This window comes from Pholcus phalangioides, unplaced genomic scaffold (genome assembly GCF_987345545.1).
Source record: "Pholcus phalangioides strain wild (caught in Gottingen) unplaced genomic scaffold, Ppha-v1.0 ptg000042l_1, whole genome shotgun sequence".
NCBI classification, from domain to species: Eukaryota; Metazoa; Arthropoda; class Arachnida; order Araneae; family Pholcidae; genus Pholcus; species Pholcus phalangioides.
This window is the reverse complement of record NW_028301628.1, coordinates 5,656,345-5,900,137: the sequence shown is the minus strand read 5'-3', so window position 1 is coordinate 5,900,137 and position 243,793 is coordinate 5,656,345. Positions and strand designations below refer to the sequence as shown.

The following is a 243,793-nucleotide window of genomic DNA, read 5'->3' as shown; positions in this document are numbered from 1 at the left end:
CCCCGATATGTTTCCAAGGAGACCGCGGACCTCTAGTTAAGAACCACTGTTCTAAGCAGTCTAGTGAGGTTTATCAAATTAAGAATGAGAAATTTCATTTGAGAAAAGCCATCCATGCTGACTCTTTCTGATAAATAGGTTCTAATGTATGTGAAACTGTTATTCTATTCATTAATGCTTGGTATAATGGTAGCCCTCATTACCCACTAACTTTTGAGAAGAATATCTTGACAGTGGCAAAAGATGTTGGCATTGATTCAAGTTTATCACTTCCCATCAAACTAATATCAGTAATACCGGAACTTTAACTCTCTCCTTGTAAATAATTCAAGTTACGAGAGAAGTATATTAGCTGAACATAAATCAACTTGCTGGCTAATGTTCAACTAATAAATATGAATATAAGAAAGAGTCATTCAATATATAAAAGCATTTGGGTATGGAGGGTGTTTTTCTTACCAGTGAAATTGAGAAAGAAAAAAAAAACATACAGTTTTTGCACAGGGAGAGAGAATTACTTTCACAAAATTATTTCTAGGGCCACTCATGAAAATTTTTAATATAGCATTGTATTTGAAAATTCAAGCAGAGATGAGTATCTTCAGATAAGTTTTCAGTGAGGTCAAATTAACCACAAAAACACAGAAGCATTCCTAAAATGCTAGTTCAGTAAAACCTGTCAACTTGAACACCCTCATTCATTGGACAATTGTGAATGGTAATCTCATAAGTCACCATCATAATAAGGAATGTTAACAAGTGAAATGTTCCTGTCCCATAATCCATAAAACTCAAGGAATATATCTTGGTGTAAACTATGCATAAAAATTTTAAATGGAAGGCAAATGCCCTCTGACAATCCGCAATAGACTGAATTACATAAATATAAAAAAATTCGGTCTAAGAAATGTAGTTTCCATAGATTTCCTGCTAGCAATTTATTATGCCTGGGTACTTTCCCTGCTTCAGTATGCTATCTGTGCCGGGGAGGAGCCTATGAATCAAAACTTAAATTCGATTAATATCTCTCTAAATAAAATATTATGTACAATATTCCATTTAACTAGAACTCATTATCAAAATGGTTTCTGATTTAATCTCAACAAATTACATACGATAAAAATATTAATGTTCATACGGAGAAATAACTCATGATTTGAAATCAAATCTGTATCAAACCTGGAAAGCAAACAGGGAAATTCACATTCACAAACTCAAAAAAAACCCCCATTTTCCTAAAGCAGTTTCTTTATCTTGCAAGAAACTACAATAACTTAAACCATAATTTAAAACATGAAAAAGATTTAAACTCTTTTACGAAATCCTTATTAGCTATATAAATAACCAATAACATAAAATTTCTTTACTTTAAATGAAAAATAATTAGATTTGGAAACCATTTTAAAATTATAATAAAATTAGAATTGGCTCGTGATTAGACTGATTGGAAAACCATATTTTTAAGGCTATGCCATTCACTCTGCTCTATATGTGGGTTTGCCACCAACATAGATGTTCTGTGTAGTTTGCCGTGAATGGATTGCACTGATCCCTTAGGCACAACAAAAGTGGACCAAATATGTTGTATGTGTATGTTCATATACGCGTTGTGTTGTAATTACTTTGTGTATTTATGTATTACATGTGTGTGTGTGTGTGTTGATAAATTCCTGTTTTGGTTTCAAAATTCTTCAACACAGAATGCCTACAGTATGGTTCCTCTATATCTTGGACACCTCTCTAACTTGAACAAATTTTAATAGAATTTGGTTGAAAACTTTGACAGAATGTACAGCATATTTTAGTTACCTAATTCACACATGGAAGGAATGCAAGATTTTCATGATGTGAGTAATTTTGAGAAATAAATTAATTTTGCTGATCGATATCCGGGAAGTGCTGTCAGACAAGCTTTCTGGAATCCTGTCTTGGACAGGAAAACTTTTAGAAATAATTTATATATTCATAAATGGAATAAATTTTAAATTGTAAGCCCTGATATAAGTAGCAATTTAGTTCATGAAACACCCATAATAAAAAAAGAAAAGAAAAAAAAAGGAATATATATGAAAAGGAAAAGAAAAGAAACACAAACACACAAATTTCAATAATTGAATCTTCTTTATACAAAAATTTGTACAATAAAATTACAAAAATAAATTACATTTTTACAAGATATTTTTGTACATGACTCGAAATATGGCAAATAAATTGTCGAAACTGCATATTACTATTATCATCATTGTTTTGGCACATCTAAAAGAGCTCCTTTGTATAATGGATTATTTGACCAAAGCCATCTTCATCCTGTTATTACTGGAAAAAAGAAAACCATGACCATTATTGGAAAATTTGGACAAAAAAAAGAGAGAATTACATATATACATATACAGGGTGCATAGGTAATAGGGTGTAAGGCATTTTTTACTGGCGAACCATTGGGCCTAGAGGCATACTTCCAATTAAAAAAGGTATCCAAATAACTTGCAGTACTCAGATATGTCAATCATGTTGCAAAAAGTTGCATAGTTATTAAAACAAAAAAATTAACTTTTTATACCACCCCCATGTGCCCCATAATGATGTTTTTTTCCCAACTTTCCTCAATTTTTCGAATTCAAATATTTCACTGAATATTGCATTTTAGAAAAGAGACTTTTTTTAGTTGATATCAGGAGAGACAGGGCAATAACTTTCTAATTTGGGTTTTTTGGATACCCGGCGATGGTATAAAAAATTATTATTATTTTATTTTAATTACTGCACAACCCCTTGAAACATGATTGAAATACCTGAGTATTACACGCTATTTGGGTACTTTTTTGGAAGTATGCCTCTAGGTCCAATGGAGTACCAGTAATACACCATATGCCCTGTTACCTATGCAATCTGTATATATATTTCATTACAATTGTGTTAATATTAGGCTAAGGTAAACAAATAAGTGATTCTCCCTATATGTTAGTGATAATTTTTACCTTTATCTGGAGGAGTATGTAGTTTGTCCAGGAGGAAGAAAAATCAAACTTCAGTCCAATTTCCTGAGTGAGAAGCTCAGAAGACTTTACCATTTCACCGAAGAAAGAGTCTTGTGAAACCAATATACACTTAGAGGAACATTGAAGAATATCAAAGATGACAATATATATATATCGATGAACGAGGAAAGATGGTCATCTCACGAAGTCTAATAATTGAATCACATATTTATATATATTCATGGTAGGTAAAAAAAAAACTAGTGGGAAAAAATCCTGCAGAGCAGAAATGACTTAGTTGCGGCAATTTCTCAGCAATGATTAACTGGGCTAAGTAGTGACATGGAAGGATTATCTGTAAACATATAAAAATATATATAATGAATATTTTTTGCAACATTATAAAGTTTCTTGTACAAACTTCTGTTAAGAACATAATAATAAATTCATCAACTTTTTATAACAATTCTCCTATATTATATAGAAAAAAAAAGGAACTCAATTTTTGCCACTTTATCAAGAACTTGAAGATAACTGTCTAATGTGTAGCAGAAATTTGATTAGCAAAGGGGGAATGATATTACACAATGGACATGATAAATACACAAATACAATCATACCTCGTTAGAGGTGTGTCACTCTCAAAAGGGGAAAAAAATATGACCCTGTAAAAGCAAAGTGACCATAATTTATATTATTCACCATAATTTTTGCTTCCATCCCAAAAAATCATGGAATTTTGCAAAAGCCCACACAAGATATAGCTTTTTGCAAGGAAAAAAAAATTCAAGATCATCAAAATGTATTGAAAGGAATAAAAATTATATTCTCCGTCCTGTGAGACAACATAAAAGAACAATTTCTATAATTTTTTGTAAGTTCATAAAAAAATCTATTCTTGATTGTATAAATCACACTTCTGTTCTTGATATATCGATAATTGCCAAACTCCTTTAGCGAAATAAACTTATATAATTATGACACGAGGGCAGAGAAAGAATTTTGAAACCTGTGGATTTAAGAACGAAAAATTATGCCTACATATACAAGGTGGAAACTTAAAGTCTGTTCTACTACAAATGATCTGTAACCCATTGGCTATACAGAAATGTACTTTCAATTAGACAATGTATTTAAAAAAAAACATGCCCATCTCAGAGATGTGCCATTTACTTTGGCAAAGATGGCATATGTACCACGCAGAATTTAATATTTTATATAGTCTCCTCCCCCATCATTTAATTTTCAATTAGAAAGTTGTTATCCTGTCCCTCCAGAGCCCCAAAAAAGAAAATTCCATGTTTTTAAATGCAACATTTGCTGAGATATTCAAATTAAATACTACTGGCCGTTATGAGCTGTCCAACTGTCCAAAATAAGCTTTTCTGTTGGATTACGAGGGTTCCCCCTCATTTTCAACGATTTTTGAATCAAAATACCTCAACAAGTATTGCATTTAAAAACATGGAATTTCCTTTTGTTGGGCTCAGGAGAGACAGGATAAAACTTTCTGATTGAAAGTTGGGGTGGGGGATACAAAAACAAATTTTGTGCGGGACTTGAAACCATCCTTAAAAAAATGAATGGCACATCTGAGATGGGTATGTCTGTAGAACTTTTCTAATTGAAATAATGTTTCTATAGCAAATGGTTTACAAGGTGAAACTGACTTATTTTTCCACCCTGTATATAGCAATCATCAGTTAGAAATATAAGATATATCTGTACCTAATTTGGATGGATGATTAGGAGGAAGTAGGTGTATCCCAGCATTGTGTGCTGCCCTGGCCACCGCATTAACAAAATCTGAATCTGTATACACTGATCCCTCAGAAGAACTAGCAACACTCGAACGGACACTAGATGCATTGCTGTGATCTGTGGCACTTGTCCATGAAGATGGTGGAGCTGTAGTAAATTTAAAAGAAAAATTTATTAACTATTTAAATTTATTCATTATTTTAAATATTTTATTTAAAACCCATGAACGTCATTTTGTGTTCATATGCAAACATTACCGTGTGCAAAAAAGAAAATATATTTACCATGGGTTTGAGCATAATCTATGTCTTCAGCAGCGCTTGAATCTGCGGAATTATCACCACACCATTTTGGTACTATCACACCATACCTCCCATTGTTTTGAGGTTGACTTGGAGGTGAAAACTGATAATATGGTGAATCTAAGATGAAAAAACAAAATGGTTTCATTTGTATCAGTTTTTGAAATTATGTATTATTCTATAAATATTTGGCTATTTGTGTGTTGAATTCCTCTATACAGTCCATACCGCTTAATATGAACACATTGGAACTCTGGGTTTCTGATAACAATAAAATGATAGCTATATATGAAAAAAGCCCTGTTCGTAAGTACAGTGACCATACATCCTGTTGTTTGGTTGAACAACAGGGCTGGAACTAGAGGAAAACAGAGGGGGCAACTGGCCCGGGTGGCAATTTTAGGTGGGACACATATATGGATCACAGCGAACTATGGACTGATTATGACGTTAAATACTGAAATGTTTGTTAATGGCAGAACACGCTTCTAGCTTCCAACATACTATTGCAGCCTGATAATGATAACTTACAGGAAAAAAAAATTAAGTTTGGTTAAACTTTAGCTGCAGAATGCACAAAAAAAAAAAAACCTTTTGACAAAAAAAATTTGATAGCATTATACAAAGTCCTGATAAATATAAATAAATTTTCCCCATTTGTACTGGTTCCTTGCACCTTGCAAAAGTGATAATGATCACATTATTCATGATTCTAATAAGCAACATCAACTGTATTTTACATGCATAAAACTGCTATTTTTCATTCAACACAATTTAAAAACTCAAAATAATTTTGCTGCTTACTGGGATTGAACCCAGGACATTTGTCTTGGGCCATCTGTAAAGACCGATGACCAGGATGAGGATCACTCGCTAGTGATGCTAGAGATGACTGAACAGCTCTGTCCATGAGTGGGTTAGAGCCAAAGGTTTGAGGCAGCGACCTCTGAGTATTTACATTTGGGTACTTCATTCCTGCAAGACCAGGAGGAGTTGGAGCCCTCTTGGCATCACTGGGTTGGGGTGGCCGAGATAACGAACTCCATGGAGAACAGCTGGTCGCCTGTCTGTTTGAATTGGGAATGAGGAGATTTCTATTGACTGCACATGGTGAATAGGAAACATTTAATGAATTCTCTTGTGGCAACTGCAAAAAAGAGAAAAAAATTAACTTTCAATGTACTTCTAACAAATTTTAATATAATTTCATCTGAATTTGGGTTGCATTTCATGTAAATAATTAAAAAGTAAAATTCTTTAAAAAATACCAGAAAATTATAAATTCTGTAGAACTGTGTGAATTGATAGCTGAAATTAATGTTATGGATGAATGAATATAGGCATGGAGATTACTTATTACATAATTTTGAAACAGTTAGAGAAATCAATTACAACTGCTGTATACCTGTGGTCGAATATTCCTGAGTGGATAATTGTTCCTGACTGTAGAAGGCGTACCAGTTGGAGATGCCCCAGCACTTGGTGGATGATCTGGAGGAGGTGGTATCAAGTCTGCCCAATTCACTATATTGCCTTTCACGCCACCTTTAAGCCTCTTTCTCCTTACTGGCAATCCATATTCATCTGCACCAATAAGATGGAAAAATTATGTATATGTACAGATGTCATTTAAAAGGAAGCAATAAAGAGAAATAAAATCAGAGAAAATCTTAATTAATTGGAAGAATTTTTTTAAGAAAATAAAAAAAAATTCAACACAATTTCAATTCCTTTATTCTATGCATACAACATAGTTACAATAACCAATGGAGTATATATAACAAGTAAGAAGGGAAAAATAAAGTTCTCTCTCAATCATGCTTTTTATTTATTTTTTATATATTAAATGAATTTAGTACATGCTATAATGATTAAGATAAGAGATAAGATAAAGGACAGTCAACATTCAATTACACACATTTTTAGCACACTATAGTACTCTGGTCCCAAATACTCTGTCATTTTCCTTGAGCGTCTTTAACACTTACGAATTTGTAAATGTTTAAATACGTTTCATTTCATAAAAATGAACATTGGCAGTAGATGGCTATGAATAAAACAGTGGTTCTCAGAGTCTGCATCATGGTTCCTAAGAGTGTCTCCAATCTTCTTCAAGAGTGTCATAACAAGATTATATCATACCCACTCAGCTATTTGAATTGCTTTTTCTCTACACTATACTGAGGAGCTGTTGTGGAGGCAGGCATGGGAGAACCAATACCCCCCAGCATCAATGAAGAGGCCCGAATGATCCAATGTACATTCATGCATATGAATTGATATCATCATTATCTTTCTCCTCAGTCATCATCATCATTGTGTCCCCCTCCTTTTCGTGCCACCACCATTCAAGTCTATCTTCCCATTTGACATAGTTGTAGTTACAAAAAGTTTGAGAAACAGGGATAAGATGTAGCATATTTATTTTATTTTAACTCTCTAACATCAAATCTGTTGATCTAAATACATGCTAAAATTGAGGACGAACATTATTGTCATAGATGTTCATTATAGATCTATAACAATACCTATGCATCTTTACACATGAGAAATGAGGCTTCAGTTAAACTCAAGACCATGTTATGTTTAACATTCAAGCAAGTGAAATATTTGATATAGATGGGAGCGCATGATGACCTGTGAGTACAAATATGAGATTTATGAAAAAGATTTTCATTTCATAATTGGCTAAATTCTCAGCCTTGCCACAAAATGCTGTGAGGGCATGAGCACCCTCTGACTAGAGGTAGAAATTCAATAATCAAAATTATTCCAGAAACAACAGAAGTTTCATTACCCAGAAAAAAGTTAGATGTCAATGAATAAATAAATTGCATACATACCTGTAGTATAACTTCCTGAGTCACTGGATGGGCTCACCATGTTTCTGGCTTCAATTAATTGTTCCTTTGCACTATCTGCAAACATAATATGTGAGTAAAGTGAATTTAAAAAAAAATCAATGAAACTATATTATTAGATTTTAGAGACAGAAAAATACATAAAACTGAAATTTCAATTGATGAAATCAATTTATTTGTTGTCTTAAATATGAGATAGTGGGGAAAAAAATATTACCATCTATTAATCTTGTTTCCATATCATACATTCTGTCTGAGCGTCTACTGCCATCTGAACCACTGCTTTTCCCTTCATGAATCTAAAATAAAATTATAACATTCAACTATTCATTTGAAATTCACACATGCATAGAATAAATTACACATGAAGCATACTAATTTTTATTCATGAGAAAAATGTTGGAAAACTAAAAATATTTGTGATTACAGAAAATACAGTGTGAGCAAAATGTCTATGACACATTTTTAGAATTAATCAAAAATTAACCAGTCAACATAAAAATGTGTGGTTTGCACTAAAATACTGATGGCATAGAGTTTTTTTAATGATAAAAAAAAAACAGTTTGAAATTTCACTAACAGATGTCACTGTATCAGGGAAAAACGACATAACTCATAAAAAGAGTCATGAATAGATTGGACCTCTGTTCTGTTACCAGATTTATATAAACACTTGATTTCTTCTGGTGGAGATATGTCAAAGACGCGTTTACGCCACATGTGTAACCAACATCGTGGAATTGAAAACTAGAATCCCAGGAGTGATCAAAACTCTTCCGCAATCAATGTTAGCATTAGATTGTGGGTCGAAATTTAGAAATGTTTAGATGTAGCTCTAGCTGCAAACTGTACTCATGTTGATTATGTTATCGTTTTATACAACACAAATAAAAACGAACGTCAATTATGCACTGTTTGTGTCACATTTTATGTGTTATGTGGAGTTTTCATGACACAGTGCCATCTATTAGTAAAATTTTAAATTATTTTTTTAAAGTTAGAAAAAGAAACTATGGCATCAAAGGTATTTAAGTGCAAACCAAAATTTTTACTGCTATCACTTGATTTTGAAAGTAAGTCATGAACTTTTCGTCCATCCTGTATGTTGCATCAAGTGGAATCGTTTTACGATTGAAATGAGTAAGATAGACCAAAAACACACATATAAGGCTTACCGAGCTAGACGGGTGACCAATGGGAGGATTGATAAGTGTAGTAGTTGCATATGGTGCTGGCACAGAATGATCCTTCTTATAGAATGTAGTCATGTTGTGGGTATCGACCTCAGCGTAATCTGATGTACCACCACTAGGTAAAAAAGGGGAATACAAGCTGTAATATTTGAAAAAAGAAAAAAAAATACATGTGTGCTAGCATGAACATAACATTAAAAAAAAACAATCTCCAGCTCAGACCTTTTTTACAGAAGTAAATTTTCCTCCCCCATAGGAAATGGATAAAGATTTGAAGATAAAGGAAGCAAGGAATAAAAGAATCGAAACAAACCAAATTGAACAGATGGAGAACAAGAAATTCAGTATTTATGGAAGAAAGTGAGAAGTTATTTACAGAATGGAAAAAACTAAATGCTTTCAAACAAACAAATTTATAATTCTATTGAATGCTGCGACTAATAATTTTTAAATTTTCACTATTGAAAAAGGAATTACAGTTAAGTCTTCATAAAATGTTACGTAAAAAGGTTTGGTGCAGAAAAATAGTTTTTAGTACTGAGTAAAATAAGAAAAATGTGAGCACATATGAATATTCTTATATACACTTTCATTCGTAGGCGTACACAGAATTTTCTCGAGGGGGGGGGGGAATCTCCAATGTTTTTTCCTTCTGGGGGGGGGGTTTACTTTTTCCCCCTGCAAAATAACACTATAATCTTGGCTGGGGGGGGGGGGGTTTAGGACCCCAAACCACCCTCCCCCCTTGTGTACGCCGATGCTTTCATTACATAAAATAATTAGTTAAAAATACAATTCATTTCATATTTTTATGTGCAAAAAATGTTTGTGAAATGATGCAACTGATGTATTAAGGTAGCGGTTCTCAAATTATGCATCATGGCTCCTACAGGCATTGTGATCTTCTATCCGGGGAAACACGTTAATTTGGTATACTGATGTGTGCCCGTAAAGTGTTTTCAAGTGATTTCTTTCTAGTCTATTCTAGGGCATCGTGGATACTTGATGACAAGGCCAAGGCAACTGCGGGTTGAAACGTTTTATAACCAATGGATTAAGGTCTTAAGTCTCTTATGTTCAAACAGTGCATCGGAGCAGGCAGTGCTTGAGATCAGACAGTATTCTATAGAACGCAGGGGCGTTGGAAGTGTTTCAAACCCATGAGCGGTCATCTTGAGCTTCATGTAGGGAACTTTGATTTCTGAATCAAATCTGTGGGCACAGTGCCTGGCTCTGATACCACTGAGAGAATAGAGCCAAGCACCTCCAAAAATAATTCAGAACAAGAATTTCTCACATAAAGCTGAAACTGAGCACCACAGCTCTAAAACACTTCTGACGCCCTGTTTACAAGTATGATTTCTGTTTAATTAAATCATTATTGTTAAAAAATTATATGAACACATTTTCATACATTAATAGGTACCACTCATGACGGTGGTTCATTTGGGAAAAACTTACCTTATGTAACTGCGTTCAGTTCCAGTGTTCATGTTAGCAAGCATCTTATTATCACTAAGGGCACTTTTTACCGTTGGTGTAGGATGCCAAGCTTGGTTGATCCAAAGAGTTTCTCTAGCACTGACACCAACCCTACATGACAGTGTAAAAGAAAGATCCACAATGAAAATAAATAAATATAAGACTAAATATCTTACGATAGGAGTGAATAGAATATCCCTGTCATAAACTTTTTCTTGTGAAATTATTACATTAAATCATTATATATTAATTCAAAATAGTTTTATGACTCTCAAAATGAATGAATTACCTTATATCATCAGCTTTGACCGTTGGAACTACAAAAATACAAAAAAAAAAAAAAAAAAACTTATTAGACAATATGTTAAGCTCAATTAAATAATAAAACTTGCAGTAGATCTTTTATATCACAATCATTCTGAGAGAAGAACTCACCAGATAAATGAGCCTGTAGACCTTTTTTCCATGCCATTCTTCTTTTGATAAACAGGATGACAAACAATATTGAAAGCATTACGAAGACTAGGCTTGCAATCAAAGCAATAAACCATGGCTGGCCTAAGATCTCATTGATGCTAGAAGATGTTGGTGACTGAGGTTTCTTGCCAAATGGTGTTGATGCAACATATTCTGCAAATCATCATAATCAATAAGTAAAAAAATAACTAATATAATAAAAATTGTTTGTCATAAAAATTTAAATTTATCTTCCTTCCATGGAAGCGTTTCATCATAAGAATTTGTAACAGAACATATTTCATAAATATTAGTTTTCAGTAATGTTTCAAATCGCAATATAAGGACCAAAACAAGTATGTAAATTTTCATCTTGATAATGAGACTGAATGAAAATACTGTTTTACCAATTTTTGGATGGGCTGGTGATGTATATGGACCTGCTCCAGACAATGTAAATGCAGCCACTGTGATGCTGTAAATTTCTCCAGAGGTCAAGTTATTCAAGGTATAGGATAGAGTACTGGCATTTGTTGTGAGCAGAGAATGCATGTGGCCTGTGCTATCATGAACTTTTACCTAAGAAGAGGAAAACACAACATGTGTGTGACACCTTTGGGAAAAATGATGTTGTTGATATTCTCTGAAGAAAATTTATGGATATGCTGTTCACATAATATTCTACAATAAAACAATTTCACACAAGCAATTACTGCATTGCTAAGTTATTTTTCTTACTATTTTTCTACAATTTATCATTAGTACATTTGACAAAAAAAAAATATTTAAAATCAAATATTGCTATATTAATCCTAAAATTTCTGATTGATCAGACCTCCTTGAATTTAGAAAATTGCTATATTCAGTATAACTGGGAAAATGTTCAGGGTACTTGTATAATTAGAATAGCAGTACAATATTATGTTCCACAAATTTAATTTTGATAATTTTCGCCACCACACCATAATAATTTCTTGAACATAAAGGGCAAATAAGGCTGCAACCTACAGTTTAGTGGCAATTCTGAATGGCAGCGGTCATTTTTTTTTTCATATGCCTTGTCAAAAGTTGGTGTATTAACTCCTTGGGGTGGGAGGACAAGGGAGTTCATTGGCTCAATATTTATGAGGTAGCAATCACTTTTCTGTGTCATCTTATCACTGTTTTTGTCGTACCTCTGTGTCAGGGGAAAATTATCACTAGGACTAATCAGGCATAAAACTTGCGACACTTCTAAACTAACCTGGACTACTGCATCCTCATAAATTGAAAAATCCTTATTTACGAAAATTTCTTACCACATAGCCCAATAAAGCACCATTCTGGTGTTTGGGTGGTGGTTGAGACCAGATTATTCTAGCTGAAGTTGGGCCTATTACATCAATGTGAAGGTCATCTGGTGGAGCAGAGGGTGCTAAATGAAAAGAAAAAATATTACATCAATCAAAAAAAACTGAAATAACAATTCATTCAATTTTTCATGTTTCTTTCTCAATTGAAACAATGTGTGCATATTTTAAGTTTAATATCATAAGTTTAAATGTGAATGTAGTAAAATATTGTTCTATCTAAAAAGAACAGTATGAAACAACCGTAAAGGAAAAAAAAAACATTCATGTCTACAGGGTGCCCTGTAAGTGCTAATGCGGCCTTTATATCAATTGCCTGTCACAGAGGTATGATTCAAATTTAAAAAATACTCAAAAAGGAATTTAAAATTTACCCTATAACAGTTGTGAGAGGGAAAATACAGTGTGTCACAAAATAAAAAAAATCTAAATTTTCATATGGTCCCCCTGTCCTCTAAGTTCCAATTAGAAAGTTTTGCTCTGTATTTTCTGACTGAGCTCAGGAAAAATATGCCACATTTTTAACTGCGATATTCACTGAGATATTTGGGTTCAAAAATCAGAGAAAAGTTGGCAAATAACGGCAAACACTGAGGAACAATGTGACTTTTCCTCATTTATGCTGTCCTTTTTAAATTTTTCTCCAATTTTTGAATTCGAATATCTCTGCAAATATTGCAGTTTAACACATAAGATCTTTTTTTGTTGGACCCAGTAAAGACAGAGCAACAATTTTCTGATTGGAAGTTAGAGGACAGGAGAAACATGAAAAATTAGATTTTTATTTATATTTTGTGACACACTGTATTTTACTCTCAGAACTGTTGCAGAGCTAGTTTTAAATACATTGTGAGCATTTTTTTAAGTTGAAACCATACCTCTACCACAAACAGTGATATAAAGGCCACATTAGCACTTACAGGACACCCTGTGTATGTATATATATGTGTGTGTGCAGTATATATATATACATACTATAAAATTATATAATATATATAAACATACTATAAAAATTATATAATATATAAATACATACTATAAAAATTATATTATATATATATATATATATACACTAAAAAAATTACCATCTTCAAGAGTTAGGGCCATCTTTGAATTACTTGGAGGTCCTTCAACGCTTTTGTAGAACGGAACCAGAAAAAACTCATACTTGGTAAACTTTTGTAAATCTGTTAGAATGTATGATGAAACTCCATGATTGAGGACTGTCACCATGTTATATTTCTGTGGTCCACCTCTTAGCTCACGGAATCGGATATAAAAGCCTTCAACATAGCTCACTGGTCCTTGAATCTGAAATGATAATTCAATTGATTGAAAAAAATTCTTAGATGTTGCTCATTAGAAATCACTCACATGCAGTTTTTATGCAGACTTAATATTTTTTGTGAAATAAACCTTGACTCTTACAAAGGAAAGCAGAATAGAAAATATTTTATAAAGACACTGATGCTGAAACTAGGAAAAAAGCACTCACTTTCCAGAGCATTTTAACAGAAGTTGAGCTGATTGGGATGGCATCCTGAAGAAAAATCACAACCAGGCTCAATTTACTGCGAGCTTCATCCAAACTGAAATGGGCTACGCTACTTGAAAATCCTACAACAATAGATGTAAATTAATAAAGAAGATTCAACAACCCGTGAAAAAATATTACCTTCTTCATCTCAAACCGTTATCATAATCAACAATTTTTAGAAAAAAAAATTGTATTAATAAAATTTTCATTTAGCAAACGTGACCTACATAAACAGTACAATACTACAGATGTAGCAAAGAGTATACAGGACAATGATCAAGAGTAGATCTAAGGACTTTTAGAGTAGAACATGCATAAAATTTTCATCAGAAAGAATTTTAATTCAAAACTGAGTAGAAAAAGAAAGATTCAAAGGATATGAAAAAAAAATTACCTGTAGTTTTGACCACATCCGACATTGGACTCGGTAGACTGAGACCATGAGAGTTTTCTGCTCTGATGAAGAACACGTATCTTGTATCAGGTCGAAGATTTTTCACAGTGAATATTTCTTTTGATACCCGGTTTCCTGCAACCATCCATCCACTTTGAAGATCACTGCTATAGTATTCAACTGCAAATAGTTAAAAAAAAATAATGATGAGGTTAATGTGATTCTCAATCAATACTGTACACTTGGTGGTCATCAGCTTCATCAGTTGACAGTTTTAAGCAATTAAGCCATGGGATCATGCTGTTGCTATTAAAAGGTAAGGCTAAGATAAAAAGGAAACCTTAGTGCTTGCAACAGTAGTGAAGCTGACTTTTTTTTATAAAGATATAGATAAACAGCACAATAGGAGCTTGGAGTCCTTGAACAAGTATCAGAGAAATCCCCACGTGAATGAATTGCTCAAAAGCAGTTGTTGTTAAAGTATTCAGACTGAGCTGTCAGCCAAAAAAAAACTCTGGGTCTAAACATGTAATGTGTGGTGGTTATAGACTGCAAATAGCAAGGTGAAATGGGATGTCCAGAATTGTAAAAGACAACATATGAGCAACAGCAGTACAGAAAATTGCAGCACATCTTAATCAATTATCCTTTCAAATGAAGCATATTCTAATTTAACTGAGCTTTAGATAAAATAGTTCATTCGTCCTTAAAAGGCCTATGGAGAAATTCGTTTTTTAAATTTCAAATCGAGTTTCTACACAAAAAATGCAAATTGGAAAACAATATCAATTTGTCTTTATATTAAAGAAAATGAAAATGTATCAAACAATAAAATCAAAATAAATCTGTTAAATAAATATAGCAAATCAAAAACAAATCAAGTGACTACACACCAATATATCCAATAGTAGAAGATGAACCGATTCTTTGATTCCGTTTCCACGCTAAACTTACAGAAGTTTCAGTAACATTCAATATTACAGGTTTAGTAGGAGGACCAGGAAAAGCAGAAGAATCTGGCATTCGGTGAAATATTGCATTTGGATTTCTAGGAGCTGAAAGCACAGAGAACAGAAACTTTCATTATCAGTGTATTTGGTGAATTGAAATGGGAAAAAATTTACACTTGGTTTTGAATTTCTTTGAACTGTGTTTACCAGTATTACAATTCATATTGCATAAACAGTCATGCATAATACTTGTGCTTACAATGTTATGAACTATATTCATATAGGGGTGGTTCACCAAGTTCGTAAATGGTGTCTTTTGAAGTTGAACTTAAAAACATAGATACATTTTCTCATTTTATAATTTTTTACAGCAAAAATAAGTGCATATACATAATATTGAGGAATAAAAATAATTTCATGAAAGCCTACATTCGACAGAAAGCGATGCACTCCATGATGTTTCGCCACTTTCACTAGATGCGGTACAGGTATACAAGCCTGAATCAGCAACTTGGAGATCTAAAATTGAAACAAATATTAATGGAAATTTTGTTAATAAAAGAAAAAAAAATCAATTCATAGTTAATTAATGGTATATCAGCTTCGTTTATTAGATTTTTTTTATGTAGGAGTATGAATAAATGAGTTATTATTTTTCAAACATATTCAACATATACAACATTTACCAATTATTTGCAAAGTTCCAGAATCCAACACAACAAATCTTGGATTGTCCAGATTGACAGGTGAATGATTCACCGACCATCGAGTTACAGGTGAGGGTTCTCCTGATGCTTCACATGGCAACATTGCAATGGTATTTAGTGGAAGAGTCTGGTTAGCTGGTCCCAATCTTATAACAGGTGGAGGCAAATCTCCGACAGCTGAAGTATAAAATAAATAGCTTAGAATGAATACATTATTTATGAATTTAATCTCTCAAGTGTGCAGAAAAAATTTAATAACTGCAGCAGTACTGAAGTTTTAGTAACTAAATATTGAAGCAGTAATGTGATACTCGCTTAATTGAATCATGGCATCTCCCTACATGGGAATGTTTTGAATGGAACCTGCAATCTTGAAATGTCTACATCTTGAACAACTCTCTAACTATGACAAACTTTAATGGAACTGTTGGTGTTTGTCCAACTCTTAGGTTTAACTGTAGTATCATACTTCACGAATAAAATATGAGGTCCATGTTCCATTAAAAATATCTTAAAAATCTTCCATCTAGACCAGACATCTTCAACCTGTTGCTCACGAGCACCACGGTGCTCCATGAAGCCCCCAGAGTGCTCGATGATCATGTTTAATTTCGTGCTAGTGAGTACCTGATCAACGTTCCAATCAAACACCTTGTACCAGCTATATTCAAGGAATGAAATCATCCTGATTCCATGCATTTGTATGTCAAACTTGCTGGTAGGGTGCTCTTCTTTTGATGATGGGTACAGACAGTGCTCATGACTAGAAAAAGGTTGAAGAGCTCTGATCTAGACCATAGTTTCCAAAACTTTTTGTCCCATTGCTCCCTTCTTCAGAGATTTTTTCTCTCTTCGCCACATAGCACATACATAGAATCCTGTTATAACCATAGCTTCTATCGCCCCCCGCCCCCGGACCATTCCATCACCCACCAGGGGGCAATATTGCCCATTTTTGGGAAACACTGATCTAGACTGATAACTTTATGATATTCATGTTTCTAGAAAGGTTTCAGACAGGAAATGGACTACTTATAGGTCACAGAGATCAAATGCTAAATAATTCTCATGAAGAAAAAAAAGGGATATATTATGATTAACTTTTCTGTGAGAATTATCATGGGAGTTCATTTTCCATAGCAAACTGAGTGATTGATTTAAGCACAAAATCAGATAAAAGATATTGTTCACATAATTATGAGATAGTAAAGTATTATAATATTATAATATTATGTATTATAAATATTATTCTCACATTTTACATATGACTGATTTTATTAAGAAATTTCTCAGATTTACTTACACGTTACTTCCAGATAAGCTTTTGCCATAGTTGACCCAATGCCTGACAAAACAGAACATATATAAAAGCCTTTGTCATCTTTCTTGACTCCAGAAATAACCAAAGTCCCATCACGAGTCACTGAAAAACGCCCGTATGAACGTTCTGGGAACATCAGAACCTACATTGTAAATAAAATGTTGAATTTAATGTGGATGTCTATCTTGAAACAAAATTCATGTGTCTAAAAACTACAGATATAAAACCTGAAATCCCAATATCAATAAAATTACACCCTTGTGAATATTCTCCCCCAAAGCTGTTCTTGCAATCATATAGAAAGAGTAAGAGAATATACATATTTAGGCATTATTATACAAGACCATATGAAATGGAATAATCACACAAACAATATTTATAGCAAAATTAGGAAACAAATTACAGTTTTATATAGATTAAGAAACATCATAAGTCTGGAACTCCTTAAGACAGTCTTCCATGCATGGATCCAATCAAGAGTAACTTACGCAATAACGGTATGGGGAAATGCTTACCACGACAATATCAAAAATTTAAATAACATTTACAGTTTCATGAAACACAATATTTTAACTTTAATAATTTAAACCTATTTAATTCAGATGTTTTAACACTTGAACTGAGGCAAGTCTACGTTTACAAGAAAAATAAAATCTGAAATGTATTTAGTGTTACACACATAATATAATTACTGTTCCTCTCTTTCTGATCATAGAAAAATTTATTAAGCTTCAGGACAAATCGATTGCGTCCCCAAGAGCTGCAGAGTGTATGTTTTGTTTTATTGTCTTATTTTGTATATTATTTGTAGTTGTGTGTGTTATTTTGCAATTAAAAACAAAATTATCAGTGAATTCAGGTAAAAACAACTATAAGGATGTGCAGAGGCAGACTTATATGATTTGCCTTCTGTGGGCTACACAAATTTTGCTATCCTTCATGTCACTCTTTTGGTCACTCACATGCTTGCATGTTTTCTTAGTCAATCTCCAAGTAACTCACTGATCTGGTCTCTGGATCTCTAGGCCACTCGTTTGGTCATTCCCATGCTTGAGTGCTGTTTTGATTGTGCACGTGCTCTAGGTGACTCACATGCTTGCACATGTTCTATAGGTCAGTTTCCCAACCTTTTTTGTCCCATCACCCCCTTCTTTAGAAATATTTTTCTCCCATCGCCTATCAATGCAATTTAACCCATAGGATCCTATGTCATACCCGTAGTTTCTACCGCCTCTCTGGAACATTCCATCTTCCCCAGGGGGCGTTAACTAATTAGAGACTGGAACTTCCAATTTATTGCTGAAGTCATAGTTTTTGATGTACCCCTGCATCAGGAAAGTTTTCTGACAAGGATGAACTGGGTATCGAACTCGCGACACCTCTACACATCCTTTGGTACTTTAGAAGAGTATTTTATCGACCTAGAGGATGTGTGAAATATTGAAAAATTATTCTGCAAAATGTGAAATAAATAACTGTGAATAGGAATGTGTGAGATAAATAGAAAAAATAAATTATTAGTTTATAAAGACAACTTGCAAATTATTTGTTCGCTGACTTTTATTTCTATCTAAACTAATTAGTGGAGAAGCTGCCGATATTTACATTACCCTATTGCTGGTAAGAGAAAGCATCAAACTTTCCATGCAGTATTAAATAGATACTTGGTTTCAGGAAAATTAGTCATTTCCAATATGATAATTTGAAGCAAATTGGTAGCACTAAAATATGGTATAATTTTTCTTTTTTATCATTTCAGGATGATTCTAACAGTGAAAACCAAAAATTAGTGTTGCACTGGTGCAGGTTGATTGTGAAAGCTTTAAAAGCTTTATTTGTGATTTAGGAGGATCCTTTATTGAAGGCATTTTAAGCAGTAACTGAGGAACAAACTGTCATATTGGGAAGAAAATTTACCAACCTGATTGCCTTCTTTAGTCCAAAATACTGATGGTGGAGGGTTCCCTGAAGCACTGCATTCAAATCTAGCTATACCATTGAGTCCTACTCGTTGATTTTTTGGAACAGCAAGAAATCGAGGACGTGCTAGTTTAGAAAATAACAATAAAAAACAAAGCAGGAATTTTAGTTATTATTATACACTTTACAGTTTTGAAATTTCATATTTTTCATTTTCAAACATTTTCCATGAAACAAAACTACACGGGAGTTCTTTACTCACAATGAACAGTGAGTGAAACGGATGAGGAAACTGTGCCAACTAAATTTTTGGCTTCACAGACATATATACCATCATCATCTGGAATGACACTTCTTATAATCAGGCTCTTGTTCTCTGCGATCAGGCTCCTATACAAGAGAGAGAGAGAGAACGAAAAAAGTGTCTAGTGTTGATAATTAAAACTTTCAATCTATCAAATGAAAAATCATTTACGATGTTTAATTCATCACAGTATATAGTAAAACTCAGATTATCAAGTTTGATTGGGATGAGCCTACATCAGAAAATTGGAATTTCCACATATAACCAAATACCGTATGCATCTAGACTCTAGTGGTTAAATATCATGAGAACTAATTACAATCAAACATACATTCAACAGGCAAAAACAAAATACAGGCAAAAACTTTTTGCTTTGCAACCACATTACTAAGTTTCTGAAGCAACATTATTTCTGATGAGTCACTGCATCATTGCTGCTTTAACCAAGAAATGCATTTTGAAAAATTGTGCTAAAAAGCATTTTTGTAGAGCATATTTACTCTTGCAAAAGTATCTCTATTTCCGCGTATACTATATTTCCAGTGGTAGGAGAATTTCAAACTTCTGCGATGACTTCTTCATCCCCAAGGAAAAAAATTATTGATTCCTGTATTTGCAATAAAATTAGTTCCTTTGATGTAAAAATTGAATTACTATTACTAAACCATACATGCACCTCACAAAATTTCCTCTAATGAATTTCTAACGATTTTGTGCAGGTTGGAACATATTGCATGTGCATATGTATGACCCCTAGCATATTTACGTAATCAGAATTATGCATATTTAATGTTCTATTGGTTCTACCATCTGTCTTCAACCTTAGAAGTGAAAATTGCAGGTGCCTGAATTTTTGCAATAAGTTGAAGGCCTGCTGCTCTTTGTGGGAAGCAGAAATTTAATGACTGCTCATAAAAGTGAGATTTCAATGACTATTATAAAGGTAAAAGTGATTATATACCTGTCTATTGGGAGAGTTTTATCTTCTCTGTACCAAGTAACCAGTGGGTGAGGATTTCCACCAACTCTGCATTCAAACTCAACATCTGCATTCGATAGTACAGTGACATGCTCAGGTTCTTTCATGAAAAAAGGTTTGACTAAAGAGCAAATAAGAAACATTCATTAATAATTCGTAAAAAAAAAAAAAAAAAATTTACGTAATTTTAGCTAAAATCTTGAATCCATTAGTATTTTTGATTAATTTGGATTTGATTCATTAACATTTAACACATTTAGAAAGTGCATATATTCATGTGAAACAGAATAAAAATAGAGTTCGTTCTGAACTGACCATGTACTGCTAAATGAACAGGCAAAGATTCTCTAGTTCCAGCCATGTTCTCTGCAACACAGGTGTATTGTCCTTCATCACTTTGTTGAATTTCTGATATTATCAAGTCACCCGGTGGAAGGAGCCGCAATCGACCTTTAACATTCAGCTGTTCGCCATCTTTTTTCCATGAGACAACAGGTTCAGGGTAACCTAACATAAAAATTGCAGAGTGTCTCGTTGAGTAATTGCAATGTAACCTTTTACATAATTTTCATTTTGTTGTTGTTGTTGTTAATAATAGTGTAATCCTGGCAATAGACCTATAGATTTGCAGTACACATGAAATAAAAAATGAAATAAAAATTTTAATACCTTTGGGTGGAGTACATTCCAACGTAGCAGCGTCTCCCATGGCCGCCAGAACATTTTTTGGTGAAACCCGGAAATCTTCTCGTAACACTGCAAAGAAAGGTTAAATAGATTTAGTGTCTGTGATGCAATAAAACATCTCTTAATATTTGAACCTGGATATGATTTTGAATGGAAAGGTCGAACATATATCATTCGAGGCCATAGCCAGGGTAAGGGGGATATCCCCATTCCTTCAGCCCAAAATGTTAGAAAATGGCTCATAAATATGGTTGAGTCTATTGGTAATCTAGATTTGGCTCTTCCCCCCCACCCCTGGAAAACCAATTGAAAGAAATTTCAAGTGACAATAAAAACCAGGACCCTAATATCAGCTTTCACATTTTTTTTTTCTTTGGCTTGTATCAAATAAATTTATACTAAAAAATAATGAAACTGAATGAAATGTGCCATTGGGTGAATTTGATATTACTAAAAATAAAACACAATTGGGTCTTAACAGGCCAATGTGGCTCCTCAGGCAACGTGTTACTCAAGAACCACTAAATTATAAGTAAATAAAAAAAATTATCAAATCAATCAAACCAAATTTATTCATTTCCAACATACAGAGATTTAGATTAGTTTAAAAAACACATATTTATCATCCAGAGGCTGTGATGGATGATTGAAAATTTACATGATAATTAATGAATAAAATATATAAAGCATACGACATGAACAGAAAAATAAAAAAAAAGAAAAGATATAAATTGCAAATGATTTCTTATAGCTAATATGAAAACAAACGATTATACGTTGGAACATTCCATATGGATTTGTTTCAAGTTACTCTATTGTTTGTGCATTAAATAAATTTCAATATTCAAGTGAAAGTGTCCAGAAAAATGCTTGGGTCTCTGGGCTCTACAAACTCGGGCCATGTAAGGAAAAGGGGCCAATTTAGCTGGGGAAGAAAGTAATCTTGTTGCTCTCGACTGCCAAAAATTTTGATTTTATATCGATTTGATTTTTTTTACCGTCCCCCTGAAATCAATCCCCCCCCCCCACTTCTGCAATTGCAATTGAAGAAGTGGTTGGTGTCCCTTTTGTGTCCGCCCCAGTTCTAGCACCGCTGAATTATTTCTCCTAAGAATTCTGAGAGAGAGAGACGATTTTAAATTCACCCCGGGTCCCCGTTGATCCCCCCTCCCCCAACTCAAATCGGGTCACCGAAATGAATCATGGTCCCCATGGCCATATCTTGCAGCAGGGACAAGCACTGAAATATCAAACACAACACTAGCTACACACTCAGACTGTTAGGTGCACTCACTTTGTTCCAGACTCTGCCACGAAGCTGGGCTGGAAGAGATCTCACAAACGGGATGTCCGGTGGCAGAGCCCCTGGCGTTCATTCATGCAGCAGGGACAAAAGGCTGAGATGTTTGACTTTCACGGGGCCCCTTACAATGAATTTATATTATAAAAAATTTAAATATATATAGTGAGAGAGAGACGACTCGACTTTTTTTTTAATTCTCAGCCGAATATATCAATGAAACGGATATTTTCTATAGACATTATTTGCCTAGGTGAACTCACAAAGAAAAGCCATATGGCCTCCCACAGAACTCAAACTCAGGTCCTCTTGCGTACAGGGCAAGCATGCTGCGATTCCACCTTGGGGCTGTTTGCTCAATTTAAGAGACGTGTAATGCTTCTGCTTCAGCACCTCATGCCACAGTGCGCTTATGATTCAGCTGAATCATAAGCAGATAGACTCGTCGTATGGGGGAGGGACACTGAGGATGTGTATAGCAAACGGGGGGGGGGGAAAGGTCCACCTCAACCGTTCCGCCTGTACCAAAAAATAACTTTTTTACTGAACGGGATGATCACCCTTCCGCCCTTTCCCTGCACCCGCCTACACACTGCCGTCTTAAAAATGCATGGGCCCACCTAGGCATGGCACGGGGAGACTCACAAAAATTATAGATTGCTGAAATTTTCGAGAATTTGCTGGGTAGGGCTTCAGAAGAATCACTTAAGTGATTTCCCCACCACCAGCCACGGCTGATGGTGGTGGGGGCGGGCGGCAGTGCCGTCTTAACGCGTGGGCCCACCTGGGCAGAGCCCGGGGGCCTCATAAAAATGAGATCTGATTAAAATTTACTAGAATTTTTAGCAGGTAGGGAATCAGAAAAACCACTTGGCCCGGGGGCCCACGATGCTCTTAAGACAGCCCAGATAGGGGAGAAGGGGCATGATGCTTTTAAGACGGGCCTGCGCTCTGAATAATGAAAGAATATTAAAGTGCACTCCACCAAACGTTTGTTTGCATCATTTTAGGACATAAAGGAACAAACATATAGCTATTTATTAAATTTCAATGAATTTCGAATTTCGCCCACAAATGATAATGCAATAACTACTATCGTGCTGTTTACGCCATCTATAGGCTTGTAGTTGCACTTGAAACATAAATGAACATTGAAATTGGTTCCGCATCCACCTAACAGATGGCAGCACACAACTTTCAAGCACTATTATTATATATTTTTTTTAAATATTTCCAGATTTAACGGTTAATAAATTACTTTTTTTCCATATATAAAATTTTATTTTGAATTACATATTTCATTAAAATATTGAAACCATTTATCGATTGTAAAAAAAAAAAAATTGAATTTGAAATTTACACGAAGGGCGTTGGCAACGTTTTTGAACGTCTTTTCAAGGCGGGTAAACAATGTCCGGCAGGTGTTGAGAAAAGGCAAGTGTTTTTTGTCGGCGGTGATGGAGTTCTTGAGCGATTTCACGCAAAGAATCCTCGGTAAGAAATGCGACAAACCCAAGGAAGAGACGCCGCAGTTTAGGTTCGAACTCGAATTGGGAGCGCGCGGCGAATGCTCCGAATTTTCGTTTAAGAATCTCGTTGTAAACGCCATAAAGGCCCGGGGCGGAAACGACCCCAACAGCTTCACGAAGTCCGGAGAGGATTCATCGCTGCCGTTCATCAAAGACTACATCGACAAAGGCGCCGGGTATGATGAAGGTGACTCTTTCATAGACAATGATGAACCATATGATGAATTCCTACCTCCCAGCGTCACCACCGAGTTCGGAGGCTTCTACATCAACAATGGGAAGTTGAAACTGAAGAGACTCGGGAAACCGGCTTGTGATAAGGTGTCTAAAAAGCCCTCGCTGTCCAAGAAAAGGGTTGTGCTACAGACCCTGAATAAAAAGAGGCCGCAGCAGTTTGTATCGAGGCTGTCTAAATCCAAGAAACCTGGGATACCCCTCTCCGTTGTCAAGAATGATCCTGTCCAAGGGACTAACTGTAATCAAGGTTCGGTCGCAGCGAAATTCATTAAGAAACCGCAAGAACCAACGATTGCGGAGCAGACAGTGAGTTCGGACAGTACGAGCGATGAAGTACAGATAATTGGTGTTTTCAGGAAAAGCGGCGACAGTAAAAGCACTATCAGTCCCCAGTTGTTGCAGAGAAAGAAAGAAACCGTATCGCTGAAGGGAAAGAAAACGGGCAAACAGATTAACTTGAAAAGGAAGGAGAAAAATTCTGTTGCCGCTGGACAGAAGAGTGTGAGTAGGAAATCGCCGTCATGTGCCAAAGGTCCAGTTAGTGACCATATTTATGCGTGTTCTGCTGAAAAAGCAGATAATAGAAGTGAGAATTGTAGTTCCGCTGTTGCAACAGCAGCGTCGAATAATGTCAGTTGGGGAACTGCTTATTGTGATTTCGTCGAAACTAGGTCGAGATTCGTAACTAGCGAAAGTGAGACCGACCCGTGTTCACAAGAGGACAGCGATTCAGAGCATATATCCCAGCCAATAGCAATTCCAACAAATTTACCAGTGCCGTTACAGGAAATGCTGACTTCTTTCTCTGAAAGTTCTGGCAGTGCACGTAGTCATAAAGAAAGAGACATTTTCCTACACAAGATGTCCACCAACAAAGTATTGCTTAAAATTCACGATCAGTGCCAGACTCTTTCGAAGAACCAAAGTAATGGCGTTTATGAGTATTTGTCTTCCTTGTTACATCTGAAATCTAAAACTTTGAGGAGTAAAATCAAGAAGCTGAAAAAGAACCAGTGCGAAGATAGGTTAGCGAAATTAATGTCGGAACTCCGCGAAGATATTAGAAACGCTTTAAGTCTGAGAGAGTCTGCAGCACAACAGAAGCAAGTGTTTGGAGCATCTTCAGAGAATTTGTTATCGCAACATGTACCGAAAAGCGGCTTCGAGTGGACCAAACCGATCTCAAAACACTTCCGTGAAATCCTTGATGTGAAATTGTGTTTGTTGAGGGAGTCTGGGCCTCGAAATATATCAATTGCACATAGCATGAGAGAATTCGTTGATTCGAACCTTCTTAAACTTTGGCCACCTGGTTCGATTGATCCCGCAATCCTCCAGAAAAAAGTTCAGTTATTTTTGCTGTGCAAAGAAAAATAGTTTCACATAATTCAATTACTAACATATACCGGTTTATATATATATTTGTTTAACCTTTCGCAAACATTAATTTATTATTTTTTCACTCATATTCAAGATGTTGGTAATGCATATTATATCGCTATATTTTTAATTTGTTTTGAGAAACGCACATGCAATTGTTTGTATGATGAATATTAACCATTTCATTATTGCAGCGTTTGTGTTTTAAATTCGTTATTTGGATAGCTTACAAGCACTTTACGTACTTACGCAGGGCGACGAGAAAAAAATCTATACCTGTGCGGGACTTATTGTTGATCCCTGTACCACCTTTTCTTTTGGTAGACAAAATTGTAACCATTTTCCATCCTTTCATCTTGGATTTGGCGTCTATCAGAGGCCCCCCAGAGCCGTCCCTGTTTGAATGTAAATTTGTATTGTTACTGTGTGCCATTTTCTTTGAAATTTTGTTTATTCTTTCACTGGTGCCTTGTAATAACTCGTTCGAGTACCTAACAGGGTGTTAAGAGCATCATGGGTCCCTGGGCCAAATGATTTTTCTGAGGTCCTGTACCATGCCCGGGAGGGAGGGCATGCTTTAAGACAGCACTGGTTCCTAGGAATGTGCATGCATGAAATCACATATGGTAGATTTCACTCAACGAACCCTGTAGTTGTCTTGAGGGAGCAAGCATTCATGTATTACATGAGCAATCTGATTATTAAGCTTTCACACACCTTGTTAGTATCCTATGACACTTGATGCATCAACAAATTTGGTATAATGGCTTGACAAATCCCAGGCTCCTAGTCGCCATGGCTACTGAAAAGTTGGTTTCAGCGCCTTAATTTTCTATGTCTAGATTTTTTTTCAAACTGTCAAGCCCTGTGGTACACCAATGCTTGGTGACTGTTTTTTAATTCCCAGACTAAACTCTGTACTACTTTCTAGGGTTATTGCCGGTTTGCGAGATATCACTGCTTTGGCATAATAAAAAACTAGGCAACAACAAAGTTTAACGTATATTGGAAATTACCTAATGCATCTGTCACACCTGTGTGAATAATTAGTTTACTCCTTAACGAATTGAAAATGATTAAAGGTTGCCGCAAAATTTTAGAGGAGTTTAGAATTGATTTATGCCACAAGATATAAGAATAACATTTAAAATTTTCTGGGATTGATTAACACTTTTGTTGGTAGGCAGTAGGCACCATAGCCCCCACATCCTGGAGCAGGGCCCCTAGGCTGGGATCTTTAACGAACCCCCGACCAGACTTTCACAGGGCCCCCCTTTATGATGAATTTATAGCATGAAAAACCAAAAAAAAAAGATTGAAATCCTCCCGGGGCCCAGGGCTGGAGCCTTGTCAGCTCACCCCTTGTGGGGGCCATGGTAGGCACACACATAAATTCTGAGAGTGTGCTTAATGTTGCTCTTGGGCTCCATTGTAGAGATCACACAAAAAGAAATTCTCGATAAATATCCTCAATATCAATTTTACGGGCGACCTGGCGCTATGGGTAACTGCAGTTGAAAATGGATCTCTAGGTCAAGGCTTGAGGAGCTGAGTTGCCATGGAAACTAAGTAAAATAGTGTTGGCCCCTAAAAAGTTTTGGTATTTTTAAAATAGATTCTGAATAAACATGAACAGCTGACACTCGATTTCTATCTTTGTAAGAGTTTGCACATTAACCTTTATGTTGACGTTGCCAATAGAAATGTAGACGAACAGTATGTTACATAACCTAATGTATCGCACCATTTATAAAACCACTAGTGTATCAAATCATAATATACATCGCATGGTCACCCTTGACAACAATTGATGCCTCCTTCTTGGCACATGTTCGCGAAACACCCATATGTTGGCGGCGATTGACTCTTAAGACACAGAACTTCGAATTGAACTTTTTATCACAACAAACTCTGAGGCCATTAGAAGAATGAAATAACTGAATTTTTTTTTTGTGGAATAAAGAGTTTATAGAAATTTGAATTCATAAACTTGAGCAGGTTTTAACATTAGCTCTATGGCATGTTGTTCGAAACAGGAATCCAGCTCGTAAAAAAAGAGTGTGTACAAGTAAATTGGTTGTTCTTAAATTGAGCATAGTTTGCATGGAGCAAGGCTTACTTAACTTACATAACTTGCAAGCATAACTTAGTATGATATATATAGGTAGATATATATACACGGTAGAGCATTGAATATCGGAAAGAATTGGGGACTGAGGGGTGTTCAGATAACTGATCATTCATGGGAAAAAATTGTGCCAGTGTCATAGGATCAATATGAAATAGAGAAACAGTGATATTTTAAACACAAAATTGTATACATTTTGTACCACATGTCTTACAAATAACAACTGACCAAGGCCGCAACTAGATTTATGGTCTGCCAGGGCAGGCAAGCATTTAGGTGCTCCCTTTTAACGTTGAAGGGGGTAGTTTTGCCCAGATGTTCTTCCTAGTTGCAGCTCTGGAACTTTCTGTTTGCAAAAGGTCCTGGTTTTGATTCCCAGTGGGGACAACAAACTTTCTTCCCAAGTTCACTTTGGGCATAATATAATGAAAGTCTCTTGATTTAATGTTACAGCTAGTATAGGCTAGGATTTTAATTCAAGACTACACACAAAGCCGCAATTAGGATGGGAGCTTCAAATTTCACTTTTTAACCTCTCCAACATTACGAGGGGGGTGCCAAAATCGTTGCTTGCTGGGTTGACCAAGCATCTAGTTGCTGCCCTAACTACGCACATATATTTTATAACTTGAATTTTTTATACGAAATATACATATTTTTTGGCGAAATAGCGTAAATGTATTTTTTCATGGAGCTAGGGCTCTATCATTAATTTTTTTATCACTATGCGATATCATTTTTATTTCCAACGAAATATTTTATGGGTTACTTTAATGGCTTTGATTAGGGCCACAACTTGGGGGGGGGGAGCAAGCGGGTTTGATGCCTTTAGCGCTGGGCATCACACTCGCCCTCTAAATGCTCCTACTTTATACGGGGAGGGAATGCCAAAATACTTGTGTACTTCAGCTGACAGAGTTATCTAGTTGTGGCCCTGTGTATGCTTTCCAAAATATGCAAATCGTGATGTAAAAAGTCAGAATTTATTTTCTCCGTAGCATTATCGTTGTGATTTACAGGGTTTGACAAATCCCAGCTCTTGGCCACCACATGGCGATTAAAAACGTAGCATTGGCGCTTAAAATTTTATGAACTTATTAAATTTCAGGCAGGGCTGGAGAAATCCCAGGTTGCCATAGCACCTAAAAAATGTGTTTTGTGTGTGTGTGTAGTTATTAAATTGTAGGTTGAGAATGCAAAATGAGAGACAAAGTGTTTGGAATTTATGGCAGTGTGAAAAATAATCATTATTTTGGACCTTTTTTTTCTTCGGTAAAAATTTTTTCGGTACCTTGATTTTTTTTAAATTTGTCCAGTCCTGATCTAAGGACAACACAATTTCTAGAATTTATGTCACATCTATGACATTGAAACAGGCTACTAAGCCAACTTGGAAAAAACATATATATATACAGTCGATTACCGTTATAGCGAAAATCTCGTTTTAACGAGCACTTTTTAATCCCCAAATAAATTTACATAGGAACAATGCTAGGTAACCTGGAATTCCTTCATAACGGAATTTCGTTTTAACGAAGTGATTCCTCCGATTTCTTGGCGTTCGTTATAACGGGATTCGACTGTATGTGCTTTTTTTCGCTCCACAAAATATGCTTGGCTCTCTCGCCATCAATTCCGCTTGTGCCAGAATTATTTTTCTTAGGATTTGTCAAGCCCTACAAGATATTTATCAATTTGAATTCTGTTTTCGATTACACTGAATAATTCTATTTACTACTACTTTTTTTATGTATTGTAACTGTGATTTCCTTATAACGACAGAGTTTTAATAATAAAATTTTTTTTTTCACAATTCATGATCTGAATCTTCATATTTTCGATCGTTCTCCTTAATTTCATTTTGTAACAAATTCAATGGATATTCAAATTGTAAAATGGCCTTGTTTCATAATTTACGTACATCAAATTAGCTGTATTCTATGAGGACTGAATTTTGAAAGTTTTCGAAAAATAGATTCAAGTTAAATAGAAAAGAGGATATACGGAAAGGGAAAAGAGAGGTCTCTTCTTTGCTCGAAACCTTAAGATAAACTTGCTTTGAATTTTCTAAGATGCGTCATAATTTACAAGAGTTTTAGTAACTAAGTTACTGATTTTAGTGGCATTTATTTGAGATTTTGACGAAGTTTGAAGAATGTAATTTCCGTGATTTTCTGGTATTTCCGATACGATAGCCGTTGTGGTGGCCATGGTGATGGACTCGCATCGCGAGGACCTGGATTCGAACCCCACCGAAGGGGGATGCCACAGGCCTACAATGGTATAATTATTCAATCGTTAAACTCATAGTTAGAAAAATCGATGGCAGCAGTACATATAACATGCATTACACAAAAAAACATGCTTCCCATTAGGTTCACAATACATTCATGCACAACTTCCAGCAGTCCAGATCTTCTTCGACCACCTGCTAAAATCTTTTCATTGAGACGGAGCGGTGGGCCTTGATCTGGTTAGGAGGAGGTATTTCTGATAAATAACCCCTCCCCACCACAAGTTAAGAGAAAAGAGGGGAGACATAAATTTTTTTTTTTTTTTAAATTCAAAATTACACATGAGAGGCATGACACTGCTGAAGAAGTATCTAGTTATGCCCCTTCCCCCCCCCCCCCACATTGAAGTGCCTTAGGGCACACTTGCAATATTTCCGGTAACGGGCAGAGTCGTTAAATTGTTGACGAATGGTTTTTTTCAAGACCACGAAATACTAGTTTGATAGTCATTTCCGGGTGCTAATGTAAACCTTGTATACGCCGGGGTGTTTGTTCACGGACGCTGGGACAGTAGCGTATGTGTAGGACTTGAGAAGAGGGGATTCGCATTTTTTACGCTTTTTTTCCCTGCTAAAATACACCATAATCTCTGTTTAAGGGGGATGGGGGGTAACTTCATCTCTCCAAAACCCCCGTTTACGTACGCCACTGGGGGATAGGAAAACCCGTTTTTTAGAAGGGCCGCAAAATACTTAAGCTCGACCCTGGACATGAGGTACACATGTGTGCACCTTACTCCAAACGTCCTAGTACAGATATAGACCAATGTTGTAGAACTAATTCATTAAATTTTCAAAAAAAATGGAATTTTCTTTTTTAAGGGGCATTTTGACACCACAAATCAATCAAAATATGTATATATATGTATTTTTTTAAATTCAATTGCCATTTTCGGCTCGGGGATGAAGAGGATATGGAACCATGGCTGGAAGAGCTTTTAGCTTGGGAAAGAAAGACCTAGATTAATGTCACGTTGTTTACAACCAGGAAAGCCATATATTTTGAGCTATAACTGGTGCTTGTTTTTAGACCTGGATCTTGACGACATGCGTCGCAAATATCCTCTCCTCTCTCTCATGCCTATATAAGCAGCGAAAAACTCCGCTGTACAATCAAGATGAAGCGAGCGGACAGCTGCGAAGAATCTCGCACTGTTTATCAGCACGTCCCGCTGTGGGGGCAATGAAATACGTTCAACAGGAGCCTTGGCTTCCCCCTTATTTAGCCCCCCCCCCCATATCTTCACTTTTAACTAATACAATATCAGGGTGCCGAAGTGAAGGAGGAAAAAAAAAATGCCGTTTCAGCTTTCCACGGTATACATACACATCTCCCTCATCAGGAGTATAGACCTCCCAAGTATGAGGTATAAGTACCGCAAGATACTATGAAGCGCTAAACAACAGATTTAGTAGCTCGCCACAAAATGGTTGTACAAACAGTTTTCCGAATGAAATATCGCCCCAAAACATGAGCTCGAAATGAGGACGGAGGGGAGGAAGGGAAGGTGGTTTTATTTTATTGCATATGAATTCCCATGAGGGGCGAAAATATATTGGGTTAAGTGTTACAAGGGAGCGAAAATTCCTGGGATTTCTCTTTCTCTCAGAGAATATACGATAGTGGGGAGAGGAATGGTTTTTTGTGTTGATGGAAGTTTCTGGATATTGCCTTTTAGCCGAAATTTGATCGCTAGCTTGTCTTTTAGATGTTCGGTGCTTTGGACAGCCAAATCGCAGTGACTCCGCTTCCATCACCACTGAAGATACCCTCCAGGCGCGGATCCAGGGCGATGTGATGGGAGGTGCGTATATTGTGTGAGTTAGTTTGATCGCCCGGTATTTTACGGGACAGACAAATTTTTCCATATTTTCGGATTTTTCGAGGGGCGTTCCCACCGCTCCGCTTTGGATCCACGACTGAGCGAAGGCAGACATCTTCAGCTGCAAATGGTGAGAAGACAAACATCTTCAGCTGTGTTTAAGCCGAAGCTGACATCTTCAGCTACGAATAGACTGGAAGCAGGAATCTTCAGCAGCGAATTAATCCGAGCCCGATAGCTCCAGGTGCGAATAGAGCGCCGCTTCAGCTGCGAATACAGCTGGTGGTTGAACGTGAAACTTCTCGTGGAACTTTTGATAGTTATGAAGCTGTTCCACGGAACTCAAATAAATTTTGAATATTTATCCAAAAAAAAAACCGCGTCCGTACTACCGTCTCAACAGCATCATAGTCCCCAGGGCAAAATGAAAGAAGGCTTAGACACCACCTCTAATTTACATATTTATTGACATAAATCATTGTGCCAGATCTTATCATGGAAGTCCCTTTGCAACTGTGGTCCACATGCCGTGCCCGGCAGGGGTGGGGGAAGGAATCATGTGGTAAGATGGTCCTGGGTGTCCAGTAAAATACTCGTATAAATTCTTCAATTAGAAAATCCTCACTATCAAGAATATAATTAGTGGATAATTTTTTTAAATCGTTTTTTACAACTTCTAATTTCCTGATGAAGCAAAAAACGTGGCTCAAATCAAGTTCTGGTTAAAAAGTTCGAATTTTAGAAATGATCGTTTTTTTTTTTTAAAGAACGTTGGCATTTGAGTGCGTGAATAAGTAAAGACTTTAAAAAATTTATAAAATAAATGAAAAAATATTTTAATTTTTCCAGTTTTTTAATAACGGATCAAGACTGAGAGAGAGTGAGATCAAGACGAGTGAGAAACTTTCACAAACTTATTGTGCTAAAAGATGAAAAGAAATTTCCAGGTTTTTCTAGTATCGTGCCATCTGTAGGAATTCATATTAACTATTCTAACGCCTGCATTACACTGTTAAAGTTTTAGAAAAGTTCTTTTATAAAACTTGAAAAACTCAACCAATAAGCGTGTCAATTACATTCGAACAAATGCAACCAGTACACTTATTGGTTGTTTTTTTCTCAAAGTTCTCTGAAAGATATTTTAACAAACTTCAATGAAAATCGTTTTCCACTTTTAGCTAGCAAGAGCAGTCTGTAAGTTGCCAGGCAGCCCCTTTGGGCTGGGCAGCGACGATGAAAAATTAAATTCCACTTGTACCGCTGTATGATTGTGGACGAAATATTTCACCTTAAAGCCAGTTCTCTGTTTTCTTTCCTCTCTCCTCATCGTCGCGAAGCTTCATTGTAACCCTATGAACCGAAGTTGTTTCTTTTCCTTTCCTATTTTTCTTTTCACGTGGATTTTTTCCACCTCTTCTTTTTCTGAGCATAAAACTTTTTGGGGGTGGGGGCTTAGAAAAAGCCTGCCCGGGGACGTCGAGAAGACACGCTACCGCACTAGCCACCAAGTTCATTTCCCGACATCCTGCAACGGGAGCTCCCAGGCCAACATTTTCACGGGCTTCTATAGTGAATTTATATTGTTAAAAAAAAAAATATGAATCGGCTCAAAACCCGGGTTGGAGCCCTGTCAGTATCACAATTGTGGGGCTACCATAACTTGGGCAGTTTTCTTTTTCAACCACATGCATGATTCCATTTGAGCATGTATCAGTTTATTATACACCGGGCGTGTAAATTTTTGTCCAGCCTTATAGGCTAGCACTCTGGCCGGGGGCAACAGGGATGCAGTTGAGACTGCCTTGGATGCGCATAGACGATTCTCACCACTTGGGAAAAGACTGAATATCTTTGTTGCGAATTATGCTCAAATATCAAATTATTTCTACTTTCTCCATTGGATCATTACTTCACGGTACTGTACACGGTATCTCACCGCTATGAAATTATGAATCATGCGGGTAATATTTTACGGGTGAAGAACTTTTTTTAAGGTTCATATCAGCTAACTAATAGGGGTGGGGGAACAAGGGGACCCTCTAAAAGGGCAGTCTCAGTCAGTGAGTATCTCTGGGGTGGCAGTAAACGCCAAGCCATTATAAATCGGTGACGAGGTCTAAAACGCCTGGTGGCGATGAGATACGAGTAAGACGGGGGGGGGGGGGGTGGAATTCACAGTTGCTAAATTGAAAGCAAGCACGCGGTACGTATATATATTATACTGATTTATATCCCCTGATTCTCTGCTTGCAGTAGCCAAGTTGAAACTGGAATCAATCAATCATGTCTTTTATCCACTCCCTTCCCCTTTAGCGGAACTTTACAGCCCTCCCCTTTTTGCACTCCGACCCTCAGCACGGGTCACGAGGAGATGAACTAAAGAAATCGAGGGTACCGTTAATACACTACAGCAGCACAACTAAAAGCACAGACTGTTTAGGGTAGGCCGAGTGGGAAAGAAATTAAAGTAAATTAGACGGAATGGAATCTGAATAACACACTCAACGTTTATATTTCTAGAGATGAATCAATATTTTGTCATTTTCGAATATAGGTTCCAGAACAATTGATGGGAATCTTGGTTACATCTGGATCTTCAGGTTCAAGTTCTCAAGGTATGCGTCGTCAAACTTTATTGAGGGTGCCTAGAGGATAGGAGAAACTTTCGTTGACCGAAGGCAAATCTTTGAGGGTGAAGGAGCCACGAGTAAATGATCACCAGGGAAAGAGGGCTCTGAATAGCCCTAATAGATATCATAGAGAGAGAGAGCTATAAAGCAGTTTCTGTACCATTCTGCAAAATGTCATCGAATGGAATTCATTTCGTAAATTACGGGATTAGAATACAGGGTGGTCATAAAATAACTTTTGCCCATGGACGAGCATCCAGCGGCAGCAAAAATCAACGAATGCGAATGAAACTCGAGATATGTATGTGTTTCTCAGAGTATGCGCTCGAGAATGAGTAGAGAAACAAAAACCTAGCTTTTTCGTAGTTACGGTCACAGCAACAAAATTTCTAAAAAAAAATTCACGTGGCAACATTAATTTTTCTGCTTGCAAAATAAAAGTATGATAAAATAAAAAGCAGTAAAAAGCCATAACGCAGACAAAGAGACAAAGAAACGTATGAGAACAATCAATGGAGATCACATTTTTGCCTCTGAATGTTTCCCCCTTCGCGGAATTAGCCAACACCTCCTATAACTATAATATACCTACCTAGCTTATAGATGGCGTTGAATTAGCTCACCAACTTCCCCCCCCCCCCTGCTGAGATCTTTCTTCATTGCGTCCTACACCGGCGTTTCAATGTGAGCGCGGTTCACCATCTCAGGTACCGTTCTAACGCCATTTCACGGGTTTTCCACTGCAACAATCACTTAGCAATGCATAGAAGTGAGTATTGGCATTTGAATTTTTCGAACTTTTGTTGCTGTAACCGTATCCGCGAGAGCAAAGGTGTTTTTTCTTTTTTCACTCTCGAGCGCATACTTTGAAACAATCAGCGTCTTCAGCCCATGGGTGGAGATACGGGGGGGGGGGTGGCATTGCTTCTCCCCCCAGCGTCAAAAGTGGAGTGGACAGATCTAATGTATATATGAATTGACATCATCATCGTACCCCCCCCCCCCCAGCAATAATGACCGTGGCCCCCAGTCTTTCGCCGCCTATGCTTAAGCCTGATCTACAAGCATGCATAAAGGTAGCAAAACCTCCTTGAGGATCTCCGAGTACGAATTTTCAGCTGGCGTCTTACATTGATTTCCTAATAAATTGATAGGGAAACAAAATCTCTTGGCCTTTCAGCCATCATCTCTTCCTTGGAAGAGGTGGAAGGGGGAGGGGAGGCGAATCGGAATTTATTCTTTGAAAATTCGCCAACAGAAACAACAAATGCCAAAAAATTCAAATACAGCATTTCTCTATGGGTATATTACCTCACAGTACACGCTTCAGAGATGAGAACTGACGGCAAGGAGGAATATAAGCGGTACGGGTGAAAGTAAGGTGTTGAGAGAAAGATGGCAGCCATGCATCTTAACTGCTAATCGTATCTCTTCGGAGAAAGTGGAAAATGCTGAATTAGAGAATGGAATAACTTTTACCCTCGATTGTTATGTTAGGTGTGAATTTTTGCTCAACTTGCTATAATATATATATTTCTACTTCTCTCTCAAAAAAGAATAAATTTGTGTAAATTCACAAAAAGACAACACGTGGAGAAGAAAAATACACCAAAGACAAACATATTTTCCCTTTTTTTCCCTTGTAACTTTTTCAACAGAAAAATACGCGGCGACATCAAAAAGCCCTCGAAGAAGAAGAAGAAGTTCGAAGAACAACGAGCGATAATGGAAAGAAACGAAGCACAGGCCTTAAGACCTTCTTTCATTTTTCGCCGCCATCTTCGGCAACTAAAATAACTTAAGGCTAAAAAGGCAAGAGGGAAAACAAAAAAACGGCAACGTATCTTAGAGGATTTCCTACAGGTAATGAATGTCCGTGCTGAATCGGTTTAGAATCCATACCTTGAGATTGTTTGTCCCTTGTAAGGTTTTTTTTCATGACCATCGCGGCAATGTCCACATCAGCCGAAAGATCATTTCGTTGATATTTGATCACATTTTAAAGGACCATTTTTCAATTTTTATGCTGTTGGATAAGCTTTGAAGTTGCTGTGAGCATGATACTCATGAGGAGATTGTCCGGCTGCAGCGGCAGCTTGAGACAAAATCTTTTTCCAGGTGCGACCTATTTTGGGTATCTCCTGCCCCCCTACCAGGGCTGTCTTAAGAGCATCGTGGGCCCCCGGGCCAAGTGATTTTTTTGAGGGCCCTACCTGAAAAATGTTCGAAAAATTCAACTGCTTCTCGTTTTTTTGAGGCCCCCCGGGCCATCCCGGGTGGGCCCATGCGTTAAGACGGCACTGCCAATACCTTCTAAAGCAGAGAACCTTCTTGCTCTAGAAGGTGTTGGCACTGCCCCCTACCAATTTATCTCCATCCCAACAATTCCTTTCAAAAAAGTGTTTTTTTTTAATCCCCCTCCCCTTTTTGCCAGAGGCACCCTGTACGGTCGCATGGGCCACACTTCAAGTCAACTCTGGCTGACACCCCCCCCCCCCCCCACCACCATCATGATAAAGGCATCTGATACAGTACTAAGAGTTTTTAAAGTATGCAAGGCTGGCATTTCCAGCCTTTTAGGAGTGGCCCCAGAATTTAAACTTGCACGTGGTGCTCTTTAGACGGCCCTGATTATTAATCCCGTTTTTTCACATCCCGCTCTGTTCTAAGCATCGTTTGGAAATGCAATCAGCTCCGCTTAATCGGATATCAACGATTCCAGCACACAATATCCGATTACGCGGAGAACAATTCAATTGACACTTTACAACGTAGCATAGTTTGTACATCGATAACTGATGAAGGGTCAATATTAATAAAGCTTCTCGAACAAATGAGACATAAAAAAAAAATGTGTGTGTGTGTGTGTGTGTGAAATGAAAATTATATTTATTATTATTTATTTTTATTATTATTAAATTAAAGATAATTATTAAATTGATAATTATTATAATTATAAATTAATATTAATATAATAAATATATAAATTAATTAATTAATATAATGTTATTAATAATTGTTAATTATTAAATTATCAGGAAATTTATCGCCCTCTATTGGCTCAACAAAAGGCAAAAATAAAATAACTAAATGTATTTATTGTTGAAATTATCATATTAAGCTGGGAACTTTGATATTGCCTCTATGGGAGAAACTTCGGTGTCGGAAGATTTTATCCGTTTGAGTGGGTAATCTCCGTTTTTCCGTTATCCGATTAAGCGGGCCGACTGTACTCAATGTCGTTCACGAAAGTGTTACGATACTTGATAGTTTCTAATGCTTCCTGCTCACTACAGAGCCTACACGAGGCTAAATTAGATTTGGACATTCATCTCGAGAAGGACGAACATTCTCTTGGATGAATATTTTTTTTTTTTTTCACCAGGTGGAAGGACTACCACATACTGTTTCGGGAAGGGGCAAACAGAGGACTTCGAGTGTTTGGCCTTTAAGAGGCTCTGGCCCCCTTACTCCTTGTGTGTTAGCGGATTTTCTAATACTCATTAAAATTTAAAAAAAAAAATTAATTAATAAAAATAAGTAAATTCGCTACCGCCCCCCCCCCCATATCAAGGCTTTCCGGTCTTTGAGTGAGCACTGGCACTGCGGTGCTTGCGTCGAGTCAGCCCAAATGGTGGGGGGGGGGGGGCTGGTGGGTCTGGTGCTCCTATCGCTTTATCAGATGGGGTGTCAAATTGACCCTTTAACTGCTCCTTATACAATACGCGACGCGCCGAAAATAAGTGTTCGTCCACCGTGACTCGAGACCCTACACCTGTAATCAAGATGGCGGTGGCTTGTCCCACACTTGTCACCTAGCTATACATAGTTACAGTCCTGCTTCGAGTGACTGATTGAAGTTGCCTGGTGTATTTTCTATATATTTTCCTTATGATTCTGCAGGATGAAAAACTTGATCATTTGGCTAGATACATATCTACAAACGCTGTCGGCACTTGAACCGCGCATAACTATTCCAGACAAGAAGGATCGTGTCGGTGCAAGACGAAACCCGTTCGGATGGAAACAGGACGCCAATGGATAACTTTCAGATAAGATAAATTTCAATAAAAGTAAGTAGAAGGGGTAACTCCCACGAGCCAAAAAGAGCGTTGACATGACGCTGGCAATGCCCCAAAAAAAATTTCTCTTCTCAATGAAGAATTCAATTAAAAGAGATAAATTAGCCATCCTCTCTGCTTTTCGTCACCGGTGACTGATATCAACATGGGGACCAGCGCTGATAAATCTTTCGAAAAAGGATGAACAAACATTCTCTTCGATAAATCTTGATGAGCGAAATAAAACACACGAGTGACGCAGTACCTCAACTACGTCAGTCATTGAACTGAGCACCGTTATCAATTAAATATGATTAATAATAGTCAGTGAATAATATTATTGGGACAGGGGAGCATGATCATCATCATTGAATGGGATGCGCGGAGTGGGGGGGGCGGTGTAGTAACTTTGCCCGGGTGAGGTATCAAGGTGTATCATTATCCCTCCCCTGTATAAGTACACTTGGCACCTCATCCTGCGTGCGCCCCACCTTCCTGTGAAATGGTTCGTCGCTTGCAATATAACGGAGCCTTTGCCACCCCGATGTCCCGCTTCAGAGTCGCCGCGCAGCTGTGCTTTATATGAGGGGTTACTGTATAATATGCAGGAAAAAATACTTCGTCAACAAAATTCCATCGCCAATAGGTGATACCCCCATCCATCAGAAGGGCCCCACATTCTAGAGCACACGTTTCGAACGTTTTGGTTCCCGTGGAACCCTTGACGGTTATGAGACTTTTCCACTGGAACCAAATAAATAGCGCGATATTTATCCAACAATAAAATTTTATGTAAACACTAAATTAATTTCATCAGTTTTAATACCGCAGACCCCCCATCCCCCTCCCAGTAATGCTCTTGTGAAACCCCAGGATCCCGCAGAAAACCAGTTCGATATGAAAGCTCTAAACTAGTGTTTTCCAAAGTGAAACGTATCAACTTCATATGCTAATCCCAGGCAATTTGTAGGTTGGAAGACAGTTTGGCAAACGCTAGGAACCGACGAAAACGTTCAATTCTGGTCTGGTCACCGTTTATTTCACGCAAGTTTTGCGGCCCGTTGCAACTTCCAATCCAAATGCTCTACTCACAAATGTAAAAATCCAGCCCATTATGTTTATCGAACACTTTTTCCGCAGAAACTCTCGCCAAATAACGCTACACTCACCAACAAATTCCCCCTGAACCATCATAACCAATCTGTTTACTACTTACTCACCCATACGTTATATACAGACGCCGACAGTGGCAGGCTGAACATGTTCCATCAACGTGGTGGTGATGGTGGAGGGTCCCGGCACCTTTTTCAATAGGAAGCTCAGAGGGAGGGTGGAAGCCACGAGGTGCCACCCTCAGCATCTATTTAGAGCGTTTTTAGGAATCGAGGGGGACACGAGGATACGAATGAGGAGGAGAATCAAGTCCGAAATCGTTTAAGGCCGGTCAGAAAGCAGGCAGCAGATGTGACAGACGGTCCCGTGTAATAAGTTGCAAGAAGTGAATGAGAGGAGGAGAGGGGAGCTCCTTTTGGAAGAGGGAGGACCTTATAACGGGAAATCGTTCATCTCCTCTTCATTTCTAGCAATATTTATAGAAACTACGGAAAAGAGATAAGTACAGGGGTTCCTGTCAGCAGTGGCGGACGTCCATAGAATTAGAAATAGTGTATGGTCTCCCAGTTCATACCGGACAGGGTGAAAGCCAACAGATTTTAGTATCGTCCGTCATCTCGAGATCGATAACAAATCCTACCGGGTGATAATAAGTTGTGCGCCACATCATCATCTTCAAATCCATTTATTTTAATCACCAAGGAGGGTGGCATACGTACGTACTGATAGATTATACCAGTGTCGTCAACCTTTCAAAGTTCCCGGGTCTAGGGCCTCTTCCTCATAAGTTCCGGCCCAGAGAAAAGATGGGTTGCCCCCTCTATATTTTTTAGCCCTTATATGCAGTCATCTTTCAGGCAGAGGCGTACGCACTTGAAGGTAGCACATGGGTTGTGCTTAAAATACAAGGAGGAACCAATTTTGGGGCTGTGAAAATGTGCGGGCCCTGGGCATGTGCAATGTTATCCATGCGAGAAACGGGCCAGGCCTGAGTTCAAAATGTTAAATTCTGGTAAGGTAATTAGGTAATTTTTTTTCCCATCCTTAGTAACGCTTAACCCAGAGAATAAGTGAGGGGGAAACATTGGGTATATGAGAAAAATAATCAGTAACGGTGGAAAAAACGAGTGGAGTAATAAGAAAAGCATGAAAAATATTTGTTATAAGACTATACAATAGAGTATGCAAACTTTTCACACATTTCCACGCTCAAGGGTGGGGGGACCGCCCTTGCGTACACCAATAATTTCTAGCATGACCCCCACATCCTGTAGTGGGGGCCCTAGGCTGGAATCTTTTGTGGGCCCCTCGGTCAGACTTTTAACGGGCCCCTTCTGTAGTTAATTTATAGCGTGAAAAAGCAAAAAAAAAAATTATGATAACCATCCCGGGCCCCAGGGCTAGAGCCCTGTCAGCCCCCCCCCCCATGTGGGGGCCATGATTTCTAGAGACGTTCGCAACTCTGCACGCACATCATAAAGTACGCACCCACGAATGTTCAATCATTGGAATGTGGCTATAAAATTTGCGTACCCCCTAGAAATACGTCGAAATTTGTTCACCCCATAGACTAAGAATAAGAATTTATATTCTATGTCTATGGTTCACCCCCAAGAAATGCAGAGAAGAAATGCGAGTGCCCAGTAGCAGGGTCGTCTTGAGAGTATCATGGGCCAACGGACCAAGTGATTTTTCTGAGGCCCTACCTGGCCTATTCAGGAAAAATTCAACTACTTGTTTTTTTTTTTGAGACCCCTCTTCTCTTGAGATACCCTGGTAGGTCCATGCGTTAAGACGGGACTGCCCCCTAGAGATACTCAAGAGACGGCCGTAACCTCAGAAATGCGTTGGAGGTTATGTGTACCTTAGAAAGGCGTAGGAGGTAAGTGTGTCCGTAGAAATGGGTAGGAGTTCCTCTAAAATTCGAGGATGTTTGTATCCTTGGAAATGCGTAGGAGACTTTTGTGCCTCCAAAAAATGTGCAAGGATCTTGTTCAGGATGCAATAGTGGAAGCGAGGGGTGTTGAAAATTCGTTTTCTTTTCAACATATTGAGTGCTGAACATGCGCACCCTTTTTTTTTTCTGCATTTTTGTATTGAAATAAAAGTTTTATGGTTACTAACTTTTTTTTTTACGTTTATTTCTCAGATCCTATCAATCATCATGCTATGCCAACTTACCCCAGGCATAGTTTTTACAATTTTTCACACAGATTTGAGGAAATGAGAATATAATTTCAAGTGATATTTTTAAGTTTCATTTGTAGCCAAGGTGTATCGCTATCCGCAGCATCAGTCAGATTTGATGTAAGAGTTACGGGGGGGGGGGGGTAAAAATCAGGAGGTAAAAACTATGCCAACCTGCTCCGGTCTGCCCTAATCGATTCCTTGGAATTTAAATTTAAAATGTTCCTTTTCGATGTTAGTTACTCAAAATGTTTTATCTGAAGACACAATGACAGCGAGATTCGACATCTAAGACACACTAAACTCGCTCAGCATTTTCTGTGATCCCAATGGCCATGGCAAAAGAATAACTATCACTTGAGTTAATGTTGATGCAGATAAAAACCGAAGGCTACCTTATAAGAAAGAAAGAAAGAAAGAAAGAAAACCTGAATTTCTCGTGGCGCAGTTTCTCACGGATACAATCTGAAGAGCTCTCAAACCCCCAGAAAACGAAAACTGTGAGAAAAATAGTGGAAACGGTCACCTTTCTGAGGGTTCTTTACACTCTTTATACATATTTGCAAGCTACCCTCCCTTTTCAGTATTATTCTCATGTGAGGTGGGTCAAGGAGGGCTTTAAAGAAGAAAAGGAAAAATTCAGCATGGTTCTTTCAAGCTCTGTTTATGCTAAAGCTACCGGGATGAAATCCTTGAAGCACTCGACTTGGAACTGGTAGCCGTAAGGAATTGAAGTGCAAATTCAAGAGGGGAGGAGATGCATTTATATTTTCCCGGGATATTCATTAGAATTGAGCGGAATTGGGCGAATTAAATGTTATATGCGAGATTACATTAGAATTTAAATATTTTAAGCCATTTTTGGACTCTTCATAACTGTGTTGCATTATAAATGGTCCCCGAGAAGCGAAATATGGCTATAACATGATATAGGATCGAATTTACCATCAATATGCCACGAGCGTCGTAAGCACATCAGTTTCAGGTAGAAGGGATTTGAGCAGCCATTGAGAAAAAAAAAAAGATCTACCCTGAAGGTTTCACCAGTCCGGGGCCATCTTAGCAGCATCATAGGGCCTCTGTGCAGAGCGATGTTCTGGAGCACTCTTATCTGGCGGGAAATAGTGTAACCTACCAATTTACATACTTAACTCTCGAAAATAATGGTATCTAATCTCATTATCGCGGAGGTTCCTATGTACCTGACGCCCCTGGGCTGTGCTCAGATAGGCACAATTGTTAATTAAGTGTAGTGTTTTTCAATTAGCACTCATCAGAGGACTCTCAGACAAATACCGAGTACACCAAAGACCTCCTAGGCAATGCTGTAAGCGTCCATTATTTTATACACTTTAATTTCTGCCTTTTCTGAAACGCATCCGTTGGACCCTCCCTAGAAATCTCTTGTGAACCCAAAATTTTCGAAACACTTGCAACAGACCATAGATATTATTTCGAAATTTCTCGAACATTTCTTTAAGATTTCTGGAGCATGGGCATTATCTTAAAATTTCTGAAACATAGTTATTGTCTCCACTTTTCTAGTATTTCGACATTTCTGGAGGTTCTGGATACCACAAGTCTTATATTTTCTGAGCATGGATATTGCCTTATATTTTCTGAGCATGGATATTGCTTTATATTTTCTGAGCATGGATATTGTCTTATATTTTCTGAGCATGGATATTGTCTCATATTTTCTGAGCATGGATATTGTCTTATATTTTCTGAGCATGAATATTGTCTTATATTTTCTGAGCATGGATACTGTCTTAAGATGTGCAGAAAATAGATATATATACCACCTTAACATGGATATCGTCTTACGTTTTTTAAAACATGGTAATTTCTTCAAGTTTTCTATAATGTAGAAATAAATGCAAGACTTTAGCAAGAGCAAAAATGTTGAGACATTTCCGTTGAAAATTGATTGTATCAGAACACGAACAACATGAAACATCGATCTGGAAAATTTTGTTTCTATGAAGCCATTGAAATATCTCGTGGTTCTCACACGCGACGTAAAAGACATTGAATGTGTCACCTCTAACAATATTACACAGTAAGTTATTACCAAATATCGTGCTTTTTTTCCACCATAGACACGGCTGTTTTTGTCTCGTAGACATCACGGAGGCAGGGACAGGGAGAGCGAGCGAGCAAGCAATCTCAGGATCAATAAAAAGGCAATGTGTGTGACAAGTTAATGTACATACGCTGTCAGGCAAATCAAAGACAGCTGCTAGTATTCCCAGGATTTCTGTGGCCTCCCTCACGACCATTTTTATATTTGGAGACGGCAATTACTCTCGCCGCACAAGACCATAATTTGATATACGACGTGCGTAAATTACAGTGGCACCGTGAGTCTTTTTAGATAGCGGTGTTGAAGAAGACATTTTTCGGTTGCCTGGTGCGACCGGCAACATGTCTCCAAAAATATTCTTAGACCGCACAAATACATCACATGTAGAGCAGAAAAGGTTTTCAACGTGAAAACTCTCTCGAGGAAGCCTTGATGGTTATGAGGCTGTTCCGCGGAACCCTTGATGGTTATGAAGGAGTTCCACGGAAGTTTAACAAATTTTGAATATTTGTCTAACATTAAAGGGGTCTCGTAAAATTTACGCCAGTCCTGCGGTTTAAAAATCTACACCATGGTTGATGACGTAAACATCATCCGAACCTCCTCGCCCCCCTTGTCATCAAAAGTCAGCAAATCGGACCCCCCCCCCCCCCCCCATCGATGTTGACGTAATACTTGAATGACCCCTAACAAGGAAGTCTTTTTCTTTTGAAACCTCCAGGTTCCGATATTTTCAAGGGTTCAGTAACGTTTGATTTCGTGGAACCCAATAAAAGCTGACGGAATACCAAATGGATGGCATACAGAGCTGCTCTGCTCCACCTTTAGGATCCGTTCCGTTCCAAATGTTAGTCAGTAAAGATAGATCATGTGTGTAATGATCTGAAGACGTTATCATATAACATCCCATTTGACCTTCCAGTACTCATTTGGCTGTAGAATAACATCTGAATTACGTAATGTGTATCCATATGCAGATATTCATGCGGTTATTACTCGAGATTTGACGTCAGGGAGGAGAAATCGCATTTGCGGTTTCTTCCAACAGCTGATTTCTATTTACGATAACCTCTTGCCAGTCTCTGAATAACTTGGCACTTGAATCATGAAAAGTTGCTCTGTTTCAATCTCGATTTCTTTTCTTTATCCTTTCAGACCCGGATTTCTGAGGTTTCGGATTTATTCCCGAGAATACATTCCTAGGCTAATCGACATTACATGAATGAATGTTTCAATGGCGAATTGCTATGGAACGCGCTCTCATTAATGCGCTTCTCCTTCTGATGGTAGGGATTACCGTTAAACATACACACTCACGTTACAGAGGTTTTTAACTGGGAGTCCCTTGGGGGGTCACTGGAGAGATTTCATGGGGTCTGCGAGCTTGGATAAGAGAACAATTAAATAAGTTGGGTTTATATTCTAGCATACTGAATTGTACCGTTGAGAGGTAAACGGCTTTAATTTTATTATCATAAGGGGTCTGCGGCTGTCATCAAATTGTGACAAGGGGCCGGTGGTACGAAATGCTAAGAACCTTCTGCATTGATGGCACAACTAATCCAGAATAACAGTTTTGTGAAGTCTGGACTGCAGCTAGATGGTCTGTGCACCTGCCCATGTTCCCCCCATATCTTTGTATTTAATGTCATTTTTTTGTACGGTGAATGAGGGAATTGTGGAAGGAGTCCTGCTGTTGGTTGGCTTGGGCTGTCCGGCCTGCTGCGGGTGGTTTGCCGGTCTTGGATGTCGCATTTTCCACCATTTTTCCACAAAACCAGCTTATATCTCCTAGGGGGACAGAGCGGGGGCCATGGTTGGTCTGGAGGAGAGATGGTCTGGGAGTTCCACAATAAGATAGATGCTGGTAGGTTGTTACGGGCAGACGTACACAGGGGAACTCGTGTCTTTCCTTTCCCCCAAGGTGATAAAAAATTGAAAGTATTCTAAAATATTTTTTTTGTAAAACAGTTAAAATCTCGAAATAAAACACCTTTGTGTGCTATAATAATTTCCGTCGATTTTAAAAATTTTAAATGCTTTATCAAGTTAGTAACTCAAAATTTCTCCAGAAGAGTTACCTTGTGCGCTCAGCTCAAACATCGGTCCTGCGTACTCCCCTGGTCACGAGCTTCTGCAGTCAGGTAACTGTAGAAGATCTGCAGCTGTGCATGACGATCGAGGTTAGTTTTTTTTCTTTTTTTTTCAAACACAGTCCTGGTCTATTACCATAGAGGTAATTTACAACCATTTTAACCTGGAAAATCGGCTGTTCACGCGCGCGCGCGTGTGTGTGTGTGTTAGCTTAGGTGCTGTCATCTACCTTTCTAAAGACAAAACTAGCAATGGATAAATATTATCACGAAACATCAATGAATATGTATTTGACATATAAATAAATAATTTTTGACATAAAAATTATTAATGTATTTAAGATAGATCATATATGATGAGATATATCATATCAAGTTGCGTGTGATAAAATATTGAAGTATATAATTATATATATTATATAATATTAAATTATTAATAGCAATTGACAGAGTTCCAAAAGTAACGAGAAGAGCAGTGAGATTTGGTCACACTCTTCCAGCAATTTCCACGTGAAAAAGACGATGTAACATTTATTGACCGGTACCAACGGTGTGAACGAAAGTGTCTGGAAGTTGGAATTTCCCTGTACCCAGAGGTGTACGCGGATCGACCTTTGAAGAAACACATGACAACTCTTCCACAGAGAAATTTTGAGCTATCTATCTCCAAGAAGAACTTAAATTAACAGAAATTCATTGAAGATATTTCCTTTCGAAATTTCAATTCTTTTACATTTTTTGGGACGCAAACATTTACAAACATTTTTCAGGACGCAAACAGGTCGTCTGGGGAAGTGGGAAAGCCCAGGAACTCCCACGTCCTTCCCAACGTACTTCTCTGCTTAAACCAAGAGTATTTAGCCCGGAACTATATTTTCATCAGCAATGCTACTATAGCCAGCATCATTATTTTTATTCTTAAAAATTTGCCATCTTCTTGCAACAGCAGCCACCCACTACAATCAGTATGAAAACGTGGCTCATGTGATTAACGTTTCTCAATCAGAAGAGGATCTATGCCAATATCACCACGCCAATTGAAGTAAAAAAAAACATCCTTTAATGTAAAAAGACCATCCTTTACACTTTAAGACTCCCATATACAAGATGTCAGTGCCATCTTAATACATGGACCCTCCCGGGCACGGAACGGGGGCTCATGAAAGTTATATCTGGTTGCAATTTCCTAGTATGCTACTCGGTAGTCAGGCATTTAAGAAAGGTACGAGGTCTCAGAAAAATTGTTGTGCACGGTGGGTCTATGTCTATGATGCTATTAAGACGGCCCTGCAAGAGGCTTGAGCTGACATTTCAGATAAAAATATAGTGACTCCCTAGTTTATAACTGATGGCTAGAATATGTAAATACTGCGCATCCAATTTGGCTAATTAAGGTAAATAAAGACATTAAAATGACACGATTATCTAGTTTGTATAAATGTATGTGTTTATATCATTTATTATGAAATCACACGTAAAAAAAAAATATAAACGGGATGAGCCTGAAATACATCCTTTTCAGGGTAATTTACAGGGTATATGTTTCTCTATTTTTACGGGAAGAAATGTACAGGTATGTTACGAAAATTGGTGTCAAGAACGTGATTCGAGTTTTGACCTTTGCTCTGCTTTAGATTGACCCATCCTTTTCCCGTCCACCCTAAACTCGAGTAAAGATCAACTTATTTAAGCGGTTAGTTAGTTAGAGGTCATTTCTACTTCTTTTCCTCGTGCCGACCTCACTGAGAGACCTTTTACCAGTTTCCAAGACCTCTTATGTCTTAAAGGAATGCAACAAAGTAACAACGACAACAACAATAACGCACGCACGGGTCATTATTGTTATTATTTCTCTGCCATTGCACGTGTCATTTCGGGGAAGAGCTGAACGACCGCGGGAGTTCAGCTAGTGAAGCTGGAGACAACGTTATATTGATCCATAGTGTCTTATAAAATTGCCTCAAAAATACATTAAGCTGTTTGAATGGATTGTTTTCTTATTCAGAAAACTCGTTCGGGTTCCGGATTTCTCATTCGAATAGTACAGATCGCAAATAAAATCGACAACCACGATCGAGTATCTATTTGTCAAAGCTGCAAATTTGTAAAATCATTGATTTTATTAGGAATAAATTTTATATCTTTGACAACGAAAACCTGAAATGCGACTTTTGGTTTAAATATTCTTTAGTTTTTTAACCGTGGTACGTTAAGAGTACTTGGACAAATACCGAGGGATCCGAGAATCGCATTCGCTGTTATGTTTTTGCTGCTTTTTTCTGAAACATTTTCCGCAGACATCTAAGCGACTTCACGCAGAGACCTGAGGACCACCTTTCGAGTATCACTGATTTTTTTAGTGCATAAAATGGTTTAAAAAAGAAGAAAACATTCGAATAAAGCAAATTGATTAAAATTTACAAAAAAAAAAATCTAGCATGGAAATGTTCAGCGATGGGGGGGGGGGAGATGAGTAAAGTGATGAAAAATAAACAAAACACTAATTTCTTTCAGCCTTCTACGGCACATTAAAAATGCGGGGGGGGGGGGAGTAAACAAGTCACTGGAGTATGTTTTTAGGAATACGAAACGCCGTTTCTTACACTTCTAGAGATACGAACTTCTAGGATCACGCATGTCATATACGCATTTTTAGTGGGGGCTGGGAATCGATTAAATTTTTTTTTTACATATTCATCGAAAATTTTTATCGATTAATCCACTGATTAATAGAATATTTTCAAATGCTATTACTATAAAAAAAACACACACAACAACAACACACTTATAGGCAATCTTTTTTTTATTAATTGATATTACAAAAATATATTTTATTCATTTCATTCACCTATTCGCTAGATGTAAACAAATATTGGAATAGATTAAGAAATTGAGGCTTCATGCTCGAATTAATGCGAAACATTTTTGTCTACCTTAGAATTTCTTCACCAAGTTCTCGTCGTTTATTAGGAAATTAAGTCATTTCAGGTTAGTCCGTGATTTTAAAACTACTTTTGATCATAATGTACTGTTTGAAACTGCTCTCAAACAGTACTGAGGGAGGGAGGTTGATTTTTTCCAAATACGAAAACCTGCGGTTCTCAAAGAGGAGACAAAATTTTGTTTTTTTTCCCTTTAAACCCAATCCCAAATCAAACCCAATTTAAAAGTGAAGTTTAAAAAATTTTCGTTGAATCGACTTGTATTTTATTTACCCATGTCGAATTTCAACATGACCGCAGAAAAAAGATTGTAGAGTCCCACACCGAGGGGTTAGTGCTCCAACCTCTTCAATTAAGCTGGCACTCTAAGATTTTTAGGAACACGAAACCTTCGTCCTCTACGCATTTTTAGTATTACGCAACACCCATCTCCCTGAGGCATTTCTGAAGGTGGAAAGTACGATGGCTTATATTGGAACTAAAGCCCCCATAGGACAGAGATTCACATTATTTTTCAAAAGTTCAGCGAAGGTTAAAAAAAAAAAGTACAGAAAAGCTCATGAATATTACACCTAAGTATCTTCTTCATCCTCAAAACACACATTTGCAAACAATATCAACAAATAAAAAGACATCTACGTAAATACATGCGATAAACGTGGGGGCCCACCCGTGTTTTCACAGTCTCATGACCCGTGTTATTGGAAAGAAAACCTCTAACTCAGGTGCTATTATACAAGCTTCTCTCGTTTTCAGTTAATTGGCGTCGCTCCTGATAATAATAAGATGGTTCTACGAGTTTGTAGAGGTCTGGAATTTTCCATGGGCAAGCAAACGAGCATGATAAAGGATCGCATCTCGAAGATAATCATGCGCATTATTAACAATCTCATCATTTTTTTTATATTGTTTTTAGGTTACTTTCAATCTCGTAAGAGTCAAGTGAGGTGGAACACCCAAGCCGAATGACACTTGAATAAATACGTAGCGATATGCATACGGTATGATAGTATCCGCGCTCACCAGGTGCGTTTGTTCAGTTGTTCGCGTTTCCTGTCGTGCGCAACCCGTTAATTGGGGTGAACGGTTCGTTTAAAAACACATCTCGTGATCTCCGCTCCCGAAGGGCGTGTGATGAGCACGTGCTCACCATCATCAGCATCTCAAACCGTTGACTGGAGACCCGGTCCAACCGTTTTGGCAGACACAAAGGCTTCTAGTATCCAATCAGAGAAAAGATATTTTTATTGGGTTAATGGGGAAGAACAATGTGCTAAGAAGCAAATGAGTGAGTGCCTGTGTGGGAACCACTCACGGCCCTAGCCTGTCTCACCACGTAATGATCACCACAAGTTGAAGTGATTGAATGTAACATCTGTATGAATGTGTTTTTAGAATGTTGGAATGTCTCGCTTTAATCGAGATTTTTCATCGAACGAGCCGATTTGCGTTCTCATCTTTACGTTGAGCAACCATTTCAACCAATCAGAATCCTAACAAAAGTGACCGTCAAACCAAAAGATACCAGGCCACATCGCCATGTGGCTATATCGGCTCATTGTCCACACGGACTGGATAACTCTGGCAATTTATTCATAAAAAAGCATATATTACAAAATATGCATTACAGTCATAACAACTATAAAATCATAATCTAAGTATAAAATCAATTAATTGCCAGATCACAAATCTACGTATACAATCGGAAATCAAGCATATAATCCTATATATTCCATATTAAATCTTAATTCGAATATAAAGTCCTAAATCACATATTGAAATCAATAATAAATCAGATAAAATTCATAATCGGTTTTATCCTCAATTTAAATCGTTCGATTTCTACGGCATTATACTGGTCTTGTGCAAACAAAAGTGACCATTATCTCTATGTATACCAGAATTTACAAACATTTATGTTCCGTGGAACCTTTGCCAGAGTAATATCAGTATATTCAGTGGATCCCGCTTACAACGTCTTTCAAATAACCATTGGTAAGAAACGTTGTAAGTGAGAAACCGCTTCAAACAGGAAACCGATAACTTTAACGTGGAGGACCACGAAAATTACCTGTACTTAGCGAGAAAGCGTTCTGAGTGGAACGTTATAAGCGGAATGCGGAATTCACTGCAATCTGGATCCGGGATCCACTCTTCTGGTTTCAGGATGTGTATGAAATTGGATGAGAAAACAATTAAATTAGTGTATTTGCATTTTCATACTGGTTCTGTAAAGGTGTCCGCCGTAACCTACATCTTCTTGGCATAGAGCTCAACCGATGGCCAGCGGCAAAAATATGGCCACGGAGTCATCTGGTTCGGCAGTCGATCTCATAATTTTGTGAACGTGAACAAAGCGGTACATTTACATATCACTTGACTTGCGACACATTTACAGAAAACTCGTGTGACTCGCGGCATATTTACTTTAGTGACCTTCTGCACAGTTCCGTATCACTCAAGCGATCCATGACACGCTTATGATGTTAATATGATGATAACATGATTTTATATGCTATTTATTATTTAAATATTTGATTCAGGCTTTTGTATTCGATTTATGATTGTATACGCAGAGAGAGATTATGATTTCAAAAATTCTTCATGCAGAACTCGATTTTTCATACTGAGAGTATCATTTTATACTTGTTGTATTAACATAATATTTATAATGAATGTTTTTTTATCTATAAATAAATTGCCTGGGGCATCCAAAGTAAGCCAATATTACAATATGGTGATGTGGCATGGATATCCCTTGGTTTGTTGGCCCACGGTGGCTGAGACACATTTCCAAATGATTTAAGTGGCCCGCGGCACATTCCCAGATCATTTAATTAACCTCGGCATACTCACAGATCACTTGAGTGACTATCTAGAGCACATTCCACGACTCATTTACAGATCAATTAAGCGGCCCACGACACGTTTTCAAACCAGTGACGTAGCCCACACTCACCCAAAAGGTTCAGCTCCGTTAGCATAGGGGGCCCCCGGCTTTCATCTTATTGGTAGAAAGGGCCTGTGAAACACAATAGATAGAGGGAGAAGCCAGACTGAGACCCGGTGAAGAAAACTGAATGCTCATAGAAAATGCTTCGTAAATTTCTCATCAGTACTCGGCTGTTTCTTGATATCCACACAGTTCTTCCAGCATCTAGACCGGAATAATGGTGATATAACGGTTGGAAATAAAGTAGAAATAAAATGACTGAAATGAATCAAGAGAAAAACAAACGATATCGAAAACTATTACAGTTTTCTTCTCCCCCAGAAGTTAATAATATTTATTCTCTTGGAATGGAAAATTCTGGGGGGAGAGAGAGAGAGCGGAATGTTATGTTTACCAGCGATCTATCAAATTACGTGGGCTGTTACACCACAATACTCTTCACGGAAATTCTTTTAGGTGGTATGTACTAAAAGGATATGGAAAACGAATTAGGTTCCGAGCGTTTTTCTCTTCCAGAGAGAGAGAATGCCTGTCTCTTCAATACAATCTGCTAGTTTTCTTGGAAAGGAAAACCACTTTGGCTTCTGCTACTAAAGGCTATTAACGGGTGGATTGGAATTCATCCAATCCTTAGATGGAATGGAAAGAAAAAACATGAAAATTCCCAGTTGGAATTCTTTTTTTTTTTCTTGTCTCGAATGAGATTTGCGTTTGACATATTATTTGATTTGGCCTCAACTGATTGGGTTTTTTTCCCATTTCCGGCTTTTTTACCAGAAAATAAGGGAAAACTTAGCCTTTATTGGAAGGTTTTCCTCGTAATTCCACGCGAACTGGAAACGAAAATGAATATGGCGTCGATCTAACCCGCGAACGTCATTGGAATTGCATTATGGTAGACAATTTTCTTTTTTGCTCGGTGGAAAAGGGACATCTGGGAGAATGTGAGTCCAAGGAATCATGGACTTTTTCCTTTATGCATAGAATTAAACCAGATCTTATTTTTCCTATTTCTTTTCTCCTATTTATTTTCTTTTCTAAACTCATCAGAACTTGGAAATACTTAGATCTGTTTCTTCTTCTTTTCAGTTTTGTTTATTATAATGCAGCTGCCAAAACATTCTTAAGACGGACATCGCTCACATTTAGAATACAGTGCACATGATATATTTTTTAACCGAATCATTTACGATATTGAAAAATTGATACGTTATTCGTGAGGATTGTAAATTTTTCAAAAACAGGAAATTTTACCATCGGATGTTTGCAGGTCAAAATAGGGTCGAAATTGGGGGAGTCGGGGGCTGGTGGGTTCGGTGAACTCAATTCATCCTTTAATTACTCCTTCAATATTACTACACATGTGCGCCAAGCACATTCTACATTACTACACAAGCACATTAATTACTACATTCGGCTTCTGCTGCAGCGTCATTCACCATCAGTGTGAATTCGTTCTGACGTTTCTCAGAAATGCTGGCTTCTGTTTTCTAGTAATAATGTATATGCTGTGTGTCATGACGTAATGTATGTCATCGTGTCATATCGTGTACTGCATATTGTGTATATATTACAGCATATTGTGTATATATTACAGCATATTGTGTATATATTACAGCATATTGTGTATATATTACAGCATATTGTGTATATATTACAGCATATTGTGTATATATTACAGCATATTGTGTACATATTGCAGCATATTGTGTATAGGTAAATTACGATAAATAAATCGGTAATTACATATAATAACTGGTTATCATGCATAGTTACCAATCGTCTTGGTAAGTTTGATAAATAATAAAATAATATCACTTTTACCTTCGATTATGCACAGTAACCAAGTGTCGTTAGTATATTTGATAAATACTTGAAATTTATTGCCTTTATCTGTGATTATGCATAACCCACACGTGTAATTGGGGAATTTGATAAATATGAAAAAATATTTGCAAATAAGTCTGGTATGTGTGATGAATATAGTCAGACCCGGATATAATGATAACAAATTCTACAATCGTACCCCGATATAATGATATAATGCATGTATGAATTATCATATAGTATGATTTATCATGCTTACCAACGACGCGACGCTTGGGTATTATGCATAATTGCAGATAAAAGTGATAAATTTACGGAAATGTTTCAGAATTTAACAACGACGCTTGGGCGCTATGCATAACCGTCAGTAAAAGTGATAAATTTAGGGAAATTTATCGAACTTACCAAAATGCTAGGTAAATATGCGCGCATAACAATAGGTTATTATCTATAATAACCACATGCATCGCATTTACCGTAACTTAATATATTGCATATTTTGTGCATATTTTGCTTGTAATGTCACATTTTAGAGTAGGAGGCAAGGGTTTAAGCTGGGGAGCTTCGCTGGCTAGACACATCTTCAGATTTTTTTCCAACCATGACCCATATCCTTTTGAATAACCAGCTTATATCTCTTATGGGGGCAGAGCTGGGGTCATAGTTGGTTTGTTGTTGTTGTTGTTTAAGGGTCGCTGTTGGTATATATAAGTATATATATATATATATATAAGTTACTTTTCAATAGTTCTCAAACACCAGTTTGACATGAGAAGATGCTTAGAAATCTGAAGAGATGTTGGGTAAACGGTTATCAATTTTTGATAGCCCACGGTCTTATTAATTTAATTTTGAAGTTGTATTGCCCGATGATACATACGACTAAAACAGTGGTTCTCAAAATGTATGCACTGACTCTTACGAGCACCGCCAACCTTCGCCAGGGTAATCGCGGTGAGCTGGCGATATTCATGTGTGACGGTTTGTTACTTTGAAATGGTTCTTCGTTAGATTATTCAGGGAAGCTGTGGATAAAACGTAGCAAGAGAATCGCGGGGGGACAAAAGTTTCACATTCGTTCGACTGAAAGCAAATGAATATTGGGGGGGGGGGGAGAGAAAGGAATCATATTCGGGGTCTTGGAAATGAGAGGCATGACGCTGAAAGACCACCGTTGGTTGATACGAGTTCGCCCTCAATGTTTCATCAACACTCAAGTTAGAGAAATGTGTGATTGGTATGATCAAGAGCTTATTCACATATCTGAATAAGATTTCTGTTCGACGGGTCTTCGTCGAAAAAAGTTCTTCATTGCCCTATCCCCAACACTAGGTGGACATGACCAGTAAACGTTAGCATGATCAGAAGATATTTTTATGTCTCAAGAGAATGCTGTGTGGCTTCTGTTAAGTAACTTCTGCTGAAGGACAATTTTGTCAGTATGAGGTGGGTCGATCACGGATACAGAGGAAGTGGGGGGGGGGGCGATGGTGGCGATCGCATCTCATAAGATCTTGATAAAATGTGGAAAATGAGCTCATTTCAGTATAATACGGGACAGCGCGGTGACCATTAGTACACAATATGCCCCCTCCGATACATCGCCTTAGATCCACCCCGTCCTAGGTCGACATTATTTTATGTTTGCAGGTCCAAAGTGTTCTGTGTTCTTAAGCAATTACATACATCGTATATTTATGAATTTGTAGGTGCCTTTGCGGTGTAATTGGTTCGTCTCAAGCTATAAATATACGAAACGATAGCCGAAGAACACTTCATACCTACAAACATTTCTTGATTATTCCAGTGTAAGAAACAGACCAACGACAGTCATTCGATGATGAATACTGAACCCATACCTGAAAAACCGGACCACCCCCCCCCCCGACCAACACCATCTATAGCAAAAGGCCTCCGCGAGAAGCTCGTGACGCCATTGAAGAAGGTAATCTTACCTATAGCCACTGGATACAGTAGACCGACGCATGCGTCATCTTTACTCTTTTTGAGTTTATAGGTGAGATGCCCTTCCCCACTGATGTTACGAGCATTGCGCGGAGGCCTTCTGCTATGGATGGTGTTACCCCGTCTCACATCATGGAAAAATATTAAGGGATAATACTACCACTTAACCGCACATGCACCTAGTACACATTCCTCTGCGGAATTTTGATGAGAAGTACTGTTACACCTAGAAAAAAATTTTGTGAAATAGCAAGGGGAAAGAGTTCCCAACATTGACCCAATCATTGCAGGTGATCCCAGCACTTTCCCATCAAGATAACTCAAGACATATCTACCACAGATTAGCATTCACCTGCGTGCACCAAGCCGACCACAAACATCAAAAATAAAACGGTTATACTGCCCGATAAAATAAACAGTTCAGCATCAGCGTGTTTATCAGCTTGATTATAATAAATAAAATAATACGTGTCCGAAATAAATCTGCGTCATCAGGGATCTACGAGATCCGAACAAGCTCTTAAATAAATTCCCATAGTTCCAGCCAATGCACAAAAAAGAAAAAAAAACTGCCAGTTACGTATAGCCAATACCGAAAAAGTTTTACGATCATAACACGTACACGCACAGAAAAAAATAAAAGCATAGCTATCAAATGCAAAGGAACAGTAAATTCCACGCCAAGGATACGGCATAGCATAAGGTTCTAGAAATCACGACCATTCCTATACAGACTTAGGCATTTTTTTGTGCTTTTTTTGATAGGAGCAACGTGTCCCTTTTAAGCAATAAAATAAATCATGATAACCAAAAAAAAAAAAATAATTTGGGTTTTCTTATGCAAGTGATAACAATTTTTTATAGTCCCTGGTGAGTGAAGAAGAAAACTCTCCGCATATAGAAAACCTTCCCCTAAAGGGGAAAACAGCAGCCTCATTGTTTATGTACTGGCTTTCTCCAGAGAGAGACTTTTCAGTATAGGAAGGAATATATAAGCTATTCAAAATTGGTAAAATACTCACGTGCGACTTCGACGGTAGCGTTCCTGCTCCGTGCCTGTCCGAGTGGATTGGTCGCCAAGCACCAGTACGTGCCGGTGTACTGATCCCTTTTGTTATGCAATACCTCGAGGAAGAACAAGGAGCCGTCGTCGCTGAGTATTATCCGACTGCCCTCGCGCACTTGGACGCCATTGTGGTACCATTCGATCGTCGGCGGCGGGCGACCCTCCGCCTTGCAGTTGAGGGTGGCTGGTTCGAACTTGCGTACCAGCACGTCGGACGGGTGCTCTCTTATACGTGGTGCGAGTGCTTGACCTATGGAGAGAGAAAACGAACATATTAGAACTGATTTGAAAATAAATATCGAGTGCAGCCAAACTCAGTATGCGCCTGAGGTGGCGCAGTGTTAAGATGCTCGTCTTCCACTATGGAGGTTACCGTCAAGGTCTACGTGAGTGTTTCCCAAAGTGGGCAATATCCCCCCTAGTGCGCGATAGAACCTACTGATTTAACATTGGATCCTATGGGTTTACTTGAGTTGGGGGGGGGGGGCGATGAGAGGGAAAAATTTCTGATGAAGGGGGCGATGGAACAAAAAGTTTGGAAGACTATGGTCTACGTGTTCGAATCCGGGCAAGAACGTTAGGAATAAGTTCTTTACCTACGGAACCTGGGGTGACCACCGATAGATGGTGCCTTCATTCCCACCCACCTCCACTGGTTGACAATTGCCGTATGGCGATGTGTGACCGCAGTTAGCGTGAGGTAAAGTAGTCAAACTCAGTTGTAACGATATACATTCACTATGGCATCGATACACTGACGGTCCGACGTAATGTTATTGAACTTTGCTTTTAATCGACGGTGAAAACGCAAAGACCTCGGATAGGTGAAGTTTTTGCTTTCGTATTTAAAGGGGCACATGACTTTTAAACATGGGAAAAGTGGGCAGAAGTAACACACACACTTGTTCAAAATCCCATTAACATTTATAAATAGCATTACTTTTGCCAAAGTTTTGTAAATATCTTGAAGGTTTCTATCCTTAACTGTACTTGCTTCAAATTTTGAAAATATATTCTATTTTTTTCTAATTTGAAACGAAATTGAGAAAAATATTGCCAAAACTTTCAACACATACCCTCGCTGTGCACTTAACTTAATCTTCATTTATGAATATTTTTTAATTTAAAAAACTATTTTGCGTTCAGAATTAACTGTTTAATAGAATGAAGCAGCCATTTGAAAATATTTTTTAAAAATTGAAAGTATAAAAATTCAATTTTAATGAATTTTTAAAATTTAAAAAATTTCAATTTGAAGTTTATCAACCCCATTGAGATTCATTCTAAGTATCCAGAAAAGGAGCACATTCCTATCAAATTTCACAGTCATTTGAAAGTTAGTTAATAAGATATCATGCGCTCAATGGTCAAATAACATATTTTGGGAAAAACACGTTTAAAGTTGAAATTTCATTTGAGGAGATGAATTTGTGCTTTGCCTCTTTTAAAAAAGCCCTGCGATTTATATGTAATTTAATTTTTCTTCCTATTTTTCTGTTTCAATTGATGTATTTTTTTCCTTGTAGAAATGCAGCAGAATGCCTGTATGCTGCTAGTCGCACACGCTGGAAATCGCTACATGCAGCAACTCTTTCACACAAAGCACCGTGCTTTTAATTAAACCCACAGCCTGTAAACTTTATGACAGGCCGTGAGCACCTTCATTAAATGCCATCACAGCTTCATAAGTAACAATTTCTGACACAAGAAGACTGCCAGAAATTGTTACTTATGAAGCTGCAAGATAAAAAAAAATTTCAATATCATTAAAAAAAATTGGCATTTTCGCAAGGGGTTCCTGGAATTGAAGCTCTGCACATGAAGGCAATACTTGTGTTCAATTCTCCTGTACCTAACGCTCAAAGTAATATTTATTACGTACGTGACTTATTCATTGTCATTACCCGTATTTTCCGGTAATATTGCTCCCCCTGGCTTTTTTTTTAAACACAGAAATGCCCCGTTTTGTCAAGAAAAACTGACAAAATATCATATCTTGATGCAAGTAATGCGTGTTTCGCGTTCGAAAAGTGCTGCCTCTGTCTTCCATACTGCAAGTGAAAGTGTCAGATATCTGTATTTTCATGTGATGTAAGTATCACAAGCGGATACAGACTTTTTGAATAGGAGGGAGGAGGTGACCCCCATCGTCTCTTTCCTGTATCCCTTAACCCATGGCAAGTATCATGTTGAAGGTCTGTCTGTTCTCTGCGGTGAAACTTTTGCAAGAGGGATACCGGCTCACATTCACGCCCCGAATGTAAAACTTCATCACGTGGCACAGGAAACCATACAGGTATACCTTATCTAAAAATTTCGGTCATCCTCGATTTCATTGCAAAGATACGACTATTTCTTTCTCTGACTTCAAATCAGATATTTCCATAATGATTAACAGTGGTGAGAAAAAAAAAATTAAAGCAGTTGAAGATTTGTGACAACGTCACAGCTTCTGGCATGAATCCAACATGGGAGGGAGTGTGAGAGGATGGTAAAAGATGACAAGAATCTCAACCCAAGATCGTTGTATATGACAAGCAAGACGTGGAAAATAGTGGGAAAAGGCTGGAATCCTCTTTTTTTTTTTTCCTCCGCATCTTCCACTCTAACATACAGATGTTGCACCGTCAGATGTTACTCTTTTGCTAAGCCTCGACAACTGTGAGAGAGACGGCAAATGTTCGGAGTCAGGGCATAAAGAAAGGAAGATGCCAGAGAAAAATCGCGTTCCTCTGGAATACCTGGGTGACACTTCTCTGGTAAGGTGCCAAACGAGGACGAAATGGAAGATGATAGAAACCGGCTGTTTACTACTCGTGTATTAACCCCATCCAACTTTTCCGATATTTCTGCAGTGTGGGTTTCAAACTTGTGTTCCGTGACAACTTTTTCAGGGTTCCGCGTGATCAAACATCCCGCATACCTTAAGAATCGAGGAGAGCTTTCAAAGAAGAAAACTTTCGTGTTACTAATACTTGCAAAGCTGTTCTTAGTTTTGCATTTTAACGAGATAGCGTCGTTTAAAAAGAAAATCAGACCGCATGGATGTGTGTGCGACTAACTCAGAAACAGTAACATTACGTATTTTCCACATCGAACTTCCGAGGTTTAAGGGAAATTCACAGCCAACAATTCACCTCCAGAAAATTTATCGACAATTCATCGCGCTAGGAAAATTCACCGACTAACAATTCATCAGAAACAGTTCGACACGAGTCAGTGAGCCAATTGAGCGAGGAATGGCCGAGTGAGTGAGTCAGTAAATGATGCAGCAGTTGGTGAGTGAGTGACAGAGTGGTTAATGTTAATGAGTGAGCGAGTGACAGAGTAAGTGACCTAGTGGGCGAGTAATTCTCCAGAAATCTCTATCACACTAACCGGAGACCCATGGTGCTCATATGACAGTCCGAACTCGTGAGACATTACCCAAGGTGCCCTTAATTTCATAGCCCGAATTTCATTGCACCAATTCGAAACGGACTAACGAACTAACAAAACATCATTGCATCATTGACACAAATCATTAGGCCCATTTTAATGCCTGCATTGCCCACGTTCTGCCCCGATGTCACGGCTAGGTCCTTGTCAATTCCCTCAAAAAGATGGCTATAAAATTTGTTTTCATATGATTAATGACACGCGAGAAATCATCGTTTTTACTTACGAAATTTAAACATTTTCGAAGTAGAAAATCGCAGATAATAAATCAAAAATAGAGGGGGGAAAAGGTAATATTTCTGTGGCAACACGATGTACGTATAAATCCGCGCTTACAACAAACCTAAAAGATAATGTCCATCACTGCCATCTTGAGTGTCATAGGGAAGTAAAAAAGAAATGGAACTCATAAAAACATGGTGTTTCTAGGCAAAAAAAAAAAGAGCAATAAATGCGGAAAAAATCCTTACAAAGTGGCTGAATTTTTCTTTTCTGTCAATGGCCTCAAATATTCGGTTTAGTGAGACATCTTCAAGACTTTTTCAAAAATATGAGCTTTAGTAAGAGGTTAAGATGTGAATGGTGGGGTTAAGCCTGATGTATCACACATTGGACGGGGGGGGGGGGGGAACCGATGTATCCCAATAAATAGCTCCAGGAAAAGAAGAAAATAAAGGAAAGTGCAGCAGGTGATGAAGAAATCTCCAAAAGACATTTCAAAGAAGAAAAAACACTATAAGAAACCGCCATAAAGACATTTCCGACTTCAGTGTTGACGCCCTGATAGTGGTAGGTACTTGTAAAAATTTTTTCAAGGGCTGAGTTAATACTCTTATGTATAAAAAAAAAGTTTGAGGCCTGTGGCTGACATTTTTTTTTATCATTATTATTATATATATATATATATATATATATATATATATATATATATATATATATATATATATATATATATATTTCTTTTTTATATTGAGACAAAGCAAGAGTCACTTTTGCCTATCGTCGCCCACCATCAGGGCGTACTTATGGGTGTCGAGACTAGAACTTGTGTCGGGGCGGATCTATAAGAGTGTCCTCGTAAAAACGAGTGATAATGGCTAGTCCTATTGCCTAGGCTAAACACTATTACTTTTCTCTTCTTCCCCCTTCACAATTTTTGTTTTGTTTTTTGTTTTTCATTCCGTTCCTTATAAGTGAATTTTGACGCGAATACACGCCTTGTATAAATCCCCCTATCTGACCGAAATTGGCTGCATTTCCGGAAAATCCGCGCAACAAAAACAGAGTAGCGCTCATATCTAGGCTGACTATATTTCCTCGAGAAAAACACAGGACATCTAGATCCTAATTACGGGGAAAACGCGGATCATCGCAAATTGTGCAAATTGTCGCCAAATTATCAATTATTGTTAACATCGTCGAAAAATCACCAATGGCAGGGAAATGAGTTGCTATTACAAATCACAATAGATCAAAATGTATTTGATGGGGAAAAAGGCGTCAAACACACACAGGCATGTTTGTTTTAAAAAATTAGAACGTCCCAGAAATCTCGCAGTTCGTGAAATGTTACCACGTTAAAAAGCCCAAATTTACCGTATGGCATCAATTTTCATTTTCGAAGAGATTTGTCTTGAGTATACTGGTGGCAGTTTTTTTTTCAAAAAGTAGACTGAGTGGTTCCTGAAATGTCAAGTTACTTTTTTCTATTTGTTTGAAAAAAAATTACAACATCTGACTTAAAACGACTATTATTTAAATATTTTCATGAAAATCAATATGAACTTGATCGAGAAAGTCCTCTATTTCTGGGATAGTTCAATCTTCACATTACAGGTACAAAATCGGGACATTTCAACAAACGCCTAATTACATGGGTAATTGCTTGGACGGTATGAGAAAAAGCGTGCCGATATCGTAAAAATAGATTGCACTGTGGCTATCTTTGATCTTTACCATGGATTTTATGCATCAAGGTTGCATTGAATTGATGTCTCCGGCACAAATCTGGATTGAACCTCAGCCATGAATCCCAACGTCACTAATGTAGAGCCGATAGCAGCTGTTTGTAATCGATTAGCTTCTTTTTTTCTTTCTTTTTTTTAAACACAATACCCTAATCGCTTGATAGGATTAGCATCCGGTACAATCACGAAACCCCCAAAGAATTGATGAAGTTAGATGAACATTACTGAATAATTTATCCAAAAAAAATCTGCGTTTTTCATTTTCAAACAAAGTCTTCATCTGCTGGAACCAAGAACTAGAGACCAATGAATCAGAAGACCTCTCTGGATGCAGGTGTACAAAGTGGCGTATTTATAGGAGTGTGGGGGGGGCTAAGCAGATTAAATTGCCCAGGGCGGCAAATTCAAGGAATGAGTGAGCAAGAAAAGTAGTAGAATGGAAGAAGGGTGGCAAAATTTGAATGGCTTACCATAAATACGCCTCTGCCCAGAGAGAGAGGAACTAGGTCAGAGTGACCAAACGAGTGACCTAAATCCTAAATCCGAGTGACCAAACTAGTGACTTAAATCCTAAATTTGAGTGGCCAAACGAGTAACCTAAATCCTAAATTCGAGTGACCAAACGAGTGTCGTTGAGGTTTTAATTTTTCATTGTATTCTTTTATGTAATTTTACATACACCTCTTTTAGTAGTTGTATTTTATTTCTATACCATGTATTTTTATTTTACATGCTTATTCCTTTTTATGTTCATTTGTTTGTGCTTTTCCACCACTTCGTGATGTAAGCGTCACCCCCTGCCATTCACAATGAATAAATAAATAAATAAATAATTTGCAAGCATGTGAGAGAACTTAAAGAGTTCGGTTAAGAGTAGTAAGCACGTGAGCGAGCAAAAGAGTGACCTAGAGCGTGGGCAAGCATGTGAATGATAAAAAAAAAACGATGTACAAAGCGAGGGACCAGGTCATTGAGTAACTAAAAGAATTATATAGAGAGTGTAAAGTTTGGGACTGAGCAAAAGAGTGACCTAGCGCATGAACAAGCATGTAAATCAGTGATTCCAACGAGGGCATTAACGTCCCCTGGGGGACGGAAAAATGTTCCAGGGGGCGGTAGAAGCTTCGGGTATGACACAGGATCCTGTGGGTTAGATTGGGTTCGGGCGATAGGAGAAAAAAATTTCTGAAGAAGGGGGTGACGGGTCAAAAAAGGTTGGGAAATTATGATGTTAATGATTGAAAAAGTGGCCAAAGCGTTTGCAACCAAAAGATTGACTGGGAGAGAAAATCGTATTTACATGAGCGATGATGGAGTGGGTAATATCAAGGCGAATTTGAGGGATGAGTGTCAAGCAAGTTGGACTAGAATGGGAGAAGGGCGGCAAAATTCGTGTAGCGCCCACAGGCGGCAAAGCCGTGAATCCATTTCTGGATGCGAAAAGACTAAGCTAATTAATTAGGCTTTTTACTTTTCGATCCAAGAAGTTGAAAACTTGTATAGAGATCTAAATTTCATTTGCCATCAAGATTCCGCCCATTAAGATCCAAGAGACGAATTGACCAAACGCACTTTTTTATTCTGAATAGAAGAATCCTTAGTGCTATTCGATAGTAGCCAATTCCATCTTCCACCATAAACGTATGCTGTTCAAATTAGCAACCGGATCATTATCGCATAAAATTACCATAAAAAATCGAGAACATGAATGGTCACTTGGTTAGTATCAGCTCAAAAGTAAGTGCGCGTGCGCGCGTGTGTGTGTGTTCTGCGTATAATATATTTAATAGCGTATAATAATCATGGCAACAGGTCTTAAAACAAAGCCACATTCAAACTAAAAACCGTCGTCGATGCGTAATTTCAGATTCTGTCAACGTCCATAGGATGTTCTCTAAGTCTGCCAGGTGCAATCCACTAATGAAAACCATTATGCAGAAAAGAAAAAAAACAACAACACCGAGAAATAAGTATAATAATACAGTCCATTAATCTATGAGCACTTGGTTACGTTTTATTGCTGGCACGGTCATCCATTCCTCGTTCAGTCGAACGGTTATTAATTTACCATTCCTTATTGCCGCAGTAGCCTTCCCATTGAAGAGAAAAATTTACTCATTTCATTCCTTATTATTATTCGACCATGTATAACACTCCCTCTATCACTGTATTTCCAGAACATTCTAGAGGTTTCATTAATATTCAAGTGCTAAACTTATGATGTGGTAAAAAACATACCAGGGGAAAAAAAAACGTAGTAGTCATTTTCTGATGGATGCTCCCCGTTTCCATCAAGATAATTATGAAAATAGTGTCAGTGAGCGATCATTATTGCACATGGTTAAGTAATAATTTTTAAACCTAGTGCTAAAATGCTCAGAAAATAATTCATATTCTGTAACAGGATAATTCTTTTGAATTATACCAGCTACAATTCATCATGCCCGTTGGAAAATTGACCGAATTCGGTTGGGATCGACGAATACCACGTAAAAACAACGACCCGGACTTGGGTGTGATGTTGAGGATATGCATATTCGTAAATACTTTTTTTCTTCAATTATTTCATGACAAAAAGCTGGTTTTATGCACATTAGACTGGCATCTACATGACTAATTTCGAACAGCTACGTAGACCAGTGTTTCTCAAAGTGGGCCGCTGAAACTTATCGGGCAGCAGTGCAGCCGCTTTTCAGACTACAGGATTCACGAGGGTTTTCTGAGAAAAGGAGCCGTAGGTAAAATTTTCATCAATTCATATTCTTCAAGAGGATATGCGCATGTATATTCTGTATAACACCCTTTTCCCCTTCAAATATGACCAGAAGCTGTACAATTCATCATCATGCCATTGCAGGTTAACCATATTTAATTTAAATCGACGAATAATAACAAGTTATAACACTGACCCGACTTAGGGTGTGACAAAAAGAATATATCTCCCTAACTATGTTACTTTTTGAACAATTTTATGGAAAACAGATACAAATACAAATATAACGCCACAACAGGCAAAATGCCCAACGAGGTGGCTGAAAGAAAGATGCCCACAACAAATATGGACGCCATACATTTCAAAAATACAGCAACCCAATTAAGAATGCAATTACAAACAATATATATATATATATATATATATATATATATATATACATGATAAAATATAATACAATGCCCGTAAAAAATATATACCATAGTTTAACAACCTTTTTCGTCCCATCGCCCCTTTCATCAGAAATTTTTTTCTCCCATCACCCCCCCCCCCAACGCAATCTAGCCCATAGGGTCCTATGGTATACCCGTAGCTTCTACCGCCCCCCTGGAGCTTTTCATCGTCTCCAAGAGGGCGTTAACGCCCACGCTGGGAATCACTGATCTATACGGTCAGTAAAGTTTGAAACTTTTAATAGTTTGGGGGCTCTAGTCCTGGGGCCCGGAACAAAAGATCCCAGCCTAGGGGGCCCAGGACAAAACACCCCAGCCTAGGGGGGGCCCAGGACAAAAGATCCCAGCCTAGGGGCCCCGCTCCAGGATGTGGGGTTCATGCGGCCAGCTATATCACCTACTGGGGCCATTGCCCGTGATATAGGATTCTGGGGTAATATAGGGGCCCCAAAGAAGGTCGGCTAGAGACTAAATTCTCACTCGTGCGAGATAGCTGTCCGGCGCCCCTCTGGCGTGTAAGTAGCACCGACAGAGTTGACCTGGAAAACTCGCAGATGTATACATCATGTGTATGCATCAAAAATTAGCTTTCTCTGCAAATTATTTCACCCAATGTCATACATAATTTGAACTTTACAGACAAAACATTTTTTCCGCTAAATTTTTATGAAATTTTTTTTCTCGTACCCCTGATTTGACACCATTCATACAGCTGCGATCCGTATTGCAGCATGGGTGGCACAGCCCTAAAACTCCGGGCCGTAACTAGGATATTTGCCACCCCACCAATTTAAAATTTGGTAATTTTATAATATTGCTCTTTGTTTCCACCTAACGTTTGCCGTCCCCTAAATTTTGCAGCCTGGAACAGTTGTTCCCTCTGCCCACCCTCCTAGTTCCGGCCCTGCTAACGCAACCCTGTTCAAAATGGTTCGCGTAAAAGAAAAGGATGGATGAGAAAATTTTCAAAGTGTCTGCAAAGTATTTTTTTTAAGATATAGCAGGAATATATAAAAACAAATGTACGAAATTCACGTATCTGTACACATCTTTCATGAGCGAATACGGAATACCGTTCGGGGGTCATTTACAGAGTCCCCTACATCTTGAAGTTAGGCTAGATTTTTCCATGTGTATCGCCTCCCCCCTTTTATACTTTAAAAACTTACAAAAGTAAGAATTTTCATTCTGTGCCTGTTTGGGCTAGATCCCCGTCAGCCTTTTCCATATGGCGGCCATAGTTCCTGAGCTCAAAAAAAAAAAAAAAATCTTGGTATCAGAAGAACAATTTTTTTTTCTCAAGACAACCATACAGAAATAATGTCTCTTTCGACTTTGCTATGATATAGCGCTCCTCTCGGCTTTGATAGATACGTTGATATAAAATTCAAACAAATGACGTTGTCCTTAGATGCCAATTTATTTACTTACCACATATAAAAAGGTGGCAATACCAGTTTTTCAGTGATCTGGTGTCTAAGATTTGTCAAAACCTGTCCGAAATAATACCCTCTATGTGTAGTCTGTACCCTGTATGATAGACCAAGTGAATATCGGTCACTTGCTTAAACATGCACGAATTCAGAGAGGCATCTAGATGATTGCATTCATTCCCGAACTAGAATTTTAGACATTCTATATTGATGGAAGTTGTGATAAACCATTACGTTCTGAAATAGCACATTGAAAAAAGATAAAAAAAATCTTGTTTTTAACAAGAATAAAATTTAAAAGGTAAACGATGAATGTATGTAACCGCTTTTGGCATTTCATCATATAATTAACCGACTGATCACATTGAGCAACAGGATACGAATAGGATACGAATCCATTATTGGGATCCATAAAAAAATACAGAACGAAAAGACACCTAATCAAACTGATCAGGCTAAATTCTAAAACATCAAAAGAGGCGCTCATCAATCAAGTCTGAATGAGTGCCACATCGTACACATATTGGAATGTTTAATTTTCTCTCTAACATCTATTTATCTATTTTTCTAACATCGTATTCTTATTTTTCTTCGCATATTCTGTATTCTGACGTTTTCTTTTTCTTGACCTATTCCACCAGATTTCCACAAATCACTTCACCTACTTCTCGTTGGTGATGTAGGATACTCGAGAAAGCAAGTACATACTCAACTGCGCACAACTCACCAGTGATTCAAGTCTTCGGTATTATATAATCATCCCACCAACAAAAGATAACATACAGAGTTTCAAGTCGAAACCTGAACAAAGGAGTGAGAGAAAAGAAATACTTAAAAAGAAAAAAAAGCAGTAATTCTCCAAGAGAAGACAAGTGGAGCTTCAAGCTTAAGTGGTTCCAAGGGAATACATGATTAGATACTTCCTTTTGTTTCCTTATAAGACAACGGACGTCTTCAACGCACCTACCACATACATGCAACACGTGCAACATGACTTCATTTGACTTCACTTTATACGGTACGTGGTGAGTTTCGTGCTCGTGACGACATCGAATCACACGGAATTAAGACAACAGAAAAAAGAACAACACGTTCAACCTTTTGTCTCTCATGTTTTTGTTTTTCCCCTCCCCCCTTCTCTTTCCCTTGATTTAACAGAAAAAGTTACCGAAGACCATCAAAAACAGGAAACGTCTAGAATAAGACGTCAACGGGAAGTTTCCCAAGAGAAAAAGAGGGCCAAAACATGTTTATATGATGCAAAATAGAACAATATCTAAGTACTCTATTGTGAGAAAAGAGCCGAATTTATCTAAAATAATAATAATTTTGTTTCAAGACAGGTTGAGCACCGATAATAGTGATGTAATTTCGAGTAATCAAATTATTTTCACATTTATTTCAATGAAATGAGACTGAATGAAAAGAGATTTCCAAGGACATTTTACTCAGATTTTGGCCCCGGTGACTATGTTTTTTTTACAACCGCCACTGATCTGAATGGGGATGGTTTTGTCCACAGCGGCGGATTTATTATTCATTTATCAAATTTGGCGCAACCCTTCTTCAGTTATAATTTAAAGTTATTTACTTCTAATTGCTAAAATTTTTCAGATGTCTGAACTTATCACCCTGGGGTACTACCCTTTCCCGGTACACCTCTGGTTTAATCTCTACAAAATCTATTTATTCACAGATACCCATTTTAGAGGGCTTGACAAATCCCAGGCACCGGGAAGTTGCTCATCCCATTCACTTGTATAAGGAGATACAGTCGGCACCGCTTAATCGGTAAACCAATAAGAGGCCCCCGCATATAAGAGGTATATCCCGCTTAAAAGGATAAAATTCTCTGAAACCAAAATTTCTCTCATAAAGACAATGTTAAAATTCCCCTTTTAATAGGACGTCTTCAACGCATGGCCTGCTGATCACATTTTACCCTCGGAGTTTTTTGTCATGGCCCGCCGATAATTTTCACAACAAAGGCTGAAAAGATTAGAAAGGGATCAATTCTAGAATTTATGAAAGAAATAATGATATTATGTGCTAGAACCGTTGATAGCCGTTGAATTGATGATGGATTTATCTATTGATTTTATTGTACAAAAGCAAAGGATCTCTTAAATCATCGTGAAGGGGTGTCACGACTCTTGAAGTCGAATTTTCAAAACTGACTTCAAAAAATATCTCATTCTATTACAAATAAGCTAGTAAAATAAAAATTTCGTATAATCGGTTAATTTTTTCTTTCAAAATAAAAGAAAAATTAGCAATGAATTATAACGTGAACGTATACAAGAAAAAACACTTTGAACGTGGTTTTCTCAGAGATTGCAGTTTTAAAGTTCATCCGTAAGATTAACAAGAAACACAAACTACTGCAACGAAAATTCTGAAATTTTGCAGAAATGTTTATTCGACTTGTGTTAGTAAAACTTACTTCGAACTTGGCTATCTGATTATTCATTGGAATTTTATGAATTTTTAAAGTTTGGAAAAATAAATTTCAAAAATCTAAAAAAATTCAGCATTTTTAAAAAAAATACTTCCCATTAGTCAACTGCTGAATCCAAGGTCCATTTTACTGACACATATGCATTGGCGTACGCAAGGGAGGGGGGGGGGGAGTTGGGAGTTCTAATCTAACCCCTACCCCTTGCGAAGAAAAAAAAAAAAATTAAAAACCCCCTAGAAAATTCTGCGTACGCCTATGCACATATGAAATGTGGCAAAGCATTTCTGCAAGATCCCAGAATTTTTGGTGCTGTAGTTTGTTTAATCTAAGAGGGATGAATTTAAAACCTGCAATATGAAAAACCACGTTTATGTAGAGTGTTTTCTTGTATACGCATTTTTGAAAATTCGACTTGAAGGGTTGTGAAACCCGTTAAACATGAAAATGCGCGCGTGTATTTACATCAAAAAGTAATATCGCTATAGAATTTTTCCACGGAGACGAAATATCGAGGTAGTAAATGAAATGCACACAAGCTGGAAAAGAAATACCTTGAACGAGGGGAAACATTTTCCCACGGGGAGAAGAAACATGAAGAAAATATTGAAGATTTAGGTAAAGAGCCAGAAAAGAACTCAAAAAAAAAAAAAAAAAAAAATGATATTTTCCAGACAGGCAAAGCAAACCCAAGTGATCACACAATTCATGTGACAATGTACTTAACGTCAAAGATAAGGAGATGTCCTCCCTCTCTCTCTTCAAGAGGCCTACCCTCATCTAAACGAGATGTTTCATTTAATATATAAATATTAAAAAAAATGTACTAAAATACAAAAATGGACTCCCATCTATTCCCCCATGTTCCATTATGGGTACTCATGGCCCCTTCTGAAACATCTCACACAATCAACGCCCACGCATGAGAATAATGGAAAAAAAAAGCTTTTGCAGTAGGTTTTTCCGTAGGGCTTCATCACAAGGTACTACTCGTGGATTTACGCAGTTAATCTCTAGGCTGTACATTTTTTCTCTTTCTTTTATGGGTTCTATTTATCAACCTACGGCCGAATATGAAAAGCTTTTAACCCCTGTTTGGATTCTCAGCACGATTTTTTATCTTATAATTATTTTTTCTCGAGAGAAATATGAAAGAGGTCCAAAATAGGGAAATAATAGAAATACCTTAAATTCGATTTTTTAAAGGCAAATAAATTAATATCACAATTATTGAGACGTATATAATTATAATAGACAATTATAAAGACAATAAAAATATTTATTTTCTATAAAGGACCGATCTTGTATAATCGATTTCTGTTAATTTCAATGCTATTTGAACTCGAAATTTCTCTTTAAGAAATTCATTGCGACCCACCCTTCGACACATATATGGTAAAACCTCGACCCGCGGACCAAATGTGGCCCTGAAGATTTTCTGATGTGGCTTGCCCCTTCAAACCCAATTTTGTAAAAATGAACTAAGCGGCACATTTACAAATCGCTTAAATGACCCGTGTCACAATGCCAGAGCTTTAAGTGGTCCGTGCCATATTTTCAGATTACTGAAGTAGGCCCTTGGCACATTCAAAGATCACTTAAGATTAATTTTATAATCCGCGACACACTTCCAGACCGCTTAAACGATCCATGACACATTTAGAGATCCCTCGAGTGACATGTGGCACAATTTTAGAGCACTTAAGCACCCCCCCCCTCCACAGTGAGGTTCTACATCACTCAAGTTACCCGCGGAACATTCCCTGATTATTTAAGTGATTCGTAGCATAGTTACGGATTACTTGAGTGATGCGTTGCACAGTTCCAGATCACTTAAGCGGCCAGGACACATTTCCATAGCATTTAAGCAGTCCGGACACATTTCCTGAGCACTTGAAAACATTTAGAGATTGCTGAAGTGGCTCTGTGAGGGATTTATCATTAGGGAGAATGTTAGTTCAGGTGCCCACAAACTAGCGAAGGATTTTCCTCGTTTTTATCGCACCGAGTAAGATGTCATTAAGAATATTTCATATTTTCATAAAGGGTGGTTGATGACGTAAGCATCATCGGAAACCCCCCTCCCCCATCGATGCTGACGTAATACTTGAATGACCCCTAATGTACAAATATGATCTATGTAATACAAGTTATTTTTATATTCGTTTGTCATCAGCAAAAATCATTTTTATTTGAATTTTTTTCAGTTAAATTTTCCTTCAAATTATTGCAATATTGGAAGGCACGTCGATAATTTATTAGACATTTTTGTTTATTTCGGTATAATAAATTAGAGGAAAGGGAAGGGGGTCCCGGTGAAGAACCCAAATGTAGGGCTCAGTTGGAAATTTCTGGGGTTTTTTTGGAAGGAAAAATTCGAATTTGATCAATCATACAAAAGTTATTCAAGTAAATGACAAAAAATGCAAAATATATGAAATAATAGTAAACAATTACAAACGAATCACATTCAAATTCGTAAATCTTGGCTTGGGGAACAAAGTAAAGGAGGATATGGACCTCTTGTATAAATAATAAGATGTAGGCCACGGATCCCTTGTATAAATAATAAGATGTAGGCCACGGATCCCTTGTATAAATAAAGTGAAGGCCACAGACACCCATTTACCAATAAGGTGAAGGTCACGGACCAACTTTGTACAATAAAATGGAAGTCACGGGACCCTTGTATCAATAAGAAAAAGATCACGGATGCCTTGCACAAATAGAATGAAGGCACGGGACCCTTGCATCAATAAGAAGAGGGCCACGGATCCCTTGCACAAATAAAATGGAGACCACGGGACTCTTGTATCAATAAGAAGGCGAGACCAATCTTGTACCAATAAAACGAATATCACGGACACGCTGTACAATAAATTGAAGGCACGGACATCTCGTATGAATAAAATGAAGACCATGGACTCTTTTTCATAACAACATCTATTATTTAAAAAAACAATGAGTAAACTTTCTTCTCATTAATAGTTTACGGACACTCTGAAAAGTATGTATGCACTTCCAAGGGCACCCGTGCTTGAGAACCCTTGTTTTCAAACAGATATAAGAGTCTTCTATCTCATACATGTCCATTACTATTCTCTTGAATCTGTAAACCCTATCAATGGTTCATTATGACTGAGCAAATTTCCAGCAAATTAAACTGAAAACGAATGGGGGAAAGCAACGAACACTCGCGAAGAGAAGAGAACAAAAGACCGTAAATTACATCGATCCGAATTAGTCTGATTCCGAAAACTCAGGCATTGTTCGGTCAGAATCGAGCAAATTTTTCCTGAATAATGCGATAAATTGATCTCCTAACAAAGGAAACCACTTAATTAATGTACGTGTGAACAAACTGAAGTGTTGCAGTAAATCTGATGACGACACCGAGGGCCCCTTCGCCCCCCCCCCATCCCTGCTACGCTACATTAAAAAAAAAATGAAATGAAGTAAAAGTACCTCTCTCTTCACACGCCCATATTCTAATAATAATCAAGAGACGGGCTCGAGCCCCACCTTTAATTTCCGAGAATAGCAATCAAAAAACGAGACGAGAAAGAGAATAGCGGCCGTTTTTGTGTGTGTTGTTTTTGGGCAAAAAAGAAAAGGGGGCCCTCGAAAACAAGTAAGTACACGGATGGCCATTCGCGCCATTGCAGTGACGTAATAAACTGGCTGTAACAAAACAACATAACAGACAAGGAAAATAAAAATAAAATAATATGCTCTAGACGTCGCCGCAAATAATGGTCTTTTCCAGAGGAAATTAATCTTTAGAGATTTTTGTACGTCTAAATCTCTCAAAACCATAAACGGCTGTTTGGGAGGTTCTGGACAGGCGCAAATGGTAGTTGTCTTCTCTTGTTATTACTTTTCTGTTGGATTCATGCTGGATTCAAAGTGCTTATTTCGTACACCCTAAGACGTCTTCTTTCAAGCACATATCCATATAATTTCGTCTTGTAAATTGCCTCCGACACTAGTCGATTAACTTTTTGTTTTTGGTGTTTTGACCATGGAAAAGGGTTCTTATATATATATACAGTATGTATGTATATATATATTATCGAGACACCTTATTTCTCACAAACAAAAATGTTAATTATGGTTTTAGACGCTCTGAAACCTGAGTGAGTAGACACACTCAAATTAGAGCGACTCTTTGGAGAGTGCATATTTTCTTGTTTTTATTGTGCTGTATTTTTATTGAAAATACCATGTACATTTGGGACATTAGTATTTCTGGGCCGAAAAACGGACCAAGTTTTCTTTGGTCCTAGCATTTACTTTGTGTCTATAGCGATATTTTAGAAAGTTGTCAACCATGAAGGAGTACTCATCAAAATTTAAGAAAAAATTATTTTTGCCACCGAAGACTCAGGCGCGAATGTAGAAGGGTGGTCGACCTTCCCAAGACCGTATAATTATAAAAAGAAATGAACCTGTGTCCCGTGAAATATGGGATGGTATTACAAATCTATAAAATAATTGTATGAGGGTCGACTAATTACTTGTCGAACCTCCTGACGTATTACGTTTGATCCGCGCCTGAGATGACTACAAGTAATATTGAAGTTCACTGTTGGAATTGTTTGAAATCCATACATTACATACATATTTAGGTCGTTAAATTGTGACATAGAGAGAAGCATCAAATATTCGATTCTTAAGAAAGTAGTGACAGCAGAATTTTAGTTTGGCATTTCAAGTTGTGCGTGTGCGTGCGTCGTGCACGCAGCAACAAACGTTCCAAACATCGAACTCAGTTACTTCGTCAACTTCGTTGACGCTTCTCTGACTGATCGTGTTTTGCGCTGTTACGACAGGTACCAAACCATGCAATGCTACTACTCCGTCAAATATTATCAGATTCAGCTGTACTTAACTTGAGCAACAATCAAAGCTGAATTTCCGTAACCATAAAAAGTGGTGGGGGAAAATTGTGCAGGGCTTGATAAATCTCAACTGCCAGGTCAGCATTACCTTCAGAACAGGATTTGACAAATCAAAAAAAAAAAAAAATTATAGTTGCCAAGCATTTTTTTCCCGACAACATCGGCCCAAAGTAGTGGTGTATTCTTTGACTTAGCAGGGGCATAAGAACACCCTTTCATGCTGTCAGACAAGCTGACATAATTTCCGATAATTTTATGCTGTCCTTAGACACAAAGTCGTTTATCATACATAGAAAAATTGGGCACCAATATAAATTTTTAGTCGGTGACCTGGCACCTATGATTTGTCAAGACTGATTATGCTTTAGATAATCGGTATTGGTGCCTGTATAAAATTTCCTATAATACAATTGCTTAAGCCAAGTCCGTAAGAATGGCAAAAACTTTTCTGATCTCATGACAGCGTTTTTCATCATAAGAAAGGGTCACCAAACTGCCGGCACCTGGCTGTTTTTTTCGATTTTTCAAGCCATAAAAATTTAACATCCAAAACCTGTCATAAAATGATTTGTTTCAATAGGCTACCATTAGTAGATCGTAAAGAATTTCTAACACATAAACAAGAGTTCATATCAGAGAAGAAAAACAAAATTAACACTCACTCTAAGAAAAGAAAAATATTATTTTTTTCAGTTTGAGGGAGTGAATAAAATGGTAAATTGACTGAGAAGAGCCAGTCGGGTCACCAAGGGTCACTGGAGGGTTCTTCTCTTCGCCCAAACTGACAAATGGATGTCCCACCTGATAAAGAGGATGGCCTCCTGTCTGATCCCATTCGCCCTCTCAATACATAACAGGAAGAGCACAGAGATTACTGCAAGGTGGTACCGCAATGAACTGTCGCTGCCAAATTGCACCACAGACCGACAAAAAGTCTGGTTGGTGACTTGAACCCGACGAACTGTGGAGCCACGCGCATACGAATGCTTACACATTCATATATAACTCTCAAGAGAGAGCGAGAGTGAAAGAGATAAGGAACACAAGGCCTAGACTCTTACCAACTGTCTCTGCAGGTGAATTTGTGAGCTTCGGATAGCTCTTCTCTACGTTGGAGCTAAAATTATCTCGAGATAAACTCTCATATAGCCAAAGAGAAGGGAAAACAAAACCACCTGTGGGCCTAGATATACACCCGCCTGATATCCCGTAATATCCAAAAGAAAAACATCTTTGAATGGGGGAACTTGTGATTTGCGTAAAATGTTAAGGAAATAACTGACAAATATTGCTGATTCCTACGACTGTGGTCTGCTTTCGGACTCTCTGGGGGTCTCCTACGAGTCAAAAACTCCCGCTGTCAAGCCTAGCAGTGGTCTAAGAATTGAATACCGTAGTTTCAAGCAGATATAAGCTATAATGCATTTGCTTTAGGAAGTCATGTTTACGATTTTATCACATAAATTCTGAAGAAACCCTTAGCTTACTGAATATATACGACCTAACCCAACTCATTTGTATTCTATGACTATTCCTTGGGTTGTATTCCGCGAAAGGGATCTGGGTCTATGACTATGTGCTGTGCAGTGCTTAAAAAATACCTTTACATATTCCAGATTTGATGTTCTTGGCAATTCAGAATGCAAAAATTGTGACACAGAACATTGTTTCGTAACCTTTTCGCCCATGCCCCCCTCCCTTCCTTGGGCCATATTCTATTTTCGCGCACCCTTGTTGTGTAATTTCAGGGTCCCCCTCTAGCCCCCCCCCCCCACTCATGCAGGAGTGCAACCATTTCCACTTGTTGAATTGATTTTTCTTTTGTAAATTTATATTGAACAAGAATTTTATAAAGAAAGTCGGTCAATATGTAGGATTCTGGACAATAATCCAGTGAGCTCTTCTCTTGTGTATGCTCTATGTAGAACTATCCACTTCGCTCGAAAATCATTGTATTCATAGGAAAATCATATAATTTTTATTTTGGCATTTTATTAATAATTTATTTTTAAAATCTGTATTCACGTATTCGCGGATAGAAACAAATATCTCTCGAGTAAACAACACAGAAATCGATGTAAACAAAATTCATCTCACAGGGATTCATCAGGCAGAATATTTTCCATATTTGCGTTACTTTTATCCATCTATAACTAAACAGGATCGGAACATGATTGCTCATCGTATACATGTTACGGGCATTGTTCTAGCAGTTCGCAAAATGGCCAGCCGATTTGATATTGGCCAAAGCCAGAAGTGCACGAGAAGCTAGATATTGGCCATAACATATACAAGAAACAGGAGGATGATCTCAGGGCATAAAACTTTCTAAAGCATCATGCATGGCTGGTTTTTGCGTTTTAAAATGGAAATTCCAAGAAAAATGTTTTTGAAAGAACAAATATGTATTTTAACTCCGAAAAAACAAATAATACACTATTGCGAGAACCCCTTAAATTCCCACCATGAACCTTTGATGAGGAGGGAAACGCTCATAGAAGTAAACAACTTCACTTAACAAATTGTTTTATTATTTTCTAAAAAAATTCCAATATGGCCAAAGACCCTATGAAACTGAAAGAAGAAAATTGCATGCATAAAATATTTCTAAAGCAAATAGGAAACATCACAAACATATGGCCTCTGTGTAAAGAAAGGAAGAACAAAAGTCTCGTTTTGTGTCAAGTTCACAAAGTTCCTTGATTTATGAACCTGCGCAAATCCAAATATTCGCGAGACTAAAGTCAACTTTACATACTTCTCTTCCTTCCTGGTACGAAACAAGAAATTTAAGTAAATATTGATATCGCGCAATCGTAAAGTTTACTAGTAAAGCTTTCAAGTATTATAAACACGTCTATGTGAGAAAAGAGGAAAACTCCCCTAAATGAATAAAGAAAACATGCAAATATCTAACACAGGGTTCCCAGCAAAATCTGTTTGATCATTTCCCACACACTTCTCTGACCAAAACCACAAAAATTTCTCTTACCTTCCTTGACCGAAATTCCTAGTGAAGAAATTTCAAAATTTTAACTTTCCAAACGTTTTTTAAGTGGTGTTTCGATTCCCCCCTCTCAGAATTTCCCCTAAATTTTCGCATATTTCCCTAACTTTTGTACAAAAATTTCATATTTTTCCCGGCTTTCCTTGCCTATTTTTCATTTTCCTGACTCTCCAGGTTACTCGGCACACTGTAATAAGATTTTAAACATTATGTGTCTCATTCTAATGCTTCATGTACTTCCTGGGAATGCGTTGGACGTTTGACTATTTCTTGAAATTCATGGGGGTCTTGCTTATCTCTTTTAAATGCGTAAAACAATTGTATAGACTCGAAAATTCATAAGAGATGAGCGTCCCGTACCATTAGAAATAAGTGAGAGACTTGTGAATCCCTAAAAATTCTTAAGATGCTTCCGTACCCATAGGCATGAGATGTAGCAGGCTTCCATATCCCAATGTGTTAAAATAATCACTAGAAGATGTATGTATTCGTTGAGATGCGTTCGAGGCTTGCGAAATCGAAGAAATACCGGAAGACGGGCGTATTCATCGATATCGGTATGGGGGCTTAGGCGTTGGCGTACGCATAGTGTTAATATACAGGAAAAAACGTACCCCCCCTTCCCTGAGAAGAAAAAAAAAATTGAAACCGCCCCTGAGAAAATTCTACGTATACCTACGGGCTTACGTATAACTAGAAATGCAGCACAAGGCTTGTGTATCTCTACAAATGTGTAAAGCTTAGGCACTGCCTTGCATGTTGTGATAAACCCTTTGCTTGACAAATTCAGGGTGATAGGTAACATGACGACTGAAAAAATGCTTTAGTCGAAATTAAAAAACGGCTGAGTGACAAAAGTTGTCTATGCGTGAAATGTAAATTGAAGTTTTTGAAAAAAAACCGCAAAATTATTACTTTTTACTCTTTATTTTTCCGCCATTGCTGATTATATTTTGTGTACTCTTGGATGACCCGTCATGCATCTCCTAATACACGCATCACAAGTTGGGAAGTAAGGACCTCTGTTGGGGCGAAATGAAGCCAGATGAGCTGAAACTAAAATGTACCCCCATTCATCATATGCTAAAGTTGGGATATGACAAGAAGACATTTATTTCTGCTCTTTTATACATTGCATGTATTTCAAAAATGCTAGTGACACTCATGTTGAATTTTTTGACAGTTTATCGCACAAAAATATCAAACACTTTGATCCAGGTCTTTCTAAGCTATTGTGTACGTGAACTTGGCACTGGAAGCTTTTCATCTCTTTTTAGAGCAGTAGGAGAGTTATTGATTGTGCCCAGACAATAAGGTCATTGGAGCTTCACAGGGTCTCAAAACCCATGGACCCATAGCTCATGCCCTTCAATGGATACTATTTCCTCCATCCCGGTTTTCACTTTTCTGAAGATTTCGGGTAAAAGAAGGGACATGGAAGGAGCAGGGGAGAGAGAGAGAGGTGGAAAAATACCTTTATCCTATTTTCCCATATACCGCTCCTACTCGAAGGTGTTCTTTATTCATTGTATAGGCTCAGAGCTATTGGAAATCGCCTTAATCATAGGAAATGAGTCATGTTTCGACGTATTTACGACATAGACAATGTTTCCGAGCCTTTCATGTTTCGAGGACATCCTCTGGAAATGCATATGTGACTTGCGTATCCTCTTTTAGTGACATATTTTCCATCAGTTCCAAATGTTTAATTAAATAAAAACATGTACACAGGGGTTTATGTGTAGCAACAGTTGACGCGTGAGACCTTATTTTCGATTAAGAGGGGAAAAGTCGTTGAAATTATCATATTAAGCGGGGAACTTTAACATTATCTCTATAATGGAAATTTTGGTGCCGGGGTTTGGGCCGTGGGTACGACTGTACTTTTTCTAGGGTACGGATATATTTGTCATAGTTATCAATGAAATCCGTAATCTCTTCTGTACCCACTCCCTCTTTGGAAGGGGAAAAAAAATTGAAACACCCCCCCCCCTTCCCCTCCTCCCTTGGAAAAATCATGCGTACGCCTATGAACGTACCCTTCGAAAATACGATACACAGGCTGAGAATCGCCGCCATAAACATAATAATATAACAAACTGCTGGAACGTTTGGATCCTGAACACAATGCCAAATTTATTTCAGCTCAATACCTATCTCCACATATTCACAGTTGTTGTATAAAAAAATGCAATAACTGTGAAAGTGTAGGGATAGGTATTTAGTTGAAATAAGTTGTCAGGGCCTACAAAAAGATCAGATACAGTGTTCAATGGAAAAAGTGAGTTCGTTATACAGTAGCGCCCAATAGCTCATAATCTTTTTACTAGATCTTACCCCAGTAAACTTTGATTCAGTTTTGCAACTCCAGAGAGTTAACATAAATTTACATCCTCAAACCTCCATAAATATATCTCAACTTTCTCAAAAAAAAAATTTCTCTCCCTCAACCCTGATTAGTATTCCCGCTAGCTTCCTTATTAGCTACATTAATTTTGCTTATCGACAATATAATTTGCAGCCAAATAGGGAGACAGTGTAGCCAAAATTGTTGATTTATTCAAGCACAAAATGTGTGTGTGTGAACCATTTTTGCCATGATTTGGCAACATTTTGATCTGTAGTTGAAGCCCTCAAGCAACGCTGTAGCCGGGGGGGGGGGAGATTATCTATTGGTCAATAAGATATGGCCGCGCATACTCTAATATTATTTTAGACTCGTCCAGTGTCCAGTTCCGCATGGAACCGAGTCTCGCAGCCCCTTCCTGATTCCTGCTTTACCCAGAGCCCCCTTCAGTCAAAGTTGGGCTTGCCGCCCCCCCCCCCCAAATAAATAAAATAAATAGAAATACATTTCTGCTATAAAAGCCCTGGCCATGAAATCCAAACTCATACATTATTGAAAGTAATGCTAAAAGAGGTCTCAGATTTCACCGAAAACTATTTATGTGTTGTATACAAATCGTAAGGGATGTCTTAAAAAGACAATGGACGGATAGGCATATATATATATCTGGGAAGCACAGTCGGCGCCCTGCTTAATCTGATAACGGATAACCCGCTTAAACGGATAAAAAATCCTTGGCACCAAAATTTTTCCCTCAGAGCCGTTGTTAAAGTTCCCCACTTTATGTGATAATTTAGACGATCCCCCCCCCTTTCACGATAAATCGAATATTACGCTTCACATGTCAACTGTTAATACACATCAACCACTATATACATAATGTTTTTATGGAATGAAACTTTTGGAATTAACGGGAATATATAAATAATAAGATTTAAAAAAAAAAAAATTGAGAGTAGGTATTGGCCTCCAAGTATTCAAGTTGTCTTCGACATACGTGTATTTAATTATTTTATTTTCATTCTCCTTTGAACCAATAGCAAGCGCTAACTTTCCTAATCAAAATTGAAAATCTTAGGTATTGTGATCGTTGTGTACAGTAAAACCCTTCTGAACGGACAACCCTCAGATACGGTCACGTCTCTTTTACGGCCAAATAATAATATTTCCCGTTTTAATAAAACTATATTTTTCAAACTATATTAACGATCACCCCCCCCCCTCTTTTACGGACGAATTTTTTCGTCCCATCGGTGTTCGCAAAAGAGAGGTTTTACTGTAAATAAATATCATTTTCATTCCATTTTCGATGTCTGATTTATTCGATAAGCTTCATTACTATTGATCCTTCATCAGTTTTCAATATACAAACTATACTAACGTTGTAAAATGGCAATTGAATTGTTCCGCGTATAATCGGATAACCGCTGAATCGGATATTGTGCTAAAATCATTGATATCCGATAAAGAGGGGCCGACTGTATATACCTTTATTCCTCCTCTGACCTGGACCTGTACCAGCTTGCCTCAATGAATGTTAATTGCAATCGGCGTTGATAAGTTGACACAATCGGCGTTGATAAGTTGACACAATCGGCGTTGATAAGTTGACAAAATCGGCGTTGATAAGTTGCGAGTTTTAGGCCAATGGCAAATTTCCTTTGAAATATGCAACTTCTGTTGTGTTTTAAAAAATGCGTCTGTGTTCCCAGTTCCGATTTTTAACAAGAAAGCTCGCCAAATATAAAACACCTGCGTCTGGGGCAAGACCCAAATATACGGCGTGGGTTATCTTTTCTCGAAGAAGGGATTTTTGAGAATAGAAGAAAACGGCCCATTCATTCAACACTGTGGTGTACGGCCATTTTTCGTCTTACGAGATATTTCCATCATTGTTGTTGTTGTTGTGTATATGAGCTTGGAGCTCTTATATAGGTAGGCCCGAAGACGATCAGAAGGACAAGCAGGATAATAGAAGGCTTGACGGGATGCGGGGAACACAGAGGTTTTTACTCACCAAAATAGAAAACGTATTTTTCCTTTTTCCATTCAAAGCAGATGGAGAAAAGAGCCAGGCTACCGTTGCTAAATTCATTTCATTGCCAGCCAAGTTTCGAAGAGTTCCGGGTGGAGACGAACAAAAACACATTTTACTTGGTCCCTAGGGAAATGTGAGTGGGATGTTTATAGTGAGAAGCAGGCCATATATTTTCGTCGTTACCAATGGTTATAAAAATAAAATAAAACTCGACATGATCAAGAAACGTCTAGGGTCAACTGGAGTTGATGCTCTGAATCTATTACAACAGTGGAACCCTCTTGATGGTTACAAGAACGTTCCATGGAATCCAAACAACATTTGTCCGTTATCGGATTAAGCGGGAGTCGACTGTACGTACTCATTTAACCCACATAAACCACCACCCCCCCGTAAATTGTACCGCAAACAATACTCTACAATTTTTTTTTGTGAAGTTGGGGTGGATGATGAGACAAATAAGTTTAGAAGACACTGTTTTAGTTGCAGTGGGAGGTATCACACCTTAGAGAAGAAACCCACATTAGGTGGCAGTAGAAACTACAGATACAATATGGGATTCTTCTAGTAAGTATACAGCTTAGCAATGGGGAAAAACATTCTGAAGGAGGATGATTAGATAAATCAGCTTGGAAGATTCTGCTTCAGTAGAACTTCCAAAAGACTAACATGACTCTATTCTCTAGCCATCGGTTCTCAACATTTCTTAACCCACGCAGCCCTTTCCGGTACATAATTTCTATGGTAGGCCTATTTTTTATTTATTCATCAAAGTTACTGACTTATTTTTAGCATTCAAAAATATTAATCATTATTTTTTTTCAAATTTACGGGTTTTTTTTTATTTTCCCTCAAGCGGCCGCGGAGCCCCTGGGAGTTCACACAGAGCCCCAAAGGTTCCGGGTAGCACCGGCTGAGACCAGCTGCTCTAGCCCAATGGTTTTTAAAGCGTGTGTCGCGGATCCTAGGGGTTGCCGCAAAACTATTTTCATGGGCGTCGTAGTGAGCTGTCGATGGTGATATGTGTCGGTATCGGTTAGGTGCTTTGAAGCGATTCTTTGTTACACTGTTTGTGGGGGGGGGGGGGGGGGGGTTAGAGACATGAATAGACGTCGATTAGGACAAGGAACCCACTGGTGGAGAAACTTCGAGAAATCTTTATTTAGCCCGAGGGTGCTCAACCTGTAGGAGAGTGCGGGCCTCTTCATTGGTTTGAAAATGCCTTCCGGGTCACTTCAGTGATCTAGAACTGTGCCACGAATCGCTGAAGTGATTGTGAGTGATTGTGCTCAAGTAAATTGTAAATGTGCCTTTAGCTCATTTTTACAAAATTATGTTTGTCTCGGGCAACATTTTGGCCGCGGGTTATGGGATGGGCATGCGTGGTCAAAACCGAGGGTGTTCAAACTTTTCGAGAGTGCGAACCACTTCATTCATTTGAAAACGAACGTGTCGCGGACCACTTAATTAGGGGATCTGGAACAACACCATGAGTCGTTTAAGAGATTTGGGCAAGTGCTATCGCCATTTAGTGATCTGAAACTGGTCACTTAAGTGATGTCTAAATATGTCTCGAGCCACTCAACTGATGAGAAACTATAGCACGGGTCACTTAAGTGTGATCTGGAAATATACTGATAGTTTATTTTCACAAAATTAGGTTTGAGGTAGCGCGGGTCTCTCATGGGTTTAGCATGCATACTCTACCCGACGGGTCTCGAGTAAATTATAAGACAAAAGGCTTGAAAAATGTTCAGAAAGGGTAACCTCCAGGGGAAGGAATGTTGTGTTCTTGATGTCTTTAGTGATTGATCAAATGTGTTCGCCCGTAATTGAAAATACCCTTCTCTAGGCAAGTATTCAGCCTTGCCACGCGCGCATGCGCGGCATTTCTGTGAATCACAAACACTCTGTCAACAGCACCGTTGAGATATTTCACGAAATAGGATCGACTCAAAACCGAACCGAAAAATATAATAACAATAACGGAAACGGCAGACGTCGCAATAAGATTTCAAAAGCAGAGAGAATGCAATTAATTATCATTTCTCTCTTTAACATTCGGGCCGCGATGAAAACAAGTCTGAGATTTCAAGTTTACACAACCATTTTGATGGCCTTAGAGATCGTTAAAAAGTGGAAGAGATACATAAGTTTCATGTGTGTCATCGCGGCAATTCCCCCGATCAGATGTTGTTATCCAAGAGATGAGATGAGACGAGAGCAATAAACTCCGCAACGGGAATCGGCCCCGTAATCTTATCAAAAGAGACGACAGAGATGAGACATGGCATGTGATGAAGGCGGTAAAAACTGCTAATTGGTTCCACGTTTACATCCTTCTCTCAATCCAATAATAAAAATCCATTTCCAATTAGAAACGGGGCGCCATCTAAGAAAATAATAATAAAGGACAAAAATGAGTATGTCTCAGGGCGGCCATAATTCGTACTTCGATCAATTACTGAATTTTAAACATGGCGTCGTATCTTAACGAGGTGTTATATAAATGTTTTTTTTAACGCTTGTATTATCAATATACGTCACCATTAATTCATACATGCTTAATCCATAAAACGCGGGTCAAATGTGGCCCCTCGGAGTCCTCTGATGTGGTTCACGATCTCAAACTTAATTTTGTAAAAATGAACCAATGGTTTATTTCCAGATTACTTAAGAAACACCTGCAGTGCAGTTCCACATCATTTGAGTGGCCCGTGACATATTCCAAGATCATTTAAGTGGCCTGCGGCACATATTCAGATTAATTGACCCGCGACACAGTCGAGATCATTTGACCAGTCCGCGGGACAGTTGAGTGTCTTGCGACACATTTACATATCTCGTAAGTGATCCTTGCCACAGTTTGAGATCACTTGAGTGTCTCGCAGCACATTTACAGCTCACTTAAGGGACCCGCGACCCATTTACAAATGACTTGAGTAACTTGCGAAGCTACTCTGTTCCGTATGATTTAATCAAGTGGCCCACGCAGGGCCTGTTTCTCATAAGTTCGGGCCCTGGGCAGATATGAATTTTCGGGGGGGGGGGGACCTCTCTTATATGCAATATTATTTGAAATAGAAACGTACGCAAAGGGGGGGGGGAAGCTATTCCTAAAATAAAAAAAGCAGCCAGTTTTCGGCCCTTTGATTATGCGAGAAACAAACTCTGTGCCCGCGTTTTCAAATCAATGTGCGTGTGTGCGTGAAGTGGCCCTCCCTCCCTTATTGGTTGAACAACATCCTTGCTTTAATTCGAATTCGATTCGAGCAATTACAGAGTTTTAAACATGGCGCCTTATCATAACGAGGCGTATATAAATTGTTTTTTTTTTATGTTTGTATTTTTCAATATACGCCAACGGTCACCATGTGCTTTTTCAGGATGGTTATTTTACGAGTTTTTCGACCTTTCATATGGTGCATTTTATTTTATTTTATTCACAAAGAAACCGATAAAGGGCCACGGAAATGAAGGAGGCAATGGAATATGATGTATCTTTACGCGGCTTGAGACGAGAAACAGCGCTATAAAAGGGGGGATGAAAACTTCTCGTAAACATATTGCAGAAGAAATAAGAAAAAATATATATATCAGTATATTATGCTTGTTTAGTTTAAAGATTAGTCTTTCTTGTGCGGTAGTTTTCTTTTCTGGATGTGTCTATATAATAAGGTCTTATATTTATTCTTTTGTGTGGTTGGAACGGAGGGCTATAAAATAGAAGACGGAAAATCATGACTCCCTCCTGTCGACTATTACTTTCTGCTTTTCATTTCGCCATCGTATCATTGCCTAATGTGTGTGGGAGATGCTATTGCTTGTGTTTAATGTGCTTTACTTCAAATGAGTTCTGATTCGAGGTCTGGACCAGGGACATATCTGGTTCTAAGTCGATTGCCCTAACGACGAACCGTTTAGCAGAGAAAATGAGTCGATTGCTTTCATTCCAATTTTGAAAACACGGGCCATTTGCCCTAACTCCTCTAATTTCGTAAAATGGTAGATAAACTCTTTATCTAAATTATTATTAGCCAGATTAATCCTCACTCGGACAGCAAGCGAAACGGCGACCATCCTTCTTTTTCCTGTGCTGATAGATGACATTATCGTCCGAATGGGCCGTGGTAAGATGCCAGTCTTTCTCCGTGAAGATGTCCACAGGTGCGATCCGGGGAACTTATAGGTATTAAAGTTCTTTTCCAAAGAACCTGGGGGTGACCACCGTTACATGGCACCTTCATTTCCGACCTAACTATCGATTGTACATTGTTATATATCGATCGGACGCACATCAATTCAATAGTAGTACTTTAAAATAGTACAAAGCGATCTGAACAAGTTCCATCTGAAATATTTTTCAGTTTTTTTCGAAGTTTTGCTTATACCATGCAGAAAATACCGCGTTTTTTAAAATATCCATTTCTGTGGATGTGTGTGCTTGTTTCCAGTAAGCACGGGTGAAAAAAATGATTCTATATTTTAATTACAAATTTATAAATATCGTGAAACTAACGAATGCATTAATCGAATATCTAGTCCACACCGATGAAAATGGTACAAAGTGCAATTTGGAATTAGCTCATAACCGCGAACCGGAAAGTTGTCTCCGCAGCCAAATAATATGCAATGACGCTAAAAGAAAGCTGAAGAAAAAAATATTTTTTAAAAATAATCAAAGTAAAAATTAGTGTTTTTTTTCATTCCGAAAATATCAACGTTAAAATATTGGGAATATCATTCATAAATGTCTTGTGACCCGCCCTAGAGGCATACGCGCATAAAAAATATTGGGAATATACAGTATCTTATTACGTATATATATGGGAAATTTATGTATTGAACGGAAGCGAACGAAAAAATGTACGCCCGGTTCAAAATTTTTACACGTCGGACTATATTATATATTCGTCCAACCTGGTTTCCGACATTGAAAACACAATAAATAAGCGGTATCAAATAGCTGCAGCGAATATAAAGTTGTTAAACGTTGTTTCAATGGTTCAGAATCACGAAGGTATCATTAACCGATATTTTATGATATCCGATTATTTTATAAGTTAGCGTGACTTATCGAAATAATCATGTATTGTGCATATTTTAGATAAATTAATATCAATTGATATTTAAATTTAAAAAAACGATAAAGAGAGAAAAGATATTTCCGAAATTCAATGTGGAAATAAAAGAAAAAGTGCCATATTTAAAACCAAAGATAGATGTAATGCAAATCGTATTAACCGATATTTCAATATATCCGATTTTATTTTAAGTGGGACTCAACTTTCTTAGTATTATCTTATATCAATGATATCGTGTTGCAATGATAAATTGCACCAGTACAAACAATTTTTTTCTCAGGAGAAAATAAAAGGAAAATATTTCATTCACGTACACGTAAAATCAAAAAAAATTTTCTACTGTATAGTTTGACAATAGATGCCTCTAGTGAAACCGAAACTAATTTTGATTGGAACGCGTATAACTATCGAAACCGAAACTTAAAACGGATGTTCATACAGTGACCAATGATTTAGGTCCACTAGAGCGAAATAAATAAAAATTATTTTATCCGATATTTAAGTGTATCAAATTCCACTCTAATTAAACAAAATTGTAACAAATTTTATAAAATTATAGCTACACATTGTAAGTTTTTCCCAAAAAAGAGATAAACATATTACTTTAATATGCACTAAATCAAAAATTAGTGTTTTAAATAATTAACAGATGACGTGAGTAAAAACATTTATTTTTCTAGCATGTGAAAACACATTTTTAAAATCCCTCTTTCAATTCTTGACCAAATTGCACATAATTTTTATATATGATTGTTACTTTACCACATACCAACTGCGGTCATATATCATTGATTTTGCCGAGCAGAAAAAAAAATATTATATTAGGCAGCACGTGTGTTATTTTGTCATTACGCCAAATTCAATACGCCGAGAAACAACAGGTGAAATGTTCCCACCATCTCGCGGGAGAGGGGGAATTGATACAGGGACCTCAGCTGCGTAGGGGCTCCTCGATAAGATCTGGCACAATGATTTATGACAATAAATATGTAAATTTAGAGGTGGTGTCTAAGCCTTCTTTCATTTTGCTCTGGGGGCTATGATGCTGTTGAGACGGTAGTAGAAACACTTCTTTTTGGATATATATTCAAAAATTTGCTTCAGTTCCGTAGAAGAGCATCATTATCATCAAGGGTTCCGCGGAAGAGCCTAATAACTGTCAAGAGTTCAGAGAGTAGCTGTACGTGTTGGAGACCCCTGTACTATAGACTTTATTTTTTGTTGTTCTTATGACACCTTTGTCTTATCCAGGCCACCCTTCCTTGTCCTCATCTAAGAGAGCGACCCTTTCTAATTATTTTCTATTTTTTTAGTAAGTTCTATAGTGAAAAAAATATTTTATAAATAAGGTTGATCTCCGAACCTTTAGGAATTAAGCTTGCCTCTCCGAGGACGGGAGTGGAGGGGTCCCTATGTATCATCTTAACATTACAGGCAACTTACTTACCTGGAAGTAGCAATCCCCACACACACTTCAACGAAAACTCCATTAATAAGAAACACTGAGGAAAGCAGACCATCTATCAGGTTTTTAATCGATCCAGCAAGAAAGAATCGTCGTTAAGGCTCAATGATGTCATCAATTATATAAAAAAAATCATTAGTCAAATGAATTAGTGAAACTAATTAGTTGAACTGATAACTTAGTGAAACCACGTACAACAGGACTAGATTACTAAATACAACAAACGCAATCTTTCGCTGGAATGCATTCACAGAGTTAAAAAAAAAAAAAGAGGAAAATATTTTCAACTAGCGGCATATTTATAATCAGTTCCACTGACAGACCAGAATTCCGGACCATGAATTCATTTAGCCTTATTTTTTTCTTTCAGTTTTATTTTTTTGTTAATTCTTCTGCTCACAGTTGTCTACTTAATCGCAAGGGTTGTCACTAGAACCCTTCACGTCAAATTTATTTTACATGATCTACCGCAACACACATGAGTTTTTTTCCTCTCTCTCTTAGTTTTTTTCCATTTTTATTTTATCTTAATTCTTTCCCCGTGCAAGATACAGTGAAACCGCGTTTATACGTCGCTCAGTTATACGACTTTCACATTTATACGATGTCTGACTTCCGTCGCAATCGGTTCTTATATATTTCATTGTTCGAATAATTAATTTATTCGACGAAAATCCTTAATTATTCGACGGTTTCACCTCTACTCTAGTTCTAGATATTAAAAAAAAAAAAAGTCATTTATATCCATCAAATGCTCGCAATTTTTATAGACAGTGAAAACGGGTTGCTCAAACATTTCTTCTTACGTGTCCCCGCAAAAACCGTAAATTTTAGGGTAATTGCCGACTTGTACGAAAATGGCCATTGAGTACCAACCACCAGCTGGCTGATGAGCATTTAGAGTGGACACTCAAGTGATTTGTTTATTGTTTGTTTCTGAGAATACAGAAACGTTGCGAGCCTCCAAAGAAGCGGGAATATTAATTGTGTTAAAGTCAGCCATTATTATATCCTTTCAGAATTTTTTTCTCCCAGTGTTTTCACCGTTACCCCCAGAAAGTCCACTGTAAGCATTCAGAGGCTGCAGGTCTGACGATAAGAAACATCGGTACAAACACACAGTACTATATTTCTTTGTGGTGCTTTCCTTGCTGGCAGTGTCAAATGCACCATTCGTAATGTAGAGAAAGCAAAAGCCACTTTCTCTAATAGGTAAAGTGGAAGTTTTGAAAGAATTCGATATAAGAATGTTAAATTAATGATGAAAGTTTTGATCGTGTAGAATAACTGAATATTCCTGCGTCAACTTTGAAAACGATTATATAGGAGAGAGAAATAAAATCAAAGATCAAGTTGCTGGTTGCTGATCATTTGCTGTCAAAAAAATGGGTTGAAGATGAGAAATTTTCCTTAGCAAAGGTAACGCATAATCGGGTAACGGAGAGAAATAGATAGATATACGCATTCATCTCACGCGTTTATACTAATAAAATCCTCCAGAACCGAAATTTCTCCCACAGAGACAACGTTAAAGTACCCCGCTTTAAACTGATAATTTCAAAAACGTTCACCCGCTTAATTGGATATTGTGATGCGATTCCACGGCTACTGTAAATAGCTTACATATCAACCACTATGTAATACAAAATATTTTTATCAGATGAAAAATTTGAAAAAATTATTACAAATATGTTGTCAGTTAAGACATTAAAAAAAACATACGCTTTCGGTATGACTACTGACCTCCAATTATTCAAGCTGTATTCATTATACTTAATTATTTCAAATTATGCTCTTGTTTACTATCAAGCCCAAAGAGATCTTTCTCAATAAAATAAGTAAAAATCTTAGGTATGGTGATCGTTATAATTTAATAAAAATTTCCCTTTCTTTTGATGTCTGATTTATCCTAGAAGCTTTGCTTTAATATTGACTCTTCAATAGTTTTCAATATACAAACTATACTAACGGTGTTAAATGGCTATTGAGTTTTGTTCCCCGCATAATAGGATAATATATGCCGCAGCAATTGGTATTCGTTTAAGAGGGGGACGGCTGTGTATTTCGCTAATTTTATTTTTTTTTGAGTGATTTGAAATTAGATTTTAAAATTAAGTTTTCTTTCCGTGAAGTATGATTGAAATGATTTTGTTTTTAAATAACAGAATTGGAAATACGCGAGTAAACACATTGAATACAATTTTATAATATTTTGTATGTCTGTTGGGGAATGATGGGGAGTCACTGTTTTTTTAAATAAGTCTCAGTTGTACGACTTACACATTTATACGACGTTTTTACCCGGCTTCTTGAACGTCGTATAAACGAGGCTCCACTGAAGCAGCTTAAGAACAACAACAAAAAATAATTCAAGACGAGATTCAAGAAAAAAAGAACAGAAAGTAGAATCAAAAATAAAACTAATAAAAAGTGATGAACTTGGAAAGGGGATTCTGTAGCCAGGCTATTTTACGACGGCTAAATTACAAAGCTGTCATTGAGAGAAAACTTTCTCTCTTTGGTGCAGAAAAAGAAAAAGAAGAGCGCTCAGAATTTATATTAGCTTAATTTATCACGTGATTTTTATTACCGCAATTCCCTGTTTAAGAGCGTCAGCTAAGGCAATTTGTTTACAGTAAAAACGGGATTAAAGCCTCTCCGTTAATTCTGGGAATAACTGTGCCTTGCTCTTGAGGTCGTTGAACCATTTTAGCTTTTAGCACCCCCGCTAAGAGGGTTATTATATCTTTATTTTTTTTCGTTAACGTCACCAAAATAATTACCAAATCAAGCCTAAATATTTATACGTTTAAAGTGTTTCCGTTCATAAACTGGGGCTAGATTCGTAGAAGTGAAAACCCCTTGGGAGCTTGCATCGGATATACTGTGTAAAATGACACCACAATTGCGTTGAAGAACCGCAATGTCATATTCTTTACGCCAGTGGTGACGACATAACAGTAAATGGGCAGAATATAACTTTTCAACTGTCATCGTGAAAAATTGATACTGAGCAAAAAAAATGAATTGGGTGGTGACAGTGTGTCACTGTTATAGTCGCAAGTTCAAATGGATACCGTATTTTCTAGAGTATAATTCGGAGATGCGAATTTCGCTCGCGGCTATATAGAAAAAAATATCATCGTAAAGGTCTGTAGTGGCATACAATCCGCATGCACATCTGCGTGTAGGCCATCTATAAATCTTTAAAAAATTGTTTTTTAGGCATTAATTTTTTAAATATTTATTTCCATTCCAACATCTCAGATACAAAACACTTTTTGTAAGACACAGCGCTATATGATCCACACAAAAAGAAGTTCTGAGGTTTTGATAACGTACGATATATACTTTATATACGCGCAGGAAAATACGGCATACGTATTTCACACATCGTTTTATGCAGTGTAATATGAACTGTTCGGTCTTATGACAAAAACTGGAGATGCATTCACAACACAATGAGGTTTGTTAATAAAAATAAAGATGTGCTCGTGTATATATACAACTGAGTTATAAATTGGCGTAAAATGATTTTGTCACTGAACGAACATTCCCCACCCACGGCCGTCTCAAAAGCATCATGGGCCCCCCGGGCCAAATGATTTTTCTTAGGCCCTACCAGGCAAATTCTCGAAAATCTCAACCAGATCTCATTTTTGTGAGGCCCTTTTTTTCTTGAGGCTCCCGTGCCGTGCCCGGGTGGGCCCATGCCTTAAAACGGCACTGCACCACAGGTTCCATGTCCACAACTGAAGAAATCTTCTTTCGAGTAGAATAACACTGAATATTTCCATGAAGATCCATATGTAGGGTTTGAAAAATATCCCGAAAAACCTGAGAAGAGCCTGGAAGTTTGAACCTGACAGCAATCTTCACGGCGATAGACGAACATCTTACTACCACGCCACTCGGGCGTTCTGAGCAACAGCTTCAACACATATATTGTTGGTGTAGATTCCTGCATTAGAAACTGTCAACTTGTTAATGAATGCCGGAACTATGACACCGAACTTATCCCGTTGCCGAGATCTCTTCCAGCCCAGTCACAGTGGTGGAGACTGGAGCACTCCAGTGTTCATCATAAGCGTAAAGTTATTGGGAATATTCGGAGAGCTCAAAAACATCGGGGGAAGGACTCACACCCAATATTTCTAATATTTCTACAGCTTTTACAGAGATTATAACAAATTTGGTGGGGCGGGGGATGAGAATCGGATCCATGGGCCGGATATAACTTTATGCTTAAAGTGTTTATTGAATGAACAACAGTAAAAAAAAATTCCATAAACACGATTGTGAAAATGTTTCGATTAAGTATTGTGAAAATTTCGCATTCTTTCAAAAAGAAACTTTTTTCACAAGTCTAGTCCAAGAAATTATTGCACAGATGGTGTATCAGCCCAAGTTCTGAGGAAATCCAAAGGCCTATTGTCATCTGCACTTCGTAAAATGAAAAATGGGTCGATGTTCTCTTACCCGGTGTGTCTTTGCCAAGAACAAATAGCCCCGTGTAAAAATACTGTAACAGAGGAAAACGGAAGGTATACACGAAGGTGCGAAATTTTCTAACATTGGGGGCGCGAAGGTTGAACGACAGCTTGAATGATTCGAAATGGAAATGTCTATGACATGCGAACAAGGAACCCCAGCCGTGAAGTTCAACTGACTGACTGCTCAGAAAACGTAAAGAAGTTATTCTCTTTTACCTTTATGATGCTCAAAAATAAAAGAAGAGGAAAGAAAGAAAGAAACAGCCAACCTCCAGGAGAGGTCACAAAAATCATTCTTCTTCAGCCAAAAAAGATATTTTGCTCTTCTTTTCTCTTTCTTCATGTTCTTCTTGTCTCACATAATAATAACAGAAACCGGTATTAGCTTTTTCCTACAGACAATTTTCTCCCATGTTTGGGCGGTGTTCTTGTCAATTTGTCACAACGTCCATGACAACGTATTGGGCTGTCTTCCTTGGAGAAGAAAAAAAAGGAACTAAATGCCGACATGTTTTTGCAGATGAAGTGGAATCAATTTTTCTTTTTGCTTCGACCAATGAATCTACACCTTGAAGAATTGAAATTTTTAGAACTGAATATGTTTAAAGCAGCTTTAAACTTCTCCGCCTCTCGTCAGGAAATGAAATTATAAAACCAGCGTTTTTCTCAAGGTTTTTGAACCCAAGAACACTCCAAGTCTGCTTACCTGTTGCCAGTACCGTCTTAACGCATGGGCCTACCCGGGCACGGTCCGAGGGCCTCAAGAGAAGAGGGACCTCAGAAAAAAACGAGAAGAATCCGAGGATGATGTCACTCTCCGCTATCCATACAAAGGTTTTTAACAGCTGGCTGATGCGAAGATATATTTTGGAAAGAGAGAAAATTCAACTGCCGCCCCGTCCACGTACGGTCCCGTTCAGTGCACGCGAGCTCCAAGGAAAGATTGAAATATTCGTTGCCTCTGTATTCTAGTGGTGTAGGGCGTTCAATTCTCCGCAGAAACAGTTGAATTTTCTCCCTTTCCAAAATATATCATCGCATCAGCCAGCTGTTAAAAATCTTTTTAAACGAGAAATAGTTGAATTTTTCAACAATTTTCAAGGTAGGGCCTCAGAAAAATCCCTTGGCCCGGGAGCCCCATCATGCTCTTAAGACGGCCCTGCCTGTTGCTCACAAGCATCGCGGTGCTCACTGAAGCTACTAAATGTTCTGCGTTTGTAACCGATTGATGACACACTTATTGACTGACACGCTTTTTTTTATTCAGCTTGTCTTCACGGATTAGCATTATTTTGATTCGACAGTGAGGACATGCCATAGTTGCCGTGCCGATGTTTTTCCTTCTCATGATGGATATAGACATTGCTCAAGACAAAATTGTTAAGAGAGAGAGAGAAAAATATTTGATTAGAGCAGAGGTTCTTAACCTTTTGTGTTCCCCAATGTCTCTTGTGCCGATGGCTACGGAGCTCTTCTGCATTTAAAATGAAGACCACGGACAACTTTACAGAATGATGTTTAGCATGAATGTAGAAACAATACGTTGGTTGTTTTGTACTCAAGCTCATGGACCCTATCAAACCTCTCCAAGGACTCTCCCCAAAAAAAAGAGGGTTTCTGAACCTTTAGTTTAGAGCAGCGTTTCTCAACCTTTCTGTGGCTAAGGACCACTAAAATGCCTGAAACAATTCGACGGACCACTAATTTTACAGCAGTGATGTGACCCATACTTTCTCATATTTTAAAGCAGCGTTTATTAACCTTTCTGAGCCCAAGGACCAGTGAAAAGTCTGAAATAAATTGCCGGACCACTTGTGTCCCGTATTACGGGACATTCCTGTTATTTTGGTTGTTTCGATTTTTTTACATCTGTCCCGTTTTTCAAATTTATCTGGATTTTTAATGCTTACGAAAGTCGTGAATACAAAGCGATTTTTTTCGTAATTCTTCAGTATTTTCAGCAAAAAAGTTGGCGATTGTGCCTACTTCTGGCAACATATTTGATCACTGTCTGGAAATGTCGCGTATTTTATGCTATTTAAGATCCCAGTTTACCGCATCTTTCTCAATGAATTATGATCATCTGATCATTTGAATATATTTTTAATGAAATTCTTTTTTTAATTGCAGTCCTTCATTTCCCCACCCTTTACAGGAATTTTAGCAATAGTAATTACCGAATTGCATCTGAGACAATAAACTGAATTTTTTGTAAAATTTAAGGATATCCCGTATTTAGGATCGCATTTTCCTCGATGATGTATGGTGAACTTTTGTATTAAAGGCGTAATTTCTATTTGAAGCCATTCCATTACAACCAATATCAATCACAATGGTCTAGTAATTGTTTATTCAGTTGTAATTAAATTATCAAGTTTGTCTGCTTATCACCTCCGGTCCGAGGACCATAGGTTGAGAAACGCTGGTTTAGAGTGACTCACATTTATTTCTCCGACCACTCCAGACACGGATCCAGGGCTACATGCCGATGAAGGTAAATTAATGGGAATAAAGAGCCTATGGTGAGCCTACACGTCCAGTATTTTTACAAAGACAAGCATTAGTTTTGTCCTTTTTCCTTGGCTTTGGAGGGGGGGGGGTGATCGTCCACACCACGCACAGAGTAAGAATAATTTATAATTTATATCTTTAGTCTATGACACCACGTTCTCTTTCTTCTGCGCATCGATTGCCCCTCTTCTCAGAATTTTTTTCCTTCAGGGCCACCAATTTAAGCTAAATCTTGGGATTTTACGAAAGCTGGTTTCACAAAGTACCTCAGCTTATTTTTTACTCAGCTGTGGGTTCTATATTGCACCCATGTTCATGCCAATGTATGGGCTCCAGGGCAAGTTCCGGGAGATTTCACTTTCACCCGAGTAGAAGCCCTAGAACAGTGGCTCTAAACTTTCGGAATCCCGCGGCCCAGATGATTTCTTTTTTTGTGTGCAAAAGCCCGGTCATACGCACGAGTAATAGGAAATTAGTGGGTAAAAATGAAATGGTTAATTATTCACGGCCCGGTTTGGCTGATGTCATGGCCCGGCGATTGAGAAACACTACATAGGAACATCATTTGGCTTGGAGGCCCATCGGCCCTAATTGTACCCATAACTAATAACGTCTCCCTGGTCAATTTTAGTGTCTCCCTTAGTAAGAGTTATATAATCGCAATTTCTGGTATTAGTGACAAATCTATCGACCAAAGCGAGTGCCCATGAGGCCCAAAGAAAAAAGGGAAAAGAAGAAAATTTATTCACATGAATAGTGTTGTTCTGAGAAAAGGTAATGTATCAAGACACGATGTAGCAAAATAAAAAGCGAAAAGATAAGGAAAAATGTATGAGATAAGATTAAAGCTTTTAAGATAAAAGCAATATTTCAGTCAAAATTGTCACGAACATGTCATTTCGCTTAAAATGAAAAAGAGTTCGATAAGGGATAAAATAAGATAAGGACATATCCTTCTCAACTGCTTATATTTACATTCACGGCGGAATATGATATCTGTCAGACGTGGCGTATTAGTGAATAAATACTTTTTCCCCTCCAGAGAAATGAATTACCCTTATAAATTTTTGAAAATACATTCCATGGTCTAAACTAAGTAATATCTCTGTATGAATATATTTTTACAATTTATCAAAAGTGATATAGTCACAGCTTTAATATTAATTTAAAACAGGGTGGGCAAAAAGTCCGTAAAAACTTTAAAAATCCATAATAACTGGAAAAATAACCGAAATAAAAAAACGGTTTGAAGGGTTAACATCGTTAGGTCACGGGAATTTTTTTGACAGGGAAAAAAATAACTCAAAAACAGCCGGCAGGTGGCACTGACGTACACAAGTCAAAGAAAAGATACGCAAATAACGAACAGAATGCCTCCAGATCGTTTATTACTGGATCCATGTTTCCTCAAGGATGAGTAATTGTGCAGGTTCGTACAATCGCCACGTTCTTCACGGGACAGATAAATTTTTCTACATTTTATTCGGCTCTTGGGAGGTGCATTAATTTCTCTCCTCCTCCACGAATCAACACATTGTCGTTATTGACGTCATTATTGATGGATTTTATTGTCACTGTCAGATCTCTCATGAACTGGATAAAATGATTTTTCTGAGGCCCTTATGTAGCTAGTAATACTTGCCTACGGATTTACGTGCTTGCTTTCGAAAATTTCAACCAGATCCCATTTTCACGAGACCCCCAGGGTGGTCAAATGCGTTAAGACGACAGCATATGATCAAAGCTATCTTAACGCAGGGGGCATAACTAGTTAGTCCTGAGGTCCCTTGGGGTCTTTAAGGGGAATTTAATTGCAATTAAAATCAATTATGACAAGATTGTAGGATACCCAGTAGCCCACGACGACTGAAATGCTCACGATCGTGAATTATAAGTCCTTTCTCCTATTCTTTTTCATGCTTTCTTAATGAGCTTTTCGGATTAGCGGGATGGGGGGTAAGGGAACCTAGTGTATGCACGACATAATTTATTAGAAGCAGAAGCGCAGAAAAACTGACATATGGCTTGAAATAGAACTTATTGAAACTTTATACTTAGTTTACTAAGTATAAGCTTGATATAGATACTATATGTCGAGTCAGCTAGACTCAAGATTTAAATGATAAAACAGAGAAGACATTACGAAAAAGTTTATACTAAAAAAACGTGAGGACAAAAAAGATGAGGACGTATCCATAGCCTATTTACGACGTGTCAGATTACGACGTGATACGTGAATGGAGGGTGGTCTTGCATAAATACTTACTTTAAAGTAAAAAAAATGAAGATAAACCTAACCTACACCGCTGAACCTTTATCGCAAGAGTCACTCCTCTCAGGAACCTGTTACAAGGTATAGTTTGATCATTTCCCCTTAGTGTGTGTGTCAAACGCTTATCTCACCTTCGAGGAGAAAATAAGGTTCTACGCATTTGTGGACATTCCTGATTTTCCAAGTCTTTTTACACAGATAGATTATCTTCAACTCACTCAATTCCCTCCTTTTTACGAAACCTGTTCCAGGTTATTGGCAAATACTGAAGCCATTGCCGCATGAAGAGACACACGTATATATAACAGTGAAGAAAAGAGAAAAAGATGGCTTTTTCTTAAGAGAATTGATGGGATTGATTAAACTTAATCGGATTTTGTTGGGCGGAGTTCACACCTCCAGCTGTTAGAGAAAAATAAAGAGGGGAGAGGAAGAGAAAGGTTAAGATTTTTCTGTTTCCTTACAATCACGATCACTTCAATGGCCATTAATTAATATATTGCCTATAGCATGTCTAAAACTGAAAGAATATAAAAAGAAAAGCGTATCAAAGACCTTTCAGAGTTTTCTTCCTTTTTTTTTGTCTTGTTCAAACCAACGCTGATGATTCAGGGGGATGATGATGCAAGTAACTATTGTTATCGAATTTCGATCAAAAAATATTTGTGGGCGGATAAGTGCGAAATAAAGCGTAGGTTTCACATCCGATAATGACTTTTTTTTTTGCTTATTACATAGAATGTAGAAATCTCTTAATACCATAAGCATTCTTTATCGTTATGATACTTTTTATTTATCGAAATAACGTTATAATCGGTTCTTATGAACACAAAATTTAACATTAATTCAAAGTATAATTCATATAAATCGGTAAGAAATGAATATTATCATTACTGATTATGTGTGGTCACGTATCTCTAGGTCGGGGGGGGGGGGGTCTTCAACCTTTCGGACACAACGAAAAAAATTGAAACTTTCCACGAAGCCCGCGTTCCATAACTCATATAATTTGGTGGCATCTTAATAGAAGCCAATCCCCCCCCCCCCCGAGTTAAACAGGGCAAAAATAATCAAATACTTTCATTTATTCTGAAATTATTTCTTTTATTAGTTGTCAATTTCAATAAATAAGTTGATAATTAAATAATTTTTCACTAATTCGCAAAGGTTTTTGATTAATTACTGGGTGAATAAATTAATTTTAGTCTGAAATCACTTTAAATGTTTCTTTAATCCTTTATTTCGGTGAATCTAAAATTATTTTCCCTCTCAATATATCTTGAAATAATTTTTTTCAATAATTGAACAATCATTCTTTTATTGATTGTGAAATAGTTTCTGTCAGAAATTACGAAATTATTTTACTCATTGATTTATAAGGTTTTTGTTTTTTCACCGATTCCGAAATGATATCTGTTCCGAAAATTCAAAAATTAGTGAAATGAGTAATTCTGAATTTTCATCAGTTCCGGAATTATTCCTTTCATTTATTCTGAAATTATTTCTCTCATTTATAGAGATGTTTTTACCCCGGTCTTTGAAACTTCGTAGAGTGATAAGCGAGGACATTGGATGTTTTTTTTTAACGCACGGACCCCACCAAGGGGCCTTGATGTACAGGTGAGTCTCGTGATTATTTGAGATTCGGCAGTATGATTTTTCAAGAGAAAATATGTAAATAGATAGGCTTTGAATTTCAAACAGATAATGACACCTGAACATCACTTGCCTGGGATGCCACGATGCTCTTAAGACAGCCCTAAAGTCGATGCGTTGGTGCGAGATTGAACCCATGTCAGTCTATTGAAGGGCATATTCACGAGAACAAAGAGCTTTGATTATAACCATCACCAAAAGACAAGCTCCCGGACAAGAACTCTGACATATGCTTTAACTGAAAAAAATCATGATGCTAATCATTAAATCATAGGGTGCTGAACTGTGTTGTCTGTGAATATCTCCTGAGTACGAAATCAGGCATCCATCATCAATGGTTTAAGTGAGTACCATACTCTCCCCCCCCCCAAGGGTAGGGCTAGCGGAGCTCTAGCACGAGGGCCCGGAACAAATCGTATTATTACTGGTTTTAGTGTTTTAACTCTATAAATTCACTATAGACGAGGCCAAAGCCCCCTAGAAGTACTAGTATGTAGGAGAGGCTTTGGAAGAGGCCCACCAAAGATGGAGGGGTCTATGGTGAGCACCGAGATGATCCTGGGGAAAGGAAAAATTTTATTCTTACATAAAATGTACCATCTAACTTTTTTTTCGAGATTTTTTTTCTCACCTGCATAGACCTGTTGTTTCCCTGCGTATGGAATTTCAATACCCGTGAGGAATGACAAAATTTGTCATTGTTATTTAATAACATCAAAAAACTTATACAATATTGGGAATTTTTTATGAGACTCAAAAACCTTATGTACACGGAAGCATTCTTAGACTCTAAACGTTCATATTTTGTAAACTTATTCAGCATGAAAAATTTTTATATTAGCGCTTTTCTAGTTACTTTTTTTTATATATGTCTTCTAGAAAATATTGAAAATAAACTTTTATATTCCATATAAAACAACCATCGTTGAAACTAGAACCTCTTCTGCCATCTATCAAGTAAAAAACACAACTTTGTTATGATTATTTAATAGATACGAGTGAAACAGTATTTCACTTATGCACTATATAAAAAAATAAGAAAACAAAAAAAATTATATAATAATTATTCTATGAGCACTAATTTTAGTAAAAATGTAAGTTTTGCGAAATTTTAACAGTTGTTTTTTGCATATTGTAAAATGTTATGAGTAAAAATTTCAAATATGTCATTTGTATTGGCTAATTGTATTATAAAATAATTAATGCGAGAATCGAACTGCTTATGTCCGCGATTCTCGTTTGTCACAATTCAACATGCAACTCCAATTTAAAATATTAGAATAAAGTGCAAAATGTATGTTTGATGTTTTGAAATAAATGATATCTTGAAAAATAAACAGTGTAAATGAGTGAAAAAAAATATCCGTGCTCTGAAGACTCAATATCGTATATTATTCATACCTTTAATGAAAATCGATATAGGATATTTAAAAAAATGTTGTAATCATTTACAAAATTAGAATAATCTGGAGAGGAAAAACAAACAACTCAAAATATTAGAATATTTCTTATTGGGTGACGCTGAAGCCAAAATTGGCATAAAATTTTCTATTGCGCATGTGCTACTACTATAAATACCTGCAAGAAAACAGGTTTAAACAGAAAGAGATAAAGACGTTTTGATTTCTACCAAACGTCTTACAGTGAGGCTACGGGAAGAAAGCCTAACTCAACAGGATATTGCCCGAAAAGCAACATTTTAAGCAACAGTAGTTTTCAGAATCCAGCGACTACACATCGTCAAGATAGACTGCTGAAGAAAATCGGGCAAAAAACCGTTTCAGAAGTTTGCGATTTATTCACAGAGAGTGGAAAGAAATAGGAGTGACTGCATCATCCTCTACCGCACTCAGACGAATGCATAAATTTGGATTTAAATCGCGTGTGCCTAAGCAAAAGCCACTTCTCACTCCCGAGCATAAAACTGCTGGAGTTCGATGGTGCCAAAATATGCTTGCAGGACAACAGGACTGGGAAAATGTACTTTTTAGTGACGAGTCAAAGTTTTGCGTGTCCCACGGTCATCAAGGTATTCGAGTTTGGCGTTGCAAACCCGAAACATTCCCTAAACAATATTGAGATTATTTGACATGCATTATTATGGTGTAGGGGTGTATGAGCGCTGGAGCCCCGGGAAAGCTTTGCATTTTGAATGTAACTGTCAATTCTAGTGCATATTAAGAAGTCTTAGACCATTTCATGCTACCATCATCCGAAGACATTTGAAGACGATTTAACTTTCCAACTAAGATTCTGCATCTAGTCATATTTCAAAGACGACAAAGAATTGGCTTAAAGAAAATAAAGTTAAAGTACTTCTCCCTGGCCTGCGAATTCATCCGATTTGAACCCAATAGAAAATCTGTGGGCCATCATGGACGCCTGCAGCAATTCGCATCAAAGAACAGAAAAAAACTTTTGTCTACCTTGAAATCCGTGTGGGCCATTATCTCTAGTGCTGACTGTAAAAAACTTGTCAATAATACGCCAAATCATTTATGAGATGTTATAAGGGCAAAGGGGGAATGGCACCAGTATTGAAGGTTTCTGAATTTTTTGTTTTGAAAAACCTATGATCTTCTCCAGTTTATTGTAATATTTTGAATGAACTACTAAAGTATTGTAATATTTTTAGGAAAAATGTGCATTGTTTTTATTTTTTAATGCATAATTTTTCTTTTGTGATACGTTCTTCCACAAACTATGTAGAATGTGCTGCACTTGCTTGAAATATTATACGAAATTCGAAATCTAATTTTGCGATTTCAATTACATATTGGTAATTCGAATATTTCTTGAACTAATATTATACTAGTGACTTTTACTCATAATATTTTACAATATAAAAATTTAAACTGATAAAATTTTGGAGGAAATTTAATATTTTAATTAACATTATTGCTTTTAAAATCTTTATTAATATCAAGTTGTGCATTTTATTCTTCTCCATGCAGATTTAAGCTGTCGTTAGTATATTTTTAGTATTTTTCATATTTCATAGATGGCGGAAGAGCGATAATATGCTATTCATGAACTCAATATGTGAGAGAAATCTCCACGATGATCAGGTGCTATGATAAACTGCAGTTGCCACCATTTTTCCACGAGGAAATTCGAGCACTTGACAAGGGCTACATAACTTTAGGACCCTTCACGATTAGGGCTCGTCCGAAGGCCCCTTTGGAGTCAGATTCATGGTTTTATCGCCTGTGAGGCTATGTAAATTTTGCCGCCCTTCATCCATTCTAGAAGAAATGGTAGGAGTTGATATTTGTTTTTTACTGTATAATTGCTCACGAAATATAGCAGCTAATTTCTTGCCGTAGGGAAAAAGAGGAGATTATCCAAGATAACCTAATTTTGATGGAATCTAAGCCTTCTAATAGCTGTTTCGCCCAGGAATCCCTCATATAAAAAGTTGAATTCCACCTGCTGTATAACATGACTTGACAAATCTCTGGTACCGTTCATCCTCATGGCGACTAGAAAATCAGCGTTGGCACCTAAAGTTTTTTATATATGCGTCTGCTAAATTAGTCTTCAATGGCGACACAAAGTTTTTATAGCACAAGAGTTTCGACATGGGAAAAGGTCGTCAAGTCCGAGGAAAGTCAGAAAAAACATCACTTAGGATCGTTTCCGTCGAGAAAACAACCATGCTTGGCTCTAAAAATTTTGTTGGTGCCTAAATTAATTTTCGATTCCTCAAGCTCGGTGTATAAGTGTAATATAAAGATGTAGAAATTATTATTTTTTCTACTTTTGCAAAGTCTGAACGAATAAACCTTTGAAGTGACGTGAACACCAGTTCGTAAAAAATAATAATAATAATAGTAATAAATAAATTAAGAGAGAAATTATAAATTCGGTACGCATATTTCTCGAAGTCAAGAACACGTCAAAAGGGTTTTCAATGAAATTTTCGTTACCCTGTCAGACCCAATCAGTTTCACCAGCCTCTCCACACTAAAAATCATTTTTATTATTGTTATATTTCCAAGAATCCACATTCCTCAACTGCCAGAAAAAAATGAGAGCGATCCATTACATCATCTAGATATACGAGTAACACGTATAAAAGATATAGCGAAAAAAAACAACTCTTGATTTTACAAGGTTTTTACTGAGAGTCATAAAAGGTATAGGTGAATTCTAAAAGAAAAATTTTTTAGAAAGGAATTTTTTTTTCTTCTTTTAGTATACTGTATATTCGCCCTTCGGCAAAGGGGTGTGTTAGACGAGATTGATCAAAGCCGAACGAAACCCGAAGCCCTCGATCCGAAAAAAGAATAAAAACCTTTAGTTCACGCAGAGAGGCAGGCATATCGAATTTCTGAAACTTCTTATCGCAACATGAACACGCAAGCAACCGAAAACAGCAGTCAGAACAAGCCCCTGATGGAACTGAAAACATGCTCCATCATCATCCGTTGTACTATTTCTCGAAGACTTATTTACCAACACACTTAACACACATAAAGGGGGGGAAAAATGAAGATTACTAAAATAATAATAATAATAATAATAATTAAAACCAAAAAAATGTGTTCTACATCTTTATAATACCTAATACTCACTTAATATTCAGTCGGTATACTCTTTTAGAGGTTGTTTGAACATCGAAACTCACTATACTAAGATAAAATAAAATAAATTTGTGCGTATAAGACGTGATACGTTCAGTAACTTCCTGAAACACGACTCAAAGTTTGCGAGAGTTAATTGACTTAATTATTCCTTTGAACAAGCTCCTCGGTTCCGTTGATTACATGACCACGCTACGGGGGTCACAATGGTTTACTTCCGCCACTGGGAACAAGAACTTAAATGCTACTGTTCGAGTCAATGTGTACCATTGCATTACATTGAAGGAAAACAACATTCAAATGACATCGTGGTCAATTGTTTTGTACTATGTAATTAAAAGGAAAAAAAAGCGGGCATAATCTACTCTGGTTTTAACAACACTTTGAAGTAATGTTTAATAGACATTTTAATTTAAAGAATATACAAGGTGGTCGTGAAATAACTTTGCAAATATACGAGCCCCCGGCTACACAAATCCACGAATGCGAATGAGATTCGAGGTATAGGTGTTTCAATGTGTGCACTAGAAAATGAATAGGAAAAATAAAACCCTAGCTCTCGCGATTTCGGATACAACAAAAATATTTTGGAAAATTCGATTAGCAACACTCACTTTTATACATTGCAAAGTGATGAGCGCTAGAATCGCGTTAGATCGGCACTTGCAGCACCTTAAACGCCGACGCTACAAGCCATAGACATAAGATTAATTGGTTGCATTATATCTATGTTGCACGCAGGCAAAGATACATGTGGAAACAACCAATGCAGATCACATCACTGCCAAATGAAATCTCCCACCGAAGGGTTAGCGCACCAACCCCCTTGGTGAGGTCTTTCTTTGCCTGCGTTCCTCGTCGGTGTTAACGGTGCTACAGGTACTGTTTCAACACCGTTTATGGTTTTTCATCATGCCGATCACTTACCAATGCATAAATGTTAGTATGCCATTTGAATTTTTCGAAATTTTGTTGCTGGGACTGTAATCGCGCGCGGGAGCTAGGATTTTGTTTTTCCTCTTCATGATCGAGCGCGTTTTTTGAAACACCTCTATCTCGAATTTTATTTGCATCCGTTAGTTTTTGCGCCCGCGAGGGGTGGATCGTATATCGGAAAAGTTGTTTTGTTACCACCGTACGTACTGTACATATATTAAACTAACCAACTTTTTATCAAAACAATGATCAGTATTTATTAATGTTTTGCAGGAAGAGTTTTGAGCCTTTGAGATAGATATGCAGGAAAGTTTCTCATAATATGAGAGATATAGAAAATCTAGAAAACATATGCTATTCTTTAATGGACTTCCTTAATCTTAATTGGAGTTATCTTTAATGGACTCCCCCAAATTTATATGCTGTTAAATAAAGTGTTATTCAGGGTGTCCCGTGTATTAGTAAATAGTTTAAATATTCATTAAAATTGAAAGAATTTTTATGTTTAAATGAGGTTTACGAAAAAGTTATTTTCGTGAAGGGGATTTTTTTTGGGTACAAGAATTTCTTTTTCGTCGCTAAAGGGCAAGGGGGAAACCAGTCCGGCAGGAGTGATCGGACCTAAACCTTTATTAAATCTCATCTGCGCCCAAAACGTTCCTAAAGCTTTAGCCGGCGATTCTTGTGGCTGAGGTAAAAACAACTTCCATACCAACATTCCATGACGTTTGATTCCGCAACCCCCTTCCCCCCTAACAAAAAATTTCTCACGGAACCCCAGAGTACGGCAATACACCAGTTAGAAATCTACGCTCTATGGTTAGATTATACCTCACAGCAAGATGGTACGGAAATAACTCGTGGAAAAATCAAACGTCTTGGAAAAGTTTAAAATGTTCAAGATACAAGGACCTCACAAAGATGAACGTTGGATTATACGTGGAAAAAAAAAAGTAGGAAAAAATTAATGAAGAAGCAAAACCTACCTACGGATTCGTTAATAGAGACGTCAAGACTGGAAAAAAAAAAGAAAAACGCATCGAGACTGCGCGAAATTGGTCTTCACTCGTACAAGTTTATCTGTTGTAATAACGCTCTTAACGCTCATCATTATATTCCATTTTTTTTTTCGGTTCGTATAACGAACTTGATAAATTACGAAGATAATGGAGATAATTGCAAAGAAATCGTAAAATAGGGGCATGTTATCCTCCACCCTCGCAAGATGATAACTCCAGTAATAATAATCCGAGATTGCGTCCGTTGTTGAAACCGATGCAGACGGAGAAAGGACGAGCAATTACTAAGTAAGCCTCTCATTAATTGCGAGTTTTTTGAAACAAAATACGAAGTTATGCTCAGATAAAGTTACTCGGGTGCATGAGCTGATTTTTAATATTTTTTATACCAGTCAATACTGCACGTATGACTAGTTTATCGAATCTTTCTCATATAAGAAGAAAAAAAAAGTAAAAAGTGTAGAAAAAAATGGCACAGATGTGCAATAACGAGGACTAATAACGCAACCGAGCAATGAGTTGTTTCCTGGGGGGTTCGGGAGAAAAAGAACTGGAGCTTTTTACAGATTTTTGGGAGTGATAACACTCTCCACGTAACACTATAATACTATATATTTTAAAGCAAACGAATGCCTGGGTTGCCTAACAATGGCGGCTCGTTAGACCCGACACACAGGATTATGTGAGCAAAAAAAAAAAAATCGGGGAGAAACCGTGCACCGTGCACGAGTACAACACGCTTTTCCAAGAGAAATGTCAAGATGAGTCACCCCGAAAGCATTGTATGATCCCGTGACGTCATACCTTAACAAACACGTGAAATGTCCATCCTAGACGAATTTATATCGACACATGTGCCGTGTGGAACCGGGAACAGCAGAAGGGTATGCAAGAAATCCTAGGTTTTCGATAAACCTCATCCTAATCAATAATAATAATTAATAGATAGGAGTGACTCTCCACATGTGGAAAGAAAGAGAGAGAGAGAGAGAGGGTTGGAGGAATGGACAAAAGGCGTACAACATGATAAGTACACTTTTTTTTTGCCTTCCCCCTCGAGCATAATCTTCAAAGGACGGCCGACCATTTGTGTGGTTTCTAGGATTTAGGATTACGGTATCCACTTTCAATGAGGAATAATCTGGGATTTAGTGCAGCTCGACAGAAAAGCATTAAAGAAATTATATCATACGGCTTCAGTGGGCACAATAGAGGGGCTTTTAATCGAAATAGCCGATTCCTAGGCTTTATATCATGTTATACAATGCGTGGTTTCAACATCAACACATGTTTGCTTCCCAACGAAATTTTAGTTTTGATGCCTAAAGAATTCAAAACCATTCCATTGGAATATGTGATGGTGAAATTGGTTTTGTGTGTGTGCTAGTATTGAAGAGTACGGTGCAGTGGCGGTGCATAAGTAAATGAAGAGTAATGTATACAAGTGTCTCTAAACTTCTACAATAGAAGGTTTTCTTAGTTTCAAAACGATAATCACGTGTATCAAGAAATGTTTCTAACAACAAACAAGCAATGTTTCTGAAAACATTCAAGCTGCTCCCAAAATTGGTCAAGCAATGTTTCCAAAATTGGTCAAGCAATGCTTCCAAAATTGGTCAAGCAATGCTTCCAAAATTGGTCAAGCAATGCTTCCAAAATTGGTCAAGCAATGCTTCCAAAATTGGTCAAGTAATGCTTCCAAAATTATTAGCGCAATGCCTCCAGCAATGCTTAAAATAATATTAAAATAATGCATCCAATAAAATCTACACCAAGATAAATCATTATGTGTAGTAAATAATAACATACCATTGCGATGACCAACTGAAATTTTTACTATACCGCATTGCCGAAAAGTAATTTCCTGGAAAAATTTTTACTACTTAAGCTCCTGAACTTTACAATGCATTACCTTTAGAAATCCAAAATTTATCTAGCTACATAAAATTCGAAAAAAGCCATTTTCAAATTAATCTTATCAACAGACGATATTGACATTTCTTTTTTAATTCAATAGCGTAATTCTTATTACTTTTATGCCTGCGTGTGTCATAATTCTATCTAACTCAGCATCAGATATGGAATTTATTTGAATGTATTATATGAGAATTATATTTGAATACAACGAATGTGTTTATACTTGCATATAAATTCGAATGTGTGTGTATTTATAATTATGATTTATACTGTTTGATGTATGGATGTATTTTCACTTTAACGGTTTTGGCATTTACTCTTTCCTTTTACTTAGGAAAGAGTTTGATCATAAAGAATTGTCTACGGTCGACTGTACAGGCCCTGGCCTCTTGTCGACTAATAATATATTGCATATTGTAATTTATAACATGTCATGAACTGGAAGAAATTGGAAATTGAAAGAAAAAATAAATAAAATTGGAGCAATGCTTTCAACAATGAACAAGTGATTTTTCCAACAATATTGAAGTAATGAACAAGTGATTTTTCCAACAATATTGATTTTTCCAACAATATTGAAGTAATGAACAAGTGATTTTTCCAACAATATTGAAGTAATGAACAAGTGATTTTTCCAACAATATTGAAGTAATGAACAAGTGATTTTTCCAACAATATTGAAGTAATGAACAAGTGATTTTTCCAACAATATTGAAGTAATGAACAAGTGATTTTTCCAACAATATTGAAGTAATGAACAAGTGATTTTTCCAACAATATTGAAGTAATGAACAAGTGATTTTTCCAACAATATTGAAGTAATGAACAAGTGATTTTTCCAACAATATTGAAGTAATGAACAAGTGATTTTTCCAACAATATTGAAGTAATGAACAAGTGACGTTATCAAAAATATTCAAGTGTAATGTTTCTCGAACAAAATCAAAGTAATACTTGCTATTGAAGAAATGTTTCCAAAAATATTGGAAAAGCAATACTTCCAACAATGAAGAAGCAATACTTTCAACAATGAAGAAGCAATACTTTCAACAATGAAGAAGCAATGCTTCCATCAATAAAGTAGAAATGCTTCAAACAATATTCAACCGATTTTTCGATTGCTGAATAAGTACTGCTTCCAACAATATTCAATGAATGCTTTCAACAATATTCAATGAATGCTTTTAACAATATTCAATGAATGCTTTCAACAATATTCAATGAATGCTTTCAACAATATTCAATCAATGCTTCCAACAATATTCAATCAATGCTTCCAACAATATTCAATCAATGCTTCCAACAATATTCAATCAATGCTTCCAACAATATTCAATCAATGCTTCCAACAATATTCAATCAATGTTTAAACAATAAACAAGCAATGCTATTAGCAATAAACAAGCAATGCTATTAGCAATAAACAAGCAATGCTATTAGCAATAAACAAGCAATGCTATTAGCAATAAACAAGCAATGCTATTAGCAATAAACAAGCAATGCTATTAGCAATAAACAAGCAATGCTATTAGCAATAAACAAGCAATGCTATTAGCAATAAACAAGCAATGCTATTAGCAATAAACAAGCAATGCTATTAGCAATAAACAAGCAATGCTATTAGCAATAAACAAGCAATGCTATTAGCAATAAACAAGCAATGCTATTAGCAATAAACAAGCAATGCTATTAGCAATAAACAAGCAATGTTGCTCCAGCGATAGCAACAGTGAAAAGTGAGCAGTGTTCCTAACAAGTGGAAGAAGGTTTCCAAGAGGATTACTTATGATTAAAAAGATACTTCCAACAATAATTATAAAAACGTACCCAAAAATAGGTACGAAACCAAATACAGTATGTGTCACATATTGCTTGATTTATTGGAATGTTTTTTCTATCAAATCTCGAACAGATCTACTCAGTACTTATTATATATCTAGTACTTATTATATATCTAGTACTTATTATATATCTAGTACTTATTATATATCTAGTACTTATTATATTATAATACCTCTCTCACAAAACAAGATATTTTTCTTTAATTATCCCATATTCTACTTCGAATGATAAAAACCAAATATAAAATGACAGACTCAAATTCGATTACACCAATCAGATGCCATACAAACACTAAAAAAATATACAATAAGTATTCTTTTTAACAAAAGAAACGCGTATGAAAAAATTACCTAAATTGTTCAAAGATGAAGCTTTTGTTAGGGGATAATCACGAGAAGCAATTGGGAAAGCTCAGTCGATAATGACTGCTATCTACTAAGAGAAGAGGGAAGACACGCTATAGAACATGACATTAAATACACGGCATGTGGAGTCATATTGCTATAACCAACAATGTTCCCAACAATAATAAAGCAATCTTTGACACTAACAATGCCTTTTTTTTCATTGATGTTGTGGCTGATTAAACGAACAGTTTTGAGAGCAACATGCGTACAACGGTACAATTATTCAATCATTACACTTAACTCATAGTTAGATAAGTTGATGGCGGATGGCAGCACTGCACATAACAAGCATCGAACAGAAACAAACTTCACGTATGGTTCACAAAATGAACACGCATAGTCCGGTTTGTACCAATTCATTAAAAATTCCGTAGAGGAATCTGTACAAGGTGCATCTACGGTTAAGTAGTAGTGTTTAGAGTGGCCTATGCACAAGGATTGTGTCTTTTCGTGAAGTCATTTGAAATTAAAGTAAGAAAATGCTTTCATGACAACATAGATTACATCAGTTATGTATTATTATATATATATATTGCTTGATTTATTGAAATATTTCCTTGCATCAAATCCTAAAAAGATCTGCTCGGTTCAGACTAGTGTATTGTGTAATATATCTCTTCCATATCTAAGATCATTCTCCTTAATAATCCCATGTACTACTTCGAACGATCAAATCACGTTTTAAATAGACATCACAGACACAAATTCGATTCCACCAATAAAAAAATATATAAAACAGAGATTCTTTTAAAGCAAAAGCTACACGTATGAAAAAAAAAAAAAAACCTAAATTGTTTAAAGATGAAGCTTTTTTTAGCGGATGATCGAGAGAAGCATTTGAAAAAGCTCAGTCGATAATGACTGCTATCTATTAAGAGAAGAGGGAAGAAACGCTAGAACATGGCACTAAATACTCGGGATTTCGAGTAGGGCTTAATGATATTGTAACGAAAAAATATTACAAGCTTTAAGATTGAAAAAAAAGATGAGTTATTCGAGAAACACAGAAAAAGGAGGAGGAGTTTTTTTTCCCATTCGGCATTGTTATCAGTACAGTCTCTAAAACACGAGAAACAAAAGAAGATTTTTAAGAACTAGAAAAAAATTTCTTAAGGAGGAGGAAAATGTTGACTCAGGAAGAATAAGAAGTGATAAATTACAAGAGAGTGAAGTTTCCAAGTCCTTTTTTTTTTCTATTTTTTTTTTAAAGCACCAGAACACACACATATATACTATGTACCTATATATCTATAGCTGATATCATGATCTTAAGAAACTCGATCATTCTTTTTTGAATCTCTTGAAACTATGTTTAAGATTTTCTTGGATCAGCTTAAAAACCTTGAAAAAAAAAAATTACAAGCAATGGCAATTCGGAACGATAATACAGTTTGGGTAAAAAGAATAAAAAATTTATCAGCGTTTATATACGTTAACCTTAAATGGAATAAAATGGTTTATTTTGGTATTTAATCGATCGCGAATCTCTCATTAAAAAGTTGTTATTGATCGTGAGTTTTGGTTTTCCGAATATCCGATAAGAGCTGCATTGGCTGGGATTTATTTTAATTATGGTCATTACATTAACTGGAGAATGATGTTTATTTGAGCGTTGTGTACACATTCCAACCTCTTATTTTATTTATTTCGAGTAATTATAGGTTCTTCGGAATATATAACATGTTTTTGACATTGGCAGAAATCTTTGCACTCCGGTACGAACTTAGTGCTAGAATTTAATCTGATTTTATTTACTTGAGAATTGCAAAAGTATCGGATATAGATTTCTGTGAAATTTTAAGGTTTCCAGCAAAATCTGCTTGATCATTCTCCTGACTTTCCCTGATCTAAACTCCTGAGGAAAGAAATATAATTCAAGATCTCAACATTTCAAATGTTTTTTCGAGTTTCGTTTGTTTTTTTTTGCCACAGAATTTTTCCTTTTATCAAACATTTGCATATTTCCCTTATTTTTGCCGAATATTTTACATCTTCTCTGACTTTTGCCAAATACTTCACATTCTTTACCTGGCTTTCCCGAACATTTTTCATTTCTCTGACTTTTTCTGATTCTCCCTGACTTTCTAAGTCATTGAGAAGTCTGGTGTAATAGGCAGATGAAAATTTCGCTACTTTAATGGAAAAAATCATCGTATAGTCCACATCTGTGTATAATACACATGTTAAAACTCCATTCATCAACAATGAAATTTAGAGACGTTTTTAATGAAATAATATATATATTGATTTTTCGAGTCACTTTCAAATACGCTTGTAGAAAAAAAACACAAATTGACTTTCAGAATTATTACTAATTCAACATCTCGGGGGGGGGGGGGGAGGACACAATCACAGATACAGAGGCTATAATCAGCACTAAGAAATTCCACCGTTTTTATTTTCACATAAAAATAACCTACGAATTATATCCAGGTACGAGAAAAACGCTAAAACTTTTGTAAGGATCCAATATACAATTATCACAGCGTATAAACAGCGCACGTTACACCACTGTAAAGTGCGTTGCCCGAGAACGGCCTTTCAGACAATCTTGCCGTGACATAACTGTAATTATAACCAACGATGCTCACCCGTAGAAAAAAAAAACACCCATTTTCCATAACTTCCTCTATAATTATAAACGCAAACAAACCAGAAGCAATGCAATCATTCACAAATTTAAATTAATACAAATTTTCCAATATAGTTTTTCTTACTAATGGGGGGGGGGGGGAATAAACCATTTTCCCACAAAACTAATTCAGTTCTGTGAATGATGGGTACAAAACTACAGCTCGAGAAATTGGATTTTTTTTGTTTTTGTATTTTTAATTATGGGAACATTAATCAATAACGGGATGTAGAAGCAAAAAAAAATATATATATATAGATGAGACTTCCTCTAATGATCAGGAAGTCATTCAATGTTCAAGTAATGATACAGTACAGAAAAAAAAAGGAATTGACAACACCTGGAAGCTCTTTAAAAAATAATACAGAAGGCTGTCTGAAATCACAATCAACCCAAACTCCCAACAACATTTTTTTTTATGTTGTTTTTGTTTCCTTTCAATATCATTATTCCACCCATTTCGATGGCAACAAAAGCCATCTTCGGAACTAACTCGAGTACCTTCGATGTAATAAACATCTGGTACTCACTTCCAAACAGCAGTTGCCAACTACATACAGATAGAGACGGTACCGACACATAAAAGAAGAGCGAAAATCACAAATTCGAGTGGGATTTCCACAGAATAAAAGTCCTTGGTGTTGACGCTGTTCTTGTCTTGTCAAAACTCTGATTCATAGTTGATTCGGCCTCAATCGAAGCTGCCGGCACACAGCCATATTTTTTTTTTTTGCTATATCCTCTCTCTCTATTTTTTTTATATTATATAACCTGTCAGCTTCTCTCTCACCCCATTAACTAATATATACCATCGTATACATAAATATAAAAAAAGGAACAAGAGTCGGGAAACTACAAAAGAATAGGAGGAGGGATTGGATATATAGTGTTCGGTCCAGTGAAATTTCTCAGACAATGGATTATTTCAACGCTGGTTTTTTTTTTGCCCGACTGAATACATAAGCCGTAAATATTGTCATTTCTGGCACAGCTGTTGTTGTTGCTGGAAAATACGAGGCCTAGGAAGTACAATAAGATATGATGGAATAAAATTTACTATGTCTTTTGGCTGAGAACGGAATGAGGGTTATTTATGGTTTATATCTATCTCTTGGGAGTCAAAATGAAAATTTTAGACAATTTTTGGATATATAGTTGCCTCGCTTAAACGGATATCAACGGTTCCAGCATATCATATCCAATTCAGTGGGGTATTTGATTATGCGGCGAACAATTCAATATTGCCGTTTATCAAAACATTAGTAAAGTTCTTAAAATTTCTTTCTTATATATTTTGTAATGTCTTAAACATCAAATTGTTCCTTTGCTTCGATCTGTGTAATCATCATTTTGAAGCAGAAACATTTTCATAGATTTCAAAATCTTTAGCGATTTCCTCTGCTGTGTTTGGCCTAAATTATGGCGTCATTGATGAATGAATTTTTTGGCTGTTACAGCATGAAATCGCTGCAATACAACTTGGTTGACACCATTGAAATTATATTTGATCTTCCGCTTTTTGATCAAACGCGCTTGTGTCTTTTCGCCGATTTTTTTTCGATTTCATCAAAATTTTTCTTAATTCTTGGCACCTGAGCTTGAGAAAGTCCATACTCTTTGACAATTTTGCTTTTGAGTTTTTATTTTATTGCATCCAAAGCTTTTAATTTGTTGCGAAAACATAAATCTCTCGTTTTTTTCGCGATCATTTTTCTAATTTCAAGACACTGCATAAAACGCCATGGTTTTCTTCGAAATATATATATATATATATATTTCTTTTTTTAATATATATATTGAAAATAGCGCTCTCTATGGGGGCTCAACAGGGAATAAAAATAATATAAATAACTAGACACTGAAGCTTCAAAATTCTCGCAACTGTAAATATTTGCCGTAATTTCCAAATATTTTAATCCAATAACAAATTTATGTACATAATCGTTAATATATATAACTTTCATAATTACAGTTATATAATTAATAATTCATATAAAATAAGCAAAGTCCGCAAAAACGGATTGCCATTGGGCTCATGTGTTTGGAGATTGTTGTTGAGAGACTTATGTTGTAATGGCCATGTTGCCTTTGTGCAAAGAGCTTAGAGAAAGTAAAACTTGTCTCTTTTTCCTGGATTTTATGATATTCTTTGTCCCTTTTTTTCCTTTTTCTTCTTACGCACACACATTTCTCTACCCACAATTTTTACCCTTCACAGACGTTTAATGGCACTTCCTAAGCGTGGTAATCTTCTTCGGTCCGACCAACAAACCGTGATATTCAGATTCCGTAAAAACTTTAAAAATTCATAAAAACCGGAAAAATAACCGAAATAAAAAACGGTTTGTAGGGTTAGCATTGCGAGGCCACGGGAATTTTTTTAAGACGGGGGGGGGGGGAAACATGAATTTGGACTTTTTGCCCACTCTGTATAATTACAGTTGTTGTGGGGATCACACAATATTCGATTAAGCGGGGGGAAAAGCGTTGTTGATATTATTCTCCCAAATAATTTTTGTGTTTCAGCTTTTTTCCCGTTCACAGAATTTTTCCCTGAATTTATCAAACATTTGCATATTCCCCATACTTTTGCCAAATATTTGACATTTTCTCTGGCTTCCCAAACCATCTTTCATTTTTCCCTGACTTTCCAGGTCACTAAGAACCTTGAATGAAAGGTGCTCGCGAATAAAGAAATGTTGAAGATTCCTGTGTGTGTGTGTGTGTGTGTGTGTGTGTGTGTGTGTGTGTGTGTGTCTTATATTGATACACGAGGATGTCTTGATGCAGTGTTTTCCAAAGTGTTCGTCACGTTCTTAGGAGCGTCGTGGTGAGCTGAAGATATTGATGTGTGTGCACATTTATGCTTTTAAGTGGTTCTGTTATCTGGGAAAATATCTACCAAACTATTCTGGGGGAGTCGCATAGTACTCCCCCCGGGCCCTCCTGGTGATTATTACCTGAAATCATAGAACGAATTTAATTATCGTGAGCCCCCCCCCCCCCCCACCCTTCCCCATGAACTTGAAATGGGCCCATGCGTTAAGATATCCATAGCAAACCTGCAAGAATTGCTGCAAATCGTTAATGAAGAACTCCAACCATAAATTTCAGATTGGACATAGCAAAGAGCACCGCAAGCCTGAATACTGATTAGGTAAGATTTTGCATGTACGCCCAATTTTTTGTTTGGCGAGTGTTTGATTGCAAACTGGGATAAGCATACGAGTTTCAAACTCCAGGATCGCATAGCGATATCTGGACCTCCATTATATCGATTATAATGTCCTTCGTATGGAATTGTTGTTAAAATAAATCCTTCAGTGCAACAAATTATTCTTCAAATTTATTGTCTGCACTCGCTCGTTAATGTTACGTGAGACATCTCCTGACACTGGTCTCTCTCTCGTTCTTTATCAGATCCAAGATTACAAGGAAGATATCCTTCTCTTTACCTCGGACACACACATACACACAATGGATATCTGGACCAATTTCAGAGCACCATTGAAAAACTCTTGTAAATTCTGGGCAAGGATTTTCGGGGAAAAAAATCGTTTCTAGGAACAATTTTGTTGTCCATCCGCGCGACAGCCAGACGCCAATCTAGACACTATTATAATTTATTCCTCCCACGGTGTACAAGATGACTACCACACATCACGCTACAGCCGCCATTCACGACCGATAAAAAGGTAAACCGGGCCCGAAATAAGACGGGTCTTTTGCCTTTCCTAGGCGGCAGGCAGCACAATGACACGGTTCACACAACGCTGCCTCCGATTTTCGCGTACGTACTTTTCTTGTAGCGCAACAAAGCACCTATACATCGTTAATCTGAGTTCTTTCGAGTGTGTATCCGCTCCACCACTGAACAACACGATATAAAAAAAAAAAATAAAATAAAAGTAAATGATGTATGGGATTGTATAGAGAGCAGGAGCGTGACATGTCTTACAATCAATCCAGTAAAACTGCGACGTCAAATATAAAAGCATTTGATGCCATTGACAATCATCATTTTATTGCTCTTTATATAATGATGCATCAGCTACCTCCCATTTCTTCCAACCCCCCCCCCCCCCCCTTTGATGAATGTTCTCCTTTAAGACGACATGAAATCAGTATTCAGTTTTGGAGACAAATTGCAGCATGTTCTCGACATGTCCCAAGAGACACCTTCTCTTTTTCTTTGACAAGACATCTCGGCGAAGGTCACCAGAGCAATCACCCGTCGAGTAATTGTGTGCACGTATGACAAGACCTGCATGATACCACCACACACAAATTTCCGAAAAAAAACCAAACATGAATATTACGGCGTGAGTTCATTTGTATTACAAGAAGACACCGGGCACGATTGACGTTGATTGGTTGACAAGGTAGTTGATGTCACTACTGGGACAGCCAGATGTCTAATGGATAGCTATTACCGGTATGGCCGATCTCCACTATCTTTTACCGAACAGTTTACACAGGTTTACATGATAAGGTTTTTAATAAGACTGGTGAAAACATTCTCATTTTTTCCCCACGACGTCTCGTAAAATTGACAGCTTCGTATTCCACAGAGACTGAATATATAATTAATAGCAGTCTTTCAAATATAAGTGAATGGTCGATTGAATTCGGGGTTCATTTGTAGATTCAAGCCATTGGTCATCAAGCGTTTAGTACCCACGGCTCCCTCTATTTGGTGGTTATATATGCACTGCCCCAAAGCAGAATGTTTTGCATTGTTCTGTAACACGCCCTCGGCTGACTGGAAATGTTCTGCAGTAGAAGTTCCCATAATAGTGCTTTTTACACAAGCGTTTTCTTAAAATTCTTAAAGATTGTTCTGCGACGTACGTCTTTCGGCATATTCTGCTTTGGGGATGCACAGTATCCTCGCCCTAGTGAGAATTTTTGGGACTTACTAGCCATTGTGATTATTTACATCTTATTTAGTCATGTGCAACATGTTTCGAAAAGGTGAGGCAACAAATTTTCGTTTGAAAATTTGCTTCATTGGGCATGGGGGAGGGGGCGGTCGAGAAAATTCACAAGCTCCTGACACTTCTACGCCCCTGATATAAGCTGTTACTTCCAACTAAGTATGAAGCGCTCCGAAAACATCACTTTCTCCGAGGGCCAAAGAACAAAAAATTTTAAGGTCTGTCTCCGGACACCCAGATATTTCAGTGAGCCTCGCTCTTGTTCGGCCTTCTGTGGAACCAGAACAAGAGCGAGGCTCACTGAAATATCTGGGTGTCCGGAGACAGACCTTAAAATTTTTTGTTCTTTGTAAATTTACTGGGGGAAGGGAAATCAATTCAATGAATGGGAAAAGGGTCTCACTCCTGTAGGGGGTGAGGCTCCTGAAAACGGCAGCGGGCTAGGAGAATACACGGTCTAAAGAGGGCCGCGGTAAGAAACACTGAGCTAACCTGATGGTTCTTAACCAGGCGTGTACGCTCCCTCTATGATTTATTTGAAGGGACGAGAACATTTGAATAGAAGTCAACCAGGGGTGCAGCCTTGCAAAAAAAAAAAAAAACCGTCAAGAACCACTTCTACAAACAGTCTAAACACAGTCTTTCATTTGACTGAAATATTATTTTCCTCCATTATCACCATCAGTTTCCTTCATGGTTTCGGTCTTTTCGAGGCGTGGTTTCCTCTGAAGGAATCGACGAAATGTCGTTTCACCCAGTGGTGAGATAAAGCTCTGGAAACATTTTTTTTTTTTGGAAACTGATAAGGAAGTGAGATGCACATGCAAAAGCTTGGTGTATCTGGGGCCTCTCTTTCAGCAGTTCAGGAAAAAAAAAAGTCTTCCAGAAAGTGATCGTCAATCGTCAGTGTATATGAGTCAGAGCTGAAAGAGACACAGCACCAGTAGGCAGCAGCAGCGCTTCCCTCCAGAGGGAGATCCACCCAGTCCGAAAGAAAAAGTGCTGTTTGTAGGAGGGTAACAGCTAAAAGGAAGTCCCCCGTGTCCATAAAAATTGATGAAAGATACCCTTGATACTTAACGCCTACCAAAAGTGACGCTTCTTCCATGATTAACAACTGATTCTCCTGGGAAAGTTACTACACTTGCCAAGTTTCTTTTGGGAAAGGCTCTTGACCAGACAGTTTTTACTTTCAAGTACAGTCGAATCCCGTTTTAACGAATACCGTTACAGCGAAAATCTCGCTTTAACGAACACTTTTTTGATCTCTTAGATACGTTTACATAGGAATAATGCAAAACGATTTTTTTTTTCGTTATAGCAAGGGCTGGGAATCGATTAAAATTTTTAACCGGCTAATCAAAATTTTTTAATCAATTAATCGAATTTTAATCTTATGTTTTTTGTGACCATATAATACTGATAGATGCTAGAAAAATATATTTCACTCACCTATTCAGTAGATGTAAACAAATATAGGAATAGGTTAAGAAATTTTGACTGCTCGCTTCAAGCAATTTAATGTGCTGAACATATTTTGTCAAAATCTGTAATTTCTTCGCTTGGATCGTTTTTTTTAAAAAATCGGTTATTTTCGGTTATTATTCACAGATTTCGAAACTACTTTCGATTATATATTGTTGCTTGTTTCCCTTGAAACTCTTCTCGAATGGCACTTGTGAAGAGATGAGCTGATGCTTCCAAAAATACGAAATACTGTTCATAGTGGACACAATAAATTTTGATCATTTTCTAAAACTCCCATCAAACTCAATTTGAGATTGAAATCATGTTTTCGTCGAATCTAATTTCACCAAAATATCGATAGAAATATTTTTAAATATGGTCACTTATCCAAAATGTATACAGCATGATTTATAAGACATCTAATCGGTTTTTCAAAAAAAATCAAGTTAATTCACAAACTTTTAATAAAAATTTTATTGAATTGATTGAGTCGATTAACTCATTAAAATTTTTTACAGCGATAAACATTTGATAGATTTACCAACACGATTAATCGACTAATTGGACCAGCCCTAATTATAACGAAGTGATTTCTCCGGTCTCTTGGAGTTCGTTACAACGGGTTCGACTGTAATGAGAAATAATTCGGAAAATCGAAATAATATCCAAAAGTATCATGATGTGTATGGTCGAATCGGGTCCTTAAATTTTTGTGTTGGTGCTATTTGACATTTTTGAATATTTCAAGCGTATGTATATCTTTCTGTATGTCAACTTCTCCGAGAGACGTAAAATTGTGTCTAAAAGGAGCCCAAAAAATATTTGGTCCTTCGCTTCCAGATGATACTTACTACATGCCTAGAAAAATTCTGAATGAAAATTCATACACGAGGTAGTTCAAATCTTACTTGTGTCAATTGTCCCAAAAATTATAGTGAGATCATTCAAAACTCCACATAATATTTTCCATAAATCTAGATATTAATTTACAATTTCCTCTGAAGAATTACAAGAACTCCTCTGAAAAAAAAAAACTGGAACAATTCACATGTTGTCATGGTTCTTGCAAACCCTACATCATACCTCTCACATGTTCAAAGCAAGGAAAGAAAAATCTTGGAGAAAATAGGAAACAATATATAGTGTAAAGCAGGGGGAAGTAGGCAGAGAGTGATCTCATTATTTTTGGTGGCTCTGGATTCTTTATAGCGTTCCCGTGACTAGAGTGATTTATTAATTATATGTGGGAGAGCATTAGTAAAATAAAGTATCAAAAATTCAGAGTAGGCGATAGGCATAGAAAGAAGGAAAAAAAAATGAGACAAGTACACGCAAGAAGAGGAGTGCCAACGTTAAAATTTAGAAGACATGATGAATTGACCTCTTCTCTATGGGTGTTCCTCATGACGCAATTTTTTATTTTTCCTTAACTTTAGTATCTCTCCTCTATGTCTTCGGAGAGAAGAGAGAGAGGCACCAAGACCGACATTTACCAGGGGTTAGCGTAGGACCCCAACTGGTAACCCTTGGAAATAGCTTGTCCTCGCTCTGGTACACGCTATTTCAAAGGACCCATAAAAAGCTCAAAGTACCTAGTAATCTTTTTTTTTTTTTCTTTTTACCTCCTTATTTTATACCATGTTATTATTATCGCTCTGCTTCCTCACAACTACCTCAAATAAGAAAAAAAAGAAGAGGATATTCCTAACTGGTGTTGGTGGAAATAATAAAAGCGGTATGAAAGAGACAGGAATTATCCTGGGGAGAGAAAGAAAAAGTGTTACTCAACAAGTTTGCACTTGTGGAAGGCGTCTACATCAATCTTCATTGATCTTTTCAAATTTTGATGCTAAAGGATACTTGTATTTCCCGCACAGAGTCTAACTAGAAATGACATACTGTCAGTCCCGCTGAATCGGGTAATGGATAATACCCCTGCTTGTGCTTATTCGAATGAAATCCTCGACAACCAAAATTTCTCCCATGGAGACTATGCTAAATTTCCCCGCTTGAATTCACACAACTGTCAATACACATGAACTACTCGGTACATAATATTGGAATTGCAAATATATATATAGCATTTAAAAATGTAAATATTTTGACAAGTTTATAATCTTAGAAAAAAGCAAGAGAGAGTATTAGCCTCGAAGTACCTAAATGTTGCCTTGAATACGTACATCAGTTTATTTTATTTTTGGTCCCTGTTGAGCCCGTAGCGGGCGCAAACTTTCACAATGAAAAGTAAAAATCGTATGTATTGTGATCGTCATAATTCAATACAATTTTAATTTCATTTTGATAACAGAAGCTTTATTAACATTGATTCTTCATCAGAGTTTTCAATATGCAAACTATACTAACGGTGTTAAATAGAAATTGAATTTTTGTCCTCATAATCGAATACCCGCTAATCGTATATTATGCGTTGGAACCGTTTAAGCAGGGTTGACTGCATATGGGGGTACTTCACGATAAACCAAATCTACTACCTTAGGGCTATTCTTTAAGTAGAATAAGAAAAAGGTAAAAAGGTATATCTCTATCTAAAGGAGATTTCTGAAAGCATAACCAAATATTTTAATTTTTAATTTTGAATATAATCTGTAGCTTTGTTTTACCAAGAAATTGGAATGAATATTTTTAAAGGATAATTTTCTGTAAAAAAAAATACTTGTTTCATAAATATACAGATTGTCTATGGATGAGTAGAGAAATCAACATTTTTTTCTGATGACCAACACAATCCCCCCCCCCTCTCAAAAAACACATTTTCTCGATTTTTTGCTGAGATGAACTCGGAAAGAAAAGCCATGTGGTCTCTCTGCCGAGAAACCCCCCCCCCCACCCTATTCCTTAAGATTCCATTATTGGTGAATGAAATTCGCTATGCGGACATCAGCTCAAAGCAGCTAATTCCGCATCTGTGGGTTATACGCAGGAAATTACGGTGCATTCAACTTTTCACGAGTGCGCATAAGAATTAGTTCGATCCTTCATAGAAAAGCTACAACGGTATGAGCTTCATATCATGTTGAAAATCAACAATTGCGGCTCGCTCCATTAAATGAGCTTCACAAAGAAAAAACATTATTTGGAGAGAATATGTGTGGCTCCACAAATAACTTACTAGATGAAGAAACATGGGAATATTAATCACTAGAAATGTCTTCAAGTGTTAGAATAGAAGAATGCTAGTGAGTGGCTCAGCTTTAAAATGAAAAAAATGAAACCCAATTAAAAAAAGGTAGAAATTTGTGATCCTGCAATGGCATTTGCGGTTACTGAAGAAATAAAATTTGCAATGAAACTGAAAAAAAAGACTTCAGAGCATTTTCATGGTTTCTTCAAAGCGGGTCAAATCCAAACTAATCTTGAAGTGACCATTCATATTATGTATATTTATAGTCACTGGATGGAGATAAAGCCAGAAAGAAGAGCACGTGTTTGCCAGTGGATGTAGCTAAATCCACAAAGTAAGGTTCGTACGTATGTAAATATATCATTGCAATGGATCTCTAGAGAAAATGACTTTAAAGAAGAAAAGAATAGCGAAGGATAAAAACACACACAAAAGCAAGTCGATTAGCCGGACGTGTTCAACGCATTTAAGCTTTTTCAAAGGGAACAACCGATAAAAACAGATGATATCTATCTAATAGCGCTCTCAAAATTCGATAGCACTTCCTTTATGGCTGTGTAAAATGTAGTATGATATCAGCATGAATAAACAACACTATCAAGGCTGAACACAATAGAAGAAAATACAGCTTGAGCGCACGCCAAAAAAAAAAAAAAAATCATCATCATCATCTTAACGCACACACGCCATTATTATATTCAAGCACTTTCCGATTTCTAGGTTTGTTATCCGTGCTAGCAAACAAGACTCGACCCCCAACACTCCATCATCATCTCACCATGTTTGGTATTGATAACAAGCTAAAAAAATATATATTCGGGAAAAGGGAATCAAGTCTGAAAATTTTTCATCTATAAAGAAGAAAATATATACGTGAAAAAAAATTTGGCTATAAAAAAATAACTAAAATCCACTGGCTAAGCGTGACCCGATGAAATAACACTGATAAGGGAGAGATGTTGCCTTTTAGGTAAAAAGGCTCTCACTTCCAAACCGATTAAGATCCGAAAGTTCAAGTCATTTTCTATAATTCCATTCCAACAGGAGATTGCGGAAAAGTATGCAAATGCTCAAGAGCACGAACTCACGAATACTGAGCATAATATAAGCACTTGCTACATTGTTTACTTGCTAACACATAAAAGTCACAATATTGTTAAACTCCGTTATATAACGACTTCCTTTTTTATCTTTCAAACCAAGTACAATTCCGGTCCTGCCCATACGGGCAATTTAACACCAAGTGAGTGAGTTGTGCCGGAAATGAGAATGTCTGAATGCGTATCTAGAGTTATGCCTGATTTTTTTCAGTGCTGCCATCTATATTGTGAGTTATGTGTAATGATTGAATAGTTGTGCGTTTGTAGGCCTGTTGCTGTCTGGCGAGATTTTTCAACAGTGAGATTGGCTCAAATTTGCTCTTCGAAGAATTAACTTAAAAAGCAAAACTTTAGACACAAAGTGAAAAGGAGACTGAAAATTCGGTTCACTATATTCAGCAGAACCTCTCGTTAATAGACACCTTCAGGACAGCAGATCTTGTCCGCAACGAGGAGTGTTTGTGAAGTCATAGTAAAATAATACCTTCAGAGGCGCGACGTATTTCAAAATGGTGTCCGTAAACGGGGAGTGTCTGTTATGGGTTGTTCCACTGTGTTCAATGCATAAATGCCAATTCCCAGACTTGAAAAATCTGGGATTGGCGTAAATTTTGAACATTCACGTTTTCCCAATAATTTTGGCTGTCCCGACTTTTTAAAGCAAAAATATCCAGCATTTTTAATAAAGCCTCTTGAGTTTTTTTTATTCTTCACTGAAATCAAAGGTGAAAATTAGTTTGTCAAATTACAAATTATGTTATGATAATTCGACTATAAATATGAATATTATTCACACATATTGGTCATTTTTAAATATTTTTTCCGTAGAATTCATTTCAGTGCACTGTGATTTGCAGTAGCGCTTCATTTCCCGCTATTAGCGATTTTTTGGGGAATTTAGCATTAACGGGATTGGTTGCTTTTACCGCTTTTAGCATAGTACAGTCAAACCTCGTTAGTGCGTCATCCGGTTAACACGTCACTCCGCTTACCGGGTCACTTTTTGAAGTCCCAGTTGTCCTCAGACAGGAATTGGCACAGCTATGGCTTACTCCGTTTAACGAGTCACTCCTCTTACTAAGTCATATTTTTGCTCTCCCAAGAGGGACTCATTAACGAGGTTTGACTGTATTTGGTGACAAACAGCGATTTCCCGTATTTGGAAACAAAATTCCTCATAATTCTCTCGAGAAAACTTGGTGAAACTAGGATATTGCAAGGACTGAGGGATTTTCTATTGGGATTTTCATTTTATGCGAAGCCACAATTTGAGGATTTTTTTAGGGTTTTTCTATAATGCAGGAGGAAAAATTTGCAGTATCTGGTATCCGACAATATTTTCCGATACTGAAAAATCGGAATGTTTCACGGTAAATTTTGCATTACCACCAATATTAAGTGAACGATCCTATAGAAATTTCGCTTGTTAGAAGCCAGCTTATCTGTACCGTAGTACTGTACTAATATTTAAAATTTGACCTTGCAGACAAATTTATCACTTCCAAGATTTTGCGAATAGAGTAGTTTTAAGGGGGAACTTAAAAAATTTAATTTCTTTACATTCAATTTATTTATGTAACGATCAATGTTCCAAAAAAAAAAGTAAACAGATTTCCCGAGAATCAACTATGCAGAGTGGGTTTTTTTTTGGTCGCAATAGAGGTTTTCAATCTGTAAGGCTGGACACCCTGATGAACCGAATTTCCTGAAAAGACACGATTTTTTCAAGTAAAAAAAAAGTAGGGCAGGGGGATTGGCGCGTGTAGATTTGAAGAGTCGTGACGGCAAAAAAAAAAGAAAAGAAAAGGAAGCTGCTTTACCGTGTATTTTCGTCTTATTGTGTGCATAAGGTGTTTTCATATTTTTTGTTGCCCCCCCCCCCCACCTGAACTTGTGAAATTTGCACACGTCTGTCCTTTCCCATACACTATTTTTCTTTGTGAAGGTGTAGTGCTCTAAGAAAACTTAAGAATGAGTAATTTTTAAATAAATGGAAGTTCTCGCACTTTTCTCCGAAAAAAAACTTCAGTGGTTTACGTGAGAGGGGTCATTCAAGAATTACGTCAGCATCCGGGGGTGGGGAGGGGGGTTCGGATTTGCTGACTTTTGATGCCAAAGGGGGGGGGGGTGTTTGAAGGTTGCTTACGTCATCAACCACCCCTTTTCCGTCATTTTCCACCCCTATGAAATATTCTAACTGCTGACGAAATTTTGCTGACGGGACGGGGGGGGGGGATCAGTGTTTTGCTGACTTTTGTTGACAAGGGGGGGGGGTCAAAAATTGCTGAAAATATGCTTACGTAATACTTCAATGGCCCCAGAGGCGCAACTCAGTTTGACAGCCATTATTAATTCGGGCACTGTAGGAACGTAATTGTTGGTAACAACCAAGTAACCAAAGAAAGTATTATTGGTGAACCACTACATGGAAAGGATTATTGATGATTCTACCACTGCAATAAAATAACTTTTGGTGATTCGACCATTGCCGGAAAGCAATTGTGCTAATTCGATCACTGCAGGAAAAGAATTGTTGGTTATTCGATTCACACCAATAAGTTCCAACGCAGATAATTCTTTTCTTGTAGTGATCGAACAAACAACAATGCTTTTCATTCGATTCACTGCAGGAAAAGCATTGTTGGTTGCTCGATCACTACAAGAAAATAATTATCTGTGATTCGGTGATTATTAGTGATTTGACTATTATTGGAAGGCAATTGTTGGTGATTCGACTATTATTGGAAAGCAATTACTGGTAATTCGACCGTTGTCGAAAAGCATTTGTTGATTAATAAAGCATTTTCGGAAAGCAACTGTTGGTGACTCGACTATTGTCGGGGAGAAATTGTTGAAGATTCGACCACCGTTCGACTTCGTTGAAGAGAATTATTGAGGATTCGATCATTGTCGGAAAGCAATAAGTTAGGTCGGGATTACACTAGTAAAGTTTGACAAAATATCTTTTATAAAACTTGAAATGCAGCCAATAAGAGCATCGGTTACATTCAAGCGAACGTAATCAATAGGCTTATTGGTTGTTTTTTCCAAGTTTTGTTAAAGAACTCTTCTAAAACTTTTACATTGTAATCCCGGCCTTAGTGAGCGATAACTGATTGGAGTACTGCAAAACAGCAGGAAACTTTCCAGGCACCAAGTCGCCTTTGCCACTATAAAATCGGTTATTGGCACCTAAAAAATTTTAGTAGTCTAAGGATGACACACAAAACTTTCAGATTTCATGGCAGAGTGTCTTTCAACATGGAAATGGATCATTTACGATCCCGGCATCCCCTTCCCCACTGAGAAAAATTTTATGTTTTCATGGTTTGATCATGGTTTTTGTTACTTTTACGAAAACTTTTTGTATTAGCTAATAAACAATCGCTTAAATGCGAGTAACAAATTATTGATTAACTAAATCTGAAATGGATGAATCATACATTACACTGAGTGCATACAATTGAAAAAAAAAACCAGCTACATAGTAGTAGAAAATACATCAAATACTACCACTAAACTTTTCGAGAAACGGCTTCAGAAAACAACAAATACATTCAGATCCTCAGTCCCTCCAATAAATTCAAGCTTATTTCCAAGTCTCCTCCCGAATAATTATCCAAACTACTCATTTTTCTACAAGGGATATAAAAACACGTAATACGTCTCCACAGCATTATTTAGAAAGACAAAAGTAATCCTGTCAGGCAAGGTAAGAGGGAGAGGGAACAAAATAGAGGAGGGTGCACCAATGCCCATAACGCATTGCAAATTACCCCCTACCATTGGAAGTTTTATCTCCTTTTTTTTTCGAACAGAGATATAATAGACAAACACATAAAAAGTGGAAGAATTATACCGAAAAGATATTGCCCTTTCCGCAAATAAGCATAACTCATATCGGAAGAAAAAGACTAACAAAAGGATACAGTAACTTTTGTGTCTCTGAATTCAAGCTTCACAAAAATAACAAACGCAAACAAGAGCATTTGTATAAGAAACCTTCATGAGATAATTTATTTCATTCAATAAAGTCTAAATTTATTAGGCTAGGCTATAAACATCATTTAGGATGATCATCATACAGATACATATGGAGTAGTTAAACCTCGTGTCTCTTTCATTGCCATTTCCTCCAGGTATAAAGAGTATAAGTTATATATGATTCATTTTGGAGGAGCAAAAAAAAAAAAATCCCTATGAAAATGGATTCATGGCCAGAGAATGAACAACCCAGTGGCAGTTTCAAGATATATGGGGTTTCGGCTTCTATGTGTTCACTTCCCATCTTATCTTCTATCTAGTGACTAGTGGCTCCCAAGGGTAGGCTTGGGCCTGGCACCACGAAAACTCTCTCTCTCGCATGATAATTTAATTATTTCCCCCACAAAGTGCCTCAGTGAAAATGAATATTGATTTACAGACATGGGAAGGATTCCATAGGCTGCTGTTAGTTGCACTGGAATTTGTGGAATTTGATTGTATGGCTGGTGGGGGGGAATTGGAATTGCAGGAACTGAGTACTGCAGATAACAGGATATTATTATAGGATGGTGTATATGTAAACATGATAAGGATTGGGTAAGGAAATCCAGGAAGCATTCATTGATAGGTCATCAATCGATATTCTGTGTGATTTGTTTCACGTTTGGATAGACTATAAAGAAGAAAATCGATGTATCAGTCATGTCTGTTTGAGAATAAATTGTCTTGCTATTCTTGATTAGGCCTGAGCAGTCTTCCACAAGATCTCCAGTAGCGAAGCCTTAATTTGGCCCATGCACAGTTACAGATAGGCAAGTTGGGCCTTTGTCACAAATTTAAACACCGTATATTCAATGACCAAAAAAAGAAAGAATCTTTGGTCCTAGTGTCAGAGAATTGCCACAGACTTCACCTAATGTCACTAAAGACAAAAATCTGTGACTTTTACTTGCACAGTCGAACTTTTAGGACATCGACAACCGAAATTTTGACATTCGTATCAGTGTACTCTTTACCGCACTACTATACTCTTCCCGCTAGACATTTGAGGAACTTCAGTGGCGTCTCGGCTGGATTTCGGGGCAATTCAGTGGTATCTTCAATGTGCCTATATAAGCCTATTGGTTGGGATTAAACATCCATTAATACGTCTAATATATAATTTCTTCTTAAAATCCCTCCTATGGCACCATTGCTACCACATTAGAACGTAGGGGAAACATTTGCATTCTTGTTTTTGGGAACTTGGGAAAGTTCTTGGAACGAGCAAAGCGTCCTGAACTCTGCAGAGCTTGGCTTATATCATTGATGGGTCCCTCAGTTTTGGCCAGAATTTTTCGTGGGACCCTTTTCTAGCAAAGGTTAAGAGTAATATTTTTACTCTTTACCGCTTATTATTTATAAGACAGATTCCCTGATCGAGCTCCGTCAGCGTCCTTTATGTGGGGTCTGACGGAGCCTTCTTGAGAACACAGCAATGAGTAATCGATTCGGATTAATCTCAAGCCGCTAGAGAGAAAATACAAAGAGAACGCTACTGGTCTAATCAATCACTATAGACATAGTAGGCTACTGCAAGTAAATGATGAACTCCAGGGATCGACAAATCCCAGGTGCCAGGCGGCCATGGAGACTAAGCACACACGAACACACAAAAACGTTCTATGCGTTTTTACTAAATTTGGATTCTGGTTCTGGTGACAACACAAATTTTTGGAAATTGCGTCTACCAACAAGGAGAGGGGTCGTCAAGTTCTGAACAAGACGGGGGTGGGCAACATTCTTTTCGACCGTTTTTCTCTGAAAAGAAATGTTTGGCTCTTAAGAAATAAAAAAAAAAAAAATTCAAAACGTCTGTGATTTTTGGATTTGTCAAGAATTGATGAACGCATGAGAACAACTCAAGAGAATCCTATTTCATCTCAAAATAATGTGATACAGACCCGACAGGACTAGAACCGGACTCTAGACACTTGTGAAGAGTCCGGAGCCTATAATTTTTGAAGCACTATTTCAAAAAAGTTTTAACTTCATTAAAAATATTCTTCCATGATAAATCTATGAATTAAATTTGCCGCTCACAAAATAAATAAAAAATAAAGTAAAGTGTTCATGAATGTGAAACATTTTTCGATGATTAGGAGAGTCCCCTATGTCAGTCATTATCACATAGGCACTTGTCAAGATTCCGTCGATACTGTTCAATCGATACATAACCAGAAAATCTGCTATCCACTATCAAAAAAAAAAAAAGCTCTCACAGCACTAAGACATCTGTAACCCCTTACATACACGAGGCGGAAAATTATAAAAGCAGTCGCTATACGAACACAATACTACAAGGATTATCATCAAAGCATCTCGAATATCAGTGCTTCCTCAGAAATCCAATAAACACATCAAAAAGACCAAAAAAGAAAAAGGAAAAGGAACTGGTGGAAAAACTAGACAAGATTCTTCTCGTAATCAAGATATCACTTCTCAACGTGACCCCTGACTAGCCGAGAATCACAAGAAAAAATTAAATTTTTGTCGCAATATAATACAACTATAAAAACACGAGAATTATGTAGGCGTGTGAGAAACGGGCTCCCATATTTTTCCTACTCTTTATTAAAGTTGAATTACACACGACCAGGCCTCAAATTGTACAAGAGAATAAAGCAGGAAAAAAAAAAAAGTTGAAAGTGGGCCGCAATGACGACGACCGGGGGTGGTTCTAGAATTACACATCGAAGACTAAAAATCTCTAATTCCCATAAATATATATAACTCAAACGTCATAAAGAATATCTCGTAATGGCTGAGTTTACAAGACACAGAACCCCTCGGTTTTTATTTTTATAGTTGGTTTTTATGTCGGAATTCTTCCACAACAAGAAGGGGGGTTCGAGTCAAGGAAAGAAAAAAAGATGTTTTATACATTTTCCTCTTCCCTCTCTCTGATGTTAGATAGAAATTACTGTCTTTTTCCATAAAGGAACTGGTCACGACCTCTGGTGACAAAGGTTACCACATAATATACAGTAACATTAAGAAAATGAAAAAACAAAAAAAAAATTGAGAGGAAAAATGAAAAGATAAGGTGGAAAAAAACCGCACATCATTGAGGGAAGGGGGTGGGATGGGACGTTGACATCAAAAATGATATGGCGAAAACAAACGGATCTATTCAGAGCTTTAGTTGCACATGTGTTATTTACCCCTCCCCCCCCCCCCCCGCACAGATAACACGTCTTTTTTTTTTGTCTTTAACATTTAAAAAGAATGTGGAAACTCATACTGAGAATAGAAGAGTTCTGTAATTAAATATAAGGCGATCCATCCACGTTTTATTTCTGATAAGTGATCATGATGTCTATTTTTGGGGGAATCATTTTATTCGAATGAAAATTCTTTCTCCATACAGGGTGATACTGAACTCATAGTACGAAAGGGGGGGGGGGGGAGAGCAGTTTTATACTAAAACAATATTCTTACGTGTGTGTGTAGCAATGAATAGGAGCACTTAGGGCGGACGTCAGAAATTTTGCGGCCTAGTTCGAGAACAATATTCTCTCCGAGAAAAGAAAGGCTGAATTAAATCCAGAAGCACGACGATTGTCCTCATACCTTGCTGTAATCGGCGAATGGCAAATATAAAAAAATATTTAGGCACCAGTGAAATCCTTAGGAAACAAGCATTATTTTTCCTCCCGAAAAACTGTTCAATAGATTTTTTTTTTTCACTTTTCCGGGACTTGGTGACCCCTTTCTCATGTCGAAGACATACTGCAATGAAATTACTTCTTTTTCACCCCACACTAACTCCGGCCATACGGAAATTTACTGCCGTTAATGAGTTGGGTTGTAAATGAAGTGACCATCTATCGGCGGTTGCCTCAAGATAGGGAAAAAATATCTTGTTATAAAGTTAGGGAAAATATCTTGTTATAAAGTTAGGGAAAATATCTTGTTATAAAGTTAGGGAAAATATCTTGTTACAAAGTTAGGGAAAATATCTTGTTATAAAGTTAGGGAAAATATCTTGTTATAAAGTTAGGGAAAATATCTTGTTATAAAGTTAGGGAAAATATCTTGTTATAAAGTTAGGGAAAATATCTTGTTATAAAGTTAGGGAAAATATCTTGTTATAAAGTTAGGGAAAATATCTTGTTATTCATAGTTTCCCTCAGATTCGAGCCAGGGACTTGACGGCAACCTTCTAGGGTGGTAGACAAGCATCTTACCGCCACGCCACTAGGGCGTTGCAATGAAATTAGAACATTTCGTATCATCCTTCGGTTCCTATTAAGCAATCGCGTATAAATTCTAGGCACCAATACTAATCTCTAGCGACTTTGACGACCTGGCACTTGCCCAGAAAAAGGGCTTAAGAAAAACAAATTTCGACCCCAGAAATATTTCATAAGCGCCAAGCATATTCCCCGCCCCCCGACAAAATCGATTCAGAATAGTGGTGTATTCCTCAACTTGGCATAGGGACGACTTTCCATATGCTAGCAGACAAGCTGATGTAATTTCTGATAATTTTGTGCTGTCTTTAGACTTCAATTTAGTTATCATACATTAAAAAAAAAAAAAAAGAAGAACTAGGCACCAACATCAATATTTAAGTTATCATGGCGATCTGACGCCTGGGATTAGTAAAGCGCTGCATATTATTTCTGTTCGCCTAAACTTTTCTATGTATTATTACTGCATTGAAGTCTGAGGACAACACAAAATTTTGCATTTTAAGTCGGCATATATCTATCGGCATGGAAAGTAAGACCTTAGTTCAGGAAAAGTAAAAAAAAAAACCACACTAAGGAAAAGAGAGATTTTGGACCGATTTTTTCGAAAACAAATGGTGAGCTTGGGCATAATAAATCCCAGGTAACAAATCACAATGAAGACTAAAATAATGGTGTTGGCACATAAATGTTTTCTGTGTCGTTCCTAAATAATGAGTCCGAAGAAAACACAAAATTTCGAGAATTCATATTGGTGTATTTACCAACTTGGAAGGGGGTTTCACTATCCAAGATTCATTGAGATACTGGTAATTTGTGGAGATGAAGATAACAAGGAAGAAAATTCATCACTGTCCCCACGGGGACTCGAAACCCGGTCTCTCGCTTGCCGGACGAGTGCTCTACCATCTAAGCTACGGAAGCAGATAGAATGCTAATACGCTCCAAGGTTAAAACATTCTATCTGCTTCCATAGCTTAGATGGTAGAGCACTCGTCCGGCAAGCGAGAGACCGGGGTTCGAGTCTCCGTGGGGGCAGTGATGAATTTTCTTCCTTGTAATCTTCATCTCCACAAATAACCAGTCTCTCAATGAATCTTGTATTGACAAGTGGAGAGGACATTTCTATATGCGGGTTTCACTATGTCCTATAAAAATCGAAAGAAACGTCATTTTGGACCTTATTTTTCCTTGGGAGAAAATATATTTGGCTTCTAAAAATTTTTCTGGTGCCAAAGTATTTCTTTGAATCGTCAACCTCTAATAAAAATGACATAAGAAAATATCATTTAAAATTCACAATATTACCCATCACATTATGCAAAAAAAAAAAAAAATCTCAGCACCTGAGCACCCTAGGTTCCTACATACGTAACTGCAAGCTTGACATGCACTAGCACAGCACTAGCATGCTTGAGCGTGTGTATGAGAATTTTGCTTGATTGTACAAGCGACTTGAGTCTTGAGAGAATTTGATAACGCATGCCTGCCCAAGTCCCGCGTTTGCACAAGTATAACTGTGCTGGTACCCGAATCAATCTTTAGGCTTCAGTGAGATCTGCTTGTGAGTGAGTGAATGAGCAAGTGGACAAATGAGTGTTCAATTCAGCAAATTAGTGAATTAGTGAGCAAATTGGTGGCCAAATGACCAACTGAGCAAGCCAAAGAGCAAATTGGTGACCAACTGAGCAAATCAGCAAGCAAATTGGTGATTAACTGAGCAAGCGAATGAGCAAATGAATAAGAAAGAGTGAGTCAGTAACTACACAAATGAGCAGCACATGAGTGAATGAAATAGTAAGTCTCAATAGAGAGAAATTGAGACAGCCTAGTGAGTGAGAATGAGTGACTTAGTGAGAAAGAGATACTTACGCAAAAAGATTGAACATGCATGTTTGTCAAGCCTGCAGTTACGTGTGTAGGCACCTTAAGATGAACGCTTTATCGCAAGGACAACATGAAATCCGCCGAAATAAACACTATTTCTACCGGTGAAATAAAAAGTATTGTGTATTGTGGCACTTTGTTGTGTGCGTGAATCACTAATTTTGAGAATCATTCAGATCAATAGAAATACCAAATCTCAAGGCACAACAGGAAAATTTTTTCAAAATATGGGGATATGCTGCATTGAATAACGCAAATTCGTGTGCTAGAGCCTAAACGCCTCACTTACACCCATTCATTGCCTCAGAAGAAGAAAAAAAGCTTCTTTGTGCTCCATCATCAGGTTTGTATCACTGAGTTCAGAACCATTTCGTATAATGATAGAGTTATCCAACCAACCAATCCATCATTCCTTTCAATGAAGTAAATTTCAGCAATCAAAAGTCAATGGACCTTCCAAGTCAAAATTGAATCATAGATAAAAAGAATTCAAATGAGGTTTATTAATAGTTGATGTTTTTAAAAATCAGTATAAAAATCTTCATTGATCTGTTTGTATAATAATCTTAAATGTTTTGAAAACATGCTTTCCCCCAAATAGCATCATGACGTTTGAAACGTTATTGTTATTATTATGTGGGTCGTTATTTGTAAACTAAGAGCTATTCATCTTTGATTGATCTTTCTCGAAATGATCACTCTTTTGAGTTATCATCATGCAACATGGGATCACTTTGATGAGTTAGTTGATACCTATGCGTTCCATTTATTGATTTTCATCGATCATTTCTTCAATCGTTCTTATCATGTTTAATCTATTTATATTTTCTGGATTCTTATTTTCATAAACCCCACCTAAAAATTGTGACTTTTACGCCTGGCCATACCACCAATACCACTACTATAGGGACACGGTGTATATACGTGGACTGTAATTTGGCTAGTTCTCACCAGAGACAGAGGATTGAGTCATATAGTTTCGCACCACTATTGATTTTATTTAATATGGTTTAAACAACAGCTTAAAACAGCTATTAAGATGAGTAAACGGAGGCCTGTAAAATACATCCGTATCTCTCAAGGAGAGGACTCAGATTTATTAATTATAAATAAAGTAATTATTTGCTAACTATTTCTTAAACTATTAAAAGAAGGTGCTGTAAGAGTAAGAAGAAAAGACCGAACCTGGGTAAATACGACTGTAACACACGGGGTGGATAAAAATTCGTTTCCTAACCTGATATTATGGCAACTCCGAATCTCTCTCCTCACTTACACCCATTCATTGCCTCAGAAGAAGAAAAAAAGCTTCTTTGTGCTCCATCATCAGGTTTGTATCACTGACAAACCTGACGGTTGCCCCCACCGTAGTCACGGCACTACAATTATGAAAATTTTCACCAATAAGATCACTAGAAATTTAAGAAATGGTAATTTTCTAAATACAATTTAAATTTTAAAAATTAATTTTTCCTCTCAAAAATTACTTAGTTGTCGCTTCTCCAAAAAATATCTTCGACGTTACTGAGGTCACGAGCATCATTTTTGCATGCCAGAAATCAATATTTTTGAGTCGCAAGCAAGCGTTTATACTCATCACAAGAAGAGCACCTTATGGCACCTATGACACATGTTGAAATCAAAACAGAACCATTGTAGGAAAAGAACTGTTCATGGTTCGACCGTTGCAGGAAAACAATTGTTGCTAATTCGACCATTCTCCAGGAAGAGAACTGTTGCTTATTCGACCATTGTAAGAGGAGAATTGTTGGTGATTCGAATTTTGTCCGAAAGCAACAGATGGTGATTCGAACATCGTCTGAAAACAATTGTTGGGGATTTGACCACTGTAGGAAAATTTGAAATTTGTTTATTGTGTGTTAAAACAGCAAAGTGCCAATTACAAAAACACACAGATTCAAAATATGTACACAAAAAATTTGCCTTACACGAAATGCATAAATAAATAAATAAAAAGCACAAAAGTATGAAAGAATACATTTTTTAAACAAGTTGATATCGTTACAAAAAATATCCAAATAAATGCTGTTGCAAATCTCAAAAAATGTAAGAATTGATTGCTTCTTCAAAATATATTCGTACTATAAAAGGGAATGGAAAAAAAAAGATGTTGATTTCTGATGCTATAATTGGGTACATGAAAGGTAATTTCGCTCAATAATTGTCTGCAGTCGATGTCGTTATACAAAATTTTGTCGAAAAATCCAAAGATCAAGAAATTTCTTGATCTTGCTAGTTCGATCAGTAGGAAGAGCATTGTTCCTAGTTCGACCATTATAGTAAGAGAAATAAATGTTGCTAGTTCTCGACCAGGAAAGCAATTGTTGTTGATTCGAAAGCAATTGTTGGTGATTCGAACCATTTTAGGAAAGCAATAGTTGATTATCCGACCATTTTAGGAAAGCAATAGTTGATTATTCGACCATTTTAGGAAAGCAATTGTTGATTATTCGACCATTTAGGAAAGCAATTGTTGATTATTCGACCATTGTAGGAAAAAATTGTTGATAATTCGACTATTTTAGGAAATAAATTGTTGTTTATTCGACCATTGTTGGCAAAATTGTTGAAAAATTTCAGACTTGAAAAATTGTCAGTAAAACAAATCGACCACTGTTAGGTTCTTCACTGAGCACCGGTTGCTCACGTACAACATTTTAAGACGCTTGTTTTAGAAAAAGGAATGATAATACAGACTTTCATGGTCCTCGAAATCATCCTCCATACTTGCAACTCCATCCTTTTGTGGTACAATGCCCCGTACTAAAAGTTTAATATTTCATGTCGTACCATGATCCTACACTACCTACATACATACGCCAACCTCAAATAAAAAATAAAACGAGGTGAAGGAGACAACTCGTGCCAGGGTAACAAAGGGTTACATAACTACAAAAAAAAAAAATTGAATTTTAAATTACCTTCGGGCCGCGTCAAGCTGACAAGCCCCTGATATAACACTAGCAGTCTCGGGCCAATCTGTTTCTATTAAAATATCCTATTTATTATTAATCAACTAATTTATCCCATTACTTCGCTCTTCACGGCTTGTTCCTAACGATAAAAGCCACACCTAAAAACGAAATAGACACTAAGAAATGCGAATATAAATAAGGCAGGCGGCCTGGATATCGTTTCCGTGCCGAGCGGAGGTGAAATCTGTGAGCAACTGAATTAGTCATGAGACTAGAACTGGCAACGGAGTAACACTCAGAGGCTTGCTTACATACACGATAGATAGACTAGAAAAAGTGAAAATAGAAAATAGGAAAGGTAAGAAAAACGCTAACGTCCCACGCGCAGAGGTGTATATCTCTTCCCGTAACAGCACAAGATACGCTTTTTCTTCGCGTTATGGCTAAGAAAATCCGATACTAATCGGTACGATTAGCAAGTCAAATCGCACAACAAAAAAATCACAAATGTGTTATGCCAATAGTAATAGGTAATAGCTATGCGCGTCACAATGGGTGTGTTTGTGAGTCACTGTATGTACTTCTGGACATGTCAGAATACAGCTGAGACGTATAATTATGGCGGTTGTAAATTCGTGCTGCTGCTACTATCACGGAATTGGTTTGGCATTGCTTCTTTTGGAAAAGACAGCAAACATTCAAGTGTAGAGCGGGGCTAGGGACGTGGATTTTTGAAGATAAGCCGCCGACATGTTGCCCGGAATGAGTTCCTTCCAAGATGTCCGAGTTATTGCGAAGGGAATTTATGGTTTGAATTTTGAGTTCCAATGTCTGTGTAAAGTCATTTTAGAAAGGATTGTTATGAAAAATTCATGACTTTTTTTTTTCACCTACTGTTTTTTTTTTCAGATGGCAATCAAACAATTGCTAAAAAAAATACGGAAAGCTAGGATTTATACTTGATATTGCCACTTATCGCCAAAAAAACTGTCAGATACTGCCACATTTATAGCAAAAACCTTGTGAAAATTAATTGGACAATTATAGGAAAAATATTATGAAAATTAAGTACCGATTTTTTGGACAGGAATTATGAAAATGAAGTTACCAATTTTCGCTAAAAATTGCTAGAGGTAATCAAAGTTGTCAAATCATGCCAAAATTGAAGGAAAAAATAAAAATAAAAAAGCGAATGGTGGTAAATAGGGATCAGCAACTGCGAGAAAGTTGGATTGGAATTTCTTTACCTCAAAAGAAAAAAAAAGAATTTGCAACAAGTTTTTTGGCACCTCAATTTTTTTTGGGTTTTGTCAAGCCCTGACATGCAGTGACCCAAAGTCACACACAATGACCAGCTAAAGTCACGTACAATGACCAGCGAAAGTCACGTGGATACAGGCACTACGAACGGGGTGGGAATCAATAGTGAACGGGGGAAGGGGATGGAGCTGATTTCCCCACATTCACCCTCTCGCCCTCGCCCATGCTAATAATACAAATCTTTTAAAGGGAACGGGTCCGCCATACATAGGCTTACGCAGAATTTCCTCGAGGGGAGGGGGTTTCAGATTTTTTTTCCTGCTGGGGGGGGGGGGTGTTTACGTTTTTTCCTGCAAAATAACACTTTAATTTTAGTTTAAGGGGGTTAGAACCCAAAATCCCCCTTTGCGTACGCCAATGCACCCATACCCCCCCCCCCCCACCGTCCGTATGCACTTACGTACATGGCCGCAAATTAAACTTCACAACTACCTCATTGGTGACGACTAAGACATGAAATTACGCGTTATAACGTATGCTAACATGCAGTTGATCCTCAATTTTTTTTCCACTGTCCGTCATCTATGCATGGGAGAACAAATTTTGTGAATACCGGGAAATACCATTATCATAGTATTATAACAAAGATGACCAGATCTGATGATTTAAGAGGTAAGGGAAAACCAGTTTTTTTTCCCTGGTGTATTGATATTGTCGATAATGATTATATAATCTGTTATAGTAAATTAAAAGAACTTGATTCTTGAAACTCCTCACATGACAGTCTCATCCATCATAATTCTCTGACAGAGAAGAAGAGGGAATCCGTCGTTATCATGAGAAATCAAATGATGATCGATAGCTGGAATTATTGTATAAAATATTTCTCACTTTACTAATAGATTACAAACTACAAGTTTGAACGAGTATCAAATGGAATATTCTCGGACAGAGCCACGTAGATGTAAACTTGTATCCGGCTCATCGACTCCGAGCCCCCCTCCCCCAATATTTTTGAGCCCTCCAATATTTACAATAATTTTACGCCTACGGATAGAGGTGGTTTTAGGCTCATCTTATGACCCGTTAAGAGGGAGCAATTTCGCGAACGTCTAAAAACTATGTTGTTTTGGAAAAGGTTTACGGGGACCACCGTGTTTCCAAATAGAGCTTGCTAATAGGAGGTCAACGAAATGCATTCCAAAATTAGGTGGGTGGTAATTGAAAAACACTGCTCTACAATGCGAGTCCCTCTTCTTCTCGCTGATAGGGGGCAGGGCTATAGGAAAGAGGACCAGGAATCGAACTACAGCGAAACTTAAACAACGGTAGGAAGGCCTACCTGTATCTTTCTGAGTCCCGTGGAATAGGGCTTTATATGTTTCACTCCCTACTAACAGACACTCCCCCATTAGCGGACAAAGCTTTCAATGTCAATTACCAAGAGAGAGTTCCGTTGCTTATTTTTATGATTTTCAATATACGGGGTTCGACTGTACATTTTCCTAAGGTAATCAATATGGGGGGGGGGAGTATCTGTATGTGTTTAGAGACGCCACACACATTAACACATTTCTTGCAATGATAATACAAAAATTGATCCATTGTTTAGCGACTCAGAGACTGCACTCTTTGCACTGGCCTGAGTCATGAAATCATGATCTTTTCTAAGGGGCCATTCAAGTAATACATCAGCAGAGTTTCAGCCATTTTTGACAAAAAAGAACAAGATAAAACAAAAACCAGCAATTTTTCATCAGCTCTGCCCTCCCAGACCGCATATTGGGATCAGAGGCGTACGTAAGAGGGGTAGAGGGGGCTCTTGTTTCACTCCCTCAAAACGATAAAAAAAATTATTTTTCGTGCAAAAGAATAGCCGAATACCGTTACAGCGAAAATATCGTTTTAACGAACACTCTTTCTAATCCCCTGGATAATTTTACATAGAAATAATGCAAAAAAACCTGTGATTCCTTTATAACGAAGTGATTTCTTCGGTCTCTTGGAGTTCGTTATAACGGGATTCGACTGTATTTAAAAAATGTAAAATGTCAAAGTAAAATAACTTTATATACGTTTTTATAGTCAATTTATGTTTATTTCAACGCGGTTTGAAGGCTGATAACTCAAAATTTTATCATTAAGAAATTCATTGTATCCCCTCTACAAAGATCGATCCTGTGCTCAGTCGAATCCCGTTGTAACGAATTCCAAGAGACCGGAGAAATCACTTCGCTATAATGAAATTTCGTTATAAAGGAATTCCAGGTTTTTGCATTGTTTCTATGTGAACTTATCTGGTGGATTAGAAAAGTGTTCGTTAAAACGAGATTTTCGCTATAACAGTACTCATTAAAACGACTGTATTACTTCCCTGATTGGGATTGCTCTTCGAGAATATATATAGTGCGCCCGATCACCTCTGTCTGACCCTGTAGTTTGCACAGGATACATTTTTCACATGGTAGCAAACTGAACAGTAAACACACTATTTTTAGCTCTTGTATGCAGAGACAACGCATTGCTGCAACAGGTCTTGCGTATTGTTACCTTAAAAAAGCCATATAAATTTTAGGGTGCTGACGTCAGTGCCGTATCTAGCCATTCCTGTGCCCCGTGCAAGAATTTGCATTTAGGCCTCTTCTGGCCAATTCTTGGGGCCTCCTTCCAAGTGGGCCCTGTGTGAGTGGTGCACTGCCTAGTTACGGCACTGGCTGACGTATACGAAAATCGCCAGTGAGCTGGCTGATGGCCATTTAGACACTCAATGATTTGTTTATTGCTTGTCTCTGAGAATACTCAGACGTGGCGAGCCCTAAAAGAAGTGAATTTCAATTGTTTTGGCGTGTGGCAACTTTGAAAATGATTATACAACAGTGAAACAAAATCAAAGACCAAGCTGCTAGTTGCAGATCCTCCACTGCCAAAAAAAATGAGAGTTCATGGGAAATTTTCCCACGTCGAGAAGATTTTGTTGCAATTTTTTACACAATGTCGTGTCCCAAAGGCAATGTTCTGCTAAATTTTCTTTTGAGTGATTTGAAATGCAATTTAATCCTCCTCCCGCGCCCCCCCCCCACAAAGTATGATTGAAATTATATATATTTTTTAAATAACAGAATTGGAGATGCAATCAAACACATTGAATCTTATAACATTTTGTATGTTTCTGGGCGAGGGAAAAGTCATTAAAAATAAAAGTCTCAGTTATACGACTTACGTACGCATTTATACGACTTTTTGACTCGGTCTCTTGAACGTCGTATAAACGAGGTTCCACTGTAGCAGGCTGCGTTATTTAAAATAAATTTTTCTTGATTTCCAGCATATGTTTGTTTCTCCGCTCCCAGCATCCTATGGCAGACCATTGGAACAGGGTCACCTATCACAAACCTTCTAGGTGAGTCCCCTTATGCCAAACCCCCAGAGACGATAAAAAATTAAAAAAAAAATTAATATTATTATATATAAAAAAATAGTTAAATATCGAAAAAAATGGAGTTTTTTTTTTGCTATTTTCATCCATTTCTGTTGATTTTAATTATTTTTGTGAAGGTTGGTAATTCAAAACTTTTCCGGAAGAAATTCCTTGTGTCCCGTCCAAAGATCGATTCCACGTACGCCACATCTTGCCCCGTGACCGGGTGGGACCATGCGTTGGGACGAGGAACATGCATAAGATCCTATATTGCAGTGTTTTTCAATCAGTGGTCCGTGGAACCCCCGCGTATTTCCATATGGATCCGCGTATCACATTTTCATTTATACAAATACAAATACAACGCCACAACAGGCAAATTGCCCAACGAGGTGGCTGACTTAAGAACATCATGGATCCCCGAGCCATTTTTTTTGGAGGCCCTGCCTACTACTGCTACACCACACACTGTTGTGGCTCCCGCTCAGGGCCGTGTAACTTGGAATTTTGCCGCCGGGGGCAAACATTATTGTGCCGTCCCCACACCTTTAAAATTATATAATTTTGTAACGGTGTTCTTTGTTCCCATCCAAAACTGTAGCCCCTAAATTTTGCCACCCGGGGCAGTTGCCCCCCCCCCCAGTTACGGCCCTGCTTCCGCTAATCCGGAACATACTAGGGTGTGCCAGATTATCGAAATCGCCGGATAACTGGAAGTCAACTGAGAAAGCCCATTTAAATAATATAAACTTCTGCTCACAGACATACGGTAGCACGTTTTCTTCTTCTACAGTCCAAGAAAGCTACCGCCTAAAAAACACCGGATTATCGAGAGTCAATTGTATTTGTATTTCAAGTGAAAAGTTTAGTCAACACAGAGTTTAAATCCGTACACTTTGATACCCGCCCAGAGATGACAGGCGATAATAAATAATTCATAATTATAAATTCCCCTCAACTTACCTTGGACATTGACCACAGACATAACTATACACACAAAGGTGAAGAAGAAGAAGCACGTGTTAATCCTTTCCACCATATCTGTTTATATCCCAAAACAATCGGGGAGAAACTTTTCAAAACTTTTCCACCGAAGAACGAGAGTCACAAAAACTTTTTCCTCTTCTTTGTATTTCATCAATAGATTGATGATTCAGCATAATTTCACAAAAACCACACAATGTTTATCCCATTTAAAATAATAATAATAATAATTAAATTTAAATCCAGGGGCTAAAATATTGTACACAATAATTTTCGTGTTGATCCTCTTCTTCCGAAACAGATGCTTTTTTTCTTTCCTTCTATATCATTGGGAAGAAGAGAGAACACACAACACACACGAGCGGCGGTCCACACGCGCCAGAGGCCGTTCCGTGACTGAACTGTGTGAAGATGGGGGGAAAAAGAAGAAGTAATAAGCCAAAATAAAAAAAGCGATCCAGCTCTCAACCCCTCGATTTTCTAACCTCGAAACCAGACGAACGCTCTTGGGCGCTGGTGTTGCTATGGAGACGTTTACGCTCGCGCGTGTGGGGTGTGTGTGTATATATTCGGATGATAGGATATGGGTGCGAGGATTATTTTTACTATGGTACAGTGGTAAGCTGGGGACAGGGAGATCACTATGAGACAGTTTTCATTATTTAGTAACTGAATATTGTATATTGCATTATTATGAATTTTTTTTTTCGTTGGATAAGTTGTATTGACGTTTATTTTTCTTCTTAAAAGTTATAATCCCTTATTTTTCCAGTCTTTAATTATATTATACGGTCAACGTCCATGTGTTATTACGACCGTTTCATAAAAACGACCATAGGCAGAGATAGACTTGGAGGTCTGTGGGGGGCGCGATCATTATTGCTGGGGATGATGATGTCAATTTATACATACATTATAGATCAGTCGACTCCACCTTTGACGCTGGGGGGGGGGGGGGGGGGGGGGAATGCTCCTCCACGCCCCCCCCCCCCCGTATCTCCGCCCATCAAAACGACCGGTATGATAAGTCCCGAATTTTTTCTCAAATAATTTCTCATCCAATATAACGACCTACAAAGAGCATTTGATTCAATACAACGTCCGAAATCAGCTCTGCCCCGCTTCTTTTTTCTTTCAATGAAGGAATGTACGTAGCTATTTCTCGTTTGCCAAAATTGTGTTTGATCTTGACGTTGATATTTGAGAATTCGGTGGTGCATGGGTGCACATACATACCATATTTTATAGGGGAATCCTCGTGTATGTGAAACTCCCTGATTTTCTTTCTGAGGAAAAAGTTAATCTCTTTCAAAGAGAATTTATATATTAAGATATAAAAAGAAAGGTATTTTTTTTTACTTACATCATAGAAACTATTCAATTTCCTCATCACTCTCATCTGATACATCACAATCAGATGCATCAACTACTACTTCACCAAACACCAACTCTGGCCATATCGCTTTACTGTCATTAATGAGTTGGAAATGAAGGTGCCATCTATATCGATGGTCGCCTCAAGATTACTAGGGAAAATACCTTATCTATATTTTCCCTGGGATTGAACCTGTGACGTGACGACAACCTTCATGGTGGTAGACAAGCACCTTACCACCATGCCACTCCGGCGCTATGTGCACATCAACTAGTTCATTATCATCATTAGAATCCCTCTCATCGTAAATTGTAAGGAATTTAGCTCTTTGTTAATATTTATAATGCTTATATCCATGATAAGAACCCCCCACCCCTATTTTTGGCGAAAATTCGTTGCCCTATGCACACGTTAAAATACGGCAACCAATTCTTAAAATTCTATCATTATATTTTCTAACCTGATACAATTTTACTGCAGCTGCTTACATAAGAACAAAATGAATGACAATTTTTTTCCGTCAAAAAGTAAAAACAATTCCTCTTAAGAAGCTAATTTTGTTTTTCAAACGTTCAATATAACAACCTTACATATAACGTCTATTTTTCTTGGAACGACGGAGATCGTTACAACGAGAGTCGTCTGCATTGCATTTGTAAGTGTAATATGTTTTTTTTAGTAAACTTAACTGTTTGTCTGCTTCAAATATTTTTTCACAAATAGTGTTTTACGTGTCGAGATACCATGTGGTAACATGTCGACGTTTGTTATAACAACCCCCGCTCCTTGTTCCATGGAAAACGGACATTATATTGGGATGCCATTAAACCGAATATTTAAAATAATAAGCTAATTCAGAGAATTCATTTTTCAGCTAATTGAGAGGAAAAAAAATTGTATTTCTCACTTGATTATAATGCAACCAGTTGCTGTACAAGTGCATCAAGTTAAAATTATAACAAAATTGCAATACACAATTTATTACATGCACGCATCTATGTATTGAATTCTTTAATATCAGGAATCGAAAAGTCAAACATTATTCTGGCAAAAGAAAAACACGAATTTTTTGTACATTTCTGCTTAATAAAAGTCTGGGACAGACTTAAATTTGGAACTTTTATGTGGGATGGAACGATCTTGGAAAGTTGTTATATTAGATGAAAAGTAACATGGAATGAGTAGGAAAATATTTGAGACTTATTGTAACAGTCGTTACAATAGAATGGTCGCAATAACGCATTGTCGTTATAATTAGCGTTGACTGTGTTTGGATAGTGATTATGTTTCTGGAAAATGGGACATTTTATCGGTATTTCTGTCACCATCAATCATTCGGTTAACTGACGATTGCTAGATTCTTATAGGAGGGACTCATCGTGTAATCTTGTTTATAATTCTGATTGCTTATTGGTGTTTGTTGTTTCGATTTTAATCATCTGTTATATGATTTCAGATTGACGATCGTTTTTATATATATTTTATATTTTTATGCCTTCGTCTGAGGCGACAATGTTTTGTTGTTTATAATAAAGATTTCCGGATACACCCACCCTCCGGGAACGCTTCAATATCTTTCTGAGATGGGAAGCAGTGTAAGTCCGGTCTTCAAAGATCACCGGGAAAAAGACAAATCGGCTTTTAAGCATATTCGCCGTTTATCATGAATAATCATCTATCGTCTCGGTAAATTTGATAAATTTCGGTAAATTTGAGAATTACATTTATCACTTATCGGCGTTACATTTATTAATAATTACCTCCAAATGGTGTTGGGAATTTTAGAAAAAATCATATGAAAATATCACTCACATTCAAAAACTCATCAATTTTGCTCTTACTTGATACACACTTATTTCGCCAAAATAATAATAATAATAATAAATAATAATAATAATAATTAAATATAAATAAGTGAGAAGATAAAACATAAAAAAATTATTATCATTCTTGCAATGCTAACTTTCTTCACATGTATCAACGGGTGTGCAAACAAAACAAATATCACCGATCGAATTCACCGTACTAGACCGAAATTTAAGCATAATGTCCGGTTAATGTGCAGTAACCCATAGGTAATTGATCATATTTACAAATACAAACGAGTTAGTGATTATACATGAACACCGGCAAATATTATGAACTCGAAATATATTAACACAATTTTCAATATCTGTTGCAATAAGATATCAGATTGACAATGTTAGTTTCTACTCAGTTTGCCATTACTGATATTTTGGTAAAAATTAGTTACAATATTATCGATAAAGTAAAAATTTTAACTTATGCAGTACCAATTTTTCATGGATACAGTATTTTGAAAATCGATTACTGAGCTCCAGTGTAAGTAACAAGTGTTTAGTTCACAGAGAATTGACAGGTGTTCGTCCAATGCATTGATGGGGGAGAGAAACACGTCGGAACCAATCACAGTCAACCGAAATCTCAAAAGCTGCTTACTAGTTTCATTGTTACGACTGCACGCTATTGCGGGGAAGTCACTAAAATACTGTATATGGGTAACAAATGCACTTTTGTGGGAGTGGGACTGAATACTTGAATTTACGCTGCTTATTCATTTGTTATGGAGAATTTTGATCGACCAGGCAAAAAAAAAAAAAAATCGACAAAGGACAGGTTTATTCTAGGTCTAGGAACAAGAGAGAAAAGGGAATCGATACATCAGACTTGGACTTTATTCAAAGGCTTAATGGAAATCCCCAGCGGTTCTCTGCACACACATAAGGAACATTGGTTCTACTAATCAGAAAAAAAAGTTTTTTTCGCTGATGAGAGCACTTGATTTTTTTCCCTGTAAGTGTGAAATTCTAAACCTAATTTACAAAACAAAAGAGTATAAGAGAAGGAGTATATGAAAGCACTGCACAGAGGATGCGTCTTTTTACAAATACATTTTTCGCTCTAATTTTTTCATTCATTTCACTGACATTGACGAGATATCTCGTCTTCTCAAAAGTTTTTTAATTTCGCAATGAGCAGCCCAGACCCATTCTTTAAAACTGATTTCTCCGTACAATACGTTTTCCAATACTGCTTAATTTGCACCTACTGAAAACCGAAGAACGCCTACTTCATAGAAGAAGATATGACATTTTGAAGAAGGGGGTTTAGTGATTTCTGCTATGCCAGTTGAACTTAATGAATTTGCAAGTTGAAGTGTGATAAGTGATAACAGTTCCACAAATTCCATTTGAAAACCATACAGCTTACACCAGCGTTTCTCAACCTATCGTCCGCACGTCCTATGTATGAGTGACTTACCCCGACCCGGCGACCCATCACATTCGCCATACGGGGGTTCCCCGAAGGGAGCATTTATTTTCTCAATCAGAAAAAAAAAAAAAATTACATGTTAAAAATATATACATTCTCTATCACCGGAGCACCATTGGTCCGAGGTTAACAATTCACCTTACAAAACTCGGGGAACACCATCAACAACCCGCGAGCAGGAATAACCCGCACGTCCTAGGTATAGGTGGTCCAAACGCAGACTTACTTTGTTTTAATACATATGAATAACGTGATCATTACGTTTTAACACGAGATCTTCATGATCTGTCCAGGGAATTTGTTAGTGTGTTAGTACTTGCTTTAAGACTTACTAACCGAAACGGCGACCTAGTCCATATTTCGAAGAATTTCTAACCGGTAGGTCACCGCTGGGGTATAATTAAAAAAAAAAGGACAGGGGCAGAAAGTGTCAAGACGATGTGTTAGGAACAAAGTATCGTACAATTAAAAGCAAGGGGTCCAGAAAAAAAAGAGGGCATTGCTTCTTACAAAATTGGGTATGCATGAAATTACATCTGACACTAATGGAAAGGGAGGGAAAAGTGCATGACATATTGAATTTAAAAACTACATTGAGAAAAGATGCAATTGTGATCCTGAGGAAGGAATACAGAATTAGTGACTAGGAGAAGAGTACACATGCAAGTCTGTTGCATTCCAAATATCTAACAATACACTATTCTTACATGAGAATAGATGAATAAACAATCCCCAATTACAAACTATATGCAATACGCAAACAGCTAGGGAAAGTGTTATGTACTTCCTAGTCCGTCAGTAATTATAAAGGAATAAGTGGGGTGTAAATATTGTGGTATCATGATGCATTTACAGGAGAGAATACAAGACATGTACGTGTCTCAAAACTACAGAAAGTAATAAGAAGGGTGAGCAACGGGTTTCAGTTAACAATGTGAGAATAAAATCGAGAATATTCTGAGAGAGTTTTGGTCTGAAGACAGACTTGATAATTTAATTCTAACTAAATTAAAAATTACTTAAACGTTGTATGGGTTCAGAAAAAAATTACACCTTCATACTTCGGGTTGACTATAAACCATCGAGGAAAATGCGATTCTAAATACGGGATATCATTAAATTTTGCTGAAAAACGAAATTAATTACCTTAAATGCAACTTAATAATTACTATTTGTAAAATTGCTAAAAGTTGGAGAAATCGTTGGAGAAAAGGACTGTTATAAATCGTAGTAAAAAAAAATTGTTTCAATAAAACAATATTCAAATGATCGGGTGACCATATTTTATTGAAGAAAATGCAGTAAACTGGAATCTTAAATAAGGTTAAAATCACATCGTCAATCGTGATCCAAAACGTTGCCAGAAGTCGGCACAATGACCACTTGTTATTAAAAATTGCGGAAAAAACGGTGAACCTGACAAATACCTGAAATGAATATTTGTTTTTTTTGCATAATTATCGTGATATAATTTGTATATTATGAAAACGCTTTGTATTCACGACTTTAGTAAACATGAAAAACTCAAAACGAACTGGAAAAACGAGACAAATTTATTTTTAAAAAATCGGAGCGAAACCAAAATTATAGTCGTGTCCCGTAATACGGGACGCAAGTGGTCCGTCAATCTGCTTCAGGCATTTTCCTGGTCCTTGGATTCAGAAAGGTTGAGAAACGCTGGCATACACCATTCTGCTATGTACGGGAATTGTCACAGCAGCATTTTGTCACCAGCTGCGCCCATCACAATGGGAAAAAAATGGAAAACATATGTTAATGAACAGCTTTAGTTCATCAAGTCACATTCTATTTCCATGCCGTCTTTTTTTTTTTTCGTACCTATGCAAGGGTGCAAAGAGTGTTGATTCAAGTCGACAAGAAGAAAAGAGACGAAAAGAAAGGCTCTTCCTTTTCTTCATTTAGTTCTTAAAAAGGGGGGGGGGGGAGCTGTTGGATCTAAAGATAGTTATGTGTTATAATAAGGGTCTTCAGAAAAGAAAAGGCACAGGAACAAGAGATCCATCGGGTTTAGGGACCCCCGTTTTGCAGCTGTCTGTTTGTACTTCGTCAACTGTCAAAGTTGAAGCGAAAAAAAATTGCATTTTTTTTTTTAAGGGATGTTGTATACAAAGAAAAGAAATGAGAAGAAGGAATGTTGAAGAGAGAGAGAACAAAAAAAAAGGAGGAGTTCTCTAGGCGGGCTTGGTATGCAATTTCATGAGTGTGTTTCGTGTGCCTTATGTTTCGTCGGTACTTTGTGTCGAGAAGATTCGCTGTCTTGTCGAACACGGTTCTATTTAGTTGGAAATAGTTTGAGCCTTTTAAGTCGTTTGGAAAAGAAGTCAGAAATCTGGTGTATCTTTTCCAGCGCCTGAGATTGTTCTTTTTTTTGCTTTGTTTCTTAGGTATATGAACTCGTCGTCTTTGGAAAACCGCCCGGTAATACTTTAGACAATAGGCATTAGTGTCTTCGATTTTCCTGCTCCTTCTTGTTCAGAAGCTTTTTTGGCTATAGGCAAACGGGTTGACTGATAAGTCTTGTTTATCCGATTAGTTCGAGGCAATTAGCGGTCGGTTGTTTGTGGGTTCAGTCAGCTATAATCTTTTTTATTGTGGATATAAGACTCTTAAAATTGAGCTAAATCTGATGTTTGAGCTTTTTTTTTCTAAGTTGTTGCTTGCAACTTTTAATATTTAACCACACTGCAATGTGTGTGGAAAGAAATATAGGGCGCAGACTCTACGCGAGCGGTAAGCTAACGGGCACACTAGAACATAGTTTCCCAAACTTTTTGTTCCATCGCCCCTTTCTTTAGAAAATTATTATTCCCATCGCCCCAAAACTCAAGTCAGCCCATAGGATCCTATACTAAACCCATAGCTTCTATCGCCCCCTTGGACTATTCCATCGCCTCCAGGGGTGATATCGCCCACTTTGGGAACCACTGCACTAGAATTTCTACTCGCCAACAAGTGAAGAGGAAGAATGCTTTTTGGTGGGATAGAGCGTTTTTCCTGTTTTCTATAATGACTCTCGCAGGTTTAGAAGCCATTTTAATTAAATTAAATTGCATCTAAAAATCTTAAATCCTCCCTTTCACTCAAAGCAATGGTTCTTTAAGCAATGGTGCACCGGGACTCATAGGAAAGTCGTTGCCAATATACGTCAGGGGTGTCACGGCGAGCTATTATGTTAGTAGGTGCTCGTTCAGTGTTTTGAAGTAGTTCTTTATTGCATTAGTCCTGGGAGCCTCGGATAAATATTCACGGAGAAAGGTAGTCGCGGTCGGTAAAAGTTGACTTAATGGAGTTGATGTCAATTCTTATCTTAGGTCGGTATCAGTAGCCTATACTCAGAGACAGATTTGTGACTTTTTCACATTTTAATTTAATGTTCTTGACCACCAATTACTTAAATTTTTCCCACTCCTCCAAACTTGCCGCCCTTGGTAAAGGAACGCTTAACCTCCCCTTCCCCCCCCCCCCAGGAATGTGCCGTGGGCAGTATACCTATATTACACTGTCTTAATGCATAGATACATCCGGTCACGGCCCAGGGACCTCACAAAAATGAGGTATGGTGGAAATTTTCTAGGAGTACGCATGTAAATTTGCCTCAGAAAAATCATTTGGCCCGGAGGTTCATGGTGATGAAATGACAGCTCTAGCCGCGGGAGTCACATAAGTGATGTGGAACTGCACCGTGGGTCCATCAGATGATTCCGAGGGCTACATTTGATCCCCCTGGCCCAAGGGTTGGGAATGTATGTCCTAAAGGGTGAAATTACTCCTCAAAAATAACGTGTCCCACCAGTTCAAATGGAAATTGCTAGATCTACTGTAGACTAATGTCGTGGAAATTTTTACTTTAACTTCAAGACGTCATCTTTTTTCGTACCTAAAAATATGGATGAAAAATACCAAAAAAAAAAAGAAAAGAAAAGAAAAAAAAACAATTGTAATTGAAGTGAAGGGGAGAAACAAAAACAACACAACAATAGAAGGCTCCAATCTATGTACCATCCCAGGACTTTGGATTTGTTTGTTAATTACGAAGGCGTATCCCTTCTACAAAACTGGAGTGGATCTTAACACAACGTTCACGGAAGACGGGGATGAACTTCAATTATAACGTTACACAGGGAAAGAAAAGAACACGATTAATGCGCAGAAGCTGGAATGTCCATACGTATAACTTGATACGACATGCCCAACCCAGTTACTCAAAATACAAAAAACGCAATCAACAGCGTGGGACATTCCGAATAACAGCCAGTGAACAAAAGGAGTTATGCAAAACGAACATCAGCTGAAGGTCCCCGCTGCCATGTAATATATTATTAAAATAATTATAAGGTACGAAAACCTGAACTACGTTAATTTCCATTTTCTTCATCACAACGGACCTGTCCTTGTCTTTTATTATGTACGGGAAAAAATCGCACATATTTTTGCTCAGAAATCATGAGTTTCATTTACGCATATGAAGGTTTTAAAATTTTCGGAATATTTTTGCAGCTGGGATCAGGTTTGGAGATTTCACGGCCTAGTGGAAAAATATTTGCGGATTTTTACAATATATATCTATATCAGTATCTTACAATTAGTTGAAAGATAATTGGTCAAGCATAGAGAGAAACATCTGGAACCAGAGGCATCGGAACCGGTGATGCTGTGGGTGACCGAGCATGTACGGTAATTTATGGTATGAGTCTGAGCACCCTCTGAATTCATTCAGAAATCAAAATTTCCCATGTAAATGTCAAGACGAGCACCCGCACACAAAAGTTCCAAATACGTCCGACACGCCCAGGATGGAAACCCCCTCCCCCACATCTATGTTGTGCATTATTCCCGTGTTATGGGACATACCTGTAAGTTTCGTTGTTCCGATTTTTTATTCTACATTTGTCCCGTTTTTTCAACGATACTTATTTTAATTTGTAACAATTTCTGAAGTCGTAATACACAGCGTTTTTCATAATATAAATTGTATTATGATAATTTTGACAAAAGCTATAAACATTCATCTCATATATTTGTCAGGTTTAACGTTTTTCCTGCAATTTTTCAGCGATTTTAATTACGATCACATTGATTGTGCCTACTTTTGGAAACGATTTTTGATGACAATTGGCAATGTTCCGTATTCCACAGATTATTAAGTTCCCAGTTTATTGTATTTTTCGTAATGAAATATGGTCATCAGATCATTTGAATTATTTTTTCGTGAAATACCGAACATTTTTGTTTACTGTATTTATATAACAGCCCTTTATTTTCACACCCTTCAACAACTTTAGAAGCAATTGTTTTAAATGCAACTTGCATGTAAAGCAATAAATTGAAATTTTTGGCAAAATTTAGTGATATATCGTATTTCGTATCACAATTTCCTTCGTTCTCCTCGATGATGTATGGTGAACTTCAGTATGAAGGTATAGTTATATTTGAACCCATATAATTGATATTGCTGATATGAAATTACAACAGGTGAATATGTAATTTTATCAAGTCTGCTTGCGGTCTACTTATGCCATCGTCGCGGACGATAGATTGAGAAACGCTGACATAGGATAATAATTATCAATCATTATCCTATGTAATTTTATCTAAACTATTTCCGCAATTTTAATGAATTATAATTATAATAATTAGTTAGCTGCAACGTTATTTCACTGTTCTGGAATCAGCATCATTGCAGAATTATTTCTTGACCATGTTCAAAGCCTGATTTGCATTCATGTGCATCCGTTTATGGAACTGTTTCCCCAAATTTTGTTTATCATTCTTATGCTATCAAGGGCATATAATACTTTCATTAACGTATTGCAATCTGAACTTTCCGATATTTTTCCATACGTAATGACGACGAAAAGATTCAGATTTTGAATGATACACCTTGATCTATAGCAGGGGTGGCCAACAGCTGGCCCGTGAAGTGATTTTGTGCGGCCCGCGACAAGGTAAAAGTACCGTGAAAAAAATTTTGTGATCATTATTTGAACTATCGGTTCTAACAGCAGATTTCTTGATTAATAAACTGCTTACAAACTTCTTATTTCTAGGGACGAAATTAATTTAATAACTGATTAATTAATTCAATTAATAATGGTGCGGCTTACACACAGAAGTTGCACCACTGATGCAGCCCGCAACGCTATAGCTGACGATTATGATGTCCCGCGAACAGAAAGAAGTTGGCCACTCCTGATCTATAGGTTGAAAATACATAATTGACATTAAGTGGTACACAGTATCGATGTGCTCCAGCAGAACAATGTCAAAAGGGGCATTAAATTAATTATTAAAGAAAAATAAGAGTAGAGAAAAACAGATTAAGAGCATCGGGGGCCCCCACGCCAAGAGATTTTTCTCAGGCCCTACCTGGGAAATTCTCAAAAATTCCACTACTTCTCGTTTTTCTGAGGCCCCTTCTTCTCTTGAGGTCCCTGGGCCGTGCCCGGGTGGGACCATGCGTTAAGACGGCACTGACTTTTGCTTGCCTTTAAAAATTTGTTTGCAACTTGATCGAAAAATCAGTCTGACATCTAGTAGAAATTTTCCAAAATAATTTGCCCATTAAAGAGAATCGTGATTTTTTCCCCTCCAACTTCGAATTAAACAAGAAGTTTCAACATTAAATAAGATAGAAACCTCTAAGGGAGTTCGTAAAAGCTTGAATTATCAGAAATTCGAATTAACCAAATTCTACTGTATATCAGATTATCATCAAAATTATCATTTATATAAAAATAAATAAATTCAGTCTTCCGGTTCAATATCGCGGTATCAGACCTCTTAAAAACAAACTCGTTTCATAAAATTTATAGGAAATTAAATCAGATAAGAGACCGATTCCGTAACTTTTATCTCTAGATCCAACCGATCATTTCTTATTTCAAAACTCAAAGCGATAAAAATGAAATGATCGATCATATAACTAACGGTTTAAAACCAATGGAATCCTAGGAGGATCCTTAAAAGTCAACTCTGTGATATAGGCTTTAAATAATGCATTAAAGAAATCGCCCTTTCTATCCGGTTCGAAAATTGACCACTTGAGTTTTGATCTGATCGCCACGTACCGAAAAAAAAAAAATGGCGGCTATATATACTCACTTATATATATGTTTATAGGTAAAAAAAAAAGAAAGAAGAGAGATATACATATATACATCTCTATCTTCATGAATTATTTATCCTGTGGATCGACCTCACCCACTTTAATCGATATATATCCTACGGTATCCATGTCGATGGGGTTCGATGTGGGAGAATAACATTGGAGTCTTCGGTTTGGGAGGATCTGCCATGTTGTGTGTGTGTGATGACCCTCTCTTTCTTTCTGTATGATTCGTACATAGTCTACCTTTTCCCCTACACCTAGATCCATATTATATCTATTTGAAAAGAAAAAAAAAAACTATGGAAGATAAATATCCAATCGAATATATTACTATATAGAGGCCTACTTCCTACGCATGACCAGTCGATCGGAATCATGTTCGACATGATTTCCATCAGGTATCAGAAATGATCGCGTATCTTACGATGTGTTGTGCATTTGATTTGTTACAATAATTTAAAATTGTTTTAAAACCACAGGATGGCTGGACTTGGATAGGTGTGAAGGGAGCCGCTAAAAACTCGCGGCCATTAAAAAAAACCGGGATTATAAATTACATTTACTACATATCGTTCCGACTTTAACTACTTAATTAATGGAGCTCTATAATGAAGTTCTGTCAATTTATGAGGCCATAACTTGCGCCTTATTTTGCTCTCTTCCTTGTTTCTTCGTCGAAACCACACAACTTGCTTTCCATTTTTGAAATCACACTAACTGACTACTGATATTCCATGTGGTAGCCTACTACCTCTAAAGCCATGGCTCCCACAAGGGTGGGGCTGACAGGGCTCCACATGGGCGGAGATACAGGGAAGGGGGCATGGGGGCATTGCCCCTCCCCAGCGTCAAAGGTGAAGCCGATGATGACGTATTTGATTATACATGAATTGACACATCATCATCATCATCGTCATGATGTCCCCCCCCCCCCCAGCAATCATCGTGCAGTAATCCAGACTTTCAAGTCTATCTCCGCCTATGGGGCTCCAGTCTTGGCGCTCGACACAATTCTCATCAGTTTTTGTTTTGCACTCTATAAATTCATCCTAAAAGGGCCCGCGAAAGTCTGGTCTTAAAGGAGGCCGTAAAAAATCCCAGCCAGAGGGCCCTGCTCCAAGATGTGACTAAACCACACTTGTACCTCGTCCACATTCCTCTGCGGAATTTCTTGCGAATCGGTACATCTTGGAATGTGCGTGTATGTGTTGTGAACTTAACGTGAAGTTTGTTACCGTGTAATGCTTGTTTATGCGTAGTTCTGCCATCTGCCATCAATTTTTCTAACTATAAGCGAAGTGCAATGATTGAATAGTTGTTCCGTTGTAGGCCTGTTGCTCAGTGTGGCGAGACTTCTTTAAAGGGCAGATCGGCTCGTATTCGTGCCTCGAAGTTGGGAACCGCAAAAAACCAACTTCAGCCGACCACCACTATGGCGACAGTGGAGGTTCGAACCCGGATCTTCGCGATGTGAGCATGTGGTAGACTACATAGTAGGCCTATTCTGCAAAAACTCATGGTCCTAATTGATGTTCACTTAGTGATAATTATAAATGACCAAAAAACGAAAAAAAGAAATTCAAATGTTTCTCCACCTTCTCCTTCAATCATTATAAAAATCTAGAAAATTAACTTTTCACGTCTGGAAAAGATATACAATTATCACACCAACCTCTAGTAAATAGGCCCAAATCTAAGATTGGACATTAAATAATCTTAAATCTATTTGGAATCAGCTCTAAACTACTTGTTGGGGGGGCGGGGGAGAGACCAAGGGTAGTTGTCACACTTTTTACACATTTCAATTAGTTTCGGGTATGTAATTCAAACCAATCCAAAAATGTTTGATATATCTACACCAAGTTTGAACAATTGGCGTTTACTAGAGTTCTTGTGAAAAAACAACACACACTCTTTCTCTAAATTTTTGAAAATTTCTTGTCCAGTCCGACCACATATGCGGGGCAAGTTGTCACACAAAATTAATTCACTCCTTGTAAAACACTGAAAATTGTAGATCTAAATAAGTTTCATAAAATTTATCATGAATTCTCTTATTTTTAACTCTTGCTTCATTATTAATCTGCCCATCAAAATGGAGGAAAAAGTTGAAATATTCGATCAATCACTTATTATGAATGTTGGCATTATAATCAAACTGCAATTTGTTTGAATTTTACTTATGGCCACTTTTGAACAGCAATTTTGGCTATTGTGACAAGCTTTGGCACTTGTACACAGTGGCATCCAACAACAATTTTTTTGTTAACAAGGAAGTTTGCGGTACTTTTTTGATGGGAAGCGGGGTGTTTCCGGTCTTTAAATATGTCAAAGATACTTTTTCACATTACTTTACAATAAACTCCTACTCGATAAAATCAATTTATAATGTCACGCCATTGGAATAAACCAAAAAACTGAGACAATGAAAAACTACTCTAATCCAGTGAAAATTCAGAAAAAAAGATTCTAAAAATTCAGAAAAGTGTCTGAAGCAGATGATTAGGCCTACTAGAAGCAAGAATTTCCCTTAACTCGATGAACAAACTGTGCCATTATGAACAGTGGGGATTATTTATGCTATTAGAAATAACATGTGTGACAAAGAGCCCCGGTCTTCCCTTCTGTATTGGCCGGGATTACTGTAAAAGTGCTTTTTTAAAAAACTTGAAAATACAACCAATAAGCTTATCGGTTGCATTTGCTCGAATGTAACCTATGAGCTTTATTGGTTGGATTTTTTAAATTTTATAAAAAAGATTTTATCAAACTTTTATAGTGTAATACCGGCCTTAGAAGGATAAGGCCTTCCAATTTTTATGTACATTTTGCACTCTTTGGAAACCATTTCCCAATTAATATTTTCATACCCCCCTATCTCTTACCAAATAATCATTCGCCCCCCGTCATCAAAAGTCAGCACGCCAAACCACCCCTTCCCTCATAGGTGCTGACGTAATACTTGAATGACCATAATGATAGGTTCAAATCTGAGAGATTCGGACATGAAATAATTTCTTACCCATTTGGAATCAGTTCTTAAACTACCGAAAACTAGTGGATATTGATTCCATCAGTGAGATAAAAAAATGAATAACTTTTACATTCTATCTTTAATTTTTTTATAAAAAAATAGTTGAAACCTGACAAAAAAAATCATTTCAACATGCCTCCGGGGTTCTTGAGCTTTTGGCGTGAAAAACAATAACTCATATTTCCCCAAGGACATATTTATAAGAAGAGGCATTGCCGCCACCAACACCAGAGAATGGAATGCATCAAACAGAAAGATCGTCGTGTTCAGATACAAATCCATCTTTCTTCTCTTATTTTTCTCTTTCTTATCTCATCCTTATAAGAGATCGCATCCCCCCTTTTTTTTTTGCTCGTGGTCTTATATAAGAGACGGACGTCGGAAGTGATTGTCTACCAAACGGATAAGCGGCAAAATGTCATCTTTTGCCATCTGAACGAAATCTTGAGAAATTGTCCTGTCAAACAGAATGTTGCTGGAGATATGGAAAGGAAGAAAAAATAAATAAAAGAGAGGAATTGGCCATCTTTTATTCTTTTCTTATATATAGGAAGCAACCACCAACAACTTCCATTTTCTTTCCTTATCTTTTTCCTATTGGACATTTCCTTTGGTCTTTTTTTTTATGGTTACGTCGTGTCTCTCAAATCTGGATATTTCTTTCTTTTTTTTTTCTGGTTGGTCAGAACAAATGGGTGACCATTTTTTTGACCAGTCACGACTGATTTATCGTCGGATAAAAGATGGACGAAAAAAGAAAAATTCTGTGAAGCTTCCAAAAACGGAAAACTAATATTTTTCTTTTTTCCTTCTAATTTTCGCCTTTTATTAAGTTCTAGTTTATCGTGTCCGGAAAATTCACCGACAGCAATTACCCGAATGGGAAATTCATGCTGGGGAAATTCACCGATATCAGTTCGCCATGAGTGAATCGATTGAGCAAGTGAACTAGTGAGCGAGTGAATAAGCGAGTGAATAAGCGAATGAATGAGCGAATGAACGAGTGAATAAATGATCGAGTGAGCGAATGGATGAACGAAACCGGCCACTAGAGCTAGTTCGCTCACAAGGTCACTCTGCCAATCACTATAGGTACCTCATTCTATCGTTCCCCCTGTCACTCACTCACTAGGCATCAATCATTATATCAATTACTAGCTACACTTAAAGGCACTGACTTGTTCCCTAGGTTACTCACTTGCTCACCGATTCACTCACTTGATCTCTAGATCGCTCATTTACTCCCTAGGTCACTCATTACTGACTAGGTCACTCATTTACTCACTAGGTAACTCACATGTTCACTAGGTATATGAGGTATGTGTCATACACTCACTTACTCATTATTTTGCTCACTCTGTTATGCACTCAATGGTCACTACTTCTTTCACTTGCTCACTCGCTCACTAAGTCGCTCAATCTGTTACTCCCTGACAAGGTCGTTCAGTCTGTCATACACTCAATCAGCAGGCCACGCACTTACTCACTCTGTCACTGCTCACTCGCCAACACTAACCACTTTGTCACCCAATCATAAACTACTGTATCATTTACTGATTCACTCACCCGGTCATTCCTCGCTCACTAACTTAATCACTGACCTGTGTCGAACTGTTATCGGTGAATTTTCCGATGGTGAATTGTTAGTATGACCGGTGTTAAATTTTTGGCGGTGAACTTTCCGTAAACCCTAGTTTATATCCAAAAAATTCAAATACGAAATAATTTTATTGATTGAATCAATGAGAAGTAAATGGTTACATGCATCCGTGAGGGAAAAAATGGACTACTGGGAGATAGACGGCTTTTTTCACAGCACAAGATATCAAGGGAACTGATATGTTCTGGATATTAGGCCGAGGTGAACGCGGAAAGAAAAATTATCTGGTCTTCGAAGGGACTCGAACCCAGGCCCTCTTTTCTTCCCAAGTTCACCTCGACATAATATTCAGAAAATATCTGTTTCCATGATCTTTTGGGCTGCGAAAAACTCCGCCAACCTCTCTCTATCGTCCCACCTGGTAGCTATTTGCTGAAGTTGAGGCTACTGCCTCTATTTCGACGACTAACGCCACAGTGCGTGAAATAAAAAAAGTAGGGCTGTGTCTTAGGTGATGTAGATGGTAACACACTTGGCCGGTTTGCATCGAAGACCTGGGTTCGATTGCCTGTGGAGACCTCGTGTTTTTTTCAGAGTTTTCACCTCGGCATAATATCCAGAAAATATCCGTTTCCTTAATAGACTATGGTGTATAAAATTATGATCTAATTCTTAAACGCACTGGGAACCCAAAATTTTGGGAATTCCCGTATCAGATTAATTTTTCATTTGAATGTGATCGATTTATATATATACAGTCAAACCTCGCTAATGAGTCACTCTTGGGAGAGCAAAAATACGACTTAGTAAGCTTAGTGACTCGTTAAACGGAGTAAGCCATAGCTGTGCCAATTCCTGCCTGAGGACAATTGGGACTTCCCAAAAGTGACCCGGTAAGCCGAGTGACGTGTTAACCGGGTGACGCACTAACGAGGTTTGACTGTATATATATATCGGATAAGGGGTATTTGAAGCATGGAAGCTTGGAAAACAATGGCTTAGGCAATAGGTCAGGAGTGCTCAATCTTTTAGAACGTGTGGGCCATTCTCGTTGAAATGAAAACGTGTCGTGGACCATTTAAGTGACCTGGAGCAGCGCCGTCGCAGGTCACTAATGCGATCTGGAAATGTGCTGCAGGCCAATTTCAGTGGTTTGAAAATGTGCCGGGGGCCTTTCGAGTGATCTATAACAGTGCCAAAAGTCACTTAAGTTATCTGTAAATATCCGCGGGCCACTCAAATAATCTGATAGTGTGCCGCGGGCTAGTCAAGTGCTGTAGAACTGTGTCGTGGGTCACTGAAGTGCGGGTCATGGGTTGAATGAGTCGAGCATATATGCAATAAGTAGTACAATGGATCCCGCTTGTAACGTTTTTCAAAAAAACCGTCATAAAAAAAAATGTTGTAAGCTTGAAAATGTTGAAAATGCTTTAAACGAAAAATCTTAATGAGAAATAGTGTTGAGAACATGAAAATGAGTCGTAGGCCTACTAAGCGGGAAAATGTTCTAAGTGGGAACATTATAAGCGGGATCGGCTGTACTAACAAAATTGTTCGATTTACACCGGGTTCAGACATTGGAAGAGGGCACAAATCTGACATTGATGACCCTGGGTAGAACCTCAACTACAAACGTAAATTTGTTTTGTCGCTCTGAGCAAGCATCAATTTTGGTGGAGCCTCGAACCCGTAATTCTGAACGAATGAAGAGTAAACTTTCGCGCCCGGGTACCAGAACTGCCTTTCCCCGCATAGTTGTGCGCTCTGGTCCTTTGTGACTAGGGCTTGAAATGTTTGCAAGTCAACGGATACATGTATATATAATTTAGGCCCTGTAAGTCATGCAAACCCTAAACAAATGTCCCACTTATCTATGAATAAATCAGAAGCAGATTCATATACAATCTTGAAAGAAAACGAATGAAGGTTTCTGGTGGACAGCTCGGGGCCGCAACTAGATGCTTGATCACCCGGGGCAAGTGCGCATTTTGGCGCCCCCTTGTGATGTTGGAGGAGAGGTTTCAGAATAAAATCTGCGCCCTCTCTGGTCCAGCGACAGGGGCACGAGACCCGCCTGCTCAACCCCCGCCCGGTTGTGGCCCTGGAAAGCTCCATTTTCCACGAATAGTTTGATCCATTTAGTTTATACTCATCGTGTGTAATGCATGAGAGAGAGAGTGTTTCATCAATTTATTTCCTCCAAGAAAGACACCAATACTCTCTCGGGGACCCATCAGGAACGGAATCTTCTCCCGATAGCAACTTGGGGGCACAGGTGATCTTCAACCAAGATCGAAAAAAACCATTGCCACTCTACTGGTGTGCAATAACGTATTGTATTCTGCCGGACGGGACACAACAGCATAATACCCTTGGGTAAAACGGATGTGTGCAAAAGATACACCACCAGATAAAAAAAAAGAAAAAAGACTTGGACAGCAGATGAAGTAGCATCATCATGACCATTCAGGGTAATCAGTGGAATTGCCCCCGGGCTAGTAGACACAGGACAGGGATGAGGATTCATTCTTCTCTGGGAAAAGAAAAATGGACTTGTCAATCTTGAGGAATGGTCCACGCAGACTGTCTTCATTCAAGCTTTTTTTTGCTCTCTCAAACTACAGAAGAGGAGAGAAATGCTTCCTTCCCCCATCCATTGCCCTTTAGCTAAAAAGCGTTAATGAGGTGGCGGTCGTCCATTTTCACCAGAAAAAAGCTCCATTTCCCCCTATTTTTCCTCTCTCTATAGCAGATAATAAAGCGCTTTTAAAGACCTTCAATTCACTAAAAACGTGAGAAACATTCTCGCGACCACCTGGAAGTCTTTATATTATTGAGTCCTTTGATGGACTTCCGGGGATGACTTGAAATAAATTCCACGAACGAACTCTGGTCATTTAGCTGCAACATTTTAGTACCCTTTTAGGGTATCTGTGAACTCTATTTCTGGGTATTTAGTTAGATTTACAAGCACTCGTGAATTTTGATTACCCGGAAAGTATTTATGGAAAGAATCGGAATGATTCTTGAGCAGGAATCGGTCAATGCATTGGCTTGAACTCTCCCATCGTTTTGTCACATCCTGCATGGCAAGTTATTAAACAGTAATTAATTAGACCAATGTTTCTCAAAGTGAGTGACACGCCTCCTTGGGGTTTCGCCATTCTTTTTGTAGGACGTCACAACGAGCTAGAAACATTTGTGCGCGCGCTTGTTTACGATTTGAAGTGGTTCTTTGTGGGGGGAGGGGGGGGGTACAAATGTCCACCTCCATCCTTCCACCCTGTCAATAATAAAATATTTTACTGAATGGGGGCTGTTATAGCGCCCTTCGCCTTCCCCCTATTCCCACTTATGAGTAAGATTTGAATCATGGTGTCGCGTGAGGAGGAGGGTGTCAGTTCTCTCTAGCATGGTCATCGTTTTTATTTTAATTAAAAAAAAAATTACATCACAAATTTTCTAAAAAAATAAGGTTTGTGTACCAGACCAAGAGCTTCGTCGCAAAGTTTCTCCCAGAACTCTGGATGGCTGTTCCGCGGAACCTTTAATATGAGGTGGTTCTACGGAACTCAACAAAATTTTCAATATTTATAAAAAAAAGTGTATCCTCATGGTAACTAATTTGACAGTAGGCTTTACCTAAGATCTCAGTCGCGAGACAATTCAGCGCAGTGTGATTATGTTTTGTTTATAATGTAGTAAGAGTAAATAAAAGTTCTCTTTTCACTTTTTCCAGACTTAGGAAACTGGCATACTTTCAAAATGCTTTGAAATGATTTTGAAAATAAGGTGAGGTTACAATTTTTTTATGATACAAATATGTCGTTGAAATGAGAAATGTATGTCATAAAAAGTAGTTACGTTTGCAGCTGAAAATTATGTGCTATTCCTCGTAGAAATTCATCTTATGTTCGATTCTCGTAATTTTGAACTATTTCAAAAATTGTTTTTTTTTTCAGTGTCCACAGCTCTTTTACGACGCTTAGTGTTTCCTTGACCGAAGATGCACTGCTCAAATTTAGTTTCTGTGAGTTTCTCTTCTTTCTGTAGAGCTGTTATGAGTCTCGGATGATGGACTTCAACAGTGCTGCTGAATGAGCTGTGCCAGCCCTCAATATTATTACTAGTTTTTGCCAAGCAGTCAATAGCGGCGTTGAACTGATTCCATAGTTCTATAACAAATTTTGGATGTCTCCGACGATTTCTTCGCTTTGGCCTTCCAATCCAGGTGTCTTCAAAATAATTTACAATGTCATGGAAATATCCTTCGTTGTCTCTGTAGTACTCGTTATCTAACAAGTATTCAAAATTTTCCACTACGTCTCTGGCTGGCACGAATGCTAACGCAGCTAATTTTCTAATATTCAAAGCCAAATCACTGTCGGTCGAATATTGAACTTGTAGTTCATTTGTCTTCACTCGACGCCATAAGCACTTCGAGAAATGGAAAAGAATGGAAAAAGTCTCTGGTTGCATTGTAGAAAAGCTTGTTTCATTGCAGATAGGGGGCGCATGTTCGAAATCTGTCAAAATGCTGAGACGGTTGAGTCTTTATTTCGACTCCTTTAAAGCTTAGTACACTATAATGTAGGAATCGGCAGTTCTGTTTGCCGTGAGTACATACACAAGTGGAAAAACGTGCCCGTGTTTCACTGCATACAGCTGTTGAAATAATTTTGGTGCAGATTCAAAAGTCCCATCACAAAACCAGTGTTCACTATCTTTCAGAAAATTTAGAGGTAATAGATGAGAATATTAATGTAAAAAAGGTTAATAATGTAATTATTTATATAAATTACATTATATATATATATTAACCTTTTCTTTCCCTTGTGATGAATTGTCGCTGCACTAAATCGTCTCGCGCTGAATTGTCTCGCGTCGTAGATTCCGAAGATGGCGGATCATATTGGAATAGGATATTCATGAACGGATTCAATTGAAAACAACGGTCAAATGAAGCTCGAAAGCCATGGGATATAGTCCATCGGCTCGAAGGCTATACTTTTATTATTAGCGTGACGTTGAGTAATAATGAACAGGAGTTTTTATTGCTACTGGTGCGAGATTCCGGATGATTCCTCCCACCAGCTGGGAAAAAAGGGGTAGCTGTACGATCTGGGAGATAGCCATCTAGAACTGCAACAACGGGGCGTATTTTGTCGCCCTCTATGGATTCACGGTATAAACGAGCTTGAGGACGCCCGTCCCTCTCTCAGGACCTAACCCAGTAATCAGTAAATGAACTGTAATCTCTGATACCCTCCAAAAACCACCGGTGGTCGGATCGTGGGGGGAGTGTATTCATGGTGAGTCATGCCCCATCTGGAATTGAGGGAGAATGCTTTTGCTGTACATTCAGTATATACTGTACAGTATTCTGGTGGGAGGTTCATATTGGATGTTCGTGACGGAAAACATTATTTACAGACGTTCGTTGGTATTATTTGCTTGATTAAAGTTGAGAGAAGAGTCAGGTATAATTATCATGTCCGATTTAGACGAATGACATAGTTTCGGTCGATTTGAAGCTGAGATTTCAAGGTCGTGGATTATATTTTCATAAAGTTCAGAAATTTAAATTAGTTACAAAAATAAAATCCAATAAATTTTGTTGCTCGTGAAGTATCAAAAATCAATTTCTACAAATTTCTCCGTTAGGGTGGAATTACAAGGTATTTCACAAAATCATAAATAGTTTAAAAATTCAAAAATATTTAAGGAATTGGTATACAGTGAAACCCCCTCCCATAACAATACTCGGTGAATACCGATAAATTCCTCTTCAACGATATTTTTTCAAGTCTTGTTTGTAAATGCCTATACTCTAATGTTATAATTCTACCTTTCGATATAACGATAACTTCTCTACAACGATTTTTTTTTCGTCCTCACTGTATAGTTATTTTGAGGTTTCACTGTATTTGAGTGTGGTTTGCCAACAGGTTATGCTCACGAGGGAGGGGGGGGTGCGATAGAGGGCAGTTCATGAAAGCAAATCACTGCAAATATGCAAATCAGAGTCCTATAAAATGCAAGGTGTGGGATTGACAGCTCATTTCTAGATTTTCCTGTTATTGACGTTTCCATGAGGAATGACTGTGATGTTGATATTGGTGGACAAAGGCGCCATTGATGAAGTTGTTTTACCTCAACCCCGAATCACCGGCTGAAGCTCTATGAACGCACCGGACCAATACCATCTATAGAAAAAGGCCTCCGCGCGAAACTCGTGATGTCACTGAAGAAGGTCATCTCACCTACAGCCATTGGATATAGCAAGCCGACACAAGCACCATCTTTACCCTTTTTGGTAGTATATCCAATGGCTATAGGTGAGATACCCTTCTTCAGTGGCGGCACGAGCTTCGCGCGGAGGCCTTCAGCTATAGATGGTGTTGACCGGACACAGAACTGGACCCTGTATTTACGGAATGGAATAAGATGACATGATAGAGAAGTTAATATCTGAAGCGTGGGGGGCGGGGTCTTAATCTTTTTAAGCTCTACTCATCTCTTTTGAAAATAAAATGCAAGCCCGGGACTCCTTTACTGAATAATATTCAGCATATAAATGATGTAAAAACGGTAATTAATTGCTTTCTCATCCGAGCTCATGGATCCCCCAAGAGGTCCACGGACTCCCTTGGTCAAGACCCATGATCTATAAGAAGTATAAAATTCTTTCATGAGCATTAAAAATTCCACAAACTTGACGAAATACATATAAGATGGTTAGGCTTTTGTTGAAATTTTTCTAGAGTTGTTTGAGTGGAATTTATAGGAGCTAGAATTTTTAAATGAGCCTATTATGCTGATTTTTCTAATAGGCCTACATTAAATGTATAAGGTTACATTAATTCAGTCTTAAAGTAAGGACGGAAAAGAGAAATTTTACTTTTGAAATATTAATTGACTTAATAAAAGCTAGTAACTTCGAACCAAGCGCCCTCCTTGTATGAAGAGTTGGTCACAACCAGGCATGGACAGCCCCACATTGGGGAGGGGGGTTCTGACCGGGCTCATGTCTAGTCCTGAGGGTCCTTGATAAATCTTGTTATTATTTTTTTATCCATTTAAGCAACCTTCCCCCTCCACATACATCATAAAAACAGTATAAAAAAAGCAGTTACGAAACTTATGCGAATTTCTCGAAATATATAAAAGGTGTCAGATCATGCATAGAGAGGAGTTTATTATTCAAACTATTCCAAATACACAAAGAAGCAATCTTTATTCAAAAGCTTTCTCTCAATGTAATAAAATCTTGAAAAAGAAGCACGTGACCGGAAAGAAAAAGCAAAATTGTTTATTCAAAGCGTGAAATGTCAGTATAAGAATATGTTTCATATTTGAAAAAAAATATATATATGTATACGCTCTTTCCGCCACGTGCGTATGCATTTTAAATAACCAACGCCTACGCTGGAAAGAAGAACAAGAACAGAAAAAAAACCCCGGCGTAACCAGTCGTCCTTGCACCCCAAACAAGATGAGAAAAACGTTATAAATTTCACTTGAGGTTCTTCCTTCACACGATCTTAAATAACATTCAAACAAAGAAATAAATCTTCAAAGAACAACAACAACGTCCCATACATAAGAAGAAATGGTTACGGTGTATTAACCGCGATGATATACGCACCGTATGTATTTGGCCTATTATGTGTTAATATGATATAAGTGGTGTCATAATTTGCGTATCTGTATATTCAACGTAATTTATTATATTTTTTTGTGTGCGTATGATGATGATGAATTTATCTTGCTGTCAAGTAAGAGGCCAGTGCAATGGAAAAGCTTCCAGAGATGTCTTCGTGTAAGATATTGGGCAATATCCTGTTTATGGTGGGTATACAATTATAGGTTTTATAGGCCCATCGGTTCGTTCTAGAGCAATTGATGGAGGCCAGTCTACAGAAGCGTTCCTCAATAACTTATTTTCTCCTTTGTGGAGAACCTTCAGTCATTCTCAGACTCTGAACTTCCATATTTTGTAAACTTATTCACCATGAAAAAACTGTGCCTTTCTAAGTTACTTTTGTCCAGAACCAATAAAGGGATAAAAATGAAATTTCGTCAGCAAAAATATGCCTTCTCTAGAAAATATCGAAAACAATTATGTACAATACAGTATTATGCAGCATGTGAGAAAGACATGGATGAACCATTCCGCCACCTATCAAATAAAACGGTTACAATTCTTCGATTGAAATTAGCAAGTGAATTTTGATCAATGAGCTGCATGAGAAAAACAATCTGACAAGATATTAATTAATATTTTATGAGGAATAATAATAATAACTAAATTATCAATTTTGTGTCGAAATTTTAACAACTGTTATTTGTACGTGGTAAATTAATATTATAAAAAAGCTCGCAGAAAACATTATTATATTGTCAAATATTCTGTTTTCTTTGATTGTCAAAGCAGAAAGCCCAAGCTGGATGCACACATTGAAAGTAATATAATAACGTTGTTATAAAATTCAGTAAAACTTCGTTAATTCGTTACTCCGGGTAAGTCGTTGGTTTTCTTCAGGCCTGTCCAGCTTTCATAAACAACAATGTTATAAAACCCTCGTTTACTCGTCGCTAATTTCTGTTCACTCCTCACCATGAAAAAGTTCGAGAGAGAGGAGCAGTTAATTTCTATGGCTTTCTTCATCGCCATATGCTTAAAAGTCACCATGAAAGCCTTATGTACCAAAACAGAACAGTTAATTTGCCGACTAAAGTTTTTGAAGCATTAAGGACTGTTCGAGCAAAACCTGATTTCTACATGGGCCCCACTAATTTAGGGCTTCAAATTTGAACAAATTATATTTGTTGAAAAACCAGACATTTTTTTCCAAAGTTGAGGTCTTCTAATGTGTGCTTTTTCGCTACCCCGGGCCCTCCACAAGTCCCTCAAAGTGGACCCTGTGTTCGAGATTACCTTGTAGTTAGTATGTGAAAGATTTTACCTTGATAAATTTTACCATGTGTGCAAATTTTAATGTGTTTTTCTATTCTCTCCTTGTAGTAGTTTCATAAACTACTGATAAAGAATTGAAGCACTAAAATTAAATTTGATGTATATGTAAAATAAATGTGCAATAGAGAGTTCTATTATGAAGAAAAGCTAACTATTCTAACAGCTGTGCTCTGATTAGTCTAAATTAAAAAAAAATTACTAGTATAAATCAAAGTGTACCAGTACATTTCACCACAATAAGTTAAGTAATAAGAGCTCTAAAAAGGTAAAAATGTCCATTTTTTTACTTCTGCAATTTATAAATTTCCTTAATATTGTAATTTTAATTCATATTTTAATAAATGTTATATTACTTTAAATTGTTACGATTTTCACAATACTGCACATTAAAACTGACAGCATTTCGCTTAAGTCGTCACTTCGCTTAAGCCATCATAATTTTTCGATAGCATGAGGTGACGACTTATCGAGGTTTTACTGTATTAACTAATATCATACGACATTGCTTTTTTTCCATGCCACACATAAATTAAAATCTGGTCGATAATTTCAACAGAAGAATTGTAACAGATTTACTTAATACGTTGGGGATGGAAGGGGGCTCTAGTTTATCGATGTCTTTTTCACGTGTAGGTAATACAGGGTGATTCAAAATCCATGGGACGAATTTAAGAGGTGCTATAAGACACCTAAACAAGCATTTTTGCATTTTTGATCACAGAATGTGCTGTCGAGGGTGTTTTTGGAAAGTGCACAACAACACTTCATCAAAAGCAAATAGAATATTTTTCGGACTTATTTGCTGCGATATATGCCATCAACCATCCGAGGGTGCATATTGACTTTTGGATTGGAGTTTTTTTTATTGGTGCAAGGATCATCAAGATTATGCTGCTTCAAACAATAATCAAGCGGTACAATGATTGGTAGTAGAATTTCCGTTATCAAAGTTGCACCAAGAGAAGGTCGAAAACGTATGAACTCGAAGTTGCCAACGTTTATTTTCCGTAACCCCCTCCCCCACAAAGATATGTGTAACACAGTTTGCAAACCACTGCTCTAGATAATAGGTTTCCAATAGGGGTTATCATATCCCCCACATCCTGGAGCGGGGCCCCTAGGCTGGGATCTTTTGCGGGGAACCCGGTCAGACTTTTTACGGGCCCCTTCTGTAGTTAATTTATAGCGTAAAAAAACATAAAAATGATGAGAATTATCCCGGGCCCCAGGGCTAGAGCCCTGTCAGCCCCTCCCCTTTGCGGGGACCATGGGGGTTATGCGGAAAAGCTGGGATTCCATGATAGCTTTTCTGGTGTTTAAAAATACCAAAAGTGGTAAACTTTTTTTCACAGTGGTAGGGTAATAAAAATATCTATCTTGCAGAAACATCAATGTTTCTTCAGGATAGACATTTTTGAAACATTGATGTTTCTGCAGTGTTTTTATGTTCGTGGAACCAACTATCGTATTCCTCCGCAGTAGCCGGCATGCCGTAAAACTCGAGGGACGCCAACTTTCTGAATGCTGATGTCCATTACCGTCATGCCGGGAAGAGCGAGATTCAATAAGGATAGCAGTATACATTCAATCAATTCATTGGATTTTTAGAATAAAGATATTTAATAATTTCCCAGAAGCTGTGACTCGAATTTCCAGCATGCTGGTCTCCTTTGATGCCTCCCTGGAATGTCGCTAATGCGGGGAATGCGGTAGGAAGACATCTTCGATAAGTTCCGTAGCGAGCCCAAAACAGTGCTCATTTAAAGCCTCTTTCCAATCGTGTTCAATTTAGAACACGCATTGTGTATTGATCAGAACCTATATAAAAAAAAAATACTTCTTGCAAGATTGAACATAATTAAGTTAAAACATGTCAAGATCAATATAAAAGGGTGCTCTTTTTTTTTTCTGTTGACGAGCACATACGGTGCTGAAATAAATTTTTGAACAATTACATCCTAAATAGAAGAAATTTATGGCGTATCGAACCTGTTGAATCTTACATTAAACAAAGTAATTCCTTTTATTATGGAATACAGTATATCCTAGAAACCAATGACTCGAAAGGGTTCATCTACCATTAAATATAAAAGGGCTTTTCTCTTCGTTCTCGCTAAATGACCTTTTCCTGTTTCGTTCCATGGCGCGTGGGTCATTAAAAGAAGTGCCATTTAAAAACTACAGGTCGGTAGCTAAAAAAAAACTCATGTTGTTGGAAAAGAAAAGACTCAGGCCTCATCCAAAGGAAAAAAAAAAGTCATTTCTTTCTACGCGGGTGGTTCGTATTTAATGCTCTCGGGCCTGAAATGAATGAATGAAGACTTTAGGTCTGCTTTCTCGCCGTGCTATTGAATCTATTCGTCAAAATAACAGGCTTTTCTCGCGTCCAGAGATGACTACAACTGAGCATTACCCAACCCTCTCTAGTAACTAAAAATAAAAAATTATACAGTATGAGATTAGGCTTTGGATATACCAGAGACGTGACCAAGAAGAACTTGCAGTAGCTTTTATTTAGGGTTTTGTTTACTTGATAATTTTTTTTTTTTGTGAGTGGATATTGACCACACGAATCCATGAGCTTTACTAATAATTAATGATAGTCATGAATTTGTTTTGGTCCTGTGAGAAGACATATCCTTCCTTATCTTTTTTTTTTTTGAGTGAAGACCACCCAGTGCAATTGTGGAGAACGTCTGAATGTTTGGGTGGATCTCAGCTATGCGAATCGTGATGAGTATACACACCAATGGGAAAATCATGATAGCATTTATATTATTATATATGGGTTTTGTGATGAAATGAAACCCGTTTGGAGTGGATTTATTGAGACCATGGATGCACAAATTCCAGCCTATGTGAGATCTGGCCTTCTCTAAGTGATTTAAATGTAAAACATGGTCCCAAAATTTAAATTAATCGTATCCTTGATTTTATATTTGGTCTTCGAGTAGTGCCTTTTATCGCATATGTGGATGGGGCCCATGACCCAGGCCCGTCATTTCGGGGGTAAGGGGTGCCCCCCTGGCTTTTGAAAATACACTAAAAATGGTATATATATATATATACATACATTGAGTACATGTGCTTTGCCCCCCACCCCAAAAAAGTTTGAAATGACGTCCCTGCCATGACCAGAGCTCTCAAATTTTTAGCGCTCGAAAAACATTCAACATGCTTTTCCATCTTGTTTTATTATGGAATGATATATGCAGGGCCGAAACTAGAGGGGAGCAGGCGGAACTCGTGCCCCGGGCGCTGGACCAGAGGGGGCGAAAATTTTATTCTCAAACTTTACCTGCAACATTACATGGGGGTGCCAAAATGCGCACTTGCCCCGGGTGAGCAAGCATTTAGTTGCGGCCCTGGATGTATGTGAAATTGAAAATTATTACGGATTGTAAAACAAGCAAATGTCACATGGTCCACTTCAAAACTTATTTTGCGAAAATTTTTTTTCAACATAATTTTTGCGACTTCTAACAAGAGATAATGGTTTCACAATTTGTAACAATTTCTCACGGAAGCTATATGTAGGGCTCGAATAATTCAAAAATTCATGTTTACCCAGGACCCGAACTTGTGATAAACGGTTCCTGTCCTCGCGAAGTAATTCAGATTTTATACTGGCCTTGAAAATTTTCTTCGATTTTTAATGGACTTCGAAGAAGTTATTTAGTTTTCAAATGGACTTGGAACTTGTTAGGCTTCCAACGGACTTTGCGCTTCTTCAGCTTTTAATGAACTTCAAAGAAGTTATTCAGCTTTGGTACGGCCCCTCTGAAATTATTCAGTTTTTCTGGCCCTCTTGACGGATTCATTCAGATTTTTTTCTTCTCTTCTGATATTCAGCTTTTGTACTGGCCCCAACAAGAAATTCCGCTTTAATAATAATTGAATTGCCTTACGAACATCCTCTCGAAAAGTTAATTGAACTTCTACATGACCCACAAGACGAAAAATTCATTTTTAACGGGTTGAGGAAACGGGCGCCGACTTTAACGTGACCTGAAAATTATCGAAGAATTAATTCATTAGTTTAGATTAATTATTCATTCTGAAATTTAATTATTTCATTTCTCGCTTTTATATTTCGTTCTGCTTTGTTATTAGCAATCACGTATATCACCTATCACGTATAGGCCTAATTTTATTTCAAAAGAATTCTTGAAAGGTCCCAATAAAAGTGCAGAAACGGGCGAGGACCCACAACTCTTTAGAACTGTTATAGACAAGGCATGTATACTCTTGAAACGTACTGAAATTATGAAAAAGTACTTATTCATAGAAACACACACTAAAAAAAAAATTAATGAAAGTTTTAGAATGGGTAATAATCTTCAATAATTCGGGTCCCCTGTGTAACACGGGATGAACCCAGTTGGCTACTGAATTCAGTTCGAGTTGAAGATTGCACAGTTGAAGATTTTTATCGAAAGGTTGTCCAGGGCCGCAACTGAAAGAGGGCAGGCGAAACATCTTCTTCCCAAGTGCTGGACCAGCAAAGGTTTTCGAGAGTTTATTCTTTTTCCATTAAAAAAGTACGGGGAGGGGGTGCCAAAAAATACACATAAATATAATAAAGTAATAATGTAGGCACAGACCCCCAAGCAGCAATAAATTTTCGTTTCTAGTTGCGGCCCTAAGGTTGACACAAAAGCAGAGAAAAATTTTCGAGCAAGAACTCTCGTTAAAGCTGAGTTTTTGGATTGAGATTTTGCTCTATTTCCATAAAGTAAGCGCATTGCCCTCTCAACAGCATCATAGTCAAAGGTAAAACAAATTTTTCTATGGGGCCCCCTTCTACTTAGCTATATATATACCTGCCTACCACGCACACAATTTGGGTACTCACTCCAAAATATTAAGCAGATCAAATTGCTATGAGATTTTCCCGGCACTCTAGGCTCCCCAGCCGTGGCATCACAGGATCCGGAAAAAATGATTCTTTTGGATTCTTCACATTTCTTAAAAATTCCTACTTACCAATTTGCATACTTGTACTAGAAAATTGTAAACAAATATAATTGTCATGGGTGGGGGGGGGGGACGTATTCGTTAAGGTGAAATGTAAGGGGGGCACGAAAATCATTTGAGTGCTTAGGGCATTCATCCGGTCCTGGGGAAGTCTTTCCGTCCTTCTTAAGAATGCCATTTCAACGAGTTTCATTATATCGACATTTATTTAATAATATATATATCTTATTAATAAATGATTTTTCCCTCTCGTATCCATGGATCGGTAACAATCTCCTTCAATTAAAACTATATTTCTCCGAACATTTCGATTAATTCAACCCTTTCCCCCTCCATAACCATAGACTACATATAATGGGGACGTTATTATTAATTCGTCAATTTCCATTGCTAATGGTACTTAAAAGCGTCGGGTAGTAGCGTCTAATTGGAGGCCTAATTGTTGAGATCGTTCGTCATCATCATAACAATAATTGGCGTGACCCGTTTGGATGAATCCCACGCGGTTTCTGTGGCTCAGACATACACATATGTGATCCGAACATCCATATTCATCATGGCCATCCCTCTTGCGTCATGAATAAAGATGACTCTGTGGCAATTTGGTTGAATCAAGGCTCGTCGCGTGAACGTACGGGCTTCTGGAATATACCGCAACAATTAGATATGTATAGGCAGTAAAGCATCAGGCATATGATTTATCATCAATTGGTGGAAAAAGTTCGAACTAATTGTATTACCGTGATACGGAATCGAAATTAAAGGGCTATAATGTATGCGTGTGGTAGGTCGGACTTGAGCTAGAACTTCTCGAAAGAGGATTTTTCACCTAAACCGAACCGAACTATCCTCAAAAAATCTTTTCATCGACAGCTAAGTGTTTGGCTGTTTCCAAATTTTTTTCTTTTTTTTCTAGACCAAGAACGTTTTCCTGTAGAATAGAGTAAAAATGCCGTAAAAAACGTTCCTTTCTACAGCAGAGGTTAAACTTTTTAATTTTTCACCTAAACTAGAGAGTTAAAGCTTCCTAAAGATATTTTTCTTTTTCTACAGACTCTAAGAAGGAAACATCCAGTCAAACATTTTTCCTCTAGACTGAAGCATAAATGTTTTTCCTCTAGACTGAAGCATAAATGTTTTTCCTCTAGACTGAAGCATAAATGTTTCTCCTCTAGACTGAAGCATAAATGTTTCTCCTCTAGACTGAAGCATAAATGTTTTTCCTCTAGACTGAAGCATAAATGTTTTTTTCTCATAGACTGTGAAACCAATATTTTTTCTAAGCTTTTTCCTCTAAAGCCAAAAATTTCTTGAAAGTTTTCCAGGCTCCAGTACAAAAAACGTTTTTAGGCTATAGTAAAGCTTAAAAGTTTTATCTCCTTATAAACTTTAAGACCAGTCATGGCCAAGGCTCTGTCCCTTAGGGGATAAAAGCCATTTACCCCGAAGGGTTGAAGTCCCTTATAGACTGGAGCCTAAAACCTTTTCATTCACGACTGTAGCCTAGAATATTTTTTCCTCAGACTGGAGTCTTTTGAAATGATTTTCGTCTGAACTAGCCTAAAACTTACTCTTTTTTTTTCACTGAGACCTGAAACTTATTCTATTTTTAAACTGGAGCCTAAAAGTTACTCTGTGTATACAAGGGGGACCTAAAAGTTGCTCTATGTAGACTGGGAGCCTAAAATTTGCTCTGTGTAGACTGGGGTCCTAAAAATTGCTCTGTGTAGACTGCATCCTAAGAATTACTCTGTGTAGATCGGGGCCTGAATTTTTTTTTCTATACTAGCCTAAAACCGTTTTTTAATCTGGAGCCAGAGAGTTTTTTATTTTGTAGATTAGAGCCCGAAACTTTTTCTTATACACTGGAACCTGAAACTTTTTTGGAGTCCAAAACTTATTCCTATTGGTTAGAACAAAACTCCCGAAAACTTTTTCCTGTAGAGTAGAGCCAAAATTTCTTAAAACTTTTTTCCTCTGGAAAACAAAAACTTCCCACAACCACTTTTTTCTAGAGTCGAGCTAAAATTTCCAAAAAAAGCTGTCTTCGACCAGCGTTTCTCAATCTCTCTGAATCCAGGGCACTCTAAACTTACTGAAATAGTTCGACGGACCACTAAGCTTCAGTATGTGGCCCGATTTTTTTCATTTACATTTATGTAAATATCATCAATATTAGTTGCATGCAGTTGAAAATTTTTCATGTGAATCACCTGTCTCATATTCATGGACCATCTCTGATCCGCGGACCATGGGTTGAGAAACGCCGTTCTAGATTATAATAAAAATTTCTCGAAACTTTTATCCTCTAGAGCAGTGTTTCTCAACCGCCGGGCCGCCGTCTCAACCCGGAACCGGGCCTTGATATCATTCATACCGGGCGGTGAGTGGTTAGCCGTTTCATATTTTTCCTCATTCATTTTCCGTTGGTCGTGTGTTTGACCGGGCCTTCGACTCACAAAAATGAATGAAACCGGGCCGCGGGCTTGAAAAGGTTGAGAAAGACTTGAAAGGTAGACTAAAGCCTATTTCTTCGAGATGAGCAGTATAGAAGAGCAAGTTATTCGAATAATTTTTTTACTCTTTACTTAAGCCTAGAACAAAATATTACTCAAACGCTTTTCTCTCTTAGACCAAAACTTTCAGAAACTTTTTTTCATAGAGTAGAGAACCGATTTGGTATTCCGACGTATGCTCATTATCACATCGCACAACGCTTTAAGGTTTTCTAATTCACCGTGAGTATCGAGCACCCTTTGCTTTACTGAACACTGCGGTGCTCGCAAGGAACGAACTGAAGATTCGTGTCATAAGATAGGGGAAAAAAATCGTGAGAATTATAGGTAAAAGTCTATAAGAAGACGACGGTCGTAGAGAAAGAAAGAGGCCTCCAAGGCTCGTTTTTTTGTTCATCAAGAAAAGAGACAGTCCGTATGCCGCCCGTAGGAGGTGGGGCCCTCATTTCTTGTTGATTGTAGGTAGGTAGAACACAAGAAAAGTTTCTCTCCCCCCCCCCCTCCCGTCTCTAGATGGTGTTCGTCTATTTATTAGGATTGTTATTATTACCCTAGGGCTGAATTGCAGGGTGTCACGTGCTGAGGCCCCCTTTTCTTTATTTTATCCCATTGAAGAGACTCGCGTGCCTCACGCCAAGATGTGTTTTTCTAGTCGGTTCTGCTCTTGACACGCGATTCACCACCTCCGCAGATTCAGGACAATAGCGATAATGGCAGACACTTATTGTTTGAAATTATTTTGCACACTTTCGGATTTTCGGTCGATTACACATGTTCAAAATTTTCACTAGGTGATAACCTCTATGAATATGGAGGGATCTAATTCACATTTGATACATGCATATATTGCTACTTGAAGATTCTTTGAATTACAAACTACTGCTCATGACAGAATTTGCTTCAACAGAGCTTGCTGATCCTGTAGCGGAACCTAAAACGTTTTCCTTATAACTGGAATCTGAAACTTTTTTCCCAGACTGGAAAATGAACATTTTTTCTAGATATTGGAACCTGACTTTTTTTTTCCCAGATTGGGTCCTAAATTTAGTTTTTCCAGATTGGAGGTGAAAACTTTTTTCTTATACACTGGAACCTGAAACATTTTCTCACTTACAGGAGTCTAAAACTTTTAATTTTTTTAATAGATTAGGGGAAAAAAGTTCCGAACACTTTTTCTTCTAGACTAGAGCAAAATTTCTTACAACTTTTCTCTTTTGGAGCCAAACACTTCCTAAAAGGTTTTCTTATTAGCAAGTTTTACAGCCTAAAAACTTTTTCTCCTAGAGTCCGAAACCTTTCTTTTAATCTGGAGCCCGAGAATATTTCTTGTACATTGGAGCCAGGAACGTTTTTCTTATACACTGGAACCTGAAACTTTTCCCCCAGACTTAAGTCTGAATTTTGTTTTTCTAGAATGGAGCTGAATTTTTTTTTAGACTGAAATCCAAAAATTTTTATTATACGCTGGAGCCCGAAACATTCTTTCTCACCCTTTGGAGTCTAAATTTTTTTTTATAGATTAGGAAAAATAAATCAGAAAATTTTTTCTTGTCTAGACTAGAATATAGAGTTAGGTATAATTTTTCTCCTTTGGAGCCAAAATCTTCCTAAAAGTTCTCCTTATAGCACGTTTTACAGCCTAAAACATTTCTTTCCACGACTGAAGCCTAAAATATTTCATTTTTAGACTCGAGCTTAGAAGACTTTTTCCTCAGACTCGAGCTTTTAAAAATTTCTACCTGAAAATTCCTAAGTTATAATTTTTTGGTGGTCTCCCGCTGTTCCTAAACGAGTCCATAGAAAAGGATTTTTTCTTTCAGGCTCGTGACTATCGTAAATTTCCTTTCCAGCAAAAGTTATTTTTGAATTTTTTGGTTTGTCAATAAGCATGGAATGTTAGCTATTCACACTACTTGTACTTCTGAATCGCTAAGTTTCCGAGAACGGGATGGGAAGTCACAATGAGTGTCGAATGAATCGGTGTCTCGGGAGGTCCCCATCAGTTATGAAGTACACAACAAGTTCGAGTCGATTCATCCGAGCCCAAGAATATCAACACCGGGACCGTGTCGTCATGGCCACGAGGGCAAGTGATGTTCTGGGGCACTTATTGGGCTGGAAATAGCATCCTGCTAGTTCACATATTTGCTCTCGAAAATCACAGCACCAGTAATGATGGGGGAATTCCCAATGCCCTATCTAGAAATGAATATTCCCAAACTAGAAATGAATATTTACTTAATCCCCTGAAAGGAGGAAATGTCTATTTTGCGCCCCCTCCCCATAGTTTTGAACGGAAAAACAATAAACTGAACGCCATTCCTGATCCAGCGCCCGGAGCAGCAGAACCGTTTCCCCCTTGGCCTTTCCTAGTTGCGGTACTGGGCCCTCCTACGCAGTAGCGTACGCAGAATTTCTTTAAGCGGGTGATGAGAAGATGGTCATTCCACTCTTTGCGTACACCTGTACTCCTATGCATCTGCATCTGAGACCAACCACGCAGCTCCGGAAGGGCACTGTACGTTGAAACATGCGTTAAGGCATTTCATCAACACCATCGTGTTCCTTCTATCTGGCTAGAAGCAATTTAATTGCTTGGACTCATTGGCCATGGAGGCCGGCAGGACCCTAGCTTGAAGAATTGACGATAAATCTGCGACCGGGAATGGTAGTGCTACGTTCGTTGAGTTCAGTATAGAAGGCCCGCTAAAAATCCTAGCCTGCAAATTGCTCAAGGACATTAAGGTTTTTGTTACAGACCTTCAATTTTTTTTGTTCATGTTTCAATTCGCTGAATATCTCCTCCCTCCCCCATAAATAATATTATCGGACATTGCCAGGACCGTCTCAACACCATCATCGGGTGCAAAATGGTGTTCCGTGACCCTTCCACCAACAAGTCTGAAAATAGCACCTACAAATTCACATGCTTACTCTGGAAAATCAGGCCAGATCTTGAGAAAATATCGCTGTGCACCCGAGTGGTCGGCTGGCCTCATGCGTTATGATGGCCCTTGATACCTTCCAAATATTAAAACATGCATCTAGTTTATCAGCCCGTTGTTCAGTTTCAGTCGAAACCGTAGGTCTAATCCGAAAATTACGATGCAATGAGAAATAAAGCCATTCATGGAAGACAATAGGTATTACATCCTTCTAAGCCTAAGCCTGAATTCACGAACCGTATAGGCTCGTTCAACGTTGCCTAGCCTATCGGCAAGTAACAACAATGCAGGGGGGTTCATAGAGTGCCATCCATTGCGTGCATGAAACATAGTCAGAGGACACAAATTACTCTGTATCAGTACGTGAGCACGCGTGCGCACACGAGACCTACACATCGAATCCTATTGTCTGTGTCTTTCTCATCAACGAGATTGCGCAACCGGATGAAACAGGATATCAGACGTACACGCGATTTAAAGGAAAGGCCGGGTACGAGCTTTTGTGAGATTTGCGATAGAAATCTCTTTCGGATTAGCCCCGTCCCTGTCTCTCAGAGTTGAAATTATACCCGCGGAAAGGCAGTTAACCCTCTCTTCAAATAAGTGAGATGTTAGAGGGTGAATCCCTCCTCAATTTGGCCACCCCGAAATCCTCCCAGTTACCATCATTTCCGCCAGTTTTGGAGGGTAGCAGAGGAAGGGGGGTTTTCTCTAGCAATTTCTGTTATGGCGTCATCCCCGACACGAGTCTTAAGCGAGGCGTAAATTAGGTGCAGAATTTCTATCACATTCCGAAGTAATTTACGTGGACTTCCTCATTATGTGAACAACGTTCGATGAATTGCATACGGCTTCGGATGTCTCATATTCAGCAGGAGAATCATTTTAAGAGAGAGAGATACACACGTGCGGAAATATACGTCTTTAACGCTAATTAGACCTCTTTCTTCGGATATTTAGTCGATTATGATGATGATGATCAATGTACTAATCGGAATCGAACCCATCGGCACAAAGATACTAATTGGTGTAGAAGATGGCTACAATTTCTCCCTGAGTCACGTTTCATGTTTGCGGGGAAGGGGGAGGGATTATGGCGATTATAATCAACAAACTACGATTATTAATTGTTATGTATATTAAACGATTGGTTTTCTGAAGAATTCCATTTTTATTGCCAATTAATCTCTAGTTTCAATTTATTTTTTCGTGACCACCGTTTTTAAGCTGATTTTCAGAAATAAAGCCCCCAATGTAGAACTCTGACGTGATTGAGAAATTGATAAATGTCTCAATTGATTGAATGTCTGGATGATTTGCATGTGCAAATAAATGGTTGTGACTTCCGAATGACGTCATTACACTGCTGAATTTTGCTTCATACTTTTGAATGATTTGCATATGATATTGAACGATTATGCACGTTTTTATGTGTAGAAACTGGATGATTGTGAGCATTTGAATGGTTTGTATTCATGACTGAACGGTTGATTATGAGCTTTTGGATATTTTTCAGTCACGACTATTACTACTCAACCGTACATGCACCTTGTACACATTACTCTGCTGAATTTCTAACGAATCGGTAGTCGTCTTGTGTTAGCGTAGGCCTATGTATATGCATGACCCCCAGGCGCGGATCTATGGGGGGGGGGGCTGATCTGGCCCCAAGCTAAATTAGATAATTCATGAAGTTTTCGGAACTTCTTTTTGATAATATCGCATTCAATCAATCCGTTCAGAAACTCATCGTGTTCTATGCTGTTATTATATATATAAAGTTTGAAAAAATGGAGAATTTTTCTTCCCTGAAATGGAAAAAAAGTAACTCTGAAAATGGTTTTTTTTCCAAAAAAAAAGTCAGAAAGTTTGCAAAAAGTTTTGCCAGAAACACAGGGAAAAAACCTTCCACTCGAAAAAAAAAACCTCAACCTTGTCGCGAGCTTCCAAAGGTTGAGAACCACTGGTCTAAATAGTTTGTGCGCATACCTAAACGGTTCCGGAATGGCATTTCCAATTTCAAACAAGTGCTAACTGCGAATAACTCCAAATATCAAACATATTTAATTCTTTTCTTAACTACTGCTTGAGACATCGTCTTCTCTATGCCGCTTCTTCTGAAAATTAAAACAAATTTTTCAGTCCTGAATAATCCAGTCGTATGTTAATGTGATTATATTTCTTATTATTATTACTATCATTTTTTGCATAATTATTCGTTTTGCGTTTCCGCTTAAGTGCATGTTGTCCCCCCCCCCCCCCAATGCTGTGCCGTCTTAATACATGCGCCCACCCGGGCACAGTCCGGGGACCTCAAGAGAAGGGGAGCTTCACAAAAGTGAGATACAGTTGAAATTTTCGAAGAGTATGCATGTAAATTTGCCTGGTAGAGAGCTTCGGGAAAAATCACATTGCCCTGGAACCCATGGTGCACTTAAGACGACCCTGGGGGGGGGGGGAGTCATGGGGTCAGCACATCAAAGATGTTCACGGGTGACTTAATATGCACGTGTACCCGAATCCCGAATATACAGTGAATCCCGCTTTTAACGTTTTTCAAAAAATTGTCATGAAAAGCACTGTAAGCGAGAAAACGCTTTAAACGGGAAATCTTAATGAGAATTTGTTAGAGTTGAGACCAGAAGAATAAGTCGTACTAAACGGGAAAACGTTGTAAATGGTAACGTTATAAGCGGGATCGACTGCATTTGTATAGGTATCATCATCGTCTGTCTCTCTAGTCTTCATGGTCCACTTATTCAATAACTGATGCGTGTGAATTCGGGCACAACCATAGGTTGGAGATGCCGAGTGATATAGTATGTATAGTGGATCCCACTCACACCGTTCGTACATTTTCTCGTTTAATACGACTTATTTTTGCGGTCCCAACTCTTGCCATTTTTCATCGGGACATCCTGTTTAAAGCGTTTTCCTGCCCCCCAAACGTTTTTTCCATGGCGGTTTTTTGAAAACGTCATAAGCGGGATCCACCGTACTTTGAAAATTCAGAGGACGAGGAAGAAATCGAAAACACCCGAACAACCCTTTCTTCGATTTCCATCAGAAAAAAATATTCCGTTATAGCGAACGGACAACACAGTTTGGATCGGATTCCAGAATCGAACATGAGTCACACACATATAACGTATTCTGTTTAATGACACAAGCAAAGGAAGAGTGAGAGATACAATCACGCGGCACGCATATTGTATTGTATAACCGAGGATAGTACGTAACACAAAGACATGCAGTACAACCTCTATTGCCTATTATCTCTCTCTCTATCCTTTCCCGGAGCATGGCATCATATATGTCAGGTACAGGGGAGGGGGGATAGATAACTGCACGGTGATCCCCGTGAATCCGATCTATTTTCTTTTGTACTGCTTTCATTACATCCCGGCCATTCTTCTCATACATATAACAGACATCAAGGTCTAAAGAATAGGATGATTCTGGTAATTCACCATCAAAAAAAAGTCGTCAGAGAGGGTGGTCTGTTTCTATATATATACATACCATGTATATTCCAGAAATAGACTTTCTGCATATAGAGTTTAAACGTCCTCCCTTTCTCACAATAGCTTCGGTACGTACCTACATCCATGAATGAAAAGACCTCAATGAGGGATACAGAATGTCGTCCACCCCATCTTTCCATTTTACACTCCCATTTTCCGACTCAACTACACCTGGGATAAATTGGGTAAAAAACATGGACTGGAGTTCGTCCTTCCCAGACTGAATTAGCATGACAGAGGGGTTCTTCTGCAAGGAACATCCAAGGTCCTTTGAATAAAAGGGCGTTAGGGAATATTCCGTGAAAGGTATGAAAAAAAAAAGGAGAAGGGTCTCGGTGGAAGATAGGGCTACATGAAACAAATGTGAACATTGGAGGAATCTGCCAATCTCTGAAAATGCTTTGGTATTCCACGCGAGAATGAGCCAATGACATTCCTAATCTTGCCACAGTAGTCACAGTTTGAACAAGAACTTCATGGAAAAGCATGCCAAGCACAGTTTTTAGCTAGTGATTTGTCTATTATTTTACTAATCGGACAAGAACATTTGTCGCCAATGGAGTAAAACTTTTATCCAAATTGACGTGCTCGTGGCTACATTGGTCATTTGGTAAATTCTGTCTTATGCCAGATGAAACATTCAGTCGTGATTTGGTGCAATCCTGATAGAAGTCGGGAACCCTTATTTCAAGAGCTCAATCTTCTACAAAGCTTGGACCACTCCCTGATATTTATCTTCTAATAGTGGGAACGGCAAAAACCTAGAAGGGCCTACGATTAGGGTTCTCGCTGGACTCTTGATTAAGGGGTTGATTTTATGTTCTTATTTGGTTGATCTGACGAAAACAATTGTGTGATCTGACACAACATCACCGTGATAAAAAAAAAATCGCCAAATGAAAATTTTTAGTTTTTCTGGGGGTGTCAGGACGCTAACTATCGGCTCTGAGTGCAAGTAAACTCTAACTGATGGCTATGTGCAAACCGAAAATATGGTTAATTTTAGATTTTATAGATTTTTGATGACATTTTTCACACGGCAAAGTTTTTGTTGGTGATGCTTTTACGTGATACCTTTTCCATCACGTCTTGAGCGCAAAAGGATATAAATGATCTCAAAACCAGAAATCAGCATGTTTCATTTCTTATTTTGAGTTTTACTAATAATTATTTTACTACGTAAGAATTTTAACTGTTAAAACTTCACGGAAAACTTAATATTTTGATTAATATTATTGCTTTTAAATTATTTTTTATTATCGGACTGTATTGTTTTATTTTCATGCGGCACATTAGTCAGAAAACGGGTAACAATTTGAATCAAAACAGGTGTAATTTTCATTTGATAGGTGGCAGAAGGGGTTCCAGTTTAATGATATTTCTCAATGTAATACATACTGATTACTGTGCGGTTGTTTTCGTGAAGGCATGTTTTTTGGCTGATGAAAGTTTTATTTTTACCCGTCTGTTGGTGGCGGACGAAAGTGACTGAGAAAGGCACCATTTTTTTTCATGTTGAATTAAGTTACAAAATGTGGACATTTAGAGTCTGAGAATGACTGAGATTGCTCCCGTATTTTTTGGAGTTTTTCGATGCGCAAGAAAGCAATTTCGCTATATTATGCAAGGTAGCCTGTTATTTTGTCAATCTGCACAGATATCGAAATTCTCTCCGCAGAGAAACAGGTCGATGCAGGTGAAATAAAAGACAATATGCCCATCTGCAGGGAAACAAAGTCAAGGGGCGCATTTCATGTAGGAATAAAAATTTTCAGAATTCTCTTGCTTTCAAGCCACTTCCATGCTGATAGACTCTCTGGGTAACTATTTTGGTCGTTCACATGCTTGCGCACGCTCTAGGGCACCCTTTTGGTTGTTCACTGACTTAATCTCTCGCTCAATAAGCAAAAAGGTGGCTCTCCCAAGTGGGCTATACAAATTCCGCCTCACATTCTAATTATTTTCTTGTGACCACCCATTCCTCAAATTTACCGCATCCACCGAACTTGCCGCCCTGGGCAATAGCCAGCTAAGCCGCTCTGTAAATCGGCGCTAGTGGCGATCTGTAGCTAGAGACCAGGGCTGAACAAATCGAAAAAAAAAAATCTAGGTACCAGAAGAAATATTTCGGCACCAAAAATTGTTTAACCAGAAGGAAAAAGTGCAAAATAATACTTCCCTTTTGACATTTGAAATTTTTAGTTGCCATGGTGGCTTGACGCCTGGGATTTGCCAATTCTGAAAGAGATTTAATTTATTTTTATTGTAACGAATGAATAAATTACATGATAAAATGCTGTTACATACCTTGATGGATGGCCAATGAGTAAGATTTATCATGTGCAAACATAGCTCATTCAAAATGTGCCAGCCACGTCCAAGGCCTTATCATCAAACAGTGAAGGTAAAGACGGCGAAAGAAATCTCCGGTGTGATTTACGGTTTCTTTGTTTTTGTAGAAAATTTATAGTGCTTTTTTGTTTGCTCTGGAAAGTCGAATAAGTAGCTGGAAGGTCATAGGGCAATATATTTCAAGTTTGCTTGTGTTTGCTTTTTAGAACCAGGTGAAGTGAGAATCGGCGAATCCGATTCCCATCATATGGTGTTTGGAAACAAAGATTCTTTCTGTCCCTTATTTTCGTCTTGAGCAAATGGTAATAAGTGAGAGAAACATCCTACTGGGGCAGGTCAAGGTTTTGCTGAAGGTGAATGACTCCATATGGGAAATCACTTCCAGTCCATAATCAGAGGCGGATTTATGGTTTTGTCGTCTGTGGACTAAACAGATTTTGCTGCCCATCTGCCGTTCCAGTCTAATTTTCTCGACTAATTCCACAAATTTGCCGCCACTCCAAACTTACCATCCAGGGGTCTCCTGCCCAACGTAAATACGCCTCTATATCTAAGTCATTTTATTAGTCTTTCATGGCTTGCACACTCCCTGGGTCACTATGGTAGCTTACTAACTTGGTTCCTACTATCTAGGTCACACTTTTACCATTCACATGCTTGCACACTGTTTGGTCACTCATATACTTGCACACTCTCTATGCCATTCTTCTAGCTATTCGCATGCTTGCATACTCTTTTATCATACATATGCTTGCGTACTATTTTGGTCACTTGCAAACTCTCTAGGTATTTATTTTTTCATTCATTGACCGTTATCCCTGCTCTCCATAGGTAACTCCTTTCTGTTTGGTCACTCATATTCTTGCTCACTTTCTATGCCGCATTTCTAGCCATTCGGTCACTTCTTTATCATTCATATGCTTGAACACTGTCTGGTCACTTATATACTTGTACACTCTCTATGCCACTCTTCCGCGCTCTCTAGGCAAAGGCTACAACAACTACTTTACTGCATATCAGTTCCAGTCATATCGCCATACAGCAATTTACTGCAAATAGATTTGGGTTGGAAATGAAGGCGCCATCTATCGGTGATCGCCCCAGGTTCGTCGGGAAAAGTCTAGGCAGATGCTGTGATTTTTATGGTTTTGCTGTCCTTCTTCACTTCTACTCTAATTTTCTTGACCAATCATTTGTCAAATTTGCCGCTTTCCAGAGCTTATTGCTCTGGGTTTTAGCCCGCTTAGCCTCCTGTAGCTTCGCCTCTGTCCATAATCCATGGAAGTGCTGAACGAGAGTAACTTAAAGCTATGGTACAACTCCTGAGACTAAGAAAAGCTTTGTCTAGACTCGAATCATAAAAATGGTTTTCGAACCTCTCGAGAATCAGGATCTTCTAAGGAGTTCATTCTTTTACTGATCCTTTGCCTGAAATTCCGCCTGGAGGTAAAGTGAGATGCCATTATGTAAATTAGTTCTGAATCCATTAAAAGGGACTGGGAAGACGAGCTCGCAATAAGTGCTCGGTGGCAGAAAGGGAGGCAAAATAGAGTTGATATATCCATATCAGGCACAATAAGAGAGGGGTTTAGGACCATAGCTGAGGGAGGAGGTTATCTAGGAAGATGGATAAGGGCGAAGAATATTTCGCATATATTCCTTGAGGGATGATCACGATGGCGGTTTATAGGTCTAATAGGTGGTATTACGGGGGGGGGGGTGTAAGAAGAGGGCTTATATGAAAAGTACTGCTTATATCACTCTAAAACTCCCCCGCGTATTTGAAATTTTGCTTAAATCGCCTTGGATCATTTATTGTGCAGTTGTCTGAGGAGAAAAGAGAGGACTCCCTACCTCTCTAGATTCTCCCTTGATATTAGGTACAGTTGGGATCTGTATGATCTGGCAATGCCCCCATAACAAACACCGTTCCTGCACTGGAGGGGGGGGGGTACATTGGCATTTATGCAAATTTCCCATACATCTGCATAATATTTCATCATTTTGTCCCCGGATTGCCAATAATATGAAGATATACTTTTGTGGGTAACCATGTTGGATATATTCTGAAATCATCCGAAACATTATGCTTAGGGTTCTATTCATTGCTACTATATCAGCATCAGTTTGTCAACATTTTTTTTTGTCCTTGTGGAAATTTCGAAATGTTTCCTGTGAATTTGAAACAATACTCATATTCTGGAAAAATCCTTGAAACAGTACCGTTGAAAATCCCCAGAATCTCCCAGAATTCCCCAGACTGTTCAGTTTTATGCTAAGAGTCTTGCACTGAAAGAAAGAGAAAGAGAAGTGGAGGTACATCTGGAAAAATATTCCGAAGTGGACATGTGTTAGTCGGATTCTTATGGCCCTAATTTTGATGATAATTGGGGCTTAAATTCAGCTCACGACGTGGCCGTTTCATGATAGCTCGTGCATCCACATCAACGAAAATGTTCTTTAGCCGCATCCACATTCGTTAGCCGAGGCAGAAAAAGCACCTACTTACTTACCAAAACGGCAACCTTGTCCATATATTATATACAGGGTTTTCTGTTAATGGACCGGCAAACTCAGAGGGTTGTTACAAAAATTACAATGGAACATGGTGTCGCAAACCACGTTGAGAGGGGGAAAATCGCGAAAAACGCATGCAGGCCCTGAGTTCAGAGGAGAAGAAAACTGGATGTCAGTTGATCTCTGAATGCGTTCGTGAGTTCGCTCACTATATCTGACGTAAGCAGCGCTGCGAATCGCATGCGTTGGGGTAGGATCACGCGCTGTGGACGACGTAAATTAGTGCTACTGCGGTAGTAAGCACGTGTAGCAGTTAAATGTCTGTTTCAATGAGTATCGTGATGACTGGCTACACGAACGAGAAATACGCTGATATGCATGGCCCCCACAAGGGGTGGGCTGACAAGGCTCCAGCCCTGGGGCCCGGGAGGATTTTAATCATTTTTTTGGTTTTTCACGCTATAAATTCATCATAAAGGGGGCCTCATAAAAGTCTGGTCCGGGGGCCCGTAAAAGATCCCAGCCTAGGGGCCCTGCTTCAGGATGTGGGGGCCATGCTGATATGCATCTGATTTACGGTCGAGCAGACAATGGGCAAGATGGCAATGGGCGCTTAGCACAGCGGATGTACCAACAGCAATATCCGATGAGGGATAATCCCCATGCCAGTGTAACGTGGAGATCTCAAATGAGGTTTAATGTCAACGGGTGATTATCTCTTGTGTATCTTGATTATCTTGATTATATTGGGTAACGGGTGATTATCTCAGCCGTACTTGCTGTCCGAGCACCTGAATAGAGTAACGTACGTTGTTTTTCTGCAACACGTTCCGCCGGAATAGCTGCAAAGTGTGCCGGCCGCAGTGCAGCGTGGCATGTGATTCATGCATGATAGTGTCCCTGCACATTTTTCCCGCGAGGTGCGAAATCACCTCGAGCTTCAAGGGTTCCGCGAAACAGCTTCATAACCGTTGAGGGTTCCGCGAAAGTCTTTACGTTGGAAACCCTAGAGATTCTACACATATCTCTGAATAATACCAATCACATCTCTACAACGTCACTGCAATTTCATGCAAACCCTGCTATTCATTACAATCTCTCGTAAATTCGTAAGTTCACAGTGATGTCTGGGGTCCACGTAATCCCGGTTGAGAAACACAGCTGTACACAGTAAGGAAAAAAAAAAACCAGTCGTTTTCATGATATTCCAGTAAAAAAAAAGCCATTAAATGAAAAGTTTCTAAAGGGCGTCACACGTTAAAAGCGTAGGGGATAGAAATAATAGAGAAAAAAAACCGTAGCCTGATAAGAAACCATTATTTTTGGTGAATTCCAAAGAAAAAAAATGAGAAAATGAAATGAACCTTAAAAGAGGCTAAAATTATGTTCATTATCTTTAAGAAGGACCGCTCCTATTGTATTTAATAGCCTGTAAAAAAAAAAGAAGAATAGTTTCCGACAAAAAGGTCGAAGAGGTTGTGCCACTTGTACAAAATGTGTCTTGTCCGTATGTCCGTCCGTCCGTCCGTCCATTAGCTATCGAGACAACTTCAGTTATGTCCGTCCTACCAGGTGATTTATTACGTTTTACTATAAACGTTATTAATTGTATGTCTTTTGTTGGGGCTCCCTATTTTTTTTCTTGCTTTTTTAACTTAACCTTTCCCAAGTGGCTCTCACGATATCACTTGAAGGGTATAGGCTTGGCCTAATAAGGATAAATTTCGTGTTTTTTTAATATTAGTGTATCTTGCTTGACGTATGGATGAACGAGTGGATTGAGGTATGAGGAAAATATACAGGCCTACCCATAAATTCGCAATTTTTAACACATTTATTGTTTATGTAATTTATCATTAGTGTAAATACCTAATTGGTATTTTACACAGAAATTTGAACACTCGAGGTTTCGTTAATTGGCTGGAGTAATTGAGGTGTTACGCTAACAAGCAGCGTTCGATAATTTTCTGATAATAGCAGAGCAGGGATTCCTAGTCAGTCTTTGGAAATTCAAGATTCCTTCAAGGATCCCTTTTTGGTAAAAAAAAAAAACCAAAAACTGTGATGGAGCCCAGCAGGCCTATTTTTGATTTTTTCATCAAAGTTACTGATTTATTTAAAAATATTTATATATATATATATTTCAAATTTACTGTTGTTTTTTTCCCCCTCGAGTGGCCGCGGAACCCCTGAAGAGTGCCACGGAGCGCCAAGGTCTCCGAGAATCACCGGTTGAGAGCCGCTGAGCTAGAGGTTCACGAAACGTAGTCAGTTGATTTCCGAAAGTTTACACCCCGAGCCATCTTGGCTCACTCATGGGCTACCCCGTTCACAGATTGGTGGACCAATTGGCTTTTAATGGACTTGCATAGTAATTAATATCGGTTGCGCCAGATTCGTATGGGGTCCCAGTGCATTGGAAAGTCTAAGATCCCATAAAGCCACATAAAGAGTTGCTAAGGGCTCACCTGCATGTTTCAGAAAACAAAAACAAAAGAAAACGCTATGTCATATAAAAAACCCCTACAAATTAGAATGAAGACACTGTATAACGTGGCTTTGGCTTTTTTAGCGTTTGACCAAAGGGTCTTTCTGGTGAACACACAATACCACAGATAGTCCCCATCAATTCATTGATTTTTTGAGATTCATTGTCATCAATTCTTAAATGACACAATCCATCAACTGACGCCATATTCCACTCTACTACGTACAAATCTAGAATATTAACGGTTTCAGCCAATCAGAATGAAAAGAAACTTCAAGCAACAATGAATGTTCTTAATACATCAAACAGTCAGTAAAGAATGTGAAGAGAACTTTCGCACACCATGGGATTATATCCACATTTTTCTAATCCAGATGTCTCTGATAGATGAACCGTAAAAGTGAATTATCACAGAAAAAAAACAGCGGGTGAAATTATCTCGAAATTCACTTCGCCTTGGGAAACGAGTTATTTCCAGTACTACCGTACTATTCATCAACAGTCCACTGTGTGTGCATGATTTATATTCTTCTCCCTTTCCAGTTAATCAAAAATCCAGTGTACACACATAAAGAGGATCATTTTCCCCTCCCTTTTGATCCACAACAACAGAACACTCCTCCAACTACCAGAATGGTACATACACATAACAAAAAAAAGTAGAAAGGGAGAAGATATAAAAAAGCAAATATCAACTCCCACTACAGAAATAAGAATCGGGAAGGGCGACATGAGGGATGACAAAGAACTAATGAACGCTGCTCTTTGTTCCAGACATCCCAAGCTTCAGCAAGAGTAAGTATGGTATGGAGGAGGTTGTATAGCCTACGCGAGGACTGAATCCCAAGCTTCAGCAAGAGCATGGCGTGGAGGAGTTTGTAAGGGGACTGGAAGAGACTTAGGAAAAAAAAAAAAGAACCTTATGATATTCCTCATCTTGTTCTTGTGCCACCATCGCTCATCAACCTTCCGCGGGTGCCACACATACCCTGCACATCCGTCAGAGGTGACATGGACTCGCGCGGATGAATCCATCCCTCCATGTTGCCCAATATGATGTCATCCTTTTTCCCACCACCCCTCCTCCTAATTCCAAAGATATCTTTTTACAGAAACACGCGTTTTCTTGATACAAGGTGAAGAAGACCTTGTCTCTGTGTGAGAGTTTCGACCTCATCTCTTCTCCTCCTTCTGATGTATCTTTTCTTCGAAACAAATTCCCCGGAAAGCTTGAAATTCCTATATGGTTCAGTAACTTTGTAGACTAGTCTTCATCATGTAAGATTTTTCTTGCAATGAAGGTCTAAGTTTTACTTATGACGCGGATATTTGATCTTTTATGCGTGATATTATGAACGATAAATTTGTTTCAAGGATGTCTCTCCTCACATTCGATGTTTGCGAAATATGGGAGTTCCACACGATCTTCAGCAGTCTTTAATGCTAATCGCGACTCCACTGTCCGTCGTTGATTCATTATCCAAATGATGTCTGTGATTGGAAGAATAATATTTTCTACGGCAATTTCATGAATGCACACGCGTAAAGATCTATATCACCAGAGAACTTGAGGAATTTTAGTGTTAAATTGTGAGCATCAGAGTGAAATTTATCAAGTATCGCTTTTTTATCCTTCTCGTATTTTTTGTACTTTACTATGTCTTCCAGACACGACGTAAGTTTTCCGTTGATCCAGTAGAGTTTTATTTCAAGTCGTATATATTCGGATGGTTGCAGATTTTTAGGTGGTTGAAAGATTGATATTTCTTCCAAGTTTTCTGGAAACTTGGTAATTCCATGAAGTCATTACAGCCTTTTGATAAGTGGTCGGTTAAGTTTGAATTCTGTGGTTTCCAACTTCAAGCCGCGAATGCGATCAGATCTCCCCGTTAAAAAGTCTCGCCACAGAGAGCAACAGGCCTGCAACGTAACAAATATTCAATCATTACACTTCACTCACAATTTGAAGTATAGACGGCAGCACTGAAATATTAGACACAACACTATATATATAACTACACACTCAGACTGTTAGGTGCACTCACTTTGTTCCAGACTCCACCACGAAGCTGGGCTGGAAGAGATCTCGGCAACGGGATAAGTCCGGTGGCAGAGCCCCTGGCGTTCATTCATTCAACCTTTTGATAAATGAAATAAATCTAGATATCTGATAGTATTAATAGTAATAAATAATTACTAATAACTTAAAAAGAAGCGGTATTGAAAATGTTTGACATGCAATGATTACTTTTTTTAAATTATTAACAACAGAAGTTTATTGCGTGTTTGACGTTCCGTCCATTTTTTGCAACAAGAAGGCTGCTTTCATTCCCAATATTTAGGAATGAAGATAATTTGCATAATTTATATATATTGTGTTTTTTATAATGAATATGACAAATATAAATCTCACATATTTGTCAATTCAATTTTTTTCCCCTCGTGAAATACATTTTAGCAGACTTACTGTTCCATTTTGTTTTTCTCGTCAAGGGTCATTTATAAACAATATTTGGTGAGGTCATCGTCACACATTTGGGAACATGTTTGGCGAGAATTGTTGATATATATCCCGTATTGATTAATTATCTCAATTCCCCGTATTTTTCTTGATCAAATATTGGTTACCTTAATACACAAACTCATAAATGAATAAAAACTTCATGTAAAGTATTTGTATTTTATTTTTCTCCTTTTTGGGGCAAAAAAGGCCTTGCAAACATCAACCTCGATTCTAACAATACCTCAGTTACAACGGTTAATTTCGTGGAATCTTTGATGAGGTTATAATCGAGTTTGACTGTATGTTGAAGAGAAGAGATGATTTTTTCAGTCAGCCGAGAGGTCAGCACATGGCTCTCGAATGGAGGCAGCTAAACAGGGTTATCAGATAATAAGGCCTCGGATAAATTGTTGTACTTTAACTATACAGGGTACAGTTATAGTAATTCTAACTGTGTATGCATAAGGGTATCCAGGTAATCTAGAACTTAAAAAAAAGAGAGTAAAAATCCAATAATACAGGGAAAGTAGGGTTGCGTTAGCAGTTTGTATAACGACTAATCTGTTTAAAAACAAGCAGCATTATCGTTTTAGCGTCACCTGTCGTTGATAAATGTAACTGTTCTGGTAATTAAACTTTTATCATTGAAAAATTTTCATGTCTTTCTGTAAAAATTGAATCATGTGTGAAAAACTTCAAAATTTTAAAGATATTACATTTTTTTACATTATGTTTCTGATCTACCTTGTATGGAATTAAATTAATATATCCTGGAAGTTAGTTTTAAATAGTTTTTAATGAATAGTTTTCAATTGTTACTATTCTCACTTTTAATTGCTACGCATTTCTAAAATTTAGTGAAATTAAGAAGTCGAGAGCTCAGTAGTACTCTGTATCAACGGCATTTAATACTTCTAGAATGTTAGTAATAAATAAATCACTGGGCCCCGTGTGTTCTGGGCTCTTTCACTCTCGATAACAGAAATGTAAACTTCTTTCTATGTAACCATATTTATTAAATTCCACACATAAGTAATACAAAATACTGACTGATAATCATTCTAACCGCGAAGGAGTCATGATTAAATATATATCCATACAGGTCCGCACGTTTGTAAGGACAACGTGCAGCCAGAGGTGTATTTACAGGGGGGGATATTTTCCCCCCATATATTTCAGGGGGATATAATATTATATAACCCACAGATGGTCATCTGATGTGGCCACGATCTCACACCTAATTTTATGAAAATGAACTGAGCGGCACATTTACAGATTACTAAAGTTTTTACAGTTTAAACCACATTTCTCCAGATGATGTAATTGTCCAGCGGCACATTCCTAGTTCGCTAAAATGAACGGCGGCACGTTTAAAGATCACTTAAAAGACCATTTCCAGTTGCATTTCAACCTGGACCATGCAGTTCCATTTCACTCTAGCGGTGCGGTGATCTCAATAGTCATCACCCGTTTTGGGGAGACCATAAAACAGATACTAGAGGGAATAAGCTCATTGATTATTCTAATAGGAACCATTTTTATATTTCCTCAACCATAGTAATTCTCCTCCCACCTTCGAGACGGATTATGGGAAAGGATGGCCGGATGTGACAATTACAAACTTGCACGGAACACTACTAAATACATCTTGGAAAGACAACAAAACCCTACAACGAATATGATAGGAACTAATGATATATATTACTAACATGTGTGAACAGACATTTACAAAAGCGAAACCTTCACCGATTCAAAACCTCGCATGGTGGAATGATCAACTAACGTTAGAAAGAAAACGTCTGAGAGCACTAAACAGGAGGTTAATCAATCTTGGCCGTCCTGCACGTGTCCTTTACAACTACCTAATGCCAAGCCTCAATTAATATCTGTTACCTGTGTGTGGTCCCCTTTTCAAAATAATCTTTCAATTCCAAATAATCCTTAAACAATTAACCATTTCAATAAATTAACACTTTAACTAATTACCCCCCTTATATTCAAATAATTACGAATAATTATGAGCGGAGCGGACCAGCTCATACATAACTCTGGCAACACAAATACATTAGGGAGGCACAGGGTGCACACATGCACTCATACCACACATCCCGACAAGTATCGATTCGTTGAAAATTCCGCAGATGAAATGTATATACATACATACATACATTCATACCTGGCAGTATTCGTCGATACGCATCAAAATTTAATTTTACTCCAAATTTTGATGAGGAGTATTTTATATAATTTTGTTTTTCAAAGAGTGTTATTTCTCACCGGTAAAATAAAATAACCCCCTTTTTTTTTTACAAAAATACACCCTTAAAATATAGGAGGAGTGAAATTACTCTTCAAAGTTACATTTTCGGACCACACTGGTACGAGGTGTACGTACTGTATTAGATGATCCCCGACTCACAAAAAAATGTAGAAATCTAATAATTCAGAAAGTTTAGAATGTAGGGTAGAGTTTTGGTGTTGGTAGTTTGTATACGGCGCCTATAACCAGTTTAAAAAAACAAACAGCAGTTTTGTTTTAGCGTCGTCTGTCGGTGGAAAATTTAACGATTCTAGTAATCAAATTTTCATCTGTTTTTGTAAAAATTGAAACATGATGCTCATTGAAATTTTCAAATTACCAAATTTGAAATGTTCTGTTTTTGGACCAATTTATATTGAATTGTTACATATATTCATGTAATTATATTTGAAATAATTTGTGATCAATAACTTTTAATTTTACATTATTAATTGTGATGCGGGTAAGCTTTACGTGTATTATTTAATCTCTGGTTGTTTTCATAGCAACCGTTCTCACCATTAACTGGTACACGCACTTTTACGGAATTAGAACAAGGCGGAATATGTATGCATGTATTGCCCTAACGTATTAATGTTGTCCAAGTTAAGCTTGTTCGTGTTTTCTCCGCGCTGCCATATCTCTCTTCCACAATTTGATGTAAAGATTTCGACTTGGAAAACTAAACATAATCCGAAACTTTACTGAAGTAAAGACGGTAAATGCTTGAATTTCCATGTTATGTCAGTAGTCTATTGTGCTGTAGACCTGCCTGCTCTTTGCGGAGAGACTTTTGTAAATGGGAGACTGCGGGAGGGGGGGGGGCCTCGCACATTCTCCCCAAGTCGGAAAACCGCAGTAACCAACTTCAGCCGACCACCTCTGTGCGTCAACGGGGTTCGAACCCGGATAATCACGATGAGAGTTGCAGGATGCACTAACGACCGCACAGCTCTTTCACCATTGACTGAAAAGTATCTCTGAAAATTAGAGAACCCAAGATGAAGAAGACGAGAACTCAATATTAGGTATATTACTAGCACCTAACTACATTTACTATTCGCACTAGCTACCAACGGCAATTAACTGTTCTCATGGCCTCCACACCATGGATCTTCTGCGGGCTCCCTGGTCAGACATTTCATGGGCCCTTCCATAGTTAATTTATAGCGTGAGAAAGCCAAAAAATGATTGGTAATGTCCCGGGCCCCAGGGCTAGAGCACTGTTAACCCCGCCCTTGTGGGTTCCATGTCTGTTCTTGAAGGTTTGTGACAGATCATTAACTGGCTCCGTGTGTGGAGAAGGTTGGCAGAGTTTGTGTGTGTAGCTCCAATCCGCCTCTTTTATTGGTGCACAACAATACTCTTTCACAATTTTTTAAGAGGGAAAATTCATGTAAGAGTAATATTTTCTCTAAAAGTTCGTGTTTTCTGAGGGTTCAAAACTGGCTTCCCCTAAAACACACGGAATTAATGATCTGTTACAAACCTTCAAGAACAGTCATGGACCCCACAAGGTCGGGCCTGACAGGCCTCTAGCCCTGGGGTCCGGGACATTTCCATCATTTTTTGGCTTTCTTACGCTATAAATTAACTATAAATGAAAATGTGAAATGTCTGACCAGGGGGGTCCGCAGAAGATCCTAGCCTAGGGGCCCTGCTCTAAGATGTGTAGGCCATGAGAACAGTTAATTACCGTTGGCAGCTGGTGTGAATAGTAAATGTAGTTAGGTGTTAGTAATACCTAACATTTTGAGTTCTCGTCTTCTTCATCTCGAATTTTCAGAGATACTTTTCAGTCAATGGTGAAAGCGCTGTGCGGTCGTTAGTTCATCGTGAGGATTCAGGTTCGAATCCCGTTGATGCACAGAGGTGGTTGGCTGAAGTTGGTTACTGCGGTTTTCCGACTTGGCGAGAATGTGCGAGCCCCCCCCCCCCAGTCTCTCATTTAAAAAAAGTCTCCCCGCAAAGAGCAGGCAGACCTACAGCACAATAGCCTACTGACATAACATGGAAATTCAAGCATTTACCGTCTTTAATTCAGTAAAGTTTCGAATTAGGTTCAGTTTTCCAAGTCGAAATCTTTACTTCAAATTGTGGAAAAGAGATGTGGCAACACGACGAAAACACGAACAAGCTCAACTTGAACAAAATTAATACGTTAGGGCCACACATGCACACATTTTCTGGCTTGTTCTAATTCCGTAAAGGTGCGTGTACAAGGTGCATGTACCAGTTAATGGTGAGAACGGTTGCTCTGAAAGTTTGTTGAACACAAGCAAGTGCTCCATTTACCTTTGAAAAGAGTATTATTTGAAATAAATCAAAATCCTATAAGCAAAATTTGTTGAAATGTTTTTTGAAATTAAATATCTATTGGAATGGACAGAAACAAGTCAGCTTTCAGCATGATTACAATTTCACACTACCAATATTTACTTTGTAGAAACCCACAAATTACCCGAAATCATCACCTTTTCGGCGGCATTTTCCGGGACAGATCTTTCATCTAGGAACCAAGGTCTTAAATACTGCAAGACTTGATGCGTTTCTCGTGAAATGTGACTCAGTAGGTAGGAAAGTATACATAGACAATAAAAAAAACAACAGAAAATAGAGCTAGCTGGTGCCGATGCAAGGGGGCTTTGTGGATATTTTTTTACTTTTTTCTATTTTCTTTCCTCCTGGACTGTATTTTCCGGGAGGATGTTACTGTAGTATCTCTATCAATACCACAACTTCTCAGTTCGTCGCCCACTTTTCGTCATGTTTTCACAGGAGGCCTCAAAAGAAAGAGCAAAAACACAAAAAAAAAAGCGAGAGGAATATAAGTAAGAAAAACAACGCACTGGGCCCCAGTTGTGTACCGCAAGGTAGTGTATCTTCTCCGCTACTTCAAAAAAGCCTTCTCTAAAAACCCCGGATGATTGTTTTTCTTGGATATTTTTCTTTTCTTACTTAATCCCCTCCCTCGCCATTGTTTTCTTATCTTACAGAGTGGAAATGGTTTCCAAGAGGTCTCCCTATTTGTCTGTTTGCATGTACATCACGCAGAAATATTTTCGAAAATTTCATGACTAATTCAGGGCCACAACTAGTTGCTTGGTCACCCTGGGGCAAGCGCGCATTTCGAAGCCCCCCTTATAATGTTAAAGTTTAGGTTTCAGAGTGAAATTTGCGCCCCCTCGGGTCCAGCGTCCGGGGCACGAGAGCCGCCTGCTCCCTCCTAGTGGCGTCCCTGTTGAAATTCACTTCGTTTAGGAAAGATTCTGAAGCAGGGTTTTCTTAACTTATGGATCGCGATACAAATTTGGGTCGCAGCGGCTCCTAAGATGGGTCGCACCAACCCACTTACCATCCGGCTATAAATTCAATTGTTGCTTGCAACAAAACGCGGTTCCAGATGGGACCCCTCTTAAATAATATGGGGGAAATTTGTCCGTCCCGTAAGATATAGGGTGATCAGATGCACCTTCACAATGAGTCGCTTCTCCACCATGTCACCATGGATCCGTCGCTCACCGCTCCGATCGCAGCTAAAGATGCCTGCCTTTCCTTCCATTCGAAGCTGAAGACTTTTACTTACATTCCATTCGCAGCTGGACATATCTGCCTCAGCTCATTCGCAGTTGAATGTCTGCTTCGGTTCATTCGCAGCTGAAGTTGTCTGGATCTGCTCCATTCGTAGCTAAAGATGTCTACCTTCGCTCCATTGAAATCTGAGGATATTTGCCTCGGCTTCATCCGCAGTTGAAGATGTCCGCCTTCGCTCAGACGCGGATCCAGAGGGAGGGGTGACAGGAATGGCCACCTCTTCTAAGAGTCGAATAACATGGGAAAATCCGTCTGTCCCATAAAATATGGGACGATCAAACGAACTTACATAATTCACCCCTCTCGTCACATCATCTTGGTTGCTACACTGGTTTCAGTAACGTCTTAGGTTTCGACGACCTGTCTAGGAGGGATTACGCTGCGGTAGTTAAGTAGTACGCGGGACTGGGACCAAGACATTTTTGGGACCTCTCTATAAGCCATGATTTTATTATTTTTTTGGGGAGAAGTCGACACTCAAAAGGGCATAATTGTCATTACAGAATGCACAGGAAATGCTGAAAACTAATTGTTTGAAAATATGTATTTTAGAAGTGTTATATGTATTAATCTAAGTGTTTCTTATACGAAGTGGGATGTGTCTGGTGTTTCAATGTTTAATGTATGAAAATATGAACAGTTAAACTTACATTAATGGAAATTAAGGCATTATAAGAATTTGAAATTAATGAAGGAACAACATGATTCGAGAATTAATAAAAATCATTTCCATAATTAATGGAAAGTTATTCGAATATTGATTAACAATAATTTTAAAATTATTGGAAAATAAATGAATAATAATTCTAAACTGAATGAAATTCTAAACTGAATGATTTTGGGTCGTGGTTGAAAAAGGTCGAAGACCTCTGTTCTAAAGGGATCCATCTATCATAAATGTCTCAATGTTAGAATTATTCCAAGAAAAGATAAGAGAGAGAGAGGACCAACACAATTGTAATGTCTTGTTTTGGAGAAAGTGCTCCAACGACGACTGGACGGAAACAAATGCCAGAGGAAATCTTAATTCATTTCATCTTGTTGAAAGCGTTTGAATCTCTTGACTTTTACAGTTTGTTTAAATGGCGCTTGTCGGCGGAGTTCCTCTCGCCCCACTTAAAACTTTCTGTGGATGAACGTTAAAAGGTCTCTTGTCTTGTAAAATACGATTAAGATGGCACCGACGAGTCGGGAGGCATCTGAACTATCACCATGGTTGAAAATTCAATTTTGACGTGAATAAGTCTTATAAATCAGCCTCAAACGGCTGTACTTCCGAAAATTTGTCGTCAAAAATGATTTAATTCATTTGGGCTAAGGTGGCTACCAACATCGAAGAGCAAGGCATGTGCGTCAGTAATTTTTTAAGGGTTTCTTTCCAGTAAACTTATAGCATAAAAAACTGGCCAACCCCTGGGCTATACCCTACTTAGCCTCGCCTCTGTAAATGTACCCCTGTCTCTTGGTCACTCACATGTTTCCCACTGCCCTGGCCACTTCTCGGTCACTCACATGTTTCACACTTTCCTGGTCACTTTTCGGTCATTCTTTTGATTGCTTACTTGCGTGGTCCATCGTTTTAGGTCATTTGGTCATTCCCATGCTTACACACTCTCTAGGTCGGTGTTCTTCAACCTGCGGTCCTTGAAATACTTGAGGTCCGTGAGTACTCACGGATTAATAACACATTTTTTGCACGTAATAATACATTTTTTGCTATGAAATTGTAATATTTATTGAAGTTTTTTGATATACAAAATTACAAATGCATAATTTATTTGAACCTATGTGGATCGTACTAATATCGATTACAACGGAAGGGTGAATAATTTTATCATGTCTGTCTGCGAACCAGGTCCGCCGACCATAAGATAAGAAACGCTGCTCTTGGTCATTCTACTGGTCACTGCCATGCTCACATTTTTCTCTCTAGGTTATCCTTCTAGTCACTTATTTGCACACATTCCTTTCTAGTTCATTCTTTTGGTCACTCACTGACCTGGATGTCTCTCTGCAGGTCAATCTTATGGTCCCTCACCGACGTGGTCTATTGCGTTAATGTGATGAGCTTTAATTCTAGGAATTTCTCGAGAGGAAAAAGGACTAGAAGTAAGAACAAAGTGGCGAAAATGTATCGTTGGATCCGAAGTCGTCGTATTTTCTTTGACGTTATAACAAGGTTTATTAACATTGACACCCCTATGGGAATTAGCCAAGGCCACTGTTACTGACGTTATACTCGAAGTGCCGTTACAACCGAGATATTTATAACCGAGTTTGACTGTATTTCTCTGACTATGAAATCTAAAGCTGTAGTTCACTATAAAAATAATACATCTAGAAAAAAAGAGTTAATAAGAGTCATGAGATATATGTCGCTAAAAATGGATGGATTCTTGTAGGTTCGGGTATTATCAGGAGCTGACTTTTCTTCGAGGTCATCCATCAGGATTTGTACGCTTTTTTGGACTAGTGACTAATCTTCTTGCCATTCTCGTCGACTTTCCTGTGTTCTCCGCCGCTTGATGAAAAGCAAAAGTTTTGAGACTCCATCAGTCTTCATGAGAGTTCCCTTTTTCTTTTTATCATATTTTTCGCGTCATGTCGCGTCTCTTCTTCTTGTCATTGAACGCATATGTCCGTCGGTCGTCCGAGAAAAGATACTTTCCACTCTAGATGGATTATTATGAGAATGAGAAAGAAAATTTGTTCTGCGATATGTCAGCAAATTTATGCATGGATAAAAATTTAATATACATTTTTCTGAGAAGCCTCAGCTTAATGTGTTATGACAAAGGAGTCGACGAGACGACGACCGTGACCGAAAAAAAATGAAATAAAAAAAAGTGTTGTTTTTTTTTGCGTGGGAAGTGGAACAATTTTGACGAGAAACTTATGGCGCTCAGGGTTGAAGATTTTTTTTCTTCTTCAAATCTACATATAAGAAAAGAATAGGAACACAAAGGAATTGGCAGTGTGAAATGTCGTGTAAATGCGGACATGTGCTGTTTTGTTCAAGATAATGAAGACACTGTAGAATGAAGACCAAAAGTACGCGCGTACGAATAATTTTCATTTGCTCCTGATATTATTTGGAATTTAGTAAATATTTTAATGACTGAAGCAACTTGTTTTTTATTGCCACGAGAAATTATCAAATATTTTTCAATTTAAACTGACACGAGTGTTGGCCTAGCGTTGCCGTATCTTTCGCATACTAATATTGGTGAAATTGACGGTTTTATTTTCATAATGAAGTCGAAGAAAGGCATATTGAAGATACTTTACTGTGCAATAACTAATAAATGCTATTATCTTAGAACTTGATTATACCAGAACGGAATTTGTCAGTTCAATTTCATGTTTTTAATCAAGTATCTACACTACTGCACATAGGAGCACCCAGGTGTGCTCGATGCTTCTGCTTTATTAATACCTGCGATGTGTACTTAAGTGAACACAGTTCAAGAAACAAAATGATAATTTTTTAAGAATATGCCAGATTGTCTATGTAGGTCGTCGTAGATTGTTTGCACTACCGATATCTCTGCAACCACTGACTTTAGAAACATACTTTCAATTACAAAAAATTTTCAAATGATGTACAGTCATTTCAAGTCTTAAAATTTCGGCGAGTTTGAGTTGATTATGCATAAAAAATAGATTACCTTTTTTATACAGTATCTGTGTGGTAAAAGTTTTAATGATCGAAATATAGATTTTTCTCTGAAAAGTCATTTGCAAAAAATTCATATTTTAAATGCAATATTTTTCACAATACATCAAATATAAAAAGTCCCAATGTTTTGGTAACCCTATGTTTCAAGTTGTAATTGGATCAAAAGTTGCAATTTTTAGGGACTGTATACAAATAGAATGAACTCAAATATTTTACTTTTTTCATTCACAATAACTAACAATTACATTTTTTGACAATTGCGGATATTTTATGTCATTCAATTTGATTTACGTTTCACAATTTGTGAACTACACCCTCGATCATTGGCGATAAATGCTGAAATAATCAAAGTCAAATATCTCCGTTAATATTGCATTTAAAAATATGAATTTTTTTGTCAATGACTTCTCAGAGCTGCATTTACATTTCACTAGTTTGAAGTTTTAGCAAACAGGGTATACGTAAGAATTTAATTTTTCATTTTTTTATGTATACAAATCCCTTAGGAAGACATTTTCAATTACCACAGGTCATTTCAGGTCCGTCATTTAGGGGGGGGGGGCAGGCTTTTGAATAGGCAACAGTTGCAGTGCCCTTCCTCAGACGGTGAGCATTTCCTTTTGCTTATGCACTGAGCAAGTCCCAGGCTCTATTGCCGATTAGCAATTTCACCTTCCACAGAGAGAAACGAGACTATTTCGGACATAATTAAAATAAGATGAAATTTACATGAACGGTATAATATATAACATGTAAAGAATCTCAATAATCAATTACGCCATAAAATGGGAGAATATTTGCTATAAAATCACTAATAAAACTAGAAATAATCGGAAATGAAATCACTAATATCAGCATTGACTAGATATTATTATGTTTTTGGAACCACGAAGTCAGCACCACGGTCGTTGGTTCTTAGTTATTGAAGGGCCCCTGACCAGGAATTTTACCACAGCCTTATATTTATTTTTTCGCGAATTTATAATGCAAAAAAATGTAAATAATCAGGTCAGTACTCGAGTCTCTTCAAGCCATGGCCAGAATATATTACAGAAGTTTCTAAACATAGGGGAAAAAAATCAGACAAAACACGTTAAAATGGATCAATCAAAGAATCAAGTTGCTATAATAGAATCATTCACTCAATATTAGAGAATTTCATCTCTTCTTCATGTGGTACTTCCGAATCCACACATGGATGCACAAGAAAAACATTAGAGGTTTTATTTCTCCAATGATATATTATTTTCCTACGTTGAATTTGGTGTGGGAAAATCAAACGTATTTCAACCCTTTACCTCGTATTTTTTTTTTTTTTTTTGGTACGTACCAAATAAAGTTGGCTATATCATTTGCCGATTTTAACCGGATTCACCGTCAGCCAAGCAAGAAATTACTTACCCTGGTCCGTAATCACAAATGATCGAATCAGAAAAATGTAAGAAAAAAAGAAAAGAAGAGATCTTTCCCACTCGAGCAATTCGATGGAAAGGTCAATGAATGATAGATAGGATATTGGCAAATGATATCGACGTAAATAAAAGACTAGAAAATTGGTTCCTCGCCACGGAACCAACACCAATATTTTTCACCAATAAATTACTCTTAAAAATGTTTTTTCTACTACTAATTTCTCTGAAAGGAAAACTCATTAAATAAATTTCGTTCTTCCTCGTTTCCGCTGTGTAATAGGTTTTTACATGTGGTCAAATGATAAATTTTGGTATTGAATTTGTATTTTTGTTGATACGAATTTTGATAGATGACCCATTTTACAAAATTAATTTGAAAAAATAAAACCAAAAAAACCTATCAGTATTTGTTATACAGTTCGGATATTTGTATTAATGTTGTTGCAATTATCAAGTTATGAACTTGATATTATATATGTATGTAATACAAATTTATTTTTGTATTATTTAATAATAGGAATATTTGATTTTTAATTTTATGGTCGGATTTTCTGTTTAAAATTTTATATTTGGGACTTCTAATAATGTTTAACTTTTTTTAATTGTGACCAGGTTATTGTTTCAAGTCCTTAGATTTTGTTTCATTTTTAGATATCTTGTAGATTTTTGAATAAAAAAAGTTCCATGTGAAGATTTAATTTAGTATTTTGTAAAGCAGATTTTTAATTTAATATTTTGTAAAACAGATTTTCAATTTAGTATTTTGTAAAACAGATTTTTAATTTAGTATTTTGTAAAACAGATTTTTAATTTAGTATTTTGTAAAACAGACTTTTAATTTAATATTTTGTAAAACAGATTTTTAATTTAATATTTTGTAAAACAGATTTCTAATTTAGTATTTTGTAAAACAGATTTCTAATTTAGTATTTTGAAAAACAGGTTTTTAATTTAGTATTTTGTAAAGCAGATTTTTAATTTAGTATTTTGTAAAACAGATTTTTAATTTAGTATTTTGTAAAACAGATTTTTAATTTAATATTTTGTAAAACAGATTTTTAATTTAGTATTTTGTAAAACAGGTTTTTAATTTAGTATTTTGTGTGGAACTGATTTCTGATTTAAAATTTTTGATACGAGGTTTTGAAACCTCGTATCACAATTCTTTTTTTAGAGAATTGAAATTTAAAATATGTTTTGGATTTTTTTTTGCATTTTGTACTCCCCATATACAGGTTTTTTACTTGACAGTTTTTTTTAAATCCACACATTTTTTTTATATTCCCAGAAATTTCGATTAAAAGATATTATTTACATGTGTTTCATTTAAAATATTTGATAAGAATTTTTATTTTCGAATTGCATAATACAAATTGTTGATGTAAAATATGTATTTCATCCAAATGTGTTTATTTTTTATGTATCTAAAATTTTTTCCACTTTTTGTTTCATTCAAAAGTGGAAGATATTTTCAATATCTTCAATAAAAATCAAGATAGAAAAAAACTTTTCAAATTTATTTTTTTGTATGTATTAAAAAAAATTATATATTCAGAAAATTATTGTAAGAGAATTTCAAAAATTTCTCGTTTTAGTTTCATTTTGGATGTAATTAATAAGAAATTTTCTGGCACAAAATATTTTCAGATCATTTTTTTAATTTTAATGTTTTCAAATCGAAGCATGGAAGCTTTTATTTCTTTCTATTATTAAAAAAAAATGCTTCGAAAACATTAAAATTAAAAAAATAAACTGAAAATATTTTGTGCAAGAAAATTTCTTATTAATTACATCCAAAATGAAACTAAAACGGGAAATTTTTGAACGAAACACACAAACAAATTACTTTTAGAATTATATACGTTTCTGTACAAAAATTAATAATGAATGTATATATTCTTTTTCGAAAAAAAATTTAATCTTAAAATTAAATTTTTTTCTAAAAGCAATTCTTTAGGAATTGCATTTTTTAAATTAAAAAACTGAATTTTGTTATTAAAAAATTTAATTTTTAAATTGAAAAACTGATTTTTTTATTAAAAAATATAATTTTCAAATTAAAACATTAATTCTTGAATTGGAAAAAAATGAATTTTTAAATTGAAAAAATTCAATTTTTCATCAAAAATTATTATCAAACTTCGATTTTTTAAATTTCTGTCATTTGTGCAGATTTTGGAATTCTTCCAAAACCAGTTTTATCTCGAGATTATCTTTAGATAAAGAATCTCAATTAAATTGACATTTTAGCTTGTCAAAATTAGTGAGAAAAGTAAGATGGAGGAGGACAATCTAATTGTGTGCATTTTTCCTCTTACGAGGGAGACAAAAATCTAGAAATACGTCAAATGCTTCAGTTGAAAACTGATCTTGAGATAAAGTTATCTCTCTTTTTTAAGGATTTATTTATAAAGTCTCGAGATATATACAGAAACGAAAAGAATGGATTCCTGACATGTTGCCAATACTACGATTCCTTGTGAAATTTCTGCTCAATGTCTTTTTTCAGATTGTAGTCGTTGACGAAACACTTCTCAAGTAAAATAACACAGGTCTACAAAAAAAATGCTTTGCAAAAGCTTTTTTTAATTTTAATAACTGTAAATAAGTATTTTGGAATTTTTATTTTTTATCATCTCATAACTGCACCACATTTACATCCTGGCTGTGTCATTATGATGATAAGCCCTAAAATCAATTGTAAAGCACTGCTGAAAACGTGTATATTGTCTTTTGTTTTTTTGAAGAATCACTGTTGAAAACTAAGTATCAAGAGGCATTGGTGTTAAACTAAGTGTTAAGTGGTGTTTCGGAGAGAAAGTATCAAAAAGCATTTTTTAAAACTAAGAACCAAGAGGCATTGTTGATAAAATTTGTTGAAGCATTTTATTATTTAACTTATTTGTTTTTTATTTTACCTTTTGTGTTATTTATTCATTTATATTTTTTGTTTCTTTTGTTTTACTTTTAATTAGTTGCTCTGTACAGGTTCAGGCCTCTAGACGGCAGACATTGAGATTTGACTGTTCTATGGCTGTTCTAATAACTTTAGAAATAAATTGAATTTGAATTTGAACAAAAAAGCACCAACAAGCATTATTGATAAAAAAGCACTTACAAGCGTTGTTGATAAAAGAGCACTATTAAGCATTGTTGTAAAAATGAATATCAAGAAGAATTGTTGAAAAATAAGTATCAAGAAGCTTTGATGGAAACTGTAGTATTGGAAAGCATTTTGGAAAACTAGGCATCAAAGATTATTGTAATTCTTAACATCGATAAACATTGGAAAACAAGGACTGAGACGTACTGCTGGAAAAATAAGTATCAAAAGAAGCATTGTTGGGAGAAATAAGTGCATTTCAAGAAGTATTTCGGAAAAATAAATACCAAAAAAAATTGCTGAGAAAATACTTATAAAGGATATTGTTGTCACATAGTATGAAGAAGCCTTGTTGAAAACTGAGTTGCACGCATTGTTGGGGAAAATAAGCACTGTTGAAAAAAAATTATCAAGAAGCATAAGAAAGAAGATAAGAACATATCAAAAATACTTTGGAAAACTGAGTATCATGAAGCACTGTTGAAAAAATACTTGTCAAGAAGCATTATTTGAAATCTAAGTACCAAGAAGTGCCGTTGAGAAAATGACGATAAAGAACATTGTTGGAATGCTAAGTAAGAAGAAGCATTGTTGGAATGCTAAGTAAGAAGAAGCATTGTTGGAATGCTAAGTAAGAAGAAGCATTGTTGGAATGCTAAGTAAGAAGAAGCATTGAGTTATGATCATTGCTGAAAATTGAGTTGTGATCATTGCTGAAAATTGAGTTGTGATCATTGCTGAAAATTGAGTTGTGATCATTGCTGAAAATTGAGTTGTGATCATTGCTGAAAATTGAGTTGTGATCATTGCTGAAAATTGAGTTGTGATCATTGCTGAAAATTGAGTTGTGATCATTGCTGAAAATTGAGTTGCGATCTTTTTATCGAAATGCCAGTGACTTTGGTTAGAGAACTATCACCTATTTTTATTCAATAATTTCTCTCGCGCAACCCCATTGGTGTTTCGGACAATTTGTACTAAAGTTTGATAAGCATTCATATTGAAATGTATAAGTTACTGCCAACAATTCACTGTGAATTGGCCGAGAGTTTTGGCCTAAGTCTGATTTTCAGAAATGATTCGAACTCTCTCTCTCCCTCTTTGGAAGGCCAATTCGCGAATTGGCTGGAGATCCCTGACCAAATTTCGATGTGCTGATGTAAGACGGTCTAGTAAGCGCCAAATCTATTTTTTTTCATTGCCAACGAATGATACATGTCTATATATAATAGCTGTATCTGATTAGCTCATGTGACAAGAGAAAAAACAATTAGACAAAAAACTATTTATATTATAATAGTATAGACGCATAGATTTTTCAATAAACTTTTGAAGGGGAGAAAATGATTATCGTGACATGCGGTTTGGGGTCATAGTTAATTTATGTTAGTTTGGGTTGTCATAGTTAACTTAGACATAATTATCACGAAAAAATACGCCAACTTGGTAATGATATCGAATCGTATCTTTTCTTATCAGACTTTGGTCGGGGATCTCCGGCCACTCCACGAACTGGCTCACCAAAGTCCCTAATTCCGACATTGGCCAATTTAAGAACGGGTCGATTTCGAGCTTTTGCAGGGACACATATACGTATATATTTTTATATTGCTTCTTCCTACGGTTAAGCACACCAGCCAGAAGCGAATTTAGTCGGTTGAGGCCCCAAGCGCACAGAAAAAATATTTGGCCCCTTAAATTAAAAAAAGTGTAATGTTTGGGTTGCCCTGCAGAAGTCGGGGCCACGGGAGCGCGTCCGGTGCACCCGCCGTTAAATCCGCCTCTGACACTAGCATATAGAGTCGAGGTTCGTTATAACGACCCCCGTCGAAAACGGATGTTACGTTGGCTGGGGTCGTTGTATCGAAACGTATACACATATGGGATATTTCTTATATGAAAGCATTTGAGACTATACCGGTCGCTCTAATGTGAGGTCGTTATAACGAGTATCGACTGTAATATTAATAATATTCTTGAATTGTCTGTTAGGGGGATGTTAAGTATTGCAGTTTAAGTTCTCTCGGAAAAAATCAGTCAGTTTTAAACGAAGACCTATGATCATCCTATTCAGAGGTCAGTCACATGACCTCCATGTTGGGCTAATTAAATACAAAACAGACACACTTCTTTTAATAATTCGTGTAATAAATGCTTCGGTATCTAATGCAGCTGGCGTGATAATAATAATAATATTATTATTATTATTGTACAGTTATAATTTTTCTTCATCGGCATCTATCAATTTTGGATTACAGTGATGAAAACGCACTTAGTTCCCAATCCATATATCGGTTACAGATGTTTATTTTATACAAATAATCTCAAAAATTACAGTTCGTACATCTCAGACAAGAAACAGATGCTCCAACACTAATTAAAGGGGAAAAAAAGTACTATTCATTTTCGATACCAGTTTGCAGTTTCCGCCCTAAACCCGAAACAAGGTGCGCACCCAAGCCAGCCCGAGGGGTCCAAAAAAAAAAAAAAAAACCATTGACGCCGCGCTAATGAAAACTAATGAGGGGGTGCTCCTAACAACGACCGGATGGAAGAGCCTCCTTAGCCACCAATTAGAAACACATAACCTTCGCTATCTTCTATTAATTGCTGTCTTTAACAAGAAAAAAACATTTTCTATATATATACAGTGGAACCTCTTTTATACGACGTTTAAGAGGACGAGTTAAAACGTCGTATAAATGCGTAAGTCGCATAACTGAGACTCTTTTAAAAGACGGTTCCCACCGTCCCCCTCCCAACCGACATAGTGAATATCAATTCAATCTATTTGAAAGTATTCAAATAAAATCAATATTTTTGATTACATCTTGCGTTTTCACTGTCGACCATAGTCCGCGGTCTAAATTTGGCCCTCGGAGTCAGCTAATGCGGCCCGCAGTCTCAAACGTAGTTTTATAAAAATAAACTAGGTGACACATGTTTTTTCCATATCACATAAGTGATCCGTAGTTACAGATCACAGTAGCTCGCGGCACATTTTCAGATTACTTAGGTGATTCGCGGCACATCTACAGATCACTTGAGTGACCGGCAGCAGTTCTATTCTAGAGCACTTAAGTGACCCGCGCTACATTTTCAGATCACTGAAGTTACCCCGGTCAATTTACATACCATCGCGGTACAGTTCCAGATCTAAAGCACTAAAGCGCGCGCGCGCGCTTGATTAGTGGCGCAATTAAAGATCACTGAAGTGATCCCCGTGACAGTTCCAGATCACTGAAGTGACCCATAGCCTTTTTAGAGATCACTGCGGAACAGTTTTTGAGCATTTAAGCGACCCGTAGTAAACCATTTTACTCTATCATTCGTGACCACAGTAGATCATTCAGTGACCCGTGGAATATTTTCAAATCAGTGCGGACCGGTTACAGTGACTCGCGGCACATTCCCATCACTTGAGTGATTCGCGTCTGTTCCAGATCACTAAATTAAGGGCCGCATCTCCCTTGGACTGAGAAATTCCGCGCATTCAATGGATATATGAATGACGTTTTTCTCAGAAAGATTTGAATTGAAGGCGTCGAATAATTGAGGTTTTGCGTCGAATAAATGAATTATTTCAACATTAAAATGTATAGGTATTAAAAATGCGAAACTAAACGTCGTATAAACGTGAAAGTCGTATAACCGAGTGACGTATAAACGAGGTTCGACTGTACATAGAGGGAATCATTTGGTGGGACCTATTCTATATTCACGACACGGTGAATCCGATCTTTTCCTGGAAAATAAGGGCTGATTCGAGTCCATACCCATTGTGGAAGCCATTAAAGAAGCTGCTAGTGATTCCTAACATATAAATCATGTCAAGAGAATCCACGTTCGGAATTCCAGGGGGTTCCTACATCTTGCAATGCTTCCCGATGTGATTCTTTTTTTGGTTGTTTATTTCTTGCGGACTAATAGCCTCACGTTCGGCACGTTTCCCTATTATATTCATCTCGTTGTTGTTGATGATGATGATGATGATGATAATGATAATAAACTTATCTTCATCTCACATCGATTCGCATTAATGCCTCTATAATATAAGCTACATCTTCCTGAATGAGTAGTCACGATTCATTTTTGTTTTTAGAGATGGCTATCGTGATGGACTTATCAGTTTAATGGACTTCTTAATGCCTTCGGACTTGTATCTGAAAAGATGTTGCAATTTTTTTTTCTTTTATATAATATAAAATGTTTCTTGTACGATGGATCTTGATTCATTCTGTAACTAATTACGCTATGCGTTGATGCAACCGATGAGACTGAGAGATTTGGAACTAACTGGCTGAGAAGAGAGTGATCTATGAAATTCGTATTTCAGATTTCTCTAACAATAATTAGCTTCTATGTTTTTGTCGAACGGAAGAATTTTGAATGAGTTTCTGGTAAATGTACGTTTAGCTGATGATGTGTCTCTTTATCGTACTAAAATGAAAATTTTATGGTGAGAAGGACATCGAAATTGCACTTGAATGAATAATTTAACTTTAGGTGTAATCGGTATATTCTGAATATTTTTACAGGGTGTTCAATACGGCAGATCAAAAATATTACGCATTTGTTACTATTTCTGAAAATAAATGAAGGTAATGATTAGAGTCCGGAAGTTTAGGCACTAAAAATGGTCAAAATAGACAGGCAAAAGAAACTAAAAATTCCTAAAAGAGGTACTAAAATAGCATTTATATAAGGCAAGTTAATTTGATATTATCATTTTATCATTTTTGTCGCACCACGGTCATTTTCTGCACATGAGGGCTAATTAGACCGGGACCTACAATTTATCGCCGTTTCCGAACGGCAGGCTTGTTTTTTATACTCATCGAGAGTTTGGCGCGCTAATCCCTCGATGGGGGAAACTCCCTGCGGTAGCAATTTTTTGCTGCGGTCAAGTCGCCGTTTCTTGTTGTACCCCTGTGTCAGGAAAGTTTTCTGACAAGGACGAACCGGGTATCGAACTCGCGACACCTCTAAACATCCTTTGGTACTTTAGGCGAGCAACTTATCGACCGGGCTACCACGCCCTTTGATATTATCATGCCAAGGGAAAAGTGTTTGTGGTCTCTCAACATTAGGTCGGAGTTCGATTCAATCGAATACTTCATATGCAATTAGCTGATATGTGCAGAAAAAACAGTGCTAGTTGAAATGCTAGACTAATCATATCAAAACGTTCATATGGAATTATTTAAAAGACTTTCACAATAACGACATATTTTCTCTCAAAATTTTCAAATTTTTAAAGCTTTGTATAGGGGGCAAAAGAGACAAGAGAAAAAAAAGAACCGTTGGTGTCGGAATCTGCCAGGGGGCAGACGTGGACAAATGAGAGAGTGGTCACTGGAATTGGCGAATGTGGAAAGGAAAAGTGATGGTTTTATGAAGTGAATGAAAAATATGTTGGTGGTTTTGTTTGTACATACTATTGTTTATTAACGTATTGATAGAATTATCAAAATCCCAGAAAACAAAAGTGTTCGAAAACATTTCATATAAACTACGTGATTGAAATTAATCAGTGCGTGACGTGCTTTTCTGAAATACAATGAAAGAATCCATTAGCTTTGATCACTCTAAACCAGTGTTCCTCAACCTTTTTTGCAGCTGCGGACCGGTGAAAATCGTTGAACAATTTGGTGGATCAGCGGAAATTGGAGAAATAATTAGCACACCGTAAAAAAAATGTAAAAAAAATAGTAATTCACAGATTTGCTGACGGCTAAGGCCGGGATTACACTAGAAAATGTAGGTAAAAGTTCTTTCATAAATCTTTTATTCAGCTTTCATAGTGTAATCCCGGCCTAAGCAGAAACAAAAACCAATATAGAGATGATATATTGTATTTATATTAAATTTAAAACTATTAAGGGGTTATATGAATTGAATGAAAAGTCTCGTGAACCGGCGACCCGCTGTTGAAGAACACTGCTTCAAACAAATTCTATGACAGATTAAGAACATTTATTTCATCTTTCATCACCATATAAGTGCAATTACTATAGTTTCGCTTTCTTCCACATTGCTTTTTTGTATTGAAGATCATTTACGATGTTAAGACGTCATAAGCAACATGGATGACATTTTTGCTCACAAATCAGCTAAATTCCATGATTACAGAACATGCTTAAACATAGCTTAGAATTGTGAGAATAAAGTAGAATATACTTAAAAAAAGAGGTAAAGCCAAAAGCTCTTTCCTTTCGTTGAGCATCTTATTACAAGGAAAGCTTCCACATAAAACTACGAGCCTATATTTTGAAGATGAAATTCAAATTTTGCTACCCAATCTGGATTTGAAGCTATTATAATTATCTTTACATTACTTTTTGAGCATCCTTATAAGGTTATGAGACCTTTGAATACCAAGACATGGAATCAACCGACCATATTAACGGGAGTTAGTAAGTGAGAGGGTGTATCCTTATCATACAGAAAGACTTGTTATACAGGCGGATTGTGTGTGAGAGAATGAGCTCTTTAACAGCCTAATGATCACTCGAAAAATGGTTCCAAAATGAGGTAAATAGCCCTTTAAAGAGACAGGTTTCAACAATGATGGATTAAGGGGGAAGGGAAGAGAGATCGAGATCTCTCAAGTTCTTTCTTTACCACCTTTTATTACTTTTGAACGGTTTTTTAACCGTTTTTTATAGTCGTTTTACCAAAAGAAACTCCCTTTTTTTTTTGCCCACAAATTATTTTTAGGAAGAAATTAGGTTCTAAATGTGGAAAATGGAGGCTTTACGAAGAGAATTCCAGATTATTGAGATTTGAATCGTTACTTTTTTTTCTCAACGAAATAAATATATTCCTTTTTTGAGCTAAAATGAATGCTTATGATTTCTATAAATACCTTAAAACTAACATTGCACGCATTGTACGAGGTTATTTCAAATATGATGAGCAAGAAAACACTGAAGCAGGATAACGGATAACGTCATCATAGTTATAAAAGTGAGACTAAAGGTTGGTGACTGTTTGATGAAGCGGTGCGTGTTTTAGTCATTTCTGTAGAGCTGTGGTTCCCAACCTGTGGTACGTGTATCTCTGGGGCCATGTGTCATTCTATCTAGAGGTACCGAAAAAATAAAAAGTAATTGTTGGAAAAAGTGAGTAGTAAGAAACACGTGCTAAACATTGGAGAGTATTTCGTATATTTTCATCGCACACCTGACATTTCCAGCGGAAAGGAAACCGCGTAAGCATTACAAGGATACGCAAGCCTCCTGCGCATTTGAAATGTCTAAGTGTTCTCTTCCTACTCATATTTTTAGACGATCTCCCTAAAAATACGTGGAAGGTGTACTCCCAGCGATGAACGTGCATTCGGAAGCCTCATATGCATGTAGGACCTGGGTTTGCTTCCCTGCGGAGACTAGATGACTTTTTTTTCAGAGTTCACCTCAGCATAATATGTAAAAAAAATTTCCATTTAATGTTTAATTTCTGTCTGAAATTGGTTGTAATTGATTGATAATAACGGATATGAGCCCCCCCCCCCCGTTCGGGCATTTTTCCTGTAGTGACCTTGTATTTTTATTTGTATTTGAGACTTTGAACAGCACATTTAATTGAAATCGAACGTACATATGAAGAGAGGTCTGGTGTGTGATCCCAGAAAATTTGAACATTCTCTATCGAAGGTCTAGTAAATTACATTTAGCTTTTTTACTGGGAAATCATCACGACGTATTCAGTGTGAAATAGGTAAGACGGCTGTGTATAACTGAGACATCTCGAAATGTTTTATTTACTCACCAAATAAAACATTATTCAAAATTCAGCGCATTAACGATCGCCAACGGGAACCCTGTATCATTGTCTTCGTCTGAAAGACTATTTCTAAAATATAATGGCTCATGGCAGCAATCCAAAACATCAGTTTGTGATTGAATGAGCCTTTCAGACTCAAGTTCATTAATTTCAATCAATCCTCTACCAATCACATATAAATATCTATAGCTTTTAGAATGCTAGGTCCTGAAGATATTTCCAAAGTGGCTTTCCGGTAGCCTTCTGTATGAAGCAAAAAGCTACCCGATCTAGTCGAAATATATTACAGAGAAATATCGCATTTTTTTCAGCCCTAAGGAAATAGATATTTCTTAAAAGGAAGCCAGTTAAGTGCAAGATCGGATGCAAAAGATAACCATCTTTATTTTTTTTTCTCTTGCCTTTAACTTCTGTTCCATCTTGATCTGTCAACTTGTCTCTTTACTTCACTTAAATCTTCAGGAGCAACGACTCCTTCCTTTCACATTTTTTCACTTTTTTTCCGGCAGTTTTTTTCTTCTTCTATTCATAACCCTTCTTATTTTAACCCAAAGTGTTTATATAGACAAAAAAAGATGTCTGTCTGCGAAGTTGCAGAAAAAACACTTTCTGTAAGAAATATGCTCTTATATACATTATATACACACAGTAGGTACGTATATATACATTTAAAAAAATGTAGAAAGGCATCTGTGGGAATTCTTATTGGGATCTCAGAATTTTAATGCTTTGTGGTCGTTTGTGAAGGTTGATGAAGGCTGAATTGGACGAAGCCTCCTTGCGAAAAAATATGTGTATGAGTTGGATATAAGTGGTTAGGGATAACATAGTATCTCTGTATGTGCTTAAAGACAGGCTTGGGTGGTGAGAGCAGAAAATCCCTCTCAGCCTCCTTCATCACAACCTCCAAGATTTTTTCGGGTCATTTATGGGGGGGGGGGGAGTCCAAAGCCACGGACTGTAGGTAGGGTGTTTCATTAATTTCCAACAAGATTTGGTAAAAGGACTGTTTTTTTTTTTTTTGGCTGGCAAGGGCCGTCTCAAAAGTATCATTGGGCAAAGGACAAAGTGATTATTTTTAGCCCCCTCCCTCCACTTGTCTGCCTGGAAATGCCGGCCTGACAATTTACATGCTGAGGAAATTCCTCCCAAACTTTTTAGTAATCTATCTCATTTTCTATGAGGTTTCCGGGCCGTGCACGAATAGGCCCCATGTGTTCATATGGCACTGTCGCTAGGGCACTGTGGGCGGGCATTTACGTGGACAAGAACATTTGTTCTTTAAGGAATGGTGAAGTTTTTAAATAATATTTCCCATCACGCCTAAATACTTATGGTCGAAGAAGATGTCGGAAGACTGTTTCTGCTGATTCAGTTCCTTAATCATAGAATAGTGATGGAGAAACTTTTTCGGAAAAGGGCCACTTTCTTTCAAACCGAGCACAACTCAGATCTATCACCATCTATGGGCGATTTACTACCTAGTGAGTTGCGCCGAAAGTGTAACTGTGTGTGTGCCTAGTACCTAACAGTCGGAGTGCGTATGTAGTGTTGTGTTTGATTTTTCAGTGCTGCCATCGGGGAAGGGCCGGAAAACAAAAAGAAAAAAATTTTGCTGGCCAGATGTATTCGGACATTGGTTCGTAATTAAAATTTTTATGCTGAGAAATTAAGTGGTGGAATGAGTTATATACAATGAAACCTCTCTTTTGCGGACACCGGTGGGACAAAAAAATTCATTCGTAAAAGTGGAGTGACCAGGGGTAATCAGGGGTTGGAAACGCACACTTTTATTATACAAGGGTAAATTATTATTTGACCGTAAAAGAGGGGTGACCGCATCTGAGGGGAATCCGTTAAGAGGGGTTTTACTGTACTTTGAAGACTGTCACGGTTTCATTGCAAATAAGGGTCAATTGTTTATCCTTTACACAACTGTGATTACAAAAATAAGTATATTTTAATAACTTTTTTGCATGTTTATTGCACACATGCTCTAGTTTTCGCATATCGTACATTTCACACAAAAATATGGTCCAAAATAACAATATTTTCCAGATTAATCATCGTAACTTGTGTATTCAAGATATTCAATTTTTTTTCGCTGATATTGACTGTAGAATGGTTCAACATTAATATTAAACATTTTTTTATCACTTACGTAGCTCAAATATGGATTTTTTAAAAATTAAATTTCGGACCATAGTTGTGTTATGAAGTCCCAACATATATTTCCAGTTATACTGTAAATCGCTTACGAACCATTTAGTCGAGCGAATCTACTTCAACTGTATCATATATCCATCTTTATCTTTTTGCTAGAAGAAAATGAATTGCTTTTTTTTTTATAAATTCTTAATTCTGATTATTATTATTCTTTTTATAAATTCCCCCCCCTCGCCCTTAAATTCTACCCCTCAAAGGGGGTAAAAAAAAGGGCGGGGGGGGGAAATGGTTCATAGAGCAATCACGCTAAGCCAAAACCACTAAAGCTCATCATTAAATTTGGTTAGAAGTTTCGTTTCATGCCTATGAGAGGGGTTTTCGAAATTGGCCCGCTAAGGGCATCATAAGGGGGGTTTAATGGAAGGGGGAGGGGGTTGTCAGCATTTTTGTATTGTAATGTAGAGATTCACTGAGAAGGGATTTTCCAAAATTCAGCCCCCTTAGGGAGGGGTTGGGGGTTCAAAAATTACACGGAGCAATCATCACTGAGCCGAAAACACTAAAACCATAAATATGAAATTCAGTCAATAATGTATTAGTCAATAATTTTATAACGTAGATACCCGCACCAAGACGGGATTTCTAAAAATTCATCTCTCGGGGGGGGGGGGGGGGGGGAGAGGCATGTTCAATGTTACATGGGGGAATCATCGACGAGTAATTTTCAGATTGCCAAATCCGCGAGTGATGCTGTGGGTAACAGATTGTAGTTCATAAAAATAGTTGGACCATAGTTGAGAGCAAAGTACAATTTTCTATTATTTTTCCTGTAATTATTTTTACACGCACACAACGGTAACAATGTTTATTAAACTTATATAAATACTAAGTTACCTGAAATACAGAACATCAATAGAGAAAAACAGCTTATTGTAGTAACTTGTAGCCGAGAAAGTTTGCAGCTGATAACGCGATAGCAGCTGATAGCAACAAGATAACGGGAAAAACGTAGCTCCCAACTAACAGCTAATTCGCGGGAAAGTATCGGAGAGAGGGCGTCCTAACCTCATCTCCATATTGCACTATCTTTGCTCCTTGCTTTAGTAATTAAATAGTTCACTAGATGTTGTTACCATTTCGATTATCGAATGTGTTAGAGAGCACGGGTGTTTGGACCATAGTTGTTTCCTAACCACATTTGTGTGAAATTTCGGTATGCAAAAGTGTTTCTAAATCGATTTCTATTTTTGAATTCCCACATCTATATTGTCCATGCGCAAAAAAAAGAACACCATCTTGAACAAATATTTTTATAACATTGAAATTGACAATTTCTAATAAGACTATTATTTTGAAATCTGCGGAGAGCCAGATAGAACCTCTTAGCGGGTCGCACTGTTGTTCCGCGGGCCTTAGTGTGTCCACCACTATCATAGAAGAGGAAAGCAGAAAACTGCCGTTTTTTGAGTTCCCTGTTAATCGAATTTTATGACACAAGACTGTTGACGAATAGGTTCCTTGGTCAAGGAAGATGACGACAAAAGGCTGCTGCTGGTCGTCAAAGGAGACGACAAAAAACTGATGATTTCAAGTTTTTTATGGTCATCGAAGAAGATAGCAAAAAAGACTATTGTCGATGCCAATTGAATTCCTTGGACACCGAAGAATTGTCGGAAGACCGATATTGAGTTCGTTGATCATCGAAGAAGAAGAAGAGACTGCTGCAAGATGAGTTCCTTGCAGGGCTAGAGAAATCTATTTCCCGACATGCAAAAATTTCGTCCGAGCATGCAATTTTTTTCGAACCATATTCCCGACTAATGTATTAACAGGATACATGGCCCCCCACATGTTAGAGCAGGGGGCCCTAGGCTGGGATCTTTTGCGGGGCCCTCCGCTGCCAGACTTTTCACGAGCCCTTCTATAGTTAATTTATAGCGTGAAAAAGGCAAAAAATGATTAGAATTGTCCCGGGCCCCAGGGCTAGAGCCCTGTCAGCCCCTCCGATGTGGGGACCATGACAGGATGCATAGGTAATAGGGCGTATGGAATTTTACTGGCGAACCGTTGATCCTAGAGGTATGCTTTTAATTAAAAAAAACGTATCCAAATAACGTGTAGTACTGAGATATGTCATTCATGTTGCAAGGGGATGTATAGTTACGAAAATAAAAAAAAAATATATTTTTATACAGTCCCCGTGCGAACAAAAAACCCAATTAAAAAGTCATTGCCTTATCTCTCCTGATGCCAACGAAAAAGTCTATGTTCCTAGGTTCAATATTCACTGAGATATTTGAATTCGTAAAACGGAGGAAAGTCGGGAAAAAACAGCATTAACCTTAGAACACTAACTAAAAAAAAAGCTGATCAAAACTGCATGTTAACAGCCTATACAGTTAGTATTCTAGGGTTGGATACGGGGAAAGCATTCAACCTGCATTTAATGCTGCTCCCCACCTTTCCTCCGTTTTTTGAATCCGAATATCTCGGAGTATTGCACTTAGAAGCGTGGAATTTTTTTTGATGGCACCAGTAAAAACAGTGCAAAAACTTTGTAACAGGGTGTCCTGTCCGTATAAAAAGTTGAAACCAATGTCATATCGGAGTACTACACGCTATTTGGATACTTTTTCTAACTGAAAGCATGCCTCTAGGATCAACGATTCGCCAATAAAATGGCATTCGCCCTGTTACCTATGCACCCTGTATATATATAGGGTGTTCCATCAAGAACACCCAAACTCTGCACAGCCAGATTTCTCGCTTGGAATACATAAAAAATGCCCAAAGAACTGTACCTGTACGACAAATAGTTTTCGATAAAAATGCGAAAGAAAAATACGAAAAACACATAATAAAAAGATATAACACCTGCACAGCGCGCATTCATGCCTCGATCTGCGCGGGTGGACATTTCGAACATCTTCCTATTTAAACATATGCACATACAGATTGCTCATGTTTCCAATAAAAAAAAAAAAATTCTTGTACCGGATATAACGTCATACTTTTCTTTCGCATTTTTCTCGAAAACTATGGGTCGTACAGCTATACAGTTCTTTGGGCAATTTTTATGTATTCCAAGCGAGGAATCTGGGTTTTGATCGGACACCCTGTATGTATATATATATATATATATATATATATACCAAAAAAATTAAAAAAAATACTTTCGTTTTTTTCTTTCATTGACGATGAAGGGCAAGTATACACATGCGTGCAATTTCTTTTGGCAACCATGATGCAACTGTTTGGCCAACGTATTTCGATCTATTTTAATACTCCTAATACTTAGCAGCCCGGTGAGGTCATGGGCCCTCATATACTCCAACTAGGCTTTTAACTCTTTCTTGCACCACAGTGGTGGTCGGCTGAAGTTGGTTTTCTGTGGTTCCCAACTTCAAGGCGCAAATGCGAGCCGATCTCCCCGTTAAAAAGTCTCGCCACAGAGAGCAACAGTCCTACAAACAGTACAAATATTCAGTCATTACACTACACTCACTTCTGAGATATAGATGGCAGCACTAAAAAAAATCATACACAACACTAAATACGCACTCAGACTGTTAGGTACACATACTTACACTTCCGGCACAACTCACTAGGTAGAAAATTGTCCATGGCGATAGACCTGAGTTGTGCTCGGCTTCAAAAAAAAAACTCTTTCTTGCATTTAACACTTTCCGTAAAAATAATAATAGGATTTTCATCGTAGGCTAGCGTGGTCAGACGTCCCGGATATTCACCAATAAATGCACTCTCCCGAAAAATGCTTCCTGACCAGCAGTTTGCCATGATTTATTCTCCCGAAAATCTCGAAGATTTAACGAAATAAAATTATTTATGAGAAAAAAAATGGAGGTGGGGTACGCTTTCTCCTTTACCGATAATTACGGTACTGAAGAGAAATTATTGCTTGCACGCTGGGGCCCCCTGCTGTTACCTATCGGATAACAATAGAACTATTTGTTGGTAATTCTTAAAATAAAATGATTGTTGGTTTTCAACCGGTCCACAACACGCTGTATTAAATAACATGCTTTTAATTTTAATGCCGCATATGGTTTGCAGCAAGAATTGATTCCAACGCATAGTTTAGAAACAATGAACAATTTTTTTAATACAGAATGCTTTACTTATAAAATAATGACTCAAAATATAGTAACTGATATTATGTAGCATAAAAATTGAGAAAAAATATATTTTTTCATATAGCATGTGGTTTATTTTCATGTTTCGTAGTTTGCATTATTTAAAACATTCAAAAATGATTTATGACGGGAAATTATAGCAGAAAGTTTTGTTTTTATTCAACAGGTGACAGCACAAGTCATAACTTAACGTGGCTTGTATTTATAGTATAGGAAAAAGTTTAAATATGAAATATAATCATTCAGTCAAGGGTCAAGAAATTAGCCTCCCGGTATTTTTTTCATTCGGCAATTCGGAGATTAGGGGGTTATTAAAGCATCGGGGAGGGGGTTTCGGACTTTTGAGGGGGAGGGGGTTTGAAGGTTGCTTACGTCATCAACCACCCTTTTTGAAGATATGAAATATTGTAAGCTGCTGACGAAATTTTGCTGACAAGAGGGAGGGGGGGGGGGGTCAGTGTTTCATACTATACTGCCCGAGTGGCGCAGTGGTAAAGATGCTCGTCTTCCACTATGAAGGTTACCATCAAGGTCCATGGGTTCGAATCCGGGCATAGAACCTCAGAAGCAAGTTCTTCACCTACCGAACCTAGGGCGACCACCGATGGATGGAGCCTTCATTTCCCACCCAACTCCACTGGTTGGAAATTGCTGTATGGCGATATATGACCGGAGTTGGTGTGCGGTGAAGTAGTAGTAGTGTTTTATACTTGAATGGCCCCATTAGTTTTGCCGTTTATGCCGGTTCGCGAGAAAGTTAATTTAATATCAGCGGTCTGCGATGAGAAAAAGTTTGAAAACTCAACTAAACTGTAAAAAGCCCAAGCTTTATATCCAATAACCATTTCCAGCCTTTTTTTCATTGCCTTTTTTCAATATACGTATTGCCTTCTAATTTTTTTTTTCAAGATAGGTTTTTATCACTGAATTTGCATTATGTTCCAGTTTTCATCAGCCTAAGGATTTGTTCCGGTTTCTCAGTGATCTGGGAAACCTATGCCCCCCCCCCCGTATCACCGCCTATGTTAGCTACCGAAATAGGCTATGATGCTAAAATCAAGGTGAATTATAAGTCGGTGACTTTTTTCCGTTGCCGATTGAATTTCTAGGTCATTGGAAAATATTGCAGGATGAATCGCAGGAGCAGTGAACGGTCATTGGTTGGTCATTGAAGAATTTGCAAAAGACCGCTGCTCTAACAAGTTAAAACTGTGATAGTGAACTGGACGGCCAGTCTACTCTCGCAGCCTCTATCTTCTCCACGAGAATTGAGAATGGTTGAATTCCTTGGTCCTCAGAAAAGATACCAAGCCCAAGCCTTCACAGGCGTGACCGAACAGCCTGCCAAATAACCCACCACACCCTTTCAAGGACTACCCTTTCTGAACGCGTGATGTTATATTTTGTAAGCGTAACATCGAACACTTGCAATGTGCATAAAATTACTATGCTGTGTATTTCTTTTGATGCCCTCAGCACAGAATGTGTATGATGTTCATATACGGTTCAGTAGTACCTCTGCACAATGCCATTTAATTGCACCCAATATCATATTTTGTATGGTTTAGAACAGCGTTTCTCAACCTTTATGAACCCAAGGACCAGTTAATCTGAAACGATTCGACGGACCTCTTGTGTCCAATATTACAGGATATTACTTAGGGAATAATTTAATACATATTTCCCGTTTTTTCAACGAAAATATGAATTGTAATGTTTACAATATCGTGAATAAACTGCGTTTTCATAACTTATTATAAAAATTATAACTATAAATACAAATACATATTTATCTGTACATAGTAATGTTTATGTGTATGTGAAATTACATAGGGGGAGGAATTTATATTATGTAAATAGCGTAAATTATATAAATATATTATGTAAATATATATGTGGGTAATTCTCTCAAATGTGATCGCTGCCACCCAGCAATGTGAACGGGGGCTGTGTTTGATTGTTCTCGCCGCAATTTTATAGTATGATAGTAATTTTGTAACCTTGAATATATATTTGTATGAGCTCATGGTGATATTTGCACCCAATACTGCCTTCATAGTAATATTTATGTGCCTTCCCAATAGTCCAATAGTATAAAAAAGGGAAGTTTTTGTAATGTAAATAATGTATATGCGTGTAATTCAAATGCGAATGCCCAGCACTGTCTACGGAGGCTCTGTTTGATAATTTCTGCCACAGTGCAGGATCTGTGTGTTTTCTGTATGTGTATATTGCATATTCTGTAAAAGGAAAGGGAAACAAAACTGCCCAGCGCTGTGGACGGAGGCTTTGTTTCTTAGTTTCCCGTCACTGTCGAGGCGCTGTATATATGTAATTTGTATACTTCGTATATTTAGACCATTCTCAAATCTCTCCCACTTCAACATGCCAGCTTCTTTTTCTTCTTTCTTGCCCACAAGTCTTTTCCACACTTCTTTCGAAATCCGAGGCTGCGGTCACCGGTCCTTATGTGCCACTGGCAATTTTTCTCCCTAGACATTGGATTCAGTCACCCATTTTTGTCAAATGGCTTATATGTTGCATTGAGTTGATGGCTGCCTTCATAGGGAGAATGACGCGAGTAATTCGAAACTTACGAGCACGGGGCAAGGGGAGCCACCACTATAATGTTTGCTACCTTTTCCGACACAACTCTGCCTCTTTTGAGGTAACGGAAGTAAGGTGCTATGCATCAGTCCGGGGTTGTGAGCGGTTCTATCTATCTATCTATCTATCTATCTGCATATTTATCTTACATATAATATATTTGCGAGGTTAAACGTTTTTTTTTCTTCTAATGTTTTCAGTGATTTTAACAACAATTCGAGATTTTACCGACTTATGACAACGTTTAAGATGACAATTGACGATAGCCCGTATTTTGTCGTATTTAAGATCACAGTTCTCTTTTTTCTTGGCAATGAAATATGGCCATCTAGTCATTTGAATGTATTTTATCATCAAATATATTTTTGCTTACTGCAATTTGTAGCAGGGCCTCATTTCCCCCACCCTCCGCCAATTTTTTCAATAATCAGCGAATTCTTCGTAAATTGAATTTTTTTGGCTACAATTAGTGATATCCCGTGTTTAGGATCGCAATTTATTGCATTCATGAAGTATGGTGAAGCTAAATATAAACGAATTGACACTTTTAATAGGTTTAACTTTTATTTGATTCCAATGGACATTATTAATATACTAGCAAAAATCGAATAAAAGTTTATTCCGTTAGACCGAATCATCAAGTATGCTTGCAGACCACCTATCCTATCGTCGCAGACTACAGGTTGAGAAACGCTGATTTATAGAAGATCCATTTTAGAAGACTGCTGCTTAACTGGCATCAAAACTGATCCCGTACATCCAGGCTTGAATAAGTTACACCCATCGCAGTGATAATGATGCTGTGACATCTGACAATCTGTGACATTAGAGGCCGAAGCAAAACTCATATTTCTAGGAAGTGTAAATATATATATGGGACGCGGGAGGCGTGTTCGTACTCGTGCGAGTTAGCTGAAGGAGGGAACTTAGGTAACCAGCAACTAGTCTCGAGGCATCCATCCGGTCCACATCATCATACATTCCCTTCCCCAACAACAGCACGTGCCCATATCTACAGTTTCCGGTACATTTTTCTTCTCCTTTCCAGTGAAAAAAGGTCCAAAATGCACAACAGGAACAAAACTATTTTTCTTCGCTGATTAGGTGTCTTCTTCTTGCCATATCCTGGCAAGAGAGGAAAAATATCCCCCGTGTTCCGCATTGCTGATCCGTGCAAGAAATAAAACTGTAACCGGAACCATAACCAGCGCCAAGGGCACGCGACGACGTTGTCAACTCCTCCACCTCCAGAGATCTCGTTGGCTTCTTCTACTTCGTCAGACTATTGTACTGAGGGGGTGTTGTTGAGTTTATTATTACTCAACAAGTATGGGGGTGATGTAGGATTTTGATGTTTCACTCCTGGTGACTTGAGATTGTAGCTGGATCTAAGCAGTTTAAGAGGCGTCGGAAGTGTTTTGCACCTGTGGGTACTGGGTTTGAGCTTTGTATATGGAATATTTTGATTTATGAATGAATTCTAGGGGGTCTCAGACTGGTGGTAAGGAATAGTGTTGGTGCTCGAGCATCCACTTCATCCCCCCCCCCCCCAGCTCCGATGGCATTGACCAGTTCCAAGTCGGGGCGAATTTATGGTAAAGTTGCCCGTGTGCTCTGTAAATACGCATCTGTTTCCAAGTCACTCTTCCCGTCACTCAGATGCTTGCATACTTTCTTGGTCACTAGCCGCTAGTTACAAAGGATGTTTAGCGAGGTAGAGAGATCGATATCCGATTCGTCCTTGTCAGAAACTTTCCGGAGGCGGAGGTAAAAAAGAAATGGTGGCAACATGACTATTGAAAAAGATTGCCACCACAGGAGTCCCACACCGAGAGGTTAGCGTATTAAACTCTCGGTGAGTACGAAAAAAAGGGAAAAATGTGGAACGCTGCAGTTTGGAATCGGCAATTAATACCGGTCTATTTAGTCTCCGTGTGAAGAAAATGGCCGTGGTGCTACAAAAATGATGAAATTATTGGTTACTAGGTTGGTTGCTCACTGACATGGTCCTTCGCTCTCTAGGGTTACTCTTTTGGCCAATCACATACTTACACACCTTTTTTAATCACTCTCATGTTTGCACAAGCTCTTAATCACTCTTTTGGTCTGTCACTAACTTGGTCCTTCACTCTCTAGGTTAGTTTATATGGAGCACAATGACATGGTCCACATCACTCATATACTTGCACACTGTTTTGGGTCACCTACGTGCTTGGAAACTCACTCGGCAATTCGTTTGGTTACTCACTGACTTAGTCAATTGCTCTCTAGGCAGAGGTGGAATTATGGTTTTACCACCCGCGGGTTATACATTATTTGCCGCTCTTCTCATATTCTCATTTGAAATTGACCGGAATGGCAGGAACAGCTAAAAATCAACGATATTCCAGCCGACTGGCCTTCCAGAGGTCTGGACCTCAAGTCATTGGGCGACCACTACTACTAATAAAAATAATAGCGCTGATCTTAGCAGCTACATAAGGCGAGGTGATTGTTCTGAGATACTGCTTACTATACCTTCCCAATAAATACTAACTCTGAGAAACCTTAAACAAATCTCACTACCAAGGCCGCCCCCGGGCAGTGTTTTGTAGGTCTATGCGGTTAGACAGCACTGACTGTACATGCCCTTCGTAAATATTCTTCTGAGGAATTTCTAAAGCCAAATTACCCAGGAATGTGCATGGCGTTATTATTACCTTAGGCGTTTGCCGCCTCACATAATTTGATTCATGTTACACAGAATGTTCCGGAATTTTTCGAGCCAAGCAGAGTCGGCATGGCCTTATTCAGCACAACGTTGTTTTTCTTACGGCGGTACCCTTTTCCATGCGCAAATGAATGCATTCCAGGGCTTTCGCACATCGTATATATTAAGTGAATGAACCGAGAGATGAATGGCCATAAGGAAAAAAAAAAAACTCCGGTCGGTGAATATGTTGATTCTATTTCTAATAACAAAAATCCACGGTATGATGCCTAATTTAGCACGCGCATACAACGCACGATCATTAAGTACAAGAAAGTAGCATTGTACTCGATGTGTGTACAATAAACTCTAGGTTTACAGCTTCTCCGTCCATTCAGCAATTTCAAGACCGTGCATTGAAGATATCCAACACTAGTCAAGAAAAAAACTAAGAGCTCTTGAGCAATTTTTTTTTGCATCGCCCCCACCGATTTCCTCTTAAAAACATGGTCCTTGTACGTGTCATTAGGCAAGCGAGACCCCGTAGCTATTTTCAGGCCCTTGTCAGAATAGAAAGATTCCGGTTGGTGGAATCTCACTATCTTTTTCCACAAAATAGGACGTGTCTTTTCTGCTTGGCATATCGGTTGTTGAGTGCTGCTTGCGTGCAAGAGAAAGAGAGAGAGAGAGATGAGGCCCATCCACACAGCAAAAAGCAAGGATTTATATATGGGCCCAGAGATAAAAAAGCCTGAAATGTAGGAAAAGCTCTTTTTTTTTAAGTATGTGTAGACGAGGATTAAGTTTATTTTCAACGAAAAAATTTCGACAATGGAAGAATTTCAAGTGACATTCCTCAAGACATCATGGACGTGATCAATGACTTTGCTGATAGTTTTATGTATTGTTAGGGATAATGCTATCGCTGTGCGTCTCTAGTTACTGAAAAGATTCCAGAAAATAGAGAGGAAAAAAAAACCACATTTTCTCATTGGGTATTTTTAGAATACCCAAATTGTCTAGAAATATTTAATCATCAAAAAGCATTTTACGAATGAAGTTGCTAATGAACGCAAGTAATTTATTTTTGAAATCAGCCTAAAAAACCAGTCATTTTTGCCCCCTTTTTTTCTGTCAGTAACACAATTTGGATTTTAATTCAAGTAATTAATTCAAGAAACATAATTTGAATGGAACCCTCTAGTATCACACTCATGATTCCATTCAAATCATGTTTCTTGAAATAATTTTGCTAACATCACACTCACAAGTGTTTTTTTTTTTGGGGTCACAAAACCGCCCTTAGGGGTGTGTGACAGGCACGGTCGTATAGGGCCCCGCACTCACGATGACAATAAATTTCTTTCATAAATTCTCTAAATTTCCACCAATTCTGGAATTGTATTTTAATAAATTGTTGAATTTTCAGCTGATAGTTTTGTGTGTTGTTAGGGATAATGTCGTATCACCGTGTGCCTCTGGTTACTGACAAAATGCTAGACAATGGAGAGGAAAGTTCTCATTTTTTCATAAGTCACTTTCAGAATTTTTATATATTGTGCAAACATATATTGAATCGTTGAAAATATTTCGGGTAACAAGACCACCCAAGCCTTGGGCATGCTCTCCAAAATGACATTTCCTCAAGCTCGTCTCTCCTTAAAGAATAAAGTCATACTATATATAAATCTATACTTTTCGACCAATTATGACATATGCAGTCCCGGTCTGGGCTTACGCAAGTCGTAGCAACAACTACAATCTCAGCAAAACAAGTTCCTAAGGCCTCTTGTTGAGGGAACCTAAATTTATAAGGGGAGCTGACATCAGGAAAGACCTGGTATACCCCTTATACTGGACTTCATCAAGGAGCTATCTACAACCCTGTATGACAAACTAGAGAACTCCGAATATGGCCATCTCAATGAGATAGTGGATTACGACCTATTACACGGAGAACAATATACCGTACACCAAAAGGGTATTGCACACTGACTGGACACTCTACTGATAAAGAAAATTTGTATTCTATTATTATTTTTGTTACAAATGTTTTCAAGAAAATAATGAAAAAACTGAATATAAAAAAAGAAGAATTAAAAAAAAAAATTGAATTAGAAAAAAGAGGAGATAGATTTGAAAAAAACATATATTTATATTGTGCATTTTTCTATTGTTTTTATCATAATTCTGTATAAGTCATCCTATTATATCCCACTTTATCCACTTCGCCACTGGTATGTTATACTCATTCTTGTATCCGTATGTGTTATCTCTATATCTTATATGTATTGTATGTGTTATATGGTTTTGTCTACCAACGACTTTTTTTTTTAAGACATTGAATATTTCAATTTTTCTCCCTTATTGATCTTTTAAAGCGCATACTACATTTGTAATTTGGACATGGCGTTGGACTGGGTTTTTGTTTGCACCAACACACACACTCATGCTTTACACATACATATACAAACTTGTCTTTTTTATACACAACGCCTCAGAAATACTATTTGTAAGTCGTCAGACAGCCTCTTTGGGCTGGGAAACGACGAAATAAATTAAATTCTGTTTTGTTTTGAAGGTGATTGGAATATTAAAACAGAAGTTATTAGCCAATGGTTGTTTTTAAGCAACAATTTTTGCTATTGACTGATCAATATCTGAAACGTAGTAGAGAAACCAAGACGAAAACTCAGTGTTCGGTACTTGGCACCTGCTAACAACAGCAAAGAAGGTAATCGAAAGTAATGATATTAGCGATTTTGCGTTGTTTTTAGGCTCTTCTACACTTGGACCATGGGTTCCGAGCTGTCCTTGTGCCTTGTGTATCGAATGCGTTGGGAGAATATAAGCGATATTATATACCTCTCATCCTTATTGATTTGGCTATAAGCCAATTTCGAGGTGGATAGCTTCACAAATTACTTCTACTTTATATTTCATGCTAGCAAATAATATAACAAAGTTAAATGAGATGACTAGCAAAGTAATCCAAACATGAAAAATGACTAGTTACAGTGAGCGCATTCAAGAAAACAATTGAGCTCGGAATCACGCTATCACCTATCCAATAAATTCAATTATCCAACTCTGTTTTATAATTTTTGAAGCAAAATTGGTTGTTGGTTTTCATCAATGTGCAACATGAAAATGAACAACACAAATATGCCATATATTATTTATTTTCATGCTGCACACCGTTGTAAATTTTACATTCCATAATACGGTTATGAAATTATGTTTTTTTGCCACAGAAATTCACTATTATTTTGTTAATATTAGTCTACTTTGTGAATACTATTATATATAAAAATTATAATTAGTTTTTGGTGCGTCAAATGTAAATATAGTTGAAAGGAACAACAGGCAATATGATATTACACCATTCTTTTTATTTTATTTTTTTATAGATGGCAGCAGTAGTTCTGGTGGCGTCACTCTCACCTCACATGCAGACTCAGACTACTCGCCACCATGTGCGCAAGCCCGAGCATCTGTGGCGCCATCGAAGATGGTTCGTGCAACCCCTCCCGTGACACGGTCAAGATCCATAATACTGCGATCACGCGTTGGAGTGGATAAGAAAAGCAAGTAGAGGCAAAGAAATGTAGTCAACGTCATTTTGATCTAGCTTAGGAATAAGATTTTTCTTAAAGCTGCATCCTAATGATGACTCCTAACAGATTTTGACCATCAAATAAACTCTGAAAATTCATACACACAAGTAGAGGATTTTAAATTAGATTTAATTTGATACAATTACAAAATTAACAATTCAATCAGCATGGCAGGAATCTCTGCTATCATGGACGTTCAGTGAGCGCAAATGTGACGTGATTTTAATGAATCGTTATACAAGAAGTATAAATATTTATTGATTAGTAGGCGTTGCTTACCCATGTCCGTAAGGGCTACGGCAGATATCGTCATAAGCCATGTGGTCTGGGTGTCTCCTGGCTCCAGAATAGTTCTAGTGTGAAAATATGCTGCATACACGAGAAAAAAGGCAATAGAACCCTGCTGGCCCCTATAAAATTTAAAAAAAATCGATTTTAATTCTAAAAATAGAATTGGTTGTTTATTTAACCCTTTAAGAGGTTTTTAAAATTTTTCTGATCCACATTATAACTGCCACATTCGAAATAAAAGCGTGTTAAGAACCCGAGATATTTCGGGTGTGACCGAAATGAAGCAGATAAAGTTAGACGAGATATCTCGGGATTGCCTGTGCAAGGGTTGAAAATGGTGAGTAGCATCAAAACGAACAACATTCGGTATGAAACAATAAATTGTTCATTGTAATGTTGCATACCGGTGTATCTTTTTACAGTTCACAATGTTTTTATGTTTGACGTAGAATTTCAGCTGCAATTTTTTTCCTGTGTCGATTACAAATACGTGTATCTCATATTAATTTTATACTCCACTATTATATGTGCAAGAAACAGCGTTGGCGGGACTGTTGCCATCTATCCAATAAAAATGAAACTATTTGTCATAATTCTTTAAGTAAATAATGGACTGTTGGTTTTAAATGAATGTGCAGCATGGACACGAATACACAGTTTTGATACCACAATATTTTTGTTCTCGTGCTGCACACCGGTGTAAATTTTATGCTCGATTCGTTCGATTGAGATGGCTTTTATATTCAGATATTGGTGTGAAGAATTATAATTTTTTAATATCGTTTCTTCTTTGTAGAGAAAAAAGACCAGCCTTACATATTGACTTCGATTGATTCTTTTGTTTAGCATTTGTTAGACATTATGTTTACCGGCACAGGTTTCGCGGACCAGCGGTTGAACAACATTGGTCTACAGCATTTTCCAGATCAGAATTTTCGGTGGACTACCCTCTTGATATTAGAAAAAAACTCAAACAGTTCAGTTTAACACTCAAGTTTCAGTTTTCTAGGATTTTGTCACCTTGCAAGTTTTGGAGCCATAAGAGTCAATACCGAGTACACCAACATTTTGTTACAGACGCGTGGTCCTCCATCAACAAGCGCTTCCAGAGTTTAATGTCCGCATTCCTTGCAGCCTCCTACTTTGAAGGCGTTCCTGCCGGTGCCAAAATTAAACTTGTAATCGTAATCATGTCATACCAAGGGTGTAAATTTATCAAAGGCTTACTTACAACACAGCTATTTTTTTTAAAGCGACATAACATCCATTTGCTGTTAAATGTACGATTCTGGACTGTCTCCAACACGTGTTCGAATAACAACTGGCACATAAGTATCTCACTCTCTCTGTGCTGCTGCTGCATTTCTGTCGAGTCCAAGAACTTGAAACATGAACGACTCTCAAGAACGTTAATGTTTTTCCGTTTAGCAAAATGTCCCCCTGTCGTTACCGACATCACCAGCGTGACATTGTGTCTAATTTTGAGTCTTCTACAAAATGGCTTCTTAGAATCATCAATCCATCAAGAGTTTTGTAGTCTGGAATGCACTCAAACATTCTCATTTTTTTCTTTTGATTCCAGTGAAGAAAACCTTAAAAAATCATGTTTATTTATTTCTTTTTTATTAAAAAAAATTATTTTGGCTTCAGGTCTGTTTATTCCTGTACCCACACGGTGAGGAGAGACGCCATATTGGCAGAGCTTGCAAAACTATTATATTACAAGGATGATCCGCGGCTGTGCCTAAGAACAAAGGGGGCTCCACTGGATCCGTGGGTTCTCGAACAATGGCGTAAGAAGTGGAGTAAATGTCTTCGAACCACCACTCCAACCAACCTTCCAGCATCTATCTGCAACTGGAAATAAATCGCTGTGAGGTCCCTCGTAAATAACAGCTTTTGTTATCCATAAGAGGAGCCATTGCCTCTCTCTCCATGTCCCATAGCCTCTACAATAGCCTCTATGAGGGTTTTGTCATGAGTAACGAGCAAAAACGGTTGTTTTCTCGTGGATTTTTATCTAGATGTATTTTTTTTTTCACTCTCGTTCCCAGTCTTCTTCCGGAGGGCTTTTTTGGAAAATATCCAGGAAATTTTATCTGCACATTACGAACATTAGTCTTGTTCATGACTCGGCATATTATGAGGGGCAGGGAGGTAAATATGCCTGCCCTCCCGGAGCCGCCTTCGTCCCCATTTACTTAGCAATTTAAGCGGGCATATAACACACAACTTTCCTGTCTTTGTTATTTCCTCCGGTGGTAAAAGACATTCTATTGTCTTTATGTTTCTAGAAGAATTTCCCACGAATCCTGTCGAGATTCACCGAGCTTAGGAATTACGCAGGCGCCAAGAAGTATTAAAGCTATACACGCCCCCCCCCCCATTAGAGTGACGTGATATTACTTGCTATTATTATACGTTAAATTGGCGATAAATTTCTACGCCTGAAAAGACAGCGAAATAGGGAGAAAAATTCTGAAATAACAATCAAATTTGCATTCGCCGGCAGTTACGGTATTCATTGGTGATTTTTATGGGGCTTTTAACATACAATGGTTGTTCCTGAGTACGTGATTTTTTGGTGATATGGTCTCTCTCGGCGTTACCACTCGAAAAATTTCCAAGGACTAGTTTCGTACGAGTCCATCGAATTATGCATCGGGATGTGAATCCAACACATGAATTTAACTTCTATGATCAAATTTAACGTTAGAAAGCTGCTGTAAAACAGCAATTGTTTCTAGTCCAGAATCAATTGAGGATCCAGAAAGGAGCAATGAGGCAGCGCATGTTCCGTATTTTCCCGTAATTTTGAACTTTTTTACGCAGGGAGATTCCATAATTCCCCTTGTCACATTTTCCTGGTCAACCGTTGATTCTAGAGACATTAAGCATAGGGTGTCCGTATAAGAAGTTAACATTTTTATTTCAATAACTATACAAAAAACCGCATGCAACATGAATGACATAACTGAGATGTTATGGCATAACTATATGTTATTTGGATACTTTTTCCAGAAGTAAAATACCATTCGCTCTGCTACCTATGTGCACCCTGTATATGAGAAGAACAAATTAAAATACTTCCTTTTTATTTTTTCATCGACGACCACGCGAGGTATTGCTACGCACATTCATGCAGTTTTACAGAAATGGTTTCTTTTTGTCAGCCATGATGCAAATGTTTAGTCAACGTATTTTGATCAATTTTTACGGTCCTAATATTCAGCAGCCCGGTGACGTCATGGGCTAAATAAATTCGTAAATATGGTAGTTTAAAAATCGATGGAATCGGTATACTTTGTCTGCGATAATTTTCCACTACTTGTTATTAGCAGCCTTGATACCCTGACTGTACATTATGCAGGACGATGAGTCCGCTAGAGACTACGAAACCGTATCTGCGTTACTTACAAGAAGTTATCTATAATATTGAAAAACAAATTAATAAATAGAAAACTTCATAAAAAATTATCTTAATATTAAATTAAACTTATATACATGCAGGGTATCCTATTAATTCTTAAAGAAATTCAAAAGTTTATAAAAACCAAAACAATAGATATAAACAGGAATGCAATCTGCAAATAAGTTTTTCTCTCATGAAGGGTGATTTTTTTTTTTTTTTACACACAGGAAAAAAATTAGTTCAAATGTCTGTCGATGGAGGCCGCTGCACAGAACAGACCACTTGAAACAAGTAAATCGGTAAATAGTTTTGCGGTCCCAGATGATTTTTAAGGAAGGTTGCCATACGGCCAAGTGCTAAGGTTCATGGACAGATACCCAATGAGACTCCAGGTAAAGGGGTCAACCACTGAACTCCTCGCATAATTCTTGTTTATCACAAGCAACCAAAATTATATAAAACGCAGGGGGGGGGGGAGGAGGGGGGGGGTGTACGATCAACAGCTGATTTCTGAATTTTCCTGTTACTGGTTCTCACAATAGGTTTTCATTTTGATGTTGACATTGGTGGATAAAGTTACGATTGGTGAAGTTGTTTCACCTCAGCAGCGAATCACCGGCTGAAGGTGCGAACGTTTCGGACACAGAAGAAAAAGAAGAAAGGTTCTGGTCCAATCACTCCCGTCAGACAGGGTACAGCGTTCTCCATCAACAACAACAAAAAGTCAACTCATTTTTTTATGTACCAAAAAAAATCCCCCTTGATTGACTTTTTCGCAAACCGCATTCAAATATCCTTCAATTTTTATAAAACTTTACCAATATTTACGAATTTATGGGGTACCCTGTATATATATATATATATATATATATATATATATATTCAAAACCTTTGGCGGGCGGGATGCTGTGGACTCCGATGCATAGTGTTTGATTGCATCTCTCTATACAGGTCGGTGAATCCGACCTATTCTGTCAAACGAAAGGGGGCTGATAGAAGAGCCTAAATGGATCATGAAACAACTCACCAACCCTGTCCTATCTCGAACCGTTTTCGAGTTATGGTGGATAATCGATTATAGGAAAAAAAATGCGTCAATCAAGTCAGAAAAAAAACCCGGATTTGTGAAGTATTTGAGAGACCTACACGTAAACTAAGCATATATTTGGAAAGCGCAGAAAAAAGTTCTCACCAAATTTATGGAAATATCTGGCAAGATACAAGCTCTGAAATATTGGCAAAGTTGAAAATCGAAAAATATAATTGCCAATTCCGCAAACACTAGCTGCAATCGGCCAAATTGGTCAAAAACTTGTCCATTCCACCAGCTTTCGAAAGAGTCAAGAATAAACCAATGAACTAGGCGGGCAAATTGGCAGATAAGTTAACTGATCCGCGATTCTTAGATAACTAAAGCGGATCGTACGATGCATTTATAAATCACTTCACTGACCAGCTTCATGTTTCCAAATCACTTGAGTGACCCACGGCAAATCTACATATGATTAGTGACCCGCAGCAGCAACTTTTGCGATCATTTGATTGACCTGCGGCATAATTCCGCAGTACTTAAGTGGCCAGTGGTACATTTATAGATAATTCAAGTGACTCCCGTGGCACATTTAATTCACTTAAGTGGCTCGCGACATGTTTTCAATCCGATGAAGTGGCCCGCACTCTCCCAAAGGTTGAGCATCCTTGATTTAGATTTTGTGATTCTGATCCTCTTGGTCAGTATTTTCTATCCTTATCTATATACGTAATATTTAAAAGGTCACGGAAAGTCATCTTCGGTTATAACGACACCTCTCTTACAGCGACAAAAATTCTCAGTGTTTCGATGCTATACCCGAGTTTCACTGAATACGGAATAAGTCGATTAAGTATCTGTATCCTTAGATGTAAAAGAGTCAAAGTATTTGACAAGATCGTGACATGTTGTACGAAATGATTTATTTGAGAGGTCCCCAAAGCCCCCCCCCCCCTCTCATCTATACATAAACATGGTCCTTATCGTCAAGTCTTAAGTGTACATACATCGTAAACAAAGAGGCTTCTACCATTTTTTATCTCTACTCTCTTATATAAGAAGCACAGAGTGGTTGTCCTCTTTTCTTTTTATTTTAAATTTCACCGGTTTACGAGAAAAAGCTATTTTCTGCGACTTTTCTCAGTGCCAGGGGCAAAAAACTGCAAAAAAAAAGGGTCGTCATGGTCGGTGCATATACTCCCTAAAATGATATTTTTTCGCATTTTTTTATTTTTGTACAGTAATGTATTTCTCTCACCCTGGGTTTCTTCTACTCGCATTAACACTTACTTCATTTTTTCTTCTTCTTCTTCTAAGACTAAGGTTAATGCATTTTTTCTTAGTGGTAATGTGAGGTGAGATGCGACATCTTTTTATGACAGTGAAGATTACCAATCTATCTTCTCTTCTTTATGTATTTTTGTTTTGTTTTATGTGTGTAATTTCACGGACTTTTTACCCCAACGACGAGCTGTCAAGATGAACATTTCCACATGCTATTTATTCCATATTAAAAAGAAAGCGTAAGGTAGAATAAAAATGGTTTTTACTGCGTGTAGTATTAAAAGTGATTTTGCTTTTTGTTGCGGATCTATATGATACGGCAGCGTTTCTCAACCTATGGTCCGCGACGATGGCATAGGCGGTCCGCAGGCAGACATGATAAAACTATTCAACCGTTGTAATTGATGTCAGGAATATCTACGTGGGTTCGAATGATATTATACCTTCCTATTTAGGTTCACCATGTATCACCGAGAAGAATGTAGGAAATTTCTATCTTAAAATACGGGATATCACTAAATTTTGCCAAAAATTGCAATTTATTATTTTAAATGCTATGCGCTAATTAGTTTTAAAATGGTTGAAGGGTGTGGAATCAAAATGCAGCCTTATACAACATAGATAATTGTTTTCTGCGCAGCGAAAACTCTATGTACACAGAAGCATTCTCGGTCACTGTGAACATCCATATTTTGTAATTTTATTCACCATGAAAAAATGGTGCCTTTCTTAGTCACTTTGGTCCGTAACCAACAAACGGGTAAAAATAAAAAATTTACCAGCCAAAACGTGCCTTCTAGCAAATAACTACACAGTAATCAGTATGTATTATATTGAGAAACACTGGAACCCCATCTGATAATGATTCGGAATGGTGGCTGGTTTTCGATTAACACACCTCAGGAAAAAGTAATATAATATGATATTGAAAAATATTTTTAAAGCAATAATGTTAATTAAAATGTTAAGTTTTCTGTGAAACTTTCACAGTTGATATTTGTTTGCAGTAAAATAACATTAGTAAAACTCGTAAAAATACTTAAGAACGATAGCCCTGCCAGACCTGCTTCCACAGGTGAATCTGGAAGAACCTTCATCTCCAAGCTTCCACCTTCGCTTCGAGATTTCCCCCTTCTAGGCAGCGTAGGAAATAACGTAGTTTTAGAACGAGGAAGAGACAGAAATGGGGAAAACAACTTTTCTGAAAATGAGTTGTCTACTAAAACAGAGTCAAATCCTTGGGTCAAGGCTAGTACAATCCCGTTGGTATTACAACGTTCTGTAGACGAAGTCTTAAAGGGACCACATATTCTTGGAATAGGCAAAGTGCATCTCACGGAAGCCGAACTGGTCGAGGAGCTGAACAGAAAGTATAACGAAGCCGAGCAAGTGAAAATATTAGATTACAAAAATAATCAATTTGGAATTAATTTCACAGATGTAATTCATGAATTCAACAAACATCTTAATAATCGTGATGATTCTTTCGGCGATCACATAGTTAAGCCGTCTGAACTTTCCAAATCTTATAATAATTCTGTAAACAGGCAAATGCCAGTACCTTACCTTGTCATTGATGAAACTGATGCCACTGATGCGTCTGTACATTCAGTTTGTATGTCTTCAACTACTAATGAAACAGTGGAGAATTCACAGAAGAACAACATGGAGAACTTTTCCAATGTTGTGCGAGAACTTTTGGTCAATATGGGCATTTCTGAAGATAAGGCTCATAACCTTATTCAAATTCTGATTGGTTTTATTTCAGCGCTCAAAAATTAATACACCAGTGTCAACTATCAGCAAACCGCTGAAAATTCTGGCATGGAATGCCACTGGGCTTAAACAGGAACTACAAGAATTCAAACAATTACTCTATGACCTACAAATTGATGTAGCACTGGTTTGTGAAAGTTTTTTAAAACCTTCTCATACTTCCAATATCTCTAATTTTATCTGTTTACGTGAAGACCGTCTACATGGAAGGGGTGGTGGAATTGCGGTGTTCGTTAAAAAGGACATTCCTCACCAAAAACTTTCGATTCCTTCTTCAACTGAAATGGAAGCTTTGGCAGTAAACATCTTCATCAACAGATCACCAATAACCATTTGTGCAATTTACAAACCACCTAATAACCATGTTGATATCAATCTCCTAAACTATCTCGTTAATATCAACAATCCGGTACTAATTGCTGGCGACTGGAACTGTAAAAGCCCTACATTCTTCAGCCATTCCACAAATAGACAAGGTAGAGTTCTAGAAAGATTTTGTAGGAATAATTGCTTGTGCATTCATTCATCGAACATTCCAACCAATTATCCTACTAGTCGATTTTATCGACCCGATGTTCTGGACTATGGAATCTCCAAAAACTTTAGGCACAACATCTTTTTCGAAACAACTGCCAAACTTAATTCAACTCACAACCCTATTATTTTCACCATCGATATAACTAGACCAAAGGATATTCCATATCAACTGGTTACCAACTGGGAAATCTTCCGCTCTACGCTGGAAACATTACCAGTGTGGAACTCAGCGGAATTGACGACGAACTGTATTGAAAATGCAGTAGTTGATGTGACTGAACAAATTAAAACAGCTATTCAAGCCTCTACCAGGAAGATTAAGGCAAAAGAAAACAGATTTGGCATTTCGGAAGAATTACGGGACAAAATCAGACTAAAAAACCGGGTCCGAAAACTCTGGCAAAGATTTAGAAGACGGTCTGACAAAACCACTCTAAACAGACTAGAAAAGGAAATAAGACAAGAAACAACTGAATATGTCAATGAGAGATTCACCCACTTCATTGAGGAGGCCACAGCATCCGATGGCTCACTTTGGAAGGCGTGGAAAATCTGTAAACGAAAATCTCCAGCGGTGGACAAAATTACAAACGAACAAGGTCAACTGTTGTATACAAATGAAGAGATTGTTGAAACGTTTGCTGATAACTATGAAAAGCAATTCATGCCAAACAGTCTGCAATCTCGAAGTATTGCTTCAGCTCATCATGGAAAAGTTCAAGAATTCCTGGATAGAGTTCGCTCGGATGCCTTGCGCGGAATGGGTGCTGCTGGTTTGACCAATGTTGACGAAATCAGGGGCATGATTAACAAACTCAAAACTAAAAAAGCTTCTGGTCATGATGAAATTTCAAATCTCGCTCTTAAAAATCTTCCTCTTTCTATCCTCAAATCATTCACTAATATATTTAATAGCATGCTTCAGACAAGCTATTTTCCTAATGTCTGGAAACTTTCTATTGTCAAACCTCTTCATAAATCTGGAACTGACCCACTTTTCTCTCAAAACTTCAGACCTATCAGCTTACTCAGTAACATTTCTAAAGTCTTTGAACGTATCTATATTTCACGTCTTGACGCTTTCCTGTCCTTCAACAGCATTCTTCGAAGTGAGCAGCACGGATTCAGGCGGGGGCATTCTTGCGTTACTCAGCTGCACAGAGTTACCGAGTTTGTGATGACTGCGTTCAACTACAAGGAACATGTCTGTGCTCTCTGTCTGGATATATGTAAGGCCTTCGACAAAACGAATCACACGACCTTATTATCCAAACTAATTGACCTGGGTTTGCCTGACTATTTCATCATCTTCTTAAACAGTTACCTTTCCAATCGAAGATTCCAAGTCAAAAATGGCAACTGTCTCTCAACTGTTAGACCAATAAGAGCGTCTGTCCCGCAGGGTTCTTGTTTGGGACCACTGCTCTTTGCGCTATACATCAATGACTTCCCAGCTCCTCAGCGCGGAATGCTTGGTCTATTTGCTGACGATGCCATCCTGTTGACCAATCACAAAAAAGGGAAAAAATGTATTGAAAATTTACAAGAATCAACTGAAGACGTTGAGGACTGGTGCCAAGACAACGATATAAAGTTGAATCATCAAAAATGTCAATATATTCTCTTCACAAGACGGTACAAGTTTCCAAGAACTCCCATATACATCGGCAATACGGTGTTGACAAGAAAACTCCAAGTCAAGTATCTAGGTTGTATACTAGATAAGTCGCTCTCATTTTCTCCTCAGGTGATATACGTAAGAAATAAGGCCTCACAAGCAGTTGGGATGCTATCCAGAATCACATTCCCACAGGCCAGGCTAACGTTGAGGAATAAAGTAATTCTTTTTAAAACTATTATTCGTCCTATTCTGACATATGCTGCCCCAGTGTGGGCTCATGCCAGTCTTGCAAATATGAAACGTTTACAGACACAGCAGAACATCATTCTTCGTCAGTTTACCAGAGCCCCCTGGTATGTGAGAGGAAAAAACATCCGTAAAGATCTTGACTTACCACTAATCTTGGACTATATCAAGGAGCTTGCCAATGCTCATTTTGACAGGCTACGATCTTCTGAACACCCGCATCTTAGAGAAATTGTCTATTATGACCCTAGAATACCCACAGTACACTCTAGGCCAATGGACTTGCTGAGCGTGGATTGGGTGACGAATTGATGTAATTTGCAGAACATTTTCATGATTTTGATTTTTTTTTTTTTTTTTTTTTTGAAAACAATTTATCAATCTAATATCAGTTTTGTTTGATATTGCGGATGCTGTGATCGCAATTCAGAGGCATTTATATGTTTTTTTTTTTTTTTTTTTATCGCAATTAATAATTTTTCTCATTTATTCATAATTTGAGCTTGCATAAAATGGTGCATTGGGTTCGTGTCGTGTTGAAACTGATGTTATTACAATACAGAGATGGTATGTGTCATGTCTTCATTATAACTTTTTCTTTGACGTTCTTGATTATGGTTATATGACTGATGAGGGTTCAACAGTACCTCAAACATCTCTGGTTAGTGTCTCTCGATTATGTAAATATTTATAATGTTGGAGTTTTTGGGTAGCATATCATCAGCTACTTCCCCTAAGACATTTCCCCCTTGTTCTTCGATTGTGTTGTGTTTTATCTCGATGAGCATTCATTTCGCGAAGATTTGTAAACAATACTCTCCTGGCTTATTCATTCTCTACACACACACGCATACACTACATACCTTACACACATGCACAAACTTGTCTTTTTCCTTCTCATACCACCCCTGGTGATCTGTAAGTCGCCAGACAGCCTGCAAAGGCTGGGCAGCGACGGAAACGTTCAATTCTGGTCTGGTCTGGTCTTAAGAACGATGTATGAAAACCTTAAATTCCTTTATAACAAAATATCGTTACAACGAAGTGATTTCTCGGGTCTGGAGTTCGTAATAACGGGGTTCGACTGTATTACTTTACACTTATAACTTAATTTTTAAACAAACTATAGGATTTAATTAATATTAGTGTTGAATAAGTATTTGCTAATATCATATTATATTAATTTTTTCATGTGCCAAATTAATCAAAAAACCGGTCACCATTTCGAATGATAACAGTTGTGTTTTTTATTTGGCAGGTGGCAGGTGGCACGTGTAGTTATTTTCTAGAAGGCATATTTTAACAGAGAAAATTTTATTTTTACCCGTTTGTTAATTAAAGACAAAAAGGTTAAGAAAGGCACCATTTTCTCATGGTGAATAAATTTACAAAATATGGAAGTACAAAGAGAATGAGAATGACTGCGAGAATCAGTGTTGTCCAAAAACATAATTTTAGAGAGTAGTTTCAATCAGAGTAGATTCGACCAAGTTGTGTTACAGTTGTTTCATGGTAAAAGAGACAAAAATGCACTAACCAACGGCACCATGATTAGGCAGAGAAAAATGTGCCAACGATTTTGAAAACTGTCAAGTTTCCCCTTCAAAAGGATGATTGCCAAAGGATGATTCCTTTGGCTGACACTGCAAAATTTGCTGCCACGGATGGCAGTAAAGAAACAATTTGATGATTAAGACATTGCAAAATATACAAGACATTTTACAAACTATACTGACGGTGTGAAACGGCAATCGAGTTGTTTGATCCGCATAATCGAATGCCCCGCTTAATTGGGTGTTATGTGATGGAACCGTTCATTCCCTCAATTTCCCGGGCTGACTGTATTTGAGGTCCCGTTTTGATTGTGAAAAACCCCGGCACAGACGTTAAACTTGGAGGACTCACCACAAGGACAACCCATGCGGCCTGGCAGAGATAAAGTACAATGGCCTGGAGGACGAATTCCAGAACTGTTTTGTTTTTATTTATTTACTGTATTAACTCATCTCACAGAATGGATCTACACATGATAATCGGGACCAACAGAAATAAGTCTCTTTTCACGGCAATGGAATTTGGGTTCCCGATAGTGCAATGGAGAGTATATACAGAAAATATACTCATGTTTGTTGTATCGGAAAACATGCAGAAATCATATGTATTCTCCAAGTAGATACAATGAATAGGGGTCCCAAGTTTGTTTAGCGTCTGGGAGTAACTGATATTTCTGCCTTGAAAAGAATTCCCCGTATAGTATTACGTATAATACTTCGCCCCCTTCGTCTAGGAATCCACTTGAACTTCGGACCCTCTAATTTAATCCCCCCCGTCAGGGGTAAAAAGATGGCTTCTTTGTGATGGTGAAGAGCAGACCTCGGTAACTGCCGATATCCTTGGGTAAATATTTTGCTGGCGACGGAACAACACTACACAGATGTGACTTGCGGGGTCCCTGGGAGAGAGAGTGACTGCGAGAAATTCGTTCGACTCTAATCCGCTCGAAGGGATTATCTTGAAAGTTATTGGACAGGGGGACGCTTGTGCACTGATTGAAGTTTGTTGATCCTTATTTCCATCACACACACATGGGAAAACCTGTCTCTCTTATATACGCAGACGATATTTCAATTTGGACGAGGTACAATTAAATTCAATCTGATTATTTGATATTAGTGGATGCGATTTTAGTATTAGAGAATGATGCAAGGTAAACTGAAAAACTGGCTAATTTTGTAGAGATACCGATTTTTGGAAAAATTTCATCTCCCTCGGGACTCGAAACCGGGTCCCTCGAATGCCTGATCAACTAAGCGTTAGTGACAGACAGAATACTTAACCAATGGAGCGCGCATATATATATATGCTGAATGCAATACCGTCTGAACGTATGGGCTGACCCGGGCACGGCCCGGGGGCCTCAAGAGAAGAGGGGCCTCACAAAAATGAGATCCGGTTGAAATTTTCGAGGATTTACCATGTAAGGCCTCCGAAAAAGCACTTGGCCCGGGAAGCCATGGTACTCTTAAGACAGCCTTGACTGGATGGCACCGTGCAATGGCCAAAGACAGCAATCAGCTCTAGTAATAGCTCGTAAATAACATCCGACAAAGGGATGAGATTAGAGCATTCGACCACTCGACTGGCATTCGAAGGATCCGGGTTCGGGTAGCGGCAGAGATGAAATTTTTCCAAAAATCAGCATCTCTACAAAGTAGTAAAATCAAAAATCTCTCCAAAATCAGCATCTCTACAAAGTAGTAAAATCAAAAATCTCTGTAAAATCAGCATCTCTAGCCAATTTTTTAGTATACCTTGTATCATAGGCGTACGCAGAATTTTCTCGAGGGGGAGGGGGTTACGTTTTCCCTGCAAAATAACACTATAATCTCGGCTTGAGCGGGGGGGGGGGGGATTAGAACTGCAACACCTTCTCTCCTTGCGTACACCAATGTCTTGTATTAACAAGTAAAGAGAGTATATAGATCTTTCTCTGTAGAGAATGAGCTTCACCTATTTGGTTGTTTCAAGCCTGCTATTTCCAGAGCCAACTAATGGCTCTGGAAAACTTATCTAGTAAGGAAGCTACCAATACCAGATGGGCTATAACGAGGCCGTCCAACAGCACCATAGACCCCCGGGATGTTCTGGGCCTCTACTCAGCTTGAATTACCTGACTACCAATATATCCAGAGTAGCATGAGTATGAATATTGTAGCTTTTCATGACGGAAAAAAAATCGCTTTTCCTTCAGTTCTTGATCAGTTTCTTTCAGTTGACAAGTTTGAAATTAATTTTTTGAGAGACTCAAAGGGATCTATGAAACGTTTTGTGTACATTAAAAATATCGATATTTATGATGTGCATTTGACCAAGTGTTCTCAAAATGTTGAGCCGCCAACCTTTGTCAGGGACTCCGCGGACGGCGCTCCTGACAAAGGAATTTCGAGGTGATTCTTTGTTAAACTGCTCTGGGGAGCCGCGGATAGGCTTTGATTAGCGAATGGGGGTGCCGCGAGTGGAAAAAGTTTGAGACCCCCCCTGCACATTAGACAGTTCTAACGTATCATAATATAGCAGAATTTTAGCTAAAAAGAAAATAAGCGGTCCCATTTTAGAATAGAATAAAAAATGAAAACAACTGAGCATTTTGCAACCAATTATGTGGGAATGAAAAACAGTTGTACCATTTTTCAATTCCCTTTTATCATTCTTTCGGTTCGACCAAACGGAATACATAGTTACCGTACTTGCAAACCGGACTTTTTCGCCAACAGCTATCATTTGGGTATTGCTATCAGAAACCCCGAGTCCGGCCACATTAAGCGGCGTGGACTGTATTTCGAGTTCCAAAAAACGTTCAACAATCCCTTACCTATAGGTTCCTAGAAGCATCATCGTACCTGTAACTCTATCTATACACACCCGTCTTCCCCCATACATGAGATAATCTCGAAACCCATAAAACCCTCACACCGAAATCCCACGTAATACCCGGCATAAATATCCCACCTTTTATATTTTTGTCTAAAAAATGGATAAAAACATAAAAAAGGGGAGAAGAGTAAATAACTCGGAAGCCGTAAGCAAATAAATAAATAAGTCCCAAGACAAAGAAACGCCTGCCTGTGTTATGTGGATAAGCAATTATCCGGATGCGGAAGCATCTCTTAAGGTTGGTTTTTGTAAGTGTCATTGATGGGGTTTTTCCCCTTATAAAGAGAGAGGAAAGTTATTTTCATTGCCTTTTCTTCTGGTCGCGCCGAGGCCGACACGACGTAGTGGCCAAGATATCGGGCCCCAGAGGCCATTTTCGGCTCCCAGGAGGATCGTTTCCGCTGATGATAAAACAGCTGAAGGGGAACATTGATTCCAACCATCTTGTGTTAGGAAATAAAAATAACAGAAAAAGGATTTGAAGCAAATCTGATTGTTTCTTATTGGTTATTTCTTATTCGGCTCCTCGAGATTTGATTGCCCGGTCGGGCTTCAAAACACAACGTTCAGCAATAAAATATCAAAGAGATGTTGGAATTGATACCCCAAAGTATGTGTGTGTGTGTGTGTGGGGCCCTCAGCGAAATGGTGAGAGAATTGAGAACTTTGGAACTGTTGTCTTTGCTGATCTTTTAAGAGTTGATTGACATAACGGAAGAGCTAACGGTTTTTTCTTGCTAATGTCATTGGGTTTTACTTTGGAGGAGGTCATCGAGGGGTCAAGAGTAGTGATGATAACACTTGAGAATTTCTCGGTACATTGGAACATGAATCATTAAGCTTGATGAACTTTGTTTTCCGAATGCATCATAAATAAATTTCAAGTATCAATTCAGTTTTGTAACTATCACCAAGTAAGGCGGGATTTCATAAGTGATGATAGGATTGAGTGATAGCTTTTTCTTTGCCAAATACGGTAAAACTTTCGACCAGCGGCCACTAACGGGACCGTGAAAACGTGGCCGCTATTGAGAATAGCCGTTTTATTTCTGGATGGGGGAAGGTGGGAAACAAGAACTATAAAATTTGTGGTGTATATGTAATT

The 243,793-nt window shown here is 37.6% G+C and overlaps 2 protein-coding genes across 3 annotated transcripts; one reads left to right on the top strand and one right to left on the bottom strand.

The window, feature by feature from the left end:
* Positions 1–2,105: 2,105 nt before the first annotated feature.
* On the bottom strand, positions 2,106–142,113 carry LOC149063909 (roundabout homolog 1-like). 2 transcript variants are annotated; one of them, XM_089255457.1, is made up of 28 exons: positions 141,695–142,113; positions 56,751–57,044; positions 21,164–21,250; positions 20,810–21,001; positions 20,477–20,615; positions 19,474–19,601; positions 19,213–19,337; positions 17,274–17,433; positions 15,950–16,147; positions 15,693–15,782; positions 15,207–15,368; positions 14,314–14,493; positions 13,878–13,999; positions 13,468–13,693; positions 12,332–12,447; positions 11,441–11,612; positions 11,013–11,207; positions 10,867–10,894; positions 10,557–10,688; positions 9,078–9,234; positions 8,120–8,201; positions 7,885–7,959; positions 6,447–6,625; positions 5,846–6,188; positions 5,024–5,161; positions 4,707–4,886; positions 2,979–3,333; positions 2,106–2,316 (listed from the first exon to the last, which is right to left on the bottom strand). In XM_089255457.1, exons 1-27 carry the CDS (start codon positions 141,768–141,770, stop codon positions 3,290–3,292), a joined length of 4,020 nt encoding a protein of 1,339 aa, XP_089111583.1. In that variant the 5' UTR covers positions 141,771–142,113; the 3' UTR covers positions 2,106–2,316; positions 2,979–3,289. The 2 variants fall into 2 exon arrangements, with proteins under 2 accessions (XP_089111583.1, XP_089111584.1); XM_089255458.1 differs by having other exon boundaries at positions 9,078–9,210.
* LOC149063910 (ubinuclein-2-like) lies at positions 23,878–26,917 on the top strand. Its single transcript, XM_089255459.1, has one exon. It carries the CDS (start codon positions 23,939–23,941, stop codon positions 25,622–25,624), a length of 1,686 nt encoding a protein of 561 aa, XP_089111585.1. The 5' UTR covers positions 23,878–23,938; the 3' UTR covers positions 25,625–26,917.
* Positions 142,114–243,793: the final 101,680 nt, after the last annotated feature.

Coding starts and splice junctions, on each gene's coding strand:
- LOC149063910 (XM_089255459.1), top strand. CDS start 23,939: ATGGAGTTCTTGAGCGATTTCACGCAAAGAATCCTCGGTAAGAAATGC.
- LOC149063909 (XM_089255457.1), bottom strand. CDS start 141,770: ATGGTGGAAAGGATTAACACGTGCTTCTTCTTCTTCACCTTTGTGTGT. Junction 10,895..11,012: donor TCTACAGGCTCATTTATCTG/GTGAGTTCTTCT, acceptor GTATTTTTGTAG/TTCCAACGGTCAAAGCTGAT. Junction 4,887..5,023: donor AGATTATGCTCAAACCCATG/GTAAATATATTT, acceptor AATTTACTACAG/CTCCACCATCTTCATGGACA.